The following is a 243793-nucleotide window of genomic DNA, read 5'->3' as shown; positions in this document are numbered from 1 at the left end:
CTTAAAGTGATGGCAGGCAGACCATTACGTGATAATGAGCAGCAGAACAAGACGTGGTTTTGTAGTCAATTACACTGACAAAGGCAACAAGTGAACTGGTTATCATCTTCATTTTGGGTCATATACACCAGCTAAACATTTTCAAAAGATTGAGTTTCTTAAAGCTTTGTCTTTAACAGACAGGAATTTTGCATTAAAAAAACTTACCCATTTTAAGAATATACTATGTGTTAACCGATAACTGTTGCTTTGTAATGCACAGGGAAAGGGTTAGGATTAAGGTTAGGGCTAGAGCATATCTTTTTGTAGCACAGACCTGAACCATCTTAATTAGACAAAATCTTTCCCACCCTGGACCCACTTGTATTGTGGAACATCCGAGTCTCATCAATGAGCTCATCTGGGTGTCAATAGCCTACAGGTACTACAGCTTCTATATATTAGACAGCACGTTGCTCTGCATTACCATGGGAATATGAATTATGACTTTGTTTCCAATGCTGGTTTAATAAGAGTCGAGAGATTCATCCAAACATACCTTTTTTTTTTTTTGTTTTGTTTTATGGAACTATACAATCAAACTTCCAGACACACAGTAGAGAGACCTGTCCCAAAAATTCTACTGTGTAAACTAACAGGGCAAAAACTGGTTCACTTTCAATAAACATTGGATAAAGCTTGATGTAATGCTATCATAGAAGAGGGTAATGTAATACTATTATATTAACCCTTTGCGGTCCTACGTCGGACCAGGTCCGACATTACAATTTTCCCTTTTTAGTCTGATATTGGACCATGTCCAACATCATCAAAAAGAGGTAAAGCACAGGTCTCGTTTTTTCTCTGGAAAAAGCCAAGAAAACCTTTCAATGGTCGAGTGAGACCAATAGGAGCTGAATGAAGCTGAACAAAACAAAAAAAAAGCAGTGTATCTGAGCTATACACAGAGATACCACAGACACATATATCTGGCGCTTTCCTGTTGTTCACTTTGGATACCAGTGTCTCCGCCCCACTCAGTCACAGAATGTCATTGTCTTAGCTGGCCAGAAACGACTCATAAACTGAAAGTGGTGAAACCTATTGTATAATTAACAGGGTTCAAGGTGTTCCAATGAAGAACCCAGGTCACTCTAAAAGGTGAGTAATACAAAGAAACATTCAAAAGGAGCAAGTCTGAAAATAAACTAATACAGAAGTCAAACCAAGTTTGTGAAAAGGCTCAATTATAATGATCAAAACCTAATGATCTCCATACCTATAGAAACTGTCCTGATAGAGATGAAGAGATTATACTAAAAATGGTATGAATAAAGATTTATTTTTTCATATTAGCAGGTGGTTCAGTTTTTATTTTACAAGTATTTACCACAATCTGACAAAATCTCCAGCAGATTCCAGTAATGGACATGAAAAAGGATTTATTGCTGAATGTTAAATTAAAGACACTTTCATTTCTTAAGACTGGAAGTCTTTTCTGTTGCAACTTTACCATGCATCCATCGGTCTGAATTGCCAACGACATGCAGAAAGAAGGTGTTTTTTTTTTTTTTTTTTTTTTTTTTCTGAAACAGGTCAAGCTATGAAATAAACAAAACAACTAAATATCCTATTGGGGCATTTTGACATGTAAACAACTAGAAACACTGTGTTCATTTGCATTACCCAAATACAAAACAAACCAAGAGAAAAAAAAAAAAAACATTGCAATTTACCAGTGACAGGCTTAAAAAGGAAAGCAGATTCTATTCTAGGAAATCTTTTAATTATTATCCTAATAACACTGTGCCTTCAATAAGAAGTCATTTATATTTGTTGTAGTTCTGTTTTTCTATCAAATACATTTTGCCTTTGTGTTAGATTCACTTTATACCAGAGCAGTGTCATCTTCTTATACTTGAATGACTCATAAGGAATATAATGGTATATACTGTCCACCAGTCAAACAGGCCAGAGCTCATAGTGAAGCTCCTTGGTAGCCAGGCCTAAGTAAAACATCACCCAACATTTCAACTACCCCAACTGTTTTAGCCAGTTTGTTATAAAATACAGAATTTGTATCTCAGCCTGAATTGTGACCCAATCATAACCTTTTTAAATCCCTTGTGAGTATTGTTAGATTGGGAAGGGGTACAGGCATTGGGGTAGGGACTACATTTAACAATAGGGTTGAGTCAAGCCCTAACAATATAGAGTTTACAAATCAGCTGAGATCCCAAATATACAGGAGGTGAGGAGAAAGTTGTGTGCCATTGGAAACAAGGATATAGGAAAGGCTGGCCACTGGAGAGGTCGCCTTTAGACTGCTTTCTCATTTCAAGAGGCAAATACTAAGAGAATGAATGGCTGGCTCTACACACTGACCAGAGGCATCAGCAGAACGAGATAATGGGGCTTAACACAAGATGCCCTAAATAGACTCTGTATGATGGGCAACTTTTGGCCAATTCTGTATGCGTACATATATACATGAAGAGCAAAAACATGAAATCATCAAGTCACATTTCTGTGATATTAAGAGTAATACATCATCTAGTAATGCCCCATCATAGTGTTACTATTAGGAGGTGGCATCCTTTAAATAGAAGTTAAACTGTCAAGGTCATGGATAAATCATAAACAAGAAAAATACCCTGTGTACTTCTCAAAAATAAGCCACCACTCCCCTCCCCTATTCTCCAGGTCTCTTATTTACCCAATCCGCCACTCCGCTCCCCTATTCTCCAGGTCTCTTATTTACCCAATCCGCCACTCCACTCCCCTATTCTCCAGGTCTCTTATTTACCCAATCCGCCACTCCGCTCCCCTATTCTCCAGGTCTCTTATTTACCCAATCCGCCACTCCGCTCCCCTATTCTCCAGGTCTCTTATTTACCCAATCCGCCACTCCACTCCTCTATTATCCAGGTCTCTTATTTACCCAATCTGCCACTCCCCTCTCCTGTTCTCCTGGTCCCTTATTTAAATGATCCTCCACTCCCCTCCACTATTCCACAGGTCCCTCATTTAAATGATCCTCCACTCCCCTCCTCTATTCTCTAGGTCCCTTATTTAAGCAATCTGCCATTCCTCTCCCCTATTCTTCAGGTCCCTTATTTAACCAATCCGCCACTTCCCTCCCCTATTCTTTAGGCCACTTATTTAAATGAAAACCTACTGCTGAAATGAAGAGTTTTAATAGATTTAACAACTCAATCAAAAAACAATAAAGATACTAATGTAAAATGTTGCCAGAGAAGTGACTTTGATCATTTGACATTGGCACTCTTCATAGGTTTCATGTGTGTTGTATCATTAGACCTTCTGTTGGCACATACTCACCTCTCAGAATTACCATAGCATCTTCCTGTTAAAAACTGATTAATGCATCTGTGAGTTTTTAATGTAAAAATACTGATTTATATTGCATGAGAGCTTAACCAGCATGTATGATCATATTCATCAACACTGTTCAAATGGGAAAATGTCCCTTGAAACAGAATCGGGAGAAAACGTGTATATAAAAAATGATGAGTCTGTATAGAAAGGATACAAAAAACTCAAACCTTAGCAGGAACTCTGGGATTAGCATACAGCAAAAGGCACCACAATATTATTCTATCTTTAAGTGAAAAATTGGCAAGTCTTCTATCTTTTTTTGTAAGCTGTAAATCAAATTTTACATATAAATAGTTTTCCCTATAAAAAGGTCTTTGTTGTTAGCTAGTAGACAACTTTTGCTAAAATGAAAATAAAACATTTCCTTTGTTTCGAATTATCTGTCTGTTATATAAAATAAAGATATTTGTGGGAGGTGAAGGTCTTAAGCAGGTTCTTTCTTTCTTCCTCTTTCTTTTTAGAGAGGAGCAGAGTCTTGTTTTGCTCTTGTGTGTGTTCCTCTGGTTTGTACATTTCCACGTGCATTATGTCTGTTAGATGAATAATAAGTCCTGCTCTCCGCTGGTCTGTATACAGTTGATGGTTCTATATTTTCCGCCATGTTCATGTTTTGCATACTTAAGAATGGAGTGCTTTCCCCAACATGCTCCTCCTCTGAATCACTTTCAGACATGCAGCTTCGTGAGCTGTCATCCCTCATGACCTCTCCACGGTGGGAGATATGTCCGTTGAGTTTTGACTTTTTCCACCGTTTGCTGTTGCTGGCTGTTTTCTTTGGTTGCTCCAGTGAGGAAAGGTACTCCTGGGTGGTCTCGTATTCATCATCCTCCACCACGAAGAGGGGACTGGACGGCAGGCTGCTCGTGCTGTCGTTGAGATAGCTACGCCGCTGCCGGTACGGGTCATGTCTTTGGATATCCTGCAGAGGCACCTGGTATCTGCGTAGCAACGGCTGTTCCTCTTCCACGTGGTAAGTGACGGGGACCGCGGGGGGAAGGGAAGCCGCATGCCTGGAGTTAGGAGAAGTGATTTCGAAAGTAGGCACCTGGGTAGGCAGTGAGTAATGGAGGTCCACGGGAGAGAGCCTGGCTGGTGTAGTCAGAGCCGACACGTACCTGCAGAAAGCACAAAAGAACAGTGAGTGCAGCTCCTGCAGCCTCACCCTGCTGTATGACTTTATGGACCATGTAAATCACATTTTACAACACAATTAAACTCACCCAAATCCTAAACTCTACTGTAAATCTTATAATCAACTTCCCAAATGTTCTTGATTCATTTCTAATACATTTTATGAATTACAAATAATTTAAAAAGACTGGAACAGTTTTCACTAATGCCTTAATTCTTGTTTGACTTGAACATTCAAATGAAATGCAAGCATTTGGAAAGGCCTTGGTCGTGAAAGGCACTATATAAGTGGCATGTTGTTGAGTTCGATTGTACTACACTGAACAAAAATATAAACACAACATGTAAAATGTTGGCCCATGTTTCATGAGCTGAAATAAAAGATCCCAGAAATTTTCCATACGCACAAAAAGCTTATTTCTCTAAAATTTTGTGCACACATTTGTTTACATCCCTATTAGTGAGCATTTCTCTTTTACCAAGATAATCCATCCACCTGACAGGTGTGACATATCAAGAAGCTGATTAAACAGCATGATCATTACACATGTGCACCTTGTGCTGGGGACATTAAAAGGCCAGTTTTGTGCAGTTTTGTCACACCACAGTGCCACAGATTTCTCAAGTTTTGAAGGAGCATGCAATTGGCATGCTGACTGCAGGAATATCCACCAGAGCTGTTGCCAGAGAATTGAATGTTCATTTCTCTACCATAAGTCGCCTCCAACGTCATTTTACAGAATTTGGCAGACATCCAACCGGCCTCACAACTACAGACCATGTGTAACCACGCCAGCCCAGGACCTCCACATCCGGCTTCTTCACCTGTGCATAATGGATAATTGCAAAGCATATGACATGGTTTATTTAGATTTCCAGAAAGCTTTTGACAAAGTCCCGCACAAAAGATTAATTCTCAAACTGAACGCAGTTGGGATTCAAGGAAACACATGTACATGGATTAGGGAGTGGTTAACATGTAGAAAACAGAAAGTACTGATTAGAGGAAAAACCTCAGAATGGAGTGTGGTAACCAGCGGTGTACCACAGGGATCAGTATTAGGTCCTCTGCTATTCCTAATCTACATTAATGATTTAGATTCTGGTATAGTAAGCAAACTTGTTAAATTTGCAGACGACACAAAAGTAGGAGGAGTGGCAAACACTGTTGCAGCAGCAAAGGTCATTCAAAATGATCTAGACAAGATTCAGAACTGGGCAGACACATGGCAAATGACATTTAATAGAGAAAAGTGTAAGGTACTGCACGCAGGAAATAAAAATGTACATTATAAATATCATATGGGAGATATTGAAATTGGAGAAGGAATCTATGAAAAAGACCTAGGAGTTTTTGTTGACTCAGAAATGTCTTCATCTAGGCAATGTGGGGAAGCTATAAAAAAGGCTAACAAGATACTCGGATACATTGTGAAAAGTGTTGAATTTAAATCAAGGGAAGTAATGTTAAAACTGTACAATGCACTTGTAAGACCTCATCTTGAATATTGTGTGCAGTTCTGGTCACCTCGCTATAAAAAAGATATTGCTGCTCTAGAAAGAGTGCAAAGAAGAGCGACCAGAATTATTCCGGGCTTAAAAGGCATGTCATATGCAGACAGGCTAAAAGAATTGAATCTGTTCAGTCTTGAACAAAGAAGACTACGTGGCGACCTAATTCAAGCATTCAAAATTCTAAAAGGTATTGACAGTGTCGACGCAAGGGACTTTTTCAGCCTGAAAAAAGAAACAAGGACCAGGGGTCACAAATGGAGTTTAGAAAAAGGGGCATTCAGAACAGAAAATAGGAGACACTTTTTTACACAGAGAATTGTGAGGGTCTGGAATCAACTCCCCAGTAATGTTGTTGAAGCTGACACCCTGGGATCCTTCAAGAAGCTGCTTGATGACATTTTGGGATCAATAAGCTACTAACAACCAAACGAGCAAGATGGGCCGAATGGCCTCCTCTCGTTTGTAAACTTTCTTATGTTCTTCTTATGTTCTTATGTATGAGACCAGCCATCCGGACAGCTGATGAAACTATGGGTTTGCACAACTGAAGAATTTCTGCACAAACTGTCAGAAACCGTCTCAGGGAAGCTCATCTGCGTGCTCATCGTCCTCACCAGGCTCTTGACCTGACTGCAGTTCGGCGTTGTAACCGACTTCAGTGGGCAAATGCTCACCTTCAATGGCCACTGGCACGCTGGAGAAGTGTGCTCTTCAAGAATGAATCCCGGTTTCAACTGTACTGGGCAGACAGCGTGTATGGCGTCGTGTGGGCGAGCGGTTTGCTGATGTCAACGTTGTGAACAGAGTGCCCCATGGTGGTGGTGGGGTTATGGTAAGGGCAGGCATAAGCTACGGACAACAAACACAATTGTATTTTATCGACGGCATTTTGAATGCACAGAGATACCGTGACGAGATCCTGATGCCCACATCTGCTGCCATCACCTCATGTTTCAGCATGATAATGCACGGTCCCATGTCACAAGGATCTGTACTCACCAGACATGTCACCCATTGAGCGTGTTCTATTTCGTGCCAATATCCAGCAACTTCGTACATTTATGAAGAGGAGTGGAAAAACATTCCACAGGCTACAATCAACAGCCTGATCAACTCTATGCGAAAGAGATGTGTCACGCTGCATGAGGCAAATGGTGGTCACACCAGATACTGACTGGTTTTCTGATCCACGCCCCCTTTTTTTTTTTTTTTTTTTTTTTTTTTAAGGTATCTGTGACCAACAGATGCATATCTGTATTCCCAGTCATGTGAAATCCATAGATTAGGGCCTAATGAATTTATTTCAATTGACTGATTTCCTTATATGAACTGTAAAATCTTTGAAATTGTTGCATGTTGCATTTATGCATTTTTTTCAGTGTATTTGATGTATTTTTCTAATGAATCTGCCTGGGTATCACTCACATGGAAATGAAAGGAATGACTCTCTTACTAATCTATTTTTAATGATTTAGAGTAAGATACAGGGGCTCTCAAAAGTATTCACCCCCCTTGGACTGTTCCACATTTTATTGTGTTACAACATGGAATCAAAATGGATTTAATTAGGAGTTTTTGCCACTGATCAACACAAAAAAGTCCATAATGTCAAAGTGAAGAATACAATCTACAAATTGTTCTAAATTAATTACAAACATAAAACAGTAATTGATTGCCCCCCTTTGCTATGACACACCTAAATAAGCTCTGGTGCAACCAATTGTCTTTAGAAGTCACATAATTAGTTGAATGGAGTCCACCTGTGTGCAATTAAGGTGTTTCACATGATTTCAGGTTAAATACACCTGTCTCTGGGAGGTCCCACAGTTGGTTAGTACATTTCCTAACAAAAACTACATCATGAAGACAAAGAAACATTCAAAGCAAATCCGGAATAAGGTTCTTCAAAAGCACCAATCATAGGTAGGATATAAGAACATTTCCAAGGCATTGAATGTCCCCCGAAGCACAGTAAAGTCCATGTGACAAAGTGCCCACCCCTGTGTCTATTTTTCTTTTATATGTTGCATGTGGTGTGTTATTATGTTGGTGTATAGGCATTGGTACAAGGGATATAAACAGGTCTGTATTTCATGTGTGTTTAAAAATGTATAATTGTATTTAGGCACGGGATTGTAGATCACTTCACGTGCATTTAAAGTAGTTAATATGTGAGCACGAAGTTAAACATAATTAATTCACGTGCTGGGATTCAAGTGAGTAATTAATTGGTAATTGAATCCCAGCACAACAGTATATATAGATACACGGTTTACTCACTCGGGGTTGGGTGCTCAGTGAGTAGGGAATGGGAGAGAGAAGAGGAGGAATAGAGTTGGATATCAATTGTTATTGCGTGCTGGTGGGACCAGCACAATACCTGTTTATTTAAAACTCATGTGTTTGTTTGTGTGTCAATCTACTCACCGTTTGTTTAGTATAGTCCGTAAATACAATTATACATTTTAAACACACGTGAAATACAGACCCGTTTATATCCTGTGTACCAATGTCTATACATCAACATTTAACACACCACACACAACATATAACAGAAAAATAGACACAGGGGTGGGCACTTTATCACAGTCCATTATTAAGAAATGTAGAGAATATGGCACAACTGTGAATCTGTCTAGAACAGGCCATCCTCAAAAAATAAGTATCTGGGCGAGAAGGGCACTAGTCAGGGAGGCCACCAAGAGGCCAATGGCAACCCTAAAGGAGTTACAGTCTTCCACGGCTGAGCTGGGAGACACTGTGCATACAACAGGGATCACAGGTCACCCTCCTAATATTGGGTCTGATGGCCGCAGCCATATTGACACATTGCCATATTCAGCTGGGTCTGCTTCACATGCACCCACTACAATCGTGACTCAATGCGTTACATCGGAATGCCAAATGCAACAGACACCATCGGCTGACTGTCTCACACGTGCTTGGCAGCCCTACGCTGGTGGAGTACCATCTCTCACATGCATGAAGGTGTGCAAATGGGAGTAGTGTTGAACCGTCAAGTGGTGATGACAGATACCTCCAATTTGGGTTGGGGAGCTGTCTGGGAAGGCAGAGGAGTACACGGATCCTGGCCGTACCGCTGGACATCCCTGCACATAAACATGCTGGAAATGCAAGCGGTATCCCTTGCTATCCACCTCTTTCTCCCAGTGCTGAGCGATATGCATGTGTTGATCTGGCCGGACAACACGACAGTGGTGGCATATGTCAACCACCAGGGTGGCCTACGGTCCTCCGGGGTTGCATTAAATGGCCTACAGACTATTGACATGGACTCAGAGGAACTTGCTGTCCCTATGGGTGACACACATTCACGGAGCTGTGAAAAATAAGTACTCAGGAAGTAGAGAGAGAGGAGGGATCATGAATGATGTCACTACGAGGGCGTGTATTTAAAGTTATAAACATGTATTTGACTTCAATAATATTGTTCATCGGTTTTATTTTACCCTACAAATGTGTATTGTGCATTTCAGACTTCATTTATGCATTTGTTTCCTTTGATACAGTCAATTTTAAATCTGTTATTGAAACAAATTTCTGCATCTGATTACATCATGTAATTATATAAAAAAGGTATTTCACATAGTGTATCACCTTATTAAGCACAGTTAATAGTGCTAATTGTATAAACACTAAACAAAACTTAATACATTCAGTGACTAAAGACAAAGACACGAATGGTTTGCTGTTGAAGTTATTGTGTTTCTTTGGGTTTTATTAAATTCCCCACTATTGAGTGTTTTATAGTTTAGGAGAATAGACTATAAATACACACATACCTCTCAAACCCTGATGTCTTTTCTATCTGTAATGAATAAAACAGTTATAAAGCAATCCAAAACTACCGGAACCACTTTACAGAAAAGAGATTCAAGATTTTGTCAACATAAAGACGCTAGATTGCTTGTAATATAGCAATATTTGGGTGAGAATGTATCTGTGATGTTTTTAAACACATTGCCAAGGTGCAATCTGTTGATGACAATGTATTAAAGTAACTGTAGCTAACAAAACATACCCATACATTTGAGCCATTTCACTTCCATTAGCTACAGAGGGGTCAAATGTGCAGCTTTGAAAGAAACACATGCGGTACTACTTTAGGTTAAAGGAAGCTCTCAGTTTCTATATCTTATTCTCGGGTTTTCTGTTTGCACTTGCTTATCCTGGGCAATTCCACCTCAGAAGTGTCTTCTGGGTCAAATTATGCAACTGGCTGAAAAAATGTCAGTCAGAAGAGGACGAGCTGATTGTTTATTGACAGGAAAGAAGCCAGTGAAGTGGTGGGGACAATTCCTCTCAAAGTGAAATGATCAGGAAGTGCAAGACAGTCTAAAAGAGCAGTACCAGTACCATTTTTTTTAAATGTTTATGACATGTGTTACTATCACAGCTGCACATTTGAGACCTGTATAATGAATAGTGTGTTGTGGAGAAATGTTCTGTTTAAATGTACTATTGTCATTGTCCTTCTTCTCGAGGCAATGCTGTTTCAGGAAAGGGAATGCCATACAAACCTGTCGCTGTGTGGTGAGTCTAAGAGGGAGTCGATGGAGTCTCTGTACTGCATCATGGGACGCGGGGGTTCTTTGATGCCGCAGTGAGCCGCGCGCCTGGTCCGAGCCTCAATACAGGCAGGGCTGTTGCATTTACTGGTCCCCACCGATGATGACATCATGCCAGAATGGGAGTCTGAAATAACGCTCTCAGTGCGGTCCAAGCTCCATGTGCGGTCTTCGTGTCTGTAGAGAAACAGATATAATGCTACATCTCATAGAGTTATTCATTCTAAATAGCTTCCTTGCCTAACTATTAAACACTCACTAACTCAATAGTGCCAGCATTAGAAATATAATAAATACAATGGCAAACTCTTCGACTAGAAGACTGGCCAATCTATAGTACTGAGATGCTGGTTAGATAACAGTGACAGAAACTACGAACCAGCCTTATGGCTCAACTGGGGTCCTCTTACCTGTGTCAAGGAAATTGATTTATAGTGCTGAGGCAGGAAATGGGCTACAAGTGAAAAAAAATCTGAAAAATAGCCAGGTACTTTTGAGACTATGTGAGAGGTAAGAAAATATGTTATTTTTGCATGGCATCTGTAATTATGTATTAATTAGATCCTTATGCCAAGCACTACAAAAAATGGTAGGGGCCTTAGTTATTACATCTTTAATAGCCAGAATATTTACTAAGCAACTTTTCTCTAAGTGTGTTTCATTAGCAGATTTATTAATGTGGTGTGATTTCTAGATGAGGTCATTACCTGTGACTGGATGTGTGGGTCGCTGTCGAAGAATGATGAGACACAGATGAAGGGTGGCTACCAGAAAATGAAGTGTCTGCGTCTTGCCGTATCATATGTTCAGTAGCTGGAACACTTTTCGAAATGTACTGGAATGGGAAAAGAGACTCCAAAGTCAATTAGAAGAGGCTATGCACACCGGCGTCTGCTTTCCAGTCCTGCTGCAGAGAGCGCCGAGCTGTGACAGCGAGGGTGTCTCCTAATGTGAAAGTACACACCACACAAAGAAACTGCAATTCTATTTCATTTGTAAAACATCCCTATGAGTAAATGACATTGTATTTGCTTTAACTGCTTTGGGATAACTCTCCTCTGTCTAATCCAGCATATCCCTATGGGTTCATGAGATTTTATGTGCTTTAACTGCTAAGGCAGTGCATCAAGAGCTGGCTCTTCCTCTGATGGCAACACTAACACCAACACTTACAGTAACCCCGGTGCCCTGAAAGAGAAGATGACCACCACTACATTAGGTATGGGATATTCCTGCCCTTAGAGTAGTTATTGCTGAGCTCTCTATACCAGAGCTGCCGAAAGGCTCCTTCCTGGAATGACACACTCAGTCCCGCCCACGAAGGGAATAAAACCGTTACTCACAGGCAGATCCTCCTTTTTTTTTCATCGAACCCGTGAGGGTGACCGAAGTGATCTGGTGGCTGGTGGTTGTATTCTCTTTCAGGGAACCAGGGTTATGGGAAATAATCTAATGCTCCCTTTCAATTCAAAGACAAAGACTACATTGGATATGGGATAATGTATACCAAAGCCGTCGCGAGGGAGAAGGAACGGCAGCATATCAGGGACACACAACACTGTCTAACCCAGAGGATAGCTGTGTGAACTTACACACTCAAGGAGCCTTGTGCCTAGAGAAGGCAAGGGAGGGTCTACCACATTAATACGGTAGAACTTGGAGAAAGTATGCGCCATAGCCCAGCTAGCCGCAGTACAAATGTCAGACACCCTTGAAAAGCACCCTTGAAAAAAGCCAAAGATGTAGCCAACATTCTAGTGGAGTGTGGGGCTACCCTACCAGGTAGGGCAAAAGAGCACCATTATACACAGTCAAGACTGTGTTCACATTTCAGTGTACCAGACGCTGCTTAGAGAGGGGCTGTCCTAAGGTTCGTGTCCCATGACAGACGAAGAGGTGGTCAAATTGACGCAGAGCTCTTGTCCTATGCACATAGCATCTCAATGCTCGCACTGAGCAGAGGAAATTCAATCTCTCATCCTCCGTTGAAGCAAACAGAGGTGGATGAAAAGACTCCAGTTCCACAGACTGGTTAATGTGGAAGGCTGTAATCACCTTGGGTAGGAAAGTGGGGTTGGTGTGCAGCGACACCCTGCTGCCTTCTTCCCAAATATGCATGCAGGAGCTGTGCACAGACAACGCCTGCAGCTTACTAATCTGCTTAGTGGAGGTGATAGACTGTTTTCATAGACACGTACTTCAGCTCTATGGAGAGTAGGGCTCAAATGGGGCCTTTGTGAGAGCTTCTAGTACAATATTAAGGCTCCATTCGGGGAGAACAGTCCTCTTAGGAGGGAAGAGATCGATCTGCGCCTTCCCGAACTGTTCCCAAATGTGCTCCTCCATCTGAGGGTGGAGTCGCCACTGCAATGGATGAGGGCCACTCCACTGTCCAGTTCACCACTCCGGGAATGTGCATCGCCCGTAGGGACAGCAGATTCCTCTGAGCCCATATCAGCAGCTTGAAAGCTATGCAATGCAACCCCGGGGACTGTAGGCCTCCCTGGTGGTTGACATATGCCACCACTGTTGTGCTGTCCGTCCGGATCAGCACATTACTACCGTTCAGCACTGGAAGGAAGTGGTGGAGAGCAAGGAATACTGCTTGCAACTCCAGCATGTTTATGTGCAGGGATGTCCAGAGGTCTGACCAGGATTCGCATACTCCTCTGCCTTCCCAGACCGCTCCGGTTGGAGGGGAGCCAGGATAGTGTTCACACACTTCGAAAACGTACGCGGAGCTAGGGATAGGCCGAATGGCAGCACAGCAAACTCATACGTGCTTTCTTGAAAGGAAAAGCGTAGATACTTTCTGTGCTCTGGACGAATGGGATAAATAAAAGTATGCGTCCTGTAAGTCCACGGTGGTGAGCCAGTCGCCCGGCTGGACGGACTGGATGATGTGATGGTGGGTCAGCATTGAGAACCTCCTTTCTTTTAAGAGCCCGGAGCCTCAGATCTAAGATCCCAAGAAAGCCTGCATCTTTCTTGGGTACCAGAAAGAACCTCAAGTAGTACCCCTCTCCGTGGGAGATGGGGTCTATCAGATGAATGGCTTGCTTGCACAGCAAGGCAGCCACTTCTTTCTGAAGTACCGAGGCTTGCAGAGGGTCTGTCATGGAAGTGTTTGTGACACCTCAAAAGGGAGAAGGTCCCAAGCCAAACTGAAGCACATAGCCATTTTGCACGGTGGCGAACACTCAGGAGTCTGAGATGCAAGCTCTCCAGTACTTCAGCTGTTGTGCTGAAAAGGGGGTCTGAGGCCGCCAGCCTTCAGTGGCCCTGCTCGGGCTGCTGAGGCTGGGGCTGGACAGTTTGGGGTGAGTGTTTAGGGTGCTCGCCCTGAAAACGGCTTCTGTGACACTGGTGTATGGACTGAACATGACCTGCGTTCCCTCTGTCTGCCGGTTGGGCTCGGTTACCTGCTGATGTGCCCTGTAGGTGATGCCTTAGGCCACCCAGTGGAGCTGTGGGGACTGGGACTGTTCTGGTGACAGTTAGAGTCTGGAGAGCTCACCAGTGTCTCGACCTACCTCTTGCAGAGGCATGGGGAGGGAGCAACACGGCCACCTGACTGGACGCCACGCGTTCCCAGTGGGATCTTTGCAGTATCTCCTCCACAGCTGGTCCAAAAGTATGACGTGGGAATATGGATGCATCAAGCAGCATGGCCTTATCCACATCAGGCATGTAACTCCATGGCCACCGGCCTAGCGAAGTACACCATCCAAATACACGGTCAGCACACTTGCTGTATTAGTCAAGCGAGTTTCTTGCGCTTCTGCTGCATAGGCTCGCTTTAAATGAGTCTTCGTCACCCTGCATTGAGGGTTTGGGCACGCCAGGTCACTAGCAAGACCACCCACCAGCGGGGCCTTAACCAGGGTTGTGATGGTGAGGTCTACAGAGGGGAACCACACCAGGCTGAGCTTATCCGCGCCTTCCAAGGAAGCGAGCAATGTGGCCTGTTTTAGCACACTAGGCCCCAAGACTGGGTGGTCCAAGGAGGAGCATACCTCCTCCATGAAATCTGGGAAGGCCAGGAACTTTTGACGGTGAGGAGCCAGCGCCTTTGTCTGGAAAATGGACTGGGGACCTAAAGAAAAGCTACAGCAAGTCCCATGAGTGCCGAGACCAAGCTGGACAATGGGGTGGTATTGGCCTCTGAGGCACTCTTGGAGCCAGGCTCTTCCTTAGCAAGGGTTTCACCCATTTGCATCTCAGAGGAGAAAGAAACTTGAGGCCGAAGATCACCTGAGGCCGCTATGGACAGCGTATCCTCCTGCACCAACTGAGGCAACCCTTCCCACTCCCCCTGCACTCCATTGGGGGAGGGGTGGGTATGGCAGTTGGGGCTTGAGGTCCATAATGTCTTTCGCCTGCTTAGAATGATTCACCCATCTCGCTTGTCTAGTCTACTCGGAGAAAAGATCCTCGAGCAGGTTCGGAAGCATTTAAACTAGAAAGGAAGGGGGGAGAAATCAACAAAAAAACAGAAGGGAGACTGCATCAAAACAAGAACAACAACTCAGGTAAGACAACCATTAAATGTATTTATCTAAATGCTAGAAGTATCAGAAACAAAATTATAGAAGCTACTGCACTAACAGGTAACTATGATGTGATAGGTGTTACAGAAACGTGGTTCTCTGAGAGTGATGGGGACGAATTTAATATTTGTGGGTATACACTGTATAGGAAAGACAGGCAGGACAGAAGAGGAGGAGGGGTAGCGCTACACATAAGAAACAGTCTTGAAGCCCAGGTGTTAAACCTGGACAAAGAAAATAAAACCGAATCAATATGGGTCAGAATAACGGACAAAAATTCAAAAGGCATAATAATAGGAGCATGCTATAGACCGCCAGATTCAGACGGTGAGCACAATAATCTGTTATACAATGACATTAGAAATGTGTGTAGCAAAGGAGAAGCCATACTAATGGGGGATTTCAACTTCCCCCAAATAAAATGGGAAAACCCGGTGGGTAGCGCGAAGGATGAAATAGAAATGGTGGAAATGACAAATGACTGCTTCCTAACACAATTTGTGAAGGCACCCACTAGAGGGGAGGCATGCCTTGATTTAGTCTTTTCAAATAACGAAGATAGAATAACTAAAACAGAGGTCAGAGAACCACTGGCAAACTCAGACCACAACATGGTCTCATTTGAAGTGTTTTTTAAATCCCCAAAAGAAATGACTAAAGCTAAGGTTTACAATTTTAGAAAAGCAAACTATGAAGGTATGAAACAGAGACTAACAGAAGTAGATTGGAGTAAAATAGAGAAAACACCCACAGAAGAAGGATGGTTGTTCTTCAAAAATGTAGTACTAGAGGCACAAAACAATTACATCCCTAAAGTAGACAAATCTAAATGTAAAACTAAATTGCCAAAATGGTTTAATAGATCAATTAAAAAAAATATTCAGCGAAAAAAGGCACTTTACAGAGCATTAAAAAAGGACCAAAAAGAAAGTATGCAGAAAGAGTACACAGAACTGCAAACGCAAGTCAAAAAGGAAGTTAGAAAGGCCAAGAGAGAAATAGAAATGAACATTGCTAAGGGAGCTAAAACCAATTCCAAAATGTTTTTCCAATATTACAACAGCAAGAGAACATTCAAAGAGGAGATTAAATGTTTAAGAGATACAAATGGCAAAATCGTAGAGGAAGAAAAAAAAATAGCAAATATGTTATATGATTACTTTTCACAAGTTTTTACAAAGGAAGATACTGACAACATGCCCCACATGTCATCCAGTTCCTGTCCAGTTTTAAATAACTTTAGCATAACTGAGCTAGGAGCTCTTAAAATAAACAAATCCCCTGGGCCGGATGAGATCCTCCCAGTAGTACTCAAAGAAATGAAAGAAGTAATTTACAAACCGCTAACCAAGATCATGCAGCAGTCTCTTGACACAGGGGTGGTACCGACAGACTGGAAAATTGAAAACGTAATACCGATCCACAAAAAGGGAAACAAAACTGAACCAGGTAACTACAGACCAGTAAGCCTGACTTCTATTATATGCAAACTTATGGAAACTATAATAAGATCCAAAATGGAAAATTACCTATATGGTAACAGGGTCCTGGGAGACAGTCAACATGGTTTTAGGAAAGGGAGATCGTGCCTAACTAACTTGCTTGATTTTTTTGAGGATGCAACATCCATAATGGATAATTGCAAAGCATATGACATGGTTTATTTAGATTTCCAGAAAGCTTTTGACAAAGTCCCGCACAAAAGATTAATTCTCAAACTGAACGCAGTTGGGATTCAAGGAAACACATGTACATGGATTAGGGAGTGGTTAACATGTAGAAAACAGAAAGTACTGATTAGAGGAAAAACCTCAGAATGGAGTGTGGTAACCAGCGGTGTACCACAGGGATCAGTATTAGGTCCTCTGCTATTCCTAATCTACATTAATGATTTAGATTCTGGTATAGTAAGCAAACTTGTTAAATTTGCAGACGACACAAAAGTAGGAGGAGTGGCAAACACTGTTGTAGCAGCAAAGGTCATTCAAAATGATCTAGACAAGATTCAGAACTGGGCAGACACATGGCAAATGACATTTAATAGAGAAAAGTGTAAGGTACTGCACGCAGGAAATAAAAATGTACATTATAAATATCATATGGGAGATATTGAAATTGGAGAAAGAATCTATGAAAAAGACCTAGGAGTTTTTGTTGACTCAGAAATGTCTTCATCTAGACAATGTGGGGAAGCTATAAAAAAGGCTAACAAGATGCTCGGATACATTGTGAAAAGTGTTGAATTTAAATCAAGGGAAGTAATGTTAAAACTGTACAATGCACTAGTAAGACCTCATCTTGCATATTGTGTTATGTTCTTATGGGGAGCGACTGCGGGCAGCTTGCTCATTGGGAATGTCAAACAGGGGGTCCTGGGACAGGTCATCTGGGACACCCAGAGGTCGTGGAGGACATAGAGTTTGCCCTCTTGGCTCTCTCTAAATGAACGTCTTTCAGTCAGGGCTGAAAGGCCTCACAGACACTACATGTCCCTCTCGAGGGCCATGGTGCATATGGGACAGCCAAGCACTGCACGCAAAGGGAGTGCTTGTCCTCCTGCGGGATGCTGGTGTTACAGGCCATACAGTGATGGGACCCTGACATAGGCCTGGCTTTGTGCATTAGCACTGAATCACTGCTTACACTGCATTGAATACTGGTAAGTGTTAACGTATTGTGTACACCCACTAGCATTGCAGCAAGGGTAAAAATACACTAGAGCGCATATATCATTGTTTTTACTTTAATTTGAGATGTAGATCCTTATTGACAGGACTTTAAGAAATACCAATCTTTGATTAATAAAATTAAGTTTGCTGTTGCTTTAGGAAGGGTTTGTTAGTTTATCTTCATTTTTCAAAGCACTGTTGACCTAAGATAATGTTTATAAACACTCAAAACATGCCTTAAAAAATCCTGTGAACAGCGACCTAAGTATCAAACTGGTAAATGGTATCTCACTAAAACGATTGAATATCATGAACACATTTAATAATAAAAATAATAAAAAATACAAATAAATTTAAATTCCTGAACAAATATTTTATAAAACAATACTTTAAGGACTGTTTTTGTGTGTATCTTTATACGCTTTCTCCTAGGTTAAAGAGTGTGTGCTTACATTTTATTTTAATTTATTTTATTTTTTTATCAAAATGGTTTTAAAAACAATCCAAACATTTCTTAAGATTCTGTGAATAAGATCTGTAGAGCACAGTCTTGAAGCAAGTGCAACTAGTTCAATCTGGGTGCAGTTCATTTTATTATATGACATAAATGTTAAAAAAAAAAATGTATTTTGTCCCTGTCAAATAAATACATAAATATTTTTTTTTTTTCTGAGAGGAATACAGCAAGATATAAAACTAGTACTAATATCATCTTAGCTGCAGGAATGAGAAGGTCGTGATTTTTCAGAGGTGGTTTCTTGTTAGCTTTATAGCCATAAACACAGCTTTACAACATGACTCATTTGAACAATGTAGCTGGGGTGGGTTAAATAAGTGGAACTTTTCTAGACTGAAAGAAACTCAAACTGTATTTAATCCACCTTAAATAAATCACACATTTTGGGAATACAGTCTTATGTTGCTATTGCTAATTCAAGTCATACAGTGTTGATTTAATGCTAATTTAACTAGCTGTGCCAATTTTTCGTCAGTCTAATTATATACAGTGTTAACATGTACTCTGATCATTAGCAGCTCTCACAATGAATTGAAGTCTATTTGGCCTAGCTGTATAGCTAAACTAATGTTGAGGCAGCTGTTCACTTCCATTTGATTGAAGCTGGCATAGTGTTACAGGACAATGATTAGCACAAACACCACAGTTATGTCCTGACACTAGGCAGGTGCTGCACAGACTGAGATGCACTGGGATAGTCACTGGGATTATGATGACAGTTGAACTAGGATTGCACAGAAATGCTTTCTGAGCTGTTTTTCTATTGCTTAAAAAACACTCAGTCTCTTGCTATTACATTCATCAGCAGTAAAGCACAGATTAACCACCTTGTTATTTAGAAATCCGAATCTGATGAACGCACTTGCAGACACATTTGTCTGATGTCGTCAAGTTTTATAGCTCACCATGTCTTCACTAGACGAGCCATGCCCTGCTCACCGCGTCTTCACTAAACAAGCCATCAACCACGTCTTCATTAGACGAACCATCGTCCTGCTCACCGTGTCTTCACTAGACGAGCCATCACCCTGCTCGTCACGTTTTCACTAGACGAGCAATCACCCTGCTCGCCACGTTTTCACTAAAAAGGCCATCACCCTGCTTGCCACGTTTTCACTAAATGGGCCATCACCCTGCTCGCCCCGTCTTCACTAGACAAGCCATCAACCTGCAATCCACGTTTTCACTAGACGAACCATCACCCTGCTCGCCACGCCTTCACTAGACGAGCCATTAGAAAACTTGTGCAGAAGGTGGCCATCTCCCAAATTAATTAAGTGATTTGTTGCTAATCAGGAGATGGTCATCTGTATAAAAACCTTGTAGTTTTCCTTGCTCGAGGTGGGTGTACAGAGGAAAGTACGTGAAAGCAAGAGGGGAGAGAACAAACTAAAACAACAGATTCTAGGAACAGTGACATCATCTTCCCAGCCTGACCTAGGATCCTATTATTACTTTGTGTTTGTGATTTGTTTTTGTTTGAATATTTATTTTGCTCTGTGAGCAGTGTTTTGTTTGTTTAAATATTTTATTTATTTTTGTATTTAAATAAATGGTGCACATCACGCCTTTGCCCTGCAGTACTGCCTCTGTGTTTTGCTTCCTGCATCCGGCCTGACTTCACCACTCGCCAGCCTGTCACACGCGGTGTCCAGCATGGGATTACAGCACCACCTGGATGCAGGCCTGAAAAGTTTCATTTTTTATTTTTATTTCGTGTGGAGTGAGGAAGAGGATGATGGGAAGGAAGTCGCAGCAGCGACAGGAGAGAGGTGAGAGGAGATGATGGTCACGGGACCTCTCCTGACAGTGGAGGGTTGAAGGGGCCTCCCTGTGCTCCATGTGCAGAGAGTTTGGGCATGACCAGGAGTACTGCCCATATGAAGACCCTGCTTTAGGCTGGCCTAATAGAAGTGCTTCCACAGCCCAAGAACGTCCTGTGCCTTAGTGGGAGGAGCCGAACGTCCTGTGCCTGAGTGAGAGGAGCCCGAACATCCACAGCCCAAGAGGGGGGAGTCAGTGCATCCGCAGCCCAAGAGGAGGGAGTCAGTGCATCCGCAGCCCAAGAGGGGAGAGTCGGTGCGTCCACAGCCTGAGAGAGGGAAAGTCGAATGTCCACAGTCCAGGTACCCACCAGCAGAGGGAGAATACCTGCTGGTTCCGCCCCCACCGCCGTGAGAGGACTACTTGAGGTGCTACATGAAAACAAACAGCAGAGTAATCCAAACTGCTCATAAGTAAGTTCATACAACCTTGCTCTAATATTTTAGCGGAATCTTTTGATTTTGCTTTACTGTACAGAAAACGGAGCAGCTTCAAGCAGCTTACATCCAGTAAGCAGATGGGATTTTATTGGCACTTTAAAGCATTTGTTGCAATTAACTCTTTTTTGATAAGCGATGTGTTCAATTCAAGCGTTCTTTAACCTTTCAAAAGATAAGAGGTAAATTACAGTTGGACAAAACCATCTTGAGAATAGGGTTGTGTGACAGAGTGTCCCACCCTTATATACATGTGTGTGCTGTTTTATTATTATTATTATTATTATTATTATTATTATTATTATTATTATTGTTAGTATTTGTAATGTATGTATTTGTGTTTTGAGTGGGCGGACGAAAGCCGTTTGATTTATTATCTGCTGTGTGAGACCGATCGGTCTCATAATATAGTCACATGAATGGGGTTAAAATTCCCATTCATAAAAACCTTGTGCAGAAGGTGGCCATCTCCCGATTAATTCATTGATTAATTGTTATTAATTGGGAGATGGTCACCTTTATAAAAGCCTGCAGCTGTCTGCGTCGGGGGAGAGTGTCAGAGGAGAGACATAAGTCTGTAGAAAAGTGTAAACAATTGCAATATGTACTGGGTTATACAACAGGACGATACTTGTTTATTTGTTTATTCATTTGGCCAATGCGCCCTTTATTTTGTGAGTGTTCTGTTTTGTTCAAACTGTTTTATTGTTTATTAATAAATATACTGAGCGCCACAGCGTCTCAGTTTTCACCCGCCATTCCTTGTTTTGGAGTCTATGTTTTTGTTCTGATGTCACTACTGCAAGCCACCCTTTCACAGGGTGTTAAAGTACTGTGGTACTCACATCGACCATGGGGATCTCCTCGGGCCCCGGGCCAGGGTGGTTGGGTCCGTTCGCAAGGTTTCTGTTCTGATGATCGGCACACATGTTCTGCCTCAGATGGTTATGCATCTTCTTTCTTTGTTTCCTGTATAAAATCACACAGAGAACAACTCTCAAATATACAAGCAAAACAAGCTGGAATTCAGGAACTCAACCATGCATACGGCAGGGAACACAATGCCACTAAAAAGTATTCAGACGCTTAGTATTTTCCTGTATGAAGTCTGACCATGAAGAACAGGCTACACTTGGCATGGAAAAGCCCAAATGATTTTACCTAAAGCTATGTGTATTGGTAATAGTCATATTGTTTACTGCAGCAAGAAAGCAATATGCTACAATGTGAGGGAGATTCCAGAATACAGAGCCAGCATCACGTCTATATAATACCCGAAAGATATATTAGACCTTGCAGTTGTGTTCCTGTGTTCACCTGTAATAACCATGCTTTCTACGGAAGGATTGCTCAGGCCACCTGCAGGAGGCAGCTCTCTCTGATATGGGAAAACAAAACACAGATCAAACACATTGGCAAAACTTAAAATACCTGCTGCACAGGAAGTGTAGTGTGGTGGTCAGATAAATGGGAATAAAGGAATACTTTATTTCAGCTATATTCAGTGTATCCTGGCTGTCTACTTAAGTGAGCCTGCTGTAGTCATCAGATAGAAAGGACGTACTTCCATAGCTTCAGGTATTATTCTGACACTCCTGTCTTTGCAAATTCATGCATGCAAGCAAGTACTGCAGCTGCTTCCTCCAGACTTGTATCTTTCCAAGCCCTGAGAAACGACAGTGTATTCACTGTGGTAGATTAGCATGCTAATTTTGACATGATTTTCCCAAGCAATGCATTAACCACACTGTACCATAGTGAGTTCCATAACATGCTTTCAATGTGCTTCTTACTACACTAAAATAGTCTTCCATTACAGCCACCAATTATAGTTTTTTTTTTTTTTTTAAATAAGCCAAGTTTGACCTCAGTATTGATAATTATAGATGAGCTGAACTGGTATGCTCTGGCTATTAAATGATAAAATGATTCAATACAAATTCAATGTTGTTTTATCTATAACAGAGCTTCAAGGTGTTATTTATAACCTCCTACTGCTGCATATTAGGGGAGAATACTGTTTTAGTAAGCAGATTTAAAAAATATATCTTTGGGCAATGTAAACAAATTGGACAGTCAACTAGATAAACTGCACTTTAATTAGAGCCGGAAGAACTTCATGTTTGAATATTTTGTTAGAATTTAAACTTTAATATCTGAATATTCTTTCATGTTGAAGTAGCTGGAAGACAAAATATCATGGAAAAACTTAGTTGTGTTTCTGGAAGGAGAATCCACCCACTAACCAACACGTCATATCCAAGCGCCTGGATTCCTTCCTGTTTTTGTTTTTTTCCTTACGTGAGCGCTGAGGGGTTTGTATTTAGGTTTTGCAGCGTGTGGGGCTGGCCGGAGAGGCCGGCTTCACACTAAGTAAATCTTCTGTTCAATTGCAATTTAAATCATCCACATTGCGGATTCTCCATACTGAATATTAAAGTAAAAATAAATCTGTTACCCCAGAAAATGACCTACTAAAGAAAGGTGATAAGCACTCCTCTGTACAATAGAATGTTTCTTATTTATTTCTGATCTCATTTATGCATCAGTTTCCTGCATGGTATATTTTCTGACATTGTTACATGTTTTTTTTTTTTTTTTTTTTTGTCACTGAATGCTGTGTTTGTTTGAATATGTAACTTTATTTAAACTTTGAATTAAGGTATGCATACTGCACACTTACTTTGTTTTGCAGTAGGCCACCACGCACACAATTCCAACTACAAGCAGCGCGACACAGATACCGGTAATTGTCAGGACCCTCTTCTGATAGAGTTCCTCTGCTTCTGTGAACAGCAATCGACAATGCAGGGTTTCAGCCTTACTAAAATATTACATTTGGAATACTTTGCAACAGTTCTATTATTTTTCTGTCTGCATGTCTGCATTTTTTTTTTTTATAAAGCTTAATTTTTCATTGTCAAACGTTTTAATATCACTTTAAAGGGATTCTGTAACATTGAGAACAATAAATAACTTCAAACATAAGTCTTGTTTCAAGCACCATAGACCTCACTGTATAATGCTGTTTGGTAATATCTCTTATTTTCAGCACTGTTGTACTTATGAAATATATAAACAAAATGTAATGTTGTGCTATGGTATATTTTTCAACATTCAAATGCTGTTTGGAACAGCAAACATACTTTATGATTCTTCAGTATTGTTTTTACTGACTCCTATTATAATCTGAGGGAGGAGGTGTTAACAGAGTGATATTAAACAGGCTTGACTTTACTAAAGCTATAACATGATAGCAAATGCAGCATTTAAACATTTTCAGGTCCATCAAAAAATACCAATATATATATATATATATATATATATATATATATATATATATATATATATATATATATATATATATATATATATATATATAGAGTCAGTAAGAATTTGAGTGCCAGCCAAGGCTTTAAAATAAATTTCTTACCTCTAGTTAGCTTCAGGAGCATTGTCACTGGTCTACTTACTGTTGAGCTGAAGATCATTTTAATCTTGTTTTTTAAACTTTAAATAGGGCTATGTATGAGTACCTCCATATATAATGTACAGATATTGTATCTAATTCCATACATTTTCCCGCTGTGCAAATCCACTCACTATATAGGTCTTAAATGTGCAGTTTTAAAAGAAACACACGTTTTAACACACAGGATATCTCGTAAACTAGGGGAAAGGAATCTGCTTGCAGGCCTTGTTTTCACATTGCTTTGCACTTCCTTAGCCATTTCACCTAGCTTTTAAAATTTGCCCCACCCCTTCAGTGCCTTCTTACCTGTCAGTAACCAACTAGCTGCTTCTTCTAGTGACTGACATGGTTTGCAGCAAGTAAGAAGCTTTGACCCTGAATACACTGCTAGGGTGAAATGACCCAGGTAGCAGTAAAGCAGGCAACTTTCTAAGTAATGTAGCAGGATAGCATTCACATTGAGACCTATATAGTGAATACAATTACACAACAGATTTTTTTAGCTGCACCATTTGAAGCTTCTGCTTCCTAGTACCCAATAACTTCCTGTGCTCTAGTTACTTGATAACAGCCACACAGCTTAGGAAGTAACTTGGCACCAGGAAGGACCAGTTTAGTCCTTTACAGCATTGTATGTATGTACAAATCTACACAGCTGCATTAAAAAACTAAAGAATGAAAAGATCTTCAGCACAAGCGAGGGGGGTGATAGTGCTACTGGGAGGTATAGAATAGATGTTACCGCCTTGTTCAGTTCTCATGTACTAATGCATAGAGAACACATCAACAGGAAATTAGGGCTAATGATATTGCAGCTAACTGACATGCAAAGGTGGTAAAGTCTGCTAGAGTTTCTATACTAATGCATTAATCTAACATTTCAATGTATCAAAAAGGTGATTATCATTACAGTAGATTAGCCTTAAAGCTGCTGAGAATTTTCTCACTGATGTACAAAATGTTTGCTGAGAAACCAGGAGGCACTGAATACAGTCCAGGTCCAGATAAGGGAGCTGTGTGGATAATCAGGGTTCAGATAATTAAATAAGGTTTTACTGTAAGCTGAAGATTTGAAGTACAGTGGTATCCCAAAATGTTATTCATTTTCACACTGAATGTTGTCTTGGGAGTCCCCATTGCAGAAACCAACTGTGTGAGCTGAACTGAGTAACAGAATCCATTTGTTTTACATTGGTAGCCAGGGGGTACAATGGGCAACAATTCTCATCTGTTCCAGTTCTTTGTGGAGCTATAGAGATAATGAGGAGAATATTGATTATTTATTGGTGTTCTTTTATTCTTCCTCCTCTGAATCCATTATTACATGAATATAGGCCTCTGCAAAAGTAGATAATTCTAGAAAATATAGTTCTTTGGTACAATTAATTAAAAAATACATTCTCAGCAGTCTTAAGGAGAAGTGTTTTGCTTAAAGAAATCTTATTATATATATATATATATATATATATATATATGTATATATATATATATATATATATATATATATAATATTCTTTATTCTGAGCAGTCTTGTTTTACTATGAGCATAGTCTGACAGACCTGGGCGGGTTTGTCTAATCAGGCTCAGATGGGCTGTTTTAAACACTGTTGTTTAATGATCACAAACAAAAGAAAAATGCGTTCTTTCTGAAATTTCATGCAAATGGTAATAACATGTTTTAGATACTGCCTCATCCAACATCCATCCATCTTGTTACATTTTTCATATTCATTTTCATTTTCAACATGAAACTCTGTTGGAAAAGGGATCTCTAAAACATTAACCCTTTCACCCTTTGGAACGATAACAAGATTAAAACAGCCGTTTGCAGATGTATAACAGCAATGAGACACTAGAGGGCACCAGAGTAGAGCAGTGGCCATGCCTAGGAAACTGTGGCTTGCTTACTGAAAAGGGGGAAAGGGTTACATTTCTTACACAATTGAATGCTTTTGAATCAGAAACAAGAAAACAAGAATATGAAAGAACAAAAGAAAGAAAAGAAAAGGACACAAGTATAAGATGAAGTGAGTTGAAGAGGTGGAAGATGGTCACAGGGACTAAGTCAACTGTAGGCCTGGCATAGCATGCTTGTTAAAGAAGAAGAAAGGCAGGGGTATTAAGGAAGAGACTTAAAGGAAACTAGAGAGAGATGTGCAAGACTTCTAATAAAGCACAGGAACCAGAGTTTAGCTATTGCGCTTTTTAGTTTTTGTTTTAGTTTTCCACTGGCAGCACTCATTTATAATGTGATTATTTTTCATTTCTCTTATGGAAATTGGAAATCCTGGGGTGTAATTTTGTAAAGGAAGCTCCAGATAATATGCTGGCAATACGTGTTGCGCAATGTGCTGGCACTCCCTCTCAAGAGAGTTGTTTATACTGAGAGAAAGGGCTGTGAGAGGTGTCTCTTTGGGCTACTGTTTAAACTAGGGCTGCCACCTGGACCCATTATTAAAGGAGAACTCGCCTTTAAACCTCAAATGAATTAATTTTCATGAACATGTAAAGGGAGTGTGGATTTTGTGAGTTGCTCATTAAACAGTTTGTCGTATTGCTGGAGTTGGTGATTCCTGGAACAATAGCCTACTGCCTTAAAATGCTGGCTCTAAGGATCAGCCTTGATTTGGCCTCTCCAGCACATCAACAGCACGACGTGTAAACAATATATATAATAGATATATATATTATATATATATAATATATATATAATATATATATATATATATACATATATATATATATATATATATATATACAGTGTTATAGTGTCATTGTAACAGTACAGGGAATTTTTCTTTCATTTCTGTTATTTAAAGTGTCCCATAATTATGAGGCCTTATGTGCAATACAGTTTTTCAAGTAAATGACAATTAATTGAATAAGCAGCCACAATTGTTCTCAATTATGTATTGGTAACTTATGTACAGGGTTTCCATGACTGTAGAATGACAATACATGCTTTTATTGATACATTGCATTTATTCAGCAATTTGTCATTTTTAACAATGTAATGCCTGTTTCTTTTCATATAGAATATTTAATGTTAAGAGCCAGCTTTAAGAAGATGTGGGACATAATTTTGTAAAAGGAAAATGAATTACAAAATGTATGGTCTGCGGCCATCAGTAAATACACGCTTAAAAGTAAACTTCAGGTTAGTTTATAATTAATGATTCTCTGAAAACTCCGACTTTGCAAACATCTTGTAGTAATTTGTTGTATCAAATGAAAGCTATTTCTTGAGCTCTATAGTGTAGTTATTGTAACGGTTTAAGCTTGTTCTAATAAATGCTTGAATAACGGTAACCTTGAGGTCATACAGGTGCATTTACTTCGTCGAATTCTAAGAACAGCACATTTTGAATACTTGAACTGTTTTTGTGTTTTTTCCACGAGAGTCCTCTAAACATTCAAGTTGCAGATTTATTTTGCCTTCAAAAAGACTTTGAATTCTCTGTATTCACTGAGTGATAAAATCAATCTTCCTTCTCTTTTTATTTATAAAAGCTACCTTTTCACCCAAGACATGTTTAGAAGATGAAATGAGGGGACAGTGATAATGTTTCTTGTTGTCATCATAATACGACTACAACAGCTGTCAGTACATTTACATACTAGAGCAAATACTGCTTAATACATGTATTAAAATGGAACCTATTATTAAAAGAGGTGGGCTGTCTTGTACTTATTTATTAACCTTGGCTAATTACTCAACCTGAAATGGTTTACTTTTTAGAATAAAAATAGAGCAATCTTTCGCAATGTCTTTCAATGTTTACTTTACCTTAAAAATAAACTCCTGTTGGTTTTAATGTAGATTTGTCTGCTCACAAACAGGATAACGATCTTATTTCCTGAGCTGTTTGCCATAAAAGTTGTTTATGTCCCTGGCAGCCTTCCGAGCGATTTTATGACCTGTGGATTTTCAGATTTACAGCTGAGTGAAGCCAATTTAGCAATCAGTGTAAACCAATCTTGAACTTCAAAGAGGTCGTCATACTAAATATCAGGCACAATCCTTTAAGGGTAACTGCCCACACATATCTGGAGCAAGATTATTACAGGCTGAAATTCAGCCAATCTAATTTAAGCTGGAGTAAAATGTACACCACTTGTAAATGTGGATAGAGTTTCAAAGTATTCATCTGCAAAATGAGTGCTGCTGAACAAAAAGCAATAGTCCTTTATGTTTCAAAGAGTTTGCTCAAAAAGGATCAGATAGCTGTTTTGTATTTGTTTGGAATTGTTATTATTTCTGGATCAACCCATCAAAGGAAAAAAGAGAAGAAGTTGCTACAAATTAATTGTAGGCAGCTTTTGATTGTCTAGATTAAAATGAATGATTGTTCCATACCTATAAATTCTAATCCAAGATGCTCTGCCAATGCAGAAAGTTGACAAAAAAGAAAGAAAAAACAGTTTCAGAAAAAGAGTATTTCAAACATACAAAAATATACGTGTCGTGATTAGTGTGACTCGTTGATACAGTCAAACGTGGCAGGTGTTGTCTTTACATTTATATGCTAAGAGAAACAGCTCTAGCTCATAGAACAGGCATCACATGGACAAGCAAGCACTGGACATGCAGAACAAAGCAGGGAATCAGCAACACACTCTACATCTCTAAGCACGGGACATGCAGAACAAAACAGGGAATCTGTAACACACTCTACATCTCTAAGCACGGGACATGCAGAACAAAACAGGGAATCTGTAACACACTCTACATCTCTAAGCACGGGACATGCAGAACAAAACAGGGAATCTGTAACACACTCTACATCTCTAAGCACTCTGCTGGCCATTGGTTTAGGATTCAATTGTACTTTGTTTACACATATTGGACGCAGGGGTAGCAAAACAATAGATGACTGTCATTATTTAGTGGTATTGTATTTTTAACTTTTGCCATAGCACACGTTCCTTGGTTTAGTGGTTACTTCGGCAGTTCAGGCAGATTTCTGCTCTCTCAAAGCTGTATACACCTTTTCCATGTATATTGTCTTTCTTTATATAAATAGAGGCTAAAAATACATATTTGTATCTAATTATCCTCGGCTGCTCTGCTGACTTAAAAATAAAGGCACATGAGGCAGAATTTTGTTTTCTCAGCTTTCTGAGCTAGAGCTCAGGGGACCTCTCAGAGATGTGAGGCTTGACAGCGTTCATTATTTAATAGTACATCAAAGTAGTGGCGCAGCATATTATACTGTCCCTTTAAAAGACATCACGTTTCCTTAAACTGGTAGCAATGTGTTACTTTATAGTTAATAGAAGCTATCCACCCATTCGTGTTTGGAGCTCAGGCCTAGCCTAGCTACTTGGTAAGTTTCTAGTCTCTTTGTTTATTTCAGTATTGGTAATATTGGTTATGCTGTTTATTGCTTATGGCCTGTATTGGAAGGCACACTTGTTTTGCTGGCTTGGACATTTTGTGGACTGTATCATCCTGCAGGTGGCAACGCTTGGATTAGTCTGGACATTCTCACAGAACTAGCTTGATATGTGATATTGCCCTATGAGACATGTACAATTTCCTTTGACTGAATTGATTTGAGTTCAATCTATTATAGTAGATTACATTAGTCAACATTTTCATTTAACACTTTAAATTGGTTTACACATTAGGAATGCATTTATATTACAGAGTTTCATTTTGAGTTCTTAATTTAAGGAGTAGGCTTTTATTACTGGCTGATCAATGCAGTTTTATTAAACATGTGCTTCAGCAAATTCCTGACTGAAGTTTGGTTGAACAAGTGATATTTAGAAGGACAGGTTTTTCACACTCCCCATGTCAATCAGAAATAAGTGATCAACACTGATTTATGACCACGGATTTGTGAATAAAAATCTAAAAACAATCACGATTAGGTTGAAAAAGATGTGCTAGTGATTGGTACAACACAAAAGGCAGTAATGACAATGGGGTTTGTTGTAAGCTATACATGTGTTCAGCAACACTGTTAATTTGGTCCTCTGAGGTGGGGTGGCCAGAGTCACTGCCCCTCACCCCAAAGACAGAAACTGGTGAAGGAGCTAAAAATACACAGAAAACAGGTAGAAATGATATGATTGATTTGGATTGATAATGATAGATGCTATCACAGCCAAAGGCAAAACTAAATTACGCGTTTGTTGCTTTATATATATATATATATGAAATGAAATAAAGTGAATGAAATTACACTTTTGGTCTGGATTTTACTATTTAAAATGACCCATATTGTATACTATTGATGTAGATACTCTTTGAGTTTGCTACTTCACAGCAACATGTTGTCTCTTGATGCTTTGGATCTTAATGATTTCTCTACAGGGGGCCTTGAAAGAAAACAAACAACACTGATTGGCATTGTGACTCCATAATGTGAAATGAATTGATATCTGTAGATTAAGCACATTTATTAATATAATAGCTTTATTGCTATTTGCCTGCGTATTTGAAATTTGCTACTTGCGTTTTATATAACTGAATATTTTAAAAATGGATACCATTATTTAGTCCTATATTTGTTGATCAGGTACAGAGTTCTGCAGTGTTAAAACAATTATATGTACTGTAATAAAACAAAAACACAAACAAAAAATAAAATGTGTTGCCATTTTTCGGTTCTAAAAACCCACCTTGCCTACCAATTATCCGATGTTTGTGCTACCAAATAGAAGTGCTTATACTTGTTCAGTTTGTTCAGTCTATTATCAACTGTATCCTGTAAAGCATGGGGGTTTTAATAGGGCAGCCCCACATGGAGGAGGAAGTGCTCTAGATGTTGCAGCTTCAAAGAGCTCTCAAGACTGCTGATGGTTTCTCATTAGATCCTGGGACAAAAGAAGTACCAATCATTGGGCTGGTAATAACAATTGTCACATTGGTGTAGAATAGATGCATCACCAGTATTGCTACGGGTAAGGTGGTGCAGACAATCTGAATACAAAATAATACTAAGGCAGTTATAATATTCTCCAAATGCAAAGGAACAATAAATGATCAGTAATACCAAAAGAAAAAGCGAAGGCAACAAACACTTCAAGACATCTTTTTATGTCTTTAATTCCTGTTAGATTGAGGTAATGGTATGATAAACACTATGTGTATCTACATCGTTTTTATTCTGAAGATATATATATATCTTGAATATATATAATCACGTTTCCTTAAACTGTATTTTAAGCTGCAACATCTTTCACACTCCCCATATATATATTATGTTTCAAAAAACCAAAATTTGTTTCAATGTTGGGCTGGAGAGTGATTATAACTCAAACAACAGAGCTGCCCTGCATTCTCATCTTTACATGCTGAATTAATTTTTAAAATGTGAAACACTGCTGCTATAAATAAGCCATTGGGACCTGTCTGTCTACCAGACTGGATCTGGCATCAATTTGGAGTGGGGCTTATTCTGGAATACCCAGGTCCCTGGAGTGGGGTTTGTTCTGAAATACCCAGGTCCCTAGAGTGGAGCTTGTTCCCCTGGAAAACCTGGATCCCTGGAGTGGAGCTTGTTCTCCTGGAATATCCAGGTCCCTGGAGTTGAGCTTGTTCTGGAATACCCAGGTCCCTGGAGTGGGACTTGTCTCCTGGAATACCTGAGTCCATTGAGTGGATCTTGTTCTCCTGTAATACCCAGGTCCCTGGAGTGGGGCTTGTTCTCCTGGAATACCCAGGTCCCTGGAGTGGGGCCTGTTCTGAAATACCCAGATCCCTGGAGTGGTCTTTAATACCTAGGTCTCTGGAGTGGGGCTTGATCTCCTGGAATACCCAGGTCCCTGGAGTGGGGCTTGCTCTCCTGGAATACCCAGGTCCCTGGAGTGTGGCTTGTTCTGGAATACCCAGATCCCTGGAGTGGTCTTTAATACCCAGGTCCCTGGAGTGGGGCTTGATCTCCTGGAATACCCAGGTCCCTGGAGTGGGGCTTGTTCTCCTGGAATACCTACGTCCCTTCATTACTCTGGAAGGCTGAATAAATGTTGTACTTTACTTTAGATTCAATGCAGAGCAAGTCCACCTGTTTAAGGATCATGACTTCAAGCATCTTCCACGGCCACCAGAATCGCCAGATCTCATTCATCTTGTGCATATTTGGGATGAACTTCAACAATCATCATCAAAAATCTGCACCAGGTGTGTGAAATAATACTGACTGAATGGATTGACATCCCTTGAGACACCTTCCAGCACCTAGTGGAGTCTATGTGTCTCAACCTGATATTGGGTACAGATCCTAATATAGTGGCTAGACAGTGTATTTAATTATACATATTAACAGATGACATCCATTTATAACCTTCAGTCATCCAAAACTCCCTGCCATCTTTTACCAGCTTACACTGCCCTCAAGCCCATCTATTACCCTAAATATCAATTTAAGCTCATACTAATTTCTTCAGGTGCTTTTCCTAACCCCCCCCACACACCCATTTTGCTACCGCTTTTTTTTTTTTTTTTAACTGACTGCTTATCCACCAATCACATTGGTGGGATCTTTCTTTTAAGACACACAAACATAGCAACTCACTATGCAGATGAAGGAATTTGAAATTAAGCGTTTGTCTCCTTGATACAGTTCCTTTTAAGTTTTACGTTTCATTCGCATTCCAAGAGCAACTAAGGACAATCAATCCTTTTTACTGGTCAGTGATGAGACTAGTTTTAAAGGATGTTAATGAGCTTGGCACGGGCCTTGATTGAGTTTGTGGTTTCTTGGATAGTGTCTGAGACAATGGCAGTGCCTTGGCTGGAGCAGCTCTCGACTCTCATAGAGAGCTGATTATAGTCCCAGACAGCAGTCTGCCAGGAGCCCTTATTCATGTAATCCATAGTACCAGTTTTCCTCGGTATAACAGATTGGGTGTTTTGTTTGTCTCATTAACCATGTCACCTGCCTCTTGTGTTGGAAAAAAGTGCTATTAATAATTAAGTTATGTTACACATTTTTTTATATACACTGTTTCATCATGCTGCCTGTTTGATCTCATGCACCATGCCTCAAGCACTTCCAGTTGCTTTTTTTTATAGTTTTCAGACTATTCTAGCTTAGAATATGCATGCTGATTTGCTTTCACTCAAACTTGACATGCTGGGTCTACCAAACTGACTCTGGTTTTAAAATACTGTTGCGTGCAAAACAAGTTTTAGAGCTAATATTCTGTTTAAAAATAAGTTCATTGTTTTTTTTTTATTGAAAAGTTCTATAAAGTTTAAAGTTCTATAACAAACTTGATTTAAAATAATTATGCTGATTATAAATGTCATTATAGCTATTATTGTGGCTAACAGAATAGTTCCATAACATCCCAGGTTTTGTGTGTGTTATATTGATCTCAAAGGTACAGTTTTGAAAGAAACACGTTCTAGTAAACATGTATCTTTTAAAACACAATGGGCCATATTTTCAAAGTGCTTCCTTCAGTCTTGAATTAACTCCTATTGTTCAAAGTAATATATTACTTGGCTGTTTGGTTCAAGTTTTATAAAATTACGAGGTATTTTACCTCTTTCCATAAACAGGACTTCATTAAAGAATGGAGGAAACGCTTTGAAAATATGGCCCAATATCTGGTACTGCATTTGGTTAAAGAAATCTTCATTTGCAAGCAATGCTTTCAGTTACTGCTGAGGTGAAATGACCCAGTAAATGCACAAGCAAACAGAACACCAGAGAATAAGACAACGACACTGAGCACTTTTATTAACCTAAGGTAGTACCACATATTATGTTTTCAAATGAAAAAATAAAAAAACATTTACATGTGTTTCTTTTAAAACTGCACAATTGAGAAATGTTTAGCTAATGCACCTGTAAAATATTGAAACTCAGCTATCTCAATCATTTCTGTTGTCACTGTACACTATGAAATATTCTTTGACACCCTTATATTACATATTATTCAATATTTTTTTACTGGTCATTATTTATTTAAAGCGCTACATGTATATACCCCCAATAACCTTCAAGTTTTTTTTAAATATTTATGAGATCACTGACTATAAAGGGCACTGTAACTACACATTTGTCCAAAGCAACATTGTAACTATAAAAATCCTGTCACATACATTTTAAAATATGCCTGTATCTCCTAGTATCTTATTAACATTTGGGAAACTTCATAGAGGAAACAGTAGAAATATATAGCAGAGATGCCATCAGTTGCATACATTACAGGCCTGACATTTATATGTATGAGTCCTTCAATTTATTGACTACTGGTAGCTTCTGGTGCACCAGTGATTTTCTCTATTGATGATATTGTCCATTATGCTCTGTACGGATGCATGTTATTGAATATTCATTTTCTAGAACTGTTCTGCTTGATAAAGGAATGCTAACAAAGATGTTCAATCTTGTGTTGGGTTTGCTCTGAAGATATGTTCTCTTTTATTTTATTTTAATATGGATATTTGTAATACAGACATACCCCTCTTACTGCCTTTGCTGTGGATCTGGTTCAATGCAGAGATATCCCTCTTACTGCCTGTGCTGTGGATCTGGCTCAATACAGAGATATCCCTCTGACTGCCTGTGCTGTGGCTCTGGTTCAATACAGAGATATCCCTCTTACTGGCTGTGCTGTGGATCATGTTCAATACAGAGATATCCCTCTTACTGGCTGTGCTGTGGATCACGTATCAAAAGGGACATTGATAAAGAAACTGTTGAAGGGGACTGATACAGAATCTATCGAAGGGGTCATTGATAAAAAATCTATCGAAGGAGGCATTGATAAAGCATGTATCAAAGGGGACATTGATAAAGAATCTGTTGAAGGGGATATTGATACAGAATCTATCGTAGGGGACACTGATAAAGCACATATAGAAGGGGACATTGATAAAGCATGTATCAAAGGAGGCATTGATAAAGCATGTATCGAAGGGGACATTGATAAAGAATCTATCGAAGCAGGCATTGATAAACAATCTATCGAAGTGGACATTGATAAAGCATGCATCGAAGGGGACATTTATAAATAATTTTTTGAAGCAGGCATTGACAAAGAATCTATCAGAGGAGGCAATGATAAGAATCTATCAAAGGAGGCAATGATAAAGAATCTATCGATGGAGGCAATGATAAAGAATCTATCGAAGGGGACATTGATAAAGAATCTATTGAAGGAGGCAATGATAAAGAATCTATCGAAGGGGACATTGATAAAGCATGTACGGAAAAAGGCATTGATAAAGCTGCTCATGCTAATAAGATGGGTTTTACAGGCTTGAGTATCAGCCCTATAATATTTTACTGAATCTATGATTGTGTCTTCTACTCAATACTGATACACTTTCAGATATTTAGAATATTGCTGGTTAAATTAAAGCAATGCTCAAATATGGAATTTGGTGCCCCTGCCACTATTATTGCATTAATGTTATAAGAAATAACAATAAAACAAGAATCCCTTGTTTGTACAAGTTTCAAAGCTAAATTAAATGGCTGGGTTTGAGGGAATATATTGGTTGACTTTTTGAAAGATCTGAATTTTACAATTACATTAAAGTTTCATCCAATTTAAAGAATGCCTGACATCATTTGAAGAAAACATTTTGAACCAAACATGATGCATTCACATCATCTTAACCATTTCATTTTTACAGATTAGTAATTCATCAATAAAAACATGCTGTTATATGCCTTTCAGTTATGTCTGTTTGCATGCTGCACTGGAGAATGTTAATTAGGATTTAATGCAGCAAGAAGCTAGATGATTTCTGGATTGGTTTTCAATGCAAGTCTACTTGATGATTGGTTTAGAGATCTAACACTGTTAGAGGCTTCATAGGGAAGTAGCAAACAGACAGACAGATAAACAAATGGGCAACAGTTACATTATACAAAAAGAAGCATGCTATATTTAAACATCATGCTACACCACTGAAGGGCAGACAGAAGAAGAAATGAACATACTGTAGAAACTGGCCATTACGTAGGTTTGACAGCGTTCACCTGTAAATTCATTTGGACACCTAACGGAAGAAAGAAAACAAAAACCACAGAGAAAGGAACAAGAAGCAGAAACATGACATTAGAACAGAGTAACCACTGACAACAAACAGGCTTTGTGAAAGCACAGGGAGCCACCGCCACAGGCTTCCTGCCACCTGATAAGGAGGGATTTAGAGATAAAAAGGGTGTTATTGAATAATCAGCAGGGCCCCATGAGAGTTATCATGAACATACTTTTATTAGGATTGGGCATGTATGACCTCAGAGGCTCAGTCTGCAAGCATCGCGGTCCAAAGAATCCTGCGGGACATCTGGAGAAAGAAAAGGGGACAAATCACAGAACAAATGAAGATTATTGAACCAACGCAGGCTGGGAAACCAGTGGAGAAGATATGAGATTAGAAACTGTTAAGATCTGGACTTGCATAAAAACTGTTAATGAAAAAGGCATCCCTACAGACAGCACTGATTGAAGCAAATGAGCCAGACCCTTTCCATTTTCAGCCATGGTAGTAAAACTAAAGGGACATCTTTTAAGTAACTTACTAATGAAGCAATGTCATATATCTAACCCTAACCCTATATCTTACACTTGCTGAATACACTGTAATGTCTATTGTTGAAAGAAACAACTTATCACAAGCATGTATTTCATTTAACAGACACTGTTGCAATTCCTTCAAAGCCTTCCACTAATGACTGACATATTTTCAGACAGTAACATGCTTTTGCTGTAAAGACACTGGTCAGGTGAAATGGCCCAAGATGTTTCCTGAAGGTAAGGCATGGAAACTGAGATCTTTCTTTAACCTATTGTAATACCAGATATCAGTCAACATGCATAAAACTTATCACCTCCTTTATCATGCCAGTAACAATGTTGACAGTATTTCATCAGGTGATGCATAAACATAATTTATCTTAAAAAAACATCACTCATCGTGACGTTAGAATAACGTGCCCTTAGAGCCCACATTTCTCATTTAGGATATTATTCGTCTGATTCATAAATCTTTATTGTGTCATTAATTGACCCTTACCAGCATCATAATTAACACAAGACCGGGAGAAGAAAGACGTGTCTTAACGGTATCATTTCCTAGCTTAACTTCTGCTTTTAAGATATGTATTAAGCCTAGTAATAATGACTTAAACCTATGTTTAATTTTCCAATAATTACATAATTTAAGTATTTTGTTATTTGTAACTCATACATTAAATTCCCTTGTTAACTCGTCTGAACAGGTTAGGCAACTTACTGGTTAGAGAACACTAAGCTGAGAAATGTCAGGCTTCAGTGTGCTTGTGTGGGCTGTACATCAAGGTGAGGAAGGTAACTTAGAAAATAATCCTCCCAGACTGTAAGGAAGATCCTGCAGATCTGAGCTGCGACTTGCTCTGTGTTACTCTGATGACATGACTCATAGCAGGTATCGATTTAACAGCAGTACAATTATTTACCTTTGTGGAGAACTAACATGAACTGAAGAGTCAAACTGCTAGAAACAAGCTGTCCCTCTTTAATGAAAGTTACAAACTAATTTTGGATTCTGATGTTCTCGAGTTTTGTATATTGATCACGGTTCATGCGCAGAAAGCTAGTACTTCAGGTTGTATATTTTTCATAGCATTCCATCTACTGGTAGAGGAGTGTGGCAATGTTGCCCCGCCCCTGCGTGTATTTTGGTATTACATGTAGTGTGTTAATGTTGGTGTATAGTCATTGGTACACGGGATATAAATGGGTCTGTGTAACACGAGTGGTTTAAAATGTATATTTGTATTTAGACATGAGGATTACACAGCACTATATAATATAATAATATGCTAGCACAGGGAATTGCACTTTATTAATTGAGTCTTCTTTATTAATTAAGAGTCTTCCCAGCGACAACGAGTGGAAGCGACAGCGAGTGGGAGAAGTACAGGCGTGGAAAAGTACAGAGCAGTTTCGAAGCAGAAAGGAGAAATTGCATATTGAATTGCTTTAATCAGAAAACAGAGGACATTGGGGAAACACAGCAGCAGCTCAAAGTCAAACAGCTGCGTATGTTTTTCTGATAACAAACAAGCTGAAACTCGGAGCAGCTGATTCAAATTCAGCGCCGTTTTGAGACACGGGCGAGGGGAGGAGCCAACAGCACAGCAGAACAATGCAGTTAAACGAGGCAGTCTTCCCAGCGACAGCGAGTGGGAGAAGTACAGGCGTGGAAAAGTACAGAGCAGTTTCGAAGCAGTTTGAAAGCAGGTTGACGGCTGCAGAAGAAATTAAACTTCAAAAAAAAAAACCTCAACATGGTCTTCAAGCCAGTAATCTGTGAAACCTGCTTGATGTGGGAAATCCGAGAAAACCCAGCGGAGCTAAACCAAGTGTGCGTAAAGTGCCGCGCGATCCAGGATTTGCATAAACTAGTAAGCATGCTAGAAATGGAGCTGGAAGAAGTGAGACAGCAACAGGATCTTGAGGAACTGGCACACCCACAATTCATGGAAGTCTGCATCACCCCTAACAGACTGAAAGCCACCAGGGAGATAGAAGGTCAGAACAGCTGGGTTCAGGTAGGCAGAAGCAGGGAAAAAAAGAAACTTCGTCAAACACAACCACCAGAAATCAAAACAACCAACATATTTGAGTCACTTCAGAATTTTGATGAGCAGAACCAACAACAAGAGAATGAAAGGAACAACATCCAGGACCCTATTGACAGTGGTGACCAGACAGCAAAAAGAAGGGAGGTCATGATTGTTGGGGACTCCATATTGAGAAACACAGCAAGTTCAATTCGCAGTTTGGACCCCCTTACTACAACAGTGTGCTGCCTTCCGGGAGCCTCGGTCAAGCACATCACTGAAAACGTGGACAGGCTCCTAGAACGAACAGGAGACGACCCGGTAGTAGTCGTCCACATCGGTACAAACAACATTGGAAGAGACAGACCAAAATCCCTGCAAAACAAATTCAGAGAGCTAGGAAGGAAATTAAAAGAGAAAACCAAAACTGTGGTATTTTCTGGTATACTACCCGCACCTTGCAAAGGACCATATGGACAGCTGGAAATAATTAATCAAAACGCATGGCTGAAGACGTGGTGCACACGGGAAGGCTTCACCTATCTTGATCATTGGACCACATTCTACAACGAGGACTATCTGTATAGACGGGATGGACTGCATTTAAATAACAAGGGAACTAGTCTACTCGGAGAAAAGATCCTCGAGCAGGTTCAGAAGCATTTAAACTAGAAAGGAAGGGGGGATAAATCAACAAAAAAACAGAAGGGAGACCGCATCAAAACAAGAACAACAACTCAGGTAAGACAACCATTAAATGTATTTATCTAAATGCTAGAAGTATCAGAAACAAAATTGTAGAACTTGAAGCTACTGCACTAACAGGTAACTATGATGTGATAGGTGTTACAGAAACGTGGTTATCTGAGAGTGATGGGGACGAATATAATATTTATGGGTATACACTGTATAGGAAAGACAGGCAGGACAGAAGAGGAGGAGGGGTAGCGCTATACATAAGAAACAGTCTTGAAGCCCAGGTGTTAAACCTGGACAAAGAAAATAAAACCGAATCAATATGGGTCAGAATAACAGACAAAAATTCAAAAGGCATAATAATAGGAGCATGCTATAGACCGCCAGATTCAGACGGTGAGCACAATAATCTGTTATACAATGACATTAGAAATGTGTGTAGCAAAGGAGAAGCCATACTAATGGGGGATTTCAACTTCCCCCAAATAAAATGGGAAAACCCGGTGGGTAGCGCGAAGGATGAAATAGAAATGGTGGAAATGACAAATGACTGCTTCCTAACACAATTTGTCAAGGCACCCACTAGAGGGGAGGCATGCCTTGATTTAGTCTTTTCAAATAACGAAGATAGAATAACTAAAACAGAGGTCAGAGAACCACTGGCAAACTCAGACCACAACATGGTCTCATTTGAAGTGTTTTTTAAATCCCCAAAAGTAAAGACTAAAGCTAAGGTTTACAATTTTAGAAAAGCAAACTATGAAGGTATGAAACAGAGACTAACAGAAGTAGATTGGAGTAAAATAGAGAAAACACCCACAGAAGAAGGATGGTTGTTCTTCAAAAATGTAGTACTAGAGGCGCAAAACAATTATATCCCTAAAGTAGACAAATCTAAATGTAAAACTAAAATGAATGAAGTAATTTACAAACCGCTAACCAAGATCATGCAGCAGTCTTTTGACACAGGGGTGGTACCGACAGACTGGAAAATTGCAAACTTAATACCGATCCACAAAAAGGGAAACAAAACTGAACCAGGTAACTACAGACCAGTAAGCCTGACTTCTATTATATGCAAACTTATGGAAACTATAATAAGATCCAAAATGGAAAATTACCTATATGGTAACAGGGTACTGGGAGACAGTCAACATGGTTTTAGGAAAGGGAGATCGTGCCTAACTAACTTGCTTGATTTTTTTGAGGATGCAACATCGATAATGGATAATTGCAAAGCATATGACATGGTTTATTTAGATTTCCAGAAAGCTTTTGACAAAGTCCCGCACAAAAGATTAATTCTCAAACTGAACGCAGTTGGGATGCAAGGAAAGACATGTACATGGATTAGGGAGTGGTTAACATGTAGAAAACAGAAAGTACTGATTAGAGGAAAAACCTCAGAATGGAGTGTGGTAACCAGCGGTGTACCACAGGGATCAGTATTAGGTCCTCTGCTATTCCTAATCTACATTAATGATTTAGATTCTGGTATAGTAAGCAAACTAGTTAAATTTGCAGACGACACAAAAGTAGGAGGAGTGGCAAACACTGTTGCAGCAGCAAAGGTCATTCAAAATGATCTAGACAAGATTCAGAACTGGGCAGACACATGGCAAATGACATTTAATAGAGAAAAGTGTAAGGTACTGCACGCAGGAAATAAAAATGTACATTATAAATATCATATGGGAGATACTGAAATTGGAGAAGGAATCTATGAAAAAGACCTAGGAGTTTTTGTTGACTCAGAAATGTCTTCATCTAGACAATGTGGGGAAGCTATAAAAAAGGCTAACAAGATGCTCGGATACATTGTGAAAAGTGTTGAATTTAAATCAAGGGAAGTAATGTTAAAACTGTACAATGCACTAGTAAGACCTCATCTTGAATATTGTGTGCAGTTCTGGTCACCTCGCTATAAAAAAGATATTGCTGCTCTAGAAAGAGTGCAAAGAAGAGCGACCAGAATTATTCCGGGCTTAAAAGGCATGTCATATGCAGACAGGCTAAAAGAATTGAATCTGTTCAGTCTTGAACAAAGAAGACTACGTGGCGACCTAATTCAAGCATTCAAAATTCTAAAAGGTATTGACAGTGTCGACCCAAGGGACTTTTTCAGCCTGAAAAAAGAAACAAGGACCAGGGGTCACAAATGGAGTTTAGAAAAAGGGGCATTCAGAACAGAAAATAGGAGACACTTTTTTACACAGAGAATTGTGAGGGTCTGGAATCAACTCCCCAGTAATGTTTTTGAAGCTGACACCCTGGGATCCTTCAAGAAGCTGCTTGATGAGATTTTGGGATCAATAAGCTACTAACAACCAAACGAGCAAGATGGGCCGAATGGCCTCCTCTCGTTTATAAACTTTCTTATGTTCTTAATTCATGTGCAGTTGTACTGAGTCTCCAATTGAATGATTGATTAGCAATCGAGTCTCGGTACAGCTGCATAAAAGCAGCATGTTTTCACTCACTCGGGGTTGTGTGTTCGGTGAGTGGAGAATGGGATTGGAGACAGAGGTTATAATAATCAAAGTAAATAATATCAGTTCACCATGTTTGTCTGTGTAGTCCATTTTGTTTGTTTCTTTATTTTGGCAAAAGTGCCGTGTCCTGTGTTTTGTTTGTCTTGCAACCTTTTATTTTCTGCTCTGTTTAATTATTAAAAGCTGAGTGAAAACAATCGCTTAGCTTCACCAAACTCACCCACTACAGCCGTCTTTGTGACATGTGGTGTCATCATGGGATTACCAGCGCCTTCTTGACGCAGACCAGAGAGGGAACAGCAGTGTTTGAAAAAAAAACAAACAAAAAACAAACAAAAATGGAAGTCTGGAGAGATGGCTGCACTGAGCTGGAGAAGCTCCTCAGTGGTCTGGAGGACCAAGGCTGGTGCCTTGCCTGCGGGTGTACAGGGAAGTGGTGGCTGTCTGCCCCTTCCAAGAGGAGGAGGAGGAATCAACCCAGGAGAGGAAGGTGAGGAGAAGGAGTGGCAGGAAAAAGCTGCAGCAGCAACTGCACCAACAGCAGGAGGAGGTCAGGGATGACAGTTGGGAGGTTTTTTTTAAAGAACCTCGTGGCTAAGGTTTGTATGGGCACACGTTGGCCATCTGCCCCACTCATTATGCAGAGGCAGAAGTAATGCCTGAGTGGGAGGAGCCCGTGTGTCCATGGGGACCGCAGAAATCCAAAGCCCAAGGGACTGCTGTTTCTACCTCCACCAAGATGGGGAGCTTTGGGGAACTTGGGAACAGCAACACCATCCAGTGTCCCTCTGAGACATCACAGCCATGGTATTCATCTCTGGTCTCATCAGGAGAAGCCCCAATGCTGTCTCCGGCACCAGAGCGAGAGGAGCCAACACTGCTGTCCCCTGCAAGTGAGGGAGAGCCACACCAGCACCTGGCAAGTGAGGGAGAGCCTCCTTTGCCAGGAGACTACACGCTGCTCCCACCTCCATTGCCAAGAGACTACACGCTGCTCCCACCTCTGTCGCCAGAAGACTACACAATGCTCTCAGGAGTAGAGCAGCAGGAGCTGTCTCTACCTCTGCCACCTCCATCAGCAGGGGGTGAATGCCTGATGGGTCCCCATCCACCAGCAGAGGGTGAATGCCTGCTGGGTCCCTTTCCATCAGCAAAGGGTGAATACCTGCTGGGTCCCTTTCCACCAGCAGAGGGTGAATGCCTGCTGCATCCCTTTCCACCAGCAGAGGATGAATGCCTGGTAGTAACAATTCCCCCACCATGACGGGAGCTGCCTCTGCCTCTGCCTCCATCACCCTCAGAGGGAGAGGAGCAGGACCTGCCTCTTCCATCACCAGAAGGACAAGGTATAGATGCTGGCAGTCCTCAGTAGCCATTGCATAGGCTGCTGAGGGAAGCACTTGAACCGGCCGCAGTTGCAGAGAAGAGGTCCAAAACTCGCACCCCAGCCTGTCCTGACTCTCTGCACATTTTCGCCCAAGGATGCCTGCCTTGCTTCATCCAAGGATGCCTGCCTCGCTTCTCTTCGCACAAGGATGCCTGTCTCACTTCACCCAAGGATGCCTGCCTCGCTTCACCTAAGGATGCCTGTCTCGCTTCGACCAAGGATGCTTGACTGGCATCGTCTGGGGTTGCCTGCCTCACAGCATAGCCTGGGGTGGCCTGCAGCTCCGCATTGACTGTGGAGCCACCGATTGGAGGGTACAAGGGAGAAGCGGAGCTCCCTCTGCCGCCTCTATGGCCAGGGGCTCCGCTCCCGAGTTCGCCTCCCGAGGGTCCGGCACTGTCTTCGCCTGGGGTAGTCAGAACTGCTTTGCCAGGGGTCGCCGTTAGCTCCACTCGGCCGCAGGGGTCAGTGTGGCCTGAGCCCCCCAGAGGGAGCTGCCGGCTATGAAGAATGGGGGAGAGGTCAGGAGACCACCTTCCCCCGCAGCAATTTCGCTGCAGGAGTTCTTGTGGCTGGAGTCCCACAGGAGGGAGCTGCCAGCTGAGAAGGGGAGAAAGGTCAGGAGACCACCTTCCTCAGCAGCCTTTCCGCTGCTGGAATTGCCCCTGCTTAAGGAGCTGTCAGCACGTCAGTCTGACAACCTCGCTATTGGCAGCATTTCTGCTGCCAGTGGTACAGCGGGAGGAGAGATATCTGCTGACAGCATGGCCAGTAGCAGCCTGGCTACTGGCAACATTGCCGCCCATGAACCCCATAAAGTCCCTGTTCTTGGCCTGGGACTTTGAGCAAGACTTTTGGGATTTTAAGGGGGGAGGTGGCACACTGAGGCCATGTGTGCTACGCACAAGGGGAGGGGGGGAATATATGGCAATGTTGCCCCGCCCCTGTGTGTATGTTATGTGTAGTGTGTTAATGTTGGTGTATAGTCATTGGTACACAGGATGTAAATAGGTCTGTGTAACACGAGTGGTTTAAAATGTATATTTGTATTTAGACACGAGGATTGCACAGCACCTCACATGCAGGTAAAATGTAATAATATGCGAGCACATGGAATTGCACTTTATTAATTCACGTGCAGTTCTACCGCGACTCCAATTGAATGAATGATTAGCAATCGAGTCTCGGTACAGCTGTATAAAAGCAGCATGTTTTCACTCACTCTGGGTTTTTGTGTGTTCGGTGAGTGGAGAATGGGATTGGAGACGAAGGTAATAATACAAATAATAACATAAAGTAAAATAGCAGCTCACCGTGTTTGTCTGTGTAGTTCGTTTTTGTTTGTCTCTTTGTTTTGGCTGCCAGTGCCGTGTCCTGTTTTTGTCCTATTTTTGTCCTGTTTTATTTTATAAAAGCAAACCGTGCAGCAGCGCATTCATTCGTTATTTTACTCGCAGTGCTTTCTACCATGAAATATTGTACTACTATTATGGATTCCAGTAGACTTTTACAATACTGGTATCATTTTGTAGTTTATTTGATTGCATGATGTTTAATAAAAGATCTCAGGATTGTTAGTTCAAGAAGTTGTATTTTAGTAACTACAAATAAAATGCTAAAAATATGTAGCGTTTTCTAATCCAATTTCTCTATGAAACCGAGTAGTATTGTGTGACAGGCAGGATCTTTCAACCTAGCTGTATTTCTTGATTTATTTTAGTTTAAAAGAAGCTTTTTATATGGTAAGGTGTACTGTATGAAAAACAGAGTTGAGATGTATTAGTATTGTCTGTATTTGAATGAATTGTGCATTTAACAAATAATTGTATTTTAATTTAATTGTGTGGTGTTGTCTTTCTGTGCCATTTGTCATTCAACCAAACGTTTTTTAACCCTATTGTAGCGTGTACAGGGTTAGGGGTCAGGGCTGGTAGGAGACAATCTAAACATGTAGACATGAGCCCAATATCTGCTCCTGCAAGAGCACCTGGCTCTTTTGCACAGCAGTATCGGCGTTATGCTTCAAAGTGTGAGGAACTGAGCTTCGCCACGATATTATGAGAAAAATAACCAGAGCATGCTGACACTCCAGTGCCTTCTATACCTTCTTGTGCACTGGAAAGGAAATGTGTGGAAACAGTACAGAAATTATATTTCTGGTGGCTACAGTACTTTTTTAGGAAAGCAAACACTGCCCCTGATGTAAAGTCTCGCTCACATCCAGCACCTGTGTGTGAAATTTATTTAATTTATTTTTAGAAATCTGAAATCCCGATATTTCGGGCAACCTATCTGTCTTTAGAATTGCTATGTAGCCATAACGTGATGGTGTAAACAAACGGTGTATGCCACTGATGTTTTAAGCAGGGGACACAGCTCATTTGCATGCCTGACAGTTGGTTACATAAAATCTCTTGACAACAATCCATGATGGTAAATCACATCTAAACCCATTATTGGCTGGTAAAATAACCAGACAGTAGTTTTATAAGTCATGTGTTAAATACTGCCCAGTCAATTTTATTAATGGATGGAAATTATGTTTTAAAATGAGAATATATATTTGCTAAAACTTTCAAAACTGCACATATAAGTAATGTGTAGCTAATGAAAGTGCAAAAGAGATGTAACAATGAAGAAGTCAGTTGGACAAATGTTTATGTAAATGCCATGATGAAGGCATTAGCAGAACTGTCTTCCTCCGTGGCTATGGTTTTACATTACTCTAACTTGCAGACAGACTAATGTTTGGGTGGCGCTGTAATGTTTCTTGTGTGTTCGTCATTTCATGTACAGTAATGTTAAAATATACTTTCATAATAAGACAAGGTTTAATAATGATACCCACATTATGAAACTGTTTCCAACCAGCACTCTCCTGGACACCTCACATGCTTGATTTTCAAAGATTTTCTAAATGTGGATTCACTTTTTAATTAATTGAAAGGAAGAAAAGCTGCGTTAAACTAACACCTATCAACTAAGGAGACACAAGAACTCACAAAAACTGGAGAAAAAAATGTTTTGAACACTAAATGTGATTACTGTATAAATCACAGTAAGAAATTTCACCCAAGAAACCAATCAAATCAAAAGCACACCCTTTTCATGCTTCGCTTGCAGCTCTCTTACCCAAACTGCAATATATCAAGACGTATTAAGTGATTGTAGAATCGCAAACCTAAATGTCTGCTATCTTTTCTTTGCAATATTGTGTTGTTTGAAACATGTTAACAGTAGATAATTAATCTAAACTGTAAATCTACCTCCCAACCAGGGAGGGTGCTAAGTAAGGTTGGTGATACACCTTCACAGATGGTCCAACTTGATGGTAGGACAGAACCAGTAGGCCATGTTGGTGAAAGGGCATGGCTGAACAGCTCTATTATGATTAGCTGTGTTCTGCGCAGTGACTGGATAGAGTGCGGAAAAGCGATTGGCTAGAGCGCGGAGCAGCGACTGGGTAGAGTGAGGCGCAGCGACTGGATAGAGCGCGGAGCAGCGACTGGGTAGAGCGTGGCGCAGCAAATGGATATAGCGCAGAGCAGCGACTGGATAGAGCGCGGAGCAGAGACTGGATAGAGAGCGGCGCAGTGACTGGATAGAGTGCGGGCTGGGCTGATCACAGGGAGGTAGGAAGAGAGAGCGCTCTGTGTTGTTTTGTTTTTGGGTATGCAGACGGAGATGGACTCGGGAGCTGAAGCTTTGGAGCCAGCATTATCCCTCGGAGCACCTGCACTGCCACATCACCTCAACCTGAGACCGTACCACGCAGCACCTGCACTGCCACATCACCTAAATCTCAGAGAGCACCACGGAGGACCTGCACTGCAACATCACCTCAATCTGAGATATCACCACAGAGCACCTGCACTGCCGAATTACCTCAAAATGAGACAGTACTACGGAGCACCCGCACTGCCACATCACCTCAATATGAGACATCATCACGAAAGACCTGCAGTGCCACATAACCACAATTGGAGAGAGCATCACGAAGCACCTGCACTGACACATCAACTCAATCTGAGACAGCACCACAGAGCACCTAAACTGCCACATCACCTCAATATGGAACATCAACACAAAGCACCTGCACTGCCACATCACCTCATTCTGAGACAGCACTACGTGCACCTGCACTGCCACCTCACCTCAACCTGAGACAGCACAATGGAGCACCTGCACTGTCACATCACCACAACCTGAAACATCACCACAGAGCACCTGCACTGCCACATCACCTTAACCTGAGAGAGCACGATGGAGCACCTGCACTGCCACAACACCTCAATCTGAGACAGAATCATAGAGCACCTGCACTGCCACATCAACTCAATCTGAGACAGAACCATGCAGCACCTACACTGCTACATCACCTCAACCTGAGACAGCACCATGGAGCACCTGCACTGGCACATCACCTCAATCTGAGACAGAACCACAGAGCACCTGCACTGCCACATCACCTCAATCTGAGACAGAACTATGGAGCACCTGCACTGCCACATCACCAAAATCTGAGCGAGCACCACTGAGGACCTGCACTGCCACATCACCTCAATATGAGACATCACCACAGAGCACCTGCACTGCCACATTACCTCAAAATGAGACAGTACTACAGAGCCCCTGAACTGCCATATTACCTCAAAATGAGACAGTACTACAGAGCACCTGAACTGCCACATCACCTCAATCTGAGACATCACCACGAAAGACCTGCACTGCCACATAACCTCAATCTGAAAGAGCATCACGGAGCACCTACACTGCCACATCACCTCAATCTGAGAAAGAACCATGGAGCACTTGCAATGCCACATCACCTCATTCTGAGATATTAACACGTGCACCTGCACTGCCACATCACCTCAATCTGAGACAGAACTATGGAGCACCTGCACTGCCACATCACCTCAACCTGAGACAGCACCACAGAACACCTGCACTGCCACATCACCTCAATCTGAGACAGAAATATGGAGCACCTGCACTGTCACATCACCTCAACCTGAGACCGTACCACGCAGCACCTGCACTGTCACATCACCTCAATCTGAGACATCACCACAGAACACCTGCACTGCCACATCACCTCAACCTGAGACAGCACCACAGAACACCTGCACTGCCACATAACCTGAATCTGAAAGATCACAACGGACCACCTGCACTGCCACTTCACCTCAATCTGAGAGATCACCATGGAGCAACTGCACTGCCACATCACCTCAATCTGAGACATCACCATGGAAGACCTGCACTGCCACATTACCTCAACCTGAGAGATCATCATGGAGCACCTGCACTGCCACATCACCACAACCTGAGACAGCACCATGGAGCACCTGCACTGCCACATGACCTCAATCTGAGACAGAATCATGGAGCACCTGCTTTGCCACATCACCTCAATCTGAGAGATCACCACGGAGTACCTGCATTGCCACATCACCTCAATCTGAGACAGTACCACAGAGCACCTAAACTGCCACATCACCTCAATCTGGAACATTACCACAAAGCACCTGTACTGCCACATCATCTCAACCTGAGACAGCACCATAGAACACCTGCACTGCCACATGACCTCAATCTGAGACAGAATCATGGAGCACCTGCTTTGCCACATCACCTCAATCTGAGAGATCACCACGGAGTACTTGCATTGCCACATCACCTCAATCTGAGACAGTACCACAGAGCACCTAAACTGCCACATCACCTCAATCTGGAACATTACCACAAAGCACCTACATTGCCACATCATCTCAACCTGAGACAGCACCATAGAACACCTGCACTGCCACATGACCTCAATCTGAGACAGAAACATGGAGCCCTGCATTGCCACCACCTCAGTCTGAGAGATCACCACAGAGCACCTGCACTACCACATCACCTCAATCTGAGACAGAAACATGGAGCACCTGCACTGTCACATCACCTCAATCTCAGACAGAACCATGGAGCACCTGCACTGCCACATCACCTCATTCTGAGACAGTACTACAGAGCACCTGAACTGCCACATCACCTCAACCTGAGACAGTCCCACGGAGATCCTGCACTGCCACATCACCTAAATCTGAGAGAGCACCATGGATCACCTGCACTGCCACTTCACCTCAACCTGAGAGAGCAGCAACAGAGCAACTGCACTGCCACATCACCTCAATCTAAGACAGAACCATGGAGCATGGTCATCTTGAGACTGTATTTATTGTTATATATTCTGGGAACCTTTTTGTTTGGGACTGCAAGCCCACCATTTGATCTGCAATGCCATTGCTTGCAGAGGGGACAATTACTGGAAATACACCTTTTTTGTGGACATTTAATCTTTACCTGAACCATTCATATCTTGATAGCATCTCAAAAAGCTAAATCTGCAGAAAATAATCTTAGACATCAAAAGAAACTTATCACTTAAATTTCAATATCAAAAGACATGCATCAATTATATTTCAGCATCAACAGAAACATATCACTTATATTTGATAAAATTCACTGGATGTGATTGAAAAATGACAAACTGTGTTTTAGAGCCAGTGCAGTGACTTTTTATTGTGCTAATTTACAACTGACATCACAAAGATGATGCAAAATCATCTGTCGATCTTGGTTAGGTGTTGTGACCCTTGGTCCACCAGTTCGTGGCCTGTCATTGACAGAGTGTGTCTGGTTATAGCGTCTCCCTAGGTTTGAAATTGCTGGCTGTGAGCACCCAAGACAGCAAGCCACAGCCCTAGTCCAGCCTCCTCTCTTGACAGATGTGGCATATTGTTTTTTTTTTCTTCTGTGATTTTCTTTATTGTTTTTATTCAAGCTTGGAATTCAACAGCTGAAATCACTCCATACCCAGTGTCCAATCAACTGTTTCACTAATTAGGTGATTAAGTGCATATGTTTCAATAAGTCACTCAAGCATGTCATGGTCAAGGATGAATGATCGAATGATTAAAAAGAAAACAAAAACATTTCTTCAATGTCCATCATTTATATGCCTTATTTTTTTTTGAAAATAAATGTATTGTAATATTGATACTTTTTTTGATGCTGGGTATACACACAATGCCCCTGTGTGAAAAAGTTATCACCCCCTTAGATTCAATAACTGGTTACGCCATCTTTAGCAGCAATAACTGCAACCAAATGTTTTCTGTAGTTATTGATCAGTCTCTTACAGCGCCGTGGAGGAATTTTTCTTCAACTCAATGACATTTGTATGTTTTTGAGCATAAACTGCTTGTTTCTGACCCTGCCACAACACCTCAATGGGGTTGAGGTCTGGACTTTGATTAGACCATTCCAAAACTTTAAATTTCTTGTTCTCCAACCATTCTGATGTAGACTTACTTGTTTGTTTCGGATCATTGTCTTGCTGCATGACACAGCTACGCTTCAGCTTCAGCTCATGGACAGATGACCTGTAGAATTCTCTGATACAGAGTAGAATTCATGATTCTGTCAATGCTGGCAAGTCATCCAGGTCCTGATGCAGCAAAGCATCCAAATCATGACACTACCACCACCGTGCTTGACCATTAGTATGAGGTACTTACTGTGGAATGCAGTGTTTGGTTTTTGCCAGACATAACGGGGCCCATGTTGGCCAATAAGTTCCGCTTTTGACTCATCTGTTCACAGAACATTGTTCCAGAACTCTTGAGGATCTTCCAGATGCTTTTTGGCAAACTTGAGACGAGCATTCATGTTCTTCTTAGTGAGCAATGGTTTCCGCCTTGCTACTCTGCCATGAATTCCATTTTTGCCCATTGTCTTTCTGATGGTGGAGTCATGAACACTGACCTTAGAGGTGAGAGAGGCTTGCAGATCCTTAGATGTTGTTCTAGGTTTCTTTGTGACTTGTGCATCTAGCCACCCCAAAGGGCTCTCTTTGACAAACCTCGCCTCACTGGGGGCTCTGCTGTTGTTGCTAATTCTGTGCTCGCTTCCTTAGTTTTTCTTTGCTTGTCTTTGCCTGCTGCCTTTTCTCCCATGTCCCTCACCATTGCTGTTATCTCCCATCCACCTAAGAATAACTGCTTTTATTGCAGTTTTTTCAGAATTCTTCTCCCTCCTATGCACTTCTACTGACTGACTCCTGCTCCTAAGTGACTTGAACATTCATTTTGACTCGCCTTCCTTCCCCCTAGTGACAGACTTCAACACATTTCTAGACTGTCTTGGACTCTCAATCTGTCAACGCCCCCACTCACACCCGAGGACACACCCTGGATCTGCTCATCACCAAGGGTCTTGACCTCTCAAAACTCTCCGTCTCAGATATCTCTCTCTCTGACCATTTCTTAATCACTGCTAATATTAATCTCCCTGCTCCTTTCACCGCTACTAATACAGTTGTCTCATTCCGTCCCAAGAATCTGCTGAATCCTCTGAAACTCTCGGATTGGGTCTCTTCATCCCCTCTAACTGGTACTCTCCTGTCCTCGACTAACCTTGTCTGTCTCTGTGCTTCTGATCTTGCTCCTTCCATTAAGCACACTTTCAAACTGTCCCTGGAGTCAGGCTCGGTTCCTGCTGCCCTCAAGCTGGCCCAAGTTATGCCAGTATTCCAAAAAACCATCCCTTGGGGCTCCCGAGTGGCACATCCAGTAAAGGCGCTCTTGCACACGAAACAAATGAAAGAAGCACCAAACTTTGGTGTCATTTTTTTTCTCTCAGACTCCCTCTAAATACTACTACAACCCACAAAAAGATCTGACCAAATTCAATAGGATATATATATACAGTATAAAAACCCTTTAAACTTAATTAATAATTTGATGTGTAATAAAATCTGGTTTAATTTTCTGGAATTTAAAACATACACAGAAAATAAATCCATAGGAAGTGTAAAAGCATGTTGATTTGAAAGATCTTTCTTTTATCATGTACTTTACAGCTCCAAAAAAAAGCTTGCATTCCTGAGCAGGAGTCAAGCTGGGGACAACATCATTTTTAAAATATTACCTTCATTTTAGCTTCATAAAACATGTGCCTGCTTATGGGCCTTTAATTTATTGATTTAAATAATTTACTGACTCTATTTATAGCCCTTTCATAACAAAAACATGCATCTTTATTGCAGTCACAGATAGCTTTCTGCCTAAATGAAAAACACATGTTATTTTTTTTTTTTTTTTTCTGAAGTGTCTGTTCTGGCCTGTTGAGAGGTGCTAATGTTCACTTCAGTCACAGTGCGCAGTAAGTATGGCTGGGCCAAGTATTCCAATTTGCATCATCACCCCATTAAGAGCTTTTTAAACCAACTGGCAGTAATTAAAACTAGGGCTAATCTTGGTTTTAATCATATATTTAGTTGATACAATTACTACATCCATCTCATTTAAGTTTGTTTTATTACTGATGCTATTATTATTATTATTATTATTATTATTATTATTATTATTATTATTATTATTATTATTATTATTATTATCAACCAAAAAACAACCCAACATAAAAACCCTGTTTTCCTATTTCTGAATTTTCTTTATAGTTTTATATTTATTTACAATCCAGCATTTGTTGTTAAAGTGTTTGAACCAACTGCTGAATCACAATGGAGTCATTTTATTACTCACCTTACTGCATTTACAATGATCCTCTTCCTTTACAGTTGCATTTACTCATAAACGGATGTTTTTCATTGCCATTTTAATAATAATAATAATAATAATAATAATAATAATAATAATAATAATAATAATAATAATAATAATAATAATAATAATGTGTCAGTGCTTAATAGCTACTGCCATAAAGTAATTTATTTTATCTAGATATTTTATCTAGAGGCTGCAATTTGTAAACTAATCTGACAATAATAAAATCACACTAATGCATGCATTAATTTCGTATTTCCATAATTAAGACAGCTCAAACATGATTAGTACCTCCCAAATCAATGTTGGTGAAAGCTGTAAACCTGGCACCGTCATGGATCAAAACAAATTGTGTAGTAAACTAATGCATGTAGAGCCAGAATGGCAGATGCCAAACTACAGTTTCAGCACCTTTTCAAATCATAAAGCTTGGTTCACTATCACAGCAAGCCAGTTTCTTTCAGTTTGTACCAACCTCCAGGCCATATTGGGGTGTGATGAAGGATGACAGGCAGTCTCAGCCAAACTGAGCACCACTTCTTTTAAAAAACATTCCCCTGTACTTAATTAGCTGAAGTGCCTTTATTAAATCCACACACCTATGTACTGTAATTGCTATTTTAAGTCTGAGGTGTCGATTCAATCAATAACAGTGCTGTTGATGGCCTGCTTAATATCCTGTTTTATGTAGCTATTCAATCAAACTTTCAGGCATACGAGCTCAAATACTTGTGGAAATTTGATCCATTAAACCACAGATTTTATTTAAAAAATACGATTAACTGTGTCCATAGAAAAGGGAAGTAACATGGGTGTGTTTGACTGAATTTTTTTTTTTTATAACCCAAAAGTCTAACTATGGGTCAAACTTATTTTTTTCCTGTGAAAGTGGATATGAATCTAAGATTTGAGCTACATCCCTAATAACCAACCCCCAGACAGTTTTCTGTCTGGAACCAAAAAAAAAACACCATCAATCTGTACAGCCTTCCACAGCTAGAGCACCACAGCCTGCATGTGCAGATTAATGGTGGTATGCATTAGTTACAGTGCTTATCAAGGAACCAGTGTGCAGTATCGGGAACAGATGACTCCTGGCACAGAGGAATGCACTGCACATAAGGAAATATACAGTAACTAAAGTTAAAATACATGTAACCCCCCCCCCCCCCCCCCAAAAACAAAACAAAAAAACAAACTGAAAGAAACTGGCTTGCTGTGTGAGTGAACCAAGCTTTATGACTTGAAAACATGAAAATGGAACTACACTGCTCTCCTACAAGGATTGAATACCTGTAGAACAACCCCCATCCCTTTCAACATCTTGGTATGAATTGATCCCATATTAAAATATATGTGCAAGTGAACAATTCTGTCCAACTAGTGCAGCGGTACCCCATATATCCCTATAAAGTACTTCAGAACTTCATCGATTCAATAGCTGACTTCTGGCTGATTACAGGATGATAATGGCCCTGGAATTACGAAAACATGCTTCTGTCTTTTCAACTATGTAATTCCAGGAACATTATCAAGGTCAGGCTCAATCCTCTTCCTAAATTAAACAGTTGTTAATCACTGTTAATCAATCCATATATATATATATATACCTCAATTCGACGGGGCATGGAATCTACAAGATGTTGAAAGCGTTCCAAAGGGATGCTGGCCCATGTTGACTCCATTGCTTCCCACAGATGTGTCCAGTTGGCTGGTAGTGGATCTCTACTCCGAATAGCTCATTCCATCTCATCCCAGAGATGCTCAATTAGATTGAGATCTGGTGATTGGGCAGGCCACTGCAGTAAGCTGAATTCTCTGTCATGTTCATATAACCATTCCTGGACAATCCTAGTCAAATATTTCTCCACTTTTATCAAGGTGCCCAATGTGTGCCATGAAAACACACCCCACACCATCACACAACACCACCACCAGCCTGCAATGTTGATCATGCGGCATGATGGATGCATGTAATGTGGTTTTCTCCATACCCTAGTTCCTCCCATTAGCGTAAAACAGGAGGAACCGGGATTCATCAGACCAGGCAATGTTTTTCCAATCCTCCAGTGTCCAGTGTTTTTGTTCTTTAGCCCACTGCAACCACAGTATTTTGTTTTGCTGAAAGAAGTGGAACTCTGTTAGGTCGTCGGCTGCCATACCTCATTCGTGTCAAGGTACGATGAGTTGTGCATTCTTTTATGGGTCTTTCGGCACCAATGTTGTACTGGACTGTCAGTTGACTAACTGTAGCCCGTCTATTGCTCTGCACAATTTGTGTCAGCCTTCTTTGGCCTCTTTCATCAATGAGTCATTTTCGACCACTGGCCTGCCGTTGGCTGTATGTCCTTTGGATGGTGGACCATCCTTGATACACAAGGGAAACTGCTGAGTGTGAAACACCCAGCAGCGTTGCAGTTATTAAGAACATAAGAAAGTTTACAAACGAGAGGAGGCCATTCGGCACATCTTGCTCGTTTGGTTGTTAGTAGCTTATTGATCCCAGAATCTCATCAAGCAGCTTCTTGAAGGATCCTAGGGTGTCAGCTTCAATAACATTACTGGTGAGTTGATTCCAGACCCACAATTCTCTGTGTAAAAAAGTGCCTCCTATTTTTTGTTCTGAATGCCCCTTTGTCTAATCTCCATTTGTGACCCCTGGTTCTTGTTTCTTTTTTCAGGTCAAAAAAGTCCCTTGGGTTGACACTGTCAATACCTTTTAGAATTTTGAATGCTTGAATTAGGTCGCCACGTAGTCTTCTTTGTTCAAGACTAAACAGATTCAATTCTTTTAGCCTGTCTGCATATGACATGCCTTTTAATCCCGGAATAATTCTGGTCGTTCTTCTTTGCACTCTTTTAGAGCAGCAATATCTTTTTTATAGCGAGGTGACCAGAACTGCACACAATATTCAAGATGAGGTCTTACTAGTGCATTGTACAGTTTCAACATTACTTCCCTTGATTTAAATTCAACACTTTTCACAATGTATCCGAGCATCTTGTTAGCCTTTTTTATAGCTTCCCCACATTGTCTAGATGAAGATATTTCTGAGTCAACAAAAACTCCCAGGTCTTTTTCATAGATTCCTTCTCCGATTTCAGTATCTCCCATATGATATTTATAATGTACATTTTTATTTCCTGCGTGCAGTACCTTACACTTTTCTCTATTAAATGTCATTTGCCATGTGTCTGCCCAGTTCTGAATCTTGTCTAGATCATTTTGAATGACCCTTGCTACTACAATAGTGTTTGCCACTCCTCCGACTTTTGTGTCGTCTGCAAATTTAACAAGTTTGCTTACTATACCAGAATCTAAATCATTAATGTAGATTAGGAATAGCAGAGGAACTAATACTGATCCCTGTGGTACACCACTGGTTACCACACTCCATTCTGAGGTTTCTCCTCTAATCAGTACTTTCTGTTTTCTACATGTTAACCACTCCCTAATTCATGTACATGCGTTTCTATGAATCCCAACTGCGTTCAGTTTGAGAATGAATCTTTTGTGCGACTTTGTCAACAGCTTTCTGGAAATTTAAATAAACTGTGTCATATGCTTTGTTGCATCCTTTGTTGCATCCTCAAAAAAATCAAGCAAGTTAGTTAGACACGATCTCCCTTTCCTAAAACCATGTTGACTGTCTCCCAGGACCCTGTTACCATATAGGTAATTTTCCATTTTGGATCTTATTATAGTTTCCATAAGTTTACATATAATAGAAGTCAGGCTTACTGGTCTGTAGTTACCTGGTTCAGTTTTGTTTCCCTTTTTGTGGATCGGTATTACGTTTGCAATTTTCCAATCTGTCGGTACAGACTCAAACCGGTGCACCTGGCACCTACTACCATACCCCATTCAAAGACACTTAAATCTTTTGTCTTGCCCATTTACCCTCTGAATGGCACTGTCACAAAGACGGCTGTAGTAGATGACATCAGACCAGAAATTAATACACAGCACTGCGAGTAAAATAATGAATGAATGCACTGCTGCGCGGTTTGTTATTATAAAATAAAACAGGACAAAAACAGAACACGGCACTGGCAGTCAAAACAAAGAGACAAACAAAAACGAACTACACAGACAAACACGGTGAGCTGCTATTTTACTTTACGTTATTATTTGTATTATTACCTCCATCTCCAATCCCGTTCTACACTCACCGAACACACAAAAACCCAGAGTGAGTGAAAACATGCTGCTTTTATACAGCTGTACCGAGATTCGATTGCTAATCAATCATTCAATTGGAGTCGCGGTACAACTGCACGTTAATTAATAAAGTGCAATTCCCCGTGCTCACATATTATTACTTTTTACTTGCACATGAAGTGCTGTGCAATCCTCATGCCTAAATACAAGTATACATTTGAAACACTCGTGTTACACAGACCTGTTTATATCCCATGTACCAATGACTATGCACCAACATTAACACACAACCTATAACACAAAATACACACAAGGGTGGGCACTTTGCCAGAGGCACACATACACAATCCATGTCTCAATTGTGTCAAGGCTTAAAAATCCTTCTTTAACCTGTCTCCCCTTCATCTACACTGATTGAAGTGGATTTAACAGGTTACATCAATAAGGGATCATAGCTTTCATCTGGATTCACCTCATCAGTCTATTTCATGGAAAGAGCAGGTGTTCCTAATGTTTTGTACACTCAGTGTGTGTGTGTGTATCTATCTATCTATCTATCTATCTATCTATCTATCTATCTATCTATCTATCTATCTATCTAATATATATATATATATCTATATATATATATATATATATATATATATATATATATATATATATATATATATATACTACCGGTCAAAAGTTTTAGAACACCTCCATTTTTCCAGTTTTTATTGAAATTTATGCAGTTTAATGTCTCAATGTACTCTGAAATTAAAGTATAGCACAAATAAATAATTGGAGATAAAAAAGAAATCATGGAATAGTTTTGTTTAACAAAATTTTATCTAAATTTTTGACTCATCAAGGTAGCCACCTTTTGCAGATATAACAGCCGAACACACCCTTGGCATTCTTTCTACAATGGAAATCAAATATTGATGGAAAAGTTCTTCCCAGCACTGTTGCAGAAGTTCCCACAAATGTGTTGCACTTGTAGGTTGCTTTGCTTTCACCCTTCTGTCCAGTTCATCCCAAACCAGCTCGATGGGGTTTAAGTCTGGAGACTGTGCTGGCCATTCCATGATTTGAAGCCTACCGTCTTGTTCTTTTCTTCTAAGGTAGTTCTGACATAGCCTGGAGGTATGTTTTTGGTCATTATCTTGCTGTAGGATGAACCCCTGACCAACTAGGCATATACTAGAGGGTATTGCATGGCGCTGAAAAATGCTGTGGAAGTCATTTTGGTTCAGGGTGCCACTCACTCTGTGCAAGTCGCCGACTCTGGATCCAGCAAAAGAGCCCCAGACCATCACGCTTCCTCCTCCATGTTTGACAGTTCGTGTCACACACCGAGAAATCATCCTTTCGCCTACTCGACGGCGTACAAAAACCCTGCGTGATGAACCAAAGATTTCAAATTTTGATTCATCGGTCCATAAGACCTTCTTCCAGTCTTCAGTAGTCCACTGGCAGTGCTTCATGGCCCAGGCAATCTGCTTTTTCTTATTTTGCCTTCTTAGCAATGGCTTTCTTTCTGCCACTCGACCTGTCAAACCTGCAGCTCGAAGTCTTCTCTTCACAGTTGAAACTGAGACTTGCTTACTTCGACCAGTGTTAAGCTGTGCTTGAAGCTGTTGTCCTGTGAGCCGCCTATTACGCAAGCTGTTGACTCTCAGAAACTTGTCTTCTGATTCTGTTGTGGCTTTGGGTCTGCCAGACCTCTTCCTGTCAGAGTTTCCTCCAGTTTCCAAGTGCCTTTTGATGGTGTAGGAAACTGTACTCACTGACACCTTGGCTTTCTTTGCAATTTATCTAAAGGAAAGACCTACGCTTTTAAGGGTTATAATGGTCTGTCTGTCTTCCTTTGTTAATTGCTTTTTCTCGCCATTATGATAGCAATATACTACTTCCTGCAATACAATACTGTCCAAATAATGCTTAAGAGGGTGTAGTAACACAATCTGTTCCAACACTGCTTTTATACAGACAGAGGGTTTGTAAGTAATCAACAAAAGTTGGAACACCTGTAGGACTTGTTAGCATCAACTTTCAAGACTTAATTTACTTCCATTGCTGCAGAACAGCTGTAAGTTGTTAACCCATTACTTGTTCCCTGAAAAAGGCCTTTTTGTATAACTCTGAAATGTACATTATTTTTCAGTTTTTGGTAACCTAAACTTTTTTTTTTTTTTTTAACCTCTGGCAGTTTACCGCTTACCTTTGTACCATTTCAGGTTATTCACTGGACTTGAACTGCTTAAATTTCAATAAAAACTAAAACTTTTATATGGCCGATATATGTAATATATATATATATATATATATATATATCCTATATAATATACTATATATATATATATATTAGATATCTATATATATATATTAGAATAAAGACTCCTTGATCCCTAAAGTACCAATGCAGGACCATTATAATCTTGTGCAGTACCAGCCCTGGTGTCAAATGAAGATGAAATAAAGAACAAATGCTTCACTCCAGACATTCTGCATTCAATCACCTGTCCTCATAGAGGCAGAGCTCTGATGAATAGAAGTGTGAGTAGCATCAATTATATTTCCATTGTTTCATCCCTATACTATTGCATCCTGTTTGCACACATTCTGAGTGGATCTGGGTTCTGTTTCTTTGTTTTCTTTAATTTTGCCTTCACCTGACTTTGAGCTGCTTTGAGTTTGTCTACAGAATCCTAAGAACCAGGACTGAACAGACCTCCTCTTTCTATTCAAGTCACCTTGTCTTATACTCACACTGATTTAAACATTTAAATAAGTCAACATCGGGGCAACAGAATAATAAAATTACATTTGAAGATGTCTTCAAGTTACCATAACAAAAACACAAAAGCAGAGATCTTGCCTTTTGGTCCAGGTCAGAGGTCATTCAAGGTCAAGAGATGGGAACCCCCCCACCCCACCCCACCCCTGTCTTTATGAGAATTGGTCTCACCAGGATTTAGTGTAGCAAGCTAAGCCTCTCCTCTAGAATAATGCCAAGACTCTAATTTGTTGAGTGCATGTTTAATAATTTAAGACAGACTTTGAAATACGACCAAGTGAAACATTAAAGTGCCACAGAATGAATGGCTTCATCTGGCTTGCTGCCATTATAAAAGATCATAGCCTTGGAATCAAAGTCCAAACATAGTGCCAGCACCATGGTCTTTAAGCACCCTGGCTTACATGAAATGGTTGGGTTAGGTAAATCATAGCACAGTATCCAGACAGGAGAGTAGATAGCAGTGGTTGAGGTATGTGTATAGCATTTTCAAAACCCATAAAAAAAGAAATATACTGAATCATTTCTATACACTGAGATTATCTGAGCAGGTCCTAATAGATGGATATCTTGAAATGCCTCTAAGAAAAATGGCCGCAAAGAGGCAGTTAGTTGTATCAAAATTCAATCTAAAATGTATCTACTTTTGGACACTTTGAATTATTTTATATATGAACATAAAATATGGCTTTAAAATATCACAGATAAGTGTGAACAATATATCCTAGAATACTCACACCTAAAAATGTACATTTAAATATGCCAGCTTGCATATTTGGAACGATCAAAACAACACATCTACTGTATTTCAAACATAAGATTCTATAAAATAAATCATTAACTTGAATCTCTAGAGTGAAGCCAATTTACACGTTTCTAAAATAACCAGGGCCCATACTGTTAAATTTGCAGTTGCTTCAGACATATTTCATTTTTTATACAGGAAGAAATGTAGCATGCAAAGAAGATAGGTTAGAAAAAAAAGATGAATGTTTTCAGAGATTTGTTCTGTAATTTCTCCCCAGTTTCAGTTACCGGCATTCATGCTGGGTAGCCCTGTGTTCCCTGCAAAAACCTCTGAAGCCGTGGTGCGCTCAATTAAAGTATATGCAGAGATCGGTCAGGGCCCGTCCACCACCACACTTGGACACAAGGTGCAAAACAGACATTGAAACATTAGTGAACAGACAGGTCATCTTTCCACACACAGCAGTCTTATATCAACACAACATCACAAGTCATTAAAGATGCACTTCCTTCTTGTGTTCTGCCAGACCCAATACAGATTCTGTCAAACTCTGTAGTGAGAGGGCGCTGGGGGGATTCTAAGTAAACACTTTTCACTGGGACAGCGGTTTTCCTTGAGAAATTCTATTGAAATTCATTATTATGGCTGTACTGAAGAAACCCTAGCAGGACCATGAGCAGACCATAGACTGGGAACACATATTATACAATCGCCCTGACCCAGTAATACTGCTATGAAAATAGATTACATTGGTGATATTTCCATAGTTTTGACACACCAATGGTATTATCCAATCAATGCACACTAGAGAGCCAATGGTACAATATTATACAACTTTTCTGTAAGTGTTATATAGAGCATAAAATAATCCTGTTTACTTCCTGTGCTGTCCGTCATCAGACCAATTGACAGGTAGCGACAAACAGCACAGGAAATGATTAGGTATTGTATCAGAAAACAAAGGCAACATTTTATAGTAGTTGATATGTCTTTATATCCCAAATTATATGCAACACATGACAAATAAAAAGGTTTTAAAAAATAGATGCTAAAATCGTGGCTAAATTAATGACAATTAAATTCACAACCTCCTGATTTGTCATAAGAAGTAAATCAAAAGATTGCTCTTCTGCTAAAATTTGAGAACCAGAGCCAAGATCCCTTGAAAAGCAGCACAGTGCATCTGGGCAGTTTATTAAAGAGATAGTACTAGGGAGTACAGAAGGACAAAGGCTGTTCTTGTGGATTATTACATTAACATGGAAGGCAACAACCTTTTATTACATTTGAGAAAACAGTGCCAAAACTAAGAATTCAATTATTCTGAGGGAAAACTATGTTAAGCAGACAAATGTTTCAACCACTGCCGGTGTCAGTGGGGGAGGGTGCCAGAGATGTAATTTCACCCGGGCCCAGCCTTGTGGCTGTTTCTTTTTTTTCTGAGCCCATTTCAGTGGCTAAACATAAAAAATATATATATGCCGTCTAATCTACTGGGATTACAAAAATGAACCGTAGGAAGGTAGTATTGGCGGACTGTCAATCAAAACACAAATTTGCAAATCAGATCTCACAGATTGTCTATTTGTAGGCGGGACGGAGAGTGAGCGCTTTGGCAATAGGTCAGTGTTAAGGTGTTAAATTCAATATTTAAAAAAAAACATGTTTGTGGGATTAATTTGTTAACTGTGTTCATAGAATGTTGTTTTCACTTATTAGAGGTGTTGAATTTTTGTACTTGCTAACATTCAGTTAAAAATCAAATTGATGCCTATGATTAATACATTTTTGTGACTAATTTAAATATATTAATATGTTTTAATGTTAACTAAATTGAGTTATTATTCAAATTGATTCATCTTGTTACATAATTGATTTATTAAAAGGTTTGGATATATACTATTACATGATTGATTTCTGTCTTGTTCACTGTCATGTTAAAATAATGTGAGAATATGTTTTGTTGTGAGGTAAAGGTTTTCTTTAGGTTGTGCTGCATGTTTTATCACATCCTTCCTTGAGGAAACATGTTTTCACACGTCCTCCCTTGAGGAAACATTTTGTTTCTACCCCTCCTTTGAGGAAAGATGTTATGTCCACAAGCCCTCCCTTGAGGAACCATGTTGTTTTCACACATCCTCCCTTGAGGAAACGTTGTTTCCACCTACACCTTAAGGAAACATTGTTTCCACCCCTTCCTTGAGGAAACATGTTGTTTCCACTCCTCCCTTGAGGAAACATGTTCTTTCCACTCCTTCCTAGAGGAAACATGTTCTTTCCACCCCTCCCTTGAGGAAACATGTTCTTTACAGCCCTCCCCTGAGGAAACACGTTGTTTCCACCCCTCCGTTGAGGAAACATGTTCTTTCCACTCCTCCCTTGAGGAAACATGTTCTTTCCACCCCTTCCTTGAGGAAACATGTTGTTTCCACTCCTCCCTTGAGAAAACATGCTGTTTCCACCCCTTCCTTGAGGAAACATGTTGTTTCCACCGCTCCCTTGAGAAAACATGTTGTTTCCACCCCTTCCTTGAGGAAACATGTTGTTTCCACTCCTCCCTTGAGGAAACATGTTGTTTCCACCCCTTCCTTGAGGAAACATGTTGTTTCCACTCCTCCCTTGAGAAAACATGTTGTTTCCACGCCTTCCTTGAGGAAACATGTTGTTTCCACTGCTCCCTTGAGGAAACACGTTGTTTCCACCCCTTCCTTGAGGAAACATGTTGTTTCCACTGCTCCCTTGAGAAAACATGTTGTTTCCACTCCTTCCTTGAGGAAACATGTTGTTTCCACTCCTCCCTTGAGGAAACATGTTGTTTCCACCCCTTCCTTGAGGAAACATGTTGTTTCCACTCCTCCCTTGAGAAAACATGTTGTTTCCACTCCTTCCTTGAGGAAACATGTTGTTTCCACTCCTCCCTTGAGGAAACATGTTGTTTCCACCCCTTCCTTGAGGAAACATGTTGTTTCCACTCCTCCCTTGAGGAAACATGTTGTTTCCACCCCTTCCTTGAGGAAACATGTTGTTTCCACTCCTCCCTTGAGGAAACATGTTCTTTCCACCCCTTCCTTGAGGAAACATGTTGTTTCCACTCCTCCCTTGAGGAAACATGTTGTTTCCACCCCTTCCTTGAGGAAACATGTTGTTTCCACTCCTCCCTTGAGGAAACATGTTGTTTCCACCCCTTCCTTGAGGAAACATGTTGTTTCCACTCCTCCCTTGAGGAAACATGTTGTTTCCACCCCTTCCTTGAGGAAACATGTTGTTTCCACTCCTCCCTTGAGGAAACATGTTGTTTCCACCCCTTCCTTGAGGAAACATGTTGTTTCCACTGCTCCCTTGAGGAAACATGTTGTTTCCACTGCTTCCTTGAGAAAACATGTTGTTTCCACCTCTTCCTTGAGGAAACATGTTGTTTCCACTGCTCCCTTGAGGAAACATGTTGTTTCCACTCCTTCCTTGAGAAAACATGTTGTTTCCACCCCTTCCTTGAGGAAACATGTTGTTTCCACCCCTTCCTTGAGGAAACATGTTGTTTCCACTGCTCCCTTGAGGAAACATGTTGTTTCCACCCCTTCCTTGAGGAAACATGTTGTTTCCACTGCTCCCTTGAGGTACATGTTGTTTCCACCCCTTCCTTGAGGAAACATGTTGTTTCCACTGCTCCCTTGAGGAAACATGTTGTTTCCACCCCTTCCTTGAGGAAACATGTTGTTTCCACTGCTCCCTTGAGGTACATGTTCTTTCCACCCCTTCCTTGAGGAAACATGTTGTTTCCACTGCTCCCTTGAGGTACATGTTCTTTCCACACACTCCCCATCGCTTAGCCAGGGCTCTGCTTCTATTTTGGTACCTGAACATATTTCTGGCAAAATGGAAAGGAGACACATTAACTAAGGTAATAGAGCTCATGGTCTGTACATAATTAAATGACAAACCACAAATACTATACTACCTTAAAGTAAGTACATGTTTCAGTTTTAACTAGGGATGCACCAAATCCAGGATTCGATTTCGAATTCGGCTTGAATACCTACTTTTTGAGCAGGGATCAGATTTGGTCGAATACTTAGGATTCAGTGAGCAGAATCCGAATCCTATATCTTCCCATTTTAATAATCCCTCCAATGTGTGAAATTATTCTTTAAATAAAACACACAAGTTATGTTAGTTGAACATAACTATATTTAATAACAAGAACATGTTTGATGAACTCTGTCGCAGCTCTCAACTCCCTAAATTACTGGTGGCGCACGTACCAAACACGTCACACAGCTTCTGAATGCAAACATATCCCCGTATGAAAACATATCCCTGTATGCAACAGCACATTCACATCACACTTTTCGTGGAGCAGTTATGCAGTAAACCTGTAATATACAGTAACAACAAACTGTTGTAGACTTTTGTGCTTTGTTGCTTTGTCTGAGATGTGTTCTGAGGTCATAATGAGAGGGGGAAAAAAATTGGTGCAAAGAAATATGTATTTTTTGTAACTACAGCTGTCAGATGTGCAAGACGCTGCTGAACAATATGCTTTGGTAAATTGCATTACGTTATTGTAATGTGCAAATACAAGTTGAAAAATTTGTGAACTGCTGTTTTATTAAAATAATGTGCAAACTATTTCATAGCCTATTTGATATGTGTTACACTCAAGGTGCATTTAAATCAAAGTGGGTTTTATTTCGCAGGGGGATTCAGGTCACTCATCATGGTAATTTCTTCCTCATAGCATCTCAGATAGGGCTGTAAACAGGCTCCAGAATTTCGGATCACTTTAAGGCAGGTCAGGTTTTTAGCTCACCTCTCTAAACTGCAATGTATTCAACATGTAAAGTGAGTGTGAATTGCTTCAGCAGTTTAGTAAATGTATCTAATTGTTTAGTAGTGGTGGTGATTCTATCCGGAGAGCCTTGTAACAATGATTAATAGTATTGCTTGAATTTTTTTATACAGTAAACAATATCTATCAAAATAGCGCAGCACCATTATTATAGATAGCTTTGCACTCACCTGCACTCTTTCATTTAACCTTGTGACAGTAGGTAAAGTTTTTATTTGTTTAATATTTGTGCTTCACACAGTCCCACCCAGTCAGCTCTCCTTTCTTGTAAAGGTAAAGTAAACAGTTCTGTATTTTGACATTTCAGTTGTGGGGGGAGGGGGGTAGCAGTAAATTGTGCACATTTCAAACTGAAATCTTATTCAGGGATATATTTCCATTCGGTAATAAAAAATACTATTAACTAAAAGGCTCAAAACTATAGATTGTGTGTGTCCCTTGTTAGTAGCTGCCAGTCCATTTTTCAGTCAACAGTTTCCTTCAGTTTTCTTGACAGTTTTTGTAGATTCAGTATTTGGTTTGGTATACGACTGAATCTTTTGAGATGGATTCGGAATCCCACAAACATTGATTCGGTGCATCCCTATTTTTAACATTCTTGTCCTATTGTTATTTTTGCATTTACCATGGTTTACCATGGATTGACAAGTTATGGTTTACCATGCTGTCACTATGCTTTAATATACTTTGTAATGCTTTTACTAGGAAAAACTTTAACAAGGGACATCTAGGGTCAAGCAGACTATGTCAGCCACAGGAAAAAATGAATGTATATGTGGCAGGCTGGCGAGTGGATAGAGGCCCAGAGACAGTCTGAAGTTCAAAAAAATAACTATTTTATTATAAATAACACAAAATAAAAGTGCACAAGGGCAAAATAAAGGGATTTAAATACAAAAAAAAAAAAACAGTACAAAAAACAAACTTACAAAAATAAAGGTTTCCAGGCTGGGCAATGCCTTCACTGGATGTATAAACCACAAACCACAAACCACAAACCACAAACCACAAACCACAAACCACAAACCACAAACCACAAACCACAAACCACAACCAGCTTCCTCAGCTCCCTCCTCCCAAATGAGAAGCAGAGGCCTCCTTTTATGTCAGGTGGCTGGGCGCTGATTGATCGTTAATTAACCTAATCAACTAATCAAACCCAGCCACCTGAACATAATAAACCCAGGCAGGTAGGGGAAATTAACCCCATCCCTGCCAATTTAAAAAGGACAGAGCTTTGCTCTGCCACAGTATATATATTATTATTATTATTATTATTATTATTATTATTATTATTATTATTATGACCCTTTGCCAGATTGAAAACTTTTATAGTAGAATATGCTTTATAAATTAATAGAGTCTGGATTAATTTGCTTGACTGAATAAAATGATGTGTCTCAGGAAACTGGGTGATAGAATCTAAAACTGCGCCAGAATGTCAGATAAGAATTGTTTCTAGATCATTTGTTAACGTTGTCTCTAAACAAGTTTATATTTCAAAGTGAAAGGCATAGCCATAAATAAGGGGCAGCCTGTCGTTCCTGCTTGTAAGAGAGTGAATAATTATGGAGACAGTGCTTCATTGAATGAGCTTCAGGCTACAATTCCTCGCATCTTCAAATGCATTCTCTGCTTTTCTGAACTTGTGTGGTTCTGTGAGTGAATTAGCTGTAAGAATTGAGCTATTGCGAGTTCCAATTTGTACACAACGTATTGACGGGTTGTTGCAATCCCAGCAGCATGCTATAGAACAGTGTACTTGAAGGGTTTGTAACCCAGAGGACAGGGAGGTACAGACAGGCAAGATACAGTAGATGCCGTCTGCTACAGTGGAGCTCCTCTCTCCAGCGCTGGACAAGGTACAGCAAACAACGCTCACCTAACAGTGAGAGCATCTTTTCAGAAGGTTGGGTGACCCTCTACTTCAATATGTCACCAATATTAATTCATTTCAGTATACATTGTTTTAGATACCCTCAGTTATTTTTTATCTTGAGGGAGAGTAATACCTTACAATTTAAAACAATTTGTGACATGGAGAAAGCACCAGAATTGGTAGTAAAGGACACTACCTCGATATTGTGTGATAATATCACTTCATAATATAGGTGCCTAGTTTTGGGCAGTAATGGACATGTATCTTAAGGAACGAAAATGGGACTTTGAGAGGTATACTGTATATCAGCAAGTGTTGTTGTTTTTTGGTATGTATTATTTTCAAGCTTTAAAAAAAAGTTCCTTTGAATTATTTTCCTTTATTGGTACGAGCCATGTGTTTTGGAGTTCCAGTCATTCCTTTTTGTGTTTCCATGTCTTTATATTTTGCCACAGCAGCTTCAGAAGCTTCAGACAGGAAAACATTATGATGTAGGAAGACATATTTATAGGAAAAACAATATATATATATATATATATATATATATATATATATATATATATATATATATATATATATATATATATTATATATATTATATAAATAGTTTGTAAATATTGTATATATTTGTATTAGGGCAGGGATTTCAGAAAGAGTCTCTGCCAATTTAACCTGAGCACATGTATAGGAAGAGCTGGGAAATCCTCAGTTTAAGCCTGGGACTCAGAGAAAGTAGCTGTCTGTACGATCTCTCCCTTACAGTGCCATAGCTGTGATCCCTGAGACTCAGAGAAAGTAGCTGTCTGTATGCTCTGTCCATTGCAGTGCCATAGCTGTGATCCCTGAGACTCAGAGAAAGTAGTTGTCTGTAAGCTCTCTCCCTTACACTGCCATAGCTGTGATCCTCCTGACCAAGCCTTAATGGCCCACAACTATTTTTTTTTTTTTTTTTATAAAATCTGCTGCTGTATTCTGTATTTCTGTGCATGATTCCTGCTTTGCCCACCTGAACATCACACACATTCTTCAAAACCAAAAAGTTTGACAGCAGCTGTACTGACATGTGTCCCAATAGTGTGTTTTGCAAAGGACCAGGTCTAAATCTGGCAAAAAAAAGGAAAATGCATCTTTAGGGTAGGTATACCACCATTGTTTCCATTATTCTGATTTAGTTACATTGAGATTCTTAATTGAAACACAAGGAAACCTGTTAATTTCTTATCTCAATCTGCTGTCTTCATAAAATAATGATGCTATCCACAGTACCTAAATAACAGTCATTTCACAATCTTGGTATAAAAATTAGCATATCGGCCTAAATATCACTGACAAACTTAAGCAGTTAATGGTCTAATACTTGCACCTCAACTAAAATATGCAATAACCAAGGCTTCAGTAACATTACAATTCCCCATTCATGTTTTGCTGTTGATCTTTATTTTCACTCAAGCGATGTCCTTTTCCCTTGCCAATTCAATAAAGGATAACATAATTATTAGGAGTCAGTTTCTCTCACTTATAGATGTATATAAGTGATAAGTTTCTTATATATATATATATATATATATATATATATATATATATATATATATATATATATATATATATATATATATATATATATATATATATACCTGCACTGCAGCAATTCCCATGTAAATTGAAGGTCAGAGGACTCCTCCGACCCCCCCGCCAAGCCAATTGCCTCTTTACACCCAGGAGGATGCTGGCAGGCTGTCAGCCTCTGGAGTCTGCCTGAGCTCAGCAGCGCCTTGGCCAGTGGGCAGAGCCAATGCAACACTCACTGTGGAATCCCCAGCGAAGATCTGAACCTATACACAGCCAGGACGAGAACCTGCTCCCTGAATGCATGACTCACACTGCACATCACAAGGCCGTGCCCTTCCGCGGCGTGCATCCCTGCCCATTCACTTCCTCTTACAAGGAATAGTGCAGCACAGCTTAGGATGGGTCGTAATACCAGAAACACAGCAAGTGAGCAAACTGATCAAACTGAGCGCTACCATCAAACAAAGACTGGGACAAGAAGCGGACTTTCCTTCAGTCTGAGTGAAACATTAAATATCAGCAGAAAAACAATAGGATGAGCATGTGAGACCAAAGAGACTAAAATGATTATTTTTTTTAAAACCTTTTATTATACCATTAACAAGTCTCCTTCGGTTTGAATTATTACAGTCTAAAAATCACCTCTGAAACAAATATGAATAATCGATACACTCTTACATCACAGTACATAATGTGACTGAAGAAAGGAAAGGAGCTGTATTCTGTTGATGTAAACAGAACTGAAAGACCTAGCACAGAGAGCTGCGAAAATAGGAAGATTACACTCACTTACTTGCAAGAGAGTTGGTTTATACCATCTATGTAGTAACACACGCCTCCATTCACACAGAAATTCTTCTCTGTTTCATTGCACCTTCTTGCATGGCCTGACCCAGATGACAAGGTTGTTGTTACTGTAAGAGAAAAACACACAGAGAAATGTTATGCAATGGTGGAGAAATGAGAGAGCACACAACTTTGACTATAACATCTACTAGCACCACACCAACAGGATGTACTGGTAATTTACAAGCTGCTTCATCAAGTACCAGTACGAATGGTTAAATTTATTTTAATATAAGCATTTTCTAGATATTTAATTCAGACTCTTGTCTGTGTGTCATGCTGTGGGGAATGGGTTGTTACTTCAAAGCTGATTAGATAAGGCACAGAACACAAACTGTGTTAACTCTTTGAAGCTCACCTTCCAAAATGCTATCTGATTGTCTCCTAAGGTGTCATAAAACATGCCAAGTGACTATGTGGTTGTTCCATTATTGTGTTAAAAGTCAGTTAAAATGCTTTAAGAATCATTTTTAATTACACAACTTGCGGACACAAGTTTAATAGTTATTTTAAGTAGGTTTCCCAATAAATCTGAAATGTTTTGTGTTTTAAATGAATATTATAAACTAATAACTATTTTTAAATATTATCATTTGTTTCTATTATGACGTGTTTTATAAGCTTGTAATCGTAATTTTGTATAGAAACTGAAACTGAAATTCGCATGCTTCTCCAATGAATGTAACTAAAGTTATAAAAAATAGGTTTATATGATAAATGTAAAATCCTTTGATAAAAAAATAGACAGATACATTCCAGGGGGGGAGAAATCAACAAAAAAACAGAAGGGAGACCGCATCAAAACAAGAACAACAACTCAGGTAAGACAACCATTAAATGTATTTATCTAAATGCTAGAAGTATCAGAAACAAAATTGTAGAACTTGAAGCTACTGCACTAACAGGTAACTATGATGTGATAGGTGTTACAGAAATGTGGTTGTCTGAGAGTGATGGGGACGAATATAATATTTGTGGGTATACACTGTATAGGAAAGGCAGGCAGGACAGAAGAGGAGGAGGGGTAGCGCTATACATAAGAAACAGTCTTGAAGCCCAGGTGTTAAACCTGGACAAAGAAAATAAAACCGAATCAATATGGGTCAGAATAACGGACAAAAATTCAAAGGGCATAATAATAGAAGCATGCTATAGACGGTGAGCACAATAATCTGTTATATAATGACATTAGAAATGCGTGTAGCAAAGGAGAAGCCATACTAATGGGGGATTTCAACTTCTCCCATTTAAAATGGGAAAACCCGGTGGGTAGCACAAAGGATGAAATTGAAATGGTGGAAATGACAAATGACTTCTTCCTAACACAATTTGTCAAGGCACCGACTAGAGGGGAGGCATGCCTTGATTTAGTCTTTTCAAATAACGAAGATAGAATAACTAAAACAGAGGTCAGAGAACCATTGGCAAACTCAGACCACAACATGGTCTCATTTGAAGTGTTCTTTAAATCCCCAAAAGTAATGACTAAAGCTAAGGTTTACAATTTTAGAAAAGCAAACTATGAAGGTATGAAACAGAGACTAACAGAAGTAGATTGGAGTAAAATTGAGAAAACACCCACAGAAAAAGGATGGCTGTTCTTCAAAAATGTACTAGAGGCGCAAAACAATTATATTCCTAAAGTAGACAAATCTAAATGTAAAACTAAATTGCCAAAATGGTTTAATAGATCAATTAAAAAAAAATATTCAGCGAAAAAAGGCACTTTACAGAGCATTAAAAAAGGACCAAAAAGAAAGTACGCAAAAAAAGTACGCAGAAAAAGTACACAGAACTGCAAACGCAAGTCCAAAAGGAAGTTAGAAAGGCCAAGAGAGAAATAGAAATGAACATAAGGGAGCTAAAACCAATTCCAAAATGTTTTTCCAATATTACAACAGCAAGCGAACATTCAAAGAGGAGATTAAATGTTTAAGAGATACAAATGGCAAAATCGTAGATGAAAAAAAAAATAGCAAATATATTAAATGATTACTTTTCACAAGTTTTTACAAAGGAAGATACTGACAACATGCCCCACATGTCATCCAGTTCCTATCCAGTTTTAAATAACTTTAGCATAACTGAGGCAGAAGTGTTAAAGGGATTAGGAGCTCTTAAAAAAAACAAATCCCCTGGGCCAGATGAGATCCTCCCAGTAGTACTCAAAGAAATGAAAGAAGTAATTTACAAACCGCTAACCAAGATCATGCAGCAGTCTCTTGACACAGGGGTGGTACCGACAGACTGGAAAATTGCAAACGTAATACCGATCCACAAAAAGGGAAACAAAACTGAACCAGGTAACTACAGACCAGTAAGCCTGACTTCTATTATATGTAAACTTATGGAAACTATAATAAGATCCAAAATGGAAAATTACCTATATGGTAACAGGGTCCTGGGAGACAGTCAACATGGTTTTAGGAAAGGGAGATCGTGTCTAACTAACTTGCTTGATTTTTTTGAGGATGCAACATCGATAATGGATAATTGCAAAGCATATGACATGGTTTATTTAGATTTCCAGAAAGCTTTTGACAAAGTCCCGCACAAAAGATTAATTCTCAAACTGAACGCAGTTGGGATTCAAGGAAACACATGTACATGGATTAGGGAGTGGTTAACATGTAGAAAACAGAAAGTACTGATTAGAGGAAAAACCTCAGAATGGAGTGTGGTAACCAGTGGTGTACCACAGGGATCAGTATTAGGTCCTCTGCTATTCCTAATCTACATTAATGATTTAGATTCTGGTATAGTAAGCAAACTTGTTAAATTTGCAGACGACACAAAAGTAGGAGGAGTGGCAAACACTGTTGCAGCAGCAAAGGTCATTCAAAATGATCTAGACAAGATTCAGAACTGGGCAGACACATGGCAAATGACATTTAATAGAGAAAAGTGTAAGGTACTGCATGCAGGAAATAAAAATGTACATTATAAATATCATATGGGAGATACTGAAATTGGAGAAGGAATCTATGAAAAAGACCTAGGAGTTTTTGTTGACTCAGAAATGTCTTCATCTAGACAATGTGAGAAAGCTATAAAAAAGGCTAACAAGATGCTCGGATACATTGTGAAAAGTGTTGAATTTAAATCAAGGGAAGTAATGTTAAAACTATACAATGCACTACTAAGACCTCATTTTGAATAGTGATGAGATTCTGGGATCAATAAGCTACTATCAACCAAACGAGCAAGATGGGCTGAATGGTCTCCTCTTGTTTGTAAACTTTCTTATTTTCTTATGTTCTTGTGATGAACTATTAAGATTGCTTCACTAATGCTGAACTTTGTGACTAAAGAGCACATCAAATATTTTTTTATGAACATTTAACAATGCATTACTTTTCCTTGAATGTTTTAATTTGTTTCTTCTTTATACATATGTTTTGTTTTGTTTTTTTAACTATGAAGCCTAAGCTTTATTCTTCTTCCTTTGAGAATATGAATAAAATTAATAATAATTTGGATTGTTAGATTTCTTTTTGTCTTATAAAAAATATACATTTATGATTGATTTGAAATACTTAAACATACATAATATTAATTGTTAATCTCTTTTCATCATGAATCTAGGGATAATTAAGCCAGAATTGTTAGTTTTTATGGAGGTTTTGTGTTTATTATGGTTAATAGTTACATTATGAGCTATAATGGTTATTTTCTTTAATGGTAATTGACGAGGACACAGTTGTGACATAAACCCTAGATATACAGTGCCTACAGAAAGTCTACACCCCCTTGAACTTTTTTCACATTTTGTTGTGTCAGTGCCTCACAGTTTCATGCATTTAAATTATGATTTTTTTCCACTTATCTACACACCATACTCCACACTGGTAAGGGGAAAAAAAATGTATTGAGAAAAAATTATATATTAAAAATACAAAACTGAAAGATCATAATTGGATGAGTTTATATTTGGTGGAAGCACCTTTGGCAGCAATTACAGCTGTGAGTCTGTTGGGATAGGTCTCTATGAACTTTGCACACCTAGATTTGGCAATATTTGACTATTCTTCTTTCTTCTTTCCAGAAGTGTTCTAGCGCTGTCAGGTTCCTTGGGGAGCGTTGATGGACAGCAATCTTCAAGTCATGCCACAAATTTTCGATTGGATTTATGTCAGGGCTCTGACTTGGCCACTCAAGGACATTTACCTTTTTGTTACTTAACCACTCCAGTGTAGTTTTGGCTGTGTGCTCTGGGTCATTGTCATGCTGAAAGGTGAACTTCCGTTCTAGTTTCAGCTTTCTTGTAGAGGGCAGCAGCTTTTCCTCAAGGACTTCTCTGTACTTTGCTCCATTCATTTTCCCTTCTATCCTGACAAGTGCTCCAATCCCTGCCAATGAGAAACATTCCCATAACATGATGCAGCCACCACCATGCTTCACAGTAGGGATGGTGTTCTTTGGGTGAAGTGCTATGTTGGGTTTGCCAAAAGTAGGCCAAAAAGTTCCATTTTAGTTTTGTCAGACCACAAAACTTTTTGCCACATGGTTATGGAATCTCCTGAGTGTTTTTTTGCATACTTCAAACGGGATTCAAGGTGGGTTTTCTTGAGTAATGTCTTCCTTCTTGCCACCCTACCATACAGGCCAGATTTGTGGAGTGCTTGGGATATTGTTGTCTCATGCACACTTTGACCAGTCTTGGCCATAAAAGCCTGTAGCTCTTGCAAAGTTGCCATTGGCCTCTTGGTAGCCTCCATGATCAGTCTCTTTCTTGTTCGGTCATCCAGTTTGGAGGGAGGGCCCTATCTAGGCAGGGTCTTGGTAGTGCCATACACCTTCCACTTCTTAATAATCATCTTGACCGTTCTCCAAGGGATATTCAAGGCCTTTGATATTTCTTTATACCCATCTCCTGATTTGTGTCTTTCAACAACTTTGTCCTGGAGTTCTTGAAAGTGCCTTGGTGCTCATGGTTGAGTCTTTGCTTTGAAATGCACTACCCAGCAGAGGGAACCTTCATGAACTGCTGAATTTATACTGAAATCATGTGAATCACTACAATTTAACATAGGTGGAGGCCACTTAACACTTATGTGTGATTTTGAAGACGATTGGTTACACCTGAGCTAATTTAGGATTGCTATTACAAGGGGAGTGGACACTTATCCAACCAAAGTATTTCAGTTTTTATTTTTAATTAATTTTCTGCAAATTTCTAGAATATTTTTTTCACATGGAAGTTGTGAGATAGGATGTGTAGATAAATGAAAAAACTAAATATTTTAATGCATTTTAATTCCAGGCTATAAGGCAACAAAAGGTGACAATTTTTAAAGGGGATGTAGACTTTCTATAGGCACAGTACAAGGTAAATATGCACAACACATGTGTTTTAAAAAGAAAAAAAAACCCTACAATCTTGAAAAATGCATTTTATTGAATGCCTGCTTAAACTCTTCACTTGATCAGCATACACCCGGAGGTGGATTTGTTTGGGAATTTTTCAGCATTGAAGCCACCCCCTTGTGGCTTGTCACGAATACCCTCTGCCATTCAGTCCTAGGACACTCTCAAGCTGAGACTGTTGGATTGTATCCTGGCTTTGATACAAACTTTGTCCACTAAGAAGACCCCCTTTCACCGGTGACCTGACTCATCCGAGATGAAAGACACAATGCTGCACCATATTGCCCCCTAGCTTAATTTTATTGTAATAACAGAAGTAATGATTATGTAACAACAATGAACCCTATCACACAAGCAGAGGATGAAATTTAGCTGTTCTAAGAAAGGATAGTCCAGTATTCTATTTGTATTACATTGTATGTTCAAGAAAAGTATGTTCATCCCTATATCAAACAGCTGAATTCAGAGAACTGCTTTCCATAGATCAAGCTCTGTGTCTGACCAGCAATGCAGTGTCAGTGCGGTTCTCCCAGTCATACTGCAGCCAAATTTGAATGAATCATCCATAACTATTAAAGATTCACTAGTGCTCAATTTAGAAATATTAAAAGAAACTTAAATTCAATGACAGACGTTTCAACTACAGCGTTACAAAATGTTTGTCATTAAATGTAAGTTTTTTTTAGTACTTCTGGATTTGCATGAATGTAAGACTACAAAAGGAATAGTCACTCTGTAGTGCTAAATGTATTTATTCAACATTAGAACTACTGTTACAATTGCTATGCTAAACAGAGAATAAAATGTATGTATTCAATGCTACTACAGTAAATACTGTTAACACTAACTACACTAACCTAAGTGGTATCAAACTATTTTGTTAACAACATGACTGTCTTTTCCCAAAAAAACTTGCAGTAAAGCAAATGCAATCTACAGTACTGCAGGTATGTAAAAAAAAGACAACTGTATGGAAAGCAAATGTCAGCAATCAATTTGTCCTAAATATAGTGACTTTAAATTCCTAGTTCAATTATATGGAGAGTCTATCCACACAAGCCTCACAATTTATAGTGATTTCATTAGGAATATATGATTAAGCAATACATTTCTAATTAGATTAATATGTGTACGGATTTGAACTGAAATAACCCCTGTCCTTTTTAATTGAAATACTTAAAGTCTCCAACTAAAAATTACTCTATGCATCTGGGACCAGCAAGAGAAGTTAAATTGAATGAATAGAAACTAGGCAAATATCTACAAAACAAAAACCAATTTTGTTTTACTAGACCAGAAGATTAATTAGGTTTGCCTGTTAGCATGTTGTGATTTAAAACTTTTACACATTTTACCTATATAATGATTGTAGTACAGCGGTTACCACTAGAGGGGTGCAGTGATGGTGTTGTGAGTGTTAATAGCAGGTTATATAATGATTGCAGTACAGCGGTTACCACTAGAGGGGAGCAGTGATGGTGTTGTGAGTGTTAACAGCAGGTAATATAATGATTGTAGTGTGGTTAGCAATAGAGGGGTGCAGTGATGGTATTGAGAGTGTTAATAGCAGGTAATATAATGATTGTAGTGTGGTTAGCACTAGAGTGGAGCAGTGATGATGTTGTGAGTGTTAATAGCAGGTAATATAATGACTGTAGTACAGTGGTTACCACTAGAGGGGAGCAGTGAGGATGTTGTGAGTGTTAATAGCAGGTAATGTAATGATTGTAGTGTGGTTAGAACTAGAGGGGTGCAGTGATGGTATTGAGAGTGTTAATAGCAGGTAATATAATGATTGTAGTGTGGTTAGCACTAGAGGGGTGCAGTGATGATGTTGTGAGTGTTAATAGCAGGTAATATAATGATTGTAGTGTGGTTAGCACTAGAGGGGTGCAGTGATGATGTTGTGAGTGTTAATAGCAGGTAATATAATGATTGTAGTGTGGTTAGCACTAGAGGAATCACTGACCAATGACCAGACTGTCTGAGGCAGCATTTATATACTTTGCAGACTGAATCACTGCTGTCTGGTTGCCCATGGCTGCTATAAAAACACATTTATTTAGATTGGCTTGTGGTATTTTGTATAGCTCAGCTAAGTAACTATGACTAACTGCATGAATGTTTCAGTACCTTGGATAGCAACCTCTGCTGCTTGAGTCCATCATTGGGAGACATTTAAAAAAGAGGAACATGGTGGAGAGCACAGCAGTTTATTATTACACATTTGTAAAACCGAGCCCTCTGACTGAGTAGGAGGTATGTCACTGCTGAAGAGGGGCTGGGTTACCTGTAAAGATGATCAAAGCTTACCATCCCAATCAATTTCCTTTGTTGTATTTTTATGTAATCAGACAGGAGCTGGCAATCTATTAATGTATTTATTTTTCAAATGTTAATAAAGCAACTGCAACATTTATTTATATGTTAAACCAATTTCTTTTCTTTTTTTTTTTTTTTTTTTTTTTACACCATCTTGAACTGATTTTTAAAAATCTTCAAAGCCATCTTGAAGCCTCAGTCTACAGTGTCGAATGTGGTCGTTTTACAAGTACACAGACCTGGTGTGAATGATGTGAGCTGGCACTGGATGTGCAATGCACAGAGTCAGCACAATTGGCACACTGCCCATGTGGTGACTCAAGTCTATGTTTAGCTCTGTTGTGGTGAACAGTGTTGACTGGTTTGCAAGCAGCCTGCCGTTACACCAGAACAGCTATTTTATAGTGCAGTGATAATACATTGGTCTGAAAATGATCTCATTTGAAGGGATTGATATTGTAAAATTGCATAAGTAACATTTTTGTACAACAGATTTGTTAGGACACAACACAACAGCTGTTTGTGTTGATGATATTGTGGGTTAATTCCTCCTTTAGAAGATAATGCAGTTTGGTTGCCTTGCACTATACAGCTTACCAGTGACAGGTCTGCTTGACAGAAACACATGGGCCAAGCATCAGAGCTTTTTGGCTTCCTCTCCTCTCCTCTTCTCTAAAGTGCTGCGAGTCCAGGCTTTCCATGTGCAATTCAAGGCACACATGTCCTGATCTCTTAATACAAATCGCCCTTCTGGATTGAGGTGCATCAAAAGCTGTTTCTTATGGAACAAAAACATCATTCGGGTTGACCGAGGCAGCAGTCCTTTGAAATGGATTCCATGACTTGCATTAATAATTGTTGAGCTGGGGGATCGGGGCTGGCGTGCAGCCATGCCCATGAAGCCACTGCAAGTGTAAACACAAGTTGTGCAATGCTTAAAATGTCTTCAGATATCTTCTGCTTTAACGGGACCTGCATTTTACTGCCAGGAGTGCTGACAGATGAACTGTGAGCGGCATTGCCAGCCATGGCTGTAAAAACAGGGCTTTGTGCTAGAATGTGGCTTTTTATAAAATATAGTTAACCATCATGAAAATAGATGCAGCCTCTACTTAAGTAAAACGTGTGGAACAAAACTGTGCTGCAGAACTATTTCGTCACAAGAGGGTGCAAGCTCACAGATCATTTATAGCAGATCTATCATTAACTATAAATACTGTACATTAACTATAAATGTATTTATAGTTAATGATAGGGCCACAATCATGTAAAGTATGGCACATAACGATAGTGAGGCTTGGGTTTGGGTTAGTTTAAGATGTGTTTTTGTTGCCATCAAAATATCTGTAGGAGGAAGACAGTTATTTTTCCTGATCAAGTAGAGAGAAGGTCACATCTGAACAGACATGCAAGTCATTTCCTTGTATGTTAGTCAGAACTAGGGTATTTTTTATTGACTTCAGTGCAGCATCGTCACTGATATACAACATCTCACTGGCTTGTCGGTTTGCTTGCTGTAGCACCACGTATAGGGGACTAGATACTGGTATCATTTTCTTTTCTTAAGCATCAGGAACAGGCTGAACAGGGTGACGTCAGGCCAGAAAGGAGTACACATGCAGACAGTACTGGCAGGTGAAAACTGAGACGCTGCAGCGCTCAGTGCGTTTATTGTAAAATATGAGGTTTAAAAAGATAAAAACACTTTGTAAAAGAAAACAGAGCATTGGCTGAAACAGACAGACGAACAAAACAAACAGATACTAACCAACAGGGACGAACACCAAACACAACACTGCGGTGTTGCTTCTTCTAGAACTCGTAGCAGTTCTTATTTTCTTTACATTTTATTTTACTCTCCTCACTCTCTACCATTCTTTCACCCTGAACACACAACCCCGAGTGAGTGAAATGTGTATCTCTATATACTGTTGTGCCGGGATTCAATTACTAATTAATTATTAACTTGAATCCCAGCAACTCACATACTTTAAATGCACATGAAGTGTTTGTGCAATCACCTTGCCTAAATACAACTATATATTTTAAATCACTTGAGCTACACAGACCCATTTATATCTCTTGCAGCAATAGCTATACACCAACATTAACACATCACATGCAACACATAACATAAAATCCACACATGGGCGGGGTACACTGCCACATACCTCCCCCCTTGTGCACAGCACACATGGCCTCAATGGCCTCCTCCCCCCTTAAAATCCCCAAAGTCTCGCTTAAAGTCCCAGACCAAGAATAGGGACTTCAAGTGGTTCATGGATGGCAATGATGTCAGTAGCCAGGTTGTTACTGCTGACATGCTGACAGCAGGGTGAGTTCTTTCTCCCACTGAACCACCAGTAGCAGAAATGTTGCCAGTGGTGATGCTGTTAGCAGACCTGCTGACAGCGGAGTGGCACACTCCAGCAGCGGAAAGGCTGCTTCCTCCCTTGGTGGTGGAGGCAGAGGCAGCTCCTGCTCCTCTCCTCCAGGTGGTGGAGGTAGTGGCAGCTCCTGCTGCTCTCCCTCTGGCAGTGGAAGCAGAGGCAGATCCTGCTGCTCTCCTGGTAGTGGAAGCGGTGGAGGCAGAGGTAACAGCTCCCCCTTGGGCTCCCATCGCTCCCTATCCATCAACCACAAGACCTGGATGGCTATGGGCATAGACTGGGCCTCCAGCCTAGCATGTCCTGGATCCAGTCCCTCAGCTTGGTGGCATCTTCTGCCACTGCCCTTTTTTTCTCCACAGTACTCTTCCTGGCCTGAGTCTTGGAGGTACTGTTTTCCCATCCTAACACCACGTGTGAACAGGCTGGCTGTAGGGGTGACGTCAGGCCAGAAAGGAGTACACAGACATGCAGTACTGGCAGGTGAAACTGAGATGCTGTGGCGCTCAGTGCATTTTTGTAAAATAAAATGTTTAAACAGACAAAAACACTCAGTAAAAGAAAATGGTGCGTCGGCCAAAATAGACAGACAAACAAAACAAACAAACACTAACCAACAGGGCACATACAATAAACCAACATCAAGTACGGTGCTGGTGCTTCTAGCACTCGTAGCAGTTATTATTTTCTTTACCTTTTCGTTTTACCCTCCTCACTCTCTCCCATTTTTTCGCCCTGAACACACAACCCCGTGTGAGTGAAACATGCATCTATATATACTGTTGTGCCTGGATTCAATTACTAATTAATTATTCATTTGAATGCCAGCACATTAACTAATTTGTGCAATCCCAGTGCTCACATACTTAAAATGCACATGAAATGTTTGTGCAATCACCGTGCCTAAATACAACAATATATTTTAAATCACTCGTCCTACACCAACCCATTTAAATCCTGTGCAGCAATATCGACACACCAACATTAACACACCACATGCAACGCATAACACAAAATCCACACATGGGCGGGGCACACTGCCACACAGAGACTAAATGATTCTTGGTGATAAATCTCCCTCTGAAGGTATAAATAGGGGATGTGGCTAGATGATCTGTTCCTTTGTAATGGTTAAGAGAGAACCTCTGAAGGATTAGTGTAAAATAACCGTTGAGTGTTTTGTTTGTTTGTATAGTCTAATTGTACTATTTGATGTTTATTAGATAGCTAGACTTAAGTCATTGTATTTTGTATCTTGCTCTTAACTGTACTGTAATTCGTCATATGTATTTTTTGTTTACAACTTTGTCGCCCTGGGTAAGGGTGCCTGCTAAGAAATAAATAATAATAATAATAATAATAATAATAATAATACCACCATCTGGAGCTGTCACTACAGGCCAGCACAAAACCGGACAACAATTCACCATTGTTCACATATAAATTGTAAATCACCACAAACACTAAGTAACTTTCTTATGTTCTTAATCATTCTGGACTTGTGAGCATGTGTCTTTGAGAGTGTACAACTGTGTTTATTCATTATGAACTGTGTCTTTATTATTTTGGGACTGCAACCCGTGGAGTTTTTGAAACAGTTCAATACACATTGCTGTGTATTGACTGGGATTATTCTTTGTTGTCATCAGACCAGGATTACAAATAAAACCAGTTTTGATCATGAACTTTGTTGTCTGCCGTCTGTGTCCTGATCACATCACCCAATACACCTGCACACTGCAAACCAATTCACCACAGCATCTTAAATAAAAACAATTACTTACTTCAAAAAGTCTCTGTGCGTAACACAGAATGTGTTTTGGTTGCTATACCAAGGGTTTGGCTCCTACTACAATAACCCTTCTAAAAACCATGCCTTTTCATCTTTTAACCAGTCATCCCCATTAACCTATTTGATTGCCTGTGACTGTATTTAATGCGCGGTGTGATTGCATATTGTCTCCTGTATGCTTTGCTGATGAAGGTGATACCGTAGCTCAATGTTCCATATCTCAGTGGACCACACAATAAACAGTATAGCTGACTGAAAAATAAGCACATAAAAAAAATCACTATAATACTAAGAATAACCATAGGCTTACCTTTATTTGTTTTAATGCGATGAGTGGGCCTCTTTCTGTGAGCAAAGTTATTTTAAAATCTAGTATACTTTTCATAACAAGAATTACCAAGAGGGGGAAAAATTGATTTTTAATTTTTTTTTTAAATTGATAATTACAATAGAAGCTCATTTGTGTGAATTAATAATCTGTGAAGTAACAATACACCAGCACAGTCAGAGCTATGAATCTCCAGCTATAATTATTTATAAAACATAAGAATATAAGAAAATAAGAAAGTTTACAAACGAGAGGAGGCCATTTGGCCCATCTTGCTCATTTGGTTTTTAGTAGCTTATTGATCCCAGAATCTCATCAAGCAGCTTATTGAAGGATCCCAGGTTGTGAGCTTCAACAACATTACTGGGGAGTTGATTTCAGACCCTCACGATTTTCTGTGTAAAAAAAGTAGCTCCTATTTTCTGTCCTGAATGCCCCTTTGTCTAATCTCCATTTGTGACCCCTGGTCCTTGTTTCTTTTTTCAGGTCGAGAAAGTCCCTTGGGTCGACATTGTCAATACCTTTTAGAATTTTGAATGCTTGAATTAGGTTGCCGCGTAGTCTTCATTGTTAAAGACTGAATAGATTCAATTCTTTCAGCCTGTCTGCATATGACATGCCTTTTAAACCCAGAATAATTCTGGTCGCTCTTCTTTGCACTCTTTCTAGAGCAGCAATATGCTTTTTGTAGCGAGCTGACCAGAACTGAACACAATATTCAAGATGAGGTCTTACTAGTGCATTGTACAGTTTTAACATTACTTCCCTTGATTTAAATTCAACACTTTTACAATGTATCCAAGCATCTTGTTGGCCTTTTTTATAGCTTCCCCACATTGTCTAGATGAAGACATTTCTGAGTCAACAAAAACTCCTAGGTCTTTTTCATAGATTCCTTCTCCAATTTCAATATCTCCCATATGATATTTATAATGTACATTTTTATTTCCTGCGTGCAGTACCTTACACTTTTCTCTATTAAATGTCATTTGCCATGTGTCTGCCCAGTTCTGAATCTTGTCTAGATCATTTTGAATGACCTTTGCTGCTGCAACGGTGTTTGCCACTCCTCCTACTTTTGTGTCGTCTGCAAATTTAACAAGTTTGCTTACTATACCAGAATCTAAATCATTAATGTAGATTAGGAATAGCAGAGGACCTAATACTGATCCCTGTGGTACACCACTGGTTACCACACTCCATTCTGAGGTTTTTCCTCTAATCAGTACTTTCTGTTTTCTACATGTTAACCACTCCCTAATCCATGTACATGTGTTTCCTTGAATCCCAACTGCGTTCAGTTTGAGAATTAATCTTTTGTGCGGGACTTTGTCAAAAGCTTTCTGGAAATCTAAATAAACCATGTCATATGCTTTGCAATTATCCATTATCGATGTTGCATCCTCAAAAAAATCAAGCAAGTTAGTTAGACACGATCTCCCTTTCCTAAAACCATGTTGACTGTCTCCCAGTACCCTGTTACCATATAGGTAATTTTCCATTTTGGATCTTATTATAGTTTCCATAAGTTTGCATATAATAGAAGTCAGGCTTACTGGTCTGTAGTTACCTGGTTCAGTTTTGTTTCCCTTTTTGTGGATCGGTATTACGTTTGCAATTTTCCAGTCTGTCGGTACCACCCCTGTGTCAAGAGACTGCTGCATGATCTTGGTTAGCGGTTTGTAAATTACTTCTTTCATTTCTTTGAGTACTACTGGGAGGATCTCATCCAGCCCAGGGGATTTGTTTATTTTAAGAGCTCCTAGTCCCTTTAACACTTCTGCCTCAGTTATGCTAAAGTTATTTAAAACTGGATAGGAACTGGATGACATGTGGGGCATGTTGTCAGTATCTTCCTTTGTAAAAACTTGTGAAAAGTAATCATTTAACATATTTGCTATTTTTTTTTTCTTCCTCTACAATTTTGCCATTTGTATCTCTTAAACATTTAATCTCCTCTTTGAATGTTCTCTTGCTGTTGTAATATTGGAAAAACATTTTGGAATTGGTTTTAGCTCCCTTAGCAATGTTTCATTTCTATTTCTCTCTTGGCCTTTCTAACTTCCTTTTTGACTTGCGTTTGCAGTTCTGTGTACTCTTTCTGCGTACTTTCTTTTTGGTCCTTTTTTAATGCTCTGTAAAGTGCCTTTTTTCGCTGAATATTTTTTTTAATTGATCTATTAAACCATTTTGGCAATTTAGTTTTACATTTAGATTTGTCTACTTTAGGGATATAATTGTTTTGCGCCTCTAGTACTACGTTTTTGAAGAACAACCATCCTTCTTCTGTGGGTGTTTTCTCTATTTTACTCCAATCTACTTCTGTTAGTCTCTGTTTCATGCCTTCATAGTTTGCTTTTCTAAAATTGTAAACCTTAGCTTTAGTCTTTACTTTTGATGATTTAAAAAACACTTCAAATGAGACCATGTTGTGGTCTGAGTTTGCCAGTGGTTCTCTGACCTCTGTTTTAGTTATTCTATCTTCGTTATTTGAAAAGACTAAATCAAGGCATGCCTCCCCTCTAGTGGGTGCCTTGACAAATTGTGTTAGGAAGCAGTCATTTGTCATTTCCACCATTTCTATTTCATCCTTCGCGCTACCCACTGGGTTTTCCCATTTTATTTGGGGGAAGTTGAAATCGTTGAAAAATAGAGAGAGAGAGAGAGAGAGAGAGAGAGAGAGAGAGAGAGAGAGAGAGAGAGAGAGAGAGAGAGAGAGAGAGAGAGAGAGGTTTGCCGTGATCCAGAGACCACAAACAATCGAGAGCTGCAACTGGGAGAAGCCTTTAGGAATTGTGAGTTTTTCCACCAAGCGTTTCTTTTAAAATAGCAAGCGTAACTGTGTGTTCTCAATAAAGCTTGTGAAGGGCCATTTTGTTTTATTTTTAGGCCACAACGTACCCGAGCCACGATTCAGGCCTGCAACAGTGTTTGTTTGTTCGACTGTCTACATGTGTGTTTCACTAGCGTTTATTTTGACTTGAATATATCAGAAAAGTACCTTTGAGTTAAATACTGTTTAGTTACTGTTTAGTGACTTAAAATAAGTTACATTTTGGGGAAAGTATTTTGTTGTTGGCATTGTTTATATTGTATGTACAATTTACTTACCTGCAGTTCATTATATTAGTTCAACTTGAATCCCCTTTATAAACATTAGTTTTATATAAATTCAGTACTGTGTGTGAGTGTGATTTTATTAGTTGTATATTGCTCTTGCTCGATTTGTATTTGTTATATGTTGAATATAAATTCCTTGGGACGCGTGACAATAATAGGGGAACCACGTGACCATCAGGTGGAGGCATCGCTAAATAAGAAAAGTAAGTGTGATAGTTTGTCTGGTAACAGTGTGAAAAAGCAAAAGGACCATTGGTTCTGGGATAATAGATAAGAATCCAGGGCCCTTACTGTTAGGTGCAAGGCTGATTTGTATAGGGGTAAGTGAGAGAAGTGTTACAGGATGATTGTTAGTGAGATGACTGAGCCTGTTTTTTGGGCCGGTTTTATTGCAGGAAAGGATGCAGACACTGGTAGACTGTACCTGTTCTTGATGAATTGAAGTTCAGGGTTTTATTAATCATGTCTGAGATGAATGTATTTCACCCAAAATGTTAATGTCACAAATAACCGAAATTGTAATTGTTGTATTCACTTGTGGTTTTATTGTATACTGTTTTACTTGCACTATTTATTGTATTTTTAAATGCTAGAAGTACCAGAAACAAAATGTATAGGAAAGACAGGCAGGGCAGAAGTGGCAGAGGGGTAGCGGTATAGATAAGAAACTCTTGAAGCCCAGGTGTTAAATCTGGCTGAAGAAAACAAAGCCGAATCGATATGGGTCAGAATAACAGACAAAAATTAAAAGTGCATAATAGTAGAGAATGATATAGACCACCAAATTCAGACGCCGAGCAAAATAATCACATTATACAATTATATTAGAAATACGTGTAGCAAAGAAGAAGCCATACTAATTGGGGATTTCAACTTCCCCAAGATAAAATGGGAAAACCCGGTGGGGAGCAAGACAGACGAAATTGAAATGGTGAAAATGACAAGTGACTGCTTTCTAACACACTTTGTCAAGGCACTGATTAGAGGGGAGGCATGTCTTGATTTAGTCTTTTCAAATAACGAACACAGAATAACTAAAACATAGGTAAGAGAACTATTGGCAAACTCAAACCACAACATGGTCTCATTTGAAGTGATTTTTAATTTTCATTTTAATGACAAAAGCTAAGGTTTACACTTTTAGAAAAGCAAACTATGAAGGTATGAAACAGAAACTAACAGAAGTAGATTGGAGTAAAATAGAGAAAACATCCACAGAAAAAGGATGGCTGTTTTTTAAAAATGTAGTACTAGAGGCGCAACACAATTACATCCCAAAAGTGGACAAATCTAAATCTAAAACAACATTGCCATAATGTTTAAATAGATCAATTTAAAAAAAAAATTCAGCAAAAAATGCCCTTTACAGAGCATTTAAAGGGACCAAAAACAAAGTACACAGAAAGACTGTTTGGAACTGCAAATGCAAGTCAAAAAGGAATTTAGAAAGGCCAAGAGAGAGATAGAAATGAAAATTACTAAGGGGCTAATACCAATTCCAAAATGTTTTTCCAGTATTATAACAGCAAGAGAACATTCAAAGAGGAGGTTAAATGTCTAAGAGATACAAATGGAAAAATCATATACGAAGAAAAAAAAATAGCAAATACATAAAATTATTACTTTTCACAAGTTTTTACAAAGGAGGGTATGGTCAACATGCCCCACATGTCTACCTTTTCCTATCCAGTTTTAAATAACTTTAGCATAACCGAGGCAGAAGTGTTAGGAACTAGGAGCTCTTAAAATAAACAAATCCCCTGGGCTGGATCAGTTCCTCCCAATAGTACTCAAAGAAATGAAATAAGTTATTTACAAACCACTAATCAAGATTATGCAGCAGTCTCTTGACACAGGGGTTGTACCGACAGACAAACGAAATACCGATCCACAAAAAGGAAAGGAAACTGAACCAGGTAACTACAGACCAATAAGCCTGACTTCTATTATATGTAAACTTATGGAAGCTATAATAAGATCCAAAATGGAAAATTACCTATATGATAACAGTATCCTGTGAGACAGTCAGCATGGTTTTAGGAAAGGGAGATCATATCTAACTAACCTGCTTGATTTTTTTGAGGATGCAACATGGACAAAGGATAATTGCAAAGCATATGACATGATTTATTTAGATTTCCAGAAAGCTTTTGACAAAGTCCTGCATGAAAGATTAATTCTCAAACTGAATGCAGAAGGGATACAAGAAAATGCAGGCACATGGATTAGGGAGTGTTTAACATTAGGGGATTAGGGAGTGGCAACCAGTGGAGTACCACAGGGATCAGTATTAGGTCCTCTGCTGTTCCTAATCTACATTAATGATTTAGATTCTGGTATAGTAAGCAAACTTGTTAAATTCATAGACTACACAAAAATAGGAGTAGTGGCAAACACTGTTATAGCAGCAAAGATCATTCAAAATAATCTAGACAAGATTCAGAACTGGGCAGACACATTGCAAATGACATTTAATAGGGAAAATTGTAAGGTACTGCACACAGGAAATAAAAAAGTGCATTATAAATATCATATGGGAGGTACTGAAATTGGAGAAGGAATCTATGAAAAAGACCTAGGAGTTTTTGTTGATTCAGAAATGTCTTCATCTAGACAATGTTGGGAAGCTATAAAAAAGGCCAACAAGATGCTTGGATACATTGTAAAAAGTGTTGAATTTAAATCAAGGGAAGTAATGTTAAAACTGTACAATGCACTAGTAAGACCTCATCTTGAATATTGTGTTCAGTTCTGGTCAGCTCGCTACAAAAAGCATATTGCTGCTCTAGAAAGAGTGCAAAGAAGAGCGACCAGAATTATTCCAGGTTTAACAGGCATGTCATATGCAGACAGGCTGAAAGAATTGAATCTATTCAGTCTTGAACAAAGAAGACTACGCGGCGACCTAATTCAAGCATTCAAAATACTAAAAGGTATTGACAATGTCGACCCAAGGGACTTTTTCAGCCTGAAAAAAGAAACAAGGAGCAGGGGTCACAAATGCAGATTAGACAAAGGGGCATTCAGGACAGAAAATAGGAGGCATTTTTTTACACAGAGAATCATGAGGGCCTGGAATCAACTCCCCAGTAATGTTGTTGAAGCAGACACCCTGGGATCCTTCAAGAAGCTGCTTGATGAGATTCTGGGATCAATAAGCTACTAAAAACCAAACGAGCAAGATGAGCTGAATGGCCTCCTCTCATTTGTAAACTTTCTAATGTTCTTATGTTCTTAAATGTAACCATACAGTTTGAACTGTATAAAAGAGTACAGACTCTCAACTACGCATTCTCATCAGTGATGCAGTCAAACTTTTTCTACTACAAGCTAAAGAACAGTGTGCACAACATTGAAGTACTTGTTACACAGTGACTTCTCAGATGTGCTTCTGTTTGTTTCTGGCACATAGCTGTAAAGTACTGAATGAGAATCATATACAAACTGTAGGATCAGTGGAATAAGATTTCAATGAATGAATGGAATGGAAGCATACTCAACATTCTGCCATGAAAGCTTTCCCAGACATTGTAACCTAATAGAGTCCAGGTGGCTAAACCCAGTGCTATCTCATAACACAGTAAGTACTGCAGGGACTAGTGCAATGAACATAAAAGGACACACATAATAGAGTAATTGGGCTCTGTTTAAACAGCATGCAGTATGTCTTTGTGCTTTAAGAGTGTGATCATTTAATCTTTTCACTTCAAGCCACGCTGTCTATTGCAGTGGTTCTCAAACTGGGGGGGCACGGTATGTATCCTGGGGGTAGGAGAAGATTCTGGATTATTATTAAAAAATAAATAATTACCCTGCACATCTTTACCTACATACATTAACTTAAAGCAAATCTTATTGCTGATCCTGCTGACATGTCAAAGTTTATAGATGGCACTGTGCATATGACCGGTGCCTTTTATGTAAGCTTGCATATTATTGGACGAAGTCTGCTGCCATCTGGTGATGTACGTATCTCTTCCCTCACGCTGCATGCAGACAGCAGAGTAGCATTGCAGCGTATCTCCTCCATGCTGCACGCAGATAGCAGAGTAGCATTGCAGCGTATCTCCTCCCTGAGGCTGCATGCAGAGAGCAGAGTAGCAGTGCAGCATATCTCCTCCGTCACACTGCATGCAGAGAGCAGAGTAGCAGTGCAGCGTATCTCCTCCCTGACGCTGCATGCAGAGAGCAGAGTAGCATTGCAGCGTATCTCCTCTGTATCTCCTCTGTCACACTGCACGCAGAGAGCAGAGTAGCAGTGCAGTGTATCTCCTCCATGCTGCACGCAGAGAGCAGAGTAGCAGTGCAGCATATCTCCTCTGTCACACTGCACGCAGAGAGCAGAGTAGCAGTGCAGTGTATCTCCTCCCTCACACTGCATGCAGAGAGCAGAGTAGCAGTGCAGCGTATCTCCTCCCTGACGCTGCACGCAGAGAGCAGAGTAAGAGTAAAGTTGGGGCAGATGACAGAGTAAGACAGAGGGAGAGGGAGCAGGGCGGAAGTGTGAGGATTAGGTGGGAGTAACTGTATTTTGAAGTGTGAGGGTTAGGTTGGACTAACTGTATTCTGAAGCCAGTAAAAGAACAATGAAATGGTTCTGTAAAATTAGTACTTAACTACTGTATTAATAATGCCATTTTTGCAACGTTATAAAAACAACAGAATGAAACATATAGAGCTCTAGTAGAAGCTACCTAATTCAAGTATAACAGGCCGGGGGCAAGCAGAAACTGGACACCATGCATAACGCAAGCGAGCATCTTAACCACTGTGCAAAGGTCACTTAGCACCACCATCCTGTAGTTTAGTGAGCAGTGAGAAGCGAGTTTTCAAAACCCAGAAAGAAATGTTCGACAAAACTGGAATGAAACTTGGAGCTTGTGAATACTGCTCAGGCTGGGAGCCAAGAGAAAGTTTACAGCGATTCAGTCACTGTTTACTAGAACGGGGAGTCAACTGAGGAATTGTTCTGCTACAGAATGAATGGAAATGTACAAATACTGTCCTTTTGGCAACATTCTCTCCTGTGTACCAACGTGTCCCTCTGTCTGAATCTTAAATGCTGCAATACTGTTTCTTTACTGTTTGTTATCATTGCTGTTAACTAGGCAAAGTGTATATCAATTGCATTTTGCTGAATTTCAAGAGGAAGTTTTTTTTCAAATTAAATACACAACAGTTCTCTTTGGTGATACCTTTTAATAGAATCAATGGCAATGTATATAAAATACACCTTAAAGTTTACCACAATGATTTTGCACAACAATGCTGCAGTTGTCCCGTGCTTTTTCCATGGTTATACTATGAATTTGCCATAGTTAACCATGGTTTGTTATGTTTTTATCAACATCTCTGTGGGCTTTATGATGCTTGCCTATGCTTTACAATGCTTTCGCTGTGCTTTAAGACACTGCTTTTACTATGGGACACTCGCAGGTCTCATTCTGGAAAGAATGTTCCTCTTACTGGTCAGTCCAGCCTCAGAATGTATTTCAGATCCTACTAAAAGGTCAAAGCCCTTTATTCCCAGATAACACAGCGTGTCTGAGATGAGAAACTCTCCAGATAATACAATATGTCCAGTTCTACCAGACATTTCCACACCAACCAATTTAAAAGCCAGGTTGCCTTGCTACAGAAAAGAGCTGGACATGAGAATCAAATTATTGTTTTATGTGAAGAGCACATTGTCAAGTATCAAGTGACTTAAAGAATGCATTTGTTCTTTTCATGGTAATTTTGCATGCTTTGAAAATGGTTTCACCAATATTACACCTTAGTTCTATCTTTGAATTTTGGTTGACCGTATGGTTGACTGTACTTAAAATAATATCTACCTACCTATCCCAGTATTTTTTTTCAAGATTTTCCAGATAAGTCTATACTGTAGGTACATACTGTAGGTATTTTCTCAGTAAAATAACCACAATCCTTACAAAAGTTTATAGTTTGCGAAAAGCTTGTAGCTAATGTGCCACAAGTTTGCAGCAAACTAAACAGTTAGCCACAAAATGTCACCAGAGATTTGTAGTCATTTGCCAGTAGTGGCTAACTTTAAAGCAGACCCCTAGCAAGCAACAGATTGATTGGCGCTCATGGCAAACACTTTGCCAGAAGTTTGCCAGAAAAAATGATTGCCATTAGTAAAAAACACTTTGCCAAACAAAAGGTGGAGCAAAGCAAATTGGCACAAATTAGAGCAGTCCATATTATTTATTACAAAATTATAGGGCACACAGGATAAAGGACATTGGGAAATAACTGCAGCTCAAAGTCAAACAGCCGCGTGTGTGTTTCTGATAACAAACAAGCTGAAACAACGTAGCTATAAACAAGGTCTTCCCAGAGACAGCGAGTGGAAAAGACAACGTGGGAGTAGAGGCGGGGAAAAGTACACAGCAGTTTAGAAGCAGTTTGTAAACAGGTTGACAGCTGCAGAAGAAACTAAACTTCCAAAGAAATAAAAAAAAACAAACATGGTCTTCAAGCCAGTAATCTGTGACACCTGCATGATGTGGGAAATCCAAGAAAACCAAGCAGAGCTAAACCAAATGAGCATAAAGTACCGCATGATCCAGGACTTGTATAAACTAGTAAGTATGCTACAAGTGGAGCTGGAAGAAATGAGACAGCAACAGGATCTTGAGGAGCTGGCACACCCACAATTCATGGATGTCTGTAGCACCCCTAACAGACTGAAAGCAACCAGGGAGATAGAAGGTCAGAACAGCTGGGTTCAGGTAGGCAGAAGCAGGGAAAAAAAGAAACTTCGTCAAGCACAACCACCAGAAATCAAAACATCCAACAAATTTGAGCCACTTCAAAATTTTGATGAGCAAAACCAACATCAAGAGAACGAAAGGAACAACATCCAAGACTCTATTAACACTGGTGACCAGACAGCAAAAAGAAGGGAAATCTCAATTGTTGGGGACTCCATACTGAGAAACACAGCAAGTTTAGTTCACAGTTTGGACCCCCTTACTACAACAGTGTGCTGCCTTCCAGAAGCTCTGTCACGCACATCACTGAGAACGTGGACAGGCTTCTAGAACAAACAGGAGATGACCCGGTAGTAGTGATCCACATCGGTACAAACAACATTAAAAGAGACAGACCAAAATCCCTGCAAAACAAATGCAGAGAGCTAGGAAGGAAATTAAAAGACAATACCAAAACTGTGGTATTTTCTGGGATACTGCTGGCACCTTGCAAAGGACTATATGGACAGCTGGAAATAATTAATCTAAACGCATGGCTGAAGACGTGGTCCAAACGGGAAGGCTTCACCTATCTTGATCATTGGACCACATTCTACAACAGGGACTATCTGTATAGACGGGATGGACTGCACTTAAATAACAAGGGAACCAATCTACTTGGAGAAAAGATCCTCGAGCAAGTTCAGAAGCATTTAAACTAGAAAGGGAGGGGGGAGAAATCAACAAAAAAACAGAAGGGAAAACGCATTAAACAAGGACAACAACTCAGGTAAGAAAACCATTAAATGTATTTATCTAAATGCTAGAAGTATCAGAAACAAAATTTTAGAACTTGAAGCTACTGCACTAACAAGTAACTATGATGTGATAGGTGTTACAGAAACTTGGTTGTCTGAGAGTGATGGGGACGAATATAATATTTGTGGATATACACTGTATAGGAAAGACAGGCAGGGCAAGAGGTGGAGGGGTAGAGCTATACATAAGAAACAGTCTTGAAGCCCAGGTGTTAAACCTGGACAAAGAAAATAAAGCCGAATCAATATGGGTCAGAATAACGGACAAAAATTCAAAAGGGCATAATAATAGGAGCATGCTATAGACTGGCAGATTCAGACGGTGAACAAAATAATCTGTTATACAATGACATTAGAAATGCATGTAGCAAAGGAGAAACCATACTAATTGGGGATTTCAACTTCCCCCATATAAAATGGGAAAACCCGGTGGGTAACATGACGGACGAAATTGAAATGGTGGAAATGACAAATGACTGCTTCCTAACACAATTTGTCAAGGCACCGACTAGAGGGGAGGCATGCCTTGATTTAGTCTTTTCAAATAACGAAGACAGAATAACTAAAACAGAGGTCAGAGAACCACTAGCAACTCAGACCACAACATGGTCTCATTTGAAGTGCTTTTTAAAACCCCAGAAGTAATGACTAAAGCTAAGGTTTACAATTTTAGAAAAGCAAACTATGAAGGTATGAAACAGAGACTAACAGAAGTAGATTGGAGTAAAATAGAAAAAACATCCACAGAAAAAGGATGGCTGTTCTTCAAAAATGTAGTACTAGAGGCGCAAAACAATTACATCCCTAAAGTAGACAAATCTAAATGTAAAACTAAATGGCCAAAATGGCTTAATAGATCAATTAAAAAAAAAAAAAAAAAATCTGAGAAAAAAGGCACCTTATAGAGCGTTAAAAAGGGACCAAAAAGAAAGTACACAGAAAGAGTACACGGAACTGCAAATGTAAGTCAAAAATGAAGTTAGAAAGGCCAAGAGAGAAATAGAAATGAACATTGCTAAGGGGGCTAAAACCAATTTCAAAACGTTTTTCCAATATTACAAAAGCAAGAGAACATTTAAAGAGGAGTGTGGCAGGCTGGTGAGTGGATAGAGGCCCAGAGACAGACTGCAGTTCAAACAAATAACTATTTTATTATAAATAAACAAAAATAAAGTGCACAAGGGCAAAATAACAGATACTCAAACACAAATAAAGCAAAAACAAAACTCACAAAAATAAAGTTTCCAGGCTGGGCAATGCCTTCACTGGATTTAGAAAATTCAAAAACCACAAAACAAACACCAACCTGCTTCCTCAGCTCCCTCTCTCCAAATGAGAAGCAGAGGCCTCCTTTTATATCAGGTGGCTGGGCGCTGATTGATCGTTAATCAACCTAATCAACTAATCAACCCCAGCCACCTGAACATAATAAACCCAGGCAGGTAGGAGAAGTTAACCCCATCCCTGCCAATTTAAAAGGGCAGAGCTTTGCTCTGCCACACACCTCCCCCCATGTACAACGTACACCGGCCGCAATCGGCGGCGGCCCGGCTCCCTCTGGTGGCGGAGGCGGCCCCTCCCTCTCGGGCTCTGAGAGCGGCGGCAGATCCTCCTCCCTCTCTGGCTCTGGGAGCGACGGAGGCTCCTCACCCCTCTCTGGCTCTGGGAGCGACGGCAGATCCTCCTCCCTCTCTGGCTCTGGGAGCGACAGCAGATCCTCCTCCCTCTCTGGCTCTGGGAGCGACAGCAGCTCCTCCTCCCTCTCTGGCTCTGGGAGCGACGGCAGCTCCTCCTCCCTCTCTGGCTCTGGGAGCGACGGCGGCTCCTCCTCCCTCTCTGGCTCTGGGAGCGACGGCAGATCCTCCTCCCTCTCTGGCTCTGGGAGCGACGGCGGCTCCTCCTCCTCCCTCTCTGGCTCTGGGAGCGACGGCGGCTCCTCACCCCTCTCTGGCTCTGGGAGCGACGGCGGCTCCTCACCCCTCTCTGGCTCTGGGAGCGACGGCGGCTCCTCACCCCTCTCTGGCTCTGGGAGCGACGGCGGCTCCTCACCCCTCTCTGGCTCTGGGAGCGACGGCGGCTCCTCACCCCTCTCTGGCTCTGGGAGCGACGGCAGCTCCTCACCCCTCTCTGGCTCTGGGAGCGACGGCGGCCCCTCACCCCTCTCTGGCTCTGGGAGCGACGGCAGCTCCTCACCCCTCTCTGGCTCTGGGAGCGACGGCAGCTCCTCACCCCTCTCTGGCTCTGGGAGCGACGGCAGCTCCTCACCCCTCTCTGGCTCTGGGGACGACGGCAGCTCCTCACCCCTCTCTGGCTCTCGGGAAGGCGGCTCACCCCTCTTTATTGGAGTGACCGGGGCATCTCCCATGTCTACCGCCAGGTAATTAACCACCATGAGGGCAACCTCTGGGAAGGAGGCCGGGTGGTGTTGTTCCTCCCACTGTTCCCACCTCTCCCCATCTCGACGCCACAGCGTGTTGATAACTATGGGGAGATCGTGGACGAGGTCTGCCTCAGGGTGCATCAACCAGTCCCAGATCTCCTGGGACGGTGGTGAAGGTGGTGGTGCTGGAGGTAGTGGGGTGGCCCCTGATGCCCGGGGTGAACACGGCACCTCTTCCTGGGCCTGGTTGTAGGGGCAACCTGCCCAGTTGTGGCCGTCCTCCTCACACCGGCCACACCAGTTTGCCGGTGGCACGTCTGGGCAGGACAGCCAACGATGGTCCTCCTTCCCGCACCAGGAACACCAAGGGAAGAGGCTGGCCGGGTCCTCCAGCGGTGGCTGCAGCAGCTTACATTTCTTCAGCTGCTGCTTGTCCTGCCTTTTCCACTGTCTGCTCTTCTTTCCCATTTTTTTTTTCAAAAAAAAAAAAAAAAATAAATACTGCTCTGAGCCTCTAGGTGGCGCTATCCCACTTCTGACACCAAATGTGGCAGGCTGGCGAGTGGATAGAGGCCCAGAGACAGACTGCAGTTCAAAAAAATAACTATTTTATTATAAATAAACAAAAATAAAGTGCACAAGGGCAAAATAACAGATACTCAAACACAAATAAAGCAAAAACAAAACTCACAAAAATAAAGTTTCCAGGCTGGGCAATGCCTTCACTGGATTTAGAAAATTCAAAAACCACAAAACAAACACCAACCTGCTTCCTCAGCTCCCTCTCTCCAAATGAGAAGCAGAGGCCTCCTTTTATATCAGGTGGCTGGGCGCTGATTGATCGTTAATCAACCTAATCAACTAATCAACCCCAGCCACCTGAACATAATAAACCCAGGCAGGTAGGGGAAGTTAACCCCATCCCTGCCAATTTAAAAGGGCAGAGCTTTGCTCTGCCACAAGGAGGTTAAATGCTTAAGAGATACAAATGGCAAAATCATAGATGAAAAAAATATTGCAAATATATGAAATGATTACTTTTCACAAGTTTTTACAAAGGAGGATACGGACAACATGCCCCACATGTCAATCAATTCCTATCCAGTTTTAAATAACTTTAGTATAACCGAGGCAGAAGTGTTAAAGGGACTAGCAGCTCTTAAAATAAACAAATCCCCTGGGCCGGATGAGATCCTCCCAATAGCACACAAAGAAATGAAAGAAGTTATTTACAAACCTCTAACCAAGATCATGCAACAGTCTCTTGACACAGTGGTTGTACTGACAGACTGGAAAATTGCAAACGTAATACCGATCCACAAAAAGGGAAACAAAACTGAACCAGGCAACTACAGACCAATAAGCCTAACTTCTATTATATGCAAACTTATGGAAACTATAATAAGATCCAAAATGGAAAATTACATATATGGTAACAGTATCCTGTGAGACAGCATGGTTTTAGGAAAGGGAGATCATGTCTAACTAACATGCTTGATTTTTTTGAGGATGCAACATGGACAATGAATAATTGCAAAGCATATGACATGGTTTATTTAGATTTCCAGAATGCTTTTGACAAAGTCCTGCATGAAAGATTAATTCTCAAACTGAACGCAGTAGGGATACAAGGAAATGCAGGCACATAGATTAGGGATTGTTTAACATTAGGGGATTAGGGAGTGGTAACCAGTGGAGTACCACAGGGATCAGTATTAGGTCCTCTGCTATTCCTAATCTACATTAATGATTTAGATTCTGGTATAGTAAGCAAACTTGTTTAATTTGCAGATGACACAAAAATAGGAGGAGTGGCAAACACTGTTGCAGCAGCAAAGGTCATTCAAAATGATCTAGAAAAGATTCAGAACTGGGCAGTAAATAAAAATGTGCATTATAAATATAATATGGGAGATACTGAAATTAAAAAATAAAAAAGACCTAGGAGTTTTTGTTGACTCATCAATGTCTTCATCTAGACAATGTGGGGAAGCTATAAAAAAGGCCAACAAGATCCTCGGATACATTGTGAAAAGTGTTGAATTTAAATCAGATTAAAACTGTACAATGCATTAGTAAGACCTCATCTTAAATATTGTGTTCAGTTCTGGTCACCTCACTACAAAAAGGATATTGCTGCTCAAGAAAGAGTGCAAAGAAGAGTGACCAGAATTATTCCGGGTTTAAAAGGCATGTCATATGCAGACAGTCTAAAAGAGTTGCATCTATTCAGTCTTGAACAAAGAAGACTACGCAGCGACCTAATTCAAGCATTCAATATTCTAAAAGGTATTGAAATGTCGACCCAAGGGACTTTTTCGACCTGAAAAAAGAAACAAGGACCAGGGGTCATAAATGGAGATTAGACAAAGGGGCATTAGGAACAGAAAATAGGAGGCACTTTTTTACACAGAGAATCGTGAGGGTCTCGAATCAACTCCCCAGTAATGTTGTTGAAGCTGACACACTGGGATCCTTCAAGAAGCTGCTTGACGAGATTCTGGGATCAATAAGCTACTAACAACCAAACAAGCAAGATGGGCCGAATGGCCTCTCGTTTGTAAACTTTCTTATGTTTATGTTCTAGGTATATTAAACCAATAATGCTGTAATTTTTTTTTTTTTTTTTTTAGTTTTTATCTATATCATGTATTTATTCTTGGTTTTGTGACTTACAGTACAGTGAGTGTACAGAGATTTTACAACAGAGCTGTATAAAACCCATTAGAATTCTTTTAGAATGCACAATTCTCAGATTAAACTGGATTATAAATTGAAAAGACCTAGGTGATTTATTTGATGTGATTTTTTTTTTTCTTTATTTAATATGACCCACCAATATTATACTGCTTGGCTACTTGCCTCAGTAATATCATTTTCAGCACTTGCTACTACTGTAATTACATGTATACTCATGACTGCTATAACTACTAATAATAAATACAATATTAAAACATGCATTTCATGGAACAAAAATTAATACATTTGATGGGACAGCTCTGAGTAACAGAAGGTAGCATGTAATTAATGTGATATATGGCACCTGGGAAGTGTGCCATTTACGTTATATATAGGGATGATAATGGACAGAAAAGCAGGTTTCAGACTCGTGATCAAGAATCCTTGGTGATAGAAAGCTGATTTTTTTTTTTTTTTTTTTTTTTACTGTTGGCTTTAAAATATCTCGCGATTGTATTATTAATTAACAATAACCAATGGTTATATATTCGTTTTGCTGAGGTTGTCTTGCAATGCATGTTTTACTTCAAGGGATTCTCAAAGTTTGCGCATATTCCGTAGGAAATACACGAACCACACCAGTTTACAGGTGAGTTTACACAGCTTTACATTTATATTTAAATGTATATAGTGTGTATTGAAATGTGTACCACTGTTTTTGTCTTTAAAGGTTTAAAATATAATCCAAAAATTGAAAGGTGTTTAGAGGATGTGCCAAATTTATAAACACTCACAATCCATGCCCCCTACACTAACATATTGGTTTGACCCAAGGCCTGTGCGCCGTCAGCTCACAGTTACAGATTTAAAAAACAAAACTTTAATTAGGGTAATGGTTGTAACGGCGGTTAAGATGGAGGTGTGTTTTTTTTTTTTTTTTTTTTTTTTTAATTATTACAGTACTACCAAAAACCCTTAGAAAAAAAATGTAAGGAAGAGAGAGTATCAGACTGTTGTTAAAAATGAAATAAATGAACAAGTTAATCTTACCGCGGGGCCATGAACGATTTCAAGTTCAATTCACGACCAAAATCTTTTTTTTTTTTTTTTTTTTTTTTTATTTAGTCGTAGTAAATATATAATATAGCAAGTGGTATTTCAAAATCACATAAGCCTGATTTTACTTTAGTGAAAACTTTCAGCTTTCATATCGAAACTTATCTACTTGCTAATAATTTATTTCCCATTCATTAAATAAAAAACATTTACTGTACATTATGTCCATAAATTATTCTAAAAATGTTGAAATAAAAAATAAGCTAATTGTTTACAATTATTTATACACTGGTTGACCGTTTTAGTTTCGTAAACAATTTATTGTGCAAAAGTTTTAATGAATATTGGTTGCATTTTTATAATGTGTCGTTTAAATGCATGTTTTTCAGATTTATTTAGCCTCGTTTAAAACGCTGCTCGACGTTTGTACAATACCACCCTGTCAGCCTTCACAATAATGTCAGGAGCATTTCGTTGGGGAAAACACTTGTTTATGTTTGTTAATATTAATCATGTGCTTAAAGTGTGGAAAATGCACAGAATTGCTTCTAAATATATACAATTATATTTTTGTTCAGATGTATCTGTTTGCAGCAGGGCGGTAGGAAAGCCCTGCTGTCATTTGTATTGTTGGTTTATTTTTAGAACGGGGCCTTGCCCTCCGCCCTTGTGTTATTTTGTATTTGTTTATTGTTTTATATTTTTGTTTATAGATGACAGCGAACGGCCCTGTGTTTTGTTTGTTTATTATTTTGTATGACAGCCTAGCTGTGCTTTAGTTTTGTTACTGTTTTGGAAGCCCCATCCACATTATGGAACTCGTGCAGAAGGTAACCATCTCCCGAATTTGTTGCTAATCGGGAGATGGTCACCTGTATAAATACCTGCAGCTCTCTGCACTCCGGGTGGGTGTTCAGAGGAGGGACGAGAGCGAGCGAGGAGAAACTAAATTTAAAAGAATATAAGGATCCGTGAAGGCTACTGCCCAGCCGGACCTTAATTCATTATTTGTGTTCGAGATTTACTTTGTGTAATTGTTTTATTTCTGCTCTGCGAGCAAGTGTTTTATTTTTGTTTAAATATTTTATTTATTTTTTGTTTGCTTTAAATAAAACGGCGCAAGCGCCACTGCACTGTACCGTTTTGTTTTTGTTGTTCCTTCTGGTCTAGGTAATATTTTCTATTTATTTTAGGTATTCCATATTTAGGTTCATATACAGTGCACTCAGTTTATAAGAATTACTGATAAAAGAATCAATCGCATATAGTGATCAAAACCACTGAAACAAAATCATTCCTATACTAACAATGCAAAAATATTATGCTTTTAAGAATCAAGAGATCCGCTTATAAGAATCATTTCGGTGCAAACTGACTGCATGTAATACAATACTGTATCGCGTGCAATGAGGTGTACAGCCAATAAAGCTGTTTTTGAATCTGAATTTGATCACATCTCGTGTGATTAGGCATGTATAAAGTATCCCTGGTCTGCTGCGACCCCCAGTAGAAAAAAAGCTAGTCGTGCAGTTTACGTGCGAGTCAAATTGGCATGTTTTTTTTTTTTTTTTTTTTGTGAAAGTATGTTTAATAAAGTGAATATACATTCATTGAATGGGTGATATGCATTTGTATACTGCATTTAAACTGCTGATGCGTGGAGGCACTTTTATTAACTTAGGGTATGAAGTTTAAGGTCATGAAGGGCAAGGCAATATTGCCTTTATTGGGCATGAAAACTCAGGGGCACCAAGGCAGTTCCTTTCAAATCGAATGACAACCATTACCGAATGGGAAAAGCCTCTCTGACAGTCGATCTCTGAGCAAATATACAAAAGCTGCCCTATCAGGGCCCTGCTGTGAGGGGGAAGTCCCGCCCACCTCCTGCTGAAGAGGGACGTCCTCACAGTAGTACATCGCCATTTTCTCTCATATCTCTGAGACGGGTTGTAAATTTCTTCTGCGTTTGCGTCCGAATTTAGCTGGTTTATTTGGTGCTCCAAATAAATTATAAAACCACGGTATCACGCTTTTGAGCATTAGTAACACTGCTCTCGCTATAGTTCCACGTCAGTTTTCTGGCTAGAGCTGATTTCAATCCCTCTTCAGGGATTAGCGAACGGCCATTGCTTTCACTACACAAGGCTTCATGTAGCTGTTACGGTGCTGTAAGGAAACCCTGCGGGCTCATGGTGTCGTCCTCTGCGCCGATTTAATCGTTCGGCGAACCGAAAAAAAAAAAAAACAGCTCGGGCCTAGCGCCAATCTCAAGCCTCGGGCTATGCTAGCGCGGCTGCTCTTGGCCTTGGTGACCACGGCGATTGAATCGGCTGCTTACCTCGGCACCGACTGCGGTTTCCCTCCGACTTGCGAAGCTGAGAGAAACAGTGCCTACCCAGCCCTGGTTGACCCAGAGCCGACGTGAACATCTTCGGCGCCGCTTACAGCTGGGGCCCAACCGTGCCTACCATCGGCACCGGCCTTGGAACAGGTCCACCCGGCACCGACAGCTCTTTCTCTCAACGCTGATCCAGACACAGATTGATTCGGCACCTGGGAATAGCTTCGAGGCCGTCTTCAGCCAAGCACCGTCCACGCTACATGTCGGCATGGACCTCGGCGCTGATTGACTCTGCTCCGCCCACTTGGCACCGACAGCTCTCGCTTCGACGCCGATCCCGGCACCGACTGATTCGGCACCAGTGAATAGTTTAAAAAATAAACAAATAAATAAATGACGCGTCTGCCAGCTGCTCATTAAACACAGCAGTTTGGAAAAACAACAACTGCAGATATGTTGGTGCAGTCAACTGGATCAGCGGGCTTCCACCAGTGTGACCGGTGCTCAGCCAAGCTGCCCAGGCAGGATGAACACAGATCCTGCGTCAGGTACCTCAGGCCAGAACACGCAGCCGGTGAGTTGGACTGCTATTTCTGTCAAGGAGAACAAAGCGATGGAGAGCAGCCCTAACCCCAGCAGATTCTCTCTCCTCAAGCCATGGGAGAATGAGATTGGTGGTCCAAGAGCCTCCACAGTGGTCGTCCAGCACACCTCCTGCTATAGTGACCAGGGAACTCTCCCGCACAACCGGGTCACCCTCCCCTTCTCCACCACCAGTACAGAGGCGCAGGCACCTCTCAGGGGAGGTGAGGTGGTCACCACCGAGGTGGTACCACTCAAGGGGATCGCTCACCAGGGGATAGATGGTCCCTTCCCCAGGCGACAAGAGATCTCCACGCAGGCACTGGAGACTGTGAGGGCTCAGCAAACTATGCTGGAGACCCTATTAAAATCCCAGGGCAGGCTGCCCCCTACCACTGGGCAGCCCCAGCCCACACAGTCTCGTTCCCCGTCGCCTCTACTAAGACCACCTAGCCCAGACGAGTTGTCCTTCACGGCGTCCAGGTAGGACGTGTTGAACCCAGCCACCTATGTCGGGCAGGCCACAGTGGGGAGCACCCTGCCGCCCTTGCCGTGCCCCAGAGGGAGGAGATCCGGGCGCTAATGCAGCGGGCAGCTGCAGCCACGGAGGTGCCATGGCCGGCGGAACAGGAGGGAAAGGGGAACCACTTCCTCCAGCAGAGAGGACATCTACAGCACGCCCTCCCCTTATGTCAGAACTGTCTGGATTTGTTGGGCTCTTCCTGGGGCAACCCAGCATCTGCACCCTCAGCCTCCAGAACAGCGGAGTCTCTGCTGCACACCGCAGGTGCTCAAGAAGCAGGCCTAGGCACATTCCCCACCACTGGGGACACAGTCACGGTGCTGGTGCATGGTTCCACCTTCACCAAGGGGGATAAGGACCCAACATAAGAACATAAGAAAGGTTACAAACGAGAGGAAGCCATTCGGCCCATCTTGCTCGTTTGGTTGTTAGTAGCTTATTGATCCCAGAATCTCATCGAGCAGCTTCTTGAAGGATTCCAGGGTGTCGGCTTCAACAACATTATTGGGGAGTCGATTCCAGACCCTCACGATTCTCTGTGTAGAAAATAGGAGGACTTTTTTTTTGTTCTGAATGCCCCTCTGTCTAATCTCCATTTGTGACCCCTATTCCTTGTTTCTTTTTTCAAGTCGAAAAAGTCCCTTGGGTCGACATTGTCAATACCTTTTAGTATTTTGAGTGCTTGAATTAGGTCACCGCGTAGTCTTCTTTGTTCAAGACTGAACAGATTCAATTATTTTAGCCTGTCTGCATATGACATACCTTTTTAAACCCGGAATAATTCTGGTTGCTGTTCTTTGCACTCTTTCTAGAGCAACAATATCTTTTTTTATATAGCGAGGTGACCAGAACTGAACACAATATTCAAGATGAGGTCTTACTAATACCTTGTACAGTTTTAACATTACTGATCCCTGTGGTACACCACTAGTTAACACACTCCATTCTGAGGTTTCTCCTCTAATCAGTACTTTCTGTTTTTTACATGTTAACCACTCCCTAATCCATGTACATGTGTTTCCTTGAATCCCAACTGCGTTCAGTTTGAGAATTAATCTTTTGTGCGGGACTTTGTCAAAAGCTTTCTGGAAATCTAAATAAACCATGTCATATGCTTTGCAATTATCCATTATCGATGTTGCATCCTCAAAAAAAAATCAAGCAAGTTAGTTAGACACGATCTCCCTTTCCTAAAACCATATTGACTGTCTCCCAGGACCCTGTTACCATATAGGTAATTTTCCATTTTGGATATTATTATAGTTTCCATAAGTTTGCATATAATAGAAGTCAGGCTTACTGGTCTGTAGTTACCTGGTTCAGTTTTGTTTCCCTTTTTGTGGATCGGTATTACGTTTGCAATTTTCCAGTCTGTCGGTACCACCCCTGTGTCAAGAGACTGCTGCATGATCTTGGTTAGCGGTTTGTAAATTACTTCTTTCATTTCTTTGAGTACTACTGGGAGGATCTCATCCGGCCCAGGGGATTTGTTTATTTTAAGAGCTCCTAGTCCCTTTAACACTTCTGCCTCAGTTATGCTAAAGTTATTTAAAACTGGATAGGAACTGGATGACATGTGGGGCATGTTGTCAGTATCTTCCTTTGTAAAAACTTGTGAAAAGTAATCATTTCATATATTTGCTATTTATTTTTTCTTCATCTATGATTTTGCCATTTGTATCTCTTATAAATGTAACTTCCTCTTTGAATGTTCTCTTGCTGTTGTAATATTGGAAAAACATTTTAGAATTGGTTTTAGCCCCCTTAGCAATGTTCATTTCTATTTCTCTCTTGGCCTTTCTAACTTCCTTTTTGACTTGCGTTTTCAGTTCTGTGTACTTTTTCTGCGTACTTTCTTTTGCGTACTTTCTTTTTGGTCCTTTTTTAATGCTCTGTAAAGTGCCTTTTTTCGCTGAATATTTTTTTTTAATTGATCTATTAAACCATTTTGGCAATTTAGTTTTACATTTAGATTTGTCTACTTTAGGGATGTAATTGTTTTGCGCCTCTAGTACTACATTTTTGAAGAACAACCATCCTTCTGTGGGTGTTTTCTCTATTTTACTCCAATCTACTTCTGTTAGTCTCTGTTTCATACCTTCATAGTTTGCTTTTCTAAAATTGTAAACCTTAGCTTTAGTCATTACTTTTGGGGATTTAAAGAACACTTCAAATGAGACCATGTTGTGGTCTGAGTTTGCCAGTGGTTCTCTGACCTCTGTTTTAGTTATTCTGTCTTCGTTATTTGAAAAGATTAAATCAAGGCATGCCTCCCCTCTAGTCGGTGCCTTGACAAATTGTGTTAGGAAGCAGTCATTTGTCATTTCCACCTTTTCAATTTCATCCGTCGTGCTCCCCACCGGGTTTCCCCATTTTATATGGGGGAAGTTGAAATCCCCCATTAGTATGGCTTGTCCTTTGCTACATGCATTTCTAGTGTCATTGTTTAACAGATTATTTTGTTCACCGTCTGAATCTGGCGGTCTATAGCATGCTCCTATTATTATGCCCTTTTGAATTTTTGTCCGTTATTCTGACCCATATTGATTCGGTTTTATTTTCTTTGTCCAGGTTTAACACCTGGGCTTCAAGACTGTTTCTTATGTATAGCGCTACCCCTCCTCCTCTTCTGTCCTGCCTGTCTTTCCTATACAGTGTATACCCACAAATATTATATTCGTCCCCATCACTCTCAGACAACCAAGTTTCTGTAACACCTATCACATCATAGTTACTTGTTAGTGCAGTAGCTTCAAGTTCTACAGTTTTGTTTCTGATACTTCTAGCATTTAGATAAATCCATTTAATGGTTTTCTTACCTGAGTTGTCCTTGTTTTGATGCGGTCTCCCTTCTGTTTTTTTGTTGATTTCTCCCCCCTTCCTTTCTAGTTTAAATGCTTCTGAACCTGCTTGAGGATCTTTTCACCAAGTAGAATGGTTCCCTTTTTATTTAAGTGCAGTCCCTCCCGTCTATACAGATAGTCCTCGTTGTAGAATGTGGTCCAATGATCAAGATAGGTGAAGCCTTCCCGTGTGCACCACGTCTTCAGCAATGCATTTAGATTAATTATTTCCAGCTGTCCATATAGTCCTTTGCAAGGTGCCGGTAGTACACCAGAAAATACCACAGTTTTGGTATTGTCTTTTAATTTCCTTCCTAGCTCTCTGAATTTGTTTTGCAGGGATTTTGGTCTGTTCTTCCAATGTTTGTACCGATGTGGACGACTACTACCGGACCATCACCTGTTCGTTCTAGGAGCCTGTCCACGTTCTCAGTGATGTGCTTGACCGAGGCTCCCGGAAGGCAGCACGCTGTTGTAGTAAGGGGGTCCAAACTGCGAATTGAACTTGCTATGTTTCTCAGTATGGAGTCCCCAACAATCATGACCTCCTTTGCTGTCTGGTCACCACTGTCAATAGGGTCCTGGATGTTGTTCCTTTCATTCTCTTGTTGTTGGTTCTGCTCATCAAAATTCTGAAGTGACTCAAATCTGTTGGTTGTTTCGATTTCTGGTGGTTGTGTTTGACGAAGTTTCTCTTTTTCCCTGCTTCTGCCTACCTGAACCCAGCTGTTCTGACCTATCTCCCTGGTGGCTTTCAGTCTGTTAGGGGTGATGCAGACTTCCATGAATTGTGGGTGTGCCAGTTCCTCAAGATCCTGTTGCTGTCTCACTTCTTCCAGCTTCATTTCTAGCATATTTACTAGTTTATGCAAGTCCTGGATTACGCTGCACTTTACGCACACTTGGTTTAGCTCCGCTGGGTTTTCTCAGATTTCCCACATCAAGCAGGTGTCACAGATTACTTGCTTAAAGACCATGTTGATGTTTTTTTTTTGAAGTTTAGTTTCTTCTCAAGCCGTCAACCTGCTTCTAAACTGCTCTGCAGTTTTCCACGCCTGTCCTTCCCCCACGCTGTCGCCTCCACAACGCTGTCTGTGCGAGAAGCAAATGCCATGGCCATACTGGTGATTACCAGAGCCAGTTGGCGGAGAGACTGCAGGACAGAACCATGGAGGCAGACACAGGGGAGCTCTAGGCGGTGGTTAAGGTGATGATTGACCTAATAAGGGAGTTAAGTCAGGCATCAGGGAGGTCGCTGGCGGAGATAGTGGCTGCGCTCCGGCATTTGTGGCTGACAGACCGAGAAGATGGCGCTGCTGGATGCCCCCATTACACCGGGGCAGACTTTGGAGGCGACCATTGATGTGATCCTTGAGAGCTCCCACAAGACCATGGAGGTAGTCTAAAAGTTCTCGCGCCTTCCAGCTTCCAGTCAGCACCCATGGTGGCATACACAGCCTGTTGGGGTAAAAGGGTCTGAACATCGCCCTCCACCCCAGAGTAGACAATCGGGCAGAGGTAGGGCCAGCGACAAGGGACCACCGCAGGCCAGGGGTAACCGGTTCTCCGGCTGGGCCTAAGAAAGACCTGCCCCTTCCCAAGCCCAAGGGAGACCAATCCTGAGGGGCCCCGGCTGCCACCAAACCCCCCCACAACCGGACTGACCAACGGGAACAACCCATGGCAAGGCTGCACCCAGGACTCCTGGGTGCTATCGACTATGAGACACTGATATGCTCTACAATTCCGCATAGGTCCACCGAACTTCAAGGGTGTGCTCCTCACCACCGTCTAACCAGCGAGGGCGATACTCCTTCAACAGGAGATCGCCAATCTTCGAAGGACGAACGCTGTACGCTTGGTAAGTGCAAATGATGCCCTCAGCGGCTTTTACTCCAGGTACTTCCTGGTGCCCAAAAGAGACGGCAGTTTCAGACCAATTATTGACCTCGGGGTCCTTAACTTGTTCCTCAAACATAGGAAGTTCAGCATGTTAACAGCACAGCGTATCCTCCAGTCCGTCCAACCAGGCGACGGGTTCACGTCGATTGACCTGCAAGACGCCTATTTTCACATCCCGATCCGTCCCGCGCACAGAAAATATCTGCGCTTTTTCCTGTCAAGGCTACGCGTACAAACTCTGTTTACTGCCATTTGGCCTGTCGCTGGTACTGCGGGCCATTAGTTTGTCTGCTACGGCTCCCGCTCTAGAGGTCAGGCCCTATCGAAGCAACGTCTGGCGCACTGGGTGACAGATGCGATACGCTTGGCGTATGAACAGACAGACTCGCCGTTACCGGGGGACATTACAGCCCATTCCACCAGGGGCCAGGCAACTTTGAGGGCTTTCCTTCATGGCACCTCCTTAGATGAGTTATGCAATGCTGCTACATGGACAGGTAGTCGAACATTTATGTGTTTTTATTGCCTTGATGTGACAAACCGAACGAGACCCTCTCTAGGCTCTAGAGTTTTGCAGACGGCATGCCCTTAGGCGTCATATGGGCTCTGTTGCTATCGCCGCGGGGCTGTACTGTTGGTAATGTGGAGCCACGACAGCTTTGGTAAAGCTTTCCCATTTGGTAATGGTTGTTATTCGAACTTGAAAGGGGACGTTAGGTTATTACCATAACCCTGGTTCCCTGAAAAGAGAATGACAACCATTACCCTTTCAGGTCATGTCCCCAGCTGACCTCTGTTATCGAAAGAAAATGGCGAGTGCTACTGTGAGGACATCCCTCTTCAACAGGAGGTGGGCGGGACTTCCCCCTCACAGCAGGGCCCTGATAGAGCAGCTTTTGTATATTTGCTCAGAGATTGATGGTCAGAGGGGCTCTTCCCGTTCGTTAATGGTTGTCATTCTCTTTTCAGGGAACTAGTGTTATGGTAATGACGTAACATTCTATGAGGCAAAAAGAAAAAACACAAATCCAACCCAAGGGCCCCAAGGCAAACAAACACAAATCAATGTTTTCTGAGTGATTCACACACTAATTGTTACAAAAATAAAATATAGATCACTTTTCCATTGTAAAAAGTCAAATGGTATAAAAAAAATCAAATTTAAAAAACAAACTTTGTTTATGAAAAAATACAACGGGTATTTATTTTTTTTTTTTACTAAATTCAGTCACACACCACTAACTAATACATAGATTAGACTAGAGGCTTAAATACAGCCTTATTGTTACAACAGTACTATAGCGATGTCAGTGAAGGGAAAGTTAAAGATTTATTTTCAAGCAAACTGTCTGAAGATTTACCCATGCTTGGAGTTTAATAAAGACAGTGGTCAAATTAGTTGTTCGGTATGCACTGTAGTTTGCTAACCGCTGTTACAAAACCTGTACAAACGCAGCTTTGAAATATAAATTTTCCCAGGCAATGCAGAGTGCTCAGGATGTACATAATGTTAGACCTTTACAGTTGCAAAGGATTTGCAGTTTTCTTATGGTGCATTGCTGGACACTATTCAGGAAAAAAAAAAAAGTGTGATTGAAAAATCCTGGGAGCATGGTCATATTGAGCTCAGTATAATAAGTGTCCCTCCCTCTGTTTGCCCATCATTAACCAATGATACAGTACATCTTTACAGTACGGAACAGTACAAAGAATGGCAACAATAATACATTATGAGAATGACTCATTTTCTCGCAGGATGAGTTTAGACAGAATTAAATTAAATTGGGACAGAACGTGCCAGCTGATGAGGAGCAAGTTTGTAAATGGGTTGTAGCTCACAATGTACTGAGGCTGAGGGACACTGGTGGCAGTGACAGGCGGACTTATAGGCAACTTTTGCCATAAGTTTTTAAAGATATAATTTTTTTTCCATTTAAAATGTAATATTTAGTGAATGGGAACCGATTTACAGCTGTGTACTTGACATTGCATTCTATTCAGTGTTTTATGTATTCTGATTGTCTATTGAATAAAGTTTTAAAGCTAGTTTTCAGTGCTTTTTTAAGTTAGTAAAGGGGACAAATTATGGTGTGGGATCTAAGTATCTGCCATTGAGCCAATTAAAATAGGACTCATCAATACACTGGCATAAAATGTGACTCATTTATTTAATCTTTGGTACATATCTACATTCAAATTACTTTTAGGCTGATAAAGATGAAGGAAATATTGATCAAGATATAGCTAGCTTGAAATAACATGCTTTAGTTATAAGCAGAAATGCGGTCAGCAAAACACACCTTGGAGTATAACAAAATAGTTTCTATGTTTGCTTTGACTGTAGGATTAAATGAGAATGTTTAACATGTATTCTAAGAATATTTAAGTAAAGACATTGTCGTGTATATATTTATGTTTTTACATCTAAGGTTATATCACAACGTGGTTTCCTCACAAATTAAAGAACTTAGTCACTATAGTTCACCAATTATGCTATAAACTACAGCAATACATTACTCCAATAGTAATTCACAGTTCTGGCAATTTTAATTGATTAAATCATGAATGTTTACTCTCTGTAAAAGTACACCTTGTATCCAACAAAAAAAAGACAATTTAAGAAATAACGATTTTCAACTAGTTTTATTATGTAGCACACATGGATAAGCGAAGACAACAAATAATAGATATTCTAAATCTAATAGCTATAGGCAACACTTGATAGGTTAAGAATTATATATTTACCCTTGTGGAGCTTGAAGAAAGGTTTTAAGAGCAGAAATGTCTCAATTTTGCAAGTCCAGTTGTAAAAAAGAGTCCATTAATGTGCAAAACTTGATTTAAGAGTCCTGGAGTTTCATTGCAAATTGTTAGATTTCCAAGAACAAAGTTGTTCTTTTAAAATCCCACATAGAAAGTCAATTGCAGTTAATCCTCTTCAAAGATATTGTCTTTTGGTTGCAGTTCATTTCAAAGTAGTTCCAATGCAGATTGAAGTTCTTAAGTTGAAGAAGGTTTTCCCGAACAAGGCGTCTTCTGTAGCTTCCAGATATATAGATGATTCCTCAAAGAATAGGTCCAAAATAGATCTTGAATGGCTGGAAAAATCAAGACCCCCAAATCATTCGATTTCCAGTCTTTAAAACTGACATGAGATGGGTGTTCTGAGACACCAGCCAATCATTTGGGATTGACCCAAAATGTAACCTCATTGGCAGTTGTCCTTAGAAAAAGGTGTGTCCATAAGGCTGTCCATCAAATATCTTTTTAAAAGGTAACTTAAGAAAACTTTTAAAACTCTAGAAAACTTTAGAAAACTCCACGGTGCTCCTTCCTATCTCTATAAAACCTTCATATTCATGTTGCCCACAAAAAGATGAATAACTCCATACCTTATTATATGACTACTCAGAGCCTGAGTAATACAAATTATATTTAGTTATAAAGTACTATTTGTTCATTTTAAATTGTAACTTATTCTTTACAGATTTAACCATGTATGTGCCAAATGTCATTGTAAGGCACAAAACAAATATGTTCAATCCTTAATATCATACCGACAGTTATCAAAATAGTTTGACAGACAGCAATCATCACAATGTGTATAGTGTTTGGTGTTGTTAGTTTAAGAAATTTATAAACAAAATGTTAGTGTCAATCTTGTATTTAGAAAGTTTTAGGAAAACTGTATATTCATCTAAACATTTTAAAGGTTTGCTGACTGGCACCAATTCAAAGATATTCCCTAATACTCTTAGTTACCCATAAATTTCAATAGACATTTTAATACATGGGCCAGAGAGAGCCACTTTATCAGAGTCTGACCATTTAGAAAAACAGACACACTTTCTTGGGCCACTTGGCCTGGCATCCTTATCTAATCAACACAATCTTGTTAATTTCTTCCTGGCCCTGGCTAGCAGATCTCCAGACTGCTTCTTAGTTTCTTTTGAAGCTTGCATTTTAAATTGGATGAGGGGAGATGAGAGAAAGAATGCAGGATTAACTCTGCACATACAAGAAAAATCTAGAATTATATTAGAATACATACATTTCCTCACAAATCCGTCACTTCTATGAACAATTGTACACGCCACAAGGCTTAAATTTTAACGTTGGATGTTTTTGGGAGTAAGAGATCAATGCACATTATGTACACATACCTCAATTTGACAATATTGAAGTATTGTACAGGTTAGGCAAGTGTTTCAACGGTTTAAAATTGTTAACTTTTATAAAGGTGAAATTAGATGTTTAAATGTGTGAGGTGAATTATAATGTTGCCGGACTTTAATTATTATTTTACCAGAAGTTTGAAAACAGATATTTAAAACTGTTTACATGTTAATTTTTTGTAATACAAATTTTTGAAATTATTTTCAATACACAATATTCACAAAAAACTTACCACTACAGTTTGCTAGGAGGTCTATATTTTGGTAAGGGAAACCCTTTATTCCATGAAGCCTACAGTAATTGCCCCTGTCGTCATGGTAACTGTGCTGGGTCTGAATGCCCTTCTACAGCTTTCGGAAGTAAGCAGCGCTGCTCTGGACACTGAAAGCTCTTCCACAGGTTTCAGAAGTCAGCTTGCATGCTCTTGACACTGAACCTTAGGTTACAAGATTTGTAATACAATCAAAGTCATAGACATCAAATCTTTCAACATCCTTTTGATGGGGGTATATGATTTTTTTGGTAAGGGAAACCCTTTATTCCATGAAGCCTACAGTAATTGCCCCTGTCGTCATGGTAACTGTGCTGGGTCTGAATGCCCTTCTACAGCTTTCGGAAGTAAGCAGCGCTGCTCTGGACACTGAAAGCTCTTCCACAGGGTTTCACCATGAGTCAGCTGCTCTGCTCTTGACACTGAAAGCTAAAGTGGTCCTGATTATTAGCCATTTTTATATAGTTTCATAGAAGACTACCATCTGTCCAAGCTGGTACAAGATACAAGACGGGGGGTTTGTGAACTACGCATCAGCTTGGAGTCACTTAGGAAGCTAACGTCCTCATTCATCACCTGAAGGATGGGGCATCAAGGGGTTTAAGTTACCTGGCATTTCAGGGTGCACACAATGAATTTTTGTAGGTGATGGGGGGATTTGAAACCGCATACGTAAATATAATGTTAGTGTTGTTCTCGTTGTATACGTCAATTAGGAAACACATTGGAATACATAGCCGCATTTGCCACGTGAAGCCGTTTTTTCAGGGTTACTAGTTTAGAAATTGTCATGTGATTATACGAAAAACACACCAAAAAATACATAGAAATAACATCCCTCAGGAAGCACAACCGCAACCTTTGTCAATTAAATGAATTTAAATGTTAGGTTATTTTAAAGCTTCATATATTTCTAGCTGGTGTGTCTACATTAAAAGCAAAGCAGTACCCGGACACCCCACCCACCTACCTTCAAGATAGCAGATCGACCCCCCACCACAAAACATCACTCCATTATGAACTCCCACTACTTTATTGGGAATCTATCCCCCAAGCCCCAAAAGCCCCCGGCCCCTCCGCCCCCCACAATTCGACACTGTAAATTCGGACAGGCCCTTTATGGTGACTACATCAACCTACCACTCACGGCCCCCAACCATTCTGTGTCCAGCATACACCATATTAACCATTCCCTTTCCCCCCACCTTGCGCAACAAACTCCCCAACTTCGATTGTCAAGTAACATCCCCCCCGACAGCACTGACACGGACCTTGACACATCCAATAAACCCGCAGAGTTTAACAACAGACACAGTGTCAGAAACCAAATAATTATGCGGCGCGACACCATACCACTGGTGACTGGAAGCTAGAACCACCACAACGTCCAAACAGTCACCAGTACACGATTTTTTACACCCAAACAAAATCACCAAAAGACCGACTTTTTTAGAAAACAGATATTTAAAAATACATGTTAGGTTTTTTAATGCTTCATATATTTCCACTGCATCTCTACAAAAAAAGCAAATCCCTATATTCACAACGGCCGTTCTCAAGGTAGTTCACAGTAGAAGTTTATTATTACTACACCATAAAGGTTTGCCAGAACATCTACTTTGCATGTGAAAGCAACCTTGTGTCAAGTTTTCCGCAAATATTCACCTTAAGTATGCAGCAAACTTACCACTACAGTTTGCTAGGAGGTCTATATTTTGGTAAGGGAAACCCTTTATTCCATGAAGCCTACAGTAATTGCCCCTGTCGTCATGGTAACTGTGCTGGGTCTGAATGCCCTTCTACAGCTTTCGGAAGTAAGCAGCGCTGCTCTGGACACTGAAAGCTCTTCCACAGGTTTCAGAAGTCAGCTGCTCTGCTCTTGACACTGAAAGCTAAAGTGGTCTGATTATTATGTTTTTTATATAGTTTCATAGAAGACTACCATCATAAAGCACTTTACAAGATACAAGACTAGGGTGTGTGTAATGCATCAGTTGCAGAGCCACTTACAACAACGTCTCATCCGAAAGATGGAACACAAGGAGGTTAAGTGACTTGCTCAGGGTCACACAATGAGTCAGTGGCTGAGCTGGGATCTGAACCGCAGACCTCCTGGTTACAAGTCTGTTTCTTTAACCATTGGACCACATAGCCTCAATCTGTCCAGCTGGTACTGTTAGAAATGCTGAAATTGTAAAAGCTTATCTTTGAATTCCTCAGGAAGCTAACGACTCTTTGAAATTGAATGAATATTATCCATATTTAATGACCAAGCATTTAAAAATGCCAATCATGTATTTTTGTTGATATTGAAAAGATACAGAAAAGAGTTAATAAAATAATACTTTAAAAGACATCTCACAACAATGAGCATATTTATTGTGAGTTTAATATTCTGTGTATTGATAATTTATTAATTGAACTGTGCTTCGGCAAAAAAGTCCCAACGTGCATTGTACAGTACTACATAACTGCACGGTAAAAAAAATCCAATCAGCATGCAGCATCCAAACATTCTGTTTTATAAATAATTATAGCTGGAGATTCATAGCTCTGACTGTGCTGGTCCCTGGTGTATTGTAACTTCACAGATTATTAATTCACACAAATCAACTTCTGCTTTAATTATCAATTAAAAAAATTAAAACAATTTTTTCCCCCTCTTGGTAATTCGTGTTATGAAAAGTAAACTAGAACCATTCTTAAAACTCCAATTTTAAAATAACTTTGCTCAAAGAAACATGCTCTAAATAAAGGCAAGTCTATGGTTATTCTTACTTTTATAGTGATTTTTTTTTTTTTATATGCTTATTTTTCAGTCAGCTGTACTATTTATTGTGTGGTCCACAGAGATTTAAAAAAAAAAAAAAAAATCACATAGTCCGCGAACAAAAAAGTTTTAGAACCAGTGTCTTAGATGTTAAATTCAGTACTGGGACTCTCAGATAGAGGCTAACAACTGTGCTAAATTGTATAGAGACCACCAAACTCCTTTCACTTGTGATTTGAGCAGCTGGATTAAAGATGCAAATAGCAGTGCTGGTCAACTGGCCTGCTGTACTGCAAACTAGAAAGAAATGCAGATTGAAAGTACATATTTAGACCTGGAATGTATAGGGCCATTGGTGCCAGTTTTGGCCAGGAACCTGATTTAATATCATACTGTAGAAGCCCGTAGAGTATATTAAACGCAAGGCCTACATGGTGGGACGAGGGTAATGTGAGACATTGCATTAGTTCTATGACGGCGCAATATGAGCACATTGAGAGATACAACTGGAAGAATGGTTCCATATGGTAGAATGGTTTTCATATATTTACCTGACGTATGCGTCAGTGGTGGCGTTTACCACTGTAATTTCGCATAGTAAATGAGCAGTGTTCCCATGTTTATATTAAACGCGGTACCATATAAGTACCAGACAATGTGTTATTCAAAGCCATTGCATCCCCATTGCTGGTAATGATGTGGTGTGATAATGATTCTATCTGGGTTTCTACAGGTTAATACCATCATAGTATTCCCATAGTAAACATTTTCCTTCATAATACATAATTATGGGAAAATCTACTGAAATTACCCAAAATATGACAAACATGTGACTGTGACCACTGCACCCCCTCAAATCCATCGACATTGAATCTACCAAAGAATCAAAGCCCATCTTGCTGCAGACGGTTTTCAAATGGCTCATTTTTAACTGTATGTTGATCTCATTAGAGAGCTCATTGAAAAGAGCCTATTTGATGCAGCTGGGAATGCCAATGGGTGCTAGGGTGGTCTTAATATTGATGATGACTGTATGTTGCTGTCAAGCTAATCAGTAGTGTGAAATGTAGCCTTTATCCTGAGGTGGCAATTAAAGAGTACAGTGCAAATGATGAACATTGCCAGAATCTGCACAAACCTCACATTATTAATAACTCAAGCATACACTGCAAGAAAATCCACAACAGAGATAGCTGAAGAAATCAATTGCAGGTGTCCGTGGTGGACAAATGCTGGTAATTTACAGATTACTAAAACTGGCTCTTACACACAAACAGGACCACTGGCAACGGAATGACAAATAACTGTAGACTCCTCACTGCAGTGAATATAGAAATTATTAATTAACTGCTTTTGTTGACCTCCCCAAACATAACTTATTACTTTGATATACACCTGACTCACTATTAATCTTACTTGCACCATGCCTGCTGCAGATTGTAACACTGTAATAGGGATACGAAAAAATAATGCAAGGGTGCTACCAGGATTTCAATACAAATATTACAATGGAATTATGCTGTAACAAGGAATCTTTACGATACTCAAACGTGGTGCAACAAATATATTGTGGCTTAATATTTTCTATATTACTTTAAACTCACACAGCAGCTTTCACAAATACCGTTTAGCACTACTCTTGGACTACCTTGTCTAAGGTAATATTACATAGTTCAAGATTACTGTTGAATGTGAAACCAGCTGTTCTGTTTTATTTTTTTATACCTGCTCTAGTGCAGTGAAGAGAGAGATGTGTTATGAAAGTCAATCAGATTCAGAAGAATACAATTTTTTTTTTTTTTTAATATAAAAAATATTATCTATACCAGATTCTGCAGAGTTGTCGCTAAGGCAAAATTGAGGGTGGGGGCGGAGGTAGATGTATTTCTACACTATGTTACATTGTTTTAGAGAGGTCATGGCAGACCCAAGACCAGGCATCGCAAAGGGGGTCCCAGTTTGAGAAGTGCTACTCTAGAGTCAACGTAATCAGAAAGCAAACCTTGCTGAAACATGTTTTATATCATGTATCTTTATAGGGATACAAGATTACGTTTAAATATGTATATTGTCCTTAATATAAACAAGGATCAAGTTCAGGCACTTAAAACTGTTTTAAAATACTTCCTACACTGTGTTGTGAATTTCCAGTGTGCTGTGCTTTGAATTGGAAATGCAAACATACCACAAGATTTAAAGCAGATCTGGAGTGCAACCAGACTAAGGCCATAAGCTTGTAGGACCAAGTAATTTGTCTGCGATTAGCAAGACAAGCCGTGGCATCTTTCTGGCAGCTTTCACCTTAATAAATCACACAGTAACAGCACATGTGCAGGTTATCATGGCACCACTGCAGACTAGTCTGGTATTCAGAGACCTGGAAAACAATATACCACTCCTTATGGGGCTACTGCGTCTGTAATGGACCCTGCAATTTCCCCTCAAAGAACACAAATATGTACTGGTCCATTATTCTCCATATAATCAGAACCTACAGTATATTTGAACCAATTACCTTCTAGAACACCTGCATCCACCTGTAAGATAAACCACTTTAATAAAAGAGGGGTACTTTTGTTCAATCCAATTGTTTGTGTTTATTAGATTTGCATTGTATCATTTAATTAATTATACATTTAATAAAACTGTTCAAATCCATTAGCATTTCCTGGCTTTGTTTAAAGTGTTGGGTGGCTGTCTCCAGTCATGATGGGAGACAGGTATATCAATCACCTTTTCTTTCAGTGCTATAAATGCTGGCAGCAGACTCAATGACCCAGCTGTCATAGCCTACTGAGATTAAGGGGGCAATAATCAAAATACACTCCAGTACAGTTTTGCTTTTCTAATAGTCTCTGTCAAGTAGCAGCAGCTGCTTTGACTTGCTCCCCTTGTTGTTTTAAGGAAGCATATCGTAGATTTCAGAAGCACTTGTTGATCTTTCATTGATTGAAAAGCTGTGGTCTTGAAAACTAATGTGAATCCCATCGCTAATGGCAAATATAATGCAGACTGGTGTTGTCTAGCGGTGTGTGTTTAATTCCTAGAGAATAACATCTAACAGACCTAAGACTGAGGAGGTTGGGAAGAGAAACAAAGAGAGAAACACAATACTACAACACTGCAATTTGTTAATGGGGAGGGTTATGATGGAAAATCATGTTGCCTTGTAGAAAGAAAGCGATAGTTCCTTAACCCTGAAATGCCCAAGCATTTTTGAAAGAGAAAAGCTACTTAACTTATTTAACTAGATTCTGCTTCTTGTACAAAACATCATTTGCTTTCTCTGTCCAGTAGCAAATAACTACTATTTCTGGCTTGTGATTTTGGAATAAAAAAATAGGAGGTGGCTAAGCATTGTATCATTTATTGTATAATAATGCACAGTTCTGACATCAAAAAGCCTCAAGTCACTGTTGCGATGTGGGTCAGTACCATACTCCAAAAACAAATTTGATCAAGCGTTTGCAGTTCCATACTTATTAAAGCAACTCTATACCGTGAACATGATGAGGTCATTCAAAACTGGAATAAATGATTTAAAATATGGTCCGCAATTCAAATATTAATTAAAATTCTGCTTTCTTTGTTCCCCGTGTAAATCCAGGAACCATGTTTTTGTTTTATTTTAATACAGCTCTAGTCAAACGTTTAGCATCACTTTCCATTAAGTACACGGAAAACAACAAAACGATATGTAATTCAATATGTTAACGTAACGCTATTCAGCAAGTTTCATTCAACTTTATGAACAAAAAAAAAATTATAGCGGGGGATGCAAATTTTTTGGCCATAGCTTGTCAGTCTTCTCCAACAGATCATGTCATTTGAAAGAAAAAGAGCTGCAATTCTAGTAAATTGTCGCAATGAGTCCCTTGGATGAGATTATTATTATATCAAGTTGCTCTTTCCTAGGACATCTATATGCAAATTCTGTACCTCTATACTAAACACTGAATTCCCAATGCGTTGTAGTCTTAGCTAGTCCATGTTTCATTATGTTTAATTAGCCACATGTTCATAGCATTATGTTTGTGGAAGCCTAAATGACAGTCACTGCTATACAATGGGAATAATAACGCAGTAGCTCAAATGTCATGCCTTAAACTGTGTGGATTAATCTGGCAGTGGTCTACAGTTTGGAGGGCAAAAGGCCTTTTATCCAGAATATTTTAAGCACATCCTTGAGTCTGAATTTTAGTTGTGTGTTTAAAGGTCTATTTGCCTAGTGCCTGTTAGCATGTCCCTGCTTTATTACTGCACACTTAACTCATTCCTCTGCTTTCACTGGCACAGGCAGCAGTTATTATTTTAGAGGGGTCAACGACTATTCCATGCATTCCGACTGATCTGCATGTTTTTCATTATTTGTGACACACTTCTGTGCACAGCGAGAAAGCGCTGAATTGCAGGGATCTGTGTGAAGGTGTCCCACACAGTATCTATGATAAAATGATCTTGTAAATTGAGTATACTGTCATTCTGAGCTATATTAGAGCTGGAATCATGCATACCTTCTGTTGCTGCAAGTAGGTAGGGCGTGTCTCACAGAAAGATGTGGTTGCAAGCAGGTTTCAGGGAGTGTGGTTTAAACAAACTGGACTGTCAGTCAGCTTTGATCCCTGATAGCGCAGAGAACGATAAACTATAGAAGCCTTTAGTAACCTCATATTTTAATCTTTAACATAACATGATAGAACAGACTTTTATATATTTTATTAGTTGTAATATTCTAAAAACGACAGCAGCACACGACTGGAAAAAAACTGAAAGGCTACAATACATGGAGTTAAGGTATTTCTGAGGTCTAAGGAGCTTGTTTGCTAAATATTAATTGCAGACCCTTTGCCGACTTGTTACAGGTTATGTAACTTTATTTTTATTAAAGGGCAAAACTGCACCATTGTATATTTACTGGATAATTTTGAAGTAAACCAGGCTTTTCTCATGCTGATAGCACGTATGTTCAGTTCTGTACCTTGATTAACCACGTTTGATTTACCATGCTTTACCACAGTCCCATTGATCCTCTGTGGCTTGCCTGTGCTTCACTATACATTTACCGTGCTTTTTTTATCACGGTGTGTCTGCTCGCAGTACAGCCATGGCTCCAGCAGCTCAGGAGCTGCTGGTGAAAAGCTGATCATACACAGGATCTCTTGGGGTATTTCAAAAGTGCTGCCCTGTGGAGGCCTGCCTGCATAGAAAGTGCCAATTCTGACATTTCCCTCACAAATGTTTAGATGTCTTCAAATGCATCATACTTTTAAAAGTTCAAGTTAAACAATAACAGAGCAAAACACATCTGGCTCGCTGACATTGTGACGAATGCGTGACAATGTTAGTAAGCAGTTTAAACCAAGGTCCAGGGAAGGGCCAGCCAGCTAGAGTATTATCTTCTAGAAACACCAGAGCAGGCCTTATAAACAAAGATATTAATGATATTACTTTCCAGACCAGCTTACACGAACAGAACCCATTATGTTTGCAAACAATGTGCAATCCCCAGGGTAAACAGTCAAGCCCAGTCGAAAAAGTGCAGCATGAACTCTGCCCTTTTTCTTCTCTTTTAATTTGTCTTTGTCTTTCTCCTATTACCTTAATCCCTGCCATACTGATTTGCTTTGTCTTGTCTGAAACTTTTCTACAGAATGGTGTTAAGGAAACCTTAAAACAAATCTAAGGAACATGTTATTACACAACAAACAAGAAAGGCAGGGGTGTACAAAACTCCTCTTTTGTGTGAATGTCTTCTGTTTGAGGTGTAGGCTGTGCTTGGATCTGTGTAGTCAGAGAAAGATGGGTTCTGACCTGCTTGTCTGTATGTTCCCAGATAAGGAAGGTCACGTTGGGAGTCGGAGATGCAGAGGAGCTAGAGCTCAAAGCACCTGCTGTCAACACATCCACAGCCCCTTTACTGAACAGTTCTAGCAGAGCTGTGGTTTCCAGGTAAGCCTCTGTAGGATACTGTTTGCCACCTTTTAGGTCCATTAGGTCTGAGGGTTTGTTTCGAAGCGATCTGTGGGCCAGTATCCACTTTAAGAAAATAATACACAGCCCCATACTAAGCAAGCAGAGTAAAAGAGGAATAAGGCAGACCTTGTCAGAAAGGAAGCACTTGGACACTTGTTTTCTCTCCACGTACTTGCAGCAGCTCTTGGAGAACACTCCCGGGGAGTTTATCTTGCCACTTTGAACGTGGGATCTGGTCCACGCTTCCATGTCTCCTGGGGCAAAACGAGACCAGGAGAATCTGCACAGGAGCAGGTGCCCTGAACTCCACCACTTTAGCCATTATCCTGCTTCACATCCAGAAACAAAAAACAAGGTAAAATAGAAGCATGTCCGTCCGCATTCAGTTTTTGGGCTTCCCCACGAGACTCCCATTCAACTTCATTAAAACAAAACACTTCCTGTTATATTATGTTTCATGCTGCTGAGAGCTCCGAAATAGAAACCTTTTCCTTCAGTATCCTTGCTATTAATCAAAAATGACGGGGTTAAAAACGTAACTTCTGTTAAATGTGCAATACCAATAGCATATCTTCCAAAGCAGTAGCTGGAGTTTATCAACGTCATAGCGGAGACAACTGTATTCCCTGGGTGCAGCTTTTGCTTCTCACTTATCTGCCACATGAAGTGTTAACAGAAAGCAGTCCTGTGAAGCAGCGCACAAATTGGAGCCTCTCAGATTCCTCTGTTCCTACCACTGCTGACACACCACTCCAAGGCATGCATCATCAAATTAGAGCGAATCCTATGGACTCAAGTGTCACAGATGCGAATATGTCTTTTCAACAAGGAGGGATGAGTAATCGATTATAGTAATTCCAAAGAGACTCCAGCTAGTGGGCTGGCAGCTCTGACCTTGGCTTTGGGGAATGGGTCTCTGGGGAGCAGCAATCAGAACTGATGTACCAGCAGGGAAGAGCAAGCACAGTTTATGCTCATGCTGATCAAATTTCAGTTGACCATAGCAGATTAGGCACAGAGAACAAGATGAAACCTGCCGTGCCAAGGCTGTTCCTTTGATTGTTTGACCTAGTAAGTTCCAGCTGATTAGTATGATTTAAGAGGAAGTGGTTTTGATGCTCCTGTTATTAAGTTTCCTTCAATGGGTGACTACAGGGCCCTTAGGATACCATTTGGGTGTGGATGTAGAAACCAGGACGCACACAGCTGAGGATGCAATTTGCAAGCCCCGCCCCACAAGAGTTGACTTGGTGGTCCGTAGTTTCAGCAGTGGAATGGATTAGCTGAAACATTTGTCTGCTTCTAATACCTTAAAATGACGTTCTTGAGACGGGTATATCATCCTTAAGCCTGGATTTATCTGGAAGGATCAATTACTGTTTATTTCATTCCTATTCCTTGCTAATACTATATTTAGCAGAATATGTACTTACAATGTGTTTATTAATGTATGTTAGTGTTGTAAATCTATTGCTTGTGGATTGTCTTTATAGTACACAATTTATTATCAACCCCAGCCAACACAAATGTCTCTCCTATACTGTATTCTAGGGGCAATATTAACGTTAATACAATACTAATTGAAATGTATTTGTTTTCTGTCTCAGTTACTGAAATACATTTCTGGGCAACAGCCTCGTAGTCTGCACATATATATCTACCCTGGCTGTGTTCAGAAACAGGCCGTGAGGTACTAAATCAGTCTATCGATAGCAAATGCTGTGCTACTCAAATGGCAGGAATCAATAGAATTGATCTGGGGGAAGGTTTACAACCAGGCCTGACTACACCTACTGTCTAATAAAATCAAAACTGCATTTGTCATACAGTAAAAAAAGGATGAGTTGTGCACAGCCTCTGGCAGCAGCAAAGGGATCTCCAGTGTCTAGCTGGCTTCCACAGATACAAAACCAACAGGGACTCTGAGACCACACACTGAAAGAACAACATGCTGAAAACTGACATACCCCAATGGCACTGAACACGATGTTCAGGAGCAGTTATTGATGGAAAGGGCCAGGTCCATGAACGGCTAATCTAAACACCAGCTGCTCCTCATAGCAACTTTCCATACTTTTAAAGCACCTGAGGCAGAAGTACAGTCAAACGCACAGCATTCTGGTGTTTGTGATCCAATTATATTGCAGTGTGATAATATATTCTGATGCAGTTAATGTTTTGTACATACTATAATGTAATAGATTGGCAGTTTTTTCAATACAAATTGCTCTATAATTCATTTTTTTAAAACTTATTCACAATCATATTTTGCAGAAAACTTGAAGGATTGAAATCCAGCTTGGTCACTTTCCACGGGTGTTTCCTCTGGCTTGTGTTATGAAGGTGAAGTGAGGTTCGTGGGAGGGCTCTAGAGGCGACGAGTGAGATTCAGCTCTAAAGAGAAGGCAGAATCAGCAGGGATAATACATACCACTGGGGAACTGGAGAAGGTGTTTAAAGCCCTGCTTCAGCCTGAGCAAGCCACAGTTAAGCTGTATTTATACACTAGAAAACCACATGAACGAGACAGACGCAGTGACCTTGTACACATCGTGTGGGTGTCTCCACCAGTGGTGGTGTGGAAACTGTGGACTGTGTTCCGATCATCCATCACTATAGGCTGTCACCATCCACTGAACAAATCCGTATTACTATGGAAAATGAAAATCGGATACTTATTTCCAAAATGATTTCCTATATGGACATGGAAGATTGTATTTAATTGTGATTTGGTTGTAGTTCAGATATGAAAACAAAGAAAACACTTGTGTGATGTTGAGGTGCCACAGTAATACATGGATATGATACAATAATACAAGGTTTGCCTTCATGGTAAATTCCCCATATGCTCCTAAACAACATTTCTTTAAAAATGTATTTAAGTTTTCATTTTCTTTTATAAAGCACTTTCTTACAACCACATGGGGGGAAAAAAAGCTAAAAATTGATTTAGAAAAATTACATTTGTGAACACCTTGAAAGGGAAGCAAGACTAGGCTGTCATCACTCCTGTTACACTCAAGCTGAGCACAAATCCGACTGATTACTGCCTGAACTCCACACTTATCATTTTGATCCCTTCCAGAGAGGGCATCAGTGCAGTGTGACTGGTCTGAGCAGCTCAATGACACACACATGAATCGTAAGCATCAACATCACTAATGTAGGCTGGGGTCAGTGGTGACACTGATCAAAGCCATGTGGATTAGACTAAAGCAGCTGTTAGTTAATGCACAGCTATTAAGACGTTTCAGGGTACAGAGTTAGGTGGGTCACTATGTAAACAATGATAGTCTGTTTGGCAACTGAACTGCAGTTAAAGTCCCTTGTCATCAGTGTTTGTATTACAGCTCAGGATATAATGGTTTAAACATTTAAACAGTAATGAAAATAAGAATTCTAAACCATGTGGTATTTTACTAATCGTTTAACCAAAAATGGCCTATTTTATCTTGTATTAATTTTTCAAAAGGTTTCATTAGATATAGTACCTCTTGACACATTGGAAACCACTATACCAAATATGGGAAATGTCAATGTTTGAAAGAAAAATATGAAGATGACTAAAAAACGCTAACGCAAGTCTGCTTTTTTAATGACAATGTGTCCAATTGTTTACACAGAAGGTATAAATGTTTAATTTCTTAAACATAGATTTACAGCCTTAATTACAAAGTCAGTACACATACACACAGAACAAAGACATCTAGTCTTTACGAGTAATCAGATCCACAAATCCTGAATAAGGCTGTCACCTTTAAACGCTCTGTTTACTAGTAACAAACAATTTGAAAAATCCATAAACCATAATCTAATACTAAGACAGTCCATCACTTGAGTGTTGGGCCCAATTTGATGACAGGGCAAACCTCTAACGCAAGGGAAAAACACATTTGCCTAAAGTCAACCTTTTTATTTTTTAATAAGACACTTTTCATGGTTCCTGGTTGCAACTCTCATTGGTCAGGGTGACTTACCTGCACTACTGTTGCTCACTATCATACAGATCACATTCAACCGGGTGAAATTGCCTGTGCTATTGTCACACATTACCCTACAGCTCACATTGGTCAGGGTGAATTGCCTATGCTATTGTCCTTCACTATTATACAGTTAACATTTGTCAAGGTGAACTGCATGACAGACAGGCATCTCTCAGTATACTTCCAACACCCTCAGGAACCGAAGTGTGAGTTCATTATAAGCACCATAACGGCATCAAATTGTACACTGATTCTGGACGTTTTTTTTTTTTTTTTTTTTTTTTTTAAACTTACTGCTCTGGATGCTGATAGTAGTCTTCATAGTTTCTTTGCCTAAAAGGTTCTCCACTTCGCAGGTGTAATCCCCTCCGTCAGCTACCTTCACACTGCTGATCTGGAGCCGAGAATTCTTTCTGGTCAAAGCAAACAAAACAAGGGGTGAGAGTACAATAACAATACACTCTTACATTCAAACTCTCATTTTATAATACTCTCTTGCATTCAAATTCTTTCATTTTAAAATACTCAAATTTGAATTTTCATTTTAAAAAATACTCTTACTTTCAAACTCTGACATTAAATTACTCTTACATTCAAACTCCATAATTTTAAAAGACTCTTACATTTAAACTCCTTCATTTTTAAATACTCTTACCTCCAAACTATTTCATTGTAAAATACTCTTACATTCAAACTCCTTCATTTTACAATATTCTTACATTCAAATGCTTTAATTTTAAAATACTCTTTTACAGTGCAGAGAAAGTCTGTGAACCCCAATGATTTAATTATGGAAATTCCGTAGTTTTACCATGATAGCCTTCTTCAATCAAAATTTTTCTTCAATATCCAACAGGGTTTATATTAACCAATTCCATGTCTTTTGAAACAAAATTATGTATGAATTAGGCAAACAAAAAACTGAAATGCTGAAAGATTCAGGGTATGTGAAAAAGTAAGTGAAGCCCTGGTTTTATCAGCTTAATTAAGGGGATAATTAGAATCAGGTATTTAAATAATTAGGTAGATCTTCAGGGGTGAGTCTGGGAGGCCCCATCCTATATAAAGATCAGAAACTTTGTGAGTTTGGTCTTCACCATACAGGTGTGTGGAAACACATCATGCCACGATCAAAAGACATCTCTGAAGACCTCAGAAAAACAGTTATTGATACTCATCAGTCTAGAAAGGGTTACAAAAACATTTCTAAGGATTTGGGGCTCCACCAATCCACTGTCAGACAAATAAAAGTTCAAGACCACAGTCAGTCTACCCAGGAGCGGTCGTCCTACCAAAATCTCTCCAAGAAATAAATGGAAAATCATCAAGGAAGTCACAAAGAACCGCAGAGTAACATCCAAGTATCTGCAGGCTACTCTCGCCTTAGCTAATTTAAGTGTTCATGATTCAACTATCAGAAAAAAGACTGAACAAGAATGGTGTTCATGGAAGGATAGCCAGGAGAAAACCACTGCTCTCCTAAAAAGAAAAATGTTTTCTGGACAGACGAGTCAAAGGTAGAACTTTTTGGCCACAATGAGAAACGTTATGTTTGGTGAAAACCAAACACTGCGTTCGTACAGAAGAACCTCATCCCATCCGTCAAGCATGGTGGTAAGAGTGTGATGGTTTAGGGCTGCTTTGCTGCCTCAGGACCCGGATGGCTTGCCATCATTGACACAAACATGAATTCTGCATTGTATCAGAAGATTCTAGAGGAGAATGTCAGTTACCTCCTCACCCTCCCCTGTCACAGTGAAGGTGTCTGCATATGTAGATGATGTGAATGTGTTTGTGTGCAAGGACGGAGACATCAAGGCACTACAGCAGAGCCTGCACACATTCCAGAGAGCATCTATGGCAAGAGTTAACTGGGCAAAGTGTGACACCTTCCTGTCAGGCAGTTTGCGTGATTGCACACCAACTGTCCTGCGTGAGGCAATGAAATGGGACAGGACAGGTATAAAAGTGCTGGGTGTGTTTTACGGAGTGGAAACCTATGTGCAGAAAAACTGGGAGGGCCTGGTGGACAGGGTGAGGGAGCGGCTGCAGAGATGGGGGGGACTGCTGGCCCAGCTGTCCTTTAGGGGAAGGGTCCTGGTGATCAATAATCTGGTGGCCTCCATGCTGTGGCACAGGCTGTTCTGTCTGGACCCTCCCCACGGTATGGTGAAAGAGATCCAGAGAATACTGCTGGAGTTCTTCTGGAGCGGCAGGCATTGGTTGCGGCCAGCAGTCCTGTATCTCCCCACTGATGAAGGGGGGCAGGGGCTGGTCAGCATTGTCAGCAGGGTAGCAGCCTTCAGACTGCAGGCAGTTCGGAGGCTCCTGTACGCTGGGGAGGAAGCTCATTGGAACATAAGAACATAAGAAAGTTTACAAACGAGAGGAGGCCATTCGGCCCATCTTGCTCGTTTGGTTGTTAGTAGCTTTTTGATCCTAGAATCTCACCAAGCAGCTTCTTGAAGGATCCCATGGTGTCGGCTTCAACAACATTACTGGGGAGTTGATTCCAGACCCTCGCAATTCTCTGTGTAAAAAAGTGCCTCCTATTTTCTGTTCTGAATGTCCCTTTGTCTAATCTCCATTTGTGACCCCTGGTCCTTGTTTCTTTTTTCAGGCTGAAAAAGTCCCTTGGGTCGACACTGTCAATACCTTTTAGAAATTTGAATGCTTGAATTAGGTCGCCACGTAGTCTTCTTTGTTCAAGACTGAACAGATTCAATTCTTTTAGCCTGTCTGCATATGACATGCATTTTAAGCCCGGAATAATTCTGGTCGCTCTTCTTTGCACTCTTTCTAGAGCAGCAATATCTTTTTTATAGCGAGGTGACCAGAACTGCACACAATATTCAAGATGAGGTCTTACTAGTGCATTGTACAGTTTTAACATTACTTCACTTGATTTAAATTTGATACTTTTCACAATGTATCCAAGCATCTTGTTAGCCTTTTTTTATAGCTTCCCCACATTGTCTAGATGAAGACATTTCTGAGTCAACAAAAACTCCTAGGTCTTTTTCATAGATTTCTTCTCCAATTTCAGTATCTCCCATATGATATTTATAATGTACATTTTTATTTCCTGCGTGCAGTACCTTACACTTTTCTCAATTAAATGTCATTTGCCATGTGTCTGCCCAGTTCTGAATCTTGTCTAGATCATTTTGAATGACCTTTGCTGCTGCAACAGTGTTTGCAACTCCTCCTACTTTTGTGTCGTCTGCAAATTTAACAAGTTTGCTTACTATACCAGAATCTAAATCATTAATGTAGATTAGGAATAGCAGAGGACCTAATACTGATCCCTGTGGTACACCACTGGTTACCACACTGAGGTTTTCCCTCTAACTTTCCACTCTGAGGTTTTCCCTCTAATCAGTACTTTCTGTTTTCTACATGTTAACCACTCCCTAATCCATGTACATGTGTTTGCTTGAATCCCAACTGCGTTCAGTTTGAGAATTAATCTTTTGTGCGGGACTTTGTCAAAAGCTTTCTGGAAATCTAAATAAACCATGTCATATGCTTTGCAATTATCCATTATCGATGTTGCATCCTCAAAAAAATCAAGCAAGTTAGTTAGACACAATCTCCCTTTCCTAAAACCATGTTGACTGTCTCCCAGGACCCTGTTACCATATAGGTAATTTTCCATTTTGGATATTATTATAGTTTCCATAAGTTTGCATATAATAGAAGTCAGGCTTACTGGTCTGTAGTTACCTGGTTCAGTTTTGTTTCCCTTTTTGTGGATCGGTATTACGTTTGCAATTTTCCAGTCTGTCGGTACCACCCCTGTGTCAAGAGACTGCTGCATGATCTTGGTTAGCGGTTTGTAAATTACTTCTTTCATTTCTTTGAGTACTACTGGGAGGATCTCATCCGGCCCAGGGGATTTGTTTATTTTAAGAGCTCCTAGTCCCTTTAACACCTCTGCCTCAGTTATGCTAAAGTTATTTAAAACTGGATAGGAACTGGATGACATGAGGGGCATGTTGTCAGTATCTTCCTTTGTAAAAACTTGTGAAAAGTAATCATTTAATATATTTGCTATTTATTTTTTCTTCATCTACGATTTTGCCATTTGTATCTCTTAAACATTTAACCTCCTCTTTGAATGTTCTCTTGCTGTTGTAATATTGGAAAAACATTTTGGAATTGGTTTTAGCTCCCTTAGCAATGTTCATTTCTATTTCTCTCTTGGCCTTTCTAACTTCCTTTTTGACTTGCGTTTGCAGTTCCGTGTACTCTTTCTGTGTACTTTCTTTTTGGTCCTTTTTTAATGCTCTGTAAAGTGCCTTTTTTCGCTGAATATTTTTTTAAATTGATCTAAAGCCATTTTGGCAATAGAGTTTTACATTTAGATTTGTCTACTTTAGGGATGTAATTGTTTTGCGCCTCTAGTACTACATTTTTGAAGAAATAACCATCCTTTTTCTGTGGTTGTTCTCTCTATTTTACTCCAATCTACTTCTGTTAGTCTCTGTTTCATACCTTTTATAGTTTGCTTTTCTAAAATAGTAAACCTTAGCTTTAGTCATTACTTTGGGGGTTTTAAATATTTCAAATGAGACCATGTTGTGGTCTGAGTTTGCTAGTGGTTCTCTGACCTTTGTTTTAGTTATTCTGTCTTTCGTTATTTGAAAAGATTAAATCAAGGCATGCCTTGACAAATTGCGTTAGGAAGCAGTCATTTGTCATTTCCACCATTTCAATTTCATCCGTCGTGCTCCCCACCGGGTTTTCCCATTTTATATGGGGGAAGTTGAAATCCCCCATTAGTATGGCTTGTCCTTTGCTACATGCATTTCTAATGTCATTGTATAACAGATTATTTTGTTCACCATCTGAATCTGCCGGTCTACAGCATGCTCCTATTATGCCCTTTTGAATTTTTATCCGTTATTCTGACCCATATTGACACACAGGTCAAAATGTATTCCATCCAAAATTCCATCTCTTACAGGAGCTCCTGCAGGGCCTGGGTGAAGAGTTCACTAAAGAGCTTTTTATCTTTGGGGTTCCATACAGTTTTAAAAAGAGAAGCAGTTCTGTTTTAATTAATTTTATAATGGGTCAGGCAAACTCCAGAAAGAACAGTATCTCTGGGACCGGGCTGACTGATGTCATGCTGCAGTTCAGGATGTTGGTGGTCAGCCGGATAAGAGTGGATTTAGATTTTTTTAAAATAAATAATAACCTGGAGGACTTCCAAGAGAGGTGGTGTGTGGGAGACACCTTGTGTGCTGTGAGTGAGGAGGGGGAGCTCCATTTTTTTGTTCTAATTGTAATTTAATGAAGGATCTCTCTCTCTCATAACACTAAAGAGCTCAGCTTACAGCAGGCTTGCCTGTTTCAAGACAGTGCAGAAACAACCAGGAAAATTCTCTCATTTTGAAAGCTCCCTGTGGCAATGTTGCCCCGGCCTGTGTGTATTTCTGTGTTGTATGTTGCATGTTGTTTGTTAATGTTGGTGTATAGTCATTGGTACATGGGATGTAATATGGGTTACAAGCACAAGTGTTTAAAATGTGTATTTGTATTTAGGCACGAGGATTGCACAGCACTTCACGTGCAGGTAAAATGTAGTAATACGTGAGCACAGGGAATTGCACTTTATTAATTCACGTGCAGTTGTACCAAGACTCCAATTGAATGATTGACTTCACCCACTACAGCTGTCTTTGTGACACTCCCTTTAATACATTCTGTCGCTTTCGCGATGAGAGAATATTCCTGATCGTTTCTGCACTGTCTTGAAATAGGCAAGCATGCTCTAAGCTGAGCTCCTTACTGTTATTAAAGATTTTCTGTTAATGTCGGCCAGTGCCAGGATTGATGCTGCAGTCAGACTGGACCTGCCTAGTACGGTCTCTGCCAGCAGTGGTTACTGCTGTGGAGCAATGTTTGAAGAACCCTTTATTGGGAATGAATGGGGAGACATTAGTATCAACACTAAACATTAGAATTTAGCCTGAACCAGTTATAATCAGTCAGCCACAATGTAATGCTTACAAAATTAATTTAGAGGACGCTATCCATCAAGAGGTATTAGCCTTTCATAATAACACTGTGCACTGTGAGTTCTGTTGGCTAATCACTTGGAAGAGCACTAAAAGTTCACTTTTTAATGATAGAAAGCTTATGGTCTACATTTTTCTCCAGAATTTTGATAACTCTCCAAGTAATGTCTTTTTAGCTGCTTATATACTGTATAATGCCCCACGTGGTAAACAATATTAGAATAATGTCATTGTCATTCTGGGTGTGAGACACCACTTTGCAAAATACTGTAGCTGCTACTGATACATTCAACAGGGACGTGACTTCTAATATGTTTTAATGTTCTTCTTAAACACGTTTATTACACTGGAGTAGAAGATTTGCATATAGAACCCATGTTCTGTATCTATCTTCACTTACAGAGAAATCCCATTGGATAACCATACAATATTCCTCTAAGAAGCCTTAGCAGAACCAATTAGACGACCACAATACTACCAGCAACAATAGATGTGTAATAAATATTGAACATCAGTCTTGAAACCCCTTACAAAAGTATAGCGCTAAGCTTTTCCAATGGATGCATTTACCTTACTTTACACCATGGTTTGCCATATTTTTTAATATGCTTTACCATACACTCCTGTGCTTTACAATGCTTACCCATGCTTTCACTGTGCTGTATTATACTTTGCAATGATTTTACTGTGGGAAATGTGTATAAGGCACAGAAGCAGACTGACTGGCCTTGATTCTACTGGCATTATTTTGTTGTCTTTGAGTCTGTAGTTCTTTAAATGAATGGATGATACAGACGATACATTGTCACTATATTTCCATAGAACACATTTACTTTGCAAGTTTTAGTCTTCGTATTTTTAATGTAAGACCTTGTTACACAAACCTAATCTTTTTAAGCATTTGCTTGGTCTGGTCTATTTTTAACAAGCTTGCTCACTACACACGTTGAACAGTAAGCTTGTGTTTTTGTCTTTCAGATATGTCCCTGCATGTCCATTTCAAAGTGGATGCCACTGACCCTGGCTTTTTATCTATTGGTCATAATATAATATATAATATCTTTATTTTTTATATATCGCCTTTCATAGTGGACCACAATCACAAAATGCTTTACAGAGGTAGGCTGTGAAGTGTTCATTATATGCAGAGTCACTTGAAATAGAACAATGATTTAACATCTCATCCACAGAATGGAGCACAAGGAGGTTAAGTGACTTGCTGAGGGTCACACACAGTGTGAGAGGGGGGATTTGAATCAGTTACCTTCTGGTTGCAAGCCCTGACTTTAACCACTGGACCACACTGCCTCCTAATGGAGATAAGGATCTCAAAGCCCTAGTTATATAATTTTGAAAAACATTGATAAACAATGTTAAACATCAGATATCAATAACCAATCATCAATAAGTTGGGAACAAAGGTTGCCATTTTTATCCCATTTTAGGCGCAAATGAGGACTGTAAAAGCATAGCTTTATGTACTATGTTAACCCCATCAACCAGTGGCATGGCTTATAGTACCAATATTTAACATGCTGTACACATACCACGGCTGTACAGAATTAGAGCAACCAGTATCATGCCAGAGTCCATAGTAGTCACAGATGGACGGACAGATGCCTCTAAATATGCCTCTTAAGAAATGCTCTAACCTATTGTGACAGAGAGCGAAGGTATCTGAGCTGTAAATATCCCTCCCGACCAGAAAAGATGCAGTGTAAGGTTGGTTGTTTTTCCCCTCGACTGGTGGTCTTGATGGTTGGAGGAAACAGGAAGTTGGTCATCTTGGGAAGACATGTAGCTGCAAGTACTCCAAACAACTCCATGGTGAACAGATACGGGTCAGGCAATGCTTAGTTAAACATATGGCAAGGGGCTAACGGCAGGGAGGAGTTTGATGGTACAAAGGGATGCAGTTATGTGACTACAGTGACAATACTAGTGTGGCGGAACATTGTTTGCTATTGTTTTTTGTATTAAAGGAGGAGTGATAGACCCAGGAGTTGTAGCCATGAGACAAGCACAAAAAACCCTGAGCACTTGCCTCACTGCACAAGCGCAGCACAGACACAAGCACCACTTTCCCCTGGAACTACAGGATTGTGATTTTGGAGTGTCATTTTACTTGGGACTGAAAACCCGCCATGTTGGCTCCCCCTATAGGTTTGCGTGGAGTCAAGTGACTTCTGCATAGCAACTGGTAGCCACTGAAAACAAACAGTTGTCAAGCTGTGTGACATACGACCGATGGACATGGCTAATCATGTTGTACATGACCCAAACAATAATCGATACAAACTAAAATTAGGTGTTGTAGGTTTACATACAACCGTACAACCTGCCGGACGATTAATAATAATAATAACAATAGCTAGGACTTAAGACAAAAAAATGGAATCTCTTCATTTTAAGATGTCTTACAACATTAAAGTCATACAGTAAACTAATCATACATCTATATATATCTTGGGTTAATTTCACTGGAGCAACATGGGTAAAGTACACTGCCTTGTTCAAGGGTACAGCAGCAGTGTCCCACCGGACAGTGTTGTGGTTTATTTGTTGTCAGTTTTTAACTTACAATGCTCTTTATTGTGTGCCCTGTTTGTGGGTGTTTTTGACCTGATAACCCTAGTGTGTCTAGCTTCGGCACCACACCCTGAGAGTGTAGGCTAGTGTTAGTAGGTTAAGCTGCCCCCCTCATTAGCGTTGTTTTGGGCTGAGTGTTTTACCATATTTTTTTTTATTTTAGGAACCTGGGCTAGGTTGCATCAGCTATGCGTAAGTTTGTCCGTAAGTTAACACATAAGGGCTTCACTAAGTGCTTAGTAGTTATTAATTAGTTAAATAAGTAGGTGTTGTCCTATTTTTGGTTGCACCACACATACTTAAAGCAGAATTTAGCTAGTTTGAGACTCCAAGACAAACGCGTGTTCCCTTTACCGTAACCAATCAGCACTGAAGATATTAATACTAATAATATAATAGTGACTGGAACGAATATAAAGATGCAACAACACGGAGACACACCCATATTTTCTTCAGAACACCTGTACACCTCTTTACATCATTGCAGGTTTTTGTGTGGACTTCGTTGTGACGTTCTTGGTTTGCATTTCCAGGGTTGAGACAAGGGACCATTAACCACTTTCTTCAGATTCATCCCACAGATTTGAATGCTTCAGAATAAAGCTGTGCTTGGATCTGGGCCACTTTATAACACAATTCGTGATTAACAAACTGCATCGCATACAATTTGTGTTCAAAGAGTGGAAACCCTTTCTATTTATGTATTCTGCTTCATGCATTGAAGATGTTTTTATTTTTATATGCAGCCATAACATCAGGAAAACCAGCGATCTCAAAAAACTTCTGATGAGTTTCGTCCAATCTTTTGGTATCAGTGGGTAAGTATACTTACTTCTGCAACAGTTTACACAGAGAGAGTGCAACGAAACAGACTGTTCTGCACACTGCTGATTTATGCACATGAGTCGCCTGTCGGGTTTTCAAAAGATCTGGTAGTGAAATAACTTAAAGCGAGGCAAACCAGGATAGATGGAAGAAGTGCTCCATTTCAGGAATATTAATGTTTTATGCTATTTTCAAATTGATCAGTGATCTTCAAAATACGCTCACGTCTAAATCTAAATCGGACATGAAGGTCAATATCATCTTATTGTCAAGAGAGCACGTAGTAACAGTGCCATCTTGGAATGTGATTCTACGAACAGGTTACACCTACCCAAAGGTATGCGCAAAATTTAAGTAAGAACTAAGCCTTACATTATAATTATCTTACCTGGTGTAACCATTGTAAATTTAGCAATGTGTAAAACCAAAGTTGGCTGGTGATCGTGTCAAGATAATGTAAGCAGATGATGGTAATTGTTTTGCACATCTTGTAATGTGTCTTTGGAGAAAATACGATTGATCGATGTTTAGCTTCAGAATCACGAAAGGCTACTACAGAGGCTGCTGAACAGAACGTAAAATAAACAGCTTTTAGAAAACAAACTGGAAAGTCAGCGCAGACAAAAAGTATTCCTGTCAGTTGTAGCCAAGCTTTAAAGCAGTACTACTGGTACAAGCTAGCACAACCACCTGGCTTCAAACAACGTGCTGCATATTTTTCAAATGCAGTTAGACTTTTAGACCTGAATAGACACATTTTCATTGCTTTGACTTTGTACTAATAAAAAAAATAAAATAAATTGGATGGGACAAATAACATGACAATGAACGTGCCACATATATTGGCTTTATTAAATTATGTCAAATTCCCTTGGGTAACTGAGTTTTGGGACTGTTTCTAATCTATTTCCCAGCAATTGAAAGTAATATACTCACCTGACTATAAATATCCCTTGATTTTTGGTTTTCCAGGATGGCCATCCACCGTTTACCTTGTCTGTGCGTGTAGGAGAGAGGGGACCCGAGACGGAAAGAAATAGTAAATTTTAGACTTTGTTCTTGTTGCTGCTGCTGTGATGATGGTGATGCTAATAATAATGTAGCTGGGGAGCAATGTTTATCAATGTCCTCTCCTCTACACACACTAACATTTTGTATGCTGTGTTTTATGTTTGTTTTTAAACTGGTTGTTTTAATTTTGGATCATTTTAATGTGATTTTAAAACAAAACCCTGGTTTGTTTGTTTTTCTTGTACAAACATGTTTTTGTAATGATCTGCTGCTAACTCTTTTAATTCTATACAATAAAACATTATTTTAATTGATAACAACTGTGTCCTGGTTGCTCTGTTCCCCAATTTGCCCTCCGAAAAATAGAACTTAAATTCTGAGGGTGTAGTTTGCCTCGGTGGCGTAGTCAGGGATACCTTGCAGGTGTAACTCTTGCCTTTAACAAATGACAGCACTCTGTTTTTTAGTAAGGAAGCAAGTACCACTATTTTCAGGCTTTTATAGTGCTCTGAAATATTGTCTACTTAGGTTTATTAAATGTTTAAACTTGTCTCTGAAATCCACAAAATCCTAATTTTATTCCATAACCTACCCACGAAAAATACGTACAATTACTGTGATTGAAGTAGACCCCTAGCTATAACTAAGCTAAATAAGAGCTTATTCACAGCTGGTGCAACCCAGCCCTGGGTGATTTTGTATGGTTTCACAGACAATGATTATCACTAATCTTGCACTACCTGATGTTAATGTAGGTAAACTAGTATGTAGTATTAAGTCATTGAATAAATTAATAGGGTGGTCAAATGAAATTTTCGATTCATAACGAACAAAAAAAATGGGTTATTATCAGTTTTTACTTAACTTAAACATATCTAAACTTAAAATAAAAAAAAATAAAAAAAATATTTAAATGTGTAAAAATGCTTTTTGCGCACCAAACCCTGCTACAGTTTTTTTTTTTTTTTTTTTTTTTTTTTTTCCGGGCGACCATCTTACATTTAAGTGTAGCACTCTACCGACTTTAGTTTTCCGAATTAAAATAAATAAATAAATAAATAAAACATACAAACTTTTCAAAGAAAAAGTTTACTCCAAGCTTGGTTGTGTTTTTAAATTGAAAGTCAGCTGTTCTTTTAATGCAACGGCCTGTCCCTAAATACGCATCTCTTCCCGTCCGTCAGGATTGTCCGGAAGGCGTGGCACACATACACGTGACCATGCAATAAAAGGGAGAGGGGTCATTTTTATATGTACGGGTTTTGTTTATAATTGATCAAAACATAACATATTATAGCATGTTTAAAAGCTTTTTTTTATTTCTGTTAAATTGTAACTATTCCAGTTTAGCAATATCTGTTATAGTATTAGTTTAGGGGTCAAAAGTCACCATGACTATTTTAGGTGTTAAGAATTTATAAAGAGCATGATTTATATTACCACTAAAAAATAATGGTGACTAATTCATTATCTATATATATATATATATTCTATATATATATATATATATATATATATATATATATATATATATATATATATATATATATATATATATATATATATATATATATATATAATATAAATCTACTTGTGTAAATTGTTATACAATTTCAACTTTGTAAAGATATATTTAACATAATATTTATACTTTGGTATCATGCTATTTTTAAGAGAGTTGTATAAAACAGCGATGGTTAAATAAGTATTTAATTAATATGCAATTGGCCATTTGCTGAAGCTTAGTTACATGTTAAAACTAACAAATCTAAAAAGAAATGTTCAACATACATAGGAAATATGAGCTCAAACGGCAGTCTAATGACACACACACGCTTCAATGGTCAATTGCATATTAATTGTTTTTTTTTTTTAAATTAAGGATGAAGTTATGATTTAAAATATCGCAAAACACATTTCAGGGGTCTATCGTTTTGTCTAGCAAAGGCAAATACATAGATTTTGTGTATAAATCCATTTGTCAAAATCTGTACATCTGCTATAAAATGTAAATGATAAGTAAGAATTAATAACTAACTCTATTCCTAATTCTGAACAATAACTACTGATTTTCTGCTCCCCTTACTATTCTCTATTAGAATGTTGGTGTCTGCCTGGAATCTTTCTCAGCCGCTCATCACCGTTGTATCGCAGCTAACTGTGTGACGAAAATGACAAGCTTGTAGTTAGCAAGCGCGTATGATGTTAACGCCCTAATATGTAAAATGTCGACCACGATCAGCTCTTGGTTTAAATTATGTTTTATTGTAGACACGTTCAACAACCAATAGTGTAAAATCTTAGCTCGGCCCCGATTGGTTTATATTTTGAAATCTTCGAGTACAGAAAATAAAACGACAAAAAACACACTTTTGTATGTTGTACATCTAAGGGCAAAATCGAGAAGGACTCAACCGTGAGTTTAAAAAAGTGTAAAAAAATAAAACTCAGTGCCATGGAAAGCAGGTTTGGCCGTGATGTGTATTTAAGATCACTACGGGAAAGTACTACAAGCAAAAATAAATTACATTGCACATGGTATGTCTTCTTCAATTAGTATACTATTCTTAAATGTGTGCTTTAAATTTAATATTTTTATTCATTTTATAACAGCTTGAATATGCTTGAGACAGTGATTTTTTCAGAAATGGCAGTTTTTAAGAAGGAAATAAAACAAAATCGTCAAAGTATGAGTATTGTGATTGTTATTTTTGTTTACCGGAGTATTTATACTTCTACAAAATACAGAAAGATAGTGCTTCACTGTTTTATATTTAATTATACAACGAGTTGAAAACTGCAAAGTCCATGAGTGCCACAGAGCACTCTGAGCCGAGTTCTCCATAGAAGGAAAAATCGGCAGACACCTGCTTCACCCACCCTAAAATTAATTTTTGCTCTACTAAGGTGTTACAATATTGTGCTTATTATTTAAGTATAAGTTATGATTGTGTATTACTGTAATTTTACTGTAAATATAACATGTTTACTATGAATCAAATGTTTGTTGCAGATGGTTCTTGAGTCTGGTGGACTCCATTTAGTCCCATCTTTATGCTGCTGATGTATAGCAGAAAGCTACTTTTCCCTACTATCTGGGCTTAAAAGCCCCTTCGAAAGTTTAAAAAATGACAGCCGCTTGTCTTTCATGTAATCGTGGTTGTGGTATCCAACAACCACACAACTCCTCGGGATTGTATTAAAAATAGGTGGTAAAAACTCTTCAATTAATAAAGGAAATAGCGTCTGTCTTGGCTTGTTTTCAGTCGCTCCGAGGTTGCTATGCGGTTACTATGTGCGTGCGCCCGAATGTCCACGCAAACATATACCATTGTTGGTATAGGGTTGACTGTTTATTATTTTATTTGTGTTAATAAATACTGACATTTTTCACTGGGAATTTTGTCTGGACATTCACTCTATTCCTCACACCAGCTACTTCCTGTCACACCGTCCTTACCAAGTGTCATCACATGGATGTATCAATGTAGTCGGGACATACAAACAGTATGCATGTACCTGCTTCCATTGTATATATGCTGCTGGGTAACACAATCAATCCAGGATGTGCTTCAGCTTGTAAGCCCCAGAAACAAAAAGGCTGTTATCATAAAAATCCAATAACTGCCATCAGTCTGTTAACAGATCTGCATGTCACCCAATCTTCCTGCCATTGTCTGAAAAGGCTTCTCATAAAAACCCAGGGAGACCACGTGATCTTCGGACTGGAATGTACGCATAGCTGGAGCTCTGCTCAAGCAGCTCTCATATATCCATTTAAAAACTAAAATATAAATATAATATAGTATATAGTCAACAGATTTTAAAGCATAGTTTGATAGGAATAATGGCAGGAGTCAAGGGGAAGTCGATTAAGGGGGATGGGAGTTCTCCCTTGAAGAAAAAATTCAGAGAATCGACAGTCTTCTCCGAGGAGCAACTGACTAACGCCATTTTGATCAAGCAAGCAGTGTGTGAGGTTCTGGAAGGTACCTTTACTCCACAATAAGCTCTCTACAAACCGCACTACAAGCCACAAACAATAGTATTAAAATGTGTAAAGAAGATTTTGACATGCATACCAAATCTCTACAGAAGCTATACTTCAGATTTGACAGCCTGCAGTTTACGGTGAGGTCAAATAAAAGTGACATTACAGTTTGCAAAGAACTGATTGAGCAATTACAGGACAAGGCCACAGAAATGGAAGACAGGAGCTGAGGAAACACATTACAGCTGGTGGGTCTACAGAAATCCGAGGAAGGCTCGGACCCGATTGGATTTTTTAAGTAAATGCTAACAAAATGGATTCCCTCCTTGGCAGGTCATCAGATTGAAATTGAAAGAGCACACTGACTGTATAGTACTAGAGATGCCGATAAGAGATGACCCTGCACCCTAATAGTTAAGCTGCTTAGCTACAATGACAGTTAATACTACAAGGGACGAAATCTGCTTTGACTATACGACATGGTAATGATAATTTGCTGTTTTTTCTCGACTACAGTAACACGACTGCCCAGAAGAGACGGGAGTTTGCCCTGATTAGGAAGAAGTTGGTGGTGGTGGGATATTCTTAAGGTTCCGTCTTGGAACGTGCAGGGTCTGAACTCATCTATTAAACGTGCAAGATGCCTTGACTTTCTGCATTGTAAACGAATAGATATAGCCTTATTACAAGAAACACATCTAAAATCATGTGATAGATTTCAGAATACATTTTATAAAACTGCTGCATACTATTGTGGTATGACTAAAACTAGAGGTGAACTTATCCTTATAAATAGGAAAGTACGTCTGACTGTTGATGGAGGTGGAGGTGATGATGAGGGCCATTTTGTATATTTCCTTGTCACTTTAAATAATGTTAAAATAGCTTTTTGTTCAATCTGCTTCCCCAGGATTGCTGGTGTGATACTTGCTTTCTTCAACACTGTGATTGACCCCAAATTAGATAAATCTATTTCTGATCCTGTTACAATTCTTTCATCACGGGCCTTCTGCAATTTTGTGGATGATGTAAGATTAATAGATGTGTGGCACAGGAGGAATATTAATGTGAAAGATTTAACTTTTTTCTTGCAGACATAAATCATAATTGATTACATTTCTGTTTCCTCAGAGTTTAAGTCTGTGTTTGAAACTGGCATCTTTCTCCAGTACTATACGTTCTCGATTGTAATAATAAAATTTGCAAGCCAGTAGAAGGCGCTTTAATGCCTCCCTGTTACAGAACTCATAGTTTTTAACACAGCTTAACAAAAAATTGAGTTCTTACAGCTTAACACTGACTTTGCAGAAAACCCACAGACACTTTGGGAGGTTACTAAATACTTCTTGACAGGCAATTGCACTTCTTTCTCTTCATATCTCAATTCGTCTCGGAATAAACGTCTCACTGACATAGAAAGACAATTATTGGATTGGGAGAAGGCATAGAAAAAACATTTTTTAGAAGACAGAGCTACAATTCTGAACGTATTAAAGGGGCAGTTTAGAGCATTTGTCCATTGCTGAATTTATTGTGCGTCGCACTAGACAGAGGTACTGTTTTCATGGAGATAGACTGAGCAGGTTGTTGGCATTGAGGCTAAGACATAACGAATCTCTGGCCTCTATTAATGCAATAAAAACAAAGGAAGATGCCTTAGTTTCTAAGCCAGCAGAGGTAACTGCTGCATTTCAAACATTGAACCATAACCATTATGAATTTGAATACAGATTGATCATGATAATTGTAAAACATTTTTAAATAATTTGGATCTCCCTAAACTAGAAGCTGAAGATAGCAGACAGCTTGATGTCCCAATAACACTGGATGAACTTAAAATTGCTATTAAATCAATGAAAAAAGTTAAGTCCCCTGGGCTAGATGGGATCCCCCCTGAACTATTGATAGAAATTTGGGACATAGTTGGCCCTCTGATCCTGAACTTCATAAATTTTGCAATTAAAAATTGATCATTTCATAGAGATCAAAAAACTGCCTTGATATCCTTGTTATTAAAGGCAAAGATCCTCTCTTATGTTCAAGTTATAGACCTATATCTCTTATTTGCAGTGATCTTAAATTATATGCTAAAGTGCTTGTCACCAGACTTGAGTTGTATATAGAAAAATTAACACATTTTGGTCAAACTGGGTTTATGAAAGGACGATTAGCTTCTGATAATGTTCGACATCTGCTTCAGGTAATTCATTTGTCTGATCCTCATCCTGCAGATTACGCAGTTATCTCCCTAGATACCAAAAAGGCTTTTGATCGTGTGGAATCGAAGTATCTGGCTGGTTCTGGAGCATTTTGGGTTTGGGTCTGGCTTTATTAATATGGTGAAAACCTAATATAACACCCCTTTGGCCTCCGTTTCCACAGGTAGCACTCATTCTAGCCCTTTCTCTTTGGAAAGGGGAACCTGTCAAGGATTTATTTGCATTGTCTCTCGAATCTTTAGCACAAGCCATTAGACAAAGCACTCTTACTACTCCCATTGAAATGAAAGGTTCAAAACATGCCATCTCTATATGCCAATGATGTCTTTTTATACATCTCCAACATCTTGGAATCTATACCTCATGTTTTAACATTGTTTGAAACCTTTGGAAGGATTTCAGGTTACAAGATTAACTGGACCAAATCTAGAACTTGTAACGATTTTGTAACGAAGAAATAGAAATGAACATTGCTAAGGGAGCTAAAACCAATTCCAAAATGTTTTTCCAATATTACAACAGCAAGAGAACATTCAAAGAGGAGATTAAATGTTTAAGAGATACAAATGGCAAAATCGTAGAGGAAGAAAAAAAAATAGCAAATATATTAAATGATTACTTTTCACAAGTTTTTACAAAGGAAGATACTGACAACATGCTCCACATGTCATCCAGTTCCTATCCAGTTTTAAATAACTTTAGCATAACTGAGGCAGAAGTGTTAAAGGGACTAGGAGCTCTTAAAATAAACAAATCCCCTGGGCCGGATGAGATCCTCCCAGTAGTACTCAAAGAAATGAAAGAAGTAATTTACAAACCGCTAACCAAGATCATGCAGCAGTCTCTTGACACAGGGGTGGTACCGACAGACTGGAAAATTGCAAACGTAATACCGATCCACAAAAAGGGAAACAAAACTGAACCAGGTAACTACAGACCAGTAAGCCTGACTTCTATTATATGCAAACTTATGGAAACTATAATAAGATCCAAAATGGAAAATTACCTATATGGTAACAGGGTACTGGGAGACAGTCAACATGGTTTTAGGAAAGGGAGATCGTGCCTAACTAACTTGCTTGATTTTTTTGAGGATGCAACATCGATAATGGATAATTGCAAAGCATATGACATGGTTTATTTAGATTTCCAGAAAGCTTTTGACAAAGTCCCGCACAAAAGATTAATTCTCAAACTGAACGCAGTTGGGATTCAAGGAAACACATGTACATGGATTAGGGAGTGGTTAACATGTAGAAAACAGAAAGTACTGATTAGAGGAAAAACCTCAGAATGGAGTGTGGTAACCAGCGGTGTACCACAGGGATCAGTATTAGGTCCTCTGCTATTCCTAATCTACATTAATGATTTAGATTCTGGTATAGTAAGCAAACTTGTTAAATTTGCAGACGACACAAAAGTAGGAGGAGTGGCAAACACTGTTGCAGCAGCAAAGGTCATTCAAAATGATCTAGACAAGATTCAGAACTGGGCAGACACATGGCAAATGACATTTAATAGAGAAAAGTGTAAGGTACTGCACGCAGGAAATAAAAATGTACATTATAAATATCATATGGGAGATATTGAAATTGGAGAAGGAATCTATGAAAAAGACCTAGGAGTTTTTGTTGACTCAGAAATGTCTTCATCTAGACAATGTGGGGAAGCTATAAAAAAGGCTAACAAGATGCTCGGATACATTGTGAAAAGTGTTGAATTTAAATCAAGGGAAGTAATGTTAAAACTGTACAATGCACTAGTAAGACCTCATCTTGAATATTGTGTGCAGTTCTGGTCACCTCGCTATAAAAAAGATATTGCTGCTCTAGAAAGAGTGCAAAGAAGAGCGACCAGAATTATTCCGGGCTTAAAAGGCATGTCATATGCAGACAGGCTAAAAGAATTGAATCTGTTCAGTCTTGAACAAAGAAGACTACGTGGCGACCTAATTCAAGCATTCAAAATTCTAAAAGGTATTGACAGTGTCGACCCAAGGGACTTTTTCAGCCTGAAAAAAGAAACAAGGACCAGGGGTCACAAATGGAGTTTAGAAAAAGGGACATTCAGAACAGAAAATAGGAGACACTTTTTTACACAGAGAATTGTGAGGGTCTGGAATCAACTCCCCAGTAATGTTGTTGAAGCTGACACCCTGGGATCCTTCAAGAAGCTGCTTGATGAGATTTTGGGATCAATAAGCTACTAACAACCAAACGAGCAAGATGGGCCGAATGGCCTCCTCTCGTTTGTAAACTTTCTTATGTTCTTATGTTCTTATGTTCTTACTTTATTTCCTTTAAATTCTGAAAAGTCAGGAAAGTCATATTACAGAGTTTTTGGCACTGATCAACACAAAAAAAGTCCACAATGTCAAAGTGAAAAATAAAATCTACAAAATGTTAATTACAAATACAAAACAGAAAATAATTGATTGCATAAGTATTCACCCCCTTGAGTCAATATTTGGTAGAGGCACCTTTGGCAGCTATTACAGCCACGAGCCTTTTTGGATAAGTCTTTACCAGCTTTGCTCATCTGGACACTGCAATTTTTCACCTTTCTTCTTTGCAAAATTGCTCAAGCTCCGTCAAGTTGGATGGGGACCTTTGGTGAACAGCAATTTTCAACTCTTTCCACATATTCTCAATTGGGTCTGGGCTTTGACTGGGCCACTCCAGGACATTGACCTTTTTGTTTTTAAGCCACTCCAGTGTGGCTTTGGCTGTATGTTTGGGGTCATAGTCCTGCTGGAAGATGAATCTTCTCCCAAGTCCCAGGTCTCTTGTTGACTTCAGCAGGTTTTCCTCCAGGATTTAACACCTGGGCTTCAAGACTGTTTCTTATGTATAGCGCTACCCCTCCTCCTCTTCTCTCCTGCCTGTCTTTCCTATACAGTGTATACCCACAAATATTATATTCGTCCCCATCACTCTCAGACAACCAAGTTTCAGTAACACCTATCACATCATAGTTATTTTCCTTCACCAGAAGAAGGAACAGGACGTGATGTTGGCATTCCTCAGCAGCCACTGCATAGTCTGCTGAGGGGAGCACGGCGGAAAACAGCCCGGCCGCAGCAGCCACGAAGAGGGCTAGCACCGCCGCAGCCAATGCCACAGTGGCCAACCACAGCACCATGACTGGTCCTTATTCCGTCATCGCTCGGGGATGCCTGCATGACACCGCCCAAGGATGCCTTCACGTCATCGCTCGGGGATGCCTGCACGACACCGCCAGCACAGCAGTACTTGTTTAGTGTTCGTCCACTTGTTTCTCTGTCTGTTTTAGTGTTAGTACATTTTGTTTGTATATTTATTTTGGCTCAAGTGCCGTGTGCTGTTTTTGTTCAACCTTTTATTTTCTGTTTGTTCGTTTATTAAATGCTGAGTGCAAGCATGCGCTCAGCTTCACCAAACTCCACGTCTCTGTCCTATGTGTTATTGTTCCGGGCCCAACGTCACCACTCTGCCAGCCTTGTGACAACCTGGTACTGTGCTTAACATGTTCTGGGACTGCCCACTAATTGCAACATTTTGGAAAACATGTAGCCAAGATGCTTTCTGTATTGCTAGGTTTTCACCTGGTGCCTGAACCTTGTTTGTTTTTGCTTAATGACAATTCAAGGATTAGCCTTAATTCTATGCAGTGTCAAATTATACTGCAGGGTTTAACACCTGCAAAAAGGTTATTCTTAAACTCTAGATTGAGCCTTCAACTGCTTTGGCTGACTATTGGTTGACTGTGTTTAGAGATATAGTTAGTCTGGAGCAGGCTACAGCCAGACTGGATGGAGCGAGACCAGGGACAGAGGAGACATGGAACTCAGTTTTCACTTCCCTGGCCAAACTCCTATTGGAATGTTTTTTTTTTTAAATAATTTTTCCATTTATGTATTTATTTACTTCTCATAGTGTTTTCAAATGTTATTTATTTATTTTATTTACTTTTTCTCTCCTTTGTATATGAGCTCTTTTGTATACAATTTGTTGTATTTTGTTATATTATGTTTTTGTTTTATTTTGGGGGAAAAAAAAAACATTTAAAAAACCCAGTTACTGCCGGCAGTCTGCTAACAGATCTACACGTCACCAAGTCTTCCTGGTGTTGTCTGAAAACGCTTCTCATAAAAACCCAGTAACTGCCGGCAGTCTGCTAACAGATCTACATGTCACCAAGTCTTGGCGTTGTCTGAAAACGCTTCTCATAAAAACCAAGTAATTGCCAGCAGTCTGCTAACAGATCTGCACATAACCCAGTCTTCCTGGCATTGTCTGAAAAGGCTTCTCATAAAAACACAGTAACTGCCAGCAGGCTAACAGATCTGCACATCACCCAATCTTTCTGGCGTTGTCTGAAAAGGCAACAGTTTATCAAGCTGACAAGGCTGATGTGGCAGCCCAGCTGTTTCGCTCTTACAACAGTGGAAGTCATTAGGGGAAACGCTGATTGAGATTTGCTATTTGTGTGATTTATTAAGCTTCATCATTAATTTATTTTGTGTGGTATCCATCTCATTATTGCAATATCACTAAACCAATAAAATCAGAAAGCTAGTACATTAATCTATATTTATCTTTACATTTACATTTTTAGCTTTGCTTTTCTGAGTTTCCAGGTCACAGTTAATAGCCTGCCTGTTCGGTTAACAAATCAACAGTGCCAAGAACTGCTTCGATGATAGAGCACACAGAAATGCAGCTGTGGAAATGCTTTGAGGATATAAACCACAGAAACACTGCTGTGGAAATGCTTTGAGGATAGAAACCACAGAAACACTGCTGTGGAAATGCTTTGAGAATAGAGACCACAGAAACACAGCTGTGGAAATGCTTCGAGGATAGGGACCACAGAAACATAGCTGTGGAAATGCTTCGAGGATAGAGACCACAGAAACATAGCTGTGGAAATGCTTTGAGGAGAGAGACCACAGAAATACAGCTGTGGAAATGCTTTGAGGAGAGAGACCACAGAAATACAGCTGTAGAAATGCTTTGAGGATAGAGACCACAGAAACACAGCTGTGGAAATGCTTTGAGGAGAGAGACCACAGTAACACAGCTGTGGAAATGCTTCGAAGATAGAGCACACAGAAACACAGCTGTGGAAATGCTTTGAGGATAGAGAACACAGAAACACAGCTGTGGAAATGCTTTGAGGAGAGAGAACATAGAAAGACAGCTGTGGAAATGCTTCGAAGATAGAGCACACAGAAACACAGCTGTGGAAATGCTTTGAGGATAGAGCGTACAGAAACACGGCTGTGGAAATGTTTCGAGGATAGAGACCACAGAAACATAGCTGTGGAAATGCTTTGAGGATAGAGACCACAGAAACACAGCTGTGGAAATGCTTCAATGATAGAGACCACAGAAACACAACTCTGGAAGTGCTTTTGGGACAGACCACACAGAAACACAACTGTGGAAGAGCACCCAGGAATCTGATCTTAGTTTAAAATAGAATACGGCAGCAAAGTGGTGAACAACATATAGGGTGATGTACGATACAAGGTGATATTCACGAGTGGATACCCACGAATAGCACTCTGAGTTATCTTACTGTGACAGGAGAAGAGGTGCTGGAGAGCAGATAAACTCTGGAGACCAGGGGTACCAGGCTGAAATGTCGATTTGGCACAATTGTATTAATTATAAGCTGGACACCATTAAAGAGGCATTCCAGATCTGGTAGATTTTCTTTTTCTTTTTTCCTTTTTTGTATTTAACAGCAATGAAGATAACTTAACAGATGTGAAAAACAGAAAAACATTGTGAAAACCAAAATAAATGTGGCTTGGTTTAAATGCAATAACCACCCCACACAGTGAGTACAGCTCTTTTCTATACTATACTTGTTTACCCCCACTAAGCTTTCCCCAAGTGCCTGCACAGCAGGCTACACCATAACATTCATACAAGTGTGCAGTTTCAGTTTTCTCACCAATAACCCGAGTCCTTTACTCTATTCAGTGCAAAGCCCCAGTAATCTGTCCGACCAAGCTTTTTGTAGCATCCAACCTGATTAATGAGTCACTGAACCCTCTCCTCCCTTTCCCATTGAAAGTATGGCATTCCAGGAATTTACAGTGAACCAATTACCTAATTAACCTGAGCATGTTTTGTTAACCTCCCTGCAGTCCTTCCTCAGGTTCTTAACAGCAAGCATGCTTTGTTCCTGGTCCCCTTTGTTTAAATTACCCCAGCATGCCCTACTGTTACTGTACACTTACACAGCACCCTATATTATTATTTTCTAACATATAGTTAAATCAGAATAAATAAACAGAATAGCCATTGTTAATGTCATTTCCATCTAATACATCTGATGCAAGCCATCTCATACAAAGACATTTCAGATGGCTGTATCACATTAATATCAGGATCTGTGTGTATTATAATGCAGTGAGCATTTTTGGATTGACTCTGATATGGGTGACATTCTGCCTCACTGAAAAATGTGCCAGCAGTAATCAGCTCTTCCAGCGAATGAAGAACTAGTTTGCACTGGTGGAAGGATACATTCAATACAACTTCATTTAAAGTTTAAAAATGATTTTTTTTTTTTTTTTTTTTTTACCACAAACCCTGTCATTTTTAATAGTATACAGCTTCAGCAATGGAAATCCCTTTTAGCCTGTAGCAGTCACAACATTCCTTGCACATGGAGTCTATTGTTTGGGTACCCAAGGGGCTACTTGAGGAATGGCGATCTTTGTGATGCTTAGCAATGCATAGCATTGCATGTATAATTTAAACAACAGCAACTGCAATGAATCCTAAGGTATAGATATGGGTATGTATCAAACACTGCACATCTATAGTTACAGGCTAACACCCTGGATACCAGATATTACACAGGATACATGTTATTTGCTGAGGATGGTTAAATATACACCATTGGTAGGGCCGAATGCACTAAACAGCGGTAACCAGTTTACCACGCAGTAAGCCTGTTACTGCTTGCTTTGTACAGCTGCTATATTCACTAACCAGTGGCAAATGACTTTACACGCAAAATGAATCACGTGGAAAAATATACCGTGTGCGAGTCATTTACATACAATTAATAATGGTAATCCATGGAAATCTATTCAAATTCTCTCCCCTAATACCGTGAGGGAGGGACTTGATATAAAAACCATATTTACTTAATGGTGCTAACTTTCCTAAGTGTCTCAGCACGTGTTAAGTTTACCGCTTATTGAAACCTAGGAGGTGTCTGTCTAAATCACAATATAAATAGAGCAGACCACATGTAGTGCTGTGTGGGAAACATGATAAACACGTATATCAGGTACTGTATTTAATATTTTCCAGGATAAATGATTGCCCGTGTTCCACAGAACACTACAAATAAAATGTCAAATATAGGCCACATAGGATGTATTTCATTGGTTTTGTGGATTAAGAGGACAATATTTTAACATACAGTGTTATAATACTGTACATAATGATGTGATTCTGAAAATGCAACTTACCAAAACATGACTGCACGTGAAATGTATTACATAATCATTTCCTTTATTCTGATTCCAAACGTGTTCATTTCTCAATGCAAGATGCATTGTGGGAATAGACAGGGCTATATAAAATCCCATGATGTACTGTATTTTTTTCATTATGACTTTACACTGCCAAAATGGCCAAGAGACTGTTGTGCTCTTTTAACACATGAATTACACTTCGGCCCTGAAAACATTAGCATTTTTGTCATGGAAAAGACAACAGTGAGTACTGTACAAATTGTGACTAGCCTGTGCAGCACATCAAAATTGCCGGATAAGCAGCTGGAAGGTTAAAGTTTCTTAAAAGAAAAAAAAAAGAAAGAAACCACACACTTGCAATCCCTTTAAAAGAAACACATTTATATTTAGCCAATGTTTCGGTACTGGAGTACCTTCAAAATAAACCAGAGGGGGATAAAGGTGAACAAACAAATATTTGTTTTCAGTTAATTATTTTCTGTTTCTCCGCTTTGACCGTCTCAAAGCAAGACATTCCCGGTGTTATGCAGAATTCTGTATCCCCGCATGATTCCATGCCTGTGCAGATGCAGTTTTTCAAATCCGGACGTGGATGCGTGATATTCCTGTGCCCGAGTCCCTCTGTGTTCTCAAGCACTGCCACTGAGTTCTGCTGCACTTTGCAACAAATATTGAAAACAAGACCAAATTAATTCTGTAGCAAAATAAAACAGCACATTTAATACCACTGATTTTCTACAGTACGCTCAGCCTCCTGCATTGCTCAATACACGAAACCCTTGATTAAAAGTAACCTTATAAAACTGTATTTCTTTTAAAACACATTTTAACTTTATTACATAATTAGCGATCTTGATCTATGCAGACGTCAAATCTAAGGGGACACAGAATTCTATGGCGATACAGAAATCTGCGTAACATCGTGTTGTCTCCCCTTATTCTATGGAGTCCCACTGAAGATGCAGCTGGTGCCAACTGCTGCCTCCTTGGTCGTTGTCATTCTGACAAAGTGAGAGCCGAACTACCTGTTCTTTGGCGTGCCCATATACTAAAATAAAGGGTGTTTAACTTGTGCAGTATTTCGCCTGCTATGATAACTGGCAAATGGATCATTTAGCTTGCCTTATTCTTACATATTATTATATTAGTGAATAGAGCGGACACGCCTTCCTTTTTGCTCGCAGTATGGGTTTCTCTTACCAAGCAGTATTTCAGGTAATTTACCACAGTTTAGTGCATGAGGCCCATAGTCTATACTATATAGTCCAGTATTGTACAATGCATGACATATTTCTGCACAACTTTGAACTGCACATTATTCCAATGGTACCTAAACTTGAGTAAAATTACACAGTGGAGTGTATTCCACATCACGAAACCACTGCACTCTTCTATTCTTATGAAGAAACATTGACACTTTGAGAGAGGCCCGGGACTGAAAGGCAGAGTAGATGGCCATTGGGAAGCCTGGAGATGGGTGAGTTCTCTGGATATAAATGCCTTGTAACTTCTTTAAGTATTAGGGTCCGGGAGCACTGTGGATGATATGTTAAACAGAGGTATTCAGATCCCATAGAAGCAGTTAGCCATGGTGTCCTGGTCTAATCCCAATACAGGGTAATACAACACTGGACTGGGTAAGCTAACACCCACCCCCCTGCTCAGGCTCACCTTGCTATTTCTCAAACAAGTCCAGTTGATTTGTGTCTGGCAATGGGGTATCTCATTATCCCTGAATATGAGATGATTTCAATCTGTTCAGCTTCAGATCTTCAATAAACAATGCAGTAATGCTTAATGTAATTGGAAACACTGAAGGGTATTCCAAGGATGCTTTTATATTTGGATACTTGGATACTGTTATGATGCCTGTCAGCATGTATTACACTGAAGAAACCATAGCAGAACCATAAGCTGAAAACATTACCAGCAACAGCAATACAATAGTACAGATAAGGTACAGCAATGTATCTTATATAGTAATCTGATTGAATTTTTCAGCAACGTATAACTGTAATGATTCCTTTATCAGAAAGGTTATGAAATAACACTGTTCCTTTTCATTTCATTTTTAAAAAAGGACTGCTGCATCGCTAGTTTGGAGCTGCTGAATTCCTAGTGTGGTAGTGTGGAGCTGCTGCATTGCTAGTGTAGTAGTGTGGAGCTGCTGCATTGCTAGTGTGGTAGTGTGGAGCTGATGCATTGCTAGTGTGGTAGTGTGGAGCTGATGCATTGCTAGTGTGGTAGTGTGGAGCTGATGCATTGCTAGTGTGGTAGTGTGAAGCTGATGCATTGCTAGTGTGGTAGTGTGGAGCTGATGCATTGCTAGTGTGGTAGTGTGGAGCTGATGCATTGCTAGTGTGGTAGTGCGGAGCTGATGCATTACTAGTGTGGTAGTGTGGAGCTGATGCATTGCTAGTGTAGTGCTGCTGCATTGCTAGTGTGGAGCTGCTACACTGCTAGTGTAGTGCTGCTGCATAGCTAGTGTGGAGCTGGTGCTCTGGCAAGTGTGCTGTACAGCTATTAGACTGGTATTTACCTCCCAGACTTGATTTTGATGTCAGGGCTCTTTTTCAGCTCTGTTCCATCTCGGTACCATTTGTAGGTGAGGGAGGGGTTACCGGTAGCCTCACATTTCAGTGTCAGTTTTTCTCCCTCCTGAAGGACCTGGTTCTTGATCTTCTTTATCTTTGGGGGAGAGGCTGTGGTGAGAAAGAGACACACGTATTAGAAATTAAATCAGGGGAAAACTCTTGTTTAATGGCCTGTGGTACTACTGCACTTGTAAAGCATCTCTATTAATAGTCCAAAACTCAGAAAGCCATTAGTTTTTAAGTTGGCACCCCCCATCAGACTATGTTTTTTTTTTGGTATAATTTTGATCCTTAACGTTTAGATTCCATGTCTGCCTGTTGCCAAGCTGAATAATTTTCCATTTAGATGCTAAACAACCTATTTTGGACCTTCCCTTACTGCTCTTCAGAAAGTAGAATGCTGTCATTATAGATTATCAATCCAACCTTCTTGCATTATCTCGTTGTGCTGCTTAAATATAAATATACTCCAGGACCCCCTACAAAAAGTTGTATTGAAATATTTGTTTAATTTCTTGATGTTTAATTTTTTTTTTAATATTTTTTGTATTAATACACCAGGCTTTTATCAGCATATAGTTTGTTTGTGCGCTGCGACAATTATTTTTTGACTTGCCCTGGTAACGGATGGGCAAGGAAGTGTGGGCACACAAAAAAAAAAAAATCTCCCACTTTAAAATAACTCAAAGAAATGAAAGAAGTAATTTACAAACCGCTAACCAAGATCATGCAGCAGTCTCTTGACACAGGAGTGGTACCGACAGACTGGAAAATTGCAAACGTAATACCGATCCACATAAAGGGAAACAAAACTGAACCAGGTAACTACAGACCAGTAAGCCTGACTTCTATTATATGCAAACTTATGGAAACTATAATAAGATCCAAAATGGAAAATTACCTATATGGTAACAGGGTACTGGGAGATAGTCAACATGGTTTTAGGAAAGGGAGATCGTGCCTAACTAACTTGCTTGATTTTTTTGAGGATGCAACATCAATAATGGATAATTGCAAAGCATATGACATGGTTTATTTAGATTTCCAGAAAGCTTTTGACAAAGTCCCGCACAAAAGATTAATTCTCAAACTGAACGCAGTTGGGATTCAAGGAAACACATGTACATGGATTAGGGAGTGGTTAACATGTAGAAAACAGAAAGTACTGATTAGAGGAAAAACCTCAGAATGGAGTGTGGTAACCAGCGGTGTACCACAGGGATCAGTATTAGGTCCTCTGCTATTCCTAATCTACATTAATGATTTAGATTCTGGTATAGTAAGCAAACTTGTTAAATTTGCAGACGACACAAAAGTAGAAGGAGTGGCAAACACTGTTGCAGCAGCAAAGGTCATTCAAAATGATCTAGACAAGATTCAGAACTGGGCAGACACATGGCAAATGACATTTAATAGAGAAAAGTGTAAGGTACTGCACGCAGGAAATAAAAATGTACATTATAAATATCATATGGGAGATATTGAAATTGGAGAAGGAATCTATGAAAAAGACCTAGGAGTTTTTGTTGACTCAGAAATGTCTTCATCTAGGCAATGTGGGGAAGCTATAAAAAAGGCTAACAAGATGCTCGGATACATTGTGAAAAGTGTTGAATTTAAATCAAGGGAAGTAATGTTAAAACTGTACAATGCACTTGTAAGACCTCATCTTGAATATTGTGTGCAGTTCTGGTCACCTCGCTATAAAAAAGATATTGCTGCTCTAGAAAGAGTGCAAAGAAGAGCGACCAGAATTATTCCGGGCTTAAAAGGCATGTCATATGCAGACAGGCTAAAAGAATTGAATCTGTTCAGTCTTGAACAAAGAAGGCTACGTGGCGACCTAATTCAAGCATTCAAAATTCTAAAAGGTATTGACAGTGTCGACCCAAGGGACTTTTTCAGCCTGAAAAAAGAAACAAGGACCAGGGGTCACAAATGGAGTTTAGAAAAAGGGGCATTCAGAACAGAAAATAGGAGACACTTTTTTACACAGAGAATTGTGAGGGTCTGGAATCAACTCCCCAGTAATGTTGTTGAAGCTGACACCCTGGGATCCTTCAAGAAGCTGCTTGATGAGATTTTGGGATCAATAAGCTACTAACAACCAAACGAGCAAGATGGGCCGAATGGCCTCCTCTCGTTTGTAAACTTTCTTATGTTCTTATGTTCTTATGTCTCTTTCTGTCATAGCTGATGTGAGGCAGTGATAAGCACTGTAACAAAATGTTTTATTTTGTCTACTGTTTTAAACATAATATTCTTCTCATTAGTGAAATTCAACTCCTATTACAAGTACTGAATAAAAAAGTTTTTGGTATATTAATGTGGACCATCTGTACATTACCGGCACCTGAAAACATATGAATTCATCTCAACCTGACAAATACTGTGCCGCCAAAATAAACACTATAGTCATGTAGAATAATGTACATGTATGTTTGTGTGTGTACAGATTTTAACATGGTTTAAATTACATTAAAACACTGAAGCCCAAATTTATGAATGGAAAAAAACGACCTCAAAAAGTCATGAAATGTGCATGTTCAGTACGGCCACATTCAGTGTCAAAATAACGACCTATTTTAAATGACTAATTAGGTGAAGCAGGTGATTCTACAATCAGTGAACTTACATACCTCCCACAATAAATAGCAGGTTTGGGTCAACACATTCCAAAAGAAAATGAATGGCACACAATGACCTCAGGCTGCTAATAGCCGTGATGATGAGGATATTCGGAAGTGAAAACTGAAATTTACCAATATGAAAGTGGAGATTTTGGTACAAGAAGTACTTGTATCACACAAAGATGTGTTACAAGCTCGAAATACATCACCAGAACAAAGGAATAAAATATGGAATGTGCGGTGGCTTCTTAATAATCAAATGTACCACTTCAGAGTTTGTAGTCTAGGTTGCTTAGACATTTAACAATACAGCCTGAACGTGTATTGCTAAATACCAGAATGTCATATTACAAAACAAAAATTCTGTAGGTATTAATAAAAGAACAGTGGAGGATGAGCCCTCGTTGTACTTTTTCTTTATCTGCCTTGGAATATTGCTCCATCTTTTATAATCCCTCCACCATTCTTTTAATAATGCCTACACTCTAGAAGTAAAGGCTCTCGTTAGAACCTTGCTTTGCCACTGTGGGGAGACCTTTTTAGACGATTCTAAGAACGATAGGTTGCGGATGCAACCCCAGTTCCCTGAAAGAGAAAATAACCAGGAATCCAGTACTTTTAACCGGTAAAACCTCATAAAAGTATGCAGTGTAGCCCAACTGGCTGCCGCACAAATGTTAGATACTGGCACCCTTCTAAAGAGGGCCCAGGATGTCGCCATACCCCTAGTGGAATTTGCCTTCAACTGCCCTGGTGGCGGAAGGCCTGCAGATTCATAAGCTAATTTAATAGCATCCACTATCCAATGGGAAAGACGTTGTTTAGACAACGGCTGACCCAAAGTCTTAGAACCATAGCATATGAACAATTGTTCTGTTTGCCTCACAGTCGTTGTACAGTCAATATAACACCTCAATGCCTGCACGGGGCAGAGCATGTGTAACCGTTCTTCCTCTGGGGAAGAAAAAGGAGGAGGATGGAACGCCATCAACTCGACTGGTTGGTTCATATATATATATATATATATATATATATATATATATATATATATATATATATATATATATATATATACACACAGAGAATTGTGAGGGTCTGGAATCAACTCCCCAGTAATGTTGTTGAAGCTGACACCCTGGGATCCTTCAAGAAGCTGCTTGATGAGATTTTGGGATCAATAAGCTACTAACAACCAAACGAGCAAGATGGGCCGAATGGCCTCCTCTCGTTTGTAAACTTTCTTATGTTCTTTCTTATGTTCTTATATGAAACAGGGATATGACCTTGGGTAAAAAGGCTGGATTTGGACGCATGGAGACCTTAGAACCGTCTCCTGCGAAACGAGTTCATGATGAATACATTGACAGTTCATGTAACTCGCTGACACGTTTGGCTGATACCACTGACAGCAAAAATGCAGTTTTAATAGACATGAGCTTCATATCCATAGTGTGGAGAGGCTCGAATGGTGCCTTGGTAAGGGCTTCTAGCACCACGTCAAAACTCCATGACAGTAAACTGGTCGTCCTTGGAGGTAGCAAACGTCTTGTGCCCTTCAGGAACTGCAATGCCAGAAAATGGCAACCTGGTGATAACCCGTCAATGCATACATGGCAAGCTGATATGGCGGCTCAATATACTTTAAGTGTAGAGGGAGATTTCCCTTCATCTAACAGGTTCTGTAGAAACTGTAATATCACTGCCGTAGGACAAGATATTGGGTCACGGACCCCGCCAGACACCAATCTTGGAACAACTGCCACTTGTACGTATACTGCGACCTAGTAGAGGGCGCTCTAGCACTCTGAATGGTCGAAATCACAGCTGTTGAGAGCCCTAAGGCTGACAGGCGCTCCCGTTCAGGGACCAAGCCCATAGCTGCAACAGCTTGGGGTTCGGGTGCCAAAGCCGTCCTCTGGCCTGGGAAATAGGTCTGCTCGCAGGGGAAGCTCCCATGGTTGACCATGCAGCAACTGCACCAGGCTCAGAAACCATATCCTCCGAGGCCACCAAGGTGCGACCAGGATCATTGTCGCTTGCTCTACCCTGACCTTCTCTAAGAAGGCGGGGAGCATCGGAATCGGTGGAAACGCATATAGGAGCCCTGGCAGCCATTTGTGAGCCAGTGCATCGAGTGGGCTGTCGAGGTCCCTCACCAAGAACCATAGGGGGCTGTGCGTGATCTCTCGCGAAGCGAAGAGATCTACTTACGCTATGCCGAACCATTCCCAAATGCGCCCTACCACCTGCTCCATTCATCTGCAAGAGGGCCTCTTCTGGATAGGAGATCCGCTGCATAATTGACTCTGCCTGGTAGGTGATCCGCGTGCAGAGAGGTAAAACACAGCTGTGCCCATAGCAACAGCTGTGCTATCATCCGGTGAACGCGAGGGGACCATAGGCCACCCTGGCGGTTGATATACTCCACAACCATGGTGTTGTCTGACCTCACCAACACATGCTTGCCTAGAAGCACTGGCAAGAAGTGCCGAAGGGTGAGGTCCACTGCTGAGTTCCAGAGTATTGATGTGGGCTGACCTCAAGGGTCCTGACCACACTCTGCGAGTCCCTGAGCCATTCCAGACTGCTCCCCAACCTGGGTTGGATGCGTCGGTCGTGAGAACCTCCCTTCAGAAGATGGGACCCAAATGCACGCCCTAGCGGACATTCGACTGAACTTTCCACCAGCGCAGTGCTTTCTAGCACGATCGGGATACCGTCAACCTGCAGTGTTTGTCTCTCCACGGATGTAACGCAAAGGCATTGAACCAGGCCTGCACAGGTCTCTGGTGTAATAAGCCCAAGGGAAGGGCTTGCGAGGCGGCAGCCATCAACATCAGCATACGCTGACACAGCTCCATGCTGACTGTTTCTCTCAACCTGAATAGGGAGAGACACCGCTCCAGGGAGGCAACTCTTTGTGTCAACAGGGTCACTTCCAGGTACACTGAGTCCAGATGCAGACCCAAGAATTTGGTCTGTTGGCTTGGCACGAGGCAGCTCTTTTCTGAATTGATCTTCAGACCTAGCTGCTGAAGATGGTCTGTAACCATCACTGTGTGCTGTGCCGACTGCTCCTTCGACTGCGCACAGACGAGCCAGTCGTCCAGATAGTTCAGCAGTTGGACGCCTTGAACACGCAAAGGAGCTAGAATAGCGTCCATACACTTCGAAAAGGTTCGAGGAGCTAGTGACAGGCCGAATGGGAGGACACAAAACTCGTGCACCCTGCTCTGAAATGTGAAATGCAGATACTTCCTGTGACCCAGGCAGATGGGAACGTGAAAGTACGCATCTGTCAGGTCCACGGCAGTGAACCAGTCGCCGTGTCGGACAGACTGGATGACATGCTTGTGCGTAAGCATCCTGAACGATAACACCCGCAGGTATTTGTTCAGTACTCGTAGACCTAAAATAGAGAGGAGCCCGCTGTCCTTTTTGGGCGCCAGGAAATATTTGGAATAGAACCCCTGGTTGAACAGAGCAAGGTCTACTTGTTGAATGGCACGCTTCTTGAGCAATGCCTGTATTTCCACATTCAGAGCTGAGGACTGAACCGAGTCCTTCACTGCAGTTACGACCACCCCCCCCGGAAGGGGGGAGGATTTAACCAGAACTGAAGGGTGTACCCGGTGGATATAGTTTTGCGCACCCAGATGTTGTCGGTGCATTGTTGCCAGAACTGGGGCTGTGGGACAGTGTAGGGGTGGGTTAACAGCTGCCTGGAGATTTCAGGGCTGTTTCGGCTGTGCTCCTTCGTTAGGGGACTGGCCAGAGCCACAAGGGCGTGGCCTGCCACCTCCCTTAGGAGCATGGAAGCATCGAGCAATGAGCGCCGAAGCGCCAAGTGTAGAGTTGCGTGCACTGAGCGTCAAGCGCCAACACGTGGAGGTGCGTGCACTGAGCATCGAGCACCGAAGTGCCAAGCTTTGAGGTGCGTGCACCAAGCCCCAAATGCCGAGGGCACTAAGCACAAGGCGCCGAAGCGCTACACCAAAGCACCAAGGAGTTGACATTGAAAACACTGAAGCTCTGTGTGCCGGAGCGCATGTACTGAGCGTGAAGACGCTATGCACTAGATGCCAAAACGTCAGCTGACCCGCAGAGAGGAGACGCTAAGTGCTAGCACAGTGTCTTAGTCTGAAAGACAATGGCGTTGTGCTGTACTTACCTGTTGATAAAAGGGGCAACTGAAAAGTGGAGCTGGCGGTAGGTCTTCCTAGTATGTTGTATGGGAAAAGAAATCCCTTTTTTTTTTTTTTAGAGAGAAACTGCAGCCGCACTAAAGTGCAGATATTCGTAGCAGCAAACACACGATGTGATGTTACAATCCGCGGGTGGTATTATTGGAGTGGCTGCTAGTAGCAAGCTGAACTCCGGGTCTAATGGAGGTGAGACCGAGGCTGCAAAAAAATAATTACGTGGCCTACCAGGTGCGCAATGTGTCCTCTAAACTCTATTCTATACCTAGGGGAAGAATAGACAATACAAAAAATAATAATAATATTAATATTAATATGAAGGAAGACGGAGAGCCAACGCGGAAAGAGCGCAATGCCGAAGCAAAGCGTCTCAAGCTCAAGGCTGTCGAGTACAATCAGTGGAAGTAAATCTCACAGAGAGAACTTACCAACTCAATGTCCTACAAAGGCTGAAAGCAAAAGATGAAGAGAGTTTCCGCACGCTGCGTGTAGTAAGCTCCCAGGGGGGAGCCTATCACAACTTTGCTATAAAGCTCAGCCAATCCTACTGCCTGACGGCAATATCCCATACCTTGATGGTTATTTTCGACTTGAAAGGGAACCTTTTTTACATGGATTCTATATTCTGTATTGCAGACTTTTGTTTTTGTTATGTAAGCTATGAAACATGTATTGAAAATTGTAGTTTGCAAAACAGTACAGTATTATAAACCTCAATTTACAAACTGACTTGATCAGAAGGGTTAAAAAATGAGTTATGTATAAAATGTTATTAAATGTTTCTTTGTCCCAAAATGTTTCAGTGTCTCCTTTTAGCTGCAGACATCACCTTGCCTTTAATATAGCCTACTGTCTGACTGCGGAAAATTAACGCCTGCTTTTCAGAGTTAAATCAAGTAAATATGAGGCTCGCAATTACCGTCAGCTTTAATAAATTAGATAGAATATTTACCAGACCTCATTAGCAAAATCCCTTCCCAATTTTAGTGGTTTGGTTCAGAAATGCCACAGAATTACATATGTATATGCAGAATTACATATGCATCAAGGGCTAAAGCACACAGAGAGATTAAGTGGCCTATTAAAATCTCTTTGACCCAGGAGCAAGTATCTTAATAGCGTGTTTATGCCATTTTGAGTGTGTTTTATAAATCCCATCCAAGAATTCAGAACCCTCAGCGTCCAATTTTACAGTTGTAAAACATGTGCAATCTTTTTATAAATCTGGGCCTGAATGCTCATACCTACATATATTGATTTGTCAAAGAAAGTGTTCTATAATATGCCAGCAAACCAGCACAACAAAATGAAACGGCAATTGATCACTAGATCTGTCCAATGACTACCATCATTTGTTATAAAATTCTTCTTCTTAATAAACAATGATATACACACACATATATACACACATACATTATATATATATATATAGTGATCGAGCGACCACTCACACATGTTCATTGCCCCTTTAAAATGCAGACCCAGACTTGAAGTTTTAAGAGCGCTGACACGTTATTTTTAATAACAAACGGAAATAAATATACAAACACCTAGCTCTTTTTCGAGCACTAACTAAAAACACAAACAGGAACCTAAACTATCTTGCAAGACGGCTAAGCCATTTACCTGACAAATAAATAAACAAAACATACCACACAGGTTTAACACAGATCATTACTTTTCTTTTCTATGCCTGAGCACATCCATCAAGCGTGATTTTATACACAGCCTAGAACAGACTTGCTGCTTCCTTTAAATACCCTGCACCTGGCTCTAATTTAAAGTAGTCACCAGGCGCAGGGGATAATTAATACTCAAACAATTAAATACATTTTTTATGCAGGGAGGATATTAACCCACTCTCTGCTGTGTTACACACTCTAACTCACATATCCTTCCCCTTGTGTGAAACACACTGGCCATTCCAAGGCTACTTCCCCTAAAACACAACCCCATCTTCGCCCTCTGTCTTGGGCGAACTTGAGGGAGGGTCGGTTCCTTTACCGGCACGTCCAGGTATCCTGTGACGAGGGACCCCACTGGGCTAACTGGGGAGATTGCAGCGACAGTTGGTGAACAGACGGTCCGCCACTCGTCATGTCCAATCACCCAGGGGAAGCGAAGCAGTGACCAGAGGGAGCACAAGCGACATCTGGGAGCAGGGCAGCGACATCTTGGTGCTTGAGGAGAGCGGAGTAGGGGACTAGTGAAGGAACTGTGGCCGGTGGTCCAGACTTCTGGGCTCCAGGTCTAGTGCAACAAGGTCCAAGCAGACCGGTAGGGTGTCCAAGAGCAAGAGGCAAGGGATCGTACCTGGCAGCACCTGACTGGATCACTGAGGCGGTGGTCGGGGCTGTGGTGGAGGTGGCACGGTACCTCTCGCTCCCTCTGAGCTCTGACAGCGGCAGCTCCTCCCCTCTGGGGTCTGGCAGCGGCAGCTCCTCCACTCTGGGCTCTGGCAGCAGCGGCTCCTCCCCTCTGAGCTCTGGTACATCCGGTTCCAGTGTTGACCTCACCCACCTCTCGAACATCAACTTCAGCTCTGTTGGCTCTGGCAGTCCCCGTTCCCTTCTCCACTGCTTGTTGCTCTCCTCCTGAACAGCATTATTTCTTTTAATTTGATCCAGCAGTTCATTCCCAACTCTGGATCCATTTTTTTTTTCTTTTTCCTGTTTTTTTTCTGAGTCAACAGGGGCGTTCCAGGGTTCTGACATCATATTTAAAGAGGCTTGGCTGTAGTTTGGGTTCATGCCCCTTTAAGAACGTGACTCAGAGATAAAACTTTGAATTTTTATCGCTTATGTGCACTTTTATTCACAACCAAAAATAAACAAAACAAAAAATTAGCTCTCATTGAGCACTCACTACACTTATGCAGGTCTCTGACTAACGCACAGGACAGCTAAGCTGTTTACTAGGGATTACAGAAAGGGATCAGAAGGTTCGAATCCGTATCGGACCTATCAAAGCAAAGGGTTTTGAAGTAAAGGGTTGAAGCCTCATCTGAACCTAAATTCTCATGTCCTCACGCTTTTCGTTTGTCCTGTCCCATATGCGTAACATCGCACCAGAGATGGGATGACAATACCGGTTCGTTTGGATGACGATGAAAACTACTGTTGAAACAATGTTCTTATGCATCTCCATCTGGCGTCTAATGCTATATTACTGTCTGAACCAACATGCACTGAAAAACAAGTATTTATATATATTGGAACATGGCAGGTGTAAGATGGCAGGGAAGGGGTTAAGTTTCCCTGCCCAGAAACATGTGAGAATGCACATTTGGGTGTAATGGGTTTATTGTTTAATTATTAGTTATCCCCTGCACCTGGTGTTAATTGTAAATTAGAACCAGGTGCAGGGTATTTAAAGAAGGCAGACAGTCTGTTCAGGGCTGCTGGTGTGTGAGGAGCCCGATTGTAGGTGTGCGCAATTGTAGGGAAAAAAAAAAAAAAAAAAAGCTAGTGTGAGAAAGCCTTTTTGTGTGTTCTGTTTGTTTTCAAGGTGTGTTACAGGTAAACAGCTTAGCTGTCCTGAGTGAGTTAGGTTTCTGTGTATAATAGTTAGTGCTCAAGAAAGAGCCAGCTGTTTGTTTTGTTTATTTTTGGTTGGGTTGATTAAAAGTGTGTGTAAGTGCAAGACAAATCAACTTCTGTGTCCTGGGTCCTGATGACAACTGGGTGTTGAGTTTTGTTTGGAGTTGTGTAGCAAAGTGATAGCTATCTATATATATATATATATCATATATTAGCCAAATATATATATATATATATATATATATATATATATATATTATATATATATAATATATATATAATTATATATTGTCATATATATATTACAATAAACAGTGTAAAACAGTGTAAATGTAATTGGAAAGTTATGTGTTGTGTTTTAAATAGTTTGACAATAGGCGACATTCATTACAACTTTCTTGAATTTATATGCAGCAGTATCACATGTTTATAGATTGTTATATTTGGGAGATATGGGATAGCAGTTTGCGATCAAAGCAAGGTGTATATCAATTGTATTGTAGTGCAATAAAATAAAATGTAACCAATTTACAATTGTACTGCAATAAAAAAATGAAACACATTTTCTCACTGATTTGTCCATATTTCTTTGTTAAATTATGATCTTTAACAACGTGTTTTTGTCACGAGCATCAAGGAAATTCCTGTAATGCCATGTTTGCTGTGCTCCAAGTCTAAACCTGTTTGTTCATTCAGGGACATTTCTATTTAATCTTATTATTATTGTAAGGGTTATAAATGGATCATATATTACCATATCCATATTCCCAATCAATGTGCATGTGTGTGCGTGACACAATGAAATACCTACAAGCAAGGGCATGACACTGCCTCCTCAACATAGCTAACTGGTGTACTGTAAAGCATTGATTTAAAGTATCTTCAGACCAGAAAAGGAATGACACTTGAATCATTATCACGTGCCAGCGTATTACCAGATTTCATTTCAGCTTTGAATGAAGCAAACAAAATAAAGTTGCCTTCGTGAAATGCTGCTGACACCTGTGATTGGTTCGCCCTAGCTGAAATGAAACACAAGATTCACGGAAAATTCCAAAGTAGGCAGATAGCAGTTTGCTTGGTTTTTGAGTAGCTTGTATGAATTATCATACTCCCACCCGCCACCAGATGTCACTATTGAGCGTGAAGCCCCAAATGATTCCAATCAGTGAACCAATTTTTAAGCAATTGCTTCAAGTAGCTCAATGCTTCGAAAAGCCTAATTTTTCCCATCAATACTGTTTACCTGACATATAGCACAAAAACAAAACACTAATAAAAACTTCTATAAAACCAAAACGTAGGTTTTAAACAGACCTTACAACTTCCATTCGGGCTCTGCACTCCACAGCAGCAGCCCAGAACAAACTGGCTGCACTCTTTAAATACCCTGCACCTGGTTCTAATTTACAATTACCTCCAGATGCAGGGGATAATTAACAAAACAATTAACAATTAAATTAAACAAAATGTGCAATTACAAATGTTTTTAGGCAGGGAGGAATCTAACCCTCCCCCTGCCACCTATATATATATATATATATATATATATATATATATATATATATATATATATATATATATATATATATATATATGAATCAGTCAAAATAATAAGAGAGGCAAGGTTGGATAGTAAACATGACTTTATATACTGTAAAGCCAAAAATATTTGCCAGCTTTTTATTATGAGAAAAACGTAATCATTTTTGACACACATATTTTAGTGTTGTACATATGATGAAGTAAAATACTATTACCAGCGCAACAGGTCGCCAACATTACTGGAGCAAAATAGGTCTTATAAGAACATAAGAAAGTTTACAAACGAGAGGAGGCCATTCGGCCCATCTTGCTCATTTGGTTGTTAGTAGCTTATTGATCCCAAAATCTCATCAAGCAGCTTCTTGAAGGATCCCAGGGTGTCAGCTTCAATAACATTACTGGGGAGTTGATTCCAGACCCTCACAATACTCTGTGTAAAAAAGTCCCTTGGGTCGACACTGTCAATACCTTTTAGAATTTTGAATGCTTGAATTAGGTCGCCACGTAGTCTTCTTTGTTCAAGACTGAACAGATTCAATTCTTTTAGCCTGTCTGCATATGACATGCATTTTAAGCCCGGAATAATTCTGGTCGTTCTTCTTTGCACTCTTTCTAGAGCAGCAATATCTTTTTTATAGCGAGGTGACCAGAACTGCACACAATATTCAAGATGAGGTCTTACTAATGCATTGTAACGTTTTAACATTACTTCCCTTGATTTAAATTCAACACTTTTCACAATGTATCAAAGCATCTTGTTAGCCTTTTTTCTAGCTTCCCCACATTGTCTAGATGAAGACATTTCTGAGTCAACAAAAACTCCTAGGTCTTTTTCATAGATTCCTTCTCCAATTTCAGTATCTCCCTTATGATATTTATAATGTACATTTTTATTTCCTGCATGCAGTACCTTACACTTTTCTCTATTAAATGTCATTTGCTATGTGTCTGCCCAGTTCTGAATCTTGTCTAGATCATTTTGAATGACCTTTGCTGCTGCAACAGTGTTTGCCACTCCTCCTACTTTTGTGTCGTCTGCAAATTTAACAAGTTTGCTTACTATACCAGAATCTAAATCATTAATGTAGATTAGGAATAGCAGAGAACCTAATACTGATCCCTGTGGTACACCGCTGGTTACCACACTCCATTCTGAGGTTTTTCCTCTAATCAGTACTTTTTGTTTTCTACATGTTAACCACTCCCTAATCCATGTACATGTGTTTCCTTGAATCCCAACTGCGTTCAGTTTGAGAATTAATCTTTTGTGCGGGACTTTGTCAAAAGCTTTCTGGAAATCTAAATAAACCATGACATATGCTTTGCAATTATCCATTATCGATGTTGCATCCTCAAAAAAATCAAGCAAGACACGATCTCCCTTTCCTTATGGGTGTGATTCGCCAAATATTTTGCTTGCAAATATTTATGGCTTGACAGTATTTTGTTTAAATGTAGCTGTGTAGCAGGGCGGTAGGCAAGCCCTGCTTAAATGTATTTTGTTTATTTATTTTTAAAAAGGGATCTCCCCCTCCGTCCCTGCATTATTTGTCTATTATAATTTATTGTATTGTATTTGTGTATATATTTATTGTATGACGGCAAAGCGCCATGTGTTTTGTTATTGTTTTGCAGCGTGGATGGGAAGCCCTATCCACATTAAAAACCTGTGCACCTGTATAAATACATGCAGCTCTCTACACTCCAGGTGGGGTGTTCAAGAGGCGGAACGAGAAGAGAGAGAGAAGAGAAAACGAAAAACGCTTAAAGGATCCGTGAAGGCTACTGCCCAGCCGGACCTTAACAGTTATTTGTGTTCGTGATTTGTTTTTGTTTAGCACTTTTATTTCTGTGCTCTGTGAGCAGTGATTCTTTTGTTTAAATATTTTATTTATTTTTGTTATTTAATAAATGGTGCACGCCACGTTTTGTTGAAACTGCAGAAAGCTTTGTTGTGTTTCCTTCTTCTGGTCTGAGTCAACACAAAGCCATTTCCTGTCACACCAACGCCTCCTGGACTCAGGCCAGAGGAGATATTTCACAAGGGTATTGGAGTTTCGTTTTATGTTTATTATAAACTTTTTTTTGGGAGGAAAGATGAGAGGAAGAGGAAAGAGCTGGATGAAGCAGCAACAGCAGCACAGAGGGATAATGGTGAGGTCTATGTCATAGATGAGTGATGCACTAGTTGTGGGGAGTTTTGGCACACAGTGGCCATCTGCCCCTCCCAATATCTGGGAGAGGTATTGGCTGCCCAAGTGAGCTTGGACCAGGCACCCGGAGAACCCAGAAGAGCCGACACCCTCAAGCTGAAGGAGAGGTGAGGAGGAGGCAGAGAGGAAGGAAGGCACGAGAGCAAGAGTGGTGCACAAACTGCATTTGGAGTGGGAGGAGCCCGAATGTCCTGTACCCAAGCGGGAGGAGCCCGAACGTCCTGTGCCCGAGTGGGAGATTCCCGAATGTCCACAGCCCGAGAAGGGGGAGACGGTGCGTCCACAGCCCAAGAGGGGGGAAACGGTGCATCCACAGCCCAGGTACCCACCAGCAGAGGGAGCATACCTGCTTGTCACTCCCACCTCCACCAGCAGAGGGAGAATACCTGCTGGTTCCACCTCCACCACCAGGGGAGGAGTGCTTGTCACTCTCACCACCACCACCAGCAGAGGGAGAATACCTGCTGGTGGCACCCCCACCACAGTGGGAGGACTGCATGCTGCTCCCACCTCTGCCAGCAGAGGGAGCATGTCTGCTGGTTTCCCCCCTGCCGCCAGAAGGGGAGGAGCCCCTGCCACCTTCGCTGCCAGAAGGGGAGGAACCCCGGCTGCCTTCACTGCCAGAAGGGGAGGAGCCACTGCCGCCTTCGCTAGGAGCAGAGCAGCAGGAGCTGCCTCTGTCTCCAACCCCACTAGAGGGAGAGAAGCAGGAGCTGCTTCTCCCTTCAGCATTGGAGGGACCAGGGCAGGATACTGCCAGACCTCAGCAGCCCCTGCATAGGTTGCTGAGGGGAGCACGGGGGAAAAATGCCCGGCCACAGTGGCTGCAAAGAGGACCAAACCCGCACCACAGCTAGACCTGGCTCTCCACCCGCCGTCGCCTCCCAAGGGTCCGCTGCTGCCTTGCCTCGCACCGCCCAAGGATGCTACATCTGCATTGCCTGGGGCTGCCTGTTGCTCCACATCGCCTGGGGCTGCCTGGTGCTCTGCATCGCCTGGGGCTGCCTGGTGCTCCGGCTGCTTGTCTATCTCTTTTATCCCCTAGGGTCGCCGAGGGTCCCGCTTCGCCTGGGGTTGCCTGTCTCTCCTCTGCTTCGCCTGGGTTGCTGCCTGGGGCAGATCCAGGCTATGCTTCGCCTGGGGCTACTGCCTGGCTTGCGCCACCTGGCGCCGGTACTAGTCCTGCAGGACCTCGGGAAGCACAAGGGCCGGCGCCTCTGAAAAGGGGGCTGTCAGCTATCAAGAAGGGGGGGGAGGTCAGGAGACCAGCTTCCCCAGCCGCACTTTTGCGGAAGGAAGTACGGTGGCTGAAGCCCTGGAAGAGGGAGCTGCCAGCCACGAAGGAGTGGAGGGAGAAGGACCTCCCACCATGGCCACCCCCATGGATTACTCCAGACCCCTCTTCTGAGACTTTGAGACTGTGGGGGGAGGTGGCCATTGGGGCCATATGTGCTTTGCACAAGGGTGGATATGTAGCAGGGCAGTAGGAAAGCCCTGCTTAAATGTATTTTATTTATTTATTTTCAGAACGGGGTCTCCCCTTCCGTCCCTGCTTTATTTATGTATTATGATTTGTTGTATTGTATTTGTGTATATATTTATTGAATGATGGTGAAGCGCCATGTGTTTTGTTATTGTTTTGCAGCGTGGATGGGAAGTCCCATCCACATTAAAAACCTGTGCAGAAGGTGGCCATCTCCCGAGTTAATTTGTTGCTAATTGGGAGATGGTCACCTGTATAAATACATGCAGCTCTCTGCACTCCGGGTGGGCGGATCGAGAGGCAGAACGAGAGTGGAGAGAGAAGAGAAAATGAAACTAAAAACTCTTAAAGGATCCGTGAAGGCTACTGCCCAGCCGGACATTAACAGTTATTATTTGTGTTCGTGATTTGCTTTTGTTTAGGACTTTTATTTCTGTGCTCTGTGAGCTGTGTTTCTTTTGTTTAAATATTGTATTTATTTTTGTTATTTAATAAACGGTGCACGCCACATTTTGTTGAAACTGCAGATATCTTTGTTGTGCTTCCTTCTTCTGGTCTGAGTCACCGCAAAGCCATTTCTGCCACAAGCTGATACATCACAAGTAAATAAGTAAGTAATGGAAATAAATAATAGAAAAATCCTGTAGGAATTCTGTAATAGTGCCTCCCAGAAACTTTTGCTGTCTTTACCATGGTTCTGGATAGTTCTGGATAAGGCCTTACAGTTCTCCAAGTGATCTTCTCAAGTGGATATTGTTGCTGAGGCATACAGAGAAAACTAGTTGTCAAGCTAGCAGTGGAACATTTGTGATTAAAATCAGTAACAGTGCCCACACGTTGCATGCCAGCTATGGGAGGGTTTGGCATCAGGTTATAAATGCACTGGAGTCTACATGTGAGCAGACAGATACTTGTATATTTCTTTATGCCAAACGTGCAGATGATGAGGGAAACATCACTGCACTGATCAAAACTCCAGCCACTGATGTGCTAGTCCAGGCTTGCTTTTTGCAGAAGGACATTCCAGCAACAATTGTGATACACATGGAAACAAGAATATGCAACTTTTTCCACATTGACGCTATGTGCAGGAACTTGAGCCATCTGTGTGTGAAGCTCTGCCTGGTATGCGTGTTTTAACAGGCTGTGCCACAACCAATGCATTCCATGGAAAGGGGAAGAAACTCTCCATTGACTTAATTGTCAACAATGCAGGACAAGAAGCAGGCTTTTGTCTGTTCCTTGTATGGTAAAGCAGGAGATAATGTTAATGAGTGCTGTTACAAACTTCTGAAGGATCTCACTTTTAATTGGATGGATAACTTGCCTGCTCCAAATGCCCCCATGGAATTTGTCAACTGTGGACGTTCAGGGACATGTAATGAAGCCTGTTGCTCCTGCATCACCAACAAGCTGGCTTGCACAGAACTCTACAAGTGTAGACAGAGCTGTAAGCTCTCTACGCATTGCCAAAGTGACAGAGAATCTAACTTTGTCTTCCCACTACTGCAATCCTTCTCAGTTTTTTTGTTTTTAAATTTGTGATCATTAGTGCTTTATTTTTTTATGCCAGTTATGAGGCAGAATAATCCCCAGCTGAGAAACAGGGAGGGTGGATAGTCTACTCCACTGCCAATCACTCACATCTCTCTCTCTCTCTCTCTCTCTCTCCCTTCTCTCTCTCTCTCTCTCTCTCTCTCTCACATATGCACATTTGTATAAAAAGAAAATTCACAGTTCCGAACTGGAGGACAACCGTCCTTTCATCGAATTATTTTGACCTTGATTCTGCCTTAAAAGTACCACATTGTTTAAATGAATGTATCATTATTAACAGCCTTTTTAATACAAGTATGCATTCTTTGTTTAAGACCAAAGCTCGACTCCAGCATCCTGCTATATTTGTATATAGCACCTTTCATAGTGGATCACCATCACAAAGCGCTTTACAGAGGTAGGTTGTGAAATGTGTATTATATGCAGTCATTTACAATGGGACATTCTATAGAAGAACAGATTTAACATCTCATCAACAGGAGCACAAGGAGATTAGGTGATATGCTTAGTCACACAATAAGTCAGCGAGTGGCAGAGATGGGATTTGAATCAGTGACCTTCTGGTCACAAGCCCAGGACTTTAACCATAGGACCACACTGCCTCCTTGTACCATCTTCACTTACCAACTGACTACAGTGCGTGATCATAAATGCAATTTATCAAAAACCTAAAATCAGGATAAGTAGCATTATTATGTGTATAAACATGGAGTTTAGAAAAAGGGGCATTCAGAACAGAAAATAGGAGACACTTTTTTACACAGAGAATTGTGAGGGTCTGGAATCAACTCCCCAGTAATGTTGTTGAAGCTGACACCCTGGGATCCTTCAAGAAGCTGCTTGATGAGATTTTGGGATCAATAAGCTACTAACAACCAAACGAGCAAGATGGGCCGAATGGCCTCCTCTCGTTTGTAAACTTTATGTTCTTATGTTCTTATGTTCTTATAAATAATACTTGTCTAAGTAAACTGATCTTGTAGAAGTTAATTGTGTAGCTTGGTGAAACTGAATCCATCACAGAAAATGCATTTAAAAAAATAAACATATTTTCAGATATGAGAGGTAAATTCAAAATATACTCTCGCCAAGCCAAACAGATGCAAAGTCGATGTGGCAACAGGCACAAATGTAATCTAGACATGTTAAGAGCAAATTATACCAAAAAACATTCGTCTGACAGGGGGTGCAGCCAACTTGAGCATTTCTGGTCTTGGCCCATGGACTATGACATTTTCTGAAGAGATACCAAGATATTTAGTAAGCAAAGAGTGATTGGAATACAGACTTTATCCACTAGACTGAGAAATATAGTTATAGTTCCTCAAGGTGTTGTATGTGACTGACCTTATTAGCAGGTCACAGCTGCTAAATATACAGTGGGACTGCACTATTGAGGCCAGTCTAGGCCTCAATAATTAAGAATTGTTATAAACTGTAATGAAAAGATTTACCAATGCTATAAGGTTTTTTGCAAGGTCATATTTTATCGGGATTTAAAAGTAATACACAGAAACTAGCAATACTCTGAGACAAACCTTCTTACTGTCAGGTCTCTGGACACCACAACACCCCACACAAAGCCCTCTGTGTATGAAAGGCTATTGCAAAGCTGCTTCTTTCTAACACAAGGAAAGAACAGTGATCACATTCAAAAAACAGACAACTGACACCACCGAGAAGACATTTAGGACACCTTTCATTCAGAGGGAATTGGGTTGGTATTTGCATACAAAAGATCAGGTTCCAAAGGACCTAAATACACACAAGCCAAAGTTTCTTTCTTCTATGATAACAAAGTTTACCATTTCTTTGATTCATTTGTCATTGATCTACGGAAAGCAATGCTTGGATTGTTTTATTTAGGCTTAAACTTCTTTTCCATGCATTGTACTTGTAATATAAACAGAATACTTCATGACATTTCATTGAGTGCTGTGTTTATTTCACTTGGTCATTCTCATTTGTGAAATAACTACAGTACTCTATAGAATATCCTTTATATATCCACCAAGTGTATTATTTTTTTTATTTAATCAAACCACACAAATAAAAAGGAAGTTTCATTTTTTTTATTTTTTTTAAATAAAAATACACAATGTTCTGTACCAATAGACAACACTGCAGGTATTCAAATCTGAATGTGATTGAAGAATAACATACTCCGTTTACTTTCAAGCAGGGAACCCATTCATACCTAAATACATTGTGACACACCTGTGTGCCTGCTGCTTTAAGGCAGTTTAATAGAGGGATATGACAACTTTGCAGATTCTGCTTGACAACAGGATTTATCGTTTAACTGTGGCAACATATTTTTAATTGTATGTGTTATCCAAATTATTGTTCCATGATAAAAAAAGGTAGAGTCATAAAGGTGTATTGAGTGTGAACAGTCAGTCAGCTTCTAGATCTAGCGGGCTTCTATTTTGCATAGATGCCTGCTGGAACATTGAAGTGCTTAACTGTGAATTAAATTTTAAATCAATCTGCGCATACATATCAACTCCTGTAACATTCTAATACCCAATAAATAAATATGTTAGCCAAATAATAATAATTTTAATAATAAAAACACTATGTAACACATTTTTTGTTCCTGGGTAGTAAGTGTTATTTCCTAATTGCTTATGCCTCAAAAGTATAGAAAATGGCTGTTATTCCCCACAAACTTTGTTTTTGTGACCAGGACAGTGATATTTTGAAATTTACCTATTTCCAATGAGAAAACTGGCAAATTTGTGTCTTTTCGTTCACATAAAGTCAGAAGAAAACAACATATGAATCAAAATTAACATGTATTTATACTAAAGTAATACAAAAATGACTACAAAAGATTTAGAAGTGAGTAGATTTTCGAGATTTACAATTATACTGTAAATCACTTTCACGAATCAGCCCCCAAATGTAGTCTCCCATTATGTTCTCATTATACTGTCCTTGGTAGCGACGTACAAAGTCCAGTATATCCTGGTGGAAGCGCTCGCCTTGCTCCTCCGAGTATGCTCCCATGTTCTCCTTGAATTTATCAAGATGAGCATCAAGGATATGGACTTTGAGGGACATCCTACAGCCCATTGTGCCGTAGTTCTTCACCAGAGTCTCAACCAGCTCCACATAGTTTTCGGCCTTGTGATTGCCCAGGAAGCCCCGAACCACCCAAGCTGTTCCAAGCCGCTTTCTCCTTACTAGTGAGCTTCTTGGGGAATTCATTGCACTCCAGGATCTTCTTTATCTGTGGTCCGACGAAGACACCGGCTTTGACCTTTGCCTCAGACAGCTTAGGGAAGAAGTCTTGAAGGTAGTCTTGAAGTCTTGAGGCTGCCTACTCCTTATCTAGAGCTCTGACAAATTGTTTCATAAGGCCCAATTTGATGTGCAGTGGTGGCATCAGCACCTTCTGGGGGTCCATCAGTGGCTCCCACTTGAAGTTGTTCCTCCCCACAGAGAACTCAGTCCGCTGTGGCCAGTCCCGCCTGTGGTAGTGTGCCTTGGTGTCCCTGCTGTCCCAAAGGCAAAGATAGCAGGGAAACTTGATAAAAACGCCTTGGAGACTGTCACAAAGACGGCCAAGTGGGCGGCGTCAGAACCAGGAAGGAATGAAATATACAAAGAGGATGATGTGAAATGAAATGATGAAGACGCCTGTTGGCGCCGGTTTATTACAAAATAAAAGGTTTAAACAAACACGAAAACACAGGACACGGCACTCTACGCCAAAATAAATAGACAAACAAAAACAGACTAAACTTAACAAAACGGTGCACGGACAGACACACTGACAAACACGGCGAGTTTTAAATAAACAAGTATCGTGCTGGTCCCACCAGCACGCAATAGCAATTGATATATTAAGTTACTCCTTCTCTCGCTCCCGTTCTCCACTCCCGAACACCCAACCGCCAGTATGTGACAACGTGCATCTATATATACTATTGTGCTGGGATTCAATTACCAATTAATTATTCACTTGAATCCCAGCACGTGAATTAATAAAGTGCAATTCCCCGTGCTCACATATTACTACATTTTACTTGCACGTGAAGTGCTGTGCAATCCTTGTGCCTAAATACACATATACATTTTTAAACACTCGTGTTACACAGACCCGTTTATATCCCGTGTACCAATGTCTATACACCAACATTTAAACACACCACACGCAACACATAACAGATAATATACACAGGGGCGGGCACTTTGTTACAGAGACCCATCAGGAATGCCACCATTTTGAAGTCTCCTATGACCTCCCAGCCGTACTCATCATACTTCGGCATCCAGCAAGGTCTTGATGCTGTTGTAATCCTCTTTGAGGTGCACCGAGTGAGCCAGGGGAAGAGACGGGTACTTGTTACCATTATGGAGCAGCACGGCTTTGAGGCTCCTGTATGAGCTGTCAGTGAAGAGGCGCCACTCATTCTGGTTACAGGCAATTCCGATTGCCTCGAACAGACTGGTCACATTGTGGCAGAAGCAGAGCCCATCTTGACGGGTGAAGAAGCTGGAAAAAGGTTGGTGACGCTTCCTCTGATCTGCGACTTGCACACTTTCATCCAACAAGTTCCACTGCTTGAGCCTAGACGTCAAAAGCTCGGCATTGGACTTGGTGAGACCAAGATCTCTAATCAAGTCGTTGAGGTCTTTTTGGTTGGGGTAGTATGGGTTTCTCTCCTCAGCTCCACCTCTGAAATTGTCATCTGAATCTACAATGTTTTCCTCGCTCTCTGACTTGCTGCTCTCTTCTAAAGACGGTTGCTTTCTCTCCGGAGGAGTGGGTACGGGGAGCTCATGGCAGTGTGGCACCGGGGCGATGGATGAAGGAAGGTCCGGATACGTGACAGCAGGTGCATTCTTGCCAGTCCGACGTTTGGAAGGGTCCACCATGCAGAAGTAGCAGTTGCTTGAGTGGTCAGTGGGTTCCCGCCAAATTCTTGGGATAGCGAACTTCATGGCTCTCTTTTCCCCTCTGTACCATCCTACAAAAATATATTTATTTCACCCATGACTAATGTGTAAGAGATTCTCGCAGCATTTTTCATATATGATATATTTTTTCAATAACACTGAAAATTGTAAAACATTTTAAAATTTAAAACTTTTACAATTCTAAAAATTTTAACAAATTTTATAACACTAAAATTCCGAGCAACAACTGTCCATCTTAGTTTTTTTGCAGTGCTTGCAGGTGAAATGAGGTGCCCAGGGTTTGTCTTGATCCCCGACAGGCAGGCCGAAATATGCCTTGTAGGCCTCACACATCTTAGCAGATGCTTCCACGGAGTACTTTTTCGCTCTTGTCTTGATAAATTGGCCGCAGACGTAGCAAAATGCGTCTGCCGGATGCTTGCAGCCTCTTGATGCCATCTCAGAAAAACACAGATATGTATCCACTTAGGCAGCTGGAACTAAACTGAACTGGTGGGCTTAAGGCCCCTGTATTTATACTACTATTTATATTACTGGAAAGTTCTAGAAAGTTCTAGAAGTTACTCCAAGTTTACTCAGCACTGAATCTATCTGGAATGTTCTGGAAAATAGGTACATTTCAAAATATCACTGTCCTGGTCACAAAAGCAAAGTTTGCGGGGAATAATAGTCATTTTCTATACTTTGAGGCATAAGCAATTAGGAAATAACACTTACTACCCAGGAACCAAAAAAAAAAATATTTATATATTTGTTACACGGTGTAATAATAACGTTTTCTCTACATGTATGTTGTTTTTATATTCTAATTCTATTAGGGACTATTTTCCTCAGCAGAAGGTTATCTGGCGAAAAATCAGAAGTTCAAGGTAAATGTAGGATTTAAAGTTTTTTTTTTTTTAAAGAGAAAATAAAGAAATAAATCATTTTCTAACAGTGATGGAGCCCTCTCGATGCGAGCTCTACCGTGTGGTAGATGACCTTGACTTTCGTTAGCGCCCTCTCCTTCGGCTCGAGATGCATAACTAAAATCACTGCAGTTGCTGTCGTCTACCAGTTGGGAGAGCCCTCATCGACGTGCTCTATCTCTTAATTAGAGATGACAGCAGTAAACAATGGAAGTTACTGTCTTTAACTTTCTCCATCAAAACAGGATAGTCATTGGCTGTTGTGACATTATATTAAGTGTACATATGGTAGAAACCGATAGATAGGGGTCATTGAAAGCGTTTGTACATTTCTATAGGCTATGGTGAAACTGTTTGAACAGATTATATATTTCAAAATAAAATCAATGCATTATCAACTTTATTCATATACTGCTCCCTCTTTAAGTGTGCATAGAATATAAATGTTTCACTTGTTTGTTAATTCAAGATATAATCCATAACTATTAAATACTCGAAAGCACTGTGTTTACAAACCCAAGACACTTAAATGCAATGACAAACATTTCGACTAATTTCCAATGTCTTCATTTGAAAAGCTTGTCACTGAATTTAAGTTTCGTTAAGCATTCCTTAATTGACGATATACACATATTTCAAATCCAACCCTATAGTAAACTGCACAATCCAATGAGGGAGGGGTTAGTAAACTGCACTATCCAATGAGGGAGGGATTAGTAAACTGCACAATCCAATTAGGGAGGGGTTAGTAAACTGCACTATCCAATGAGGAAGGGGTTAATAAACTGCATTATCCAATGAGGGAGGGGTTAGTAAACTGCACAATCCAATGAGGGAGGGGGTTTTGTTTAATTTGCCACTTCTACTTTCTTCAGTGATGCTTAGCAGATCCTCCATTAGCCTTGACCACTCTTCACCCTTGGGTATTCTCTGTGATGCCAGACCAAATCAGAGTCAAGTTTCCCATAGTAAAACATAGCAGTGTAATAAAAACAGTGAAAGCGAGGGAATATGTAAGCACTGTAAAGCCTTGAGAGGAATGGTAAAGCGTATTAAAAAACAAACAACGGTAAACTAACCCTTATAAAAGTTCCCCATAGCAAAAGCAAAGCAAAGTGTAATAAAGCTCAGTGAAAGCATGGTAAAGCATTATAAAGCCTAGCGAGGTTTAGTAAAGTATAATAAAAAAACATGGCAAGCCATGGTGATAAATGCAAATTATAATCGTGGGAAAAGCAGTGTACCACTATACCATGGTAACCCTTTTTAAGTGTATTAGTATTATCATACTATAAATCATGCTGATTATGATAAAAATAGCTACAATTATATTTACATTTAGGACTCAGCATAATTTTAAAATGCATAGGATTATATACTGTGGTGTAGTGCATCTGTCAAAAGAACACAGTTCCCTCTCTGTCAACTAAGTGTTGCTTGAGTCTATTCACGTGATCATCATATTACACATCGGCCTAAACCTGGCATTTACTGATTTTTTTGAAAGACAACAATACTCTAAACAGACTCATATATACTGTTAAATTAGTTGGTTTTCATAAAATCCTCGTAATAATTGAAACAGCTGCAGTATTCAGATCAGCTGTATATACTGTCTGTTGCTAGTAATGTATATTATTGTTATGACGTATCCGGTATACAGATTTACAACTGTAAATTCGCACAGTTCATTTGCAATCTTCCCATGCTTTTCCCATGGTTATATTGTGCTTTTACCATACTTTGCCATGTTTTTTAATATGCTGTATTATCCTTGCTGTTCTTTACAATGCTAACCTGTGTGTTACCATGCTTTCACTGTGCTTTATTACACTTTGCTGTGTTTGAGAGATAGAAGGACTACTAATTTGGCTTTGACTAACTTTGTTGTTTGTGCACTATATTTTAGCTTGGGATTTTTAAAACTATTTATTAATGTTCTAAAATGTCCTTTAAATGTTAATGGATTGCAGTGCAATTTAAACCACATGCTTCACAACTAATTTCTAATCATGTGACGTGTGATTAGTCGACTACCAGGTTTTGAGTCGACTGTTACTTTCTATTTGACTTGTTGACTATTCGGTGCTACTATGCTTTTACTATGGGAATCTTTTATTTAAGGATTCCTAATACACCCCTTGCCTTGACATATCTTGACAGACTGTTCAGTTGAACTGGGGTAAGCAGCATAGCAGGCTGGATTTACTAATGGGGTGTTTGGTAAGAATAATAGTGTGTCATATCAAGAATTAAACAATGCATAATGGAGCTTATGCTAATCGTACTGAATTTGCATTCCCAAGATCTTGTGCATCATGTTTGTCTAGACATAAAAGAAGTCTCGACTTGCTTATTGGTCGGTATCAGTTAGACACACATATGAGTATATCTCAGTCTCAATATCCAATAAAACATATGTCGGGTTGTTCATTATCCATGATAAGGCTGAAGAGCACAGAAGGTTATGGATCATTGTTAAACGTATCCTGGCCACATTACCCGACTCTGTATGTTTTTGAAATGTATACATTCAAATGCATACATCTATTTCAATTACAGTGGACACTGCCTAATAGAATCACCGTTTTTTAGAATCATATTGAATGAATACACATATGGTTATGTTAAGGGGCTTTTACTGTGATATAGGAAGATTATACATTGGTAAGGCTGTTAACTCTTTACTTGGCGGGCAGCTTTCTGTAAAAATCTTATTTAAAGCAGGAGTGCCACAGTCAGTTTTGGGGAGTAACACATTACATGTAACTCATTACAGTAATCTGATTACATTTTTCAGTAACTTGTAACCAATGGTTCCCTTTTCAGATAGGTAACCAAATGTGTATAACATAGACCCTTTTAGTTACATTTTTGTTTTAAAAAGGACAAATGCATGACATGGAAATCATTTTATATCAACTTGTTAGAAATGGCATAAGAGGAGGGAATGGAGTTCCACAGCTGGATCTTTAAAGAATATTTTGAGCTGCAGTCTGACCAAACTGAAAAAACAAAATATCTCTGTGAAATTCTAACTGTGCCTGAGAAGTAAATGTTTGTAAATAGTTAACATTTTTTGCAAAGTAATAAGTTACTGAAGCAATCCTGTTAAATGTTCCTAGAACATTCTCCCCAGATTAGCATTATGTGCACTCAGTGTTGAACGGGACCTGGCCCCACAGATACATTCTACTGCAGACACTTGTCCCGATGCCATCCTAGAACTTCAGACCCCATATTTATAGCTCAGGGAAGCAAATCAACAAAGAAAACAACAAACACATAACATATGTTCAAATCTGCAAGGGGCACCTTTAAATGAGAGTGAACAATACACTATTAAAAATGTATTAAGCTGAGTAAAAGCTCATCAGTGACGTTGCCATTAAAGGAGTATCTTGTAAATTGTAGCTGTTGCATTCATTGTTATCTCGTCTGTATGTTCTCTATGTTTTCTTGACTCTTCATCGTGAGGCACAAGTTTTGTACACTGTGAGCCTATTACTTTTGCTGTGTATAGCATTGCATGAAAAGTGTTAGCCTTTTAAAGGTGCCGACGAATCATACCTAGAGAATCAGACAAATACAACAGTGTAAGAGGTATGAAGCCAATATCTCAAACTGCATACTGGAAACTAAAAAGTGTGTTTCAAATGAAGTCGGCAGTAGCAGTTGAAATATATACAAAAGCAAGGCTTTATGCCAGGAGTAATTTGGTAAAGTTATTTTTCCTAAAAACTTTAAGTCTTAGGGAAGTAAAACTCTGATTATATGATAAAACTTGCACACAAACACAGTATGCATCAAAAATAGTGGAAGGAAATGAGTGATACAACAAAGTATGCACTGTTTGCAACATGGGCTGTCTGACTTGTCTGTTCAAGAATGGGAATTAGTGTACAAGATCAAGAATGGGAATTAGTGTACAAGAGTGTTGGCTAGTGTGGGATCATAACCTGTTGTCTGTACCTAACTGCTTTAACAGGAGAGCTATGTCTTTTAAATACAGGCGCTGGCGTTGTGTGCAACTCTTGAAACACTACAGACCCCCAGCCTTCCTCTGGAGTAAGGAAGATACAGCCTCTTCAGTGACCACAGTCATTGATCTCGCTAGTTTAAATATTTACTGTTTAAGAAATCAATTGAAAGTGCAATGGTCCCCAAAATGCTATGTTTCATAAAACACAATTAAATCAAATCTTTGAAAATGATGCAGAACTTCAACAGGACTATACAAGTACTATTAAGATTTGAAAACCCATTATTTATAAGGGATATCATGTTAACCATCCACTAGTGGTTATTCTCTGTGGGTACCGCATAATTCAACTTAAAAAGACCCTTAGTTTTTTATCAGCTACTCTGCACTTATTGCTGAACTTGTGGTTTTGGGCGTCACGTTATTCAGTGTATTTAATTTGTAGTGATGGCTTAAAATGTACTTCATATATTCATCGGACAACTTTTTTAGTCCTTGCCAGAATAGTATTTCACTGAAAAATAAGTCCTTGCTCTATTTACAGGACAAATTGCCTCACGCCGTTCTCACATTTGGTACATAAGCAACAGATAATCAGGTACAGCTACCTGCTGTGTTATAAAGTGCCATGCTTTTCCCAAGGTTATATTATGCATTTACCATGGTTTATCATGGATGTGTTGACATGCTGTACCATACTTTTCTGTTCTGTACAATGGTTACCTATTCTTTACCTTGCTTTCACTCTGTATTTTTTATACTTTGCAGTGGTTTTACTATGCAAACGGATAATGCAATCAATAATGGAAAAAAAAAAAAAAAAAACACATGCACTTTTGTGGGAACAACACTTTGCTCCTTCAGTATAAACATGCAGCAATTTAATTACATGTCAGTGTTTTTTTGTTTTTTTAATTCTTCTCTAAGTGACCAAGATGTTCACAGATAAGATGAACTCACTTTGAAAGTCCTGGGAGATATACTGTATAGTACTGTATTTAGTGTACAAACAATGATAACAGTAAAGGAAGCAATGGCCCCTTGATCTCTAATCACCCCATCATTCACATTGTAATTAACACTTGAAACCTTAGCTGCAGGGCACATGTAGATGTCCTCAGCTGTAAAGACATTAAGGGCTTATGCTGGTTGTAATAACTTGAATCTAAAGCAGGAAAGCATACATCTAAAGTGCAGGTAACAATCAAGCAATTATATTAGTCTGTTTCTCACATTTCCATTCTCCATATATGGTGTATTGAAAAACAAATCCTAAGCAGGGTAGACATTGTCTTTTATAGAAATGTGCAAGATCCTTTATAGAACAGCACTAGTAAACTCACTGAAAAGGGTACAGTGCAGATCGAAGCAGTTCACACTCTGTCAGTTCCTTTAAATTAGATCTCAAATCCCTCTGATGACTGTTTTGCTTTGAAGACATTTTCAATGTTTTTTTTGTTTTTTTTATATGTAGCAGAACTAAGGTGGTTTTAGTACATTAAAGTATATTAAAAAAAGATACTTTTGTCAGAAGAAATGAAAAGTGCAATTAAGCAAACACATTTATCAAGGAGGTAATTCTTAGAATAGGAATCAATTCAGCACAAAGCAGGCATGAGTGCAAAAACCTAATAATGAATGCACCAAGAGCAGCAGAATTTCACACATATTGTATAAGCAGGAGTGCACATCTCTATCAAATAATATCAAGAGAAATAAAGTCTCAGAAACATGTGCTTTTCTCTCAATATAAACTCTTCATAGTATGCAATGCCTCTTAACAATCTGTGCAGTATGCTCTGTAGCCTCTGTACTCAAGATACCTGAAAATGATTATGAGAAAAACTCTCATTATAAAGTACATTACTTTCAGTTTACCTTTACCTAATACCAGGCTGCTAGTGAGTTGAACAACTTAACTTATACAAATCCCTTTCTGAATCACTATGCTTACTGTGCACCTTTATGAAATATAGCATCTCCTACCCCAACCATTTCACATTACATGTTATAGAAAAATAATAGGTGATTAACCAACAGCCCTGGGATATGCAGCAACTTGCTTTTCTTTAAATTAAACTCCCTGTTTGTGCGTGTGGGGGAAAAAAATCTACACGCTTTAACAAGGAGAAGTTAAAAACTCCAGGACAGAACCTGCCAATGCATTATTCAAATGCCACTGGAGCTGAGAACACCACATTCTTTACCTTTTCCAGGTTCCCTGTCATCTCCAGGTTTCCTGTCTTGTTTATGTTTCCGATTCTTCTTTTTCCCTTTCCCCTTTTTTCTCCCTTCGGACATTCTGCACGTGTCAGTGCTGTATAATCCAAAGAGATCAGCACAGTCCCAGACTGCCGGAGTCAAGACGACTTCCACTGTGGGCTCCCCACTAGCCTTTCAGTGCTATTATATATACAGGAACACCCAGCACAGTGTGAGGATACACCTACTTTTACTAGTAGTAGGATGGGTGGAGAGATAGAGAGGTATTCCAATTTAACTGTCTACTTTACTGACCTTGCTTGTACAGACTAGAACTCCCCACCCTCCTTCCATCACAGTGTATTAAACAAGGGATTCATATGAGGTCAATGGGTTATTTCAGATGGGTGGAGAGGCGATTCAATTACAATCAGCTAGCTCTTGTGTCTGAGTTGCTCACTTGAAGAGACAGAGAGACAGGAGGGACCCACTGCTGGAATCTCTTTCACAGGCTTGCCCCCTTCTGAAGCATATTGTTATTTGAGATGTAAACCTTCAATTTCTTTGAAAACACTGAAAAAGACTTAACTGAAATGTGTGGCATTGAATTTTAGTTTATTTTAGTGTCTCTAAATATGTGAGTATCTTCTTTTAGTTTATCCACAATAGCTTTACATTGGCCTCTGTCAGGACTCAATAGACACGGCGGAATACTATTTAGGTGATGTATAGAACACAGTTTTCAAGATTAATTGTAATGAATTTATTTTCGGATAAGAATGCATGCCTTTTCAACTACTGTGGAAATGTACAAATATTATGTTTGTGTGTGTCATGACATATAAATATAATATTAAACTGCTCTTGGGTAACTTCTATACTTTTAATAGTGTTTGTTTTGGAAAATACATGCAAAGAGAACAGGAATATAAATAAGGTGCAGTTTTAATTGAAAATAAAATGACAAATATAATATAATATTACGCTAGTGCTGGGATGAACGTGGGTTTTTCATGTTCGAATATTCTTAAAAATTTAAAGAAATATTCAAATTGTGGAACTCATTGCCATTTACTATCAGAAATGCTGCGTCTGTCAACATTGAAGACTTACTTTTATGGTTGAGCCTTTTTGACCTGACTTGTAAAGATCATTGTATTTATCTATTTGATTTGCTTACTTTTATAATCGTGTGTTTCATCACACTTTTTATTCAAGTATTGTTTTCTGCAATTGTTTTATTTCGATTTGTTGTTGTTACTATTTATTATTATTGTAATACTCTTACAACTTCTTGATACTGCATATGACATCTAAAGCACTTTGAGATACTGTGGTATGAAAGACGTTATAGAAATAAAGTATCATGCTCTCTCTGTGTATTATTCAGTGTACAAGGAGGCAGATTCATTCTGAATTTCTAGTGCACTTGCGATAATGACAACAGTGATAGTGAGCTGTATCTGGATTTGCCAGGCGTTTGGGTTCAGTTTTAGAACAGGGTGGGTGTGAACGGACTGTGCTAGGAGAGAGTAGGGAGATATCTATAAGCAGGACAATGCAAGATGACACAGTGCTAGGATTACAATTGCAAGACTTCAAGAAAACAATGTTGAGATCTTGCCGTGGCCAGCTTTTCTCCTGACCTGAGTCCAATAGAACATCTGTGGGACCAAATCGCCAGAGCCATCCACAGGAGACAATCATGACCAGCTAACCTTTGTCAGTTGGCTGCAGCTGCACAGGAAGAGTGGTGGAACATCCCACAGCAGTCTATCCAGAGGTAATGTTTTCATTTTGACAGCATGTCACATTTCATACTGAAAACCTATCTTTTTTTTTTTTTTTTTAATAGCATTTTTGGACTTGCTGAAATAAATAATTGTAGATATCTATTATAACTTTTTTTCCAAAAAGCAAAACTTTTGCTATAAAAGATTTTTCCTTAAATTATTTGTTTTTGAGAAATTTCGAAATATTATACATTTCCATTAGGTATGTAAACTTTTGACTACAACTGTGTATATGTGTATATCATCTTCAGCCTTTTTCAATCCACTGCTGGATGAAGGCCTCCCCAAGATTCTTCCACAAATGCCTGTCTGCTGTGTCCCTCATCCACATTGCTCCAGCGTGTTTCCTAATTTCATCTTGCCATCTTCCTGAAGATCTTCTTCTTGCTCGCTTTATATCTCTTGGGATCCAGTCTAGTATCTCCTTGGTCCTGTGATGGTCTGTTCTTCTTACTACATGTCCGGCCCACTGCCATTTCAGGTTTTTCGCTCTTAAAATAACATTGCATATTTTTGTTTGCACTCTTATCCATTCCTTCCTTTTCCTGTCTCTTCTTGTTATTCCCAACATGCATCTTTCCATACTCTGTTAAGTCTTTTAATATTTTGGAGTCATTATTGCATTGAGGGTCCAGGTTTCACATCCGTAAGCTAGCACTGGCAGCATAAGGGTAGTTTCCCTTTCAGAACCATGCTTAATCTTCCAAAGGCACTCCAGCCCATTTTTGCTCTTCTGTTGATTTCGCACATTTGGTTCTCCGTTATGGAAACTAACTGTGCACAGCTGGCCTTCTACACACACCTCAGCAGCCCTGCACTAATAATATTACTATATGACTAAATTTTAAGTTGTGATTGCACAATTGATAAAGACCTGTGGCAGGATAACTCGGCCACATACACATCGGCAGGATACTCAGAGACAAGGAATCTGCTGTTTAAGCACTAGAGTGCACATTTATTAATACCACGGGGGAACAATACAGGCTGGGCATTCACCTTCATTATAAAGTTCCATTATACACAAATTCACAAACTCCCCAACAAAGGATTTCTCCCGGCCTTTTTCAAAAAGCATTTGAAAAAGATTGAATGTCAAAACAAAAATGATTTGTGGTGGAATTCCAACAATAAAAAATAAGTTAAACACTAGAATACATTTCTGTTTTTTTTTTTTTTTTTTTTTTTAATTTTAAATATTATTTTTTTTTATTGTTGGTTTATGTTTAAACTCGATTATGTTTAGACACAAAGGGGTTGGGGTAGATGTACTAAGATGGGCCAGTCACAGCACAAACATACCGTAATTTACATTTTCCTTGCAACAATTTGTAAAGTATACATTTTTTGTATGTACTAACAGAAAATATGTCAATGAAAAGAGACACAATATAGTAATTTAGTAATTTAAATATTTGTTGCGTCTTCTTAGCGAGATCTCTAGCATACATTGTGAGAGTCGTGCGACATTATTCAAATAAATAGACACACACACACACACACACAAACACACCCTGAGTGTACAAAACATTAGGAACACCTTCCTCATATTGAGTTGCAACCCCTTTTGCCCTCAGAACAGCCTCAATTCGTCGGGGCATGGACTCTACAAGATGTCGAAAGCGTTCCACAGGGATGCTAGCCCATGTTGACTCCAATGCTTCCCACAGTTGTGTCAAGTTGGCAGGTAGTGGATCTCTACTCCGAATAGCTCATTCCATCTCATCCCACAGATGACTGGGCAGGTGACTGGGCAGGCCACTGCAGTAAGCTGAATTTACTGTTATGTTAGTATAACCATTCCTGGAAAATCCAGCCTTGTGGCAAGGGGCATTATCCTGCTGAAAATATCCATTAGCAGATGGATACACTGCTGCCATGAAGGGATGCACCTGATTTGCAATGATGTTCAAATATCCTGTGGCATTCAAACGTTGCTCCACTTTTATCAAGGGGCCCAATGTGTGCCATGAAAACACATCCCACACCATCACACCACCACCACCACCAGATGGATGCATGTAATGTGGTTTTCTCCATACCCTAGTCCTCCTATCAGCGTGAAACAGTAGGAACCAGGATTCATCAGACCAGGCAATGTTTTTACAATCCTCCAATATCCAGTGTTTTTTTTTTTCCTTAGCCCTCTGCAACCACAGTTTCTTGTGTTTTGCTGAAAGAAGTGGAACTCTGTTAGGTCATTGGCTGCCATACCCCATCCGTGTCAAGGTACAACGAGTTGTGCATTCTTTTATGGGTCTTTCGGCCCCAATGTTGTACTGGACTGTCAGTTGACTAACTGTAGCCCGTCTGTTGCTCTGCACAATTCGTGTTAGCCTTCTTTGGCCTCTTTCATCAATGAGCTGTTTTTGACTACTGGCCTGCCGTTGGCTGGATGTCCGTTGGGTGGTGGACCATCCTTGATACACACGTTACAGTATGTAAAAATATAATTATGTACAGTAGGACTATACAGTATACAGTAGAGTAGTAAAATCAGAATACCTAGCACACTTTCTTTTTACCTTAGCCTACTGGTAACACAAAATAAATCATGCTGTAATGTGTATTGGTGTACATTGCGGATAAGATTATTTTAAATTGAAATTGAAATCATTTTATTTTACTTATTTGTTTATTTTTTTATTATTATTATTTTTTAACTAGGCCATCTTAGTAGCCTAGACAATTAACACACAATAGATCATGGCCCTATACAGATACTCAGTATGAGCTGGAGGGTTAGTGTGCAGTCTATTGCTCCCAGCACACTGGGAAAACCAGACATGCCAGCAACAATTAAGACTGTTTAAAACGTGCTTTTAAAAGTTCTGAACAAATTGATGCAATTGTAAGTGTCGCAATTGTCTGCAGCTTTAGTGCTGCCAAAGCAGCCCTGAGACACCCAGAAGGCTATTAGCCCAACCCTATACTGTTCCACAGCTCCAGTTCTGGCAACAGTGCGTCAACGACATCTGGGTGCACAAGACCATTTCCACCGGGTACACCCTTCAGTTCCGGTTAAAGCCTCAGAACTGCAGTGAAGGACTCGGTTCAGTCCTTAACTCTGAATGCGGAGATACAGGCACTGCTCAGGAAGCGTGCCATTCAACAAGTAGACCCTGCTTTGATGGACCAGGTGTTCTATTCCAAATACTTCCTAGTGCCCAAAAAGGACGGCGGATTCCGCCCTATTTTAGATCTGCAAGTACTGAACAGATACCTACGGCGGTTATCATTCAGGATGCTTACGGACAGGCACATTATCCAGTCAGTCTGGCACTGCGACTGGTTTACCACCATGGACCTGACAAATGCTTATTTTCACGTTCCCATCTGCCCGGGTCACAGGAAGTATCTGCATTTCGCATTCCAGAGCAGCGTGTACAAGTTTTGTGTCCTCCCATTCGGTCTGTCTCTAACTCCTCTGACCTTTTCCAAATTAATGGATGCCATTTTAGCGGGCTCAAGGTGTCCGACTGCTGAATTATCTGCGTGCAGTCGAAGGAGCAGCTGGCACAGCACACAATGATGGTTACGAACCATCTTCAGTGGCTGGGTCTGAGGGTCAATTCAGAGAAGAGACGCCTCGTGCCAAGCCAACAGACCGAGTTCGTGGGGTTGCGTCTGGACTCAGTGTCCATGGAAGCGACCCTGTCGACACAAAGAGTTGCCTCGCTGGAACGGTGTCTCTCCCTGTTCCGGATGAGAGAAACAATCAGCATGGAGCTGTGTCAGCGCATGGTGGGGCTGATGGCTGCCACCTCACAAGCCCTTCCCTTGGGCTTATTACACCAGAGACCTCTACAGGCCTGGTTCAATGCCTTCGCGTTACATCCGTGGAGAGACAAACACCGCAGGTTGACAGTATCCCGAACCTGCTGGGAAGCACTACACTGGTGGAAATTTCCATCAAAGGACAGGGTAGAGCAAGCAACAGTGATTCTGATCACTCCTCGGTGGCCTCGGAGAATATGGTTCCCGAGCATGGTGCAGTTACTGCATGGTCAACCACGGGAGCTTCCCCTGCGAGCAGACCTATTGTCCCAGGCCGAAGGATGGCTTTGGCACCCCAACCCCAAGCTCATGCAGCTATGGGCTTGGCCCCTGAACAGGAGAGTCTGTCAGCCTTAGGGCTTTTGACGGCGATGATCTCGATCATTCAGAGCATTAGAGCGCCCTCTATCAGGTCGCAGTATACGTACAAGTGGCAGTTGTTCCAAGATTGGTGTCTGGCAGGGGGCCATGACCCAATATCTTGTCCTATGGCAGTAATTTTACAGTTTCTACAGAAACTGTTAGATGAAGGGAAATCTCCCTCTATACTTAAAGTGTATTTAGCTGCCGTATCAGCTTGCCATGTACGTATTGATGGATTATCACCAGGTTGCCATTTTCTGGCATCTCAGTTCCTTAAAGGCGTAAGACGCTTGTGACCTCCAACCAACTTACCGTCATGGAGCCTTGACGTGGTGCTAGAAGCCCTTACCAAGGCACCGTTCGAGCCTCTCCACACAGTGGATATGAAGCTGATATCTATGAAAACCACGTTTTTGCTGTTGGTAGTGTCAGCAAAACGCATCAGTGAATTACATGCACTGTCAGTGCATCCTTCATGTATCCGCTTCGCAGGAGACGGTTCTAAGGTCTCCATGCAGCCAAATCCAGCCTTTTTGCCAAAGGTTATATATCCGTTCCACATGAACCAGCCGGTCGAGTTGATGGCGTTCCATCCTCCTCCCTTTTCCTCTCCAGAGGAACAACGGTTACACATGCTCTGCCCTGTGCGGGCATTGAGGTGTTATATTGACCGTTCAAAGACCGTGAGGCAAACAGAACAACTGTTCATATGCCATGGTTCTAAGATGTTGGGTCAGCCATTGTCAAAACAACGCCTTTCCCACTGGATAGTGGATGCTATTAAATTAGCCTATGAGTCTGCAGACCTTCCACCGCCAGGGCAGTTGAAGACGCATTCCACTAGGGGTATGGCAACATCCTGGGCCCTCTTTAGAGGGGTACTAGTGTCTGATATTTGCGCGGCAGCCAGTTGGGCTACACTGCATACCTTTATGAAGTTTTACAGACTAAACGTGCTGGATTCCTCTGATCCATTATTTGGAGCATCTGTACTACACTCTATGGCACCTCAGGATGCCAATGTAAGTGTTTAATACCCCACCTTAGGACAGGTGTCATTGCGAGCATAGAAGCTGAGGCGCAGCTCAGCATATGCCTAGATGTATTGCCTACTTTGTTGCGTTATGACATAAGTCTGTCCTACTGCCGAGAATCCTCCCTCGTGACGGCTTGGGTACACTGTTCCCATACGTTGATGGTTATTTTCGAATTGAAAGGGAGCGATAGGTTGCGGATGCAACCCCGGTTCCCTGAAAGAGAAAATAACCAGTAACCAACGAGGTCTCTCCGGAAGCCTTCTCGGCCCGAAGAGCAAAAGAGGAAGAGAGTCTCTGCGCGCTGAGTATAGTAAGCTCCCAGGGGGGCGGGCTTACAAGGCAGCTCATGTAGAGGCCTAACGGCAGATTTGCTATAAAGCTCAGCCAATCCCTACTGCCTGACAGCAATATCCCATACATTGATGGTTATTTTCTCTTTCAGGGAACCGGGGTTGCATCTGCAACCTATCGTTTCCAATTTTCTGTTCTGTGCCCAGGTTAACCAAGAGAAGGTAGTTCGCTCATGACTAAACAAACACTCAATGGGAGTAAAACGTGCCTTTTTGTTTGTCGATTATTTTTGTGTTTCGTGATTGTTTTGTTTAAATCTTTATTTTGCTCTGTGCCCTTTATCATTGTGTTATTTATAAAGCATCAAGAGCGCATTTGCGACTTATTCCGTAGTACCTTGCCTGTGTGTGGTTACTTCCTGGTCTGTGACATCACCACTCGACCATCCTGTCCACAGGTGCACAGGAAAATTATGTCAGAGGAAAATACTGCAGTTTACTGTATACTTTTCCCATAGTAAAAGCATAGCTAAGTATGGTAAAGCAAGGGTTAGCATTGTAAAGCCCAGAGTGGTATAATAAAGCACATTTAAAAACATTGCAAACCCTGGTAAATACATAGTATAACTATGTCAAAAGCATGCAACATTACTGTGATAAACTTTTATAAGGGGAAGAGGAAGTCCCTCTGTGGGCATCTGCATCCATGTAGATAACTACAGACAGACAGACAGAAACACAATTTCAGTAATCTGTTAACAATGGTAATATTATACAGATTGAATGGATAAAATCTCCTTTTAGATTTGTTAATGGTTAATTATTATATATAGTAGTATCCTTTTTATAAGCTAATACAAAAACTGTTGTGCAAATATATATATATATATATATATATATATATATATATATATATAGTTATATATGTATAGTTACTCTGTATTAACTATTAACATGAAACATTAGCAACATGTTAACAAACTCAATATTAACAGTTTCTAAACTTAAAAACACTGCCCTTAAAAATAAAGCATGGCCAATTTTCCTACAGCACTTTCCCAATACTTGTTAAAAGAGCTCAAGGCCTTTATTTTATTTTTATTTTTTTTAGCGATGCTACAGATTTAAAGTTAACAAGTTTCTGCTTGTATCTTTTTGTGTGATCTGATATTGCTTCCAAGCCTCCGCTCAAAAGCATGTGACTCAAGTCAAACACATGGCAGAATGAAAAGCTCAGGCAGGTAAGAAAATATTTGTTTACATTTCTGAAGTCTATTTAAAATTCTTAAGAAACTAAACAAAGCGTTTCAATATTAATAGTGCTACAGTTCAGTTGTGATTCCAGTACAGTAATTCCTAAAACATGTAACCCACACTGAAGAATGCTATACATTACATGAAGGATGGACACTGAATGCTGAGTGAACATTTGTTTTTCTAATGCATTTTGGAATCCATGTTATGTTTAAATCCAAGGACAGAATGACTGGGCAAATTGTACAGTTCCAAATTGCGTTGCTAAGCAGGTGTGGTGCTTGATCTAAGGCAATTAATGATCTGACATCAGTTACTTAACTAATACTTTCATGGAGCTCTGTTGTTAATTCACATTAATGAGGATGAACGGTAATCTGACTATAATATACTGTACACAACTACACTGAAATGAGTTTTAGTGCCACTGTTCACCACAAGTCTAAACATTGTGTCAGTAATAACCCAACAGCACAGGCAAATCCTTGAACTGGGATCTCATTAATCGGTTAGTAAAAATGTCACAATCCCAACTTTGTATGCAAACTGGATAAACTTTCTGAGAGAACTTGCTTGACCTCAAGGACTCAAAGAATACTGTATTCTAAGGATAGCCCAGGCTTGTTATGTGATGGGAGCTCTTATTCACCAGAGCAGCTTTTTTGGACATCTCAGTTAAAGTACCTACCTAGTCCTTTAATGGCCACAATCTGTCTTGCGCACACGATATTCCAGTCAGTGAAAGGAATAATGGCCAACATTTTGTCTCTTGAAATGAGTCCACTTAGGTGACATTTTCATACTGCTATCCCAATAGCATGAACACAGAATACACACGGATATACACTGCAGCACAAACTGCTGAATAAGTACCAGACAAGCAGTGTACTTACCCATGAGGACTACTGTGCTTTATTTCTTCCAATTCCACTGCATTCCCTTATGAAACTGCTAGGGTTCCCTTACAAATGTTTAGCACAGTAAATGTGCACAATGATTTTGCAGTTTTCCCATGCTTTTACCATGGTTATACTATCAGTTTCCATTGTTGTCCATGTTTTTTTGTTTTAAATATGCTTTACTATACCTCTGGGTTTTCTAATGCTTATCTATCATATTTTCACTATGCTTTATTACACTTGCTATTGTTTTACTATAGTGCACTTTATAAGGGAATTCCTTCAAGGTATTAGATTGCCAATACAACGTGATATACAGTTCATGGGTATACACACTGGGCTGTAGGATTGCTGTGATATACACCAGTGCTTTGTCGGTATTCTAAGACACATATAAACACAAGAAATTCCAAGATTATTAGTGAGTTGATGACACAGTTAAAACATCAACCCCTTTTGCAGCTATGTATCTATGATTACAGAGGATCTAGGACAAAGGGTATTGTATTATCACCCAAATACCCCAATGTACGCTAAACATCATAAGCCCAGCTGGTCTTCTTATCCCATGTACTACATAGCAATGGACAGAGCTGTCAAACCGTGTGGTTTAGGCAGAAAATAATTAAACCCATAACTTAATCCTTAATTTTTTTAATTAAAGGGAAGGCACGTTGAGAAACGTTTTAGCAAATGTCTTTATTAGTTTTAAAAGGAGGTTCTTATATTACCTAATATAATAATAAAAACAATCTACCATTGCAAATTTAATTCCTTGAAGCTAGAAGAATTGAAATCATGAACTAAGGGCTAAGTAGTTTCTTACAGTTTATGATTTGAGTGTTTAACTATTTCAATAACTGAAATGCTACCTGATATAATTAATTCTTGTCTTATAATTAAAAACAAATACAAATGGTATGGATACCAATTGATTGGTTAACTGGTCTGTAGTTTTGAATGGATTCATCTTTCCTATATACAGCACTGCAGTGTTGAAAGGCATTAATGAAGTTTCCAAACATTTTCCACTTCCACTTCCTGAGCGTCTACAAATCCATGATCTGCAGAATAAGGCCTATTCAAAATAAGTAACATAGGCGACAACGACAAGGCGTGGGGAGGCTTTATCTAAAGTAAAAACAACAAAGTTTTCCCTTGAAGGCAACACTATGGAAGAATATATTTAACAAGAAATTATTTTCCAGAGTAAAGTTGTGAACGATTGTTGGGAGCGGCGGCTTTAAATAAATGGAAAATTACTATTCTGCAAAAGCATAAATGTGCAACCCCCTCAGGTAATATGTATTCCAGGGCAAACACTAGCCAAGTGCTTCCATGCAATGTTTAGAAATTCGCCATCTTTTGATTGGATTTATAGCTGATTGTCAACACAGCCTCTCTGACTGAAAATCTTTAAACAGCATATTTATTGCAGAAGAATTAAAGCATAAAGAAGGAACTCCCCAATCCACTGAGAAGTGGCTCTTTGATCACACTTGGCATTTCTAGCAGTGTAAATATTCTAGATGTATTCTTGTCTACTGGACCAATTATGTAATTGCCATTTAGGTGGAGTTATAATTATAGTTATATACATCTGAGTATTACTACATCAATAATCTATATACTGCACAGGGTTATTCAGAATTCACATATTTACTGTACCATAGTGTTGTGTGGCACAGCATAAGCCCTGCTGTGAATTGTGTGTATGTGTATATGTGTGTGTGTATGTGTGTGTGTGGGGGAGGGGGGGGGGGGTGTAAGTGTGTCAGCTATGACAGGTGTGGCCATTCCCCAAATAGGTAATTGATGCTAACTGGGGAGTGGCCACATGTATAAAAGGAAGTAAAATCCTTTGTTTGTGTGTTTGTGCGTGCACGAGTGCGTGCATGCGCATGCAGGTATTACTTCCTTTAAAAAAAAAATAAAACAAAGTGCCAAAATCTTTAGTTTGTTGTCGACTTTCACACTGTGTGGAGTTTTGTCTAACTGGAGTTAGAAATAGTAAATAAAAATATAGAGAGAGTCAATGAGAAGTCCCCACAAGTATAAGAATTCAAACATGTGTGTGAGAGTGTACGTCTGAGTGAGTGTGTGAGTGTGAGAGTAAGAGTGAGAGTAAGAGTGAGAGTGAGAGTGAGAGTGAGAGTGAGAGTGAGAGTGAGTGTGAGTGTAAGAGTGAGAGTGAGAGTGAGTGTGAGTAAGAGTGAGAGTGTGAGATTGAGTGAGTGAGTGCGAATGAGAGTGTGTGAGTGAGTGGGTGTGTGTGAGAGTGAGAGTGAGTGAGTGACTGTGAGAGTGTGAGTGAGTGTGTGTGAGAGTGTGAGAATGTGAGTGAGTGCTAGTGAGAGTGTGAGTGATTGTGTGAGTGAGTGAGTGTGTGTGAGAGTGAGTGAGAGTGTGAGTGAGTGTGTGTGAGAGTGTGAGTATGAGAGTGAGTTATTGTGTGAGTATGTGAGTGTAAGAGTGAGAGTGTGAGATTGAGTGAGTGAGTGAGTGCGAGTGCGAGTGCGAGTGCGAGTGTGAGTGTGAGTGAGTGAGCTATGATTGGTGTATTGTTTTGGAACGTGGTTGTGAAGGCTAATGACCAGCCCACAGGTTTGTTCTTCTTTTGTTTAAACCTTTCATTTTGGCCTTCGGGCCATGTTTTGTTTGTTCCTGTTTGTTTTTGTGCTTAATAAATGTGCACATAAGCACTTAAACTGAAGCTTTCTGTCTCTGAGTCAAATTCCTGCTGGTAGCCTGCTTGGGCCGTGACGCAACCTGGTGTCACATGCTGCAATTTTTAACACACAATAAAATTACCAAACCAGATAAAAACAACTAATGGCTCCTTTCACAGAATGTTTTTATTGGCGTTAGTACAATTTCTGGATTAATATCAGTACCAATAACATTCTTCAACAAATTACCTAACCTGCAAAGGCCAGTCTGTTTGCCTGAGTTAGTGCTATTAAAAAAAAACAAAAAACAAAAAAAACATTTTTAGTGCATGGAAATGTACTTAAAGGGGATAATAAGAGTCCTACTATCATGGTAAAATGGATGGTATTAACACAAATTAATTATTCATTAGAGTTGTTCAAACACCATGGAAAAAAACTACCATTAGGACATTATTGAATTATAGCTTTATGACTGGTACGTGACTCATGCCCTAAGACTTTAAACTTTGGATCTTGTAAGTAGTCTTACCTTACTTTCATTTTAGAATTGTAATGGTGTTTTTTCTTTCCAGATAAAAAAAAAATGCTGATGATGATTTGGAGTAAGCAGCTTTGTGAATCTAGCCTAGTTGGGTAATTTACTATATTATCACTTTATTTTGAAAGGAGTAAAGTGCTTGTTTAAATTGAGAAACATACCCAGTATTTAATTATATTGTTTGTGAAATATATAAATTTCCCCCAAAATCAGGATAAGAAAAAAAGTGAGGAACAATGGAAGCATACATGTTAATATTATTACCAAAGGCAACATTGCTCTTTAAGTCTGATATCTGTTATTAGCTGTTGTCTAAATTGCTATTTCAGGTTTTTCACTCCATCTTATTTGTATGATGTTAGCCTTGTATTTAATATATTATGCCTGTATTTAATGTATTTGCATTGTTTTAGACTTTTTGTATTTAATGTACTATGCTCTGTATTTCATTGTATTTAATGTATTATGCATTGCTCCTCACTGTCTTGTAAAGCGCTTTGTGATGGTGGTCCACAATGAAAGGCTCTATATAAAATAAATATTGATTTATCGATTGATTGAACTTGTAGTATGCCTGTATATGTCAGAGTTCAATTTAGTTGATTAGGTGCTGTGACAGGGATGGCAGAGTGGTGACGACAGGCCAGAAGCAGGTCAGGCTGTGCAAATAGCCTTCACTGTTCCTACTTTACTTTCTGTTTCATTTTGTTTCCAGTCTGATTGATATGCAGGTGACTATCTCCCAATCAGTTTTGCTAGTGTGGATAACCATAACCCTAAGCATGTGGGAAAGTAAAAGCCGGATCAACAAAGTGCTGTTTTAGATTTGGTAAACAAGTCAGAATTGGAGGATAAAGGTGCAGCTATTGTACATCACTCTCCCAACTTGCAAGGTAAATGTTTTGTATATTGGGTCAATTGCAATGAACTTCCAGAGTTAGTATGGAGCTGTGTACTAAGTTGCGTGCCAGCTAGTATGGTACTATCTCGGGATCATCACCAGCTGCATACTAACTTAATACCAATTGCAACAAAAAAAGAAGTGGAACAAAGTTGGGGACTAGCTGATCCCCAGTTTTAGTACGGTACTAAGGATTATGGTTTGTTTTGGTGTGCGTCCAAAGAGGAACTGAAGAGGGCTGGAGCTCAAAATCTGAGCTATTGTTACAAAATGTGTTTTTTTTTTTTTTTTTTTTTTTTTTAAAGAACCCTAAACATCTTACATAAGAACATAAGAAAGTTTACAAACGAGAGGAGGCCATTCGGCCCATCTTGCTCGTTTGGTTGTTAGTAGCTTATTGATCCCAAAATCTCATCAAGCAGCTTCTTGAAGGATCCCAGGGTGTCAGCTTCAACAACATTACTGGGGAGTTGATTCCACACCCTCACAATTCTCTGTGTAAAAAAGTGTCTCCTATTTTCTGTTCTGAATGCCCCTTTTTCTAAACTCCATTTGTGACCCCTGGTCCTTGTTTCTTTTTTCAGGCTGAAAAAGTCCCTTGGGTCGACACTGTCAATACCTTTTAGAATTTTGAATGCTTGAATTAGGTCGCCACGTAGTCTTCTTTGTTCAAGACTGAACAGATTCAATTCTTTTAGCCTGTCTGCATATGACATGCCTTTTAAGCCTGGAATAATTCTGGTCGCTCTTCTTTGCACTCTTTCTAGAGCAGCAATATCTTTTTTATAGCGAGGTGACCAGAACTGCACACAATATTCAAGATGAGGTCTTACAAGTGCATTGTACAGTTTTAACATTACTTCCCTTGATTTAAATTCAACACTTTTCACAATGTATCCGAGCATCTTGTTAGCCTTTTTTATAGCTTCCCCACATTGCCTAGATGAAGACATTTCTGAGTCAACAAAAACTCCTAGGTCTTTTTCATAGATTCCTTCTCCAATTTCAATATCTCCCATATGATATTTATAATGTACATTTTTATTTCCTGCGTGCAGTACCTTACACTTTTCTCTATTAAATGTCATTTGCCATGTGTCTGCCCAGTTCTGAATCTTGTCTAGATCATTTTGAATGACCTTTGCTGCTGCAACAGTGTTTGCCACTCCTCCTACTTTTGTGTCGTCTGCAAATTTAACAAGTTTGCTTACTATACCAGAATCTAAATCATTAATGTAGATTAGGAATAGCAGAGGACCTAATACTGATCCCTGTGGTACACCACTGGTTACCACACTCCATTCTGAGGTTTTTCCTCTAATCAGTACTTTCTGTTTTCTACATGTTAACCACTCCCTAATCCATGTACATGTGTTTCCTTGAATCCCAACTGCGTTCAGTTTGAGAATTAATCTTTTGTGCGGGACTTTGTCAAAAGCTTTCTGGAAATCTAAATAAACCATGTCATATGCTTTGCAATTATCCATTATCGATGTTGCATCCTCAAAAAAATCAAGCAAGTTAGTTAGGCACGATCTCCCTTTCCTAAAACCATGTTGACTGTCTCCCAGTACCCTGTTACCATATAGGTAATTTTCCATTTTGGATCTTATTATAGTTTCCATAAGTTTGCATATAATAGAAGTCAGGCTTACTGGTCTGTAGTTACCTGGTTCAGTTTTGTTTCCCTTTTTGTGGATCGGTATTACGTTTGCAATTTTCCAGTCTGTCGGTACCACCCCTGTGTCAAGAGACTGCTGCATGATCTTGGTTAGCGGTTTGTAAATTACTTCTTTCATTTCTTTGAGTACTACTGGGAGGATCTCATCCGGCCCAGGGGATTTGTTTATTTTAAGAGCTCCTAGTCCCTTTAACACTTCTGCCTCAGTTATGCTAAAGTTATTTAAAACTGGATAGGAACTGGATGACATGTGGGGCATGTTGTCAGTATCTTCCTTTGTAAAAACTTGTGAAAAGTAATCATTTAACATATTTGCTATTTTTTTTTCTTCCTCTACGATTTTGCCATTTGTATCTCTTAAACATTTAATCTCCTCTTTGAATGTTCTCTTGCTGTTGTAATATTGGAAAAACATTTTGGAATTTGTTTTAGCTCCCTTAGCAATGTTCATTTCTATTTCTCTCTTGGCCTTTCTAACTTCCTTTTTGACTTGCATTTGCAGTTCTGTGTACTCTTTCTGTGTACTTTCTTTTTGGTCCTTTTTTAATGCTCTGTAAAGTGCCTTTTTTCGCTGAATATTTTTTTTAATTGATCTATTAAACCATTTTGGCAATTTAGTTTTACATTTAGATTTGTCTACTTTAGGGATATAATTGTTTTGCGCCTCTAGTACTACGTTTTTGAAGAACAACCATCCTTCTTCTGTCGGTGTTTTACTCCAATCTACTTCTGTTAGTCTCTGTTTCATGCCTTCATAGTTTGCTTTTCTAAAATTGTAAACCTTAGCTTTAGTCTTTACTTTTGAGGATTTAAAAAACACTTCAAATGAGACCATGTTGTGGTCTGAGTTTGCCAGTGGTTCTCTGACCTCTGTTTTAGTTATTCTATCTTCGTTATTTGAAAAGACTAAATCAAGGCATGCCTCCCCTCTAGTGGGTGCCTTCACAAATTGTGTTAGGAAGCAGTCATTTGTCATTTCCACCATTTCTATTTCATCCTTCGCGCTACCCACCGGGTTTTCCCATTTTATTTGGGGGAAGTTGAAATCCCCCATTAGTATGGCTTCTCCTTTGCTACACACATTTCTAATGTCATTGTATAACAGATTATTGTGCTCACCGTCTGAATCTGGCGGTCTATAGCATGCTCCTATTATTATGCCTTTTGAATTTTTGTCTGTTATTCTGACCCATATTGATTCGGTTTTATTTTCTTTGTCCAGGTTTAACACCTGGGCTTCAAGACTGTTTCTTATGTATAGCGCTACCCCTCCTCCTCTTCTGTCCTGCCTGTCTTTCCTATACAGTGTATACCCACAAATATTATATTCGTCCCCATCACTCTCAGATAACCACGTTTCTGTAACACCTATCACATCATAGTTACCTGTTAGTGCAGTAGCTTCAAGTTCTAGAATTTTGTTTCTGATACTTCTAGCATTTAGATAAATACATTTAATGGTTGTCTTACCTGAGTTGTTGTTCTTGTTTTGATGCGGTCTCCCTTCTGTTTTTTTGTTGATTTCTCCCCCCTTCCTTTCTAGTTTAAATGCTTCCGAACCTGCTCGAGGATCTTTTCTCCAAGTAGACTAGTTCCCTTGTTATTTAAATGCAGTCCATCCCGTCTATACAGATAGTCCTCGTTGTAGAAAGTGGTCCAATGATCAAGATAGGTGAAGCCTTCCCGTGTGCACCACGTCTTCAACCATTGGTTTTGATTAATTATTTCCAGCTGTCCATATGGTCCTTTGCAAGGTGCGGGTAGTATACCAGAAAATACCACAGTTTTGGTTTTCTCTTTTAATTTCCTTCCTAGCTCTCTGAATTTGTTTTGCAGGGATTTTGGTCTGTCTCTTCCAATGTTGTTTGTACCGATGTGGACGACTACTACCGGGTCGTCTCCTGTTCGTTCTAGGAGCCTGTCCACGTTTTCAGTGATGTGCTTGACCGAGGCTCCCGGAAGGCAGCACACTGTTGTAGTAAGGGGGTCCAAACTGCGAATTGAACTTGCTGTGTTTCTCAATATGGAGTCCCCAACAATCATGACCTCCCTTCTTTTTACTGTCTTGTCACCACTGTCAATAGGGTCCTGGATGTTGTTCCTTTCATTCTCTTGTTGTTGGTTCTGCTCATCACAATTCTGAAGTGACTCAAATCTGTTGGTTGTTTTGATTTCTGGTGGTTGTGTTTGACGAAGTTTCTTTTTTTCCCTGCTTCTGCCCACCTGAACCCAGCTGTTCTGACCTTCTATCTCCCTGGTGGCTTTCAGTCTGTTAGGGGTGATGCAGACTTCCATGAATTGTGGGTGTGCCAGTTCCTCAAGATCTTGTTGCTGTCTCACTTCTTCCAGCTCCATTTCTAGCATGCTTACTAGTTTATGCAAATCCTGGATCGCGCGGCACTTTACGCACACTTGGTTTAGCTCCGCTGGGTTTTCTCGGATTTCCCACATCAAGCAGGTGTCACAGATTACTGGCTTGAAAACCATTTTTTTTTTTTTTTTTTTTTTTTTTTTAAGTTTAGTTTCTTCTGCAGCCGTCAACCTGCTGTCAAACTGCTTCGAAACTGCTCTGTACTTTTCCACGCCTGTACTTCTCCCACTCGCTGTCGCTGGGAAGACTGCCTCGTTTAACTGCGTTGTTCTGCTGTGCTGTCGGCTCCTCCCCTCGCCCGTGTCTCAAAACGGCGCTGAATTTGAATCAGCTGCTCCGAGTTTCAGCTTGTTTGTTATCACAAAAACACACGCGGCTGCTGCTGTGTTTCCCCAATGTCCTCTGTTTTCTGATTAAAGCAATTCAAGATGCAATTTCTCCTTTCTGCTTCGAAACTGCTCTGTACTTTTCCACGCCTGTACTTCTCCCACTCGCTGTCGCTTCCACTCGCTGTCGCTGGGAAGACTGCCTCGTTTAACTTAATTAATTAATTTATTTTTATTTATTCATATTCATCTTGTTTGGTGTTGTATGTAGTCTAAACATAGAATACAATATTTATTTATTTAAAATTAATAAATAAATAAATAAATAAATAAATAATATATTGCACAGGTGGATATTGAAACTGGCACCTCCAGGGGCCGGTTTTTCAAAACTTTTAATCTGGTAACAGTGAATCGGATTTTGTTTTCCGATATTTTGTGTTCCAGATTTCTTTTATCTGGATCGTTTTGATCTGTTTTTTTTCCAGGAAATGTCATTGCTGGATTCCACATTACATTACGTTTTGTTTTGTTTTTAAAGGAATCTCGGTACAAAATCCGGATCACTTGATCCAGATTACGTTTTGAAAAACCGGCCTCAGCACAGCAGTTACAGCGCCGATTCGCTGGAGAGCCGCTACCCACTTCGTTACAACCGTATCAATATTCTTGTGTTGCATCACCTACCAGACTTGACCCCTACATCCTACTAATATGTAGCATTGGCTACTAAAAGCATACTTTGACATAAGCATACATATAGCCGGTTAGATATAATTTAAAAATACATTACTCATACATTAAATATTGCAATTCCGTTCCATGTGGGTAATACATAAATACTGTATAGCTTTAAATATATTCTCAATTATTTCATGATATTTGTAATAAATCATTTCAACTGTAATTGTAATATTTTGCTCTGGATCATTTTCAGCTGTGGATGTAATTCAGGAGTAGGAGTATCGTTTTCCGTATTGTTACAATGTCACGAAACTCCAATGCTACACGAATATATTGCAAATAAAATAATAATAATCTGCAAGTAAATATGTCTTTCATATGTAAAATATAGGTTCATGGTATGGGATTGTGATTATGAATTGTTAAGTTACAAAAGTCGTCAATACATTTTGGGGCTTTTCACACTTGTTCCACATAGTACGGTACTATAAATCGTTAGTCTATAGAAAGGGTTAGACTAACTTAGTCTCGTACTTAGTATCATCTAGAGGGCAGCAGCCATTATTTTGGGTTCATTGCAATTGAGATCATATTTAGTACGAAGCTGGGGGCTATCCTGAGTGGCCAAGTTCGCTGCAATTGGTATTAACTTGTGTACTAGTTTAGTATGAAGCTCCGTACTAAACACAGGATCAGTACGAGGTTAGTATGCTGCTTTCAGGTCGTTGCAGATGACCCATAGTGATCAACGTTTTTATGTATTTTGGGTAAGAAATAAGTGATCCCAGACAAGGAGAACTGTACAAAATCAAACGTCGTTTATTCCGTCACAGTTACACACAGAAGCCCTGCTATTTTAAAGTCTGTTTATATGTGGAGGACCAGCGTCGTGTATTTGTTTATTTTAGAACAGGATTTCCCCCTCCGCCCCTGTGTTATATTGTATTTGTTTGTTGTATGATTTATTGTATTCATGGTCACGTGTTATTTATTGTATTTATGTTGTTGTATATTTGTATGACGGCGAAGCGCCATGTGTTTTTGTTATTGTTTTTTAATTGTTTTGCAGCGTGGATGGGAAGTCCCATCCACATTAAAAACCCGTGCAGAAGGTGGCCATCTCCCGAATTAAGTGATTCATTTGTTGCTAATCGGGAGATGTTCTCCTGTATAAAAACCCTGCAGTTTTCCAAGCTCCGGGTGGGTGCACCGAGGAAAGTACAGGAGAGTGAGGTGATTGAAAATGAAATAAAAAAAATATAAAGATAGGCTCAGTGAAGGCAGTCTGACCTATATGGGTTTTGTTTTGTTTTGTGTTCATGATTTGGTTGGTTCAATTATTTATTTTGTGCTCTGTAAGCAAGTGTCTTTTTGTTTGTTTAAATATTTTATTTATTTTTGTATTTAATAAACGGTGCACACCATGCCTTTGAACTGCAGTACCCGCCTTGTTTGTTATTTTTCCGGCTTCTGGCCTGAATTCACAGCAACGCCATTTCCTGTCACAACACTGTAACAATTTCGTGGTAGACATTATATATGTGAACAGGTGCTTATTACATTTGTAGGAGATATTACATTTGTGGGCAGGTGGTTATTATATTTGTGGGCAGGTGGTTATTATAGATGTGGGCAGGTGGTTATTATATTTGTGGGCAGGTTGTTATTATAGATGTGGGCAGGTGGTTATTATAGATGTGGGCAGGTGGTTATTATATCTGTTGGCAGTTAGTACATGTGTTGTTTGTATAACCTTGCTCTCTACAGCAGTTACTGCACAGTGTAATATTTCTTAATACGTATTTAAGGTGTAACACGTGTTATATTACAGTACATGACTGGGTGACACATAAATAGGGTACAAGGCTTTCAGTATTTTCAGCTTCTTTGTTTTTAATTTAGTGTGTCCAATTACAATTCCCCCCTGATTTTCTCCGCTCACCACAGAAATTACTCACATGACTCAGGAGACCCGAAGAATCAGTGAAGACCCCTTATTTTCAGCTTCTTAGTTCATTGTGAATTGGTTAGATTTTATCAGTTATTTTATATTAAAAATGTATTGTGTACTGTTAAGTATACATTTTAAAAGTATTTATTCATTGTCACTCAGATTGTCTCCATTTTTAAATGTTTATGTGTTGGGGGAAAAAAAAAACTGAACCACAGGTCTGCTTCACTTTTTTTGTTGAGAATTTCACTCCTGGCTAGAAATATATAACCCCCTTTTCTTCTGTTGAAGGTCTGGTCGCTTGTATTTATACTTCAATTAGGGATATTCAGAAATTTCAAACACAGTGCTATTTCTAACCCTTTCTATAGTCCTAATTTGACAACAATGTAAGATCACCTTCAATATTAGTAACACAACAGTCCCATGCATGTTCACTGCCAGCCATTATTATAAATAGGAATCAAATGTGCAGTTTTGAAAGAAACACAGGTTTTAGAAAAATTGGAAACTTAGTTGTATTTCTGAATGGAGAATCCATTCAAACCTGATATATAACCCCTTGTATCTATGCCCCTTGTCATCTTTGTTTGGTTCCCCCCTCCCCTGCCTCCTCCTTGCACGGTGCCTTGCCTAGGGGGAAGGTGGCCTCAAGTGCCACTTGTCCTGCCCGCTGGCGTTCATTTAATTAATATACTTTATTCAGCATATTTTTGCCAGCATAGGGGTGGCTAACTTGCTCCAATGGACAAGGCAATGGGCCAAATTCAAATACAATGTAATCATTTACAGTCCTGTTTATCTATCAGTTTAATAAATTGTTAATTTTCATTCTTATGGTGAATGTCTCCTTTCTGAAATGTATTTTCATTTTAAAACATGGTATCTGGTTCTGGTTAAAGAAATCCCTATTTGTAAACCATGCTTTTAAACTGCCTGGGACTACCCACGTCATTTTGTCTGGTAGATGAAATTGTCTGGCTTCACTGGCTTCTTTCCTGTTAATAACCAATTAGCTCCTTCATGTATTGACTGACAAGCACTGAGCCAGTAACATGCTTTGAGCCAGAAGACACAGAGGATATATGGAAGTGCATACTGACAACCAAAGAATAATGCATAACAATATCAACTTTGTATTGACCTGTACATCAGCATTTCAAAAACACAACTTTAATTAAGAAAATTGATTTTGCTTCCCTGATCTACAGATTAAGACATGGATAACTTAATGCTGCTGAAGATAATAGCTTCACCCCGTCTGTTAAAATGAAAGAGTAACAGAATGACAAGACCTCAGACGGAGGGAAATGGTCTAGCAGTTGTAAACAAACTGGAAAGTGTTTGGTTCCAGTACAATGCATAGAAAGGGAATTATGAAGCCACGTAGTAAACAACCACCAGTATATAATAAAACACAATTGGGTGGGACACTAGCTTTAAGGATTCCACTCATCATCACTTCCAGCTTCTAGTCAGTCAGGGAAATTACAACACAGTATCTGCTTTATTCTTTGAGCTTGCTTCATAAAGGAACCCCCTTAGGCCTGGCATAGACAGAGCTGGAGATTATAACATTATTCTAATGTAAAAGCAAACATGCTGCCGGATGGGTAAAGACAGAGCTGATCTGCCAGGCTAACAGAGACACATCATATTGCTCTCGTCACCACACTGACAGCCTGTGATAGATGGGAATGTAGTTTTTACATCTTTAGGATGGTTGTTATCTGATAAGTCCATGTTTCCTGTAAAACAGTTAAATGGAAGTACAAAGAAGAACCAAATGGTAAAGATGTGCTCCCTTTGGACAGCTATAACAGAAAAAGTAACATACAAACTCCCACTGCTGAAAGCAGTAGCAAACTCTACTGCTTTGAAGACAGTAGATTTCTAATGAATGGTGTTCATGTGATGTTACGGAGTGCGGTACAAGATGAAACATTTGGCCTCAAGCCTCCTTGGTTTGAGGGTCCCTTGCCTGGATGTTTGAGCGAGACAATAGACCCCCTGAGGAAACCAGGGGTAACTGAAGAATGATGGCGAATGGGGGAGGGGTGGATGTGAAGCAGAAAGAGGGTTCGGTATGATAGATAGGTGATACACATGTGTGTTTATTGTAATTATTGAAGCAGCTGGTGCTCCCAGGAGAGCTTGTCTGCTGTGTGTGGTTACCATCTGTGGATGGTCAGTGGGTGGATGTGTTCCAGCGTGAAAAGGTCCAGTTTATTCACCTCATGGCTGCTGCAGCGCCAAAGATAATGGGCTGAACACCATCTGTGCTACCTGGACAAAGAGACAAACCCTCTGATTAGAAAGTAAGGAAGCTGGAAAAGTAACCAGAGACCGGGTTTGTTTAAGTATTGAACAGAGAAGATTAGTTAGGGATTGGAGATTCTACTCATGTATAGAGAGTGAAGTGAGTAAGCAGGACCTCCCTTGTATTAGGTAGTATTGAACAGAGAAGATTAGTTGAGGGATTGGAGATCCCACCCATGTATAGAGAGCGAGTTGAGTAAGCAGGACCTCCCTTGTATTAGCAGTAGTACACATTGTTTTCATGACACCTTTTACTTGACAATTTTGTACAGTGTTCTTATTTAGTTTTTTGTACACTGGCCATATATCCCACGTGAGCAATCATTGCTGGCAGCATCATGTGGGGTTCCTGTATGTTCTTTGTGTCTGTAACTTCAACCTCCGTCATAATCTCCTGCCTGTCACTCAACAGCGAATGCACGCAACCACACACCAGCAGCCTGTCACAATCCTTTTGTATTAAGGTGAATAGTTTGCCAAATGTCATTATATACTTCAAAAGCTTACCACATTTTTACACTCACCAAAAGTGATTGGAAGACTTAAAAATCTATTTTTTTTTTACGTCAGAAACAGTGGCAACATTTTCACTGACCCCCTTTCTTGTGGTACTTGTAGGTTATTTGCTCAGGTATTTGAAAGAAAACTTGTATCACTCCAGGTGCAGTAGGTCAATTACACTCTGCAATCAAACCATGTGAGCTAGCACATATCATTTTTATCAATATAGTTGCTCTCCCTAATATTAAAGAAACAAACCCATACTTTTCTAGGAGTTGTTAGTAAACTTCTAAATATAGCAACAACTTAATGGAGTCCTGGGAGACTGAAAGGGGTGAATATATGGTGTGATACAACAAAGGCCCAGATAACAAAGGTGGCTTGGGAGGATTTGCAGATTAAATACCAGCGACCTTTATGTGATCCAGTTTCCAACAAGGGGCTTGAATTCTTAAGGAAAAATAGCACACCCTCACAATTTAATTAGAGATAAAACTGAGGAAAACCTGCAGTTGCGCCAAGAGCTGGCTGTGGAGTCAATTAATACTGTTAAGCTGAAACCTACACTGTTCAAGAGCTGGGTGTGGAGTCTATTAATACTGTCAAGCTGAAACCTACACTGTTCAAGAGCTGGGTGTGGAGTCTATTAATACTGTCAAGCTGAAACCTACACTGTTCAAGAGCTGGCTGTGGAGTCAATTAATACTGTTAAGCTGAAACCTACACTGTTCAAGAGCTGGGTGTGGAGTCTATTAATACTGTCAAGTTGAAACCTACACTGTTCAAGAGCTGGGTGTGGAGTCTATTAATACTGTCAAGCTGAAACCTACACTGTTCAAGAGCTGGGTTTGGAGTCTATTAATACTGTCAAGCTGAAACCTACACTGTTCAAGAGCTGGGTTTGGAGTCTATTAATACTGTCAAGCTGAAACCTACACTGTTCAAGAGCTGGGTGTGGATTCTATTAATACTGTCAAGCTGAAACCTACACTGTTCAAGAGCTGGGTGTGAAGTCTATTAATACTGTCAAGCTGAAACCTACACTGTTCAAGAGCTGGGTGTGGAGTCTATTAATACTGTCAAGCTGAAACCTACACTGTTCAAGAGCTGGGTGTGGAGTCTATTAATACTGTCAAGCTGAAACCTACACTGTTCAAGAGCTGGGTATGGAGTCTATTAATACTGTCAAGTTGAAACCTACACTGTTCAAGAGCTGGGTGTGGAGTCTATTAATACTGTCAAGTTGAAACCTACACTGTTCAAGAGCTGGGTTTGGAGTCTATTAATACTGTCAAGCTGAAACCTACACTGTTCAAGAGCTGGGTGTGGATTCTATTAATACTGTCAAGCTGAAACCTACACTGTTCAAGAGCTGGGTGTGGAGTCTGTTAATACTGTCAAGCTGAAACCTACACTGTTCAAGAGCTGGGTATGGAGTCTTTTAATACTGTCAAGCTGAAACCTACACTGTTCAAGAGCTAGGTGTGGAGTCTATTAATACTGTCAAGCTGAAACCTACAGGATTCATCAATACTAATCAAACCAAAATAATTCCATACTCTTATATCACTCTATAGGTCTAAATTGTGTAGTACTGTATGTTTTAGTAAATATTTTCATATTTTGTACTACACAAGGTTAAATATGGAGAATGATTCATAGAGGGTTTCCTTCCTGTCATTAAGCAGCCAGCTACTTCCCCTATTGACTGACATGATTTGTAGCCAGTAAGATGCTTTGACCCTGAAGACAATGAAGTGCAGGTGCAACATATTTCCTTTTTTCCTAGTGTAATACCAGATGAAAATACAGTACATGTTTGCTATGAGATGCCCCATTTACTATCAAAGAACACTTTAATTTACATGCACAGTATTTGGCTAAATTACATACCATACCGTGCATGCTACATGTACTGTGAGAGGTAATTTAATGTGCATGATAATGTCCGCGACTACACCTGACCACCTTAATATAAAAAGCCCCAGCAGTCACAGCACTCAGTAGAGCACAGGCAGAGGTAAAGTAAAGTGAAACTGCACTGCTTACCTTTTACTTTTAACATGTATTCTTTGTCTGATATGCATACGGCCTGCCCATTAGTTTCTAAATTTGCATTGATGTACTATATCATTTTGGAATTCTCTTTTAAAACAACCCACCTCTTTAATTTAACATGCGGACAACATGTGCAGTCTGCATGTATGAGTGACATTCTCATTAAGCCAATCACAGCTCACAGAGGTAGTAAAATAGCCAATCAAATGGCACACTGGATCAGTTTTCTCACATAAACATGTAATGGTACAGCACACAATTTGGATTAGGATAGCGAAGGCTTGTTTAATATTTATTTTACTTTATGCAAAATTTTAACCCAGTGGCCAAAAAGTAGTTGGAGATGTTACTGGAGTGAAAAGTGAAGGTGAAACATTAAGATTCTTAAATCGTTAGCCAGATTCTTCTTTTTTTACTGAATAATCTTGACAGCAAGGCAATATGTCTGATTTACAGTGCAACAGTTGCAGTTATGAAAGATTATAAACATACAACGTCACTATGACATGCTGCACAAAATGAAAATGAAAGAAGCTATGGAAAGTACAAAAATACCGTGGAAGAAACTAACTGGGACTACAACAGATGATGCACCATATATGACCAGGCAAAAAAGTGGACTGGCTAGCAGAGTACTGGAAAAAAAATAAAGAAAGAAATGCAGAAGTAGCAATTTTCTTACACTGCATTCTGCATCAACAGGCATTATGTGGAAAAGTTGCAGAATCAGGACATTAATGAACAGTGTTATCAAGTGTGCCAGAAAAGAAGTGCCAAGTGTCGGGACAGTAGTCATAAAAGGTTTCAAAGTGGTACTGTTTACTAAATCACATTTTCACAGCTTGCCAGTTTCTTTTTTGTTCAATGCTGTTAAGAAAAATTGTATATTTTGGAATAGAAGTTAAATATTAAGACTTAGCATTATATACTGTGACATCTTTTTTGTTTTTGTTTTAGTGTTTTAGATTTTGAGTAAAATACTCTTCCATTTCCTCCATTAAATTACATTTGTGATATTAAGTTTTCTGTCAGTGTCCTAGGAAAGCTGATTCTAGTTATATCTGCCTATTTTTGTACTATAAAATACATTAAGCAATATACTGATTAATTGGTTGAAACCGTGCCTGCATACTTACTGGTGACTAGGAATCGAGCCATGGTGGTAATGTGCTTTAAGTAAAGTAGTATATTTGTGTTATATTGGCCTATATACAATTTCTATAGAAGTGTTCTGGTATATTACGATGTATAACTTCTACAATTTTTAAGGTGCGGTCCACCAAGTAACAGTTTTAACTTCGATGGCCCTTGCTGCCAGATGAGCTTGACACCCCTGACCTAGACAATCAATTATCATTTCTGGACTTGTTTCGTTCAAACACATTTTAATAACCAATTAATTCAGCAAAATGGATTTACTTCTTGTTAATGAATCAGTGAATCAAACAAACAAAGCCGTTGAATTGATTCACTGAACTGAATCGAGTAAGTAAAAAGAATCGAACTGCACATTCATTTTCAGGCTAGAAAAATAGGTTTGAATAGTGTGCCAGTCAGTGGTTAGCCAGGTCTCCATACACACTAATAAATGATCACTTTAATGCACACCCTAAAATAACGTCCTTTAATAAATACCATGTGACTACAGCTCATCTCATTATTCTGAGCTGGATTCTCATTTAAATACGTCAGCATGCATTACCATAAAAATCACATATTCATTCTGATTACCGTAGTGTGAAGCATTACATTTAATGTGCGGCATAATATGTCAAGTATCCCATTCAATAATGAATAAAATTACAATAGTAAATACAGAAATCATTAAGGTGCACACCAATTGCAAATATCGTGCACCATAATGTTTAGCACCCTTTAGTAAATGAAGCCGTTAAGTAAAATTACATAGTCCTGAATGGGTGCAGACTAACGGTGAGAATACATAGTCTTGAATGGGAGATGCAATTTCTTTCAAGATGCGAGCGAGAGTGGAAGCGACAGCGAGTGGGAGAAGTACAGCCGTGGAAAAGTACAGAGCAGTTTAGAAGCAGAAAGGAGAAATTACATCTTGAATTGGTTTAATTAGAAAACAGAGGACATTGGGGAAACACAGCAGCAGCTCAAAGTCAAACAGCTGCGTGTGTTTTTCTGAAAACAAATAAGCTGAAACTCGGAGCAGCTGATTCAAATTCAGCGCCGTTCTGAGACACAGGCGAGGAGAGGAGCCAACAGCACATCAGAACAACGCAATTAAACGAGGCAGTCTTCCCAACGACAGCGAGTGGAAGAAGTACAGCCGTGGAAAAGTACAGAGCAGTTTAGAAGCAGTTTGAAAGCAGGTTGACGGCTGCAGAAGAAACTAAACTTCAAAAAAAGAAAAACCCTCAACATGGTCTTCAAGCCAGTAATCTGTGACACCTGCTTGATGTGGGAAATCCGAGAAAACCCAGCGGAGTTAAACCAAGTGTGCGTAAAGTGCCGCGCTATCCAGGACTTGCATAAACTAGTAAGTATGCTAGAAATGGAGCTGGAAGAAGTGAGACAGCAACAGGATCTTGAGGAACTAACACACCCACAATTCATGGAAGTCTGCATCACCCCTAACAGACTGAAAGCCACCAGGGAGATAGAAGGTCAGAACAGCTGGGTTCAGGTAGGCAGAAGCAGGGAAAAAAAGAAACTTCGTCAAACACAACCACCAGAAATCGAAACAACCAACAGATTTGAGTAACTTCAGAATTTTGATGAGCAGAACCAACAACAAGAGAATGAAAGGAACAACATCCAGGACCCCATTGACAGTGGTGACCAGACAGCAAAAAGAAGGGAGGTCATGATTGTTGGGGACTCCATATTGAGAAACACAGCAAGTTCAATTCGCAGTTTGGACCCCTTTACTACAACAGTGTGCTGCCTTCCGGGAGCCTCGGTCAAGCACATCACTGAGAACATGGACAGGATCCTAGAACGAACAGGAGACGACCCGGTAGTAGTCGTCCACATCGGTACAAACAACATTGGAAGAGACAGACCAAAATCCCTGCAAAACAAATTCAGAGAGCTAGGAAGGAAATTAAAAGAGAAAACCAAAACTGTGGTATTTTCTGGTATACTACCGGCACCTTGCAAAGGACCATATGGACAGCTGGAAATAATTAATCAAAAACGCATGGCTGAAGACGTGGTGCACACGGGAAGGCTTCACCTATCTTGATCATTGGACCACATTCTACAACGAGGACTGTCTGTATAGACGGGATGGACTGCATTTAAATAACAAGGGAACCAGTCTACTTGGAGAAAAGATCCTCAAGCAGGTTCAGAAGCATTTAAACTAGAAAAGAAGGGGGGAGAAATCAACAAAAAAAACAGAAGGGAGACCGCATCAAAACAAGAACAACAACTCAGGTAAGACAACCATTAAATGTATTTATCTAAATGCTAGAAGTATCAGAAACAAAATTCTAGAACTTGAAGCTACTGCACTAACAAGTAACTATGATGTGATAGGTGTTACAGAAACGTGGTTGCCTGAGAGTGATGGGGACAAATATAATATTTGTGGGTATACACTATATAGGAAAGACAGGCAGGACAGAAGAGGAGGAGGGGTAGCGCTATACATAAGAAACAGTCTTGAAGCCCAGGTGTTAAACCTGGACAAAGAAAATAAAACCGAATCAATATGGGTCAGAATAACGGACAAAAATTCAAAGGGCATAATAATAGGAGCATGCTATAGACCGCCAGATTCAGACGGTGAGCACAATAATCTGTTATACAATGACATTAGAAATGCGTGTAGCAAAGGAGAAGCCATACTAATGGGGGATTTCAACTTTCCCCAAATAAAATGGGAAAACCTGATGGGTAGCGTGAAGGATGAAATAGAAATGGTGGAAATGACAAATGACTGCTTCCTAACACAATTTGTCAAGGCACCGACTAGAGGGGAGGCATACCTTGATTTAGTCTTTTCAAATAACGAAGATAGAATAACTAAAACAGAGGTCAGAGAACCACTGGCAAACTCAGACCACAACATGGTCTCATTTGAAGTGTTTTTTAAATCCCCAAAAGTAATGACTAAAGCTAAGGTTTACAATTTTAGAAAAGCAAACTATGAAGGTATGAAACAGAGACTAACAGAAGTAGATTGGAGTAAAATAGAGAAAACACCCACAGAAGAAGGACAGTTGTTCTTCAAAAATGTAGTACTAGAGGCGTAAAACAATTACATCCCTAAAGTAGACAAATCTAAATGTAAAACTAAATTGCCAAAATGGTTTAATAGATCAATTAAAAAAAATATTCAGCGAAAAAAGGCACTTTACAGAGCATTAAAAAAGGACCAAAAAGAAAGTACGCAGAAAGAGTACACAGAACTGCAAACGCAAGTCAAAAAGGAAGTTAGAAAGGCCAAGAGAGAAATAGAAATGAACATTGCTAAGGGAGCTAAAACCAATTCCAAAATGTTTTTTCCAATATTACAACAGCAAGAGAACATTCAAAGAGGAGATTAAATGTTTAAGATACAAATGGCAAAATCGTAGATGAAGAAAAAAAAAATAGCAAATATATTAAATGATTACTTTTCACAAGTTTTTACAAAGGAAGATACTGACAACATGCCCCACATGTCATCCAGTTCCTGTCCAGTTTTAAATAACTTTAGCATAACTGAGGCAGAAGTGTTAAAGGGACTAGGAGCTCTTAAAATAAACAAATCCCCTGGGCTGGATGAGATCCTCCCAGTAGTACTCAAAGAAATGAAAGAAGTAATTTACAAACCGCTAACCAAGATCATGCAGCAGTCTCTTGACACAGGGGTGGTACCGACAGACTGGAAAATTGCAAACGTAATACCGATCCACAAAAAGGGAAACAAAACTGAACCAGGTAACTACAGACCAGTAAGCCTGACTTCTATTATATGCAAACTTATGGAAACTATAATATCCAAAATGGAAAATTACCTATATGGTAACAGGGTCCTGGGAGACAGTCAACATGGTTTTAGGAAAGGGAGATCGTGTCTAACTAACTAATTTGCTTGATTTTTTTGAGGATGCAACATCGATAATGGATAATTGCAAAGCATATGACATGGTTTATTTAGATTTCCAGAAAGCTTTTGACAAAGTCCCGCACAAAAGATTAATTCTCAAACTGAACGCAGTTGGGATTCAAGGAAACACATGTACATGGATTAGGGAGTGGTTAACATGTAGAAAACAGAAAGTACTGATTAGAGGAAAAACCTCAGAATGGAGTGTGGTAACCAGTGGTGTACCACAGGGATCAGTATTAGGTCCTCTGCTATTCCTAATCTACATTAATGATTTAGATTCTGGTATAGTAAGCAAACTTGTTAAATTTGCAGCCGACACAAAACTAGGAGGAGTGGCAAACACTGTTGCAGCAGCAAAGGTCATTCAAAATGATCTAGACAAGATTCAGAACTGGGCAGACACATGGCAAATGACATTTAATAGAGAAAAGTATAAGGTACTGCACGCAGGAAATAAAAATGTGCATTATAAATATCATATGGGAGATACTGAAATTGGAGAAGGTATCTATGAAAAAGACCTAGGAGTTTTTGTTGACTCAGAAATGTCTTCATCTAGACAATGTGGGGAAGATATAAAAAAGGCCAACAAGATGCTTTGATACATTGTGAAAAGTGTTGATTTTAAATCAAGGGAAGTAATGTTAAAACTGTATAATGCACTAGTAAGACCTCATCTTGAATATTGTGTGCAGTTCTGGTCACCTCGCTATAAAAAAGATATTGCTGCTCTAGAAAGAGTGCAAAGAAGAGCGGCCAGAATTATTCCGGGCTTAAAAGGCATGTCATATGCAGACAGGCTAAAATAATTGAATCTGTTCAGTCTTGAACAAAGAAGACTACGTGGCGACTTAATTCAAGCATTCAATATTCTAAAAGGTATTGACAGTGTCGACCCAAGGGACTTTTTCAGCCTGAAAAAAGAAACAAGAACCAGGGGTCACAAATGGAGTTTAGAGAAAGGGGCATTCAGAACAGAAAATAGGAGGCACTTTTTTACACAGAGAATTGTGAGGGTCTGGAATCAACTCCCCAGTAATGTTGTTGAAGCTGACACCCTGGGATCCTTCAAGAAGCTGCTTGATGAGATTTTGGGATCAATAAGCTACTAAAAACCAAACAAGCAAGATGGGCCGAATGGCCTCCTCTCGTTTGTAAACTTTCTTATGTTCTTATGTGAAAACAAGCCTTTTTTAGTAAAAAAAAAAGAAAGAAAGAAAGAAAAATACAGCTCTTAAAAACATGAATTTCAAGTTTCTAAGCAATCTTTTTACAGACTGTTGAAATGTGCAAATCAAACCTACAATGAGTTCAACCAGACCTCACTATGCTGTAACATCTCAACAACTCAGAGGTTCTCTTCAGTCAAAGATTGCAGGGTTAACTCATTGTAAATTCCACAGTCGTTCATGGGCTGGAATAAGACTGTTTATCTAAAGAAATGTTGACTTATCATCAATTAATGGTAATAAAATTCAAATGTAAAGGAGTTTCACCGGCATTAATCAGTTTTCTTGGGTGTCCTGTTTCTCTGTTGTTGGAATTGTCTAGTTTCTGGTGTGGGTGTTTTGTTTTATATTTTCATGTTGTGCTTCACTCTAAAGGTGAATTTAGTTTTGTTTTGCTAGGAGAATTTATAGACATGGGAAGTTTTATGTTGAACCAAAGGATTTATAGTATACCTTTAATAGTTGGTTTTTTTCAGTTTATGTATGTTTTCTGATTAAATAAACATGCATGTTTTATTGCTAAATGTTTTCAGTAACCGGTATGAAAACTTAATTGTATATAGTAAAAAAGATAATTGTAATAATAATAATAAACAATATAATAATAAAATAAGCAATTTAAAGACTAGTCACGTCTCATTCATTTGGATTGAGAACTATTTTGCTTCAAATTTAACACTCACAATGCATTTTCATGGGGTGTTCCCAAATCTCACTTGTAATTTTTTCAACTGTTACTCATGTGAATTTTCAGACACTAGATAGTGCATTAGCTGAGGTTTCAGTAACATGGCGTGTAGGTCAGGCAAGTCCAGTGCATAGTAGGAGGGGTAGATCAAGAGATCACAAGAGCAGCTTGGGTCACAGAGCACCTGGGAGACTTCATTGCATTAGCTGCTTAAAGTTACAAAACCACCTGCAGTGTTTACAAGAAACACATTTCCCTCTGCTGTATCACTTGTTGTCCATTTCACAGCAATATAGTTTTCAACATAATCCCAATTTTTTTTTAAATATATTTTTATTCACTCATCATAAGTAAATCAATCAGAGAATAACTTTTTTTCAACTTTTTACTTGAGAACATTCACCAGAAGAAAGAAGAATATTCTTCCAAACATCGCAGTGTATTCAATTCAATATACCACTCCTGCACAACACAGGGACTGATTGAAATTAGTTCAATATACCCTTTTTCCTGCACAGTGGTAATGCCCTCCCCCGATATAACGATTCAGAGCTGTAATACTTTTCATGTATTGTATTTGATGCCATGGGCTAGAACAGTGGTCCTCAAAGCGGTGCCCGCGAAGCCAGGCCATCGTGCCCGCGGCAGCTGTTCTTAAATTACAGGTCGTGAACAGTTTCTGGCAGGTCGTAGCATGGAAAAATAAAGAAGTTTTTAAACACGTTTTCCAACAAAATCGCCACAGCAGTCTGTTGACAGTGCTGCTCGCTTATGCTGTGCTTGTACATACGCAATAAACTGTGTCTGTTTCAGGTGTAGGTACTGACAGTAAGATTAACCAATAGGAGATTCAAATATCTGCCAAGTTTTACGCAGCTGTCCAATCATAAGCAAGCAGAGGCCGTTCATGGTATTCTGCATGAAAATTGAAGGTGAGTGAGTAGCCAAAGGGAAAGTGAAAGATCTGACAGCTGTCCAATCATTCGTGATCAGAGGCGGGTTGTTAATATGTGGGGTGTTAATTTGTTAGTAGGCACTGAGTTTTGCTGGCTGTTCTTAAGAAAAAAATAACACATTTCAGTATTTGGAATTTAATTTTCTATGTCTATTTTTCATTTTTTTTATTTCACCAGACAAAGGAAACACCGCAGTATATTTAGTTACGAATCGACTTTCCCTGAATAATTGTCCTGGAGATGGGCGATCTCTAAAACAGATTATTGTTGATAAATTTGTCAAATTAAAACAGAACGAGACGCTATCTACATTTTTTTTTTTTTTTTAGTTTATTCATGGTTACCTCTGTAAACATGCTATTTATGTCGCGAGAAGGCAGTGTGTGTAAGATAAGAACTTATGCAATAGTCAGCCTGCCCGCAAACAGCCAAGTAAAATCGATTTATGCCCGTAACAAAATGACTTTGAGGACCACTGGGCTAGAAGAATTTGAGGTAATTTTATTTATAAATTCACTGTTTGGCAAGAGCAGTTTAAAAAAAAAATATATTTTCCTAATGTTTTCATTAGAAAAAAAAATCCAAGGAAGTACTGTTTCATGATATAAATAGTTCATAGTTTCCCCAATGAACTGAATATGTGTCCGACTTTTAGTAAAAAACTAAAAAACTGGAATATTTGTTTAGTAAACGTGGACAAAACTAAATCCCACGATCATCGTTTCCCTCAATTATGAATACATGACTCTAATTAAGAAACATTACTTTATATTTGATATGCATTTTTTTTAATTTTAGCAAACCCCAATTTATGATATGGATGCCTCCTAATTAGCAATTTCTTATTTTATTCTATTTGTGTAGGTTCTACATGTAAAGTCTAATTTGAAAGTGTTGTGGAGTATGCGCAGGTTCCAACAAAATGTGAAAACTTTGCAGGGGGGGGGGGGTTTCAAACCAACTGTGGATTACATTTCCCAATACCATACTTAAAGTCCAGTTTAACTGTTGACACATAAGGGGGGGGGGGGGGGGGGGGGGGGGGGGGGGGGGGGCGGGGGGGGGGGGTGAATACTGCAAACCATGTATACCTGTGTTATCCAGTTTATGGATCTAGGCTTTTACAGTCATATCACTGATCTCTGTGTATAATTGACACCATTGATTGCTCTTAGTTTTGCTTTTTTTTTCTTGCTGGAACATGAGGTTTAATAATAGCTTCCTGGGTTGTGGCCAGTTATAGCATGTGTTACAATTGACCCCATACACTATTAGCTAAACTATATTTGGGCACATGCATCTTGTACGGAATGAAACAAAATGTTCATATATCACAATTGTGACTCAGGGTGACTTAATCTTGATTGATAAGGCCTATAATTTTAGGGATGTTACAGTTTTAAAAGTGGGATTACAAAAAAATTGCCTTATTCCCCATGGGGTCAATTGTAACATTGGACACCTTACATTTAAAGCTCTCTTGCCATATATGTATCAGCTCTTAAACCAGGTATAGGGTTTAGTAGAGCACAGATGTAAGTTGTTTGTATCAAAGTCTGGTCAAACTAGTTCAAATCTTCTGTGTGTAATGGAGAGAAAGATAAAAAATATTTCAGTTGTCCCCGGTCTCCCATACCCCAAAGCCTTCCATGAAGACGGTGGAAACTATTTTGCAATACTGAGCAATCACTAGACTAAAGTATAAATAGTCTTGGAGTTCAAAAAAGAGATGCTGAGGGAACATAAAACTGTACCTCGGACCAGCCTCCATGTAAAAACAGTTACTGGGGGAAAAAAGTTAGGATAATTAAGACAATAGCGATACCTATTGAAATGAGGGAGGATACAATCTAAATTACTGGCACCGCACAACGGCAGGTACAGTGATACAAATGTGCAACTGCAACATCTGTAAATATAAATGCGAAGGATATTATCATTGTTAAAAAAAAAATCCAAACTTTTAGACCCTCCGGTGCTCTCTGAGTGCAGTTGCATCCCCTGCACATGCTATTGCTCCGCCACTGGGGTTAGAACTGCCAAAATGCGTTCCGCCGTACAATGCGCTCCGACACTCATAAGCCATGCATTTTAAGGCATGTCAAGCCTTAATTATATGCATGTGCAAAATGTAGATGGGGCTCATTTGTAAATAAAATCTGTGATATTAAAATGAGATTCATGAAGCAGCAGAACAGCAGCGCTGCCCCTAAAAGGGTCCACAAATAAGACCACAAACAGCCAGTTACCATAATATTTTTCTTGATACTTGTATATCTAATTAACATCTATCAAAATATGCAAGTTATTACAGCCTTAACTTGGTACAAACAGCAAAAATTCTAATTTCAAGGGTGTAATGACCAGTGGTGGGTCTTGAGAGTTTTTCACAGAATTTGGAAGACTGGTTCCTAAGGTTCTTACAGCAATACTTTTTGATTTTAGGACCCACATCTCCTACAGGGTGAAGGAATAGGCTGAAGTTCGAATAAAACTCGTCAGTTACCCCTCGTCTTGCAATTTGCCAGAAGTGAGTAGGGTACTCCTAGTATTTAATTTTCTGAAAAGGCCTATTCCTTACAAGTAGAACGAGGTGCTACACATGATGTGAGCAGCTAAATTGCACCCAGGGTGATTTTTCTGGTCAAGGTCCCTTTCTCACTTTAGGTCGACCTTTGCAAGGTCACAGGTCAAAGGGGATTTTTTTATTTTTTAAATTATTACCATTTCTGAACAGTGTGTCTGAAACCCCTCAGGTGAATTTTTCTAGGAAAATCTGAGCCAGACGGGCAATAGCACTGGTTGAGTTGGCATGGAAACTCTATTCACAATTGTAAGAATATATAAAAATTTAACAAATGGTCTGTGTTGGCTGCAAAAAAAAAAAGCAACAAGCAGACAAAAGAGATTTTTTAAAAACAACCTTGAATGCCAAGTTCAGCATTTTTTTTGCAAACCTGCAAACCTGAAAACAAAACCAAAGCTTTTGCGTTTTTCATGAAGCCGGTGTTACGCAGATTTTTGTACCCCTTAGATTTGATGCCTGCGTAGATCAAATTTGTTATACACGAACTCTTGATGTTTCTGAACAGTATTTACATGTAATAAAAATAAAATGTGTTTTAAAAGAACAATACAGCAGGCTGAGCATTCTGTACAAAATCAGTGGTGTTAAATGTGCTGTTTTATTTTGCTACATAATTAGTTTTGTCTTGTTTTCAATATTTGCTGTAAACTGCAGCAGAATTCAATGGCAGCGCTTGAGAACATAGCGGGACTCGGGCAGAGGAATATCGCGCATCCACTTCCAGCTTTGAAAAACTGCATCTGCACAGGCATGGAATCATGCGGGGATACAGAATTCTGTGGGGATACAGAGATCTGCGTAACACTGGTATTTATTTGACCCCGTTGCGATAGTAACCAAATGCATGACATTGAGTGTACAGCCACTGTAGCGCGGCTTCTACTTAATAAAAGTATGAAATCAACAGTGGAGGTGAAGAGTACAGTAATGTAAAATGCTGTAAGGAAAATAAAATGCGTCTTTTTCACAGTAGGCAGTCAAAATTCTGTGAAATTCGTGATAATGTGAATTTTCATGGGAATTTCTTACGACGGCTTTCTTAAAGGCTCCTAACCTTCCTGAACAACCCAGGAACAGAGGGAGAGTACTGAGAAGGGAGCATATTTAGGGTCTGCATTACCCTTTTTGATCTCCCGAAGGATGAAATTATGCGATATACCGTCTATTTCATTATGTACAATTGTTTGTATTGGTTGTATAATAAACTTGGTTCATTATATCATGTTTATTATGTATATTTGATTTTGTCCATCTTATAATAATAACATAATGTAAAATACATAATTTGGGATGGGTAAAATTTGTGCCACAGTAGAGCGCTATTTTACACATCGTCAATCTTGATACGTGCCCCCCTATAAGTTTTAAGCATGGATGGGTGCCACTTACCTCAACGCTGGGATTCAAGAAAGTACAGCATCCACCCATCACCTCTCACCTTTTCAGAATAATTATGTAAACAGTATCTGGAACCATAGTGACAAGCATATCTAACATGTCAACTGCTTTCTCATGTTAGCTATAAGCAGGGACATGACCCAAAACTTTGAATTCATGTTAAAATTTACAATTAACAAAATATTGATGTAGACAGATATATTATTAGGTAGCATTTAACTTACACAAACAAACACAATTTTCTACATTGCTAATAAGCTCTTATGCTGCATGGATGTATATCACACACCTAGTATTATGTAGGATATCCACAGAGAACTATGACAAGAGGAATGTTGACACTTGCCATAGGCTGCATAGAGAGAATGCCAACAAACTATAGATGTGTATGAAGATTCCTGGCAGACTTGAAACCTTTTCAGATTTGTAGGGTCAAAACAGTACTTAATGAAAAGGCTGGTTGTCTTTCACGATGTTGTGATTTCTATGCCCAATTAATACAAGAGGATAGACAGCAATCCTGTTTATAAGATCCGCCACTTTAAAACAGACCCAGCAGTGGCCGAACTGTATACAGTGGGGCTGTATCTTTAGTCAAACACTAGACCCTGTACCATACCCTTGGAATACCTTTTTACTGTATTCTCCAACTGGATATTGTTGCTTTTGTAGTTACCGAGGCAAAGGTGAGTGGAGAGTTCTTTTAAAAACAATAGCATTACAGCAGTCCGGCTCGGCAAATGAGGTGTGTTTGGTTGACAATCATTCATTAGAACTGAGAAGTCAAGTGACTGGTTTAAGGCTAGGTGGCTATATGCAGAAACACAAAACAATGGCTGTACCAATGACATATCCCAAAATTATACATTGTGAGAGAGTGAATATTTGAGCAAAGCTCTTCTACAGAGACTGTGGTAATAAGAAGAGGCAACCACAAAAACTAGTGAGGTCCGACCACAAAAAATAGTGAGGACCAATCACAAAACTAGTGAAGACCGACCACAAAAAATAGTGAGGATGGACCACAAAAACTATTGAGGACCAACCATAAAAAATAGTGAGGACCAACCATAATATCTAAGGAGGACTGACCACAAATACTAGTGAGGACCAACCACAAAAAATAGTGAGGACCAACCATAATATCTAAGGAGGACTGACCACAAATACTAGTGAGGACCGACCACAAAAAGTAGTGAGGACCAACCACAAAAACTAGTGAAGGCTAAGCACAAAAACTAGTGAGGACCCACCACAAAAACTAGTGAGGACTGACCACAAAAACTAGTGAGGGCCGAGCACAAAAACTAGTGAGGGCTAAGCACAAAAACTAGTGAGGACCCACCACAAAAACTAGTGAGGACTGACCACAAAAACTAGTGAGGGCCGAGCACAAAAACTAGTGAGGAACAACCATAAAAAATAGGGAGGACGGACCACAAAAATTGATGAGGATTGACCGCAAAAACTAGTAAGGACCAAGCACAAAAACTAGTGAGGACGAACCACAAAAAATAGTGAGGACTGACCACAAAAACTAGTGAGGGCCGAGCACAAAAACTAGTGAGGGCTGACCACAAAAACTAGTGAGGACTGACCACAAAAACTAGTGAGGACTGACCACAAAAACTAGTGAGGACCGAGCACAAAAACTAGTGAGGGCCGAGCACAAAAACTAGTGAGGACTGAGCACAAAAACTAGTGACGAACGACCACAAAAGCTAATGAGGGCCGACCACAAAAACTAGTGAGGACTGACCAGAAAAACTAGTGAGGGCCGACCACAAAATCTAATGAGGATCAACCACAAAAACTAGTGAGGGCCGACCACAAAAACTAGTGAGGACTGACCACAAAAACTAGTGAGGGCCGACCACAAAATCTAATGAGGATCAACCACAAAAACTGGTGAGGACCAAGAACAAAAACTAGTCAGGGCAAACCACAAAAAATAGTGAGGACAGAGCCCAAAAACAATTGAGGACGAGCAAAGAAATAGTGACGGCCATGCACAAAAACTATTGAGGACCGAGCCCAAAAACAATTGAGGACGAAGCACAAAAACTAGTGAGGGCCGACCACAAAAACTAGTGAGAGCCAACCATAAAACTAGTGAGGACTGAGCACAAAAACTAGTGAAGGCTGACCAGAAAAACTAGGGAGGGCCGACCACAAAAACTAGTGAGGGCCGACCAAAAAATCTAATGAGGATCAACCACAAAAAATAGTGAGGACCGAGCCCAAAAACTATTGATGACCGAGCACAAAAGTAGTGAGAGCCGTGCACAAAAACTAGTGAGGACCGACCACAAAAACTAGTGAGGGCCGACCACAAAAACTAATGAGGATCGACCACAAAAACTAGTCAGGACCAATCACAAAATCTAGTGAGGGTTGACCACAAAAAATGTGAGGACTGACCACAAAAACTAGTGAGGACCAACCACAAAAAACAGTGAGAACCGAACCCAAAAATGATTGAGGACCGAGCGCAAAAACTAGTGAGGGCCAACCACAAAACTAGTGATGACCGACCACAAAAACTAGTGAGGGCTGAGCACAAAAACTAATGAGGACCAACCACAAAAACTAGTGAAAGCCAAGCACACAAACTAATGAGGACCGACCACAAAAACTAGTGAGAGCCGAGCACAAAAACTAGTGAGGACTGAGCACAAAAACTGGCGATGGCCAACCACAAAAACTAATGAGGGCCGACCACAAAAACTAATGAGGATCGACAACAAAAACTAGTGAGGACCAAGCACAAAAACTAGCGAGAGCTGACTACAAAAAACGTGAGGACTGACCGCAAAAACTAGTGAGGACATACCACAAAAACTAGTGAGGACCGACCACAAAAACTAATGCGGATCGACCATAAAACTAGTGAGGACCGACCACAAAAACTAGTGACGACCACCCACAAAAAATAGTGAGGCTGACCACAAAAACTAATAAGGACCAACCACAAAAATAAGTGAAGACCGACCACAAAAAATAGTGTGGACCGAGCACAAAAACTAATGAGGACTGACTAAAAAATCTAGTGAGGGCCATCCAGAAAAACTAATGAGTGCCCACTGCAAAAACTAGTGAGGACCAACCATAAAAACTACTGAGGACTGACCACAAAAACTAGTGAGGGCCGAGCACAAAAACTAGGGAGGGCCATCCACAAAAACTAGGGAGGGCTGTCCATAAAAAATAGGGAGGACCGACCACAAAAACTAGTGAGGGCCAAGCACAACAACAAGTGAGGACCAACCACAAAAACTAGTTAGGGCCGAGCACAAAAACTAGTAAGGGCTGACCACAAAAACTAGTGAGGGGCTGACCACAAAAACTAGCTGCACCGACCACAAAAACTAGTGAGGACCAACCTTAAAAAATAGGGAGGACCGACCACAAAAACTAGTGAGGGCCGAGCACAAAAACAAGTGAGGACCGACCACAAAAAATAGTGAGGGCCGACAACAAAAACTAGTGAGGACCAACCACAAAAACAGATGCTTAGCTGAGGCAATCAACTACAAGAAAAGAAACCCCTATAATAAAGTTGATCCTTCATGGTTTAGACAATCTTTTCTTAAAGACCTCCCTGAATGTTCCCACATAACACTGATCTACTGATGATTCCAAAACCCTTTTAAAATCAGCAAGGACTTTTAGTTGTCATGCTGCCCAATATGGAATTCCATTCCAAATGATACTAGGAATCAGTTGAATCCTTCAAATCTAGAATGGAGATGTTTGTAGTGTTTTTTCATAGCTTGAACACATAACTACAAGCTCATTAGGAATACACTGTAATGTATCATTTTGTGTATTGTAATGTGTATTAAGCTTAACTCTGTGTTGTTACAGCAAGGCATTTGCCATAAGAAGTCACTTGTGTTTTGTAGATAAGGAGGTCTGAACGGCAGAGTTGGGGGTATTGCTTCTGTAAAGACTCAGTGACACTCCTCCACTGACTAAAATGGGGTGAGACGGATTAGTTTGTCAAATGAATTAAACACTTTTGCTGATTTTTTATGCAAAATTGTTTTTAAAATGACACTGTTTACAAAGACTGAATCAAGATATCTCTGGCTCTCTGCAACCATATATAACAACTTGAATTTAATATTTAGCTTTCTTTAGTCACAGAATAGATGTTACAGTGCTTCTTAATTTGTCATGTGACCTCAAGCAAAGCTGTCATCCTTTGATACTGAAGGTATTTTAGTTGTCATTTCAACATTTGTTGATCCTAGAAAGCAATTGATAAAGAGCTGTTTGTGGAAGGATGCGATGGTGAATTACTAACCATGGCAGTAACTGCACTACAGATAACAGGCTCAAAAATGCAATCTGTTACAATACATATTACTAATTACTTTCTTATACTGTAGAGGCCATATATTACTCATTACATATTAATTTTATATTACTTTTAACAATAACAAATATAATACAGCAAATCTAGATAGTAGGAACAGTATAAACGCTTGTACTTGGACATGCCAGTCAAGGCAGTCTCCAATGCAGAAACCCACCCAGACCTTTACTGGAGTTTGTTTACTGGAACCAAAGCCACATCAGTCGACTCCTGACATACTATCAGACACATTATTATTACAGTAGAAACCCAGACATTTAGTAAACACCATGGCAACATTATTGACCATGACTGGTTGTGATGTACGCCCATGTTGTCAAACTCCGATAATGACAATTTATATAGAGTTTAACATGGTCTGGCTGTGGTGCCATTTACCATTTGCCATTTTACACCGAAAGCCCTTCCCAATCTAACACAAGTTTAAAATAGCAGCTCAATAAACTAGCCCCCTACAGAACTCGCTGATGACTAATCGTAAAAGCTTGCTATTTGTGGCCCCCCAAACCAGCTTTTCTCAGATCTACTTAGTGTCTACATGAACTCTCCTTGTTTGATCTCTATTTTGAGATTAACACAGTTAAAGTCATGCCCTGACTAGTAGCCCTGCATCAGATTTTGCAAAGGTGCATTAACCTTTCACTTAAAAGATAAGAACATCAGTATTAGCCAGGCAGGACACAGTAAAGAGTTATCAATCCTCAGGTGTTTCACTGATACTGCTGAAATAGAAAGATGCTCTCTCTGTATGAAAGAGCAGCTCTGATGTCTTGTGTATTAAAAGTTTGCAGTAATCGTGACAAGAAGCTGTGTGATAAAACTAAATAAAAGAGCTGCTATTCCATTCAACAATGCCTACTCCCTATTAAAGCAAGCAGCAACTTGCGTCCAGCAACACATGCACCTTCCAGCTGTTTATTAGCCTCTCCCATAACTAAGCGAGGGCCTATCAGAGGTGGTTTCACCCCAGTTCCCTGTGTCTACAGACTACTGCTCTATGTAGGTGGCTACAGAAACCTGATAATACAGTATCCACACGAAGGTGTAGCTGCACTGAATATGAAAGCATAACAGTGTGAGGAATTGGGTAAACAAGAGCTGTGTAGTGAACTGGCCATGTCCATAAGCTGAATGTACAAAAGGGCTTTCATCCCCACCGCCAACTACCATCATACCACTGAAACTGGGGGCTTGTTGTTACATGAAATCTCAATAGGTGATTGCAGAGAAAGGAAAAACATAAATGAACTATGCAGTGTAAAGCACGGAGCTGGAAGACAGCATGGCAGCACTGCCTATAGAAAGTAAACAGGGTAACACATGAGAGCTCATTCTGAAAACAAATCCTGTGCAGGCAGTGAGAAGGACCTGCTCACTAAATATCTGACCAAAAAAAACAAAAACAAAACCAAAAACCCTGCTGTTAACATCAATAATAAGCATGTCTGTTATGTGTAACATATGTTTTGTATAATAGCCAAATTTAAGAGCAAATACCAGAAACAAGGTGGATAGGTTATTTAGAAAGTGATGAGATATAACGTATTATTATAAAACAGTAGAACAGCTGTTTATTTTAAATATGCTGTTTAAAAGTAATTTTATTCACAGTAAAAACAGGTTTAAAAGGCATTGTATATCAAAAAGACACTCAGTACTGAATCTCTAGCCCTGCCCCACTCCTTGTTTGCTGTATTTATCACATATCTCATGATCACTGGATGTATCACCAATAATGCTCAATAATGCTATCAAGTCATTATTTTATTATTATAACATCTTAAAAAGCTTGGCAATTGTCAATGATTTTCTTTGAGCGCTGGACGCAGAAGCAGCTATCTTGTTTCTTTATGTTCGTGTTATGTCTGTGGTGAGGGGACTATGCGTATTGTTTAGATCCGCCTCCCTTTTTATTCTACAAATGCAGTATAGGAAAAACAAAAGTGTGACATACAGATGGACGGACAGGCCTCCTGTGTCACCAGAATCTGCTATTCTCAAAAATTCACTGTACGCCTCATGATAACTGGATAAGCGGTTCTATAATTGTGTGTTACAATACCATTCTCAGCATGCTATTGTATCAGGACCACATAGCTGACCAATTTTCCAACAGAACATTGTAGAAGTCCATATTTATGTGTATACATATAATCTGAAACACAGAGAAAGACTCAAAATGTATTTTAGTATTGCTTCCTGAACATATTCTATCAATGATTATTTTTTTCTCTGGTAGAACTCTGTAACGGTTCTTTTACAGTAATTCAAATGCAATTTCCCATTGATTTCTTATGTATAAACAGCGGCCAGGTTTCCATGCAGCTTAGAAAGTCGATACTCTCTCTCAACCGTCATGATTTTTGTGACAAAGCACTCATATCCCATGCTCACGCCACACGCTATAGGAAGTGTGAGTCTAAAACACTATACAACTTTAAAAGCTGGATAAATCATCTTCTAATACTATAAAGCTGTAGAATTGACCGAAATGTTTTTTTTTTTTTGCATGGAAACATGTCCAGAAACCATATCATGCTTATGAGATTTCAGCAGTGAGAATCCTGTTTGTAACCTTGTGCAACTATTTACTATAGTAAAGGCCGTCCCAAGCAATACTTTATTATCTCAGGTTATATATATTAGGGCCTTGCAAAAGTATTCAGACCCTCTCACAGTTTTCACATTCTTTTGCTTAAAGCTTGCAGTCATGACACTTTGAAGTAGGAATTATGTGTTATATACACAACCTACTCCACACATTCAAAGCAAAAACAAAAAGAAATAAGTAAATAGATAATTAATATGAAATAAAAATGGAAAAGTCACAATCGTATAAGTATTCACACCCTTTACTGTTGCAAACCTAAATTAATTCAGGTGCACAAAATGACCTTCATAAGCCATAAAATGAGTTGAATGGCCTCTGTCTATGTGCAATATTAGTGGTTCTCATTATTTCAGAATAAAAACACCTGTCTCTATGAGGTTTCTTGGTCAGGTAGTGAATTTCAAGCAAAGACTCAACCATTTTGTTTCAAAAAACAAAGACATGGAATTGGTTAATATAAACCCTATTGGATATTTAAGAAAAGTTTTGATTCACGAAGGCTGCTTTATGTGTAAGAAGGAGACATTTCCAAAGGCAACAAATGAGGAGGAACGCTTAATTTTTTTCAATTTTAGTCGGCTGTTGCACAGCCAGTGTCATTATCCTGACTTCGGTGAGTTGTAAGCAGTACCTATCAATCCATGTTTATCAACTTTTCTCGACACAGTACGATTGTATTGTAATGACACAGAAACACAGAAATAGTGTCAAGGCAGAAAGAACAATTATGCGAGTAACCAATTTATTTATATATGTAACATAAAGATAATAATATAAAATTAATAATTGTAATAATTATCAATTATAATATATACAGTGGGTTCAGTTTATGTTGCATTGTGAATTCTAACGCGATTGCTTTCACACTGGCCGACTTTGAGGGGGAAACGCATTACAGTTCCTCCGTGCCTTTCCCCGTGCACGCTACAATATTATTGTTATTTATTTCTGTATAGTAATCATTGCATGTCCCTGATAAACACCCGCGTCAGCTAATGGTCGGTGTAAGGAGGAGGAGGGCCGAACTTATTAAACTCTTTGCTTACAACTACAGCCTAAGCATGCATTATCATTGTACATCCAAATTTAAAAGGTTTTCTGTCTTTAGGGACTGTTTTTACCCTTAAGACTGATCTATGCGCCGCACTACAATCTAGTCACCGGGGTTATCTCTGTTTTCGGAAGCAGCAGTCCTAAGGACAGATCAGCGAGCAGATTCCCCGATCAGTTATCTGAAGCGCTGGAGAGGGCGAAGTTCAAATACAGGCAAGGCTCTTTTCGCTCATTTGCAGAGCACATTCCCTCAATATGGTATGTTTCTATCTGATAAGCTTTTATTTTTTATAACAAAATACTATTTTTCCACCAGAACACTTAGTTTGTACTTGGTCCTTGTGAACAGGAGTTCATTCAGGGAACTCATGCGATAGATAGAATATTATAGATTAGACGCAATAACACATTTATGCATATTATACATTCTTGGATAGCACATTTAAATATATAATATATCTTTGACTTTGCCTCAAGAAACCCCTGCTGATACATTTTAGGGAAGCCATGGGCATGGGGCAGGATAGTTGTGTTCCCCCTTAAACAAAGCAAAAAAAAACAGGTGGAGGCTGTTTGTCGATTAACAATCGTCTGGTTATTTACAATTAATAAGCTTGATTTAATTGACTGATTACAAGTGAGGTCCTTGTCTGAACCAGTGCTTTATTTATTAGAATGAATCTGAACTGTAAATCTACCTCCTGGGCAGGAAAGGCGCTAAGTAAGGTTGATGGTATGCCTTCTCAATGGCCTTCTTGGTGAAAAGGTGTAGTTGTAAGACTCCTGAACATCTCTATTGCGATCAGATTTGTTCCACACAGTGATTGGATAGAGCGTGGCACCGCACTGAATACAGGGAGGTGTTTAGCACCACGCAGCTATGTGAGTATGGCCCCTTACACTGAAACAAAATCCAGCCAAAGAGCTGCTTTGTTTTTGTTTTTGTGTATTTTGGCAGACGGAGACCACGGGAGCTGAAGCTGAAGATACTGAGCCAGCACAACCACCCAGAGCATTGCACTGCCACCTCTACACAACAGGATACAATACCGGAGCATGAACCGCTGCACCCTGGACACTGGACTGGATACAGCACAAGGGCACGAACCCCTGCACCCTGGACACTGGACCGGATACAGCAGCAGAGCATGAACTCCTGCACCCTGGGCACTGGACTGGATACAGCACCAGAGCATGAACCCCTGCACCCTGGGCACTGGACTGGATACAGCAGCAGAGCACGAACCCCTGCACCCTGGGCACTGGACTGGATACAGCACCAGAGCATGAACCCCTGCACCCTGGGCACTGGACTGGATACAGCACCAGAGCACGAACCCCTGCACCCTGGGCACTGGACTGGATACAGCAACAGAGCATGAACCCCTGCACCCTGGGCACTGGACTGGATACAGCACCAGAGCATGAACCCCTGCACCCTGGACACTGGACTGGATACAGCACAAGGGCACGAACCCCTGCACCCTGGACACTGGACTGGATACAGCACCAGAGCACGAACCCCTGCACCCTGGGCACTGGACTGGATACAGCACCAGAGCACGAACCCCTGCACCCTGGGCACTGGACTGGATACAGCACCAGAGCACGAACCCCTGCACCCTGGGCACTGGACTGGATACAGCACCAGAGCACGAACCCCTGCACCCTGGGCACTGGACTGGATACAGCACCAGAGCACGAACCCCTGCACCCTGGGCACTGGACTGGATACAGCACCAGAGCACGAACCCCTGCACCCTGGGCACTGGACTGGATACAGCACCAGAGCACGAACCCCTGCACCCTGGGCACTGGACTGGATACAGCACCAGAGCACGAACCCCTGCACCCTGGACACTGGACTGGATACAGCACAAGGGCACGAACCCCTGCACCCTGGACACTGGACTGGATACAGCACCAGAGCACGAACCCCTGCACCCTGGGCACTGGACTGGATACAGCAGCAGAGCATGAACTCCTGCACCCTGGGCACTGGAATGGATACAGCACCAGAGCACGAACCCCTGCACCCTGGACACTGGACTGGATACAGCACCAGAGCACGAACCCCTGCACCCTGGACACTGGACTGGATACAGCACCAGAGCACGAACCCCTGCACCCTGGACACTGGACTGGATACAGCACCAGAGCACGAACCCCTGCACCCTGGGCACTGGACTGGATACAGCACCAGAGCATGAACCCCTGCACCCTGGACACTGGACTGGATACAGCACCAGAGCACGAACCCCTGCACCCTGGGCACTGGACTGGATACAGCACCAGAGCACGAACCCCTGCACCCTGGACACTGGACTGGATACAGCACCAGAGCACGAACCCCTGCACCCTGGACACTGGACTGGATACAGCACCAGAGCACGAACCCCTGCACCCTGGACACTGGACTGGATACAGCACCAGAGCACGAACCCCTGCACCCTGGACACTGGACTGGATACAGCACCAGAGCACGAACCCCTGCACCCTGGACACTGGACTGGATACAGCACCAGAGCATGAACCCCTGCACCCTGGACACTGGACTGGATACAGCACCAGAGCACGAACCCCTGCACCCTGGACACTGGACTGGATACAGCAGCAGAGCATGAACCCCTGCACCCTGGACACTGGACTGGATACAGCACCAGAGCACGAACCCCTGCACCCTGGACACTGGACTGGATACAGCACCAGAGCACGAACCCCTGCACCCTGGACACTGGACTGGATACAGCACCAGGGCACGAACCCCTGCACCCTGGACACTGGACTGGATACAGCAGCAGAGCATGAACCCCTGCACCCTGGGCACTGGACTGGATACAGCACCAGGGCACGAACCCCTGCACCCTGGGCACTGGACTGGATACAGCACCAGAGCACGAACCCCTGCACCCTGGACACTGGACTGGATACAGCACCAGAGCACGAACCCCTGCACCCTGGGCACTGGACTGGATACAGCACCAGAGCACGAACCCCTGCACCCTGGGCACTGGACTGGATACAGCACCAGAGCATGAACCCCTGCACCCTGGGCACTGGACTGGATACAGCACCAGAGCACGAACCCCTGCACCCTGGGCACTGGACTGGATACAGCAGCAGAGCATGAACCCCTGCACCCTGGGCACTGGACTGGATACAGCACCAGAGCACGAACCCCTGCACCCTGGGCACTGGACTGGATACAGCACCAGAGCACGAACCCCTGCACCCTGGGCACTGGACTGGATACAGCACCAGAGCACGAACCCCTGCACCCTGGACACTGGACTGGATACAGCACCAGAGCATGAACCCCTGCACCCTGGACACTGGACTGGATACAGCACCAGAGCACGAACCCCTGCACCCTGGGCACTGGACTGGATACAGCACCAGAGCACGAACCCCTGCACCCTGGACACTGGACTGGATACAGCACCAGAGCACGAACCCCTGCACCCTGGACACTGGACTGGATACAGCACCAGAGCACGAACCCCTGCACCCTGGGCACTGGACTGGATACAGCACCAGAGCATGAACCCCTGCACCCTGGACACTGGACTGGATACAGCACAAGGGCACGAACCCCTGCACCCTGGACACTGGACTGGATACAGCACCAGAGCACGAACCCCTGCACCCTGGGCACTGGACTGGATACAGCACCAGAGCACGAACCCCTGCACCCTGGGCACTGGACTGGATACAGCACCAGAGCACGAACCCCTGCACCCTGGACACTGGACTGGATACAGCACCAGAGCACGAACCCCTGCACCCTGGACACTGGACTGGATACAGCACCAGAGCACGAACCCCTGCACCCTGGACACTGGACTGGATACAGCACCAGAGCATGAACCCCTGCACCCTGGACACTGGACTGGATACAGCACAAGGGCACGAACCCCTGCACCCTGGACACTGGACTGGATACAGCAGCAGAGCATGAACCCCTGCACCCTGGGCACTGGACTGGATACAGCACCAGAGCACAAACCCCTGCACCCTGGACACTGGACTGGATACAGCACCAGAGCATGAACCCCTGCACCCTGGACACTGGACTGGATACAGCACCAGAGCACGAACCCCTGCACCCTGGGCACTGGACTGGATACAGCACCAGAGCACGAACCCCTGCACCCTGGGCACTGGACTGGATACAGCACACAGAGCACAGAACGAACCCCTGCACCCTGGGCACTGGACTGGATACAGCACCAGAGCACGAACCCCTGCACCCTGGACACTGGACTGGATACAGCACCAGAGCACGAACCCCTGCACCCTGGGCACTGGACTGGATACAGCACCAGAGCACGAACCCCTGCACCCTGGGCACTGGACTGGATACAGCACCAGAGCATGAACCCCTGCACCCTGGGCACTGGACTGGATACAGCACCAGAGCACGAACCCCTGCACCCTGGGCACTGGACTGGATACAGCACCAGAGCACGAACCCCTGCACCCTGGACACTGGACTGGATACAGCACCAGAGCACGAACCCCTGCACCCTGGACACTGGACTGGATACAGCACCAGAGCACGAACCCCTGCACCCTGGACACTGGACTGGATACAGCACCAGAGCACGAACCCCTGCACCCTGGACACTGGACTGGATACAGCACAAGGGCACGAACCCCTGCACCCTGGACACTGGACTGGATACAGCACCAGAGCACGAACCCCTGCACCCTGGGCACTGGACTGGATACAGCACCAGAGCACGAACCCCTGCACCCTGGGCACTGGACTGGATACAGCACCAGAGCACGAACCCCTGCACCCTGGACACTGGACTGGATACAGCACACGGGCACGAACCCCTGCACCCTGGACATTGGACTGGATACAGCACCAGAGCATGAACCCCTGCACCCTGGACACTGGACTGGATACAGCACAAGGGCACGAACCCCTGCACCCTGGGCACTGTACTGGATACAGCACCAGAGCACAAACCCCTGCACCCGGGACGCTGTACTGGATACAGCAGCAGAGACAAATCCCTGCACCCGGGACACTGTACTGGATACAGCACCAGAGCACAAACCCCTGCACCCTGGACACTGGACTGGATACAGCACCAGAGCACGAACTCCTGCACCCTGGACACTGGGCACTGGAAAAATATTAAAATGTTTAGGATTGTGTTTACTGTTACCACTTCTCGTACCAACTTCACAGTAAAACTGGAAAAATACTAATGAGCCCCACTAGTGCAGTGTAACCCCTAATATTCATAATTTACTACCAATAAAGAGACACTGGGCAGGCAATTGTCAGGGTGGTGTCTGTCTGTCACGCTCCACAGTACACAGTGAACACCATACCTGCCTTGATTTTGCACCAGTCTTCACGAAAATGTTATCATACTAGTACACTCCTTATCTCCTATGCATGTTTTGGATTAATCAGATCAACTCTCAATATTTTACAAATATTTATAACCTGTTAGGTACAGTACGATTATTACATGATTTTTGTAAAGACTGCTATTGTCAATTATACATATTATATTGCAGTCCCATGGTAGCAGCAACCCAGTTAATCATTACTCCACAAACCCAAGAAAATGTTACTTGTGAGACCTCTTTCTCTTGTATACCTTTTGCATGGATTTTTTTTTTTTTTTTTTTTTTTTTTTCGCTTCTCGACTCCTAGAATGGCCTGAAGCAAAATCTTTTTGGAAATGGAAAAAAAAAAAAATGTATCTATCTCGCTTCTGCCCTAGTTACTGTGAGTGGATACATGAAAGTATGGCCTTTGAAGTTTGGAAGCTGTTAAATTAACAATATATTTCAATAGCATTCGCACTATAGGCATTAGCTTGATGCACCGTATTCTGTAAAGATGATGAGTATTTAATATTTGACTCATTCACTGATGGAAAGAATTAAACCAATTATTTTTGAAGATTTGAAATGTAGTGCTCATGAATAACACTTGATACAGGTGCTCAAAGCATCAATCCTGACCTAAACACGCCTTGCCTGCTACTCAGTCCTGGGTCTCTCTCTCTCTCTCTCTCTCTCTCTCTCTCTCTCTCTCTCTCTCTCTCTCTCTCTCTCTCGAGCAATGCAGTGAACACCCCCTGCTTGCCACTCAGTCCTGGGTCTCTCTCTCTCTCTTGAGCAGTGCAGTGAACACCCCCTGCTTGCCACTCAGTCCTGGGTCTCTCTCTCTCTCTCTCTCTCTCGTGGAGGATTGTGGGAAGGGCTTGCAGAGAGGTGGAACGCCGGTGCGGTAGGACCGGGAAATTTAAAACTTTATTTATTTATTTATTTATTTATTTATTTATTTATTTATTTTGTTTTGTTTGTTTTGATAGTTACTTAGTTTTTTTTTTTTTTGTGTGTTTGTTTGTTCGTAGGTTAGTGTGTGTGTGTGTGTGTGTTTGTTTGTTTGGAGGGTGTTTGGAGATCCCGTTATGGGGTCTCGTTCAGGAGGGCTGGGGGCTCTCACCCGCCGACACGGGGTCCGTTGCCTGTCTGACCCCGGGGTTTCGGTGGAGGAGTGCCTGCTGGCAGTAGGAGAGGTGGTGGGGTTTGAAAATATTATGTCGGCGTCAAGAATGAATAAAGCGCTGGTAATATTTTTAGTGGAGGTGTCTCTGGTACACAAGCTGGTAGAGGAAGGATTTACAGTGAAAGGTGAATTTGTTCAGGTTTCCCCTCTAGTAACCCCGGTTACGAAAGTTATTATTTCTAATGTGCCTCCGTTTTTAAAAAATGAGCAATTAGAAAAGAATTTAGCTCGTTTTGGTAAACTGGTGTCCCCGATTAAGGGAATCCCGCTGGGGTGCAAAAATAACAGTGTTAGGCACGTCATGTCGTTTAGAAGGCAGGCGTTTGTCTTACTAAATGATCCTAACCAAGTCATTAATGTTGCCTGGAATTTTAACGTGGAAGGGATGAATTGTGTAGTTTTTGTCAGTTCCGAAACGATGAGATGTTTTTACTGTGGAGAACAGGGACACCAGAGAAAAGCCTGCCCGAGAAAAGAGGCTAGAGCGGAGACAGGGCAGGATCAGGGCGATGCTGGCGGGGAGGAAGTCGGGGGTGTTGGGGGTGAGCGGGAGGAAGAGTCGGCTCCCCCAGCGCAGCCGCAGAGCGAGCCCGTGCTGACCGAGGAGGGGGCGATCCAGAAGGAAACCGGAGCAGAACCACCAACACCACGGCCTCGCACAAAGAGACCCAGCCGCAGCCTGTCACTGACGGGTTCGGAGGATAATACCGCTACTACTGAGAATGGTGAAGAATCATTCAAGGTAGTAGCGAAAAAGACACGAATTCAGCGGAAGGCTGCAGAGCTGCCGGATGGCAGAGCGCAGCCAGTGCAGAACTCCGAACCCGTGCAGACAGGGAGACTGCGGGCTCCAGGCGGGGCGTCAGTCCCTCCCAACGCGGAGGAAGAGAGCACAGCGCAGGGTGAGCCGGGCGCGGTGCAAGACTCTCCGCTAGCTGAATCTCAGCCGCCTGAAATAGTGCCGGCTGTAGCAGAGACCGGTGTCGGGGAGTCGGAGGGAGCTGCGGAGGAACGGATTCTCGGGGGCGAGCGAGAGGACAGCGCGGATGAGATGGAGGGGGAGCTCTCTGACTCCTCGCTTATCTCAGACATCCCTGATAGCCAACCCGTCAGTAAGAAAAAGTTATACACACTTGAGCAGGTAAATGATTTTATGATAGAAACAAAAGGGAAAAGGGGAGTAGAAATAGAGAGTTTTTTCCCTGATCTAAGGTTATTTCTCCACTCCGCTCACGTTATAACAAGGAAAGCCACAATAGAAGAATTTGATCAGCCAAAACGTTATAGATTAAAAAAAATTGTTCAGAAAATTAAAAAGGATCTTAAAAGTGGTTCAAAATCTCTTGTTTAAAAATGGCTGTGTTTTATGAAACTTCTTTTATTACTTGTTTTAGTGTGTTAGTTTTTTTAGCTATGATGGAAAGGTGCGTTTTTATTTCTTTTAATCTAAACGGCTGCAGACAGTCTTTTAAGAGGGCGCAGCTAGTCGGGTTTTTAGAGCAGAAGCAGGCGGGGGTGGTGTTTCTGCAGGAAACGCACTCGGATCAGGAGAATGAGGAGGCGTGGCGAGCGGAGTGGAAGGGGCTGTGCGTGATGAGTCACGGCGCTAGTACCAGTGCAGGAGTAGCCGTGCTTTTTAAACCCAGCCTGGGGGCAGTTTTACTAGATATAGATGAAATCGAGAAAGGGAGGATTTTAAAAGTAAGAGCTAGGCTGGGCAGTACAGTGTATGTTTTTATTAATATTTATGCCCCCAATAGAGGGGGCGAACGAATTTTATTTTTTAAGAAATTAAAGCAAGCTCTTTTTAATATTAATAATAATGATGTGGTGGTAGTAGGAGGAGATTTTAATTGTACTGTTAATTTTAATATTGATAGAAATAATGATGAACCACACCCTCAGTCCTCCAGAGAGTTGGCTGCATTGTTAGAGTCCAGTGACCTGGTTGACATATGGAGATGCCTGCACCCCAGTTCAAGACAATACACCTGGTCTCAGTATCACACAGACTGTGTATATAGAGCAAGACTAGACCGGTTTTATACTTCAAAAAACGATTTAAATAAATTTATCAAAGCAAGAATCATCCCCAGTAGTCTCTCTGACCACCACTGTCTATTAATTACAGTATTAATTCAATCAGAACCCCACAGAGCATCTTACTGGCATTTCAATGTAAAATTATTACAAGATGTAAAATTTAAGCAACAATTCAAACTTTTTTGGATAATTTGGAAAAAAGAAAAAGCACAATATAAAGATTTAAGACAGTGGTGGGACATTGGCAAAATACAAATTAAATGTTTTTGTCAACAATATACTATAAATGCAACCAGGTCACTGAACACAGCCGTGAGAGAACTGGAGTCCAAAATCCTCCTCCTAGAGGAAAGGTTAAATTCAGAATTTAAAGAACAGACCCTGGAGAACCTAAAGGAGCAGAAAATCGCGCTGGGGAGCTTGCTGAAGGAAAGAGTGAAGGGGGCGATTGTGCGTTCCAGATTCATGGAGTTGAGAGACATGGATGCCCCCACTAGTTTCTTCTTCAACCTGGAGAGGAAGAGAGCGGACAGTAGACAGCTGTGTTGTATCAGGACTCCTGGTGGGAAAGAACTGCACACCCGGGAGGAAATCAGCAGAGAGGCGGTGCGTTTTTACAAGGAACTTTATAATAATGAAATGTGCAACATAGAGGACACTGAGCGGCTGCTCCAGGGGTTACCCAGCCTCAGTGAGAAGGAGCAGATTCAGCTGGACGCACCGCTGACCCACCAGGAGATGACCGCCGCTGTCAAGCAGCTCTCCAGCGGAAAGGTTCCCGGGATCGATGGACTGCCAGCAGAATTTTATAATAATTTCTGGGATATAATGGGGGAGGATTTGCTCCAGGTTCTGAGAGAGAGCCTCAGCCACAGGGAACTGCCTCTTAGCTGCCGTAGGGCAGTGGTTACACTGCTGCCCAAGAAGGGAGACCTATGCCAGCTTAAAAATTGGAGACCTGTGTCAATTTTATGTTCTGATTTAAAGATTTTATCCAAAACAATCGCTAATAGATTAAAAAGTGTTATTGGAACTGTAATACATATGGATCAAACATATTGTATACCGGGTCGCTCTATTTTTGATAACTTGTTTTTTATTCGAGATTTTTTAACTGTAAGTGATATTTGTGATTTTAATGTAGGAATGGTCTCCCTGGATCAAGAGAAGGCTTTCGACAGAGTCGACCACACCTACCTCTTTCATACACTGGAAGCCTTCGGGTTCGGTCCTGGTTTTATTTCTTATATTCGGCTTTTATATTCCAACATTTTTAGTATTTTAAAGATCAACAATGGGCTGAGTCAGCCCTTCCCAGTGTGCAGGGGTATAAGGCAGGGCTGTGCCCTGTCTGGTATGCTGTATTCACTGGTTATAGAGCCCCTGCTGCACCTGCTGAGGGTCAGGCTAGCTGGATGGACAGTGCCCTCCTCGCCCTCCACACCCTCCTCTGCCACAGTGAAGGTGTCTGCCTACGCAGACGATGTGACTGTGTTTGTGAGGGGGGATGCAGATGTCCAAGCGCTGCAGCAGACTCTAAATGAGTTCCAGAGAGCATCTTCTGCCAGAGTAAACTGGGCAAAATGTGACACCTTCCTGTCAGGCGGCTGGGATGAGGGCACCCCTCCTTTCCTGCCTGAGGGGCTGAAATGGAACAGAACAGGTATTAAAGTGTTGGGGGTGTACCTCGGAACAGAAAACTACATGAAAAAGAACTGGGAGGGTTTGTTGGACAGGGTGAGGGGGCGGCTGCAGAGGTGGAAGGGACTGCTGGCTCAACTGTCCTTCAAGGGCCGGGTGCTTGTTATTAATAATCTGGTGGCCTCTAGCTTGTGGCACAAGCTGGTATGCTTGGACCCACCCCAGGGCCTGGTGAAGGAGATCCAGAGAGTGTTGCTGGAGTTCTTTTGGAGCGGGAGACACAGTTTGAGGCCGGCAGTCCTCTACCTCCCTAGTGATGAGGGGGGGCAGGGGCTAGTCAGCATTGCCAGCAGGGTGGCAGCCTTCAGACTGCAGGCGGTTCAGAGACTCCTGTACACTGAGGAGGAGGCTCATTGGAAGAGGCTGGCCTGTTTCCTTCTCAATAGATTTGGGGGGCTGGGGTTAGGAAAACACCTGTTTTTAATTGAGAACACCAGTTTTAGTAAAGCAGGACTTCCTCCTTTTTATCAAAGTATTTTAAAAGCCTGGCAGCTGGTGAGGGTGGAAAGGGATGTGGAGTCCTTGACAGGGCAGGACCTGTTTGAGGAGCCCCTATTTTTTAATCCACTCTTTCCAGTTAAGTTCCTCCAGTCGATGACGCTCTGTGCCAGTTTTTTAAAAGCAGGTGTAACCAGGATGGTCCACCTGTTAAACCTTGAGCTCTCCTGCTGGCTAACTGCCTCCCAGCTAACTGCACAGCTAGGCTGGCACTCAGAGAGGCTTGCAGAAAGACTGATGGGTGAGTTGAGGGGCTGCCTCTCCCCGCGGCTCAAGGCAGTCCTGAGGGAGGAGTTGTCCAGAGGCACAGAGCAGAGACAGCTTTCCTTATTTCCAGGGATGATCGTGTCACCAGCAGTAGGTGAGGAAGGTGAGGGCGGTGGAGAGAATGGAGGGACTTTGCTTAAATTGCAGAATGTGGAGGAAATGATCTTTCACACAATGAATGGAAAACAGATATACAAATTGTGTGTTAAAGCCACAGAGTATAGTAGGCTAAGGGGTCTGGTAGACTCTAAGTGGCGAGCTTACTTGGCTGTAGAGGAGGGGCACAGGCCGGTGTGGAGGGTGCTGTACAAGCCGCCTCTCGCCAAGAGAGTGGGGGACCTGCAGTGGAAGATTCTACACTGCATTGTGTCCACAGGCAGGTTTCTCCATAGAGTGGACCCCAGCATCAGTGAGCAGTGCGCTTTTTGCTCAGCAGAGGAAACTCTCTTTCATGCCTACAGTGAGTGTGAGAGGCTGCGGCCACTTTTTAATTTACTGCAGGGAATCCTGAATAATTTAGGAGTCGTTTTTAGTAAGGAGCTTTTTATTTTTGGGGTTCTATACAATTTTAAAATGAAAAACAGGTGTGTTCTTATTAATTTTTTATTTGGACAGGCAAAATTGGCTATTTTAAAGACAAGGAAAAATCAACTCTCTGGTTCTGGACTGACCAGTTTAGTGGTTCAGTTCAGGGTGCTCGTGGTCAGCCAGATCAGAGTAGAGTTTGAGTATTTTAAACTGGTCAGTAACCTGGAGGACTTTCAGGAGAGGTGGTGTGTGGGAGACGCCTTGTGTGCTGTGAGTGAGGAGGGGGAGCTCCAGTTTTTGTTCTAATTTTATTAAATTTTTGTTTTACAGTGTTTTATTTTTGGCTTTTATCTGTTTTCAACAAAGAAAAAAAAAACACTGTTTAATATTGATTTTTTAATGATCCTTTTATTTTGTTTAAAATCTGTTTTTAAGGAGAACACGATATATTTTAGGATTTTTTAAATTTTGCTCAGGCAGTAGGAATCTTAACTTTTGTTGTGTTTTACCTTTATTTGAATTTTAATGGATTTTATTTGGAATATTTAAATAAAGGATCTTAAAAGTCAAAAGTCTTGAGCAGTGCAGTGAACACCCCCTGCTTGCCACTCAGTCCTGGGTCTCTCTCTCTCTCTCTCTCTCTCTCTCTCTCTCTCTCTCTCTCTCTCTCTCTCTCTCTCTCTCTCTGAACACCCCCTGCTTGCCACTCAGTCCTGGGTCTCTCTCTCTCTCTCTCTTGAGCAGTGCAATGAACACCCCCTGCTTGCCACTCAGTCCTGGGTCTCTCTCTCTCTCTCTCTTGAGCAGTGCAGTGAACACCCCCTGCTTGCCACTCAGTACTGGGTCTCTCTCTCTCTCTCTCTTGAGCAGTGCAGTGAACACCCCCTGCTTGCCACTCAGTCCTGGGTCTCTCTCTCTCTCTCTCTCTCTCTCTCTCTCTCTAGCAGTGCAATGAACACCCCATGCTTGCCACTCAGTCCTGGGTCTCTCTCTCTCTCTCTCTTGAGCAGTGTAGTGAACACCCCCTGCTTGCCACTCATCCTCTCTCTCTCTCTCTCTCTCTGGAGGTTTGTAGGAGGAAGGTTTGTTTGGATTGAGTTAATGCCCGGTAGAGAGTGAGGGTGTACAGGAAGGACAGGGTGAGACTGGTGGGGAGGATGTAGGGGTGAGAAAATCTTAGCAGATGCTTCCACTGAGTACTTTTTCGCTCTTGTCTTGATAAATTGGCCGCAGACATAGCAAAATGCATCTGACGGATACTTGCAGCCTCTTGATGCCATCTCAGAAAAATGCAGATATGTATCCACTTAGGCAGCTGGAACTCAACTGAACTGGTGGGCTTAAGGCCCCTGTATTTATACTACTATTTATATTACTGGAAAGTTCTAGAAAGTTCTAGAAGTTACTCCAAGTTTACTCAGCACTGAATCTATCTGGAATGTTCTGGAAAAAAGGTAAATTTCAAAATATCACTGTCCTGGTCACAAAAGCAAAGTTTGTGGGGAATAATAGCCATTTTCTATACTTTTGAGGCATAAGCAATTAGGAAATAACACTTACTACCCAGGAACCAAAAAAACCCAACAAATTTGTTAAACGGTGTAACCATCATTTCCTCGTCAATGTGGAAAATAATCTTGTTAAAATGTGATCTGGAGGCCGTTGCGTTGTGCAACCATATTATGAACAAAACGGTTAATTCAAGGTAAGGAGGAAATAAATAAATACGTAAATAATGAATTGCCCTAGCTAAATTACACTTATTAGCTTTCACTTGAGTCTTAAGCACTTTAATGCAAGGGAAATAGGAAGACTTGCTATCAGTAAGTATTAAAGTAGGGTTATCCCCTGGCCCCACAATCCCGGGACACTTTGAGACAGTACAGGATTTTAAACTTGCTGCTAAATTCAATACATTAACGTGTTAATTAGCCCTATGCCTTTGCTAAAGTGAATCCATTATAATAACTTCCACATACTGCCTCCGAACAGCTGAGCAGTGTTACTGATTGGGAGAGTAATTGTATGTTTTAGCAATTTATTATCAACAAACAGAAAGTAAGCAGCTTTTACGTATTAGTGTTTGCAAATAAATAAATTAAATATTATTATAATTAATAATAATAATGAAATACATGAAAAGTAATAAATTGTATTCATTATTATTATAATTACAATTGTTTGCCGTGCATGGTAATTAAGCACCATCATTAATTTGACTGAAGGTATAGGAGCTAATTAACACGTTCCTTTCTCGCAGTTAAGTAGTCTTTTTAAAATCCTTTCTGTCTCAGTGTCCTGGGCGTTGTGGGGCAAGGTATATTTTAAATAACACGCACACCCTCAGAAAAGGTGGGATTCTTAAAAAACAATGTCACCCTATAATTCATATAACTTAAAAACATAACAAAACTACAACAAATAAAACCTCAGAATTCTTCTTTGTAATTCTGGTCTTATATTTATTTTGGCTATAATAGTGCTGTCACTGTGATTGCTAGTTTATCAAGTGAAATTGAGGCGTAAATACCTTAGCCATGATAAGATGATGGATGCGTCCCCCTGGTATTAGCAACTGATGCAAACATGTCACCCATCCTGATATGAAATACAGGTATGCATCAAGGCTTTTGTATGCCTTGAGATCTTGAATCGGTGTACGGGGAGATGTTTATTACATAGTGATATATCTCATGAGGTGTGAAGTCAGGCAGGGTGTCACACAGGACAACCTTAGAGAAGAGACCTACTAACTGGCAGCAAAGACACATCATTTTGAAGCCCGGTGAGCAGACTTTTCTCGATGTATCTATTTCAATGTTCATCTCTGAGATGACTGACTTCATCGGATAATGTCAAGTATGGTTTTTCAGACTGCGTGATTTGAAAAAAAAGTGTTTTAAAAAAAAAAGTTCTATGACTTTGCAGGTTGTCAGTAGGATGTCCAAAGTTTTTTGACCTCCAAAATGGCCGACCACACTTAGGTCATGTGATTTGGTGACGTATGTGCAAATCATCAATACACTGACCTACAATAAATCCCTTAGCAATCCCATTTTCTTTTTGTTTCTAAACTATTTTTAGTTTAGCAATCTGGTTCACCAACCAAGCTATCATGCCACTACTTTTTTTTTATCAACTGATGACAGTGCACTTGGAGTTTTTTAGTTTTTGTTTTTTTAATTACACGAGTTTTATATTTAACATCCTTGTATGTGCACTGTTTTATATGTGTAAGCTGTATGGCACACTATCTCAGTGCACTGTTTAATATGCGTAAGCTGTATGGCACACTATCTCAGTGCACTGTTTAATATGTGTAAGCTATATGGCACACTATCTCAGTGCACTGTTTAATATGTGTAAGCTGTATGGCACACTATCTCAGTGCACTGTTTAATATGCGTAAGCTGTATGGCGCACTATCTCAGTCCACTGTTTAATATGTGTAAGCTGTATGGCACACTATCTCAGTGCACAATGTATTTTGTGTTTAAGATTTCAGACAAAAAAGTACAAGCTGTAAAAACTGATAATTTGAGATTCACTGAGGCAAGATGTATACCACTTTTAGAAATTAAGCACAACAAGCTAAATACAAATCAGTGTGAAACAGTTTACAATCTTTAGCTTTTAAAGTCTTAAAAAAAGAACTCTAAACCAATGGCAATACCAAAATACACAACAAAAACTATCCAGTTAATACTGGTCAATATAATCAAAGGGTAACTGAATCAAGCCCACATTATATTCCAGTGGCGTAGGTAGGGAGGGGGTGGTGTGAATCCCCAGTTCCCTTATTTGCCCCCTGCTACAGCTATTTCTTTCACTGCCTGCTTAAGCACACTTAAAAAATAATTAAAAAATCAGTCCAACACATATCTAGTTGTGATTGGGCAGAGTCCTGTCATGTTTACACCAGATTCAGCCTTCAATTCCCTTGACTGGACAACGTGTGTGCACAATTGAATATTGTGTGCAGTTCTGGTCACCTCGCTATAAAAAAGATATTGCTGCTCTAGAAAGAGTGCAAAGAAGAGCGACCAGAATTATTCCGGGCTTAAAAGGCATGTCATATGCAGACAGGCTAAAAGAATTGAATCTGTTCAGTCTGCTTGATGAGATTTTGGGATCAATAAGCTACTAACAACCAAACGAGCAAGATGGGCCGAATGGCCTCCTCTCGTTTGTAAACTTTCTTATGTTCTTATGTTCTTATGTTCTTATACTGTTCAAATTGATGTGCGATGAGACATCCAAGTTGAAGATTTAGAAACGATGGTCTTGGGGGTGGGCAAAAATACAAAACATAATCGCCGACTCTTTAAAAAATGAATGATTTTAATGGTGCGTTTGAAGATATGGAAATTACATATCACTCAAAGGATGAAATGGTTACTGTAGCCTTCTTTGGAAAATAAGGTGCAATGAAATGATTTACTTAAAGCTATAAAGATTTGCAAGCCTTTTATTATGCGTTTTTCGTGTTTTGAATATCAAATTCCACTAACAATACATACTTTGTATATTGCAACAGGTAGCAAGCATTTCTAGAGCAAAATAGGTTTTATGAATATGATTCGCCAAATACTTTGGTCGCAAATATTTCTGTCTTTACAGTATTTAAACTCAGATCATTGTTTACAAATCATGCACAAAAGCACCTTCTCTGGCCTCGCATTTCATTTTGAATTTACCTACTTTTGTTGATAAAAAAAACAAATCCACGTCTGGGAGGTTACTAGAAGTCCTGCTTTTGAACAACTCTGAGGACACCTGGTTTTTATTCTCCTGCGAATTGTGCTTTAAACAACTGTTGTAAAACTGAAACGTAAGTACATGTAGTGAAAAACGTGGGTGGACTTGGAGATCTAAACATCAGGTTATTCTTTCTGTTATTTAATGTGTATGTTTGATAACTGCATTGTAATCGTTCTAAATGTTATTGTGAGGTGAAACATCACGGTTCCTAATACAACGATTTCAAGTACATTGCAAGTTTGGAGTGCAGTTAATTTTTACTTACAGAAACATTAATTACCAGTCTGTCAAGTTAATCTTGGTTTTAATAGCATATTTAATTGATACAATTACTGCAGCCATCTCATTTAAGTTTGTTTTATTTCTCATGCTATTGTAATGTTGGAATGTATTTTCTATTGTTTTGGCTAGGTTACAGATTGATTTATTTTAGTGTAGAATTAACACAGCAAAAATGATTAGTTGAACTGTGTTTTATATTGCGCAGCTAATGCTACTGTAGCTTTAACTGGAAGACTTTCCATACTGTGACGTGGGTGCTGAACTGTCGGGAGTTTGGTAGTGTTTTGGGAGGAGTGGGAGAGATTGTTACGAAGTGGGTACTTTGAGCACATTTCATTGAGCTCTGTATTCTAATGCTGTAACTGAAAGTGACAAACCTGTGCCAGTGAAATAAAGAATATTGCTAAGAGCGACAGGAGTGTGGTTAAGGTGCATTAACAATTTAATCTCCCAATAAATTAATGTGTACTATAAAGCAAAGGTGATGGAAGACTAAGAAAGGATTGCATGCACGTGTAAAAGGGCAGAGTATCTTAACCACTATGAAAAACACCTGGGCTTGTTTGTATCTGTGGCTATAGAGCTTTTAACATCATCTTATCTCACCCACAGGGGACAGACAACACTGTTCGTTACACTCTTCCTTCCTTTAACCTCAGCAATCAGCTGCAGCCGTTCTATGAAATCTAGTCACGGCACCAATAAAGCATTGCAAACCAAGGACTATGCACACCACAAACGAGCATATTAACCGCTATTAAAAAGACTGTCAGCAACAGGGACCAGAATTCATAACGCCCATGGATCACAAAGCACTTACACATGTCTTGATCAATATGAAAATACAGTACAAATTTGATCATAAAGAGGTGTTCACTTCATTAATTAACATGGTTTACAATGCAGCTGTTCAGCTAAGGCAGAGTGCTGGCCAGTAGTTAGATAGGAGACCTCCTCCATTAAACCCTGGGCGTTGCAGTGGAGTTTGGAGTTCTCTATGAACTCTCTCCCCTGTTTCTCAGCTGTTTGGGGTGCCATGTTTGAAATGAGATGTACTGTCTGCCAGCACCTCTCAGAAAGGGTTGTTATCCTGGTGTACTGGCTATCGCACTTCTTCCACATTCCCAAAACATAAGCAGATTTGCTTGCGCAGAATGTGCTGCTGCATTTCTACCACCAGGGGGTGACTGCTCTGTGACTGATGCTTGTGTGAAAAGACCTATGAAGATATATCAGCGCCTTTACTTTCCTGAAGTCTCTCAATTGCACTAAGCTAGTTTTTGTTATTCTACTGACCTGAGTGGCTCAGCTGCCCCGGTGTTTTTCCTCTGACTTCCAGAAACAGCCAAAGAATAGCAGGCAGGGTATCGTCCAGAACACCGCAGAATCGCAGGCATGCAAGTTAAACATAATTTATTATATATATATATATAATATGATATAATATATATATATATATATATATATATATATATATATATATATATATATATATACTTGACATAGCCTTTATGGTAATTGATCCTGCTTGTAGGAAAAGAATAGCTTAGGAGTTGGAATTAATTACCAGATCAACTCCAACCTCAACCACAGAGCCAGACACACTTGTCATAATATACTGTATTTTGCAGTAGTTGCTTTGTATGCATATTTAATAAAGTCACCGTGCTGACAGGTGTACACATAGGACACATGCTGCACCTGTCAATATGTGTTTTTCCTTCTTCTTTTCTGCACTTGAAGCAAGTTTTTGACTGAAATAAGTTATTTATCCTCCAGCAACATTCCCAAGGTCAAACAATAACTGAGAGCTGATACAAGCACATGTCTCTCTGCCTGATTGCCTGCCGTTAAGATGAAGAAATGTAGGTTCAGACAAGTGGTTTTCAGATACAGATACAACTGA

At 40.3% G+C, this 243793-nt stretch overlaps 1 protein-coding gene across 2 annotated transcripts; it reads right to left on the bottom strand.

The window, feature by feature from the left end:
• Window positions 1–1340: 1340 nt before the first annotated feature.
• Window positions 1341–180054, bottom strand: LOC121297251 (pro-neuregulin-2, membrane-bound isoform-like). Of its 2 annotated transcripts, XM_041223435.1 has the most exons (11): window positions 179880–180054; window positions 150630–150792; window positions 124238–124356; window positions 69577–69697; window positions 36272–36348; window positions 28441–28464; window positions 23294–23396; window positions 21456–21579; window positions 11321–11448; window positions 10566–10790; window positions 1341–4493 (listed from the first exon to the last, which is right to left on the bottom strand). In XM_041223435.1, the coding sequence occupies exons 1-11, from the start codon at window positions 179971–179973 to the stop codon at window positions 3836–3838; spliced, it is 1836 nt and encodes a 611-aa protein (XP_041079369.1). In that variant the 5' UTR covers window positions 179974–180054; the 3' UTR covers window positions 1341–3835. The 2 variants fall into 2 exon arrangements, with proteins under 2 accessions (XP_041079369.1, XP_041079370.1); XM_041223436.1 differs by lacking the exon at window positions 28441–28464.
• Window positions 180055–243793: the final 63739 nt, after the last annotated feature.

Source organism: Polyodon spathula, chromosome 22, assembly GCF_017654505.1.
Source record: "Polyodon spathula isolate WHYD16114869_AA chromosome 22, ASM1765450v1, whole genome shotgun sequence".
Taxonomy (NCBI): domain Eukaryota; kingdom Metazoa; phylum Chordata; class Actinopteri; order Acipenseriformes; family Polyodontidae; genus Polyodon; species Polyodon spathula.
The sequence above is the reverse complement of the archived record's forward strand: the minus strand, read 5'-3'. Positions and strand labels throughout refer to the sequence as shown.

Bases quoted from the DNA above. Each gene is read 5' to 3' on its own strand.
- LOC121297251 (XM_041223435.1), bottom strand. From the start codon at position 179,973: ATGTCCGAAGGGAGAAAAAAGGGGAAAGGGAAAAAGAAGAATCGGAAA. The intron at 21,580-23,293 runs GTAAGTGTGCAG...GATTTTATACAG, and splicing joins GTGGCCTACTGCAAAACAAA to GAAACAAAGAAAGAAGATGC. The intron at 10,791-11,320 runs GTAATGACCTCA...GTTTCTCTACAG, and splicing joins ACCCACACATCCAGTCACAG to ACACGAAGACCGCACATGGA.